This window comes from Peromyscus californicus, unplaced genomic scaffold (assembly GCF_007827085.1).
Source record: "Peromyscus californicus insignis strain IS unplaced genomic scaffold, ASM782708v3 Scaffold_1__1_contigs__length_55948999, whole genome shotgun sequence".
Taxonomy (NCBI): Eukaryota; Metazoa; Chordata; class Mammalia; order Rodentia; family Cricetidae; genus Peromyscus; species Peromyscus californicus.
The window spans coordinates 28,345,536-28,633,893 of NW_026294492.1; the positions used below are offsets into that span (position 1 = coordinate 28,345,536).

At 43.2% G+C, this 288,358-nt stretch overlaps 3 protein-coding genes and 1 pseudogene across 5 annotated transcripts in view; 2 read left to right on the forward strand and 2 right to left on the reverse strand.

The window, feature by feature from the left end:
* The first annotated feature begins 13,158 nt into the window (after positions 1 to 13,158).
* Vit (vitrin) lies at positions 13,159 to 133,941 on the forward strand. Its single transcript, XM_052746304.1, has 14 exons — positions 13,159 to 13,372; positions 34,932 to 35,001; positions 50,841 to 50,906; positions 68,785 to 68,941; positions 73,737 to 73,870; positions 80,683 to 80,760; positions 87,869 to 88,054; positions 100,967 to 101,011; positions 102,744 to 102,806; positions 107,707 to 107,854; positions 123,697 to 123,800; positions 127,101 to 127,327; positions 129,591 to 130,104; positions 132,564 to 133,941. Exons 2-14 carry the CDS (start codon positions 34,950 to 34,952, stop codon positions 132,740 to 132,742), a joined length of 1,953 nt encoding a protein of 650 aa, XP_052602264.1. The 5' UTR covers positions 13,159 to 13,372; positions 34,932 to 34,949; the 3' UTR covers positions 132,743 to 133,941.
* LOC128115530 (60S ribosomal protein L11-like) lies at positions 37,479 to 39,177 on the forward strand (annotated as a pseudogene).
* A 23,353-nt stretch (positions 133,942 to 157,294) lies between the features above and the next one.
* Positions 157,295 to 244,530, reverse strand: Strn (striatin). Of its 2 annotated transcripts, XM_052746305.1 has the most exons (19): positions 244,175 to 244,530; positions 212,284 to 212,387; positions 202,211 to 202,284; positions 199,163 to 199,241; positions 195,665 to 195,832; positions 194,284 to 194,419; positions 189,055 to 189,190; positions 183,959 to 184,069; positions 181,631 to 181,717; positions 181,051 to 181,194; positions 177,796 to 177,932; positions 172,899 to 173,074; positions 170,416 to 170,463; positions 169,526 to 169,647; positions 168,328 to 168,495; positions 165,342 to 165,482; positions 164,246 to 164,353; positions 163,114 to 163,200; positions 157,295 to 163,022 (listed from the first exon to the last, which is right to left on the reverse strand). In XM_052746305.1, exons 1-19 carry the CDS (start codon positions 244,406 to 244,408, stop codon positions 162,853 to 162,855), a joined length of 2,430 nt encoding a protein of 809 aa, XP_052602265.1. In that variant the 5' UTR covers positions 244,409 to 244,530; the 3' UTR covers positions 157,295 to 162,852. The 2 variants fall into 2 exon arrangements, with proteins under 2 accessions (XP_052602265.1, XP_052602266.1); XM_052746306.1 differs by lacking the exon at positions 181,631 to 181,717 and having other exon boundaries at positions 244,175 to 244,527.
* Positions 244,531 to 257,070: 12,540 nt separating this feature from the next.
* Positions 257,071 to 288,358, reverse strand: part of Heatr5b (HEAT repeat containing 5B) — an 89,556-nt gene continuing 58,268 nt past the window's right edge. Inside the window, exons 24-36 of one of the 2 annotated variants that reach the window (XM_052746308.1) lie at positions 288,032 to 288,283; positions 284,197 to 284,378; positions 281,542 to 281,610; positions 277,900 to 278,079; positions 270,011 to 270,248; positions 268,934 to 269,188; positions 267,757 to 267,884; positions 265,927 to 266,071; positions 264,770 to 265,036; positions 263,279 to 263,503; positions 262,292 to 262,443; positions 260,115 to 260,328; positions 257,071 to 257,955 (exon numbers count right to left, since the gene is read on the reverse strand). In XM_052746308.1, the coding sequence (XP_052602268.1) occupies positions 257,651 to 257,955; positions 260,115 to 260,328; positions 262,292 to 262,443; positions 263,279 to 263,503; positions 264,770 to 265,036; positions 265,927 to 266,071; positions 267,757 to 267,884; positions 268,934 to 269,188; positions 270,011 to 270,248; positions 277,900 to 278,079; positions 281,542 to 281,610; positions 284,197 to 284,378; positions 288,032 to 288,283 (2,612 nt within the window). In that variant the 3' untranslated portion in view covers positions 257,071 to 257,650. The remainder of the gene's footprint in view (positions 257,956 to 260,114; positions 260,329 to 262,291; positions 262,444 to 263,278; positions 263,504 to 264,769; positions 265,037 to 265,926; positions 266,072 to 267,756; positions 267,885 to 268,933; positions 269,189 to 270,010; positions 270,249 to 277,899; positions 278,080 to 281,541; positions 281,611 to 284,196; positions 284,379 to 288,031; positions 288,284 to 288,358) is intronic. The other variant, XM_052746309.1, reaches the window with a different exon arrangement.

Sequence of the window (288,358 nt, forward strand, 5' to 3'; positions counted from 1 at the left end):
TTGATCCAAGGTGTATCAGTAAGCTAAGGATGTCATAACAAAGACTATGAGCTGGGTGCTTAAGTAACAGGAATACATTTCTTATTTCCGAAGGCAGGGAAAGACAAGGTCAAAGTGCCTACAGACCTGGTGGAAGGTCCTTTCTCTCTGTGTTCACACATGGGGGGGGGGAGCGGGGCGGGCTGATCTACCTGATCCCTCTCCCTTTCCTTATGAGGACACTAATCCCATGATGGGAACTTCACCCTTATGACCTCATCTAAACATAATTGCCCCACCAGGACTCATCATCAAGTGCCATCACACAGAGGCTTAGGGCTCCAATACACACATTTGTGTAGCACAAATCTTGAAAGGTCTTATTAATAAAAACAAACCCAGAGCCAGGTATTGGGGTGAACACTGAAAGATCAGAGAGACAGAACCAGCCACAGCTACCTCACCTTGCCAATTCCTCAGCTGATCCTGTTTCCTCAGACTGGAAGCCTCTGTCTGAGTCCTCATCCAGAATGAATCTCAGCTGAACTGCTGATAAAAGCCTAAAAGCTTAACCAGCCTAGTTCCTGGTCCTCACGCCTTATATACCTTTCTGCTTCCTGCCATCACTTCCTGGGATTTAAAGGCATGTGTCACCATGCCTGGCTGTTTCCATTGTGGCTTTGAACTCACATAGATCCGGATAGATCTCTGCCTCCAAAATGTTAGGATTAAAGGTGTGTGTGCCACCATTTTCTGGCCTCTATAATTAGTGGCTGTTTTGTTCTCTGACCCCAGATAAGTTTATTAGGGTGCACAGTATATTGGGGACCACAATATCACCACACATTTGAGAGTAGTCAAAAAAAAAACCCCATTTAATCCACAAAAGAATTATTGAGATAGTAATGAATAACAGCTAAGGGAAATTACGACACATGCAGAAACAAGACCGATCTTCTCTAATGGTCTAGCTCCTGCCTTCTTCCCTCTGTGTCCTTAAGCTTGTCTATTTGAGGGAACAAGAAGGCTGGGGCTAGACAGTCAGGGGAGAGTCATGCTCCCTAGGGAAGATTAAACAGACTGAGGTATCTCGGGAGGTGAAAGCTCGTCAGTGAGCAAGCATTAAATAAATACACTGAAGCTCACCAAGTCCGGTGACGTCTTCATCTGAGTTCTGAGAAACCTCTCAAAACTATGCTTATGGAGAGAACGTGGCACTCAGGTTCCCTGGGCTCCACGAGATTGGTAGGCACGGCGACAAACACCCTCCAGCTGGACACTGATCACTAGCCTTCCGGTTTCCGAGAAGTGTGTATCCTCTCTCCACTGCCTGCTCTGTGGCCATGACAATCTTGCTCCGTTCACTGTGCCCATTTTCTTGCTCATCTACTAATGAAGTGGTTGCATTCAGCTCTCATCATAATTAGGGTTCATTTAGTTTAAGGGTTTTATAATTAATCTCCTATGCTAATTAATTTTTAAACACCAATACATCACAAAAATATGTGAAAGCAAAACATTTTTCTTACCAACAAATCAAATGAAGCTTCTTTGGTTTAAGAGCAGAGTGGAAGGGAAGAATTGGATCAGGTTCTAAAATAAGTCTCATGCCAGATACATTAATATTTTGGAGGCTCTAGAGAGAGATAGCTCAGTGGTTAAGAGCACTGGTTGCTTTTGCAGAGGACCCAGGTTCAATTCCCAACATCTACATGACAGCTCACAGCTGACTATAATTCCAGGGAACCAACCTTCCTTTTTGGCCTCCTCAGGTAGAGACACAGCTCTATATGCAGGCCAAACATCGATAGACACAAATTAAAATATTGCATTTGGAATAGAAAAGCAAGCTGACCACAAATATGCCTTTGCCTGTGCCTCTCAGCTAGCAAAGTAGATCTGTTCTCAGTTCACCTGTAGTTCTTAACGAGAGCTTGTGGGGAAGGGGAAGGGTCTGATGGCTCTCACCTGTAGTCCTGGCGTTTGGGAGGCTGAGGCAAGAGCATTACCGAGAACCTGAAGCCAGCCTTGGCTCTAGGGTGAGTTCCAGATTCCAGGTCAGCCTAGGCTACAGAGGGAGACCCTGTCTTAAAAAAGTAAACAAGCAAACAAAAAACATGAGGGGGCCAGGGAAGGATGGAGGAAGGTGAGAAGGAGGGAGGGAGGAAAGGAGGGAGAGAGAGAGAGAACGAACAATGTTTTCTTTTGTACCTAGAGTTTCTTTACTTGAATGAAGATTTATGCAGCAAACTCAAACACTGCCCAGACAGATGCTGTGGATTATACCATTTGTTATCATCATTCAATCAATAGAGGCCTTGTGTGGCACCTTCTTTTGATTGGACTTTATTTTATTGTTTTCTGTCCTGGGGCTTCAACCCAGCTTTATGCATGCAAGGCCAGGCCTCTCCCAATTGAGCAATATTCCTAGACAGACATCCTGATTCATGATCCTAAAAGATTGGATTACTACTGTATTTCACCTGCTGTGACCCTGCCCGTGGCCTGGAGTGCCTTCAGCAGCTTAGGGGACACTGTAACTTTGTCTTCCTGGCTGTTGTCACTAGCAAATCAATCGTTCGGTGTTTTTCTCTTCTATAATATTGTTGGCACTTCGGGGGTCTGCTTGAGGATTAAATGGATTTGTACAGGAAATGTGCCTAGAACTGGACCCGGAATCTGAATGGAGCAGAAGCCACAATCCATACTGCCAAGGGGAGAGGCACAGCAAGCCAAAGCTGTTCATGAAAGCTGGAGTTGGGCTGTTAAAATCGGTGATATCCACTCTGTGGTCATGCCAGTCACGATCAGGGCTGTGGCACACCGCACAGCACCTTGGTGAAGGCACCTAGGCGGACAGCGATGGTTGTGCCATGGAAAGTGGTAGAAAAGCCTCCTTTGCACTCTGTTGGTTGTTTTTTTTCTCTTTTGGTCCTTTGGGGGCCCACCACCCAACTCCCAAATCACACACAGAGGTTTGTTCTTAATTATAAATGCCCAGCCTTAGCTTGGCTTGTTTCTAGCCAGCTTTTCTTATCTTTAAATTATCCCTTCTACCTTTTGTCTCTGGGCTTTTTCCTCTTTTTACTTCTGTAATCTTACTTTCACTCTTGCTCCATGGTTGGCTGTGTGGCTGTGTGGCTGTGTGGCTGGCCCCTCACATCCTCTTCTCCTTGTTCTTGCTCCTTCTGCTTTTCTGCCCAGATTTCTCCTCCCATTTTTTCTCTCTGCCTGCCAGCTCCTCCTATCCTTTCTCCTGCCTTGCTATTGGCCATTCAGCTCTTTATTAGACCAATCAGGTGTTTTAGACAGGCACAGTAACACGGCTTCACAGAGTTAAACACATCTTTGAATGCAACACATCTTTGCATCATTAAACAAATGTTCCAGAGCATAAACAAATATAACACATCGTAAAATAATATTCTACTACGCCCTTGCCCTAACCTTTGGGTCTCTAGGGTCACAGTTCTTTTGAGCCAGGTGACCTCCAGCCCAGGGACTTTGCACACTCCATGCTCTCCATTTAGGCTAGGGTTGTGATGGTTGGAAAGTGTCCCACCAAAACCATGTGTTGGAAGTTAAATCCCCAATAAAACAGTGTTCAGAAGAGAAACCTTTGTGATGATTAGACCACAGAGGAGCTAGAGTGGATTAATATTAACTGAAAAGGGATTGAACATGCAGCCTCAGCTACTCCAGAGGTGGAGACAGGAGGCTCTCTTGAGCCTGGGAGTTTGAGGCCAGTCTATGCGACATGAGGTAACCCTGTCTCAGTAAAAATCAAATGAAACAAAATAAAGCAACACAGACTGAGGCTGCCAGTTTGGTCTCTTGCTTTTTCATGCCCTCTCTCAGCCTGCTACCTCCCTATCTTGTAGGAAGCTAACCCATGAAGACCCTGCTTAGAGACCACCACCTTGTGATTCCACCCCCTTCCCCCAACCTCTGGACCTGTGAGAAATTCCTTTAGATTATAGATTATGCAGTCTGTGGTATTCTGTTACAACAACACAGAGCAGCCTATGATTCCTAGAAGGGCCAAAGATTAAAAACTGATTTTGGTCTTTTGAGTTCGGGGTGATTTTGTGGTTGTTGGGGGTTAGTTTTGGTGGTGGTCTTCATGATGCTGTTGCCCAATCACTTTGTGGAAGGTTGCAGTAATTTCATTGTCTACTGCAAGTATGCATAGGCTAGGGATGCAGGTCTTCACCCTCTGGGTATTGAATACTTTCCTTAAAAATATCGGTGCCAAACAGGCAGGCTAAAAATGGTGTTTCAATATTATTTTGAATTTTTATTTCTATGATGTTTTCATATGATTAAATGTTTTCCCCCACATGTTTATTATTCACTTGTATGTGCATGTGTGCTTGTGTGTGTATGTGTGTGTGTTCATTCACATTGTGCGCAATGTGAATACACACACACATACACACATTAGCTTCTTTTCTTCCTGGTAGTTCATTTGAGGTTTTCTCATTGATTTTTAAGTACATATATTGTAAGTGTATTCATCTTTTACTGTATTTATTGCAAGCCCTTTCTCTCGTTTGATCATCTGCCTTTTAATTCCTCCATAGTACATTGCAGATTTCTTTTTTTTTAGAGCACATTGTGGTTTTAATGCTAATGTTGCTAAGCCTCTTGCACGTCTCTTTTGTGGCCTCTTCTTGGCTTGGATGCAATTTCAGTCACGTCTCCTCTCAGGCTTTGCCCTTCCAAACAGAAATCCTATTCATTGTGCTCTGATGGGAATTCTGAGGCCGATCTCCACAGTGTCCCTGCCACCCCCTGGCCACCCTCACCCAGACACAGATGTCACCTATTGTACACGTCTTCCCAAATAGTGGCATTCCTTTTTTAAAAAAAAAACATTAACACTGAAACATCATGAGAAATATGTTGATGTGTGCGACTGGGTTTTGTGCAGGCTCTGTTGAATCCCTTCTATAAAGAGACCCGGGCCCTCTTTTGTGTCATTTAAAAAGCACTTGGAGCCCCTCATTTGTGCAAGTGACAGGGGGGTTGTTTACCACCAGACACATTCATTCCTTTACTCCCCCCAGGACCCAGCTCCCACTGCTTCTCATCCATGTAGACTTACACTCCAACACAGGTGGGTACTGCTAGAAAACCTTAGAATTTGCTGTGAACTACCATAGCAGGAAATATTAAGAAAAAGATAGCATTTCTGAAACCTCTGATCATCTCCAATAAAAAGGCATATGAAATTGTAATTAGTAATAATCATTTGCACAGCATTCCTAATGAGTGGGGATTTTTTTTTTTTAGCCAACTTCATCCCATCTGATACTCAAAAGGGCAAATTATTTCTTTCCTTCTATAAATAAGGAAGCTGAGTGTTCGAGAGCCAAAATTCATGAATACAGATCTCCTAAAACAAACCGAATGTTATTTCTTAGTTATTTTCTATTTCTCATCCAATTTTCCATTCATGACATCATCTTTTTAATGTATGTTTTTATATTGGAAATAATTTCAGATTTGTGGAGGAAAAAAAATCTTGTAAACATAGTTCAGAGAATTTTTATGCTATTCATCTGGCTCCCTCAAATATTACCATGTCATGTGGCTATAATATTATCAAAATGGAAAATTACCAGCTGTACATGGCCATCCCTGAATCCATAGACTTCATTGGCCTTTATAGAAGCTTTCTTGTTGCTGCTGCTGTTCATTTTCTGCTCCAGGGTTGAATTTAACATTGTGTTGTACTTAGATGTCGTGTTGCCTCAGTTTCTCTTGTCGGTTCTAACCTTTCACGACTTTGATAGTTTTGAGAGGTATCCACCTGTAAGTCTGAACATGGCTCATTGGTTTGAATTTGTGGCCATAAGGGCATAGAGGAGATGTGGCGTTCTCTATATCTCGGTTAGGTCGACTCTACCAGCTTCTCGGATTACTCAGATTGTTAACTGTGACCACCAAGTTAACAGGGTTCTTCCAGACTTCTCCACTGTACAGATACAATTTTCTCTACTTAAGTAATAAATATAATAAGTTTCCTGCTTCTCATCTTTCAGCAATTACTGTGTTGTTTGCTAAACAACAGCTGTCTATTTTTGTGGTTCTTTCTTCAGTTACTGGTATGGATTCCATTATAAAGAAGGGCCTTCCCAGCCGGGCGGTGGTGGCGCACGCCTTTAATCCCAGCACTCGGGAGGCAGAGCCAGGCGGATCTCTGTGAGTTCGAGGCCAGCCTGGGCTACCAAGTGAGTTCCAGGACAGGCGCAAAGCTACACAGAGAAACCCTGTCTCAAAAACCAAAAAAAAAAAAAAAAAAAAGAAGGGCCTTCCCTTATCCATTTAGTTAACTGCCTGTTATTTATACCAGTATATATCCATAAGTTGATACTGAAAGCTGTGCGTTTTAGTTCATTAATATCTTGTATCATTTTTCCTATATTTGTCTATGAGTGGTCCTTCAAGACGACTCCTGGCTCCTTTTAGCACATTAATAGCTTTTTTTTTTTTTAACCACTTTCTTACTGTTAAATACAAACATGTTTCAGATTCGTCTCACAGCTCATGTTCTCCTGTCTCAGTTCCTAGGTTCATCTACTTTCCAAGGGGCTCTGATTTGTTTGTTGAAGATCGACATCTAGAAGGCAAGTACTGGGTACCACCCATGCTCATTGTAGTGGGGTTTTGTCTTCACTGCAAACCCAGCAGAGATACATGTGTAGACACATCTATGGTTAGTACTATATCCAGAAATGGGGATAGTGTCCAACAGTTTTACTCAATTGTTTTCTTCAATAGATTTCTCTGGTTGGATTTCATTGGCTCATATTTTCAGGACACTAGTAAATGTAGTGAGTATCTTTGCCGAGTTTCTGGTCTTAGTGGGGAAATCTCCAGAGTTTTCTGATTAAGATGATGCCATTTTAATCCCAGTATATGGGCTGTGTTATGTTAAAATTACCTGTCAATTCTTCTCTTCCCGATATAGATACTATTTTGACAGGGTCTCACTATGTATCCCTGGCTGTCCCCAAACTCACAGAAATCTGCTTGCCTCTGCCTCCCAAGTGTTAAAATTAAAGGTGTGCATGACCCTTTAAAGAGAGAATTAAGGCAATCTAGTTTTGTATCTTGAAAGAGTAACACTAGAATTATCAACAAATGATAGGACACAGAGGACAGAATTAAAGTGGCCTGAGAGTTTTATCAGGGTAAAAAGGAAAGTAAAAATAAGAAGTAAACTGAACCAAAAAAAAATTATAGCTACCAATACAGTTTGAAATTTAGAGGGAAATCCTAGCTATTCAGAGACATAATGTGCAATTCCAAAACAATAGTGAGCAAGTGATGAACATAGAAATGTCACTGATCAAACAGAAGACAGAAAAGGAAAAATCAGCGAAGACAGAAAGTTAATAAGAGATACAAATAGGGTACATAAATAACACCAACTATGTCAGTAATCACAATAAATATAAACGGATTAAATTTTTTTAAATGCAGAGTCAACCTAGACAATTTAAAAAATCTACTTGAATGCTGTTGACAAGGTGTATGATAAGCATAAGGACAAAGAAAGGTTAAAAGTGAATGAATGGCATGGTCACTTGAATTACTGATGCTGATTCTTCCCTCTTCTCTTCAACATTCATTCGCTCTGTTGCCAAAGCCTCTCCTCTCTCTCCCCTCCTCCTCTGCCAGTGCTGGCCTAGAACCCAGGACCTAGAACGAACTAGTTAAGTGCTCAAACACCAAGCTGCAGTCCTTAGCCTTTGCCATTTCCTCTTCATGGGCAACTAGTCCCAGGCCCTTGACTTGGTTCTTGTGATGGAATCTTAGCTGAAAGAATGGGCCCGGACCTACCAGGCCAGTTCTACAGAACCTCACCTCGTTCCTATTACCCTCTTGCAGCATTGCCATTGCTAGGAGAAGATCTTCCCTGGTATATGCTGTCCCCGTCGCGGGAGGGGACACTAGATAGCAGAGACTCTCCAGCTGGCCCACGGCCTACAGAAAGAAACTGCACAGCAGAGTAAACACAGCTTATGTCAGCAGAGCCCCAGTTAGCCATGTTCTGTGAACCAGCCTTTTATTTCAGACTCAATGTGCTTACCCGGCATCATTGGGGAGCCACAAGGCCTATAATCTCCTGCTTCCTACTGTGAACCCTGGTTTTGCACAAGGTGCTTTTGTGCTGGGCGAACCTGCCATGTCAGCAGTGCTGAGCAATGCTAGGATTTCTAGGCAACTCTCCAATCCCTGCCATCAGCCACTAGGTCTGTTAACCCCTTTTATGCCACGGCCGGCAGTCACAGTGACTTATCCGGATTGATTTGTCTTTTGTCTGTTTATCTTAGATTACTGTCAGTACTGCCCAGTATTGTCCAACTCACTGGCTTCCAGGCAGCCTTGGAGAGCAGAAATCTTTTCAACATTCCCTTTTTGTAGTTAGCTTTAATGACCCGAAGAAGAAGGTGCATTCAAGTTCCCAATCATCTTTCCTTCACCGAGTTTACCTTTTGCTCACAACTAGTGGCTCATGTTTAGTATTTATTCAGTTTTTCCTTTACCATGCTCTTAACCTCTTTCTTATAGGTTTTCATTGCTTGCCAAAAGTTCTCCTCTGTTCATCTCTTCCCTATATCTGTAAATTGCCCCTGGTACTCATTCAGCTCCTTCTGTGCTTGGAAAGATATATATATTTTTTTCTCATACTAATCTCTTTACTTCTGACAACAGTGGCGTTATAAATTTAACAAAGGCTAATTGTGTTGGTGAATTTTTCATTTGCATTGATGCCTCAAAGGTGTGTGCTCAGCCCTGCTCAGCAGCCTCTGGGACACTTAACTAGTATCAGATCCCTGCAGTGAGTTCCAGCCACCCAAGGGAGAGTTCTCAAAGCTGTTATAGAAGAGTTCAAGGCAAATCGTATATCTATGTATGAAAAATTGATGTAGCATCAAACACGATAAAGTCCGAGCTATTTCAGTGCATTTGTGTTATGAAGGTGTAACTCTTGTGTTTTATACCTGCGCACAGTAAAAGCATCAGGAGTGTCGGAAAAGGCTGCCTCATTACATAGACTCTTAAATTGCCAGCTTGCATTTTTAAAAGTCCCATAAAAGAATGGATGTGGAATGTGAAGACTGTACTGATCGCCTCACATGCTATGGAGCGAAAACAGAAAAAAAAATGAGGCAATATTTTCAAGAGCCATCAAGTTCACCATTTATGAGAATAATAAAAAGTTTCAATAGAGAACATTCTAAAGAGAGATTGGAGGTTTTTGTGCTGGATACAAGACTAGGGTACCAAGCTTTTGTGTAGTGACAAAGGATTTGGGAAAGAACACGTGCTTCCAAGCAACCAGGGGTGATGACAAGTTGCACTGCACCTTGAGGAAACTGGGCAGCACAGTTTTACTCTCTGCCCCTATTCCTATCCACCCAGAAGAGCCTTCGCTATAGCTCGGGCTAGCCTTGAACCTACTATGTAGCTGAGACGACCTTGAATTTCTGCTCCTCCTACCTCCACACCCCAAATACTGGTACTCCAGGCGTGTGTCACCACGCCATGCTTGTGCAGAGCTGGGTATGGAACCCGGGGCTTGGTACGCACTAGGCAAGCGCTCTACCAACTGAGCTACATCCCCACCCAACGCCACAAATTTTGTTCTCAGTTATATATTTCATCTTATGCCAAGCAAGCAACAACCTCAAGGCTCTAAACCAGGAAACGGTGATCTCGTAGCTCTAAAAAAAAAAAAAAAAAAAAAAAAAACAAGTGAGGATTTCCTCGCAGCCACCTAATTAATTGATTTAGTTGGAGGAATTGTTGCTGTTGCCAATGTCCAGGTATGGGGAGTGGACTCCCTTCCCAGCACCACTGACTCATACAAGTCTCCAGGATTTTTCTTGAATGGTTTTTTATTCCACTGATCCTGATTATTCATTCTCTTCACTGTAGGTAACCATCTAATCTATTTCCCATCATGCATTTAGTTCGTATTTACTGTATGCTTAGTATGTTTTGGATTCAAGAGCCAAGAATGTGTACAAGAATAAAATAGATAAAAAAAAAACCTCTTTCATTCCGGGGCCTATATTTATCTTAGCAGTGTAGCGTTCAATAAAAACAAAATCAAGTGGAAATATTATTAAAGTCAATAGATGCTGTAAAAGAAAAATAGAGCAGGGAAGAGGAAAAGGAAATGTTCGGAGTGGGGTGACATGTTAAACAGGGTAGATAGGACTGGCCTCACTGGGCTGGCGTTTGAGAAAGTCATGAAGAAAATGAGTGAGAGAGAGCCACAAAAGGGAGACTGTGGGGACCTAGGTGCAAGGTGAGCTCTAGGCCTTCGCTTGGGGTGTTTCATCTTTCATCCTGTGCATCTCTCACCTTTGGTTCCTGAGTTCCCCGTGTGTTTCTGAACTCACTGTTATATGCACTAGAATGGAGCTGGGTGGGTGGGAGGGTTTGGATCTCTTTCCGGCGTAGCCATATTACCTACCATCAGCCGCCCAACAAGGCCATAGCACGTCTGCCACAGAGTCTAGATTCCTATTTTTTGCCAATATAATTAAAATCAAACAATGTTCTGTTACCCATTAAGGGAATTACTCCCTTTTGCTATTTTTAATCCAGTAAAACTGTATTACATAAATCTTACCATTACAAAACTTTTGTCATTTTCAAGTGACAGTTTAGGAGCACCAGTCACATTCACAACACTGGGAAGCCATCACTTCTACTTCCAAAAATTCCCTCACCCCAGACTGTGGTGATATATTGTGTACCCCAACATATTGAGTACCCTAATAAACTTATCAGGGGATCAGAGGACAGAGCCAGCCACTAGATTAGACATAGAGGCAAGACAGTGGTGGCATATACCCTTAATCCTATCACTCGGGAGACAGAGATCTGGGTCTCTGTGAGTTCAAGGCCGCACTGGAAACAGAGCCAGGCATGGTGGCCCACACCTTTAATCCCAGCACTTGAGATCACCAAGTATTTGGGAAGCACACATGCCTTTAATACCAGCCCTAGGAAGAAAGGAAGAGGGCAGGACACAGAAAGGAATATAAGGCATGAGTAAACAGGAAGTCTCGCTCTGGTGGCTGAGGAGTTGGTAAGATGAGGTTGTGTAGCTAGAGTTTTCCTGCCTGGCCCACAGTCAGGATAAATCTCTGCCACCCGCCAGTCCCACAACCGCTCAGACCCGACCAAGTAAACACAGAGACTTATATTGGTTTCAAACTGTATGGCTGTGGCAGGCTTCTTGCTAACTGTTCTTACAGCTTAAATTAATCCATTTCTATTAATCTATACCTTGCCACGTGGCTTGTGGCTTACCAGTACTTTACATCTTCCTTGTCCTGATGGCGGCTGGCTGTGTCTCCCTCACCCAGCTTCCTGTTCTCTCAATTCTCCTCTCTCTTAGTCCCGGCTATACTTCCTGCCTGGCCACTGACCAATCAGTGGTTTATTCATTGACCAATCAGCAACACATTTGACATACAGACCATCCCACAGCAAGGTTGGCTGTGGCTTGTTCTGTTTCTCTGATCTTTCAGCTTTTACCCCAATATCTGGCTCCGGGTTTTCCATCAATAAGACCGTTTAGCAATTCGTGTTACACCAGATATCATGGCTTTTCAATTTCATTATCTTTGAATAGTTCTTCATATGCTTTTTAGTACATTTGTATTTTACTTGTCCTTTACTCACCATAAAGATTTAAATTTAAAAGTAGCAAAAAAGGCAATTGTAAGCATTAAAACAGCCTCACTGATTGAGAGTCAGGAAGCCTTAAATATAAATCCAAGATCTTGTTTCAACACTTGAAAGACCTTGGGGAAAATGCTCACACTATCTGAGTCTGAGGTCCCTTATCTGTAAAATGAAGCTAGCATTGTTGGCCCTTAAAGAATCTTCTAAGTATTAAGGAACATGTTACATAGAAATGATAAGCACCACTCCCAGGAAAAGGCATCTGAAAAGCCACAACTCCAGTATTTTTATTAGCTCCATTTAGTTATGCTTCAAATGAGCCTGCCCCATCATGAGCAGCAGGACCACCCAACTTCCCAGGGGAAGCATCTTCCTGTCTACTATGGGCCTGGCACCAGGATTTGTTGAGAGAAGAAACAAGATTGAAAAAAATAATTTCAGGGCACAAATGGAAAGGAAAAAAGAAAGTCTAAATAGCATGGCAACAACGGAGTCTTAAGGAGAGAGCCACCCCACAATGCAGCAGATGAGGACAGGGGCATGCCGGGAATGGGAGACTATCCTCTTCTCCAGCTGCTTGGGAGCACACTCCCCAGCAGGAGGAGGAATGGCTCTTTGCTACCTTCTGCCCAGCTGGAGAAAAGGATGTCACATCACACTGATTGGCCGTGCAGCCTTGAACACTGCCAGATGAACTCATATTACTTTTCGGTTGGCTTTTTTTTTTTTTTTTAATACTGAGATACGCTTATGCATGTTTGGAGGCCAAATCTCTTTGGCTTAGTTGATGTCACTAATGTCTAAGTAACCAAAACGGGCAGTTAACTTGCCCCGATGATGTGAGATATCTAAGAGAAGTTGGTTTTTTTTTTTTTCCTTTTTTTGTGAAACATGACTCAGAGCCCACATCCCGTTATTATTATCGTGTGTCCTGTTACCAGCAGCCTACACTTCAATTATTTCATGGGGCTTGCCCTGAGCAGCAAGAATGGAAACAAAAAACAAAACAAAACAGTAGCTTCCATGACAAAGAAAAATATGTGTTCTCTGGGCAGAAGGGAGAGTCCGGTAGAATAAGCTTGGAGGTGTTTGCCGTTTTCTGTCTTCAAACAACTTAATCCAGCTGCATTCATTAGTGCTCAAAGAAAAAAGAAAGAAAAGAAAAGAAATGAGAAAAAAGATCAACTGCCCCTGCTGGGATAGTTTTTAAAATGTATTTTAAAAAAGAAATAAAAATCCCCATCTAACTCCTCCACTTTCTGCGTCTCAGAATACCTAATTGTAGAATTTGCTTGCTACATGTGTGCTTTGGGTTAGAAAAGAATATTTAGAAATCCTTTCCCAAAAAACAGCAAGTGGGAGTGGAAATTTGAAAGAGGACCGCCTAATTCAGCACTAAACCCAGTGTGAGAGGCGTGTGTGTGTGTGTGTGTGTGTGTGTGTGTGTGTGTGTGTGTGTGTTACAAAATGCGCTTTCCAAAGGGCTGAGAGGTGGATGGGAATGTTTGCTTTGCTTGTCTGAGAAGAGAAGGGTGCCTGGACCTCCTCTTGCTTCTTCTTTAGAATAATTTGGATGGGATTTGTGATGCAGAAAAGCGTAAAGAGAAAAGGATAACTCTCCTTTGTGGTGGCAAGTTTAGGGGGAAAAAAAACACTGCTTTCTTCAAACAAGGTATGTCTGATGAATTCCTAATGGTATACATTTAGCTGCTTTCCAATCATTGTTATAAAAACATTAAAAAGTACTTTTCATTGAAAAAACAAGAATAAATGCCTAAACCAGCTGATACATTTCAACTTAAAGAGAGTTGCAATAGAAATAGATGCTGGTTGGTTGTAAATAACCATATGTGTGTGTTATAAATAAATAATGCTAAATTATTAGTATTAGAACAAAGTTTTTTGCCGGGTCACTAAAGCATCTTCATTACGGTTAAAGTAAGTTAAACAATGTGACATGTATGTGGAAACTTTAAGTCATTTACATCTTTCTTGCTTTTTTTGTTTGTTTGTTTTATTCAGCTTGTTTCCTATAAGGAATATAGTAACAATATATAGCAGCTACTTCATGTATGAAAAGCCATATAAGAAATAGGCACAGGGATGCTAAAACCAGAAATGATTCCGAGGGAATCTCCACGTCTCTCTATTGAAGCAGGTCTCCGTGGAATGTGGCTAGATGTGCAAATCTTTGACTGTTTACAATAGAAGTGTTTTCTTAGGCTGAATGCTTCTGTTATTGATAAGGGGCTAGCATTGTTCGCCTTGCCCTTATAGCTCAAATTTGCACAAGAAGAAAGGATGCACAATCTCTTTTAAGCATGATTGTGTGGAACCCGCACAAACATGAAATAAACGCCCGAGGCGCAGGTTAAACAGAGGATGCAATTGAACAATTAGACAGGATCCTTGGCTCTAAACAAGCTACAGCATTTCTAACCATCCCCAAATCAAGAGTGGAATTCAAGATTTTCTTGGAGCTTATTGCAAAAACAAAATCATGCATTCTTGGCCATGGTGGTGGGTTTGTTTTTTTTTTTAATGTGTTTCTGCTAAGAAAATAATATTTTGCCATTACGTTGTGTTTCAATAAATTTGGAAGTTTTGGTGGTAAAGTTATGAGGCTGTTTTTCCCTGGTTTCTTGAGGGATGAAATGCCCTGAAGCAAGGCAGGATCAAACACTGTTTGTGTTGTTTTTTTTTTTTTCTTTGCTAAATGTGTGTGTGTGTGTGTGTGTGTGTGTGTGTGTGTGTGTGTGTGTGTGTGAGTGTGCGCGCGCGTACTCACTGGTTAAAAAGCTGCAAGGGTTTCTCTTTTATTTATTAAATTAAAATATCTTCTTTCATTAAAAATAGGCCCTAGACAATGAGCAATGCATTTCTATTGCAATCTGCTAACTTAGCAGGCTCAACTTCATTTAAATATACCTTCTGCCTCCCTCGCCACGGGAAAGGCCACAAAGGAAATGCCTCAGGAATGCTGAAGACTCCTGCTCCATATCGCTGCTGAAATCGTGTTTGTGGCTGTCCTTCAGCAGATCTAATTATCTTCCCAGCAAGTTACCAATTGCAGGAAGAATAGGTTCTTTCAAAGAACCTACAGCAGATAGTTTGGATAGTGGCCCTGAGAACAGCAAGCAATGCTCGAGCTGTTCTCTACTATAATTCCTGTAAGACACGTGGAACACAGGAAAGCTGTGTGGTCTGACCCACTGTACCAAGCCAGGAGTCTTGAATAACCCCAGCAGCTCTGCCTGGACTTCTCTGTGCACCCCCAGGAAAGGTGTGGAATATAGTAACAATATATAGCAGCTTTTGTGACTTTTGTCCCCCCACTTTTGAAAAATAGACAGGGTAATGCAAGCATCTGCTCCTTCCAGGGCAGGCATGAGGCTTCATATTGAGTGGCAGCTCCAGCGGGGGTTTGAAAGGTGAATGTTTTCTATAGGATGGTATTTTACTGCACAGTCAGAGAAAAACTGCAGTAGGAAGACTCATTGCTTGAGAGCCTCCAAGGAGGTCCTGTTAGCGGGTACCCACAGATGCAGCATCTCCTCCCCAAGACCTCCCCGGAGGTGAGCCTGGTGTTGGAGCAGTGGGTGCTGGGAAGAACACAGTGGTCTGCCGGTAGAAGGTCATCTAATGACCCTGGGGGCCTAACTAAAAGTCCTGCCTCCACTGCCTCACGTGGCGTATAAAGCAGAGAGACAAGACAGTCCGTTTTATTGTGCGGCCCCGCATACATTAAAACAAGGAAGAAGTATCAAAATAGGCTTACAGAAACTATGTTTTAAATAGCTGTGTTTAAATGACTAAGTAAAAATAGTGTGTGAGCCGGGCGGTGATGGCGCACGCCTTTAGTCCCAGCACTCGCAGAGGCAGGCGGATCTCTGTGAGTTCGAGGCCAGCCTGGTCGAGATCCTGGGAAGGTGCAAAGCTACACAGAGAAACCCCGTCTCGAAAAAAAACAAAAAATAAAAATAAAAAATTGTGTGTGTGTGTGTGTGTGTGTGTGTGTGTGTGTGTGTGTGTGTGTTCTAGCAACTTGACACAAGCTAGAGTTGATTGGGAAGAAGGAATCTCAATTGAGAAAATGCCCCCACCAGACGGGCCTATAGGCAAACCTGTGGGGCGTTTTCTTGATTGATGATTGAAGTGGGAGGGCCAACGTCAGATGTCTGAGTTTAAAGCTGCCATGAGAGACCATGGCTGAGGCCAACTGGCCTTGCAATGCTATGGGGCTCTATGGGGATTGTTTAGTCAACAGGCTCTGACACTTCTTCAAACTTTGGTAAGTGACTTAAAAGCCATGGGCCCCAGTGTTCTAATCCATGAAGGGGACCTTGAATTAGTCCCTACCTCATACAGCTGTGGCAAGGAGCCCTCAATCAGAGCCCGAAGCACCAAATGTCCCCCTGTCGGCACCCAGATGTTAGCAAGTATTTTCATTGAAGTGACTGAAACAAGAAACCAGAGCTTCAATGGGGCCAGTCATCTGTCGTCGTCTTTGAACTTGTAAACATTAACTCTTTGGGCGGGATAAGCAAATGACTTGTGGATTTCCATGCGGTTCTTCTGAGTATTAGAGACCGGTTGCCGTTCCTTCATTGAGAGGGTCTGAACTTGTCCCTCACTCGGCTAAGGATAAGCCAAAGAGGCAACGTCTTTGACGGTTGAGAAAGTTCCCTGTCTCTGCTTCAAGATGTGTCTCTCTGTGGTGGCCAGAAGACAGGGAAGTTCTTGAGCATCTAAACACAGCGGGGACAGGAGACAGATGAGCTATACTGGGGGTGGGGGAGCTGTTTTACACAGGTGTGGCCACACTGATCCCTTCTTATAGGGAATTCGTCGAGAGAAACCAGGCCATCACGATAAGACATCGGAAATCACTTTTTGTTTGTACTAGTTGTTAGACAACAAAAATCTTCATTAAACACACCACACACACATACACACACACACACACACACACACACACACACACACACACACACCCCAGCCTGGAATCACCCAGGTGAGCTCCTATTTTGCAGACCACAAGTAGAAAAGCAGAGAGAAAGAAAATCCCCCACAGCAGCATGGCCACGGTCACGTGTTCACAACGGAGCAAGGACTATTTCTGTTTTGTTTATTGCATTTTCCATGGTTACCTCACCCCTAACACAAACAGTTGTGGATACTGGCTGTAGAATTTGTTTTTAATCAGCTAGAAACTTTTCTGTAAGCCTTCCTGAGGTCCTTAGGGATGAGTAGAAACGTTCAGGCTGCCTGGGAAGTATCCAGAGCAGGCACCATCTGATGTTTGATGGAACCATCCATAAAAGTTATGTTACATGGCAACCTGAAAATGGCACTGTTCACATAGAACAGAGGTGACAAGGTAAAAATCCACATCTGCACTTCAAGGGACAAGGGTGAACTGAAGTAAGAGATGCCCAAATCCTGTCCTGAGTCAAACCTGCAGCCAGAAATTTCCAACACAGAAACACTAGCATGCTTTTAACTCAACTTAAGAGTTTTCACGGTTGTATTTTGTTCTGATCTTAGAACTTATAAAAAAGAAATCGGCTTCGTTTCTAGTTCATATTTTTTTCATTAGAGTTTTTTCCAGTTCTTGAGAATTAAGTGTCAGGTGTTATTTCTTGACCATTTGACTGGTCAAATAATACAACCTTCTAGAACAGAGAAAGAAAAGGGAGAAAAAATACAGAATTGTTTCCTTTCTAGGCATTGGCCTATTATAACAGAGTCAATTGGCCCTATTATAACAGAACACCATAGACTAGCTGTTCTAAACAACAAACATTAATTTCCCACAGTTCCGGAGAATGAAAACCCACGATCAAAGCACTCAAAGACTGGAATATTATACAGACACGAGTTTTGGTGTATAGGCAACCGTCTTCTCACTGGCATCCAGTGTTTGGTACACGACATGTTTTCACTGTGTCTGCACGTGGGGGAAGACAAAGGAGGAGCTGGGTGACATGCTCTATCATTCTCTATTCTCCTGAGACAGGGTCTCTCACTGAAACTGGAACTAGGCTGGCAGGCAGCAAGCCCCAGGGACCCTCTTGTCTCTACCTCCCACACACTGAAGTAATATATAAGTGTGTGACCACACCCAATATTTCACATGGGGGTTAGGAATTTGAACTTGGGTCCTCATGCTTATCCAGCCAGTACCCTTGCCTACAGAGTCATCATCTCAACCCCTGGTACCTCCTTCGATGAGGTTGTTCCTCCTATTCATAAGGTCTCTGACTTAGTCATCCCCAAAGGCCCCAACTCCAAAACCTTTGGGGCTGGAGTTATATGTGAGCTTTGAGAGACAATGACATTCAGACCATACCAGTTTTCTTCACTGAAACACGCAAGAACCAAGCCATAGCTTACCCCAGGAAGCATCCTGCTGAGAGATTCAACTGCTCGCTCTGTTGGGTCCTAACCTACTGTCTACGTGGACCATGATTTGTAGGTGTGGTGATAATGAGAATGGCCATGTGAACAGCACAACTGCTCATCACCCAGTGATAACAATCTGCAGACAGAGGCAGGCTGATCTCTGTGAGTTCTAAGCCAGTCTGGTCTGCAAAGGGAGTTTGAGGACAGCCAGAGCCGCTACACAAAGAAACTCTAAACTCTGTCAGGAAAAACCAAACAAACAAGCAAATTAAAAACAACAACAACAACAACAACAAAACCAATGGTATTAACACCCTTTCATATGTGAACTCATGAAACCCTCACAACAAACAGACAAGGCTTGTTGCTATCTCCTTACACAGATAAATAAATTAAGGCCGAGAAGTCCTTGAAGTCTAAGATCCTAGATAATAAGATCTCAGGTTCAAACCCAAGAAACATGATGCCAGGCTCTCATTCTTAACACAGCAGACACACAGGGTCCTGGTTTATTGTGGTTGCTGTTTAAATCACTATCAGGTCAGTCTTTGCTATCCCAAACACATAGTTTTTAAGCCAAACTTCTGAGAAAGGCTGTCTACCTTGTGGTACAGTCCTCTCCATAATAATAAAGAAGGGGGAAAGACTCACAGGAAGGGATTGTTGTGTGTGTGTTGGGGGATGTTCATGAATAATCTCCTGAGTTTAGAATCACTTTCCAGGTATTGGGGTGGGGACGTGGAAACCTTCTGCATGTGTCTCCAAAAGATTTCCTTTATCTTCACTGGGGTGAAGTTAGCAGCTTGTTATAGAAGGAAGGAATCACCGTTCCTTAGGGCTCAGACTAAAGAAAACCACTCTCTACATTGGCAAGACTCCAGGACAGATATCTCAGATTACTTCTGTCGGTTGGAAGAAAGCTAAAGTTTCATGTGGACGTGCAGCAAAACTTGGTGGGAAATCACCCTTCAGGCTGTCAGAAGAAGAAACACTGTCTCCTCCTCCTCCTCCTCCTCCTCCTCCTCCTCCTCCTCCCTCCCCCCTCCTCCTCCTCCTTCTCAATTTTTGAAAGGATGGGTTCCATTCCTTGAGGGAGGAAGTACGTACAATTTGCAGAGGATCAAGTCACTGGTGTCTTAATGCTGAATGAGTTCCCTCTGGGGTTCTTTGTGTCCAGATAGAGAAAACATGCTTTAGACAAACGTGCAAGCTGGCTTGCCCAGACGGGCTCTGCTTGTGCAATACTGTGAGGAAATGTGTATCCAAAAAGGAATAAGCTACTCAGGAAAGCTGAGATAATAATGTTCGACAACAGCAACCTCTACTGTTTACTGAGCCTCCTCCGTGTGCATTCACAGTTCTCAGAAATGGGGAAGAGTGAACAAAGGAATCTCAAGGAATGTACTAGAAAGTCTGTGTGTGTGTGTGTGTGTGTGTGTGTGTGTGTGTGTGTGTGTGTGTGTGTGTGTTGGGACAACTTCATAAAACACAAACCAGAAGGATGAGGGGGGATGTAGGAACAGTGAGACGGGAGAATAATTTTCATTACATGATTATTCATGGGAATAACAGAAAGTGCCATAGAATCCCTGGGGAAGAGCATTTCATGCCACCAGACAGGCATAAGAGCCATGGCAAAGGTCCTGAGTGGGTGAGTGGGTTCATGTTTGGTAGGCCAGGGTGGTGTTTGGAGCTGAGTGAGGACAGGAGAAACATGGGTGTGTTATAATTAAACAGATTCTGAGGGCGCCCTCCTAATACCCTTCAATATTCCACAAATACCCACTCTGTGAACTCACACTTGGAATAGCTCTGGCCTCTGCTCTGAACAAAATCTGGTTGGGTTCCTTCGTATTTCAAGCCATGCCCCAGAGGTTTTCAGTGACCTTGATCATATTTTAACTCAGTCATGTACTACTCATTGGCATGTACACGATGCTAGGCAACATTGAAAAATAGCATTGCAAGTGTATATCCCACACCACATCCACGTGGGTGCTGACCAAATCCTCACTGTCTCTGTCTTACGCTTCTTCATTTTCCATTGGCCAGTAACAGCCATTAACAGTGGCTAGGCTGGCACTGTTTCGGGCTGGCATCCAGATTCTGCAAGCTATGAAGGGTCTACAGCTGTTTTGGGTCCCATAAGACCCAACTACGGGTTTTTTGGAGATGCCCTGATTTCATTGAGGATCTCTTACCTGTAGTCACCTGGTTGTCTGTGCTCTGGCTTGGGGTTTGCAGTTTTCCCTCAGTCCCTGAAAGGCTGGTGCTGTATTTACAGCCCCTTCAGCCTTCCACGCTCCTGATTCTGCAGGATCCAAGGCCCCACCCACCCCAAGAATACTGCCTCACACAGGGAGTCTGTTTGCTTGACTTTATTTTTGTTTTTGTTGGGTTGTTGGGTTAGTGGATTGGTTTTTGACACAGTGTCTGACTATGTTGACCTAACTGGCCGGGAACTTGTTGTGTAGACCAAGCTGCCCTTAGACTGGCAATGATCCTCCTGTTTCTGCCTCCTGAATGCTGAGATTGTAGGCATGTGCTATGATGCCCAACTACACAGGGAGTCACGGTGGTAGCAAATTCTTCCCTATGTTGAGAGATAAGTAAATCATAAGTCAAAATCAAGTCCACTGTATCCCAGGCATGAAGGGCAACTATTTAGTGGCTTCCAGTGAAGTCCCTGGGAACCTAAGCTGAGTTTCCAAAGAGACACAGAAACTGGAACCCAAGCTTATTCCCTCTTCCAACATCCCTACAGTCTGGACAATGCAAAAGGACATGGAAGCCAAGAGAAGCACTCAGAGACTCGAGGCAAGAATTTCTTTAGAAAAATGCATTGGCATTTTTGCTCCCCTCCTGTCCCTTTCCAGATAAAATGAAGGGAGCAGGCAGTTCCTCTCTCGCACCCCACTTTAGGCAGGAGTGTGAGGAGACCACCTTGGGACATGAGAACAGTCAAATGCCGTCGCTGAATCCTGAGTGTGACAGTCTCTCATTTTGACATCCCACACACAGTCAACTATGATATACTCAAGTAACTTTTTGTATGGGGGCGGCATGCCTGGTTAAACTTAAAAATGATGCCTGCACATCATCTTTAACGTTTGTGAGGAAGAGAACACCGTGAGTTCAGACCCCGGCATGATTCTTTATAATTATGACAACTTCTATTATTCAACGAGTATGTTTTACAGCCTGAACTACTGTCAAGCAAGTATTTTAAATGCATCTGATACATGAGTCAGGTGATAGGGGAGGGTGGAACCATGTTGTGAGCGATGGGAAAATGAGCTGCCGAAGGCCTGCAGGATTTGAGGTCTGACATCCGGGTTCTGGGAGAGTAGCATAATCCTCTACAGCCTTGAACAATCTAATAACATCCTCAATTCTCTGCTCTGAAAAGTAAATGAGCATAGTAGTATTTTCTTTAGACTATGACCATGAGAAGTTAAGTCCCAGCAAATGTGGTGTACACACCACACTACTGAGTGAGCACTCTGTCATGAGAGTTGTTACTGGGTGAACTTTAAACTTCTAGAACTTTCTGTGAAAAACCGGACCCACTGTCGCATGCCTATAGATATTCAAGGAGGCTGAGGCAGGAGGATCAATTCAGCCCAGAGCTTGAGGCTATCCTGGGCAGCACAGTAAGACATGGTCTCAATGGTTCTCAACCTGTGGGTCAGCACCCCTTTGGAGGTCGAACCATCCTTTCACAGGGGTCAGATGTCTTGCATATCAGATGTTTACATTATGATTCATAAGAGTAGCGAAATTACAGTTATGAAGTAGCAACCAAAACAATTTTATGGTTGGGGGTCACCACTACATGAGGAACTGTATTACAGGGTCGCAGCATTAGGAAGGTTGAGAATCACTGCATTATCTTAATAATAATAATAATAATAATAATAATAATAATAATAATAATAACAATAATAATAAACAAATGAATAGATAAGTCATTCCATGAAGAGGAATAAAGGGACAAACCCCATCTGACATAACAAGAATTATCAGGAGAGGCGTGTGGGTGAGGCTAGAAGCTCTTTAAGGGCTAAGAAGGGTCTCAGGCACTCTGGGGTATGAGGCTAGGTGGCTTCCCTTAGACAGTTTAGTGTCTTGCATCTAAATGACTCTTTCTGTTTGTCCCTGGCAATTTCCAGCATTTAATCCTCCACAGCCCTTAATTCGTCAGCCACAGTCACTCCTCCACACCCTCCATTTTCCACAAGCCTCTACTCGATGGGATTCAAGAATGTGCCTTGACTCTGTTCTGGGAGAGCGGAAGCCCTGTCATCTGAGACGAACCCATTCTTTACCAAGAGGCAGTCGGGAAAGCAATGGGTCACACAAACACACGCTCCTATTCCCATCTCAGCTGGAAGGCCGACCCAGAGCTAGACATGCTTTTCTGTGCCTCAGGACTGAAGGCCGAGCAAGAAAGCACAGAGTGTTCGCGCCAGGAGAGGCTCTGGGGACCCCAGTTGAATTGAAACAGACACTCAGCCCTAAATTCACAGTAGATAGTCCTTGGCAGTTGCTAACCACAAAAGCCCAAGGGAGAACTCACAAAGAGGAGGCAGAGCTAATGCGGTGTCAAATGCATTAGGTAAAGGCATCTCTGATGAGAGAAGTTCATGTTTAAGAGCCACGTGAGATTCTTTCTCAGCTTTTCTTGGTTTCCGGGGTAACCGTGAGGTTACCCTCTTGGCCCACCTCATCTCGGAGGGTCTTATTTCCTTCCCCAGATTTTGAATGGTTCTTGGGAGGATTTCTGTAGAGCTCGTCGGTGCATGCCTGCAAACCAGTGTATTTTTTCCCCCCACTGGCAACGTAAGATCTAAACTACCACTTCAGAAATGTAATTACTATTTGCAGTTTCCCTAGAAATCACTATTGGTGGAAGCCTTTGTGGATGTGGTAAGCATTGCCATATGGCAGGTTCTTAACGAGGTACAAAATGATGGTCTCAAACGCGTACCAAAAAAGGCTTTCCCTTTTGGGGTTTCTGAAATGTGGAAAACGCCACATAGATGAGCAGCATAGGCATGTACGTGTTTGTCGTTGACACATGCGTGAACTGTTTAGTACAACCGAGGACCATGGATGGGTACCTCTGCTGTAGGATTTTCCCAGTGATCAAAAGTGGTCCCCAGGCTGAGGAGATGGCTCAGTGGAGAAAAGCTCATACTATTTCTCCGGAAGACCTGGGTTCAGTTCCCAGCACCTGAGTCAAACAGCTCATAACCACCTGTAACTCCAGATCTAGGAAATATCAGAGGACAGACCTCCCCTTAGGTGTCACCCCCTACACACACACACACACACACACACACACACACACACACACACACACACACACAATTTCTTTTGCAGAAGCCCCCAAGAAAGGAATGCATCCATAAGTAGTTCACACCTTATTCAGCCATGTGAGATCTACGGGACATTCCTGGGTGGTAATATCAACTCATATTTTCATAAACGCCACGAGAAATAATCATTCACACAAATTAGATGTTGCCGACTCTTTATTTGTGGGAGGCTGGCTTGTTTGTTGTGGGATGTTTTAGCTTCTTGACTGCCTGCCGTCCGTGAGGTACCAACAGCAGTGATGTTCCCACCTAAGCGAACTGTAGCAACTAAAATGAATTCAAAGTTGTAAATGTCTCTTGCTGGTGCAGTACCGTCATGATCCGGGGAAACTCCATGGCAGTTCTGGAAGCATTGACTTGGGATCACCCTCACTGTGTCCCTTCGCCACGCTTCCTTCCAGACCCTGGCCTCAGGGTTTCATGCAGCCTCTCTAGGAAGCTCCTGCTCCGATGCCAACAGAAGAGAACTACGTGCATCCTTCTCATCTGAAGCTGTTTTTATTCCACCCAGCCATCATTTCGGGGAAAAGAGACCTAACTAAAAAAATAAACATGAAGAAAGGTTTTAATCCAAGCCAGAACCAGAAACTCACTCCAAACTGGATGGAGAAGAAGCGCCCAGAAATATGTGTGTCATGCACAAGAACCGGGTCCAGCTGGATCTCCCTCTGACTGGAAATGGGACCTGGGAAGGGGCCAGAAATGAAGGCATCCCTCCCTGCTTCTCCCCAAGCTGTGCCCACTGTCACCTCCCTCTCCTACTCTTGACATTTTTTTATGCAAGGTCCCACAAGGCCTGCAGTTCAGCAGTCACACACTTCAAGGCTCTCAGAGTCTCAATTCTCAGGGCCCAGGGGAGACCTCCAATGGTCTAAGGTATCTTTTCTTGCTAGATTATAGGCTTTGACCGGCTGAGTCACCTAAACTCCAGTGAATGTTCTCGGCGACTGAGTTTAGGCTGCTGACGTCCTTGATCTTGTAAGATTGAAGCTATAGATGTCACTGGGCTTTGAGTGTGAACAGTGCACCAGTAAGAGTGAAAATGTCACTGGGCGGTGGTGGTGCACGCCTGTAATCCCAGCACTCGGGTGGCAGAGGCAGGTGGATCTCTGTGAGTTCGAGGCCAGCCTGGTCTACAAGCGAGTTCCAGGACAGTCAGGGCTGTTACACAGAGAAATCCTGCTTCAGGAAAAAAAAGAAAGAAAGAAAGAAAAAGAAAGAAAGAAAGGAAGGAAGGAAGGAAGGAAGGAAGGAAGGAAGGAAGGAAGGAAGGAAGAGGTGGAAATTATACCTCATACTAATTAGCTAATAAGTTATGGCATAGTTTGAAATGTACAGCATGTATGAGATGTATGATATAATTAATACAAAGTACACAAAGCTGGGTAGTGGGTCTTCTCAGTAAAGTGCTTGGTGTGCAAGTATGGAGGAAGCCCACTTTTAAAAGCTGAGCACAGGGCACGCTCCTATAATCCCAGCAGTGGGGAGGTAGAGACAAGCTCATTCATGAGGTTACTGGCCACCCAGCCAAGCCGACACGATGAGGTCCTGGCGACTGAAAAAAACAAGGAGGGCAGTGGCTGAGAGGTGGCGTCTGAGGTTCTCCTCTGGTCTCCACATGCCCACATATACACATGCACCCCCACATGTACACAGGTACAGTCAACAGAGCAGGATGAAGACCTGTGTTGTGTGACATTGGGCAAGCGAACCCCCCTGCTCTGAATTCTACGCACTTGAGTGCCCATTTTGCCTCTTCAAGGAATTTTTTGTGCGTCCAGGAGAGAAACACTACATAGTTTATTGAGAAAACCCTCTAGTATAACAGGCGTTCTTAGTCTTCTCTAATTGAAGTCACTGACAAGAATAGGTCCTGAAAATTACACCAGATAGAAATAATCCCTCAGTTATAACCAAGCTGAGAGAGACATTATCTCATACAACAAAGGATCCAGAATTGGACCCAGACTCCAACCTTCCACTCCATTTCTCTGCAAAACCTCAGGCAGTCCAACAACACCCTAGGGTGCCCAACAATACCCCAGGTTGCCCAACTCCTTCTCTCGTGCTAGCTCTTCTGGAAGCCTGTTTTTTTGTTTTTGTTTGTTTTTTTTTTCATGGCCACAAGATGGCTGCCAGTAGACCTGGAACCTCCTGCTCCATTCTTCATTTCCAAGGAGAGAGGCAACAGCTATTCCCCAAACACAGGATTAAAATCTTTCCCTTCTGTCTGCCTGTTACACATCAGGGTACAACCCACCTAGGGTAGTAATTACTACAGTATGAGTATTCCTTAGCTGAAGTGCCTAGGACCAGAGGTATTTTGAATCTGAGACTTTGTTCTGGAATTTTTGTTTGTTTGTTTGGTTGGTTGGTTAGTTTTTTGAGACAGGGTTTCTCTGTGTAGCTTTGGAGCCTGTCCTGGAACTCACTCTGTAGCTCAGGCTGGCCTCGAACTCACAGAGATCCGCCTGCCTCTGCCTCCCGAGTGTTGGGATTAAAGGCGTGCGTCGTCACCACCCGGCTTGTTCTGGAATTTTGAACTATTTTCATTTACATAATGAGATGTCCGGAGGATGGGACCCAAGTCTCAACTCAAGACTCACATGTTTTGTGCCCATCTCGTATGCGTAGCCTGAAGGTCGTTTGATGCCATTTTAAAGATAGTTCTGTGCATGAGATGGAGTTAGGCGACACGGAATCTAGCCATGGTGTCCTTTTAATATGCAAAATGTTTCAGGTATCAGAGCATGTGGATGTGACAGACAATACCTGAACAGGGCTCTCTGCTGACTTCTCAAAGCCGCTTCCCTAAAGTCTCCAGCTGCACTTGTTTCTGTTGCTAACTTGAAATCAGTCTGTATTTCAGGAGGTCTGTTGGGGGTTGGCAGGGAGAGAATCAGTGGGGGCTGGTCTTAGTCGTGACCATGTAGCCCGGCATCCCATATCGTTGTACGTACCTCGTGCCAATCTATTAAGAAAAGGTAAAATGTCTTCTGTCTGCTCTACCCATTTGACTCACCACGCTTTTATGTTATTTCCTGAAGACAAAATGGGGAGGGGATGAAAACAGGAAGAATTGCAAAGTGAACCACTATGCCACCTTCAAATCCTGGAAGACTCTGGTGTCCCCCTCACGGCGCCTGTTGGTATCAGAGCAATGGTGAATGCAGACTTTGAGACCAAGTCCCCAAGAGCTATAATCTGTGTCAAGGTTACTGTCCACGTCGAGGCCACCTCCACCTTGCAAAGGAGCCTCCAAGTGCCAACCTCCTTTTCCTCTCTTTTCTGATCACCTCACATTCATCAGCGATGAGTGACTGACGATTGACAGACAGGCAGAAATGGAGAAAGCGAGGCCGTAGATATGGCCTCTCTCCACACAGAGACATCTGTCCCGGGGGATTCTCAGCATATTGGAAGTAACATTCAAACTCTTCATAACTGCTAAATGTTTCCAGATGGATACTGGCTCTCTCCACCTCATGGACTGAGCATGGTCGGGTGCTCCTCCACGCCACACCTAGATCAGACCAACACCACCATTATATCAGCCCAATATGTCCAATGGGGCAGATTTTTTTCCATGTGGGTGGCTCAATTAGACCTCCAAGGGGCTTATTAAAAATGATGAATGAAAAAAATCATTCTTAAGCCTTCCATGTCTCCCTGTTGCCTAGAGGAATGATCTCACATTCTTTAGGCATGACATTCAAGACTTATGTAGCCCCTTCCTTCCTCTATAATAACTTCATTCCTCTTCCACGCCTGGTTGAGAAGCTCCCTGAAGTTCCGATAAGTTGTTCAAGCCTCTTCTAGTCCCTGCACCTGAGCCAATGTGCCATCCACTCAATTTTTCCTTGCTGGTAGCTTTATGAGTAGATGGGCCCACTGCCCAGTAGAATCCATGTGCCAGCATTCAAACAGCATGATACCAGCTTAGACCAACTGAGTCAGAATGCAGATGAAGGCACCTGCTTGCCAGGAGCCAGCAATGGCCAGTGGAGTGTAGGAGAAAATGCAGGCATGACGTGGTGGCGTGCCTCCTTGGCACACTGTGCTTCTAAATAAGAAGCATGGCACATGATGCTCCTGAAGTCAGAACGCCGAATTCTGAAGGAGCGTGAGTAGCTGGTGGCTGGCCTGCCCCAATGAGTCTACACTCTCTGTGTCTCCTTTAATATGCTTCTTCCATGTAAAGACCCTGGTGGAATGTAGTTGGAAGGTTTCTCCGGTCCTGCTCAGCCCTGCAGTCCCACAACCACTTTATAAAATAATCACTCAGAAGCTTATATTAATTATAACTGCTTGGCCATTAGCTCAGGCTTATTACTGACTAGCTCTTACACTTAAATTAACCCATAATTCTTATTTATGTTTAACCACATGGCTTGATTCTTTTTCTCAGTTCTGCCTTGTCATCTTGCCTCCTCTGTGTCTGGCTGGTGATTCCTGATTCAGCTCTTCCTCTTCCCACAATTCTCCTTATCTGCTTATCCTGCCTATACTTCCTGCCTGGCTACTAGCCAATCAGCATTTTATTTATCAACCAATCAGAGCAACACACTCACAGCTTACAGAACAATATCTCACAGCAGTGGTATGAGCTTTTTATTATCCAATCCAAGGCAGGCTTCCATTATATAAGTGGTTGCTCACGTGCAATAAAGCAGACGTTGTTCTCTGAAACCGTCTTTCGAGTGGTTTATCTCTGCACCCTTTACCAACTGACCCACGGGCATGGCTATCTTGTCAGGAGACACTCGGTAACAACAGCCTTGCAGAAAGCAGAGCCTCTGATCTGGGAGTTTAGCTTCTCTTCTTGCGGCCTTGTCCCCTAAGGCAAAGTCACTAACTTCTGTGTGTGTCCAGGGCCTCAGGAAGCTATTGTAAAGATGAATGAGTTAATACATCATCTCCACTTAGCACGTGCTCCCTAAGTGCTAACTATGACTAAATGCATGTCCATCTCCCTCTGGAAGGCTCCCAGCAACTTGATCCCGGGACATGCATTTTGTTTCTCTCTGCTTAGCACATAGGGCCCACATAAACTTTTCCTTTTTCTATCTTTTTTTTTTTTTAGAATCATAAACAGAAGTATGAATGAAGCTGGATTAGGAAACCAGGAAGGTTTGTGTAAAAGAGGTGGACCACGGGCTGAAGCCTGGACAATGGCGAGGCTTGTGAGGGGCAGGGGAAGGTGGTGAGGTACTCCAGAGAGATAATATGAGTGAGCCATGGGGCTAATGTGCACAAGTAAATATCAGAAGTCCATAGGCGCTGGAACCAGAGGAGAGAATTCTGAAAGGGAATTTCAGTTTAATGGTGTTGAAGGGTCGCCTGGATCACATTTTTGGGGTCTCTCATGACTCCCCGAGGAATTTAGGCTTTGCTCTTTAGAGAATGAGTGGGCTGTGAAGGTTTTGGCAGGTGAATGCACATTCAGACCTGTGCTTTAGGAAGCTGGTCCTCTCTAATTGGAGGGCACGGGGAATGCGGAACAAGGAGGGTAATGGGTAAGGAGGTCAGAGGTTGTATTACTCCTCATTGGATGTTGGGCATCGTGTGAAGTGGTAACTCTTCCCCACAGGTCACGTCTTATGACAACCTGTGGCTTCAACTTGGTTTCTAGTTATTGTGTGACTATTTAATCTGGCAGTAAAAATGTTGGTGATACAGGAACATGCACCACACACACACACACACAGACACACACACACACACAGACACACACACACACACACACTGATGATGATGATGATGATGATGATGATAAGACAGTCCCTAAATGCCCCCTCCCAAACTGGAGGGGTTGATCATTGTTTTACCTTTATTTGCCTTATTCATTTCTGGTTTCGTCAGCTTCTGCACACAGGGAAACTTTTAAGCAGGTGATTACAATGGATTCTGCATGGGCTGCATGGGTCCTTTTCTAGTTGTCCTTTCTGTCTCCTTCCGCCTTTAATGAACATTATTCCTCTCTGACCTCTTTAAGCAGCTTGCCCTCTTAGCCCGTGAGCATCCAGCACGCTAACAAATAGATCTCAGATAAAGTCAATTTGGCCTTTGTTATAAGTCTCAATAAAATACATTTTATACGTGTCAAGGAGTAAACAACCGTCCAGAAGCAAGCGCCGTAAAATCTGGGCCTGACTTTGAGTATGTGACCTCAAAGAAGTCGCTCACCCATGGTTTGGTTTCTAGCTATTCTGTAACTATTTAATCTGACAGTAAAAATGTTGGTGATACAGGAACATGCAACACACACACACACACACACACACACACACACACACACACACACACACACACACACACGCACCCACTCAGACTCCTTTGCTTTAAAATGGAAAGGAAGATGTCGGTCCCCACGTTCTAAACAAGGCCCCTGTGTAAGAACAAGCCTTACTCACTTTCTCATCAAATACAGATGGTGGCCCTCATTGACAAGCAAAGCTCCAGGACTTAGACACCAAATGACCGAAAAAGACAATGGGGGGGACGGAGACAGAGTTCAGTTTGTAGAGCGTTTGCCTAACACACACAAGCCCCTGGTTTGGATCCTCAGCACCACAGAAACCTGTGGTATTGGTATAGATTTCAAGGCCATCCTCAGCTGCATAGTGAGTTGGAGACCGGGAGGGAGGAGGAAAAGGGGGGTGAGGAAGAGAAAAATAGCTAAGGCACTCCCATTTTATAAAAATGCCTGGTTTAAGGCTTCGAAGAAAGTATAAGGTATGCCTTAATTAGCCTTAACTGTCAACTCGACGGAGCCTTGAAAATCGACTCTCAGAGGGATGGCCCAGTTCAGATTGGCCTATGGGCATGTATGTGTGGGAGATTGCCTTGATTGAGAATTAATGCAGGGGAGACCAGCCCACTGTGGGCAACATCATTCCCTGGACAGGTGATCCTGGGCTCTATGCAATCCAGAAAGCAACATTCCTCCTTGGTTCAGTTCCTGCTTCAGTTCCTACCCTGACTTCCCTTGATGATGGACTGTGACCTGTGAGCTGAGATCAATACTTGGCTCCCTAAGTTGTCCTCGGTCAAGGTATTTCATCACAGCAAGAGAGGTGAAATTAGAACAAGGTGCTATTATTATTTATTACAAATTTGTCCTTTTCTAACTTCAGGCCATGATATCTAATTGAGCTGGCTATGCTAATCCGCTTACACTGAAGCGTGGTTTTCTTTCACAACCCAGGCTTTATCTGCCTCTGCAGAACTCCAGATTGGGGAACTTTTAAATTATAGCTCACAGCACAATCCATAATTTACGCCGAAGTAACATTCTTTCGGAAGCTCTTCTGCAATTTTTGCCAGCACTCCTGGGAGCACGGGAGGAACTAAGGTTCCCAAGTCGCTGAACACCCCATGGCTTCATCACGTTGACTGACTTCTCTTCTGCGAAATTAAGCAGTCTTCAGGCCCAGCCTCTGGGGTATCAGAGCGCACGGGGTGGGGGTGAGGGGGTGGGGGTGGGGGTGGTAATGTTGTCCCTAACATTTCAAAAACCACATTAACATTTAAGAGTATAAAAAAAAAAAAAGACCAAGCAAGGAAGGAGAGTGCAGGGGTGAGGAAGAATCTTCAACACACTCTGCTTCCAAAAGGACAGTTTCTAGTCGGTTCTATTGCTCATGAGTCGTACTTGGGTAATATCTTCACCAGGATTAGAGGCTGTTTCTTGGAACTGGTTGGTGGCTCTTCATGTAGCCCCAGATGTGAAGGTCGTATATGTCCTTCATGACTTCTGCAGCTGTAGGACATGCCTGAAAGCGTTCCTTCTCTGCGCTCCGGTTTCCCCTTGGGTTTGTGTGTGGACTACTGTTGAAAATATATTAATGGGATCGTATCGCTAGCAATTCACAGAGTCTACTTAATGATCGAAGGAATTTATTTGGGGGTTAACTCACAAGGCAGGATAAAGGAATTTGTCACAGGATCCTGGAAGGGTGAGGCACGGTCCAACGCGGTTCTCCGGGGAGCTCTGCCCTGGTCAGTTCCAGCATCCAAAACCATGAGGTAGCGAAGAGAGAGCCACGGTGTGCGCATTCCAGGTCTTAAGGGTCCCCCGGAGTGGCCACGCCCCAGGGGCATGTACCTCAAGGTCATAGGCAGGTGTAACAGTTACCTGCTACCTCACTAGGGGTGGTGCTTCAGGGCGTGGCGAGACCAGCTCCCGCTACAACGTATGATTTTGCTGGGTTTGGTGTATATCCAGATGTCTTCTCTTTGTTTTGTTTCTTTGTTTTTCTTTTCGAGGAAAAGGAGATGGTCCTTGGTACTCACATATTGATCTGACATGTATTTGCTGAGCATCTATAAACTCAAATAAAAATTCCCGTCCTCATGAAATTAGCATTCTGTTGGGGGAACCCAACAACGGACAAATAAAATAAGTAAATTGTAGATAGAGTATGTCAAAAGTGATAAGTAACCAGAAAAGATATAGAAAGATACGAATAGGGCTTAGCAGTGGACAGAAAGAGGGATTGTGACTTTAAGTAGGATGCTTGTAGAATGCCCCATAAGAAGGCAACACTCAAGCAAAGGTCTGGGAGAAATAAAAGAATAATCGCATGCTCATGTTGCGGAAGTATTTAGGCAGAGCAAGTAATTAGTAGGACAGTAAATGCAGAAATAAGATCATGAGGTGAAAGGAATGTTCTCGAAACAGCCAAGAGTCCAATGTGCCCTGGACTTAATAAGTGAGGGGAAGAATAGTGGGAAATTACATCAGGAGGATGAAAAGTGGATACATTCAGTATGACCTTAAGCCACCTGCAAAGACTTTGGCTTTTCTTCTTAGAATGGTGGGGAGCCACAGTACAGTACTGAGCAGAGGGATGCCACGGACCAATTTGCTTCAACCAAGACTATGCTAGTTAGCCTCTCTGGCCTGGAAGGCTAACTACAAGTCATCTAGATGAACCAGGGTGTGGCCTGGACCAGGTGTAACGGTGAAGATGAGAATTGACCGATTCGGGATGCAGTATGAATGTAGAGCCAGCAAGTTTAGCGTCTGGAGATGTGAAGTGTGAGAGAAGGAGAGGGATGAGTCTACAACGCTGAGAACTAACAGTAGCACTGGTCATACGCCCCCAACAGGGACACTTCACATCCTGCATCTGTCTCCTAAGAACGTCCAATATTTAGGGTTCAACCCACACCTTTTGTTCAGCAGAGTCTCAAATTAGTAAAAATTATTCATTGCACGGGTTCCAAAATATACTACAGCTATGCCAGCATTGAGTTAGCAAGCAGATTCTATGTCTCTACTCTGAAGTCAAAGACCATTGCTCTACTGTTAACTAGTGGTCAACTACTTGAGTTGCGAAACTTCATGTATCACAATTGTTGCTCAGAGTCAATGAAGGGATCCAGTGCTGTGAAGAGGTCACTCTTCATGCCTAATTTAATTGTTTAGGACAAACCTTTCACACATCAAGCAGTTTTAAATTTATTGGTATTTGTATTGGTCTTTCAGTCATAACCGAGATGAGCTCTTTAGTTGGGTACCCAGGAGAGTATGAGCTCTTTAGCTGAGCACAGGGAGCACTTGCATGGTCAGAGGCACCAGGATCTCTGCAAGTACAGACCAGACCAGCCTGGTCTACTGTCTCAAGAGAGAAAAACAAAAGGCTCAATCATAACTGATGAGCACTTTTGCTAATTCTTGACAGATCCATATCTAAATATTGAATATTAGCATATCCATTTCCCATTTAGCAACATCACTCTTGTGGCTTAAAAATGAGATTTTGTGAGGATCTATATCATAGAGATTGGCATACTGTACAACTCAGAATCTTTTTTCCAGAAAGTGGATTTACCAAGAAACCCCGGGGTCACAGCAGAGGATAGAGCTATGAATGCTGACTTTTTGGTCACCCAGCTGCATGGGGGATTCCACTTGCCCAGAGAGAAGGAATGTTGTGTTACCATTGATATTATTTAAACATTTTAGGTGATAATGCTGATAAAATGCAGGCCAATTTTACATTTGGATTCTCTACAATATTCTTTTCTACTGAATGAACCAAAGGCAGATGCCTCCCCCTCCCCCCCTACTTGTATCCCACTCCCGTTCTCCGATGGCACTGTGCTCATAATTTGGAACTTCTTCAGTCTTTGTTTCCTTATCCCTTCGATGACAACCTTCAAACCCACCATGCTGACTTATCCTAAGGGTTCAGAACAAAATGAAGTACAGTATTAGAGCAGGGGATGGTGGTATTGGTGAACCTTTGAGGGTCTCCTTATAGCTTTAAGAGGAGGGAGGTGTGTTCTTCATAGAGAACAACTTCTTCAGGTCCACTGTGATTTCCAGCTCCTGGAGCTCTATTTATGCTCATCCCTACATTGGGTGTCCCTTTTCCCTATTTCTGTTGTGGAACTCTGTTCATTCCAGCCAGGTGGCCCAGCTGCTCCCAGAACATGAACCTTTTCTTTATTCTCATGGATGACATAATCCCCTTCCTTTCTCCCACCTAAGCACTAAACAGGACAGACTCTGATTAGATTCCTAGATCAGATGAGATGGGGCACATTCAGGGTGGTGTAGCCGTAGACTCTCATTTCTTTCTTTAATGTGTCTGTTCCTAGCCCCAGACCTACTGTACTGAAATCTACATTTTAACTGTACTGAAATCTGCATTTTAACGAGCTCCCCAGGGGATTAGTATGCACTGTGAAGAGAAGCCCTGCTCTAACTGCAGCTTCTTGAACTTGGTTGCCTGTTGAACTATCAGAGGACTTTTAAAGCTTAGTACCCAGACTCAACCCCCTACAGACTCTGATTCAGTTGATTTGGGCACAGCCTGGTCATTGGTGGTTTTAAAACTCCCAGCGATACCAATATGCAGCAAAGTGAGAGACCCACTGCTCTATAAACGTCCCTTCCACTTCCTTACGAGGCCTTCAGGCTCTCTCATGCTCTCTGATGCCATGATTATTTGTGTTCACATACGTTTTTTCTACCTCTATTAAACTACGCCTTTTAAGAGTGAGAACTGTTTTTTAATTCAGTTTTATCACCTTCTCCCTTACAAAGCAGCCATATTAGAGGAATTTAATATTTACTGAAGGGATGATTTATTTGTAATCTTCAATTGTTCCCTTGACACCATAAATATGGCTGTTGGCCAAATTGAAGGACTATTGGGACACAGTCTCAAAATCGTGAAGCTGTTTATCAGTTCTCTAGAAAATCAGAGGCGGATAACTCGAATGGGTTTTCTAACTGAAAATGGATTCCCTGGGTACCAGTGCAGCCATCCAGTTCTATCTATGTATCTTCCTATAGAAAGCGAAGCTTCAAACCCTGGCTCCAGGGGGCAATGCAAAATGATGCAGAGTGTCCCCACATACTTCCACATACTTCGGCATCCAATTCAGAACTCCGGGCTGAAGTCTGATGGTATTTTTCTCTCTCCCCAGGGTGCCATTTTGATATTTATGGGGATCATTGCTCCCACTATGAAGGCATCTGTTATTGAAGTCTTGCTTGGTGAGTACTTTTCTGTGTGTATCTGGATACTTTCTGAATCTGGCCAAGAAAGGTTTCAAGACAGAACATGTAAACAATAACAGAAATTTAAGGGAGAATGTTAAGTATAGATCAAATTCAAGATGCCTGTGTGTGTGTGTGTGTGTGTGTGTGTGTGTGTGTGTGTGTGTGGTGTTCATATAAAGCAAATATTTATATCATGTATATGTGTCTATATATTACATATACTATATACACACATCTTTGTGTTTTTTAGCAACAAATATTTCAGCTACAGCATGTTTGCAGATTCTGAATTTAAGATCCCCCTGTTTCTTAATTTCTCAAAAGGAAAAAAAAAAGAAATATTTTTAGGATGATAGTTTTACTCATGCCTTTAGAATCTTTTTTTTTTTTTTTTTTTTTTTTTGGTTTTTCGAGACAGGGTTTCTCTGTGTAGCTTTGCGCCTTTCCTGGATCTTGTGCTGTAGACCAGGCTGGCCTCGAAATCACAGAGATCCGCCTGGCTCTGCCTCCCGAGTGCTGGGATTAAAGGCGTGCGCCACCACCGCCCGGCTTAGAATCTTATACTTTGGAGATGAAATATTTGAGGCATCTCTTATCTCCAAAGAATATAATTTGGTTATGTCTTTAAGGGACAGCAGGCTTACTGGAATACAGACATCACTGGTGCATTTAGAACTAAGCCCAGGGGTGATAGTCTATTGTTAGTACCCACTGTCTGAGGCTTTGCCCACTCACATGCCCCTGCATGTCATGCTGAAACAGAGGGGCACAAAGTCCTTATAGATAGTCTGCATTAACTTGTTGAGGCTGTACCACAAGCTGGGTAGCCTAGAACAACAAAAAATGTCGTGTCTTCCAGCTCTGGAGACTTGAAATCCAAAATCAGTGTGTCAATGAAGATGGTTCCTTCAGCTGGTATTGAGGGAGAAGTCTACCCCTGCCTCTTCCCTAACTACTGGGTGCTTTCTGGAAATCTATGATGTTCTTTGTTTATGAGCACAATGCTCTGGTTTCCATCATCTTTACACAACATGCCCTATGTGCATGCCTGTTTCTGACTTTACCCCTTTTGTAATGACATCCATTTTATTGGGTCAAGAACCCCAGTATGACCTCATCCCATTCGACCAGTTATCTGTGCCATTCACCCATTTCCAGATCAGGTCATGGTCTGAGAAACTGGGAATTCAGAATTTAACGCACAAATCGCATGGGGAAGAGATGAAATTTAACCCACTACAGAGTGATTGTGTTTAAGCTTGCTCAGAGGGAGTCTGCCTGGACACAATGGAGGAAGAAAAAGGTGACACAGTATGAAAAGCAAAGGGATCTCATCATGATAGGAGGGGCCCTGGGCTGGAGTCAGAGAGAGGACATGGGTTCCAGTTCTGAGATACCTTCAGTTAGTTGATGTTAGCAGCTACTCTTGGAGCAGTGGTTCTCAACCTTCCTAATGCTGTGACCCTTGAACACAGTTCCTCATGTTGTGGTGACCTCCAGCCATAAAATTATTTCATCACCACCTCATAACTGTCATTTTACTTCTGTTATGGATCATGATATAAGTATTTAATATGCAGAATATCTTATATGCGACCCTTGTGAAAGCATCATTCAATCCTGGGGGTTGTAACCCACATGTTCAGAACCACTGTCTTATAGCCTGCTGTTCCTTCTGTAAATGATGTGACAGAGCCAGGGACCACCCAGCTCTGTGTCAAATGTTTGCAGGGTGTTAAGACAGTCTTCACCAAACCACTTGTCTTTCAGGTCACCTGTAGCTAGAGTTTTCCTGCCTGGCCCACAGTCAGGACAAATCTCTGACACCCACTAGTCCCACAGCCTCTCAGACCCAACCAAGTAAACACAGAGACTTATATTGCTTACAAATGGTATGGCCGTGGCAGGCTTCTTGCTAACTGTTCTTATATCTTAAGTTAATCCATTTCTATAAATCTATACCTTGCCACATGGCTCGTGGCTTACCGGCATCTTCACAGGCTGCTTGTCATGGTGGAGGCTGGCAGTGTCTCCCTCACTCAGCCTTCCACTTCCCAGAATTCTCCTCTCTCCTTGTACCGCCTCTCTCCTTGACCCTGGCCACTGGCCAATCAGTGTTTTATTTATTGACCAATCAGAGCAATTTGACATACAGACCATCCCACATCAGTCACCCTCTCCCAGAGGCGAACATTAGTAGACCATTGCTCATCCTCAGTGCCACCATATGCTGTTTCTGTCACGTGGCAGTGGGGAACCCAAAGAGGTTTCTGGGTACCCATCCAGGAGCTCTCTCCCCAACTAAAGATGTTCTCACCTGATTGAGCAAGGTCCAAGAATCAACTATCCAACCTGACCACTGTTACAAGGAGGTCATGGTCTGGATTGGGTGTTTCCAATCTCTCAGCATCTTACTCAAAGAATTAAGGCAGCACATATAGGAAGCAAAGCAGCCAGAAATTTTATTCAGAAGCAATGTGACAGCACAGAGCAAACACACTACAAGACAGCAGCAGGCTCCTTGAGTTAAAATACTGAAAGGTCTCGGGTTACTGCCTGGGCTTCCTCTTATGGGGTCTATGAGAAGGAGGAGTTGGTTGCTAAGGGGTGTTCTGTGGGTGGTTTAGTTTTAGTTGAGTGGACATATACTTTTCTCTTTTTAAATATTTATTATTTTTTAGTTTTCTGTGTGTGTGTGTGTGTGTGTGTACGCCCACATAATCTAGAAAATAAAGCCAGTCTCCCTAGACCTGGAGTGACTGGGGACTATGTTCTTTGCAGATTCTGGGAACTGAACTCTCAACCTCTGATCCATCACTCCAGCCCCACATAAGCTTTTCTTTACCTGCGTGTGATTTATCATTATTCACTTGACACTAATCATATGCACACCCGGTTATACAGGGGCATACGATGATAAATAGGGGATTGTCTATAAGAGTTCACAGTTTGCCTTACTTTGCATGTGCCAACACTGACCAGTTCAGGCTGGACCAGGCCCCTGTCTTAAGCTCCCTAATGTTATGGGACATCCATGAACGGAAAATAATCCCAAAGGGGAGTTACCAAAGGCTGTTGAGAGGAGCAATCACATTGTTTAGAGCAGGGTGCATGTGTGTTGCTTAGTGTAGGTGGGAGTCCCGGATTGTTAAGTGCATGATTAGAAGAGGGATTGGGGATAGCCTGAGCCAAGCGAAATTCTGCTCCATTAGGCTTTCCCTACCCTAGGCTGCCCCATCAACGCAATTATTTCATCTGCCTGGCCTGCTTTAGTCACCAAGAGAACGTTCGCCTTGGGAGCACAAGGTCTTTCCCTTCACCTTATTATTTTGAGCTACGGGTTAGCAAGGGTTTAGCACTGAAGAAGTGGAGGTGGGCCCCCTCCTGTTCTCCATCATGGCGCAAGGCCAAAAGTGAAAAGGAGCGCCCCATGCGGGAACTTCGCATTCACAAGCTCTGCCGCAATACCCGTGTCGGGGAGAGCGGGGCAGCCAAGGGTTGGAGCAGCTCACGGGCCAGACAGCCGTATTTTCCAAAGCTAGATACACCATCAGGTCTTTTAGCATCAGGAGAAATGAAAAGATTGCTGTTCCCTGCCCAGTCCGTGGAGCCAAGGCAGAAGGAATCCCGGAGAATGATCTGAAGGTGCGGGAGTAAGTTATAGAAAAATGACTTCTCAGATATCGAAAACTTTGGTTTGGGGGTTCAAGAACACGTTGATCTGGACATCAGATATGACCTGAGCATTGGGATTTACAGCCTCCATTCCTTTGTGGCGCCGTTGGGTAGGCCAAGTTTCAACATGGCAGACAGGAAGCGCAGGGCAGGCTGCATTGAGGCCAAAACACAGAATCAGCAAAGAAGAGGCCATGCGCCGGTCCCAGCCGAAGTATGGTGGGATCGTTCTTCCCAGCAAATACACTTTATTCAAAAAGCCAACAAAATTTTCCCAAGGGGCATCTCCACTTGGTGCCTGCCACTTTCCTGAGCCGGTATCCCGCGTTCTTGGCAGTTCCAAAATCCCAGGAACTGTCTGGCTTCTCAAGCTTCGTGTATCACTTACTAAGGTCCCCGCAGAATATCCAACCTGTCTACACATTGCCTGACCTCCCAGGCTTTTCTCGAAAACCGTGGTGGACGCCTCCATGGCCCTGTAACGCTCACATTTTGCATGCCTGTAGAATGAAGAGCACACATTTAGATGCTAAAATACTAAACTCCCGGCCCGTTCAGCAGCAGCCAGGACCTCTTGGACCATGGCTTCGGTGACTTCTGAATGCCTGCGTGGGTGGACCCGTGAAAACGCTGGCAGTCCTTTGTGCAACGCTGGTTTCTTTAACTATTACTGTTTCTTTGTAACTTTAACGGAACTATCGTTTGGGCCCCCCAAACACTGTGTTTTCTGTTTTTGAAATTGAATTGAGCCAAACTAACCAAAGCTGAAAGCATTTCGAAACTTTGTTTCAATGTACTTTTCAAAGATCCTATATTAACTGCTTTGCTTGGTGCCGTAACCCAGTACGTGAAACGAAGCAACATAAAGGACCGAGGATTTGCTTTGGCTTAAGTTCAAGGTTACACTCTGTCATCGCAGGGAAGTCATGGTAGCGGGAGTTGGAGGGGGATAATTACAGTGTGATCTCAGTCTGGAAGCAGAGGGTAGACAGAAAGTGGGGCTGGACTCAAAACAGGGAAGGCACATTCAAGCGATTCACTTCTTCCAGAGAGCCTCCATCACCCAAAGGTTCCACAACGTTTCAAAACAGCACTAGAGCTAGGAACCAAGTGTTTGAACACAGCAGCCTACCAGGGACATCTCACGTTCAAACCACAGTGGATGTGCTAATCAAAACAGCAAGGTACTAGAATAAGAATAATGGGGTAGTAAAGACAGCCCAGAAATGAATTTATAATCAGTTGATCTTTAACAAAGATAAAAGGGAGAGGATAATCTCCTAAATATATGCCACTGGAAAAAATATGATATTCATGTGCAGAAGAATGGAATTAGATACTTAGCTCTGATCAAATTCTTAAAATCAACCAAACACAGAAAAGTCTTAACCACAAGACTTGACACTGGAGAGATACGGAAAACAAGCCTAGAAAAATCATCTTGAAGTTGGCCTTGGGCAAAGAAGACTTGTTGGACATGACCCGAAAAACCCAGGCAACAGATCGACAAATGAGGTTATCTAAAACCGAGTCTGCACAGTGCAGCGAGTGACAGGGAAGTACAGAGGCAGCCTGTGGAGTGAGAAAGAATATTTGCAAGCTGTATATCTGATGACAGGTTAATATTAATATTATAGAGGATCTCAAAAGTATAAATAGCAAGAAAATAATCTAATTTTAAAAATAGACCTGAATAGACATTTCTTGGAAGGAGATACACAAATAATTAGCAGATAGGTATATGTATATTTTTTTTTTCTGAGACAAAGTTTCTCTGTGTAACAAACAGTCCTAGCTGTCCTGGAATTCACTTTGTAGACCAGGCTGGCCTCAAACTCACAGAGGTCCACCTGCCTCTGCCTCCCAAGTGCTGGGATTAAAGGTGTGCGCCACTACCACCCGGTAGATGGATCTGTTTTTAAGAAGTTCAACATCACTAATCATCAGGGAAATACAAATCAAAACCATCATGAAATATCACTTTATATCTATTAGAATGGCCTGTATCAGATGGACACGATATTATGAGCTGATGGCCATCTGGAGAAGAGGCAATCAATGCTTGCCTGCCGGAGGTGGGTGAAGGGACCCTAGCCAGCCCGAGCATGGCAAACACGGCTCTGTCAGGCCTTTCCTTTCTCTCCCATTCTCTCTGTCTTACTAAAAACCATTAGATTACGTTCCTAAACCTACCCACCAAAAACTATTTCCTTATTTGGCCACTCCCTCCTCCCCGAGGCTGACTACCAAAATCTAACTATCAAAGTATTGAAGTCCACCAGTCAAAAGCTCACCTAATTAACATACCCAATCAGAATTAAACACCTCACCCTCCTCATCCTAATACAGGGCTTTCCGTTTTACTCTGATAAACTGTCCTTTGCATACAGGCTATGTCTGTTTCCTCTCTATCCAGAGGCAGTCCTTTGCCGTCTGTGTGTCGATCCTCCTCCGACCCCCTCCCAGACCTTCCCCCCTCCCTTGTTCCCTTCCCCTTCCCTCTCATCCTCTACATCTTGTCTTTGTCTCTTTTTCCTTACCTTTGTCCCCCTGGGGTAAATAAATTTCCTTTGTGCTGAGAACTTGGTCTTGGGACATCCTGAGCCAATACCGGTCCCTTCAGTAGGTATATAAAATAGTGCACTCACGCTGGCACTCATTATAAAAAGTTGTATGAAGGTTCTCAAAAATTTAAAAATCAAACTACTCTGTGATCTTACAGTCTTCCCTCTGGATACATATCTAAAAGAAATAGAATCAGTGTGTTCAAAGACATTTGCCCCTCCATGACTACGGCTGCACTGTTGACAAGAGGCAATGCGAGAAACCAGCCCATGTGTCCATTGATGGATGAAAGGGAGCATTAAAGAAGAGCAGGTGGGCTGGGTGGTGGTGGCGCACACCTTTAATCCCAGCGCTCAGGAGGCAGAGGCAGGTGGATCTCTGTGAATTAAAGGTCAGCCTGGGCTACTACAGAGTGAGTTCCAGGAAAGGCGCAAAGCTACACAGAGAAACCCTGTCTCAAAAAACCAAAAAGAAGAAGGAGAAGGAGAAGAAGAGCAGGTGGAGAGAAAATAAGAACCAGACGATGGGCAGAAGTGCTAAGAAGTGCTGTTGTTCTGGACATGGCATGGTTAGCTCTGGTTATGTGCACAAGGCCTGAACAAGGTCAAGCCAGCCCGAATTCCAGCACAGGTTTGGCAGCCGGTTCCTTTACCCACTGAGTTGTCTCTACTTTTTTTTTTTAATTGAGGTGGACTCTCTTGCTGAACCCAGAGCTCCCTGATTCAGCTAATCTACCTAAATAGTTGGCCCAGATGATCCTCTGTGGCTGATGCCCCAGTGATGGGGTTACAGGTAGCACCACACTTGCCCAGCTTTTAGTGGGATGTGGGAATCTGAACTGCAGCCATGGTGCTTATGTGGGAAATGCTTTACCACTACGCCACCTTCCCAGCCCAAATGTCTTTCTACATCTGGCTTATTTCAGTTAGGGTAATGTTTCCACACCCTACACTTTGGCTGTAGGACATAGAGAAATTAATCTCTCACCAACCAGGAAACTTCCTTCATGCTGGCTGACTTTCTTAGTGCCAGAAGGTATTATACAAATTCTTGGGAAGAAAAGATGTCAATGGTCTTACTCAGCATGGTATCCTGATACTAAACGACCAATGTGCAAGGCAAGACGTACACATTGGTGTAACAGTGGTACAACTGTTATGGGGTAATCAACTTCTTTCTGATTGGAATGGCACTCTGTCCCATAGGAAGGAATTCATGTCTGGTACTGTAAACCTGGTCAAAAGTCCATGGCTGAAGAGGTCATAGGCCCTAGGGTGGAACTTACTACTGTTAGTTTGTGAAATAATTATGCTGTCAAACTGCTGGCCAAATATTTATGTTTATAATCATAGGCCTAAGTTGCTCTCAGCCTTTGTCAGCAAACCTTCTTTCTGCAGTGGGTAGTACTCAATCCCCAGGCCCCACATGCTGGTAAGAGAGAATCCACTCACACCAATTGTCCTTTGAGGCCCACATATGTCCTATGGTATGTGCAGGTGCACCCTACCATACACACACACACACACACACACACACACACACACACACACACATACATGCACACACACAGAGAGAGAGACAGAGACAGAGACAGAGAGACAGAAAAATGATGCTGTATGAACTCACATAGAAAACCTAAAAAGTGAAAGAAACAGAGAATAGAGGATGGGTGCCAGGGTCTGGAGGAGGGGAGCCACGAAGAGATATCATTCACTGTGAGGTTGGTAAGTTCTGGGATCTTAATGTATACCAAGGTGGCTAGTTCATGGAACTGTGTTGTTTGCTTGAAATTTACCAGAAGAATAGATCTGAAATATTCTCACAGTACAAAAAAAAAGTAGGTAGGTATATGAAGTGATAGACATGCCAATTAGCATGACTAATCGTTTCACACAGCACACAAAGATCAATATATTGAATTGAGTGGGTGGTTGAATACTACAACTTTTATTAGTCATAATTTAATAGAGCCAGGGGAGGGAATAATATATAACTCCATTACTGAAATAAAAAAAAAAAAGGAAAGGGCATTACGGTCCCTGAGTTCCTCTGAGTCTTCATGTGTCTTCATCCCCAGCATCACTTTCCTCTGCTCACTGGTCAGAACCATTTCCTAGGGCTTCCTAGCACTCCGACCTCTCCCACTTCACCCCCAGCTGGGTATTATGACAGAATCCCACGCCCAAATCCTTAGTCTTCCATCACTTTCCACCATGCCCTGCTAGTCTCCATGAAGCCTATTCCTTTTTGTTCATTTGCTTTGCTTTGAGACAAGGTCTCACGGCCACTCAGGGAATTGGAGGTGTGAGCCACCACACCTGGCTGTGGAGGCTCATGTCTCATCACCATTCTCTTGACTGAAGCTCCTCGGCATTTCTCCTTTCCCGGCAGCACGGGTCCCAGGATCTTAAAGTGTTTTGCTTCCTAGGCTTGGAGGATGAGGCACATACAGTCCTTCCTGTTTCCATCTCTCACCAGAGCCTTTACCTTGAACTTCCCGGAGGGTGGTGGCATTTCTCATCCCCAGACCTTTGAAGATGCTGTTCCCTTTCTTGGAATTCGCTGACCCTCACTCTCACACTCAAAATCCCCATTTGGTCCTCCAAGAAGTTTCACTGCAAAACCCAGCCTCAATGAGATGGGGCCATCTACCTCTCGAATTATCTTTGCCCTCTTGGCATTCTGCCCCAAGCAATCGTCATTGAGATGGGAGTTGTGTCTTTCATGGATGTTCCTTGTGTATCAGAGCTATTCAACATCACAGATATTCAGCAAAGGATTGTCCCTAGGGATGCTCAATTTGTAAGGCATCAGAGCCATCCAGCAACACTACCAAACTCCCTAAATTAACACCAGTTCATGTGTGTCGGCGTTGACATGTTCCTTTTCTAAGATTTATTTTTTTATTAATTTAATTATGTATATTGTGTGTGTGGGTCTTTGTGGAGGTATATGCACACGAATTCGAGTACCCACAGAGGTGCCAGGTTCCCCTGGAGCTGCGGTTACAGGTTGTTGTAAGCTGCCTGATGTGGGTGCAGGGAATCAAACTTAGGTCCTCGGGAAGAGCAGTATGTGCTTTTAACCACTGAGCCATCTCTTTAGCCCCACATGTTTCTTTTAGATATCCCTAAGTGTATCAGAGAACTGTATGCCTCTCAGTGTCTTAGGGGTCACAATGGAGCCATCACTTCTACCAAGGGGATACAAGTGAAATAAAAAGGCTGAGACTCTTACTACCAAATCTGCTTTCTGGTTCCAGCTTCAGATTTAACCAAGGTGTTAGCTTTGACTGGGATTTCATTCCCTAAAATGAAGGGCAGGGGATAAATTCCAAAGGTCCCCTCAAGGTTTGCTATTCTTTGACTTGAAGCCTATGTTGATATTTCACAGGATTATAGGAAATAAAGTGCTGTGTTTGCTGTGAGACTCTGATTTGTCTGATGCCCAAGGTTCCAATAAGTACATACATCCCAAGTTAAAGCATTAGGGATCTTGAATGACTTTAAGATGCTCTGCTTTATACATAAGGTTTCAGGAAGGTGGTGTGGACCCGGACTGTGCTTGTGGACTGAGGGCCTCAAAGATCTAACAAGAAATTTCTATGAAAAAAAATGAGCCATTTCTGTGCAAAAATGAAGCATTTCTGTGAAAGTTCCAGGCACCTAAGAGCTTACTGACTTGCTTACTGATGAGCTGTCCTGACATTTTACGTCTTCCCTTGAAATTAGATTATAATTCATTACTTACTAGAAAACACAAACGATTAATCATGCCAATAGCTTTAGAATGAACTTTTTATTATAAGTCCATATGACTTTAATATGACCAAATTAAAAATAATTTAATGATAAAGTCTGTTTTTAATTGTAAAAGAAACATATGTACTATGAAATTTATGTTTTGTGTATAAGTGATGTGATGCAGTAGGGAGAAATGTAGAACACAGAATATATAAATCATGATTTCATCATTATTAACATTTTGGTATATTGTTCCAGGCCTTTTTTTTTCCCTCTGCCTCTATTTTAACTGTCAAAAATCATTGTTCACATTCGAGCTGAGCACTTCACAGCTAATTTAGTCACCTTCTACACACCATTTGTAACAAATGCTTACACATTCCCGATGGTTGGGACTTTTCCAGCATTCTATTCTTTCCAGATTGCCATTAGAAATGCTCTAATGAGAATCTTTACATAAATCTCTGTCTATATCAAAGATTATAACTCGAGATCTATTCCCAAGAGGGTAGTTTCTATGTCAGAGAAGATAATTTCCGAGGCTCTTGGAACCTATTATCAAATAGCTTTCCTGAATGGCTCCGCCTGCACCAACAGAGCACAGAAATTCACTAGCCCCAATTCCCTTCCAGGATTAAGTGTAATTTTCTGTTCTGTACACAGGGACCTAACACAGAAAAGCAACCTCTCACTTTCTTTTAGCCTGAATTTTAAATCATTAATGAAATTCCGTGTTGTTTCGAGCTTAGCCTTTTTGTGTTTTATTTACGAATGATCTGTGTGATCATTTTGTTTTTAAATTGAACTTAGAAACAATTTTACCTCGGATACCTTAATTTGGGTTAGTTTGCTATCACACCGGAGAGGAAGCAGGAGCAGGAAGTAACAGAACTTTTTTAATGAGAAAACATAATTTTAATATTTAATTTCCTTGAGATCTCAAGAGCTACCAAAAGAACGATGAAAAAGTGTAGGGTTTTCAACAACAGAACACTGAGGGGCATTGCTTTGTGGTTGCTTCAGAGCTTTGCATGCTTGCCTCAGTTTCCTCCAGGTTTGCAGACAGGGATGGTCTCAGTGGGTAGGTAATTTAAACTATTTGAAAAGACTTGGCTTGCAGACCTGTTTGCTTCTTTGCATAGCATGGGGTCAGCCTTCCCTCTTAGTGCTCTGCAAGGCGTCCTAGGAAAATAAATGAACGTAAGACTTATTTGCCTCCCACTCAAGTTCAACATTGATTTCTTTTTGTTTGTGAGTAGAAGGAGTGATACGTGTTCACAATGATACATATGCAAGCATGTGTGCCGATGAGCCTGCACATGCGTGTGTGGATGTCAGAGGGAGTAGTCAAAGTCTCCCCTCTATAGACCTCCACCTATTTTTTGAGACAGGGTCTCTCACTGAACTTGGAGCTCGGTGATTGGCTAGGCGCTGGCCAATGCGCTCCAGAGATCTTTCTGTCTCCGCCTCCAACCCGAGTGCTGGTGCTAGAGATACAAACCCCTGTACATTTCCATGGATGCTCAAGATCCAAACTTTGATCCACATGCTTATGCAGCCAGCCCTTTATGCCCCAAGCCATCTCCCCAGCCTCCCAGTGCACTTCTTAAAACATAGCAAGAGATAGCTTGCAAATGGGAAAGGAAAACTTGGCCCTGGGGACAAGGGCATGTGCAGGCTGTGCTGAACAGCCCTCCTCTCTGGAGGTCGGGATTCTAGGGTGCTTTCATTAGCAAGCCCTTATACTGAAGGGAAGGCAGGGGAGGGCTTGTGCATTGGATAATAATAACCTTGTTACCCTCTGTTGGTAAACTGAAACAGTCACGCATGGGCTCATTCATCCTGGAGGGTCTTGGGTAACTAAACAAGTATTGGGGTGGTCTTACTGAAATATTTATGGTTCTAAGGACACCAAGACTCATAAAGACTTCCCAATGATCCACACGCCTGCATGGGTAGTAATTAGCTTTCCCAAGAAGTGACACTCAAATTTATTTCTCTTTATGCCTTCAATTTCACTATTTATTTTTTTGCTTATTTGTTTATCTATTTATTTACATGCTTAGTGTATCTTTTACAAAATATTCCCAGATTCTGGCTGTTTATTTCTGCACAGAAGATGAAAGAGTGGTCTTTATACAGAACTAAATGACCCAGAGGCCACTATAAATAACAGACCTCCAGGAAACTCGCGCACGCCCAAACCCCAGAAGTAAATAACACCTCAAAAATGTCAGCCTTCATGCTTCTCAGTTGCGTTTTCTGCTCTCTCTCAGTTCTCCTTTGTGTGTTTGTTTCGGTCTGGCCAAACAGGCCCACACCTCAGCTACTGCTAAGAGCCGAAGACAGGCTAATATAGTAGCTGTATCATTGGCACAGGTGACCAGTGTCTTAGTGTGTTTAGGCTGCTGCAGCCAACTGTCACAGAATGGTAGCTTACAAAAACTGGAACCTATCTGTCGAGTTTCTGGCGGCTAGAAGGCCAAGATAAAGAGAACAACAGTTAATACCCCTTTATATGATAGGTGGGACAAAATAGCTTTTTGAGACCTCTTTTGGAAAGGCCATAATTCCATTCATTTAAAAATGTTTTCTTTCTTGTGTGTACTATATGTAGCAGGAATCTTAAACATTCTTATTAATAAAATCAAACCTGAGCCAGGTATTGGGGTGAACACTGGAAGATCAGAGAACCAGAACAAGCCACAGCTAACCTCACCTGGCCAACTTCTCAGCTGATCCTGTTTCCTCAGACTGGAAGCCTCTATGTCCTCATATCCGAATGGCTCTCAGCTGAACTGTACTGCTCAAAACCTAAATGCTTAAGCAGCCAAATGCTTCTAGTTTCTGGTCCTTACGCCTTATATACCTTTCTGCTTTCTACCACCAGTCCCTGGGATTAAAGGCTCACTTTTTGGGATTAAAGGCGTGTGTCACCATGCCTGGCCGTTTCCAATGTGGCCTTGAACTCACAGAGATCCAGAGGGATTTCTACCTCTGGAGTGCTAGGATTAAAGGTGTGAGTGCCACCATTTTCTAGCCTTTGTATCTATGGTTGTTCTGTCTCTGACCCCAGATAAGTTTATTAGTGTGTACAATATTTTGGGAACACAATACCACCACAACTATACATGTGTATGTATGTATGACTTGTGTGTGAGAGGGTGCAGGCATGCCATAATGCACTTGTAGAACTCCAGGGACAATTTTGAAGATGGGTGTTCCCTCCTGTCTTGCTGGAGACAGGGTCTCTTTGTTGCTTGCTCTTGCATACCCCAGACTAGCTGGACATTGAGCTTCTGGGAGAATCTCCTTTCTCCTCCCATCTCCCCATAGAAACAGGGGGACTTGGGACTGCAGATTTAAGTTATTGTGTCTAGCTTTACTTGGTTTCTGTGGACTAGAACTTAGGTGTTTTACCCATGGAACCATTTTTGCAGCCCCATTAATTCCATTCATGACAGACCTACCTTCATCTTCATCCCCCTACCAAAGGCTCTGCTGTTAATACCATCCCCTTAAGGGTTAAGATTCAACATAATAGTTTTAAGGGGGCACAGCCATTCTGTAGCAGAGACCTTATAATTTCCTCCAACCCTTGGTGATGTTGCTACCTTTTCCTTCAAAACTAGCTGCCAATTTAAGAGTCTGCTTGTACCTAAATTGAATATATCTATATCTGTTGAGAGGAGATAAAGGGAGAAGGAGAAGGGGAGAGGGAGGCAGGGAGGGAGGGAGGGAGGGAGGGAGGGAGGGAGGGAGGGAGGGAGGGAGAGAGAGAGAGAGAGAGAGAGAGAGAGAGAGAGAGAGATCAGTTGTCTTGTGCTTTTTAGACAGAGCCTCACTATGTAGCCCTGAACTTGTGACCCTCCAGCCTCAGCCTCCTGAGTGCTAATATTACAGGTGTGTGTCCCCAGTTGGGATCCAAGTGCTTATTTAGATTGCTGTGCTTTCCTGCTCACCTCCAGAGCCCCAGCTCTATCCAGAAAGCAAGTCGTTTCCAAACGTAGTTACAGTGATGGTGTGCTAAAAACATGCCTCCCTGGAGTGGGTGAGATGGAGGGAATGCCTACTGAGATGGAGAGATGCCTAGTGAGATAGAGGGATGCCTGGTGAGATAGAGGGATGCCTGGTGAGATGGAGAGATGCCTGGTGAGATGGAGGGATGCCTGGTGAGTCGGAGGGATGCCTGGTGAGATGGAGAGATGCCTGGTGAGATGGAGAGATGCCTAGTGAGATAGAGGGATGCCTGGTGAGATGGAGGGATGCCTGGTGAAGAAAGAAGCATGGAGGACTTAAGGGCACTTTTGAAAGCAAGGGACTGATTTTCTGGTCACAACACTAAGTGGACTTGGTGTAGGAAGGGAGAACAGGGTGTTTTCATACATTGCTTACAAAAAACTGTTGTGGCATATATCAAAATTTTAAGTGGATGTAAATTTCAAACAAAAACTCTATTTAGAAATTTATTTTAAGGAAATAATGACAGATCGATGCAAAGGTGAAGCTATTTACATGAAATGGAGGATCAGTTAAATTGCAATGCATGCATATAATGCAATACTTTTGGGGCAGTTAAAATGATTGTGGGAAGAACACTTAATGACAAGAAAAATACATGTATGTGTGTGTGTTCATGGTGTGTGCATATATATATATATATATATATATGTTGAAATAAGTTATAAAGCATTGCAAATGGTATGAGCATGATCAAAAGTTTAAAGTACCTATATAAATGTATGCAAAAATGCATGCAAAAAAAGCAAACTTCTGTGTTCATCCATATTTTCTGTACTGCTTTTTTGCGTTTTTCTAGAAGGATCATGAATCACTTTTGCAGTAAGAAAAAGCCAACATTATTTTTTAAAGCAGAAGGCTCGGGCTTATTCTATGTACTTGAAAAAGAGCCAGGAAATGTGACTTTAAGTTCTTCAGGCCCTGCTTCACCAGCTAACGAAGCCATGAAGGCAGGCAGTGTCGAGATGCTGATGCTTGAGGCTCTGGTTCTGGTTCTGAGGCAAGCACGGGACCAGGGCTGCTAGATTGCCACACCAGGGGCCTATCCTCAGGCTCTCCTGACAGTCTCTCCTTCTCCCTGCCCTTCCCCCGTATCTTCCTTTCAACACAGCCTCTGCTAAGGCTGTTTATAGATATCCTCCTTTCAGCCTCCCTGTAGTCATTCTTACACACACACACACACACACACACACACAGAGGAATGCATATATGCACACACTCATACATGCCATACATGCCATACATGCACACATTCACGCACACACACATGCATACACACACACCATACATGCCATACACGCACACATTCACGTACACACATATGCATACACACATACACACCATACACGCCATACACACACACACATTCACACACACACACACACACACACACACACACACACACACACACAAAATGCATTTACGCACATGCTCTGCTCTGCATGTGTAGTCCTCACTGGCAAATTGGATACTTGGAAGCCCACTGTGGAACTGAGGAAAGGTCACAAGCAAAGGGTGGTTGTTCATCCTACACCCAGCTTTCATTCCTGGGACCAGGCCCAGACTCCCTCCTTTGGAAAAGGAGCTGCAGACCTGGTGTGTTGAAATGAAAAGGTAACAGACATGGCAGATACCAAAGTGGTTTCCCGAAAAGGTCTTTCAGCAGAGATGAGACACTCTACAAACTGGACCTCTTGCTCCCCCTAATTAAGAAAAGATTCGTTTCGTCGGTGAAAATGCCTCGTGCATAACCATTGCAAATGTGGGAAAACAGGGTTTAAGGGAAATGATATTAATTAGGTTCATTTTGTTCTTATTTTCCGCGTCTAGTTTTGCTGGTAACTGGAATACACTCAAATAAAGAAACGGCAAAGAAGATTAAAAGGCCCAAATTTGGTAAGTAAAATCAAAATCCTTTTCTGGCACCAGGCTGCATGCCCCATGTGGAGAGTGGTCCCACTTACGTCACAGCAGCGGTCCTCAACCTTCCTAATGCTGAGACCCTTTAATACAGTTCCTCATGTTGTGGTGACCCCCAACCATAAAATTATTTCATTGCTACCGTATAACTGTAATTTTGCTACTGTTATGAATCATAGTGTAAACATCTGATATGCGACCCCTGTGAAAGGGTCGTGCAACCCCCAAAGTGACCCACAGGTTGAGAACCACAGCATTAGAGGCTATGAATGGTAATACTGGGTCTTGGTCAGGGTTTTTGTTTCTGTGTCAGTTCTTTTACATTTAAATGGAGATGTGTCTGATTCATTCTTTGCCTCATTCCCAACACCCACCCCCCAAAAATTGTTATAAATCCTGATTTTGAAGTAAAACAAATGTGGTCCCACTGCAATGGGGAAACTCAAAATTCACCCATAGAACCACGCAACTCTGACTTCCTTTGGCTGATGTCTCAATTCCCCATGGCAGAAGATTCAGTATGGCTGGTGTAAAAGTCCGTGAAAGCTTCCTGTCTCCCAGAATGCCTGCAAGGGACAGAAGGACCAGAGGAAATTAAGGAGATGGGGAAAAAGGAAGAGTCCCTGACACACCCAACACTGATCGGGTTTACATTTCTTTTCTTTTTTTTCTTTTTTGTTTTTTTTTTTTGGTTTGTCGAGACAGGGTTTCTCTGTGTAGCTTTGCACCTTTCCTGGAACCCACTCTGTAGCCCAGGCTGTCCTCGAACTCACAGAGATCCGCCTGCCTCTGCCTCCCGAGTGCTGGGATGAAAGGCGTGCGCCACCAACGCCCGGCTGCGGGTTTACGTTTCTTATTGGCTGCAATTTCAACACAACTGACAAAACCAAGCCACTGGAATGGTTGCCAACAGAACTCTGCTTCCTGTGTGTGGATGCAGTGTGGCCAGCCACCTTACATGCCTACCGCGATCACTTTGATAAACCTGAGCTTGCAGTCTGTAGGTCTTTGGAGCTGGTTTGTAGAAGGAACGTTGAAGAGTTTGATGCCGTGAGCCAGAGAAGCACTATCGTGCTGTAAGCAGAACTTAACAGGCCATTCTGATGGGTGTCTGCAAGATCACAATGCTGAGACAAATATGCACAGTGGAGACCCAACTCTCAAGGCTTCAGAGGGAAATTAAGATACTCAATGGAGAACAGAATTAGAGGTCATTCATGCATTCCAAGAACTTGAGTGAGACCAAATTTGAAAGTAATAAAACTAGTTTGCTTGGGCTGGAGAAATTTTGAGACAAGACAGTATTCAGAAAGTACTGGGGTTACTGCTCACTGCTCCTACCCCGTCTCTAGTGAGAGAGCAGCAAGTGAAACAGAAGAACCTGGAAACCGTGCAGTTTGGCAAGAAGAGACGCCTGAGTGAATTGGAAGTTGCGGATATGCAGCTGTAATTGTTAAGAGAGAAGCACTATGAATCAGAAACCTCCTGCTCTGTACTGGGACCACAGGAAAGGTGTCCCGATGACAAGACCCCACTCCACAAAGTCTTCTGATTGGGAAAGTGAAAACTCATTTGAAAAGACTCCACCTAAACTGAGAATGTAACCGGGTGGTGGTGGCAGCACTTGGGAGCCAGGCAGATCTCTGTGAGTTTGAGGCCAGCCTGGTCTACAGAGTGAGATCCAGGAAAGGCACAAAGCTACACAGAGAAACCCTATCTCAAAAACATACATACATGCATATATACATACATACATACATACATACATACATACATACATACATACATAAACTGAGAATGCCTCTGAAGGGCTCCCCTGCTCCAGCACCTAGGAAAGTGTTTTCTCAAATTGAGCCACCAAGGCACACGAAGGCCACCACAGCTGTGACAGAGATGGCTCGATGGTGTCTCGAGATGGCAGTAGAATTCGGCAGCATTGTTCCCAGGGTGCTGGTTTTGCAGGGAAGTAAACTACAAGTGGTGGCAGCATGAAGGTTGTACCAAGAAAGTTCCTGGAGACAAGCACGTGTGGCTGGGTTGGAGTCCCTACGGGGCAGCCCTAAAAAGCCATCACATGAAATTGGCATGTGATGCCCGAGTTGCAGCGAAGACCCTGGGATGCTGACGATCCCAATATCATGGAACATCTGCCGAGGAAAGCTGTAAGCGTGAAGTAGAGTTGTCCCAAAGAGAGGTTCCATGTGCTACAGGAAGCAGAACCGAAGGAGAGAGGCTCCCGAAGCACTTTGGGGCTCAGTGATTCCATCCCTAGTCCCAGAGACCCAACATGGAGTTGCAGAATTTGGTCCTATCATTCCTTGCCAAGTCTCCTCCATCCCTCCCTTTGGGAACGGGAATGCTTACTCTGAGCCATTGTATGTTAAAAGCCTATAACTTGATTTTGATTTTACAATGGCGCACAATTAAGAAATGACCTTGGGTCTCAGAAGTTACTGGGCTGTTGGGCAGTTGTTGGGACTATTAAAGGCTATAAGGACTTTTAAATTTGGAATAAATATAGTATGTGCTATGAGATGGCCATGAGTGTAGGGGGCCAAGGGACAGAATGTTTTGAGTTGAATGTGAAGCATCTCCCACAGGCTGGCATGTCTGAATATTTTGTACTCAGTGTTGGTGCTATTTTATAGGACCTCTCAGGGAAAGTAAGTCGCTCCACATATACACATACACATACACATACACATACACATACACATACACATACACATACACATACACATACACATAATCTGGCACCACAGCCTGTCTGTTCTGGGCTTCCTGACTATAGACAATATAACCAGCCACCTCACACTCCTGTCTTTCCCGCTATTATGACCTGTACACTCTCAACTGTAAACCAAAACAAAACCTTGAAAACTGGTGGAGACAGTGTGGGTGGGGTGACAGATGAACTGCTTATAGAGGTACAATGCTCCTTTTTCCAAAAAATATTTCAAACAAGTATTTAAACAGCTAATGAACCCTGCTTAAGGCTAAAACCTACAGGGCCTTTTAGTTGAACCCTATAAGCAGGCCCTCTCTCCTCCATAAACCTGAACAATGCATCCCACCCACCCAGCCCCAAAAATCCATACAGTTTCATTTGCAAAAGGAAATTCTTGAACATAAGAGAAATAAGTAAACAAATTCATGATTTCTTTACTTAACTTTTAGGCTTTGCTAAGTCTTTGAACTTGTTTGTAAATTACATATTTTAAACAATCTAACTTCAAAAGACAGCGGACCATGCCTACAAATAGCTACTTTGAAGGCAGGTAGGTGGGACTCTGTCTTGAGGAAGCTTACCCACCCCTTGGGTACGCACTGTCTTCTTAACAAACCCCAGCCTTGCTTCCTATTGACTCCTCCTGAGATTCTTTGCTGTGCTGAAAATCAGGATTCTGACTGTATCTGGAGGAACTCAGCAGGCTGTATGGGCAGCAGCACTGGGACATTTCCTATTCGAACTGAAGCTCTGGGTTCAGGAGGTAAATCACAGAGACACCTGGTAGATATCACACTTAAACAATAGAAAGGAAAAATAAATTTCATTTTGGGGTATATCAATTAAGATCAGCTGACCAAAAAAAATCCAAAATCATTACCATTTACATGAGACCAAAGTCTCTCTCCCTTAAGCAAAATCAAGCTGTAATTTAATAGAAGCTCCAGACTTTTGGAAGCTCCTAACAGTCCAAAATGGCCGCCCCACCTCCATTCTTTCCAATCAACAAGCAAAAATGAAAAAAGGCACATATGAATTCCGCTAAAAAATAATAATAATAATAATATCCAGAAAGTTAACTATAACACCTCTACTTGAGTGTCATTTGGGTCAGTAACAAACAGAGGGAAAGGTCTGGATTGTCAGCATGCACGTGCTTCATGAAAGTAGGGGATTCTCTCACTGGGGAAGAAGGACAGAGTATATGATGGGAACTAGCCTGCAGAACACCACACAGATGGGAAACAGTGGACTGTGAGTGCTCTGGGATTTCTGGATCCAGAAGTGAAGGCATGATGGAGGTTTATAGGGGACTGTAAAACAGAGGCTTTAGACAAAGTCAATGTTCTGTGCTTTCCACAGCAAAGGCTTTCTTTACGGGCATTAAATTTAAGTGTGTTGAAATCAGTAACGTGTATAATTTGAAATAAAAGAGAGAAATTTGCTTCCCACAACCACCCCCTTTTTCTTCATTTTCTTAAAAGCTACCATGTGGGATTTCTTGCTGAAATGAGACCAAAGGGGCAGTCATCCATGGACTCTTAGGCTGAAATACTAAAAAAAAAAAAAGGTGTTTATTTATCCCTTTCAGGACCAAGAGCCACGAGGAATAGCACTGGGAGAGATATGTGTTCAAAACAATGATTGGGCTAATATGGAGACAAATGCACACCCAAGTATGGATTCCTTTGGGCTGTTTCCAGTATCTTCATTAACTCTGATACAAAAATCATGAAAGGTTCTGTGATTGCCATGACAACAGTTCTCAGTGCCTATGAAAGTCTGCGTTAAGTAACCCAAGGGCAAACCCCTTGGAGAGATCTCAGATGGATTGAATTTCTGATATGCTAAATTCTAGTTTTGCTCTCAAAAATCTCCCTTGTGAGGCTGCACATTTGAATCAATAAGTGCCTGAAGTCTTTTCTCTAATTAGAAACTCTAGCACAATCATTAAATAAGGGAGGGAAAAGGCGCAAGGAACGTAACAGAATATTCCCAAGCCAGGGACATATCTGATTCTTGACCTCAGGGGTATTTGCAAATTGTCGTCTCTAGCTTGAGGCCAGAGTCATTTTCATTTTTCCACTTGCTGTCTGCAGCTGGACTAGGTAACTTACGGCAGGGCAGAGGCACAGCATTCATGCATTCGGCAAGGATTTACCAGACACCCAGATGCAACCGGGGTCCAAACGCACTTTTACCTTCACAGAGCTCACACACCAGTCGGGAAGATGAGCAATACGCAAGTCCATCGCAGGTCGAGGAGTAGCATACCATGAGACGATGAAGGAACAGAGTGGGTGTGGAGGAGTGGTGTGCCTACTCTCATGAAGCAGAAGAGGGCATGGCATCACAAACAATTGGGTGAGGGTCGGGGAAGGTGCTCAAGGCCTGAAGATTTGAAAAAGCTTAAAAAATTGGCCAGGCCTGGCAGTGCATGCCTACAATCCCAGCCCTTTGGGAAACGGAGGCAGAAGGTTTCATGAGTTCAGTGCTAACCTGGTCTACAAAACAAGACTCTGTCCTAATCCAACCCCCACCCCCCAAAAATCGAAAGCAAAAGTTTCAATTTGGCTGGAAGATACAGAATGAGGTGAAGGTGTTGGGGTGAACAGTGGAGAGTTAGCCGTACCGTATGGTGAAGGGCTTCACTACTGTGTGGGAATCTGGACTTCATCATGTAGCGATGGGAGGCAATGGGGAGTATCTCCACACAGGCTGTTTTGTTTGCAATTAGCAGAAATCCAAGCTCAATTTGTGTAAGTAGAAAAGAGGATTTGGATGGGACCTGGAGTCATTCACAGAAACCAAGGTAGGAAGCACAGCTGGAGTTCCCCGGGACTGGTGCCCAGATGTAAAGGCCACAAGAACCCAATCAAAGAGCCAACACCTCTGCCTGTCTCCATACATCTGCATCTCCCTCCTACCCCTCTCCCGATCTCACCCTGGGAGAGAGAATTGAATTACATCCATTTAAGCTGGTTGGGGGGTCTGACCTTACCAGGGCAGTGTTATTCTCAGAGGAGACAAGAGCGGGCAAGTTAGACCTGCCAACCACTATAATAACCTTTAATACCAGAATATGAAGAGAGAAGACAGAACGCGGCTGGTTAGTTGTGTTATGACGTGTCCCATGCACACAGGCAGGCAGCATAGATGTGTCTACAAAGCCCGGACAGAATTTACATGGATGCAGATGGTGGAGGAGGAGACAGCTCCACGTTCTCACATCTCTTGGAGAGGTTAATAGATGCAACTGTGCCTGTCTTCTGTGTAGTTCTATGTAGGGCTTGTTCTAGAGGTGTTGAAGGGTCCCAGTGTCTAAGGAGGCCTGAACCATGAATTCAGAAGGTCAGCCTTTCCCCTTGGCTGAAATACAGAGCAAGAGTTGACCTACAATGACCAATTTTACTGACCTATAATACAGTCAAGAAAACATACTCTCAAAGAGAACGAAGGTAGAGGCCAACTTCCTTGTCACTAAACAAACACACCTTGACCACCTTACATTTATGTTTGAGATCTCAGAATCTATCTTACAGGAGCTTCTTGGATTTTAAATGTAAAGTGATAAAAGCCAAGGTTTTGAACAAACCAAGTAGGGCCCAGTGGGAGAGCAGATGAGATTCTCAAAGTTCCCAGACCGGCAATATCAGCACCAACTGAAACCTTTTGTTACGGAACCAGAAACTGCAGGGGAACGCCAGCCATCTGTGGTCTGATGAGCTGGGGATTCTGACATGCTTCCTAACACCGAGAATCAGTGGATGAAAGGCTGAGACAAGGCCGATGCTGGTTGTAGACCTGAATGTGGGACCATCTAGATAGATCCTCTATAGTTCCCTCTCTTCCTCTGCTCTTCTGGGAGCTTTCATGTTCCACCGCTGATTTTTTTTTTTTTTTTTTTAAGATCAAAAAGTCTTCACAACCCGCAGAGTTGAAATAACGACGGGGAGACAATTCGTTAGTGTTGCTCATCTGACAATTTTCAGATCTTTCCAGCACATCAAATGCTACCCTCGACTCCCGAGACTCAAGCGCTAAGGACTGCCACTAGTCATCAAAGCCAGCCTTTGAACTCTAGTTAGGTGGAGTAAGGCATGGCGGGAGGAAGTAGGAACAGAGGGATGAGTTACTTGGCAGTGGGTAAGAGGGATGAAGGAGCGAGATTTGACTAAGTAGGAAGCAAAGTAAGGTAGAAGAGATGTAAGGAAGGCACAGGAAGGGGAAGAGCCGGTGTTGGTTCCTTTGGTTTGGCCTGAGATTGCCAGTGTATGCATCTATTCTACCTGCCCATAGTGTTAACACCATCTTTGGCAGGGAGCTCTTCTCTCTTCTCTGCCACCCCTGATTTCCCATTTCTTTTTCTTCTCATCCTCTTTACCTTCCTTCCATCTCTTTGGTTGGCCCATGGTCTCCGGTTGGCCTCATGGATCTGACTGAGCTTCGCTAGGGACCCTTTGGATTTAGAACACAATACTAAGCACGTGTTGAAGATAATCTTATAGGAAGGCTCTGCAGAGAGAAGCAGAGATGGAATAAGCAACAGCCGTCCCACAGACCCACCTATAAGACAGGTTTATAGGTGACCATTCATTCCAAGCCAACACTTTGCTTTCGTATGAATAGCCGCATTTGGTATATATATATTTTTTAATCCTACTGAGTTTGGCTGATGACTTGATTTTCTAAATTAAATCAAGGCTGACTCCAAACTGGCACTCATGGAGGTAGAGAGAGGGCTGGGAATTCAAATTCCTTATTTACAGTGGCTCCCTCCCCTCCCCACGTCCCACCCCCCTTCCCACTGCTGCAGCCCCTATTACATTTGGGCGTCATTTGGAAGATTCGGGGATATGGTCCAAGTGGTTCAGAACCCAAGCCTGTCTTCCATGGAAGGTGGGCAGCTCCATGGTTTCCTAAACACCAAATCTTGGCAGAGATTGGGAAACTTTGTGCTTCAGGCCTCTCCTTAGGAGATATCACACTGGGTGCTGCTTTGAGACAGTGCTCGCCCAAAAGCTTCTAGAGAGTAGGAACATTTCCCCCATGGGAACCTATTGACCCACTTCAATTCACCCAGCCTGGGAGCATTGTTTTGTTTTGTTTTGATTTGATTTATTTTGTTTTGTTTGTTGTTTTCCCTTCATTGCCTTTGAGCAGAAAGAAACCAATTCCTTCAAGAAAGGGAGACTTAGAGATAATAATTCCCAAAGCACAGAGGGAGGGTTGTTGGGCCACTCTGTCCCCCTGTGCGGCAACCTTGAACTCCAGAGGGAAGAGCATACAAAAGCTTGGCCACTGTCTTAGAATACTGGAAAGGAAAAATGACATAGAGAGAGAATTAGCATGTTGGTGACTTAATAAATTAACTTTCTGTATGTAGTCCAAGGTAAAGTTTACCTTGCTGTACTAATGGGAGTTTTAACACTCTATTCTTAGAGGTGACTTTTTCCAAGGCTCTCATTTTCTTGGTACGTTCTGAAGCTATAAATCTAACCCTACCCAGAGGCACCTCCCTGGTAGGTTCAGTCAGCATAAGCCTGCTCAAGCAGTTTCTAACAAATTGCCCCAATGCAGCTCCATTTCTCTTGATTGTTGAAGGCTACACGTAATGACAGAGTGGTTGTAGATTGTGACGCTAACTTCATTTATGCATAGGCTATGCAACCAAAACAAGCCTGCTTTTCAACTCATAAGCATTACAGCCCTTACTATAATAAACCCATCTTACGTTTCCACATAAATTATGGCCACCAAAGGCTCTAGAACAATCTCTACTTGGCAGAGTGTCTGTGCTGGAGGCAGAATAGCTTTTAAGTTGTAAAATCTCATCAGTAGACTTTTCCACACATGGAAGAGCCCCAGTGGAGTTCCAGAAATGATTAGCTTAGGCAGAGCAGTGCCAGGATAGACAGATTGCCCAGGGGACAGCCACTATGATTGACAAAACACAGCACATCACTGGCTGTCTATTTAGAATGCTTGGACTTCAGCAAGCATCCAATCTTATACTAGACAAAATGGAAATAGTCCTTCTTGCCCCCAAAACTATGAGAAAAGGCTTTCCTGGTCCCAATGCCTTCCTCCAGCACATACTTAAAACTAGGTTGGATGTTTCCTGCATGTCATACGCCCTCTGAGTCTTACCACATATTATTTTAATATAGTCTGTCTTCCCCAAAAGGCCAATAGTAGCAAGGATATATAATTAGTGCTCATTAGGTAATTGTTAGATGAATACACAGATAAATGAACAACAAAAATTACCGTAAAATAAAATGTGGTAACCACTACATGAGAATAACAAATAAGGAGTCTACAATAGGATTCATGGTGGTTTCACAAAAGAAGATTCAAAATGAGGCATGAAAAACAAGAATTTTACAGACAGAGGAGGTCGGGAAGCTGTCTAGCTCCACTGAGCCAATATCATGGACAGCAAATGTGGAGTGAGGTCAGGAGACAGTGGGATGGCAGGGTAGGCTCTAGGTGTAGGGGAGTTTAGGGGGGTACGAGCAGAAATGGGTCAGGGCCCCTTCGTGACTGGAGGATGGCTATTCCTGAGGGGTTCCTGAACAGGACATCAACGTTACAGAGACAACAGTCAGCAAAGGGAAGAAGATGTTCTCCACGGGCGTGCAGAAACCTCATTTTGAAATAGTTCCATTACAGTGGAGACTGTTGAAATAGGCTTAACTTGGGGTGAAATGTGCAGCCTTTAATTTATACATTCACTCCAATCAGTTAGTCCGAATACCTTGTACATGAGGTGTGGAAAAACTTCAGCAATCAACCTTGAGAGGATGGATGCTTTCCAGACACATGGCTTTAAGCATGAAGAAGTCATTGTTCTGGGACTTGGTTATTGAGTGCGTTGGACAGTGATGAGACTAAAAAGTTCGTTGGGTGAAGGGTTTTGTAGAAGAGGAATGTAGCTCCTTGGGCAGATTCATATACAGCAACTTGTAATTAATCTTCAGTATTTGCTCCTTTCTGAGACTCCGCGTGCCAAGTGCTGGTTGTTCTCCACACAGGTTGCTAACTGTGCTTTCTTCAGATCGTGAGAAAGGTGAATGACACATCTAGACTTCCTTGTGATAGGTGGGTAAGAAGGAGAGCTGACACTCCTGCGGATTTTCAGTGAACCAGCCCTGCCGTGGCTGGTTCTTAAACATAACGGGAAAACAGCACCAAGAAAATTGCATTGGAGACTTGCCTTGCATATATTTGGGGGGAGCATACAGAAGCATGTGTATGTCTGTGCATGCACACACACACACACACACACACTAGTACATACAGCATGTCAGCTATACATATCCTGGATTCACCCAATAATAGCTGTGTGTGATGTTTGAATTCAGAAAGGCCCTGGAGGATTAGATTAAAGAAGTAACTGCTTGTTTTAACTTCGGTTATGGAAGAGGCCACAGCTAGGTAGAACTAACAGACCTTTGGCTTTAGGACCAGAAGGGCCAGATCTTGACTCAGGCCCTGCTCGATAAATAAGCATGTGCAGTCATTTGGTTCTTGGGAAAATGAAGACACATGTCTTTCAGGGTTTTGTAAGGATCATGTAAAGGAATGTGTACCAGGGCTCTTTGTCATTAATAGATTATTTTCAGAGTCCTAAACATTGACAGACACCCCAAAGCTATATTGCCACGGGTAAATTACAGATAACCTGTTACTCCTAGCTCACTGTCCTTCCGTCCATCCTTCTGTCCATCCTTTCACGTGGAGAAAGGCATTTTTCTCTACATGGCAGGAAGCAATGATGAGGAAAACTCATCTTATACACTCTTTAAAGGGCTTAGCGCATGAGCATGTCTTTATATATTGATACAAGTATTTTTTGTTGAGCATGGTGGCGCACACCTCTAATCTCAGCACTTGGGAGGCAGAGGCAGGAGGATCTCTATGAGTTCTAGGCCAGCCTAGTTTACACAGTGAGTTGGGGCCAGCCAAAGATACACAGTGAGATTCTGTATCAAAAAAAAACCAAACAAGCAAAAAGGACAGATACCTTTTATTCGATTGTCTTCCTAACGATTTCCATTATGTACTTGTCTCTCCTCTGAATGCCTCTTACGTAGATTGTTCTTGACAAATCTTTTGTGACCGTGGGTCTCCCCCATGCTGCACACTCACAGTAAAAATCTCAGCTCAATTGAGTGTAGAGTGGAATTAGATTCAGACTTATTGGGGTTTGGATTCAGCTCTACCATTGAGCAGCTGTAATTTCAAAGTTTAGAGTGATGTCATTGGTTATTAGCTGGGTCTCTATTATTCCTCAGACATTAGACATAAGCAGTGCTGCACCCATTTTTTAAAACAGTCTGGAATTCTTCCATTGGCTTCTGCAGAATTGAAGGCTTACGTCCTCAAGAATGTCTCTGTCTAGCCGTCCTTATGTTCTTGTGGCCTTCCTGTCCTGTTCCCCTGTGACACGGTTCTACTATAGCCTACAAAAAGGAACTCCCCTACAACTGCCGTTCTGTCACATTCTGACCCATTACTATAGATTTTTAAGGACCAACAGTGGGCTCCTCCTCATAGAGGAAGATCTTCCAGGACCTCATTCTTCCTGCCTCTCTGTCTCTCTCATGTTCTGCCCTTGGATGGTGGCCCACACTGCAAGCCACCCCACAGTATTCCTCTTCCCTGCCAGAACAACACACCCCCTCCCTGTAAGTCCTCAATAGTTCAGCAGGCTTTTCAAGACAATTTTTCCACTGAAAAGAGTATTATGCAGTCCTAGAAAGAGTTCTGGTGAAGGCACAGGTGACGCGTTGATCATGGCAGGACTTTGAACTTGGGAAGTTCCCGTGTGCTTTGGTCCCTACTGACATCTTCTCCTCACTCACTTTCCTCCAAGCCCACATGCTTTGTCATGTTCTCCAAACCACAGAGACTAGTCCTACATCAAAATCCTAACCCTGGTGCTTCATTCTCCTAGACCTTTTCTATCTGGAACCTTCTCACCATCCACGTAACTGTGGTAAGAAATGAAGCAGAAATGTGGGGATCAAATCCTTCAATCCCTTGGAGCCAAAGAGGCTGGACACTAGTCTGAGGCCAGGAGGAAGCCACTGAGAACTGTTGACCAGGAAAATGATAAAATCTGATTACATGTTTTTTCCCCAAGTCTCACCACGATGTTCCTAAAGAAAGGATGGGGACAAAGGGTTGGGCTGGCACAGAAAAGTCCAGGACAGTAGGCAATTACATTAGCAGTCCAGACATGAAACGTGTCCTGAACCAGGCTTGGTATAAGGAGAAGCAGCAGAATCAGAAGTTAAAAAAACAAAAACAAACAGGATTTTCAAATGAATTGTTTCATTCATTCAATATTCCACTGAACATCAGTGAACAAAATGGACCAAAGAAATTCCTGTCCTCTTGAAGTTTATAGTCTAGATGAATGGTGACCCAAGCAGAACTAAGATCTTGAAAAATGTCGTAGCGGTTAATCAGATGGGGTGGGGAGAATGGAGTTCAGCTATGAGCAGTGTTCCGAGCCATGTTTCAAGATGGTGTGCATGTAGGAAAGTGAAACACAGTATTGACAAGCCCAGAGATCCTTTAGAAGGGATCGTGAAAAGGTCCCAACGATCTTTAAACTTTTCCTAAAGGCGACAAAAAGCTACTGATAATTTTTGGAGCAAACTCGACGTCATCAAAAACTGTTCAAGAAAATTGAAAAGAATAACGTTCAAAGTCACCCCCAAATAAAGAACGCACATGACCTATCCATTGGGGGTCAGGACCAAGAAGGACAGGCTTGTCTTCAAATTGATGTTCTTTTTACTTCGTTAAACTAATAACTTTCTGTGTAATTTTCTTTAAAGCATGAGTTTTAAACTAGTTGAATATCACAGCCCAATAAAATGAAGCTTAGTAAAACATTTCATGCAGAAGCTCTTCTATGTAGTAATTCTTCCTCATTAGCAGCCTCGGAGCAAGCTTACAAAGGCTTTCCCTAATTAACACGGAATTCTATCCCAGAATAATGTGGTTTTTTTTGCTGGGATCATGGAAAAGATGAACAGGAAAATAAGAGGCCTCTGTACAGTTTGATTTGGCCTGCCACATACCTGGCTTATTGGGTACCACACCTGCCAAAACCCAACATATTAACTCAGGCAGGAGGCCCACGCACAGCACGAACACTTAACAGTTCTCTCTCTCTTTCTAAAGATTTTGTTTTGCCTTTGAGACAGGGTCTCGCTGTGTAGTCCAGACTGGTCTCTCACTTGGGATCTTCCTTTCTCTGCCTCCTGAGTGCTGGGATTACAGGTGTGCATGACTCTGCCTGGCTTCCTCCTCGAAGACCATAATTGTACATTAAAATATTGGCTCAGACCATCAGTTTTCTGTTCTGAAATGGGACATCTGTGATAATACAGGTGACATACGGGAACCTGACGTCTTGTCCCAGGGCTGATTCCTAGGGCCTCTGGGAAGGAATTTGTGGCTGGCACTGAGATGCTGTGGTGTGAACATGATGGTGACTTTAGGAAGCAAGGTAGGTAGCCTTAGGACCCATCAGAAGGAGCTGGGAGAAAGCGGAAACAAAAGCCGTCAGGCCCGAGCTGCCAGCCCGCTGCGCTAGGGAAGCATCTCCGGAGGCCCCTGATGTCAGTGACTTCTGTCCTGTGTCTCCGTGGCTTCCCCCTCACCAGCAAGATGAGGGAGGCTTTTGTCTTGCTTTCTTTGAGTGCTCTTGGGAAGAAATGTTTCTCGAACTTCTAAGTGCGTTCCTGGGGATAACAGTAGAAACAGCTTTTGTTGGGTGTCTGATGTGCCCTCACACCCAAGCAGGATGCTGCGGGGTCTGCCTCGCTGATTCTCCCCTTTAAAGACGTCTACTCCGTGTATTTTGTGGATAAAACCCAGAGCTGAGAGTGAGAAGGTATACGAATGAATGTAAGTTGTGTATTGTGACGGTAAAACCCACTCACAAAGCAAAGATAGGTCATTTCATTCGTCGCCAAGTAGAGTCGGATAAGATCCGTCGCAAGAAAACAGATCTCTTCACAAGCAACAGGGAGAATACCATGAAGAAATTTTAGAAAAGTAATTTTCACTTACTCAAAGAATTGCTGTCAGAAAAAAATACAAAATGGCTTGTTTTTTCCTAGCTGGGCACTGACTACGCTTTCCAATGATCTTGGCAACTACTCTGCAAAACTTAATTAGTTCACTTTCTCTGGCTTCATTTTCTGTATAAATTTAACAACTATTTGACCTTTAGCCACACTCTGCCATCTCTCCCTGTTTTTCCAAAGTTGTGCGAGCATCTGCACTTCATTTGTCTCGTCCCCTGGGACGAAATTATTTCAGCCACCCAACTTTGCTCATCAGGTTGGGGACATACTGTGTTTGAAATATTTCCTGGGCGTATTTTGAGAGAGAGAGAGAGAGAGAGAGAGAGAGAGAGAGAGAGAGAGAGAGAGAGAGAACAATAACAGCTAAAATGTCCCTTAAAGAAAAAGTTGATTAGATTGATGCAAAGTATTCCCATAGGGCATTTCTGTTGGTCTTTCTAGCCACAGATATCATGGAAAATCCTACAGCATGCACTATGTAAATACCCTGAGCATTCAATAGATTTCCAGATTTGGCTTCACTTATTCCACTCCAAAAGACTTGGTTAGCCTTCCGAAAGATCCCAAATCTCAGAGTGTTGAAGTGTCATCCACACGTAATCCCAATCCACAGGGTTTGCTATCTCCTATTTCAAATAACCAAGACCCAGGAGTCCGCTGTTTTCTTCCTGTCTAGGGGAGGAGATGTATTTAGGAGTAATCTGTGGAGAAAATGGGAGTTGAGCACCCCAGTTACATTCAGGGACCAGGCAACATCCGGGGAGACAACATGGACATCTTCACTGCCAAAGTGCCTTAAAAAAAAAAAAAAAAAGTATACTCTAAGATTCAAAATAGTAAAGCCCAGCCTTGGGTATCAGAGTTTAAAAGAACAAAAGGTTAAAAAGAAGTAACTTTGGTGGGGAGGATGGAACGAAATGTTTTTAAGCACGGAGCTCCCGTTCTAAATGTAGACCACAAATTGCTGAAGCCTGTGATCAAGCCCTACCCTGGCTCCCAGGAGGAGAGCCATGCCGGCCTAGCCCTGAATGGCAAAGCTTGTGGGAAGGGGGTGGAGGGCGGGGAGGAGCAGGAGTTCAAGTTCCGTTCTCTCTCTCTCCAACTTGAATGAAACGTAACTGCTCCCTTCGGTTACATCAGGGTTAAGGAGGGGGAGGAGCAGGCGCTTTGGGGTACAGCTGGAAAGCATTAACAACTCGGAGAGCATCTCAGTAACTCAAGAGGGTGGGTGGCCTGGCAAAGCTCCCGGATCTCTGAGTGTAATCACAGGCTCTTCGCACCGGGAGGGGTTTAATTCCACCTCCTACCCACGAGAGAACCCCCCCCCCCCCCTTACAACCGTTCTGTTTGCGGACTTCCACCAAAGGCCGGTTCATCGCTTCGGGTGACAGCCCATTCCGACCAGGGTAGCATCGGTTCCTAGAAAGTTCTTGGCAAATTTACCTCTCTGGCAAGTTGACTCTTCCAGTACAGCGCCCCCCTCCCGTGTCACGGCTCACACAACCGCGCTGCTAGCGGAGACAAAGGACCCCTCCCCTCTGAATTCTTCCTTCTAGCGGCTCAGTGACCCTTTTCTGTCAATCCTGACTCCCACCTCGTGTTTTCCAGCACCCGTGGGAGCATGCTCGCGCTGGACTGCGTTTATGTTTTAGAATCATGTTTGGAATCTCTTCTCAAGACAGGACCCAGAACTGAACGCATTCCTACCTGGACAGTCCCCTGGGCAGGCTTGTTTGTTGTGACTGAGGCTCACTCACTATGTAGCTTTGGCTGACCTGGAAGTTGCTGTGTAGAACAAGCTGGTCATAACGACCGATTTGCCTCTGCCTCTGGATGCCGGGATTAATGGCCGGCACCAACAGCACAACAGGCCTTTAGGGCAAGCTTCTTAAACTCCCACTCACAACCCATTTGGGGTCAGAAATTTTCACGTCTCCTGGGTATACAGGTGTACAGAAAAAGATATATAAATAGCCGGGCGGTGGTGGCGCACGCGTTTAATCCCAGCACTCGGGAGGCAGAGCCAGGCGGATCTCTGTGAGTTCGAGGCCAGGCTGGTCTCCAAAGCGAGTTCCAGGAAAGGTGCAAAGCTACACAGAGAAACCCTGTCTCGAAAAACCAAAATAAAATAAAATATATATATATATATATATATATATATATATATATATATATATATATATATATATATATATAATATACTTACTAATAACCATAAAATTATTTTAGAGCAATTCTTTGGGAGTCACATCACTTTACCATTTATTAGTGACAGAAGCAAATTTGCATGTTAATGAGATGGACATGCTTGGTTATTTTTTTTACATTTAAAGAAATTAAATTTTGCCGGGCAGTGATGGCGCAAACCTTTAATCCCAGCACTTGGGAGGCAGAGACAGGTGGATCTCTGTGAGTTCGAGGCCAGCCTGGTCTACAGATCGAGTTCCAGGACAGGCACCAAAACTACACAGAGAAAACCTGTCTCAAAAACCCCACCCACCCAACCCCAAAAAAGAAAGAAATTAAATCTTATCTAAATATTTGATACTATAGAGAATCTTCAACACTTTACAGAGTTGGTCAACATTTGAATTTTGTAATTATCCATACTGAGAGCTACATGTAAACATGAAGGACGGTGGCTTGGACTATGGTTTGACAATTACGAGCCTTTACTGCTCAATCATGTGGGCCTGAGTTTGGGTCCCAGCACCCACACTGAGTGGCTCACAGTCACCTGTAACTCCAACTGCAAGAGATCCAGTACCCTCTTCTGACCTCCTCCACCATATGAAAACACACACACACATACACACACACACACACACACATTTTATATATATATAAAATATATATATATATATATATACATGTACACAGACATGAGCATTCATGCAGTCACCCATAAATAAAATAAAATTTACCATATTCTTTCTCCACTGCCACCCAACTTCATGTTCTTTCTCTCTTTTGCCTTTTTTGAGAAAAGATTTCACTGTGCAGACCAGGCTGTCCTTGAACTCACAGACCTGTGCAACCCACCGTTTACGCAGCTGTGACTTGAGAGAACCTTTCTTTTTTGAGGGAAAAAAAAATCTTTGCAGAGAAGAAGCATCCAACCCCTTTTCCGACATTGTCATCAAAACATGTTTTGTACCTTGTCCTCAGGCAAGCTTTCTCATCCCGGAGGCCTTCCTGTAGCTGTGACAAAGAGCAAGAGGCAGGAGACGGGAATGGATACACTCCCCTGGATGCTCAATGGGGAGGACCAGCTTTTCCACTTCAGAGGCAAAAGATGGGTCCTATAGCAACCCAACATCTAACATCTAGGCCAAAGAACTCCTCTAGGACCCAAACAAAAAGGTCACTTTGAATATAACTTCCGCTGTCCAAAGACTTGACATGTCTTCCCACATCTGGCACAGAACACAACAGCTCGATCCCCCTGGCCTGGCTGGGCCTCACCTAGCCACTTCTCTCCCCTTTTGCTGCCCAAGCCACCTTACCTCAGTTATCTTTGGCTCTCCAACCCAAGCTCCTCTTGTCTGTCTTTCCCCGGAACGTCTTTCCTGCCTCCTCTAAGAGTTTTTCTCTTCCCGGGGAAAATCACAGAGCACCTGGAAAACCAGTAGTTTCCTCCTTCCCTTGATTCCAGATCACATTTTGATGGAGGGAGGTGGTTCTTTTCTCAGAATTATTTTCAATTAATTAGTTCTCCAACAAGAATAGGAGTCGGCCTTTACTTTTGTTTTTTGTTTTGTTTGTTTGTTTTTTTGTTTTTGTTTTTGTTTTCGTTTTAGCATGTTAAAGGCAATGGATGCCATCATTCTTTTGGTCTGAGGAACATCCTTGCTATGCCTTTACCCTCATTATAAGGAAGGAATGGATACAGGGTCAATTCAGATTAGACTTTAAGAGATTACGTAAATGAATACTTATGACCTAACAGTGTCACCTCATATATAAGCTGACACCACAGGGGAGTAATTTTGACCTCATTTTGTATTCCCAGCTGTGCCTCAGATCAACTGTGATGTCAAAGCTGAGAAGATCATCAATCCTGAGTTCATGGTGAAATGTCCAGCAGGATGCCAGGACCCCAAATACCACGTTTACGGTACTGGCGTCTACGCGTCTTACTCCAGCGTGTGTGGCGCCGCGGTTCACAGGTGGGTGGCTGTGACCCACTCAACAACCAGTGATCAAAGTGCCGTGGGGGAGCCTCTGGTGCAGGGTTGTGGTAATTAGCAAGCAAAAATGTACAAATCTAGCTGAGCCTCCTGCATTCCGTTTGCAAAATTGTCCCAGAAGTCATGCATGACCCTGTGTCTGCTTTCACAGCACCCTTACACAACTTGACTAACATATCCCCCCACCATGTTTTTACTTTAAATTTTATTATTTAAAAAATTGCAAACGAGAACAAAAAATCACACATCATAATTAACCAGACCCCCAAAACTTTACAATTCTGTCAGCGTGTGTAGAGTTAGAATAGTCATTTGGAATGGCCGCTGTGGCACATCACATCCGATTCTACAGATTCTATGATTTCACTACTGAGTGTATTGTTATGTATGGATCCACCACCAAAAATTAAAAACCATGTTCTGAATCTGGCCAATAACATATGGACGTGTGGGTACAACATTACATGTAGAAAAGAGAATAAAAAAGGGCTAAATATTAGGGGATAAGGAAGAATGAAAATGCAGGTAATAGACACGCGTTGTGGAAGCAGATATTAAGCTAAGTGTTCTTCCCCCTGAGGAGGAGGAGGAGGAGGAGGAGGAGGAGGAGGAGGAGGAGGAATTGTATTCTTTCATGACCATGGCAAAGAAAAGAAAGTTCCTGATCCTGTATAGCACATTTTTTTCCTACCTGTGCTGAGCAAGGAAATGGGTAGGGATGACCAAGAGTTTGTGGGGGGGGGGGGGGGACACATATCAGAGCTATGGTGATGCACTGGAGACAAAGGAGAGTGACGGGTGGTACCACTCGTCCAGCTGTCACTTTGGAACTGGGGGAGGACGACAAGAGTAACGGTGTGCTTTGAACTCAGTCACAGCTTCAACGAAGAAAGTAGAGTACCTCCCTGTCCCCTGACTTCTAACCCAGAGCCTCAGGTCACACACACACTTCCACAAGAACTAGAGGGGCCCAGCACCACTCGGTGTACGGAGTGAGGGGGGTGTATGTCTACTCTGCAGGAGTCCTGACCAGAAAAGGCTTTATGAAGAATGGACACACGCCTAAAGGGAAAAATGAGAAGGATGTTCCGGGGAACAAGGAACAAGCCCCGTGTGCCCAGTGGGATGTTAAGAAGTCAGTGAAAAAAAAATACAGATGAGCCAAAAACAAGACTCCCTGCTTGTTTTTGAGCAACCCGAAGTCATTATGGTTTCCTTGGACCCATGTCTGAGAGAGAAGAAAAACTCTTCAGAAAGAGGTATCACTACCCATTGGGAGGATGAATAGAGAGGTCTGAAGTGACAAACAGGAATTCGGGATGTTGTTAGCTTTGTTTTGCACAAAGAGAATCTGTTTTTCAGGAAGCAAGATTTGAGATGTACCACCAAGGGAGAGTGCTCTGGGGGAACCTCAGTCCCTCCCCTGCCAGAGTTGCCTCCCACCGTCAGAACAGCAGGTGGGCAAGAACAGACTTGGGCTCAAACATTCCAGCTAACTTGAATTCAGGGATTTAATATTCATATACCATATCATGAATAGCTGTGTTCTCATGAGTGACTTATTTCAGTCTTTCAAAACAAAGGGATATTGATCACACTGAGGCATCCTATCTGGGCTCAGGCTCATCTCAAACTGACCATTAATTAGTTAATTAATTAAATCATTCATTCATTCATTTATTCATTCATTTATGGGGGAGGCACACACATGGCATGTATTGTGGGTGGAGCCCAGAAGACAATTTGGAGGAGTTCTGTCCTTCCACCTTATTGAGGAGGGGGTCTCTCTTGTTTCTGCCATCCTGCGTAATTCAGGCTAGCTGGCCCATGAGCTACTCTGAAGGCCTGAAGGGGACTCCACAGACTTCGCCTCTCGTCTCTCAATAGAAGTCCTTACTACAAATGCACACCACTTCGTGCAGTTTTTTTTCCTACATGGGTTCTGGGTTCTTTCTCTGGTCATCAGGCTTGGCTGGTGTTAGAAATAACATCAGTAGCCAGGCGGTGGTGGCACACACCTTTAATCCCAGCACTCAGGAGGCAGAGCCAGAAGGATTTCTGTGAGTTTGAGGCCAGCCTGGTCTACAGAGAGAGATCCAGGACAAGAAACAAAACTACACAGAAAAATCCTATCTCCAAAAACCAAAAAATTAAAATAAAATAAAAATAGAAATAACACACAAATTCAATTCTTATTGTAAAAAGGATGTGCCAGAAGCCAAATCGGGCTAGCTACACACCAGGGCCAATGTGGCTCCATTATTTTTATCCCTGACATGGATCGTGACTGCATCTCATCCAGCTGATGGAGCTCAACTTCACAATGACATGATTGGTTAATCCATGCAAAGGGGATCAGGAAGGCTCATGAAATATGAGTCCCTGCTCAGCTAATTACCTTTGATTTAGGAAAGAAAGAAAAGAAAGTGAGAGAGAGAGAGAGAGAGACTGACAGAGACAGAGAGATGGAGGGAGGGAGGGGAGAAGAGAGGGAGGGAGAGACAGACAGGAAGTTCTGAAGTATCCTGATGCCCTCCCTCTTCTGGCCCCTGTGGGCACCAGGCATGCACATGGTACACATACATGCATGCAGGCAAAACACCTATACACATAACAATAACTTTTAAGTTTGTTTTTCATTTTTTTTGTTGGTCTAAGAAACAAAATTAATTCCAGAAATCTTTAGAGATAGTAGAAGACAATAAATCACCAAGAATGTTATAAGAACAAAAGTCTAAGATGGTGGCGGAAGCAAGATGGTGTCAGGCTCCCTGTGAGGAAGGGCAGGGGTAGTAAAGGGACCCAGAGAAGGCAGCGGCACAATGTGAGCCCTGTGAATGGGGTGGTGAGGTGGGTCAGCAAACAGAGGCTAGCCCGACCCCATGGTGGGGCAGTAAAGGCTACAGGAAGTGACAAGGTATTAGAAGGGGGTGGTGTTTGTGCTCTTGAACCCTAAGAAATACCCCAAACTTGGGGACAGACTCAGGGACAAACTCAGGGTTTGAGATCCGTGAGACCCGCCTGCGTTCAAATCCCGGTCGCAAAGCACTCGTTACAAAATCTTGAGTGACTCATTGGCACAGCCTGTTTCTAAGGAGCAGGGAGTTACAGCCTTCTTCCCGCACCACAGCTCTGAAGTTCGCTGGGAAGACGCAGTGAGACATGTGTGAGATGATTTTAAAGCCATTAAGTGTTTTACATGTCAAGTGCTATTATCACGTTCTCCGTGGCCATCGGGGAATTGGAGTGTTGAAAGTTGTTGAGTCACTGTGGAGTAAGGAGGGCAGGAAATGGCAGCCTCGCCCCTGGAGGGAAGGATCTGTGTTGATGGGAACAAATCCTTGTACTTTTTATTCATATGCCATAAATTACAGATACCCAGAAGAGCCATGGTAGACTCCAGAGCAAGGTAATGACATTGTCAAAGTGCTATTTAGGACCTAGGGGTGGGCCTTGTGCCTAACAGATGGATATGTCAGTCCCTACACATCAGGGTGTAAAACCTGGTAAAGATCCGAGAAATCAAGGAACAATTTTCAGCCTTCGAGGGAATCCATTTCTTTTCCTCTTTCTCCTCCGCTTCTTCCTCCTCTTCTTCATGCACTGTTAATAATTTTATCCTGCTCCTTCAAGTGACTGAATTCATTCTGTGAGATCCTCAAAGCCAAATTAGAAATTGTCAGGCACCAAGTTTTACTTCAAAGAACTAGTGGGAAGGTTAATGTTCAGACTCGGCACACGCCGTAGTCTGAGGTCCCCAGGAGGCTGCGGCAGGTGAACTGCTTGAGTTCAGGAGTCCAGAGCCAACCTGAGCAACAAAGTGAGACCTACAAACAGAGACTCAACAAGAGCGTGGAAAACCATCAGAAAGCCAGGCGTAGAGGGGGAGACGGGAAGAGGGTTAGGAGTTCAAGGCCAGCTTGGCTTAAGTAATGCGCTTTGAGGCTAGCCTGGGACACATAGGGAAACCTTGTCTCAGAAGAAGGAAAGAAAGGAAGGAGGGAGGGGGGGGGCAGGGAGGGAGGGAGGGAGGGAGGGAGGGAGGGAGGGAGGGAGGGAGGAAGAGCAGGAAGGAAGGAGGGACTGGAGTGGTTTCCTTGGACCAATGTCTGAGAGAGCAGAAAAACTATTCAGAAAGAGGTATCACTACCCATTGGGAGGATGAATAGAGAGGTCTGAAGGGACAAATAGGAATTCGGGATGCTATTAACTTATTTTCCACAAACAGAGAACCTCTCTAAGGAAGTTCCATAGGGTTTAAAACTAGGGTGGAGGAAAAAGGAAAGGCTAAATGTGGTAGCACACACCTTTAATCTCAGCACTCAGGAGGCAGAGGCAGGCCAATTTCTGAGCTTGAGGCCAGCCTGCTCTGCATAGTGAGCCAGATTTACACAGCAAAACCCTGTCTAAAAAAGAAAAAAATAAGTAAGTAATCAAAAAAGAATTAATTAATTAAAAAATAATTAACTTATTTAATTCATTAATTAATTTTTTAAAAGACAAGACCAGAAATACACAACAAAAGAATAAGAATGGGGAAGCTGGGAAATAAGAAAATTGAGTCATAAGAGCCAAGAAGAAAAGGACATTTGACCTGGAGACCAGGTCCCAAGTCCAGGGGTGGAAACATCATGCTTGGGGATCGGGCTGCAAGCCGAAGCAAACTTTCCCTTAACCTTTCCTGTGTCTGAGCAAAGACAGAGACAGGTGTGTTGGTGTCAGGCAGTATTTCTACACCTTCTTCTGTGTAAGTTTGTTTTTCTTCTTTTCATAGTGGTGTGCTGGATAATTCAGGAGGGAAAATACTTGTCCGGAAAGTCGCTGGGCAGTCCGGGTACAAAGGAAGTTACGCTAATGGTGTTCAGTCTTTATCGCTGCCCAGATGGAGAGAGTCCTTCATCATCTCAGGTAATGGTCACACCCTGAAGACAGACCTCCGAGGTAACACCAGGATCGAATGTAGTCTCAGTTGCTTTTAGTTTTTGCATATTATAACCCACCTCATTTCAGAAATATATGAAGCATTCATTCCAAAAACGAGAACTGTGAACTAATGGATAATAATTGTTAGGATTCTGCCACTCCAGCTATATGACCGCATATGCGCAGTTCAGTAGCTAAGTAAGGGGTCTTCCTTCTTACGCTATCAGGGCGCTGCGTGATTGCGCAAATGCATGCAGCAGCGTCATGCAATCTGTGCATGCATGGCGTTGCTCCGTAAGCCCACCTGTGCGTGTGCAGGGGAATCTTTAAAAAGCTGGACACAGACTCCGCCTCTCTCTTTCTGCCCCCCACTCTCTCTCTTTCTCTCTCTGCCTGTGCCTCTTCCCAGGCCTGGATGCTCTCTTCTGTGTCATCCCCACCCCCCCCCCCACCCCCCGCCCATCCCTCCTAATAAAGCTCTGATACTGGGTTTTGTTGTGCCTCTGACCTTTCTCAAACAGTAACCAGCGCTGAGTATTTAAAACCAACTATAATTACATGAAAAATCACTACAAAGTCAAATCTGGAGATAGTGCATCCGCTGCTCATTTTAACTGTATCATGGTTGTCTGAAAGTCCAGTCCAACTTTGAGTAAATTGAATCAGGTTTATCAAGTTGGTTTTTTTAAAAAAACAAAACTAGTCCTTCAGGTGGGCCAGATGGACCCCATATCTAGAACATTTTTCCTTGAGCTCTCTGGGAGATGGATAGGAGGCAGCACAGGAGGGAAAGAATGAGTCACAATTTTATTTTAGATTATTACGAATTTTTGTTCAATTCATTGCTTCACACTATTCAGCTCAACTCTCTAGCACCATGGAAGTCTTACAGATAATAATTCTGACCCCCTCTCTTCCTCTCAAAACTCCAGTAACATAGTTTCACACTGGAAAGGTAACCAGCTCTCCCTGAGCCACCATGAACTGCTTCTCCCATTTTTATTTCTCCAATCCAGTCCTTTATTTTGAAAATAACATAACAGGAAATTTAAAAGGTAGCACAGTGAATACCCATCCTTAATTGGTAATGTTTTTGTTTTTACCTACTTGTATATCTATCATTTAAAGATAACTTTTCTGGAAAGTGCTGCAAACATCCTTGACATTTCATCTGTAAGTACTGTCCCACATGTCTCTAGGAGCTCCAACGTTTTCCTGAGTAACTATCACAGTACCACATCTGAAAGTGAACATTAATGTAACTGTTAGGGTCTGCAAGAAGTCCCATAAAAGACCACCAGTCACAATGCAATCAACAAGAGCATTTATTATACCAGCGTGCATGTGAAGTCATTCACCTGTACATAGAAAATGTACAGAGGGACTTGTAAGCTCCTTTTAAGCACAGCTAAGGGGAGTTTCAGGGTCAGTTAGATAATTTTATCTATGATTGGCTTATACCAGTGGCAATCATATTAGTACGTTTCTAATTGGTTAGGGCTAGCAGGAGTCGGCTAAGGCTATAGCTTTTCCATTCTTGGGCAAGTCTGGACAAATCCCATGCTTTGTCCTTATTTGGTTATTGCCTTGAGGTACCTGGGGGGTCGAGGGGAGTTGGCCCAGACCTAGTACATGCAATTCTCCTCATCCTTACTGTCAGGGGCACAGGTGGGTGATTGCCTTTTGCTCATGGCTTCCTCAGAAACTGTCTGTCCAGTTTCAAGATGCAGAAACTGAGGCCTAGTTCTTAACTGAGTTATTAGGAGCCTGTCATGGTATTTGTCTACTAAAGAGTTCTTATTCACATCCTTATAATAATTTATTCCCTTTTTTTCTTGGACCTGTGTTATGATCCTATTATACCTATCATTTAGTTGTCATGTCCTTTCAGTCTCTTTTAATTCCCCTAGCATGTCACATCTTGTCATCATGAATAATAATAACATCTATGAAGTCTAGGCCAGTTATCTAGTAGTGTATCCTACAGTATTGACCCAAAATGGGGCCAAGTTCTTTTGTGAGTGATTGGATTCATCTTCAGTACATATTTCTAAAGATATATTTATTTATTTTTATTGTATGTATATGAGTGTTTTGCCTGCATATTACCTACGTGAACTATGTGTGTGCCTGGTGCTCATAGAGGCCAGAAGAGGCTATCAGAACCCCTGGGACTGGAGTTACAGACGGTTGTGAGCCATCATGTGGGTGCTGGGAACCAAACTCAGGTCCTCTGCAAGAGCAGCGTGTGCTCTCAACCACTGAGCCATCACTCCAGGCCCTCAACTTAAACATTTGGGAAAGGACAGGTTATATCATCAAATCTCCATGGTGTCATATAGTACAATGGCCATATCAAAGGGCTGTACTGCCAGTTTCTTTAATTGTTGCCGATACCAAATTTGATTGTTTGGCTAGTATAATATACTTTTCCGGGGCCAAGGTATGTGGAATTAATTAGCAAGCAGGGTGATACTTTAAACAGCTTGAGTAACTTATTCTCCAGTAATGCTTATTCAGCCATTCTAAGACCCATTGCCCATCCTGGCTTCGCAAATAAGACATTAGTCCGTGCTTCTCAGGGTACCAAAATCTACAAGCTGTTCAAGTGCCTTGTGTACCATGGTACCGTGTCTGCATATAACCTGTGGGCGTCTTCTAGTATCATGGTGTCATCTCTAGATTCATTCAGTACCTAGCAATGTGTAAGTAGCTGCTCCCCTCTGTTGTTGAGGAAACAATGACAAGCAAGCAACCACATGCAAGTTCAGTACAGCTGCAAATTGTTTCCCGGTATTTTAATTGCAGATTAGTAGCATCACAGATTCGGATGCTACAGAAACAGGGCAAACTGTAGCTGCAAAATTATAATTTTTCCTATTGTGTCGTTCCTTCCACGTTAGTGGCTCCCCCACGCCCCCTGTACTGTTGTTTTTAATGTGGACTGTGGACTCACTCATTTTTTTTCTTTAAAATATTATATGCTATTATCCACCAGACGTGACAAATCATCATCATGTGATTGTATTTCGTGTCCCCTGAGATTGGCCAGTGAAAGCTGCTCATTCTTTTGACCTGTCGCATTTGATATGGAGCACAAAATAATGTCCTATGCTCACCGTACCCTCTCGTTGCTCAGGATCTCGATCTCCTACTTTCTCTAAGGAAGTTCCATAGAATTTAAAACTAGATTCTAGCTCAAAGCTGCCTGGCCTCCCAGCAGGATTGGATGTGATGGGATTATCCTAAGGAGAAATTCCCGGTGGGGAGAGAGATGTCTCATTAGACCATGGCTCTTCCAGACTAGGTGGTTTTCTGATCCCCATTAGGCATCCCAGGTCCCAAACCCTTATTTCCTCCATCTGTCAGAATTGGGACAAAAGAAAAAACAGACCTTTTAGGACTCTCCTCCAATTGGGCAATCCCTGTTTCCCTGAGCCTGCTGAGTTATACAGTTAAGTATGGTTTCTTTATCAGATCATGGAAGGGCATCAACCACAGAGTAAGTTATAACAAAGAATTCAGGGCAGAGACCAATGACAATTGTAGAGGGAAGTTTCTCTGATCCTGCCAGGCCCCTGCGGTTGCATGAATCTCTCCCATCCACATCCTGCAGCCGCTTGGTCCCAAGTAAACACACAGAGGCTTGTATTACTTACAAACTGTATGGCCTATGGGTCAGGTTTCTTGTTAGCCACCTCTTATAACTAAACTCAACCCATTTCTATTCATCTATATGTTGCCAGGTGGCCTCGGTGTTAATGGTCTGCTGGCATCTTGTTGCTCCTTGGGCGGCAGGCTGGCGTCTCCCCTGACTCCACCCTTCATCAGCTCCTCTTCAGTTTGAATGCACCACCTAACCTTATCCTGCCCTTCCAGAGGCCAACGCAGCTTTATTTATCAACTAATCCGAGCAACACATATTCACAGCATACAGAAAGACATCCCGCAGCAGACAATGTCAGCGTCTAGTTGCGTAGAGAGAAATATAACCTCCACATAGGAATATATCAAGCAATTCCTGCCTAAATATTCAAACTTACAACTCAGTGTGGTGTACAGGAATCACACCAGGGCATTAAAAAGGAAAACTTCATTCCTAGAAAGGGGAGACATGGAGTGTTATGGATTTTTGCTATTGTTTGCTTTTCATTTTTGCAATAAAAATCAGTTTAATAAGTTTATTCCCTATAAATCTCAACTTCCATCTCCCCTCATCCTACCTTGTGACATTTAACAGAAAACAGTTATGGCCAAAGATAATAAGCTCATGTGCTTATGCAGTGACTAGGAGTCCTCTTTCAAAGGGATGTTAGGGAGGGCACTGTCTCATAAGGTTGTAGCCCAGGACACCCTGTGATTCAGAAGTTCACAGCCAACAAGCAATACCCGATCATGTCAGAACCTTCTTCAGAAGGCTTGGGTGCCTGTGTGACCTTCCTCTGGATTTCTATTTCTATTTTTATAGGTCACTGTTCTTCTTTAATTAATCTGCCTTGGGGCTCTGGGAGCTGTCGGGGAGAGATGGGGTGTGTGGTTTTGGTCCTTATGATCCTTGGACAGTGCGGCCTCGTGTGAGGCCAGTGCAGGTCCCCTAACAACTGCCCTCTGTACTTTGATCCACATTTCAGACAGCTGAGCCGATGCTCACTTGCCTTCTAAATAGAAACACTAAGAACTCCTCAGTTTTAGTCATGAGAAGAATAGTAAATGGGTAGAGGCGAGGCCTCAGCTTCTCTCTGTGTGAACTCGTTGTGGCCCACAGCCAGGAGGCCCTCATGAGGTCCGAAGCAGCCTCAACCAGGGTCTGCTCAGAGCAGGCCCAGACATAGCTGAGGACTTGGAAATGACCCGTTCTGCTCCCCAGATGGTTTTAATGTGATGAAGTAAGAGGCACCTGTCAGCCAGAATGTTTCCCTTATTTTTTTGCCTTTGAATGGAACTTACAGGTAATGTCTGAATAAGGTTTTGCATCTTTGTGGGCATATCCAGCTCCAAACACTTTTTAATTTCATTTTTTCATTACATCCCTGTAACTTTTTAGAGGTCATGTCATTATTTATATTTTCACAATGAAAAAAATATAGTCTTGAAGATTATAGCAGCTAATTAAAAGTTAAAATAAGGGCTGGGGTGTAGCTCAGTGGGAGAGTATTTACCTGGCATGTGAAGGCCCCTGGCTTTGATCCTCAGGACCATAAAAATAAAAATAAAATGAAAAAGTAAAATAGAAATAGAAACCCAGTTTTTCTTAGTCTCAGGCACTTTCGGAGATCTCACAATTCTCGTGTCAATGGGATGTTTGGCACATTCCTGGGTCGTATTCTGGCCTACTCACTCCACTCCCCACATGACACTACCCCCTACCATTCTCTCCAAGGATGTCCCTGGGTTGAGAGATTAATGCTTTCATATAAATATGATAGCAAGTGACACTCCTCCCCCAGTGAGGGCAATGAGATTGTAGCCAGGACCAAAACATTAAGATATTCCCCCATAAGCCGGGCGGTGGTGGCACATGCCTTTAATCCCAGCACTCAGGAGGCAGAGGCAGGTGGATCTCTGTGAGTTCAAGGCCAGCCTGGGCTACAGAATGAGTTCCAGGAAAGGCTCCAAAGCTACACAGAGAAACCCTGTCTCAAAAAAAAATAAAAAAAATAAAAAAAAAAAAAAACCAAAAAACAAAGGGCCAAAACCAAAACAAAACAAAAAGATATTCCCCCGTGGGGCTAGAGAGATGGATCAGTGGTTAAGAGTACTTGATGCTCTTGCGAAAATCTGGCGTTTGGTTCCCAGCACCTACATTGAAGTCCTCATAAATGCCCGAGACTCCAGCTCCAGGAGATCTAGCCTCTGCATGTGCATGTGCGCACACACGCTCACACACACACACACACACACACACACACACACACACACACACATCCTTGAAGATATTTCCTCATGTCATTAACTACATGAGACACTGTTATGGCCCTGGGATCTTGACAGCTCTGAGCAGACAAATGAACTTGTAACAGGTTGGGGAGGAGACTAGCTGAATTCCATCGGCACTTTCAACTTAACTCTAGAACAAAGCTCACGGTCAGGCATCTCTAGGAAATTAGATGACTCTGCGGGAAATAGCCTTCTGGGGCAATTTCAGTCACCCCAGGCTTGATAACTACTTACTTCTCTGCCCGATCATTGCTGATCCAGCTCTGATGGCCTCTGACGTCTTTCTTTTTTCTGCTTCTATTGTGTCCTTGTTAGACAAGACTGCTCTTTCCCCTTGACTTGCATCTAATGTCTCTCCCCGAGTGACCACCAATGGCTGTTTTCAAGGAGGACCTCTATACAATTACTTTCAAGTGTCCGTGACGCCCGGGAATTCAAATGGGTCGGACAGGATCTGTGAAAGTGAGAGGCGACCGTCCATCCACAGACAGCCAGTCCAAGACCTGAAAGGGGGATGTGTGCAATGTTTTGCATCCATCTATTTGTGTAATTGCCCATTCAGAGCCCGGTTAGCTTACGTGTCACATCTTCCAGAGCAAAATAAGGAATTGCTAATGTTAAGCAACGCTGAGTCATGCAGATTTTATTACTCCCATTCTATTATTAATAAAAACAAATGCTCCACGGGAAAACAAAACGCCACTTGACTCTCCGATTGTAATCAACAAGAACTCAGTGCAAGGGCGGCAGATGTTACTGAACTCAAGAGAGACAAACTGGAAAGAGATAATCCACTTATCAGCACTGAAAGATCTAAAAACCAGCCCCGGAAATAAATTCCTCTCCCTCTTCTTTTGCAGAAAGTAAACCCCAAAAGGGCGTAACCTACCCATCGGCTCTTACATATTCATCGTCCAAACATCCAGCTGCCAAAGCAGGCAAGTGCTCGCGCGGTATTTCATCCAAGCTGTCTGAGTTCATAAACGTGTAATGTCGTGTTTTAGGCGACGGTGTGGGAATTCACATCTTCCCCCAGTCAAGTCCCGCTGACCCTGGAGGTGCGTTAATGATGCCAGGAACCTGGCACCTCAACCAATGCGATCAGACAGACGTGGCTTGGGAGTGAAGGGTTTTTTGTTGTTTTCACGATCGGATATTGTCTCTGTATCTGTGCCATCCTCATTCAGGGCGACTGGGACCTGGAATTTTATTGTACTGTTACTTTAGACGATGATAATGACTTTGTGCCTAGAAACGTTTCCTGGCAACTGAAAGGGAAGAGGCTGCCTCCGCTTGGCTATAAAGCAAAGGGAAGGAGAGAGAACCATGGGGCTTATTCACTAACAGCAAGCAACCAGGCAATGAATCTGAGTCAGGACAAAACGCGCTTCTGAGGGGCTCACCTTCCACGGGAACGGTGGAGACTAAGGAATTCCTGTGCTAAATCCAGTATGGTGCCCTCCATGGTGCTGCCTTGGAAGGCACTCTGATTTCTCACACAGTCAGGTGCTTTCTCACAGGATTTGGCATTCCAGAAACAAGGCGGAGGATTTGGTTCAAGTTCTACTCGTGGATGTAGGGCGGACATGGCTCTAGAATGTCCAGAGCTAGCATTGCTTGAATAATTGCCGTGTGCAAGGCACTGTGACAAGACCTTTCCTTGGTAGTTTTTAGTCAGCCCGGAGTGCGACCCAGATGCCCTGTTCTTAGCCCTAATGCACAGTTGGCAGAAAACAGAGCTCGGAGAAGTCGAGTGAGGTTTTCATTGACAAACAGCAAGGAACTGGGAAAGTTCAGAGTCAAGCTCAGACTGCCTGGCTCCAAACTCCACTCCCTAAATCGCCGTGCTAGATTTTTCTCCTGCTAGCCACCCGACGTGCAGACTCCCAGTCTGATGAGTCTCCACAGACACGTTGGGAGCTGCCTGTCTTTCATGTTGTGACTGCCTCACCTATACCTTTTACGACACTTGAATCGCTGAAGCAATCATGACATTTATTGAGCTGCAAGAACACAGCTGTCCCCATCCCCCACAGTGGGGTGATCCCTTAAGAGCCAGACCTGAGGCATGTCCTATCTTCCTTTGGTGAGGACACGGGAAGGAGAGCACGTGACAGAGCCTCCTAATAGTTTCTGTTTCATCCGGGTCTGCAGCCCACTGTCCATCTGGTGATTTCTGAAGAGGTGATGTGTGCAGATAACTGGGTCCTGTTTTATCCGGTCGACTCTTGTCCGCTCCCTACCCCTCCCTTCCGTTCCTAGCATACCACCCCAGGGACTGGCAGCCCTTGCACTCAGAACTCTGGGCTTCTCTTTAGACTGCCCCGGGGCCTGAGTTACTCTGAAGTGAGGTCACCTTCCTCTCCTGTCTCACCCGGTCTGGAGCTGTCGAGGGTCTGGCCAGGGATGTGCTAACGCCACTGATAACCTTCGAAATCTCAAGTGTAGAGTTACCATTGCCTAGCAACCCTCTGACTATTCCCTCCCTCACCGAATGGGGAGGCTGGTGACTGTGCAGATGACCCTGGAATGGCCACAGGTGTGGGAAGCTCAGGGGCAAATTCCCTGGTATAGAAAGTAGTGTGCAGGTCCTTCTGGCTTCAGCCCTCAGGTTTCAGACCGAATCTGAAAAATGGGAAGGGTCCCACACAACATCCGGTGCTCACTGCTACCTGCCAAGTCCTCCCTCTGTGCCAGAGCCCTGAGCTACAACAGCCTGAGGCAGAGAGCGCCAGTATCTTATCCTGCTTTAGAAGGATCTAGCAATTTCCCCAAGGGTGCCACTGTGGCTGGTTCCTTGGAGACTGAGGGGTTGTGTCCCCCCTAAAGCAAGTAACAGTTGTGGGGGGAAAGCAGGGAGAAGAGACGCTGCCTTGGAGTTTGGGAATCCATTTGGTCTCAAAGCCCCAGGCAGCAGAGGTCTACGCAAAGCTCCCCGTATCTACACCAGCCACGGCCAAGCTGAATTGTCCCCACCCACCAAAACTTATCTCTATGGCTCTCTGTAGCATCTTCAAGTGGCGCAGGTGAGCCCTGGGAATTTTCCTCCTCCTCCTTCTATTTAAATCTATAAAGTATCCAAAAGCCACACTGTGAAAGCACAACCATTACCGATATCGCTTGGCCCCATTGCCACACCACTTCAAGTTTCTGTGGCGTATCACCAGGTATTATATCCGTTCCTCAGTTCTAGATCGTTCACATTTGACAGCATCTGAAAGAGTATGTTTCTTCATTCACCCATGCACTCACCACTGAGTACCTCCTGGGTGCTAGGCCCAAGCTCAATGATGAGCAAGCCAATATCAAAGGGATGCTTGGGGTCTCGCTCTGTCTCTTTAAAAGGGCATGCCTGCACGGGGTGAGTTCTTAATAATTCAAGTAAAAAAAAAAGTTCCAGTGAGACCCATGAAAGAGTGGTCTCATTGCTACCCTTCCAAAGGGATCAAATTCCTTCAGAAACCGCACAAAGCAGAGAAGAGGTAGATGCAGGGCCAACCCCGGCTCAGGTCTCAGCATGCTGCATAAAATGCTTACTAGGCTCTCAAAAGAATGCGTTAATAGGTAAATTAGGTTAGGATGACCCCGCCAAAGCATAGCCAACATCTTCAGTGGCAGATTATCTCACTTGAAGCCTGGAAGGTATCTGATTTGCCTTGCAGGGCTCACGCTGGGGACAGATATTGCCTGAAATTTAAAGGCTGTCTCTCCCAGGCAGTTAGCAACCATTAAGCGGGCAGCTGCTACTTGGCTCCCACCTCCCATGTGCTCTGGGCTAAATAAAAACAGGTGAGTGTTGATTTGCAGAAATGCACCAGAAAACTGGAAAGGCACATTCCTGGTGTCAGGGCCAAAGAAGGCCAAGGAAATCTGCTACTGAGAAAGAGTGCCAAGAAAATACCCTTCTGCCTCCCCTTGGCTGTTTGCTAAGCCCTGCCCTGGAAGAAGGTCAGGCTGCTGTTCACTACATAAGTTTCACCTCCCAGGCATCCCCTGCCCTCACGACCCTTATCCACACAGCCACCCTGTTGCCACTCCTGACAGTAAGCTTCGGTGAGATTGCCACCAAGACCTTGTGATACCTTCAGGAATTCTAAAGTGACCAAGGCCCATCTTCTACTTGTTCCCTTTTAGTGGACAGAGAGCATGAGTTTGACTTCTATCCTTGCCTCTGCTTCCTTTCAACCCTGTAAATGGGAATACTCCTGGACCTGTTAAGAAGCCTGTTCCTTAGCTTAAAAATAGAAATGTTTGTGTCTACTTCCAAAACTGTGACCATCTTCATCGGGGACACCTACGTAAAAATCCTCCAAAGTGCCAGCATATAGTGGCTAGGTAGTGGATCTTAGATCTCCTGCCCTGGTGTACAGGCCTGAGGCTCAGAATGAGCTAGTAATAAGAAGAACCAAATCTTCCCCCAGCACTCAGACCTGTGGGCACCTTGGCTTCCGTCCTCTTCCCAGCCACCAAAGCACAATGCTGTCCGCTGCAGAGGGGGAAACAAAACGTGATGTGAAATGTCAACTCCTACCATTTATTGGATTCCTACATGTGCCCAACACAGTATGGGTGACTTATACACTTCGCCCAAATTACGGCAGCAGCCCTCCCAAGTAGGCATGACTGTCCCCACTCATAAAAGAAACAAGACTGTCAATGATGGTGCTAGAAGCCCAATCTGGCCTGGGCTACGGTTCTTATATCAAAATTCCATGGCCCATCTGAGATCTGGTGAATCAGCCTCTCTGGGAACAGCTCCTGGGGGCTGCATCTGTAACCCTGATCTGCTCAACTCCACTCGGCTGCCGGGGTAGGGAGTTCCGGGGCTCCATCTGCTGCTTTTGAGAGGGTGCCTGGGAGCTGTTCTTGGCCATGCCCAAATGAGCAACATACGGAGAGCCTACGGCATGTCTGTGAAAACCTTTGAGAGGAGACAAACCTTCCATGTATCTGACACTGTCTGCAGAAACTATCTGACTAGGTATCGTGTTCAAAATGAACCACGAGTGAAGTATTCAATAAGGAACTGGGAGAAGTTAGGACCACAAGAGCGGCATCCTCTTCCTCCATGTTAAAGATGGTTCTAATCTGTGACAGGGAATGAGCAAAAACAGCCCGCATAGGACCAGAGAGATGACTCTTGAGTAAATGGATCAAGTATTTGAAAGCAGCTGTGTCCTGTCGAGTAACCCATTGGCTGCCCTCATGACATTTAATCTCTAGCTCTCTTGAAATTGAATGTTCACACACCGAGGTGACTGGGGTAGTCGGGAGCCTAGAATCTGGACAGCTGGGGAAGAAAAAGATAATTCTGACTTTCAAACTCTGATAAGTTTATGATGGGAAGATGTTCTAGTAAAAGCTTTGTTTGGCTGCTTTATGGCTGAATTGATTATTTGAAAGTAAAAAAAAAATATACTGCCTGATTATTTATATGTCTCTCGAAATGAATCATTGGATCGAAATTGACAGGCAGTCCTACCCCTCTCCTCCCTAGATGAAGCAAGGCAAACCTGGGCCCACATCTCCCTCAAGAGGCACCAAAGCCTTCTAGCAACAGCATAAGGCAGAGGATTCCTCTTGAGAAATTAAACACTTCTCTAGGACTTATTATGAATGGCTGTCCTTTAAAGTAAGGGAAATGTCATACATCAGGCAGCTTTGGCTTGGCCCCCAGGATGGTGCAGATGCCAGCTGAAGCCCAGAAGCCATCCATGGCTCGCTAATGATCCTCTGGCCTGGTCTTCTGACTGATTTAAAGATGGCTAACAGTTGGCAAGGAACAGGGTCAATGAAAATGAGAAATCTGCTTCCCGCCCACAAGAGCAGATGGAATGGCTACATCAGACCCTGATGCTGGATTTGGGTTTTTGTCTGGCCTGGCCTCCCAAATTAGTGATGTGATTCACCCCTGCAAGGTGACAGGGTCAGAGTACGGAAGGGAGCAGGTGCCAGTGTAGGGCGGTGGGTCTGAACACCCACCAAATGTTGGTCTGCAGGACTGGAGTTCTAACACTGCTCTCCTGGGATGCTGTACCATGCACACTCGCTATACAGCATCAAATGACAAGTTGGATGGAGAAAGAGGCATCTTTTGACCCCCTTCGCCAGCTTTTCCATGTGCCTAAAATGCATCAACCCTAATCACGAGGAATACTAGAGCCAGGATGCTATGGTGGGCTGAAAAGTCCCCCTCAAAAAGATACTCAAATCTCAATCACTGGAACCTGAGTGTGCCCTTACATGGAGAGGAGCATTTCTGCTAATATGATTAAGGGTCTTGACGTTGGATGTTTATCGTCGATTATCTGTGTGGACCCTGAATACCATCACGCACATCTCCACAGAAAGAAAGTAGAGGAAAATGACTTCCCACCCTGAGAAAAGGAGGTCTTACGAAGACAGAGCAGAGAAAACAAGTCAGGATGCTAACCTCAGAGACAGCCGCAGACCGATCCAGACGAACTTGGCTGGTGCAAGAATCACACCTACCTTCGGGCTTATTGGAGGAAGCTCGGTGCTGCTGAGGCCTTAAACCTGGCCCAGTAGTCCTTACTTTGGAATCCTGGTCTCCAGAGCCGTAAGAAAATGAATCTCTATTGCTTTAAGCCACCAAACTTAGGGTAATGTATAACAGCAGCCCCACGACACCAGATTCACAGTTATAGAAGCATTAATATTCCGCTGGGTGCCCAGCAGCCATTGGCAGTAGATCTAGACCTGAGGAGCTGGTCATGGGGGAGACCATCATGTCTCTCTACAGCACTGGCCCGAGGTCTCCAAGATAGTCCCCAGGATTCACAGAGCGGCCTCTCTTTCCCTAAACCTTCACTGAGACTCTCTGAGCAATTGGAGCACTAAATGGAGCCTTGTATCTGCTCCCCACGCTCCTGGAAATGACCTCTCATTCGAACTTGAGAGATGGCTCAGGGGTTAAAAGCACTCGCTGCTCTTGCAGAGGACCTGGGTTCTATTCCCAGCAGCCATGTAGGGCTACTCACAACCATCTGTAACTCCATCTCCAAGGGATCTGACTCCCACTGTGCCCTTCACTGACACTGTGGTCAAATGCATAGACACATAGACACACACATATGTACAAAATTAAGACTGAAAGTAAGGGTGCTGGAAAGATGGCTCAGTGGTTAAGAACACTGACTGCTCTTCCAAAGGACCCAGGTTCAATTCCCAGCACCCACATGGCAGCTCACAACTCTCTGTAACTCCAGTTCCAGGGGATCCAACACCCTCACACAGGCATCCATGCAGGCAAAACACTGATGCAAATGAAATAAAAATAAATGAATCTTTTTTAAAAGAAGAATAAAAATAAATTCTTAAAAGAATAACCTCCTACTCATACTCATGCAAGCGACTCAGTGAATCAAATACAGGACATCAAGTAGGAGGAAACTTGTTGGGAAAAAAAGGGGTTCCAGGGTCTGGGTCTATGTGTCTATACAAAGGATAAAAACCTGTGGCAATCAAAATCTTCCTAATTTAGAACCTAGATGATCCTTGCTGTTTAGTTAGTTCCATTATCCCAGTTATTGGCAAGACATCTGGGGCCAGGAGTCAGTTGACTGGCCGTGAACCTACTTAAACCAAAATGCGTTCTCTAAGAGTGCGCCATAGTGGAGGCCCCGGAAGAGCCGTGTATCCATAGGCCAATTGCAGTTGAGATGGCAGGGTGAGAGAAGGGGGAGAAGAGAGGAAGAGAAATGGGGGCTCAAAAGGAAGGAAGGAGTAAAAACCATTGCTTATGGTGCCCGGCAAAGCAATCGGGCAACTAATCATGTTCTGCCTCTTCTATGTTGCTATGACAGTTTTGAACTGTCACTCAAGTGTGCTGTTTAATCTTGGGTTGTTGCTTGGCTTATTGCTCTGAAATTGTATGGACTATTTATCTAGATCCCACCCTCCACTACAACCAATACAGGCGTCTTCTAAAAGACAGTGGTGTTCAATAAACATTTATTTGACTCATGGTCCTCTAAGTCTCACAGGCTATTTTGTAGACACCAATGCAATTCTGTTTTCTTACAGGTGAGACCACAAAAGCCTATGAGAAGCCATCTATTACAGGGACCACCACACAACCTGCCACCCTGACACAGGCTTTAGCTATCCCAGTAGCTGAGGCTACCCACAGAGCCACATCGAAGCCATTCACAGCATCTGTAACCAGTGACCCCAGACCCCAACCCTTGGGCCACAGGAGCCAGGATACGGGTGAGTAGGTGGGCCATGTATGTTGTGTACTACAAGAGCAGATGGTGTATCTTTAGAGGAACAGCTTTGTTGGAATCTGGTATGCAGTGCCCAGCCCTTGCCTTGGGATGGGAAGTAGGTTGTGTCTTCCAGGCTCGAAACACAACTACCATTGCCATACCCACAAAGATAGGAGAGTATGTGAAACATTACCTTGACAAGATCGCCCTTCCTCCAAAAGCTCAGTTGAGGAAGACAGCAGACTTAGCTCTCCCCATTGCTGGGTTACTGGATTTTGTTTCCTTAAGTAATAAATGGCCCACACCCAGACATCTTTATATAAAAGAATCCCTTTGGGATGTCCGATAGCCGATAAGTTTGCTTGTCACATAATACAATCTCCAGTCTCTACACAGGTATCTATCTTCACCATCCTGAGATAAAGAGCACCTGTATCAGTTCAAATCGTTTCCTGGTGAGGGGAATGGGAAATTGTGCAGTGGGATCGCTATTATCTCGGAAGGTTTCTCTGAATATTTCCTGTCCGGTGACATATTTCCCTCCTTGGAGGAAATTCCCTGGGCCTTGTTTTCAGCCTCACCCCTAGTTTTCAATCATGATTGCCATGCAGCATGACCCTACCCTACCCTAGCAGATTCCAGCCACCTGTCTGCCCATCCTTTTATTTTCTACGGGAGAATTCGTACTTTCAAGGCACTGGGCAGTTTTCTAAGCAACTTACACATAGATCATAGAACTTGCTGGATCATGACCGCTCTGTGGGGCAGATCCATAGGACGTCTAACTTGAGTGAATCCATTGTTCCAGTGAATAAACTAAGGAATAAGATGATGGGGGTGCAAGCCCCAGGTCACCCGGGTGAGCAAGCGGAGCAGGAATCCACATGCCAACCCCTGGAATCCTTGCCATCAGCAAACGTATCCGCAAAAATCTGAGCCACGGAGGGCCATACTTTGGGAAGAATGAAGTGGCAAGATCGGAGGCTGCCGGGCTCCCCTAACATCTTCAGTAATTAATAATAACTGTCAGGATACTCAACACGCGTGCATTCATGGGCCAAGTATATCGCATGCTTTATTATAGTCTTGTCACTGATTCCACTGTAAACTTTCTGCTTTATCTCTGCCTCGTGGGAGAAGTTGTGACCTAAAGGTCCCATATCAGAGAACCATGAAAATAATTTTGTGACGTTTCAAAATACATCGGACGTGCTCCCCACCCCATCCTATTCATGTTCAGCTGGACTAATATTAACACAAGTTTACGATACCTGGCCGAGAGAGAGAAGCAGTCTCTGGTGCTGGGTGACCAGGGCTCACAGGAGTCCCCAGAACCAGAGCTTTTTTCCCGTTACATCCCAAGCTCTTGGCTCTAGGTTCCTCCATTCTCTCTAACCCATTCGAGTACCTGAATCAGCTCTTGTCTTTCCCAGAGGGCACCGGTTCTTATGCAACAGAGAACAGTGGCTTGTGGCTTCTTTACTTGGCTTCTCCTGGCAGCTTGGGAATCTTGATGCCAATTTGGCCGCAAACTCCTCAAAAAAAAAAAAAAACCTGAAGTAGTGACTCCCAGCCTGGCAAAGCTTTGCTATTCCTGGCTTTGGGACAGGGGCTTTGGACAGCAGCCTCCCAGCCCATCAGTGTTCCTTTTTCTTCCTTGCACAGCACGGGCATCCGTGCAACCCACACACTGCCGGGCCCATCCTCGGGGAAAGAGAGGCCTCTGTGTAGTGGGCACCATAGTTGTTAAGACAGGAGCCCAGGTAGGCAGGGGAGAAGGACTTCTTAGCCATGGCATTACCCACTCAAAGGCATTCTTGCACGCATGAAAAGAAGCAGATTTGGATGTCCAAGTGCATTTGTCCATTTAAAATAACAGTTGTATCGAGACACTCCTCTCATCCCATACAATTCACCCATTTAAAGTTCTTATTCAGGGGGGTGTAGTATATCCATAGTTACATGGCCATCGCCACAATCAAATTCTAGAACATTTTCATCACTTCCAAAGAAACCCTATTCCTATGAACCTGAACCTGAGTCACCACCCCCTTTGGTCCTAGATCAGCTGTTCTCAACCCTTTGGGGGCGGAACGACCCTTTCACAGGGGTCACCTAAGACCATTGGAAAACACAGATATTTACATTACAATTCATAACAGAAGCAAGATTACATTTGTGAAGTAGCAACGAAAATAATTTTATGGTTTGGGGATCTCCACAGTATGAAGAACTGTATTCAAGGGTTGCAGCACTTCTTACAGTGTTGATAGACAAGTTAGTTGTTACTGTATTTCCCTCCTTTTATATGTATGACTTAAACAGAGAGATGCTAGAAGTGGGTGTGACTGGGATGTTCAAGCAAAGCCGGGTTCGTTTAAGAAATATTTACTGAATGCTAACTACGTGTCGTCAGACAACATTCTAGGATATGTCAGTGACTGTCCCACCTCAACGCACTAAGATCCATCTCTGATCCCTTCAGCTTAGGACACCTCACTCCTGTGGGGCTGGAACAGGGCCTGCCCGCCTGGGTTTGAGGCCTGGAAGTCTTCCTACACTGAGGTTTACAAAAGCAAGCATCCTCTCAGGCAGAACACACCACCTTAGACTCTGAGTGCTTCTCAACCTTCCTAATGCTGCGGCCCTTAAACAGAGATTCTCATGTTGGGGTGACCCCCAACCAGAAAGTTATTTCATTGCTACTTCACAACTGTGATCTTGCTACTGTCAGGAATTGCAATTTAATATCTGATAGGCGACCCCAAGGGAGTCACGACCCACAAGTTGAGAACCATTGCCTTAGGGGGAGGTTGACAGCCAAATACGTAAATATTTAGATGCAGAAGAGACAGGAGCGCTCTCAGCTCACGAAAGCATGCTGAGGCGTGAGAGGACTCCCAGGAAAAGGGTGCTGGACACACTGTGGCCCATTCACGGACCCATGAATATATAAGCCAAGACGTCAGGAAAAAGCCAAGCAAAGGCTAGGAGTAATAAGCCAAGAGCCAGGGACACAGAGACTTCTCACAGGACAGGAATAAGGCTGTCTTCACAGGAGAGGCCAAAGATGGCACCGGCGCCCCCAGGAGCACCCAGCGCCAGAGAGAGCCACCTGGAGAGCCAGATCCATAGCTATAGTTAGAAAAGAGTTCTGCAGGTCCCGCTGGGTCAGCTGGGATCTCTCAGATGTAGAAGGGTGCATGGCAGCCTTGTTTGCCCAGCCAGGTTCAGTTTAAGAAGCATTTGGGTGGCCACTGCGAGCATAGCATTAAATGTATGCACAGTACAGAGACCAGAGGGGTAGAAGAGCGCCGCCTAGTGACGAGGTCCAGAAATGGCCAGGGTCATTCATTTCCCCTCCAGCCTTGGGCAAGGACTAGGAGGAGATGGAGGAACCGGGCAGGGGGAGACCAGTGTCTGCCAGTACGCGCCTTCCACGCGCCCTTTCCTTATCACCAGTATTTCTGTCACCTCTGGAAGTCTTTCTTCCTTAAGGTATCTGGAGCAGGCTTTTCTTGAAATTCAATCTTTCAAAAGACAAGCATTCCAAAAGAAAAATGGAGAAAGACCATGACCAGGCAAACTACAGCAGAGCTACAAATGGCCAATAAATGTATTTTTTTTTAAAGATATTCAAGCTGGGCAGTGGTAGCACATGCCTTTAATCCCAGCACTCAGGAGGCAGAGGTAGGTGGATCTCTGTGAGTTCGGGGCCAGCCTAGGCTACAGACTGAGTTCCAGGACAACCAGGGGCTACACAGAGAAACCCTGTCTCAAAAAACACCAAACCAAACCAAAACAACAAACGATATTCAACTCATCAGGAATGAAATAAGTGACAAATAAACAGCAAAATCTCTCTCTCTCTCTCTCTCTCTCTCTCTCTCTCTCTCTCACACACACACACACACACACACACACACACACACACACACACACATACGCACACACACACACAATTCATACTGCAAACTGAAATACACAGTTTGGGCAAGAGTGTGGAGAAATGATAGAATTTACCAAGAATGAATTGTAAGGTAAGTATGATCCACGGGTGGGAAGAACGGCCACGGGACATGGTCACGTGAAGAGAAACGAAGGTTTACTCACCCACCATTAGAAGTACGGGTCAAGTTACCGTACAGCTGCTCAAATGCACTGCATGTGCACACAGAAATGCTGTTCAGCCATGGAGGAAAATGCAACTATGGCATTTTCCAGAAGAATGGAGGGAAGTAGACATCATTATTTAAAGCAAAATGAGGCGCAGTCCAAAAGACAAATATCCCATGCTTTCTCTCATCTAGATTTGTGTGTGTGTGTGTGTGTGTGTGTGTGTGTGTGTGTGTGTGTGTATGTGTGTGTGCGTGTGTGTGTGCGTGTGTGTGAAGAGAGAGACAGATACAAGCAGAACAGGGACTTGGGGAGAAGGGGTCTAAAAGAAAAAAGTGGAGAACAGGGTAAGAGAGTGGTGGAATATATGGGACATGAAAATGGGGAGGGATATTTGGGGGGTGCAATTAAGGAAGGGACCCCCCAAGGGGGGAGGGGAGGTGGAGGAAGGCAATGGAGGGAGGGACATGAATAGGAGCATACCATAATGCTAAGTATGTAGACAATGTCATAATGAAACCCGTGACTTCACATGCTAACCTTAAAAATTAATAAAAATAAATAACCAAAAAGCTGATAGGCATGGGCACTGGCTGGTGTGAGAAGACTGGCCTGTGGTAGATTGCTCAGTCAAAGAAGTGAGGCGCAACATGGACCCCCCCAACACACACACACACACACACACACACACACACACACACACACACACACACACACTGTCCTGCACTTGTGTGTTGTATAAACCAGAGGCCAGCCAGCGCTGAATAGACAACCAACAATGGTCCCTTGCCATGCATCGTATATAGAGAAAACGTCTATACGGTGAGCCTATGTTACTGTTACGAATTGTACAAAAAATAAAGCTGCTTTGAGTTTATGTCACATAAATGAAACCAAGACAAAATGGGGGGGGGAGGAATCCACCATGGACAGTCCTAAAAGAAGTAAGAATCTTCTCATTACCACCTTTGAAACATGGCTCCTTCCCTCAGCTAACTTCTTCCCCAAAGAGGCTCTGTGTTTCTCTTTGCAAACTCCTCCGTCTCTTGTCTCCCTGTAAAGCCTTCCTTCAGAGAAACTGCCCAGTAAGCAATGAGTGCTGAAATATGTTTGACTCTCTCCCAGAATAATCAAGGCTAACCCATTGGCTGCCTCTAAAAATGACTGAGAGCTAACGCTATTTGTATCAACTTCGTGTTGATGCCGCTTAGGCAAATTGCAAAATGTTAAGTGACATTTCTGTTGAAGGATTACTTTAACCTCCCCACAAGTGGCACAGTTGAGGGGAATTATTTCTGAGGACAAGGAAATCTAAGAAATACGGCCCTTACGAATAAAGGGACGTACTTTGGGAATCATAAAACGCCAGGGTGTTTAGTGCCCGGAATGTCCAGCCACTGTTCTAAATCCTATCGACTTTATCTATTTATTTGTCTGTCTACCTATTTATTTACTTATTTATTATCTACATATTTATTTTCCATTCCAATGCCTCCCTCACGGCAGGTTCAGACAGCACAAAAGCCTTGCCTCGGTTCTGACCTTGGTCCGGGCTTGTTAGGTTGACTCACGGAAAGAATGAGGGCAGCTAGCTTCACGTTCATGCTCTGACCAGTCCAGCTGTGATTTCAGGTCTGTGGTCCCCCACTGCCTACGCGAGCGGCCAACACAGTCCTGGCTCCCATCCAGGTGAGAGCTTCAGCCGTCTTCCTCATTGCTACTCGGCATGACTCTAACTGCCCAAATCCTCACCATTCGATTTGGAGTTAATAGAGCCTTAAACCAGTTGGGCCAACATGATGCACTGCCCTCAGGCCCAGACTTGTGAAGAAACCTGTAAGGAAAGTAAGGAGGGCATTAAGTAACCCAGGCCTTTGCCCAATCTCCCTATCCCAGAGGCGATTTCATTACAGGTTTCGATAGCCATTCCTAAGGATTCAGTAACCAGGCTCTTAGATGCCTGAAAAGAGATGTTCTCTGCGGTTCATGCTTGGGGAAACTCATTTAAAAGATCAAGGGAAACCTTTATCCTCTTCCAAGAAAGGACAGAGCGCATCTTGCTTGGGGACATCCGTTATGCTTGGAGGAGAGAAGCACATTCTCTCCCAGGAAAGCACCTCTGAATCACAACAACCCGGGACTCAAAATTCACTGCCCTGCGGCCTTTCATGGCTCCGTGCTGCCACAGAAGCTGCAGCAGGTCTTGGCAACACCGCTGAGGCCCACAGAATACAGACAGGGAATGGGATAGGGGCTTCCCACCAGCACACACCCGGCCTGCTCGGGAGCTTATGTGCTGGCTAAGAACTATGCTACCACTTTGAGGCCACACGGCATGAGGACTAGTGGCCAGGACTGCCATGAAGAGGTGTTGATATCTCCTTCCTAGTGTTTTGTGTTTTATTCATTTATTTAATTAATTGCATGTGCACAAGTGATTAGCCTGGATGTATGTATGTGCACCACCTGCGTGCTTGGTGCCTACGGAGGTCAGAAGAAGGCATTGCATCTTCTGGAACTGGAGTTGTCGACCGGTTGTGGGTTTCACCTTCGGCACAGGGGCTGCGCCTTAATCTACTGCTATTTCAGCCAGCAATTGCAACTCTGCAGTTACCGGCCTGCTTCTCTGACAGCGGCCTGGCGGGAATTCTGTTTCCCGTAGGCGCTGGCTCGGTCACTGCTGCTAAAGTTAGCTTTAACTAAATCCCTATCGTTATATTTATAAGTAAAACTCGAGACTCAAAGGCTGGGGTGAAAACCCGCTAGCTCAGAGAGGTTGGGTAACACCCAGCGAACCTTCTCTCCTTGCTGGTGTCTCTGGAAAAAGTCCGGCCTTTCGTTCCACCAAAATAGAAAAGGCCTTGCCACTCAAACCCCCCCCCCCCAACTACTTCCTGTGCATCTCTTTATCTCTTCCGGATGCCCTCTGATGTTTTCTGATCACTTTCTGTCAGCTAATTGCTAACTGAGCCTCCTGACCCAAGGCTAATTTTACTGAATTAATGCAAATGCAAATTTGGGGTTCACAGTGTGATCGAATATCCCCCCCCAGCAGTGGGCCACCATGTGAATGCTGGGAATTGAGTCACCGCCCCCCGACCCGTTCCTCTTCAAGAACAATGGATGCGTTTAACCATTAAGCCGCCTCTTCAGCCCTTCAGAAGTAGCTTCTGCTTCGTTTGACACATGATAAGAGAGTAAGAACTAATTCCCCATCCCTCCCACAACCCCCATCAGGATTAAGTGGGTCTCCATAAACTGCACAATGGCCCCTTTGCCCATGTATACTCCGTTTTCTTGGCTTCGGGGCCAGAACTGGCCAAGCCATGGGGGCATTTTCTCCTCTCGTTCCTGTGGCCAAGATGTCCGCAGCCCGCAAGGGTGGAGCCAAGCACAGATTGCAGAAACTGTCTGAACCAGCGCCACTCTCAGCAGGGGACAAAATGAAAGTAGAAATCAGTTGCTGGGTGTAGACTCCCCACAGGGACTCAAAGGCAGGGTTCCAGAGATGCCTACCAGAAGCCTACAGGAGCAGGGATCAGCTTAGGCAAGGGGCTTGCTGCTTCTAGTTCTACATCCTAGACATGTGTACTTCCCTGGTCGCCCTTGGTTTCTCCAGCTCAGCTCCAGGTTAGCAGAGTGTGGGGGCATACCACGTCATTTTGACCTTCAAGAAAGATCTTTGTTTAGTCTGTTCTCAGTAAGAGAAAAAAAGAAGCTTTTATCAAGTCAGGGTCCCAAGGACTTATATTATTACCTTATGTCCCCTCCAGAGATTCTCCCACCTAATCAATCTCCTCAGACTGACCTCTGGGATGAAGTGCAAATAGCCAAGATGCACCATGTGCCTCAGACCTGCATTGGGGGTGTGGGGACCCAAACTACTCAGGGTCCGAGAATCTAAGCTTGCTTTACCCAGCAGGGCTGCATAAGGGGATTATTTGACCAGGGGCGTGGTTACCAGGTGTTTGGAAGGGTCTACACTCGACTGTGTGGTGTGCTTTGATCTAGCAAGGGGGAGGTCTTTTGCCCCACCCCTTGGCATTGTTATAAAAAGCCCTTTTGAAGAGGCAGAAGGGACCACTGGGTTTTGATCCAGATCCTCCCGAAGCTATCCTGTGTTTCTGTCTTTCTCCTCTTCGCTACTTTCTATCTAAAAGTTTCTTATCCCTCTCTCCTCCTCATAGGAACCCTTTTAAAAGGTGGGAGCTGGCCTCCCGCAGGGGGTGGATAGCAACAAGGTCATGTGCTCAGTCTCAAGCTCCCGTTTTCTTTTCACTGCCTGACCATCACCTTTGGGTTGATTGAAGAGTCTGTTCTGCTGAATGCATTTGGCCTTGTTCCTTTTTTTTTTTTTCTCTAACCAAATCATCTTCCAGTTCTTTTGTTCCACGAGTCTCTACTTCCTCTTCAGCATCCTTCATGTTTCCAATACTTGGGCCCACTTTAACTGTCAACTTGACCCAGCCTAGACTCACCTGCTCAGATCAGACTACATGTGAGCTCGTCGGTAGAGGACTGTTTTGATTTTTAACTGATGTAGGAGGTCCCTGCCCACCATGGGCGGCACCATTCCTTAGTCTTGTAGTCCCGGGCTATAAGAAAGCTAGATAAACATGAACCTGGAAGCAAGCCAGCAAGCACCTTTCTTCCATGGTTTCTGCCTTCGAGTTCCTACTTGAGTTCCTGCCCTGACTTCCATCAATGACAGTCTACTAGAAAGTGTAAGATAAACAAATCCTTCCCTCCCAAGAGTTGCTTTTGGTCAGTATTGTATCATAGCAACAGAAAGAAAACTAGAACACCATCATCCTCACGATTGCCCGATTGCCCAGAGCCACTCAGACCCTCCCAAGAATTCTCATCATGTCCTTGCCTGGGGTCACTCTTCTCAACCCAAAGATTCACAGAAATGGAGAGCCATGAGATCTCACAAAAGATCCTGCAGGGAGGAGGGGTGCGGGGGACATGACAAATATCTGTACACACTGAGTCAAGGCAGATAAGTATATCTGGAGCTGTTCGGTCTCCAACCAGCTCTCACCTCCAGTAGACTCATACATGTCAAGTAAGCTGCCCATTTTCTCAGCCCTAAGACTGTCAGATCCTGGAATTACAGAGAGCTGCATAAGAGCTGAGCAGCGGTGGTGCACGCCTTTAATCCCAGCACTTAGGAGGCAGAGCCAGGTGGATCTCTGTGAGTTCAAGGCCAGCCTGGTCTACAGAGCGAGATCCAGGACAGGCACCAAAACTACACGGAGAAACCCTGTCTCGAAAAAAGAAAAAAGAAAAGAACTGCATAAAATGCGTCTGGTCTAACGCCCTTCCACACAACTCTCCACCCAAACAAAGGCTCTTTGAGGTCTTCGGTAACCGGAGCAAAGCTGAGCTTCTGAGTGTCTCTCAAATAGAGAGACGCTTCCAAGTCTACGCGCCTCGTCTTCGGGTCTCATCGTTTCTGGAGTTCATTTCTCCAGGTCCCCCAGTGGCTCCTTCTGTGACTTGGCCGTGCATCCTGGAGTACCGCACACAGAGCAGAACACACCGTTTGTGTCTGAGACTTACTGCCCCTCTGAAAACAGGGCTGACTCCAGCCCAGCAAGCTCTGCCTCAGCCCTGGCTCCTCCCTTCCTGAGCTTGCAACTACTCAAGCCCCTGGCATCTTTTGTTCTCCGGCTTCTCGAATAAGCAGGATCACCTGGATCCCGGCTATGCTGAGTTGAGTATGCGTACCCAGGTCAGAATATCAAAGCACGGCCCCATGGACTCTGTTTGAGTTTTGCGAATAAGCTTCTCTGGCCTGGAAACCTAAGCACGGAATTAGTGTGAAAATGAAAAAGAAAAAGTTTCCAGGTCCCAAATAAACATGTCACAGTGTGTATTGGAGGGCATCCCATCTGTAGACCTGGTGCCATTGAAGCCTAACTGGCATGAACTCATGCCCAGGGCTAGAAAACGTCCCCAGTGGTTTCAAATAGGCTGCTGGCATACCAATGCCTTGGGCACAGCTGCTGGTCTCTGTTCTCTTAGCACTTCCTGTCCGGGGGACAGCAAGAGAAAGTCTGAGCAAAGTGTGCCGCCCTCTTGTCCTAGGGACATGCAGTCAGGAAAGGTGACAGGCGGCTGCTAGCATCCCCCAGCCCTGGAGGCCTGCTCCACCTTCAAACTTCCACTTCCTCCTCCAGGGACTCACCAGGGAGGAACTTGGGGGCTGTCTGGCCACCTGGGCTCTGGGCCCATAAAACTTTATAGTCCTGATGGCTGTATGTTGCAGCTCCCTCTTGGGTCCCAGGCTAGTGACTTCCAGATGTGCAGGGCAACAGGAGGCTCTGAAACCTGCCTCGGTATCACATTGAGTCAGAGAGGCAGGGATCATCATCCCAGGTCCTTGTGGATGGATGGATGAATGGATGGATGGATGGATGGATGGATGGATGGATGGATGGATGGATGGATGGATAAATTAATAGGTAGACTGATAGATGTGTGGATGATTGCATGGGTGGATAGGTGGGTAGATGGATGAATTAATAGAAAGACTGATAGATGTATGGTTAGTTGGATGGATGAATGGATGGATGGACGGATTAATAGATTGATAGGTGTATGTATGTATGGATGGATGGATGGATGGACGGATGGACGGATTAATAGATTGATAGGTGTATGTATGTATGTATGTATGGATGGATGGATGGATGGATGGATGGATGGACAGATGGATGGATAGATAGATGGTTGGTTGGATGGATAGATAGATGAGTGTGTAGATGGTTGTATAAAGGGAGATTAAGCTCAGTCTCAGGATCCTACTGACTTGGGCTCAAAGTTCAACCAAGGCAATTTTTTGCGTGTGTTCCAGTTTTCTCGTGTGCAAAACAGGGTCACAGCTATACCTAATTCAGGCTCAATGTTACTTACTAATTTCAAAGTGGCTCTGAGTGCCACTGAACAAGCTCTGGGTAAAGGTTAACAGTCCCTGAGTGTTCTTCCCACTGGACATCGCTCAAAACACAATGCTTCCCTTAGATCTAACTCTGTGAGATGGCCAACCAAAGACCGTCACCAAAATAATCCCCTGTTTTGTTGAGTGGCTTACACTTTTCAGAGTGACTGTATGTACACTTGTCTCCTCTGAGTCTCCCCCGTGTGAGTCAGGGCAGGATACTTCCTCATGACGTCACAGGAGACGGCCGTAGGTGAACTGTGGACAAAGTGGGAGAGGCGCGCCCTGCCTGTTCTTGGCAAACTCCGGATGGCGTTCTGACTTCCCTCTTCCCATGCCACCCTGTCCCTCCTTGACACCCGAACACAAACGTCCTTTTACACACTTACTTCCCATTACCACCAAGTCCAAGATACACCAAGTCTCAGCTGTCCAAATATTTTTCAGGCCCTGGCTATTAAATGAATGGGAATTTGTTCAGACTCGTCCCAAGCAAGATGAAAGTGGCATTGATGGACAGGCTTTGGGGACAAAAGTAAGAACCTGGGGTCACCAACGCCATGATGTGCTCAGCATTCTAGCCTTCGTGCTGAGGAAAATTTTAAATACTTAAAAGAAAATAGCAATTGTAAGTGCTTTGGTAGAAGAGGAGTGAGTCACCAGCATCTTTTTAAAAGTGGAAAATAGCGCAGTGCTGATTTTCACCAGCAGGTGGCACTGAAGTAATAAGGGTAAAGTAACTAAAGATCATTATGAAGGTCTTGGTGGTGGGTCCTATCCTACCCAGTTAGAGCTCTCAGAGGGTGCTACTGACTCACTCCAAGTCAGTAATGCCCGAACCAGGTTAATCCAGGTCTTACCACTAAAGGACATATATGGACGTTTAACCTTTCAAAAATTCCCCGGCCTCATTGCATGAAGAAAAAGATACCACTTCCTTTGAGTGATTTAGTAGTTCCAACCTCAGCAGGACAGATCGATAGCCTTTAAGAGACAAAGGCTGTTCATGCCCTCAAGTTCTCTGGGAAGGGTGAAGGGTGGGATAGAGAAATAAGCCATCTTTGTGTTGTGAGGTTTCCCAACATGTTCACACTGCCTCTGAGCCCCTCCTAACCTTACAGATGTCCCAAATAAGAACAGAGCTTATTGGCTAAGAATCGCCACTCTTCAGCACCCTATCCACAGCACGTCTGTGCATTGGAACCCAATTGCCATGTTTCTTTGCTCTGATTGAGGCACGCAAGGAGAGGAAACTCAGAAATTGGTGGAGGGCGCCAACTTTGGAAAATAATCCAAATAGGTGGAATGGGTGTGATTAAAATGGTATTGGGTGCATATTGAATGGCCCGATGTAAGTATGCATGGGTGGGTGGGTGGAAAGATGGATAAATAACTTGAATGGTGGGGAAAAAATTTTAGCTCAAAATACTTCAGAAGGCTGCAAGGGAAATCATTCCATGTTCTCAGTAATCTAAGACCATGTTAACATACATTGCTTTGTCTGGGTAGGCAGTAACTCGGTCTCTAGAAGTATTCAAGTACCAACCAGCCACTAACACAATTGGCGGTGTTTTTGACTAGATGAGATTTTCGGGAATCCCGGGATTCCTTTTAGTCTGTGCCTCTTAGTGCAGAGAGAACGAAGCACATGGCTTTGGTTTTAAGAGCTCCACATGGGAGGAACGAACATCACCAGGATTCCATGATGCGTCCTCCAGAATCCTGGTCCCATCTTCCACCATTGAACCCTCTGCCTGGGCGGCTGGGAAGCAACATCCTAGCAGTTCACCTGAGATCCTATCCTGGTTCGGTTTTAGTAAGTTTGTTTCTTTTTTTTTTTTTGAAATTCAGGAGAGATGGACCTGTGGAGACCTGGACCCGTCCTTTTGGATTCAGGTAAGTATCCAGTTGACCTCCCAAGCCCAACCAGAAGGAGACACACAGCCCTGGAGAACAAGGGTAACCCAACAGGTGGTTCAGGGGGTCCAATGGCAAAAGGCTTCTTCCTGGGACCTTCAGGTCCAGGCTTGGGCGCTTGCAAACTTTCCTAGGGATGCCCAGGGCAATACTGGTTCTTTAAAAGGGAGAGAAAACATGGAGACAGAGGCTGTAGGAAGTTAGTTCACTGTGAGATGGGTTTAGACCCTCATTTCTTCTGGCAACATGGACAGTAGTTCCCTATTTCAGTCTCCTTTGAAAGTGGTATTCAGGAGGGCTCCCTAGTAGTGGTGCATGCCGTTAGTCCCAGTACTCAGGAGGCTGAGGCAGGTGAATCTCTGTGAATTTGAGGCCAGGATGGTCTACATAGTGAGCTCCGGGCCAGCCAAGGCTCCATTGTGAGACCCTGTCCACAAAACAAACAAACAAAAAAGAAAGTTAAAAGAAAATGGTCTGAGGTTTTTCCATTCCCATCCGTGTGTGTGTGTGTGTGTGTGTGTGTGTGTGTGTGTGTGTGGTGTGTGTGTGTGTGTCCTGCACTGTTTACCACATTAACTTTTTGACCCCCTGACAAAGTGTTGCTGTTCTTGGGAGGAAGCAGGATTTTACTGACCAAGGGAGACAGGGCTAGGAAGGTCAAACCTGTGAACTGGCCCCCCTCCACCCACCCCCCTCCACCCCACCCTCCACCTCACACACAATGTAGAGCTTTGAGATGTGTCCCTAGGAGACATCTGGCTGAGAAATACAGTGGAATACCCAAAACAAAATTTCCAAACGGTGTGAGGAAGTGGGGCAAGCTGGCTGACCTTTAACGGGAAGATGAAATCACATGCTTTGCAAACTGAGGATGGAAAAAAAAAAAAAAAAAACCAAGGAGGAAGTTCTCTGCAGCCGCTAAGAGCAAAGAGAGTCTGAACCCCCACACCTGCCTCCATGGCCGGAAACTTCCAGAACGGCTGGGCATCCTGAAAACTGGGAGACCTGTTTCCTGCACATGCTTACTGCCTCTGGGAAACCCAGCGGTCGCAGCCGTCTCAGCAGAACCGGCACTTATGTGTCCGTGGCTATGGCCACACTCTGGGTCCATAGCCCTAATCAGATGACCCACCACCCCTGCCTAGCTGAAGCCCACCTTCCATACAGCCCTTCCAAGCATGAACATCTTATACCTCTGCCTCTAGCCTAAAGGGCTGGGGATGAGATGCTGTCTTCTTTGCCCTTCTATCTGAGTTGCGTCCCACACTGGTACCCACAAAACCTTTTCTAGATCGCCCTGCACATGTCTAACTCATCTTTGTCCAGTGCCTATATCCCCAAAATTTGGCCCAGGACCTACGTGTACTGAGCATAGTAAAGGTGTGGGTGAGCGATTTCCTGACCTCAACATTCTTAGAATTTTAGAGATGATAATTTATACCGGCACATCTGCAAAGTTTTCCCATAAATAAACCAGGACTTAGACAGGAGTTAAAATGGGAACAGGACAAGGTCCTCTGAACATCCAACAGAGAACCCTTGGGCAGGCTGTCAGTACTTCGTTTTCTCAGGATGGGGCCAGTATGGAAAAGAGGGAGCTATAAGCCAAGCCCCAGAGCTGGGTATGAATGTGCACTCTGTCCCCTTCTCTGGGGGAAGGCCAGGTGTTCCTCTGCTTGGAAGTCACAACAACTCTAACCTCTCTTTCCAGGATTTGTGCCAAAAGAAGAGCTCAGCACACAGTCTTTGGAGCCGGTGTCCCAGGGAGATCCCAGTGAGTTCACAGGCAACTGGAAACTCGGGATGTTTTTGACATCTGATTAGCGCTCTCTCTCTCTCTCTCTCTCTCTCTCTCTCTCTCTCTCTCTCTCTCTCTCTCTCCCTCCCTCCCCTCTCCCTACTCACTTCCATTCAGACCCACTTCGCTCCCACCACAGATCTATTTATCTCCTATCTCCCGACACTTTGTTCTAAAGAGAATGGGGAGCTTCTGGAGGATTTAAAGTATATGCACGAGGGAGAGAGGATGGAGGGGTTTTTACTGTCACCATGGCAACAGGGTGAAGAATTTCCCCCCAGGGATGGAAGAGCAAGGGTGGATGAGAAGAATTGACAGGCTGGTCAGCAGGGCCAGGGGTACCACGGAGGTAATAGAAGCCAGAAGTTCTTGGAGTTGGAACCAGAAATGAGGGAAATAGGCAGATTTCAAGAAATATAGAAAAGGAAGACTCCATAGGGTTGGGGTGGGGTATGAGACAAGACCGTTAAAAATGAGTCAGCGGGACTCTAGGGACAACTTGGCTGGGAAAGGTGCTTTTTGCAAAGCCTAATGACCTAGGCTCTATCCATGGTGGAAAGAGAAAAGCTACTCCCACAAGTTAGCCACTTGTGCCACGGCATGTGTGCACTCTCCCCGCCCATACACACACACACACACACACACACACACACACACACACACACACACACAAAGTAAACACATAGATGTAATTGAAATTTAAAAAATGACTTGTGCAACTGGATCGATGGTACTATGGGGAAGAACACAGGATGAAGCAGGCTTGGGGACAGGAGACTGTTGATGACTGTCGTTTGCTATGAGAGACATTCAGTCCAACAGCAAGATCTGATACTTGGATGGGATGAGGCAGCCCAGTCAGAAATTCAGAGTTGGGGACAAGATGCCAGTAAGTATAACTATTCTGTCATTCTTCATCAAATTAAGACGAAAAGGAATGTTAAATGGATATTCAAATGCCTCAAAATTAAAAAAAAAAGTTTAGAGTTGGAAGATTCACCATGGTTCAAAGAAAAGACCGGATTATGAAGCTAACAAATGGGATGCAGATGAGACAGAAAAGGAAGCAGAGGATGCATATATGATGAGCGGCACTAGGCAGGGGAGAAGACACCCAGGAATATCACAAAGGAGGGACTGGAGAAAGAAGAAAGGCAGAGAAGTGTAGTGTCTTCCAACATGCCAAAAGAAAGCACTCTGCAAATCCTCCTAAAGCTGTGGCCGGCCAGCCACCAAAGTCTCAGCTCCGCTCTACGCAAGAAATGCCTGCGGATAGTTTTCAGACTAACAACGCCCTTCTCTTGTCTAACACCTATTGTGTCCGGACCTCACTAGACTGTGCTACTCCCAGTACGGTCAGAGGACCCATAGCATCAGCAAGTTGCCCTGGGAACTTGGAACAAATGCAGAGACAGAGCCCCCCACCCCCAGACCTACTGATTCTGCAGCCAAAGCTACCAGTGGCCCTTGAGAGCGGCTCGCAGGTGATTTTGTGGAAACCGCATAAGCACTTGTATGACCTGTGCATGCCTCTGATATTATCCAAAGATACAAAATGTGGATCTGATGCATTATATAGCACAAAACATGAGTTCATCTCTAGAATTGCACCACAAGGAGCTATACTGCAGAATTAAAAAAAAAAAACAGTGCATTAATTCCTGCAGACATTACATCCAATCTTCCTCCCTCACCCTGAACCTTTCCTGTGACCATAAAACAGACAGCAATACTGAGCACCTCATGACTTCCATAGAAGAGACCCGCTGGGTCTTAGCCTGTATATACCTGGAGGTAGAAGCGTAGTCATTAAGATATCCTGGGAGTTTGGAGGCAGGGGTTTTTGCTTCAGTAACAGAGTGACTGCCTAGGACGTGCAGCAAGACCCTGTGTTTGGTCCTAGTGATGATTAGATGATTTTTAAAGAATCCTGGGAGGGCTAACAAAGGTGACTTCTGCATCAGCTGTCAGCAATCGGGCCAGAGGTCCAAGAGAACTAGTCGGACAAATTGCTCGCTGTAAAAATGAACACGTTGTTCCCGAACACAGATCAAGAGGTGAGAAATGAGCAAGAACTGTCCTTGAGGAACCAAACCAGATGCTACCAAATCCATGTACTGTTTTCATTGAAAATAAGTGAACGGTGGAAACCCCATTAATCCTTCCTAGAATCGATGTTCCTCTGTCTTAAAAGGCAATATTGAACTAATCTGCTGGCGTCTGGAAGGAAAGCCTTTGTTCGGGAGTGCTTCTCGAACTTGGGGGTCATCTTTAAAGGCAAATCTGATTCTGTACCTTTGAGTAGATCCCTGGGGTCCTTAGCTCCTGCAAACTCTGTTAGTGGGCCGAAAGCCCCGAAGAACATTACTGCCACCTGCTGGATATCACTCACATTGCAAGGCAAGACCTAGAAAAACACCCGTTGGCCATTTGGGAGAGACCTCATAGCAATTCTGCCTGTCTTCTGCTTCATCCCCGTCTTCAGCGGAGTCTTTAAACCACCTTTGGGTTGCGTTGTTTCCTTCCGTCTTCATCTCAAAGGCTGTGCTTGGATATGAGCAGCATGGGAGAAAGCCAGCTGGACAGGGAAGCCTGGAAGGCACTTGCAGACTTGGGGCAAAAAGCTGTGAGATTTGCTGCAGAGTTACGACACGAAATAGGTGGAGCAGAGGCAGGCAAGCCTCCCTCTGGCCTCCTCCAAACCGCCTCTGGTTTCAACAGCTGTTTCAGCACATTTCTCAGCTTCAGCCCTTCTCCATTCACCGACTCTGTGTCATCATCTCTCATCGATAATTATTGACAATCAATGTTGCTTCAGACTTTGTTAGCTCACCAGCACTTGGTATTTTCAGCAGCCCTTGCTTACCTATATAGCGCCTTTGCTAATGGAGGGCAGGCAATGCCAGCCTCAAAGAAGCCACGTGTTCATTGCAGGGACTATGACTGTGACGACCATTAGGAACAGGTGGGCTTGTCTGTGCAGTTCCTCCCCCAACCACAAGGGGGTGCTGGCCCCCGGGTGTTCTTGGATGCTCCAGATCAAAATTCTTTATTCTTCTGGTTCTCTGTAGAAGCATTTTTTGAAATACTCTTGTCTCTCCAAATGCAATCATTCAATAATCCATTCTTCATTTTTTTTTATTAATCTCAAGGCGATACGGACTCCCAATCAGGGCCTCAACTCAGCCACGAAGTCAGTCTTAGACTGAGTCAATACCACTGCAAGGAGAGTAACAAGCGTTGATTTGTTAGCCCGGGTAGCACTGGGAGGTTGAAATTAGCCCTATATCCCTTCCACCTTTCTCACAACCGTCTTGAACAGCAGATCTTCTTAACCCATGGTTTTCTTTTCTACCGTTTCGATTACCCGTCATCAACCACGATCTGAAACTATTAAATGGAAAATTCCAGAAATAAATAACCCCAAGTTTTTAATACAGTATGTTGTAATTATTCCACTTTGTTATTAGTTATTGTTAGTCTCTTAGTGTGTGTGACTTGTGAATTAAACGATATGTATATAGTTTATATATAAATGTCTGTGGTTTAATTCATATTATAGATTCATTATATATCATTTATAGTTTAATTCATAAATTATATGTTTACATATAAACTATATATAGTTTAATTCATAGCAGTGAATATATATCGCATAGATACTTCCAATATATAATGTATAATGTATATATAAGAAAACAAAATGTATATATGGTTCGATTCTGCCTGGGGATTCAGGAACCTCTGTATTTCCTAGAACCCAGCCCCGGGGACAAGGGAACAGTGGTTCATTTGAAGAGGTCAGACAGTCTAACCCTGGACATCTCCCCTACTCTTCACAATGGAAACAGGGCGGGATCCAACCAAGTCATAAAACTATCTTATGAGTGTATGTGGATAATTTCTTCCATTGTTTCATCTAGGGAAGTAAGAAACATTCTGTCTATTCTTATTCTGTAATTCCTGCTCCACCCCTTCCATTCTGGCCTTGTGGGTCCTTTTATGCCCCACATATTTTTTACAAAGGATGAGAATAAAAGGCCACAAGTTCTTGACACTCGGTCATGACAAATTCCCACATCTAGGAATCTGTATTTCTGTGTGTGTGTGTGTGTGTGTGTGTGTGTGTGTGTGTGTGTGTGTGTGTAATATGGGCTTAAGCACACACATATATATGTATAGGTGAATTCACCTATGTGCATGTGTGTGGAGGCCAGCAAATGATGTCATATATCTGCTCTACCATTCTCCACCTAATTTCCTTAGAAAGGGAGACAGGATCTCTCACTGAGCCTAGAAATTGCTATTTTGGCTAGACCAGTTGTCTAGCCAGCTCCACAACCCTCCTGTCTTCACCACTCGGGGTCTAGGCACAGACACAGCCACATTCAGCTTTTAATTTGGATGTTGGGGATCCCAACTCAGTTCCTCACGCATGCTCAGCAACACCCATTACCCACACTGAGCCTTTTTCCATGGCTTCTAGGAGTCTGCACTCTGTGGTCTGAGCCTCAGAATCCATCTTGAGGTTCTTCTCAAGCAATATTGGGTGTCACTGTCTTCTGAAGTCTATAGTGGTGACTGATCCACAGAATTCTAAAGCAGGTGTAGAAACAAAAACACGCCCAAGTATCCAGGACCCTGGTACTCGGGGAAATGTCGCCGGCACCTTCCGCCTCTTTTCACTTTCTTCTCATTGGACTCTCTGGGCATGTGGTGAATGAAAACCACGAGATGGCTAGAAGGGAGGACTGAGAGGCAAGATGCTTAGAAGGGAGCACCGGAAGCCTTAGGTGGGAACAGTGAAAGCGACAAGATGCCTAGGTAGGCGCACTCAGAGCCGAACAGAATCACAGCCTCTTTTTCTATCCCTCAGACTGCAAGGTTGACTTGTCATTCCTAATCGATGGGAGCGCCAGCATCGGCAAGCGCCGCTTCCGGATCCAGAAGCAGTTCTTAGCGGACGTCGTCCAGGCTCTTGACGTTGGCCCTGCCGGTCCTCTCGTGGGTGTTGTTCAGTATGGGTAAGTGCAGCTAATGCGCTAAGCCTGGTTATCAAGTGGTACCGCACACCTAACTTCAAGCCACAAATATCAACGGGTCCTCAAGCGCTGATTCATTCTCTTCTCTAATGCAAACGTAAATTTAAAAACACTGAAGCAATCCAGCTGCCATTGAAGAACTATGAGGAGCCTTCCCAGAGGGAAGAAAAAGGCTACTACTACCCAATTGTGAGTAAATGGCATTTGCACTCATGATTGACTTAGAGGGTATTCATTTGTAGGAATTAAGAGTGCTTGGGTACAAGTAACGAATAACCTAGTTAGGCATCACCCGTTTCTTTATCTCCAGACAAAGAAAGCGAAGTCCCCTTTTAGCCTTGACTATGAACACATGTGTTTGAGAGGCTGCAACCCGGGCTGCACTTATTTGAAGGTGAGGTGCTACCTGCCACAGTGTTTTAGGTTGTGTGTTCTATTTCCTCCAAACAACCGTGCTCTTCTACACTGTGCTGGTAAAGTCCACCGGGTGACAGAGAGCTCCATGGTAGAGCGAGGGGCTCCACCAGTCTTGAGCACTGAGATGACTGGCCCCAATCCACCTGATTATTTCATTAAGGGTAGGATTGAAAGGGCTGCACCAGGCAGTGGTGGCGCACACCTTTAATCCCAGCACTGAGGAGACAGAGCCAGGCGGATCTCTGTGAGTTCGAGGCCAGCCTGGGCTACAGAGCGAGATCCAGGACAGGCACCAAAACTACACAGAGAAACCCTGTCTCGAAAAAAAACAAAACAAAACAAGAAAACCAAAACCAAAACAAAACAAAATTTTAAGGGGCCATAGCAACATTCCAAACTCAACATTCTTTTCTCTATTTGGAATAATAAGTCAATCTTAGTTTAGATATGGCTGGGGTCCTCCCTACAACAGGTTACAGATATGACAGATCATAATCAAAAGAAAAAACATGCATAAATCTCCTATGTGTAAGCACATTTCGCACTGGTGGTCTGATCAACAAGTCCTGGGGCAAGATCATGATCATGCTATCCACAAAGGGGCTTTGGATACCCATGATGCTTTTCTTCTACACATACCTATAGTTCAGCCCATGAAATTGAAAAGCAACACACAGCTCAGCACTCTTGCTTCAAAGTTTCACTGACCGCGTGGCCGTTCCTTCTGAAAAAGAGAAGCATTCCAGTGTCCCAATACCTCCATACGTCTCCTAAAGCATCCCGGGGGCAACCTGAAGTAGCACATTGGTTATGGTTGTCATCTGAAGGCATTAGCAGGTTCCACTTTGAGTTACTAGAACAATAAGTGAAAATGCTTTCTTTTTCAAATACCATATAGCATGTATTTTTTAGAACTAAATTCTAATACATTTATTTCTATTTTCTATTTCTGTCAGGAAAAAAATTAGGAGTCAGTTATAAATAACCAGTTGTTGCAAATGCTACAAATCAGTGTCCTATGATCTATTGTGAGGTGTTGACTTGAAATGGGGGGGGGCGTCGAAAGTGGCTTTTTTGGTTATTGTTTTCTTGTTCTCAAAATGTCAGCCCATTTTCACTCCTATGTTACTTTTTAAGATAGCGAATGCAGAGTGAGCCTTCCTATAAAGAACAAGTGTAAGTATTTAGTGCCAGATGTCCTAGTCAATTTTATTGGGGGACTCAAAGCTCGCTGCATTATCTTGCATCAAAAGTAGCTGGTTTAAAAGCTTGTGGGTACCTGGGTTTCTGGTGTGACATGAAAATAAGGTGATAAATATGTCAAGGAAAAAGAAGAATGGCCCAAGAAGTTGTTGTGTGGTGATAAGCATGAGGATGAAATAATAAATGTCGCAGGGAAGCAAAATCAACAGAAGCCCCTTCTTCCCTACTGTGCCGTGAGTGTGGCCTCAGAGTTCGTGTGTTGGCAACTCCACTCTCGCAATAGTGATTTGAGGTGGGGGACAGCCAGGGGTGCTTAGCAATGGACTCACGTGGTCGTAATCAAGGGATCAGGTTAATTACCACGAAGGTGGGTTTGCTATGAAAACGACTTTGGTCCTTCTTGCCCTTGCTGTCTCAGGGTCTCTTATGTTCCGCTCATTGTCATCCATGGGATGACAGAGCACTTAACCCTCCCCAGAAATGGGATCTTCAACCTCCAGAAATAGGAGAAATACAATTACTTTCCTAATAAAATACCCAATCTGTGGCATTATGATAGAGGAACACAAAGAAAAGAACACAGCCCCTCTCCCAATTTCCTCCTCCATTTCCCTCACAGGAACGGGCGTTTGGAAGAAAGCGTTTACATCCTTGCTTTCCAATCTCACTTTCTAAACATTGTCCAGTGTCTGCCTTTTCTCCATCCGGGGTGCTTATTATTTAATTTGAAGCATTTAGGGGGAATGTGTGTCGGTCCCTCCATTTTACGTCCAATATAAACTAACCTGTCATCTCCGCCTTGCCTGTAGCAGGCTGGGGAGGAAAGCATGGCGAACTGGCTGACAGGGGGGATCGGAATGCTGACCTTAGCCTTGCTGGGGGACCTCATGCGAGCACTTAACCTCTCCGTGTAAATGCTGACACCTGTAAAATATGGGGTCAACTGATGATGTATTAGGGCTCCGCCAGCCCTGGCATTGTATAATTCAATGGCCGACTCAGAAGACAGCCAATAAATGAACGCTGGGCTAACAGACCAGCAAGCTACTCCTTGTTGCTTGCAGCCCCGCGTCCCTATTGGGGGCGGGGGGGGCTGATCCATGATGAAATGGTGGGCTGCCGGGGTTGTACAGCCGCTGTGAACGGTGAGAAACCAAATAAACTGGAGGGGGGCCCTGACAAGACTGAAAGGAGTCACGTTATTCAGCTGACATTGCTCTTTATTGCGGGGTGCGCGGCGTTCCCACCTCCCGGCTCTCTTCAGTTTGTTAGTGGAGACAGAGGAAGCGAGTGGATGGGAGGAGAGTGGACAAGCCGCTGCTGAGCTGTCTGTGACTTTGAAAAAAGGAAACGTTTGTCGGGTGAGGAACCTCACAGCCGGGGTATGCTCACAAGATCCAATTGCCCTCTGGGTGAGTCAGGGTTCTCCCCGAGGAACGGAACCAATAGGAAATAGGATTATCTGCATAGGGTTATTTGATTGGCTTACCCAGTTAGAACCCGGAGAGTCCCACCAGAAGCTTCCTGCCGAAGAAGTGGGTAAGCCGCTCAGGCCAAGAACCTGCAAGCAGCCTCAGAGAAAGAGAAACCAATGGTAGAGACTCCATCGGAGGCCACACACTTGAACGCTGCCCTGGAGAGCTGCTGGTTCGAGTCCGCCGGCAAACCCTGAAGAAGCTGGCATCCGCAGACACAGCAGCAGCAGAAAAACGAAGGAGCATGCACCAGCCCCCTCCTGCTTTAAGACTTTATTTATTTGTTATTTATGTGTGTAAAAGAGAGAGAGTTATTTGTGTGTGTGTGTGTGTGTGTGTGTGTGTGTGTGAGAGAGAGAGAGAGAGAGAGAGAGGAGAGAGAGAGAGAGAGAGAGAGAGAGAGAGAGAGAGAGAGAGAGAGAGAGAACATGCAGGCACACACATACATGGTGGAAGTCCAAAGACCACTTGCAAGAGTTGGTCCTCAATTCTTCCATCATGGCCCTAGGGACCAAACCTTGGTTGCCAGACACGCACAGATAGTACCTTCACGTATCCAGAAATCCTGCCAATCATTCCATCCCAACCCCAAGTCTCTGCCCAACAATGATATGCCCTAGGCGGGTCTTCCTCAGTCAGCTCATACCCACATACCAATATTCTCTGGAAACACCCTCTCTCAAGGCACACCCAGACGTACGGCGTGTGTTCTGCTAGGTAAAATTAGCCATCCCCATTCTGCACCCACACACGCAGTTCAAATCATCCCTTTATCTTGGAATCATGGAGCCTAAAGGTTCCTGGTCTTGTCTTGCCATAGTGCGGTGAGATCTCCGGGCCTTGCCAAGAATTGCCTACCCTATCAAGAACAGCCACAGAGGAGAGGGTGGAGGTTGGGGGGGGGGGGGAGACCTGAGGAAACCCAGTGACTAAACGTCTCCACCTCCCAGGCTCCCACCTCCATCTCCACGGTTGCCAGTTCCGCACCACTTCCTGGAGGAGTTCCCTCGGAACGGCTGACTCAGAATTTAGACTTTTGCATTTAGACTCTACTAGAATTAAATTAAGGGCTTCACAGACTTATGCCAAGTAGTAACGGGAACTAAGAAATTGAAAGTCCTTAGATGTATAAATTTATGAAATGCAACATGTTGGGTTCCTCGGGAATTCTAATGGAAAGACTCCTTGGGGACAAAGAGCAGACCCACAGGTAGCCTAGTGACGTGAACCGTTTGGTGAGGTGTGTTCACAAGAAGACTGACGTAATTGCGCTCTCCCCATCCCCTCCAGTGTCTCTTGAGATCTTGGCTTGTCCATTCTATCCTCCTCTTGAGAGCAGAGCAGCATCCTCTACCAAGCTGTTTTCTGCTCTGCCTTGCACTGCTTGCCGACTTTCCTGTGGTCCAGGCTGACAGACGGTCTGACCCTCCACAGTAGTGATATGTTCTCTCTCCCCGACTCCCTGCCCGCAGAGTTCCTAACCCATGACTGTGGCATCCTGTCAGCAACCACGGCACACCTCCCACAGTCGTCACGTGCCTCCAATAGGGCAGGTGGCATTTGCCGCCGACTCAGAACCACCACCTGGCTTTCCTAAGGACAGCCACTAAATGCACAGCCGTGGGAAGAGGGCTAACCCTTCAAATGTCAAACAAAATTGACTTCAAAGGGAGACCTCTCGACCATCCCCCAGGAAAGCTGTGTATAGCTGAGGCTTTCCACCAGCCCAAAGATGGAGAGTCAGTGCTGGAACCCAAGGTCAAGGGTCAAGGCCCTGTCTCGCACATGCATTCTAAAATTAAAACCATACAAAGGACAGGGGTGTGGTTGTATTTAATACCAAGGGTCACACTAACGCAGGAAAGCAAGCCAGAGCTCATTGTTATAAACTCTGGCGGGCGCGGTGACTGCAAACAGCATACAGCTTACCTTGTGTCGCTCAGCCCACACCCACAGGGTGCTAACTGCCCCCTAGACTTGTGATGATTTTTCATTTCAGCCCCATACGTGGAAGAGAATTGTGCATGTTCTCTCGGACCTCATTGCCAACTCTAGGACCTCAAAACAGGGAAAGTGGTTTGGGAACACAGCAAAATGCTAGTTTTCTTCATTTAAAAATAAACGTTCCTTTGCCCTGGGGTTTATGGCATCCACCTCTTTCGTGGGTTGTGACGTGGGTTACGTTTCTTACATCGCCTTGCTTTTCATTGCCTGATTCTCAGCCTTGGAGGCTTGCAGTCACATGCGGTGGAGCAGTCCGCATGCTGGAGCCTTCTGTCGATCTGTGGTGCCGCGGATCAGTGGCGCCACCTATCGGTGGATAGTCAGAGTGCAGGGAGGAAATAAAGACGGCGTTATGTGTGTAGCAGAGAAGAAACGCTATCACACAAATGTCTGAAGGGGATAAACAAAAGGGACCCTGCTGACATCATCAGAGAGAGACGGTCACCTTGCTGACCCATCTAATAACAAGTCTGTGAAAGCAGAAAACCCGTCCCAGCTGTTGTCCACCCAAAGGACACTGGCTGGAAGAATAGAGAGATGCCTATTGCAGGCTCTGAGGACAAAGGAGGAAAGGTCATTCATGAGCAAGGGACTCGGGGAAAGGCTGAGTCCTCCTCCTGAAGGGGGGCAGAGGCCTTCCTATGATGTGCACCCTGCCAGCACCTTCAGCACTGGACTTCAGACCTTTGGGACTGGGAAATGGATGTGTGCTGTTTAGGGCACACGTTCCCTAGAGCAGTGATAAGAAATCAATACAGCTGGCAATGTGTTTGCTGCTACATCAACCATGTCTGCCCCAACGTAAGGAGTGGGAGTGACCGGGGATGCGACACAGCAGGGGTGTGGCTGGCAGATGTGACTCACACAGCACACGCATGCAAGCTCACACTCACACACTCACACATGCACACACGCGCGCACACACATGCGTGCACACACATTTTCCTGAGTGAGAAAGGACAGCCTGGGTTCTAACTGCAAGTTGAGTTCACTCAAAGAGCTTCGAAGAAATACTTCTTACTTCCTCCCAGGCTGCGATAGATAGGAGCCCAGATATGTGGAACTGGAATCAGAGGAGAGAATAAGGGTGTGAGATGGATGCTTTAACCTCTTATTCCTGGGAACCTGATCTGCCGCCAGTGTGGGAGGCACTGAGTCTCCAAGGCTGGGTTGGGAGGCACTGCGACACTTTTCACACACACAAACTTCTCAAGTTTGCCCCATGGCTTTTTTTGTCCCCACAGTTGATGTTGCCTTTCCAGGAACTAACAGAATCCTAAGACAGCTGCCTGTCACCTCCCTGGACTGACTCTCTGTTCCTCTTGAAAACCCCACCTCGCCACGTTCCTCTCTCAGGGAGACAGGCGGACAAGCCGAGTGAGCTCTGTCCTTAGAAAGACGAATAGAGTCTTCAAGCTCAGTGACCTGAAAATACAACACACAAAAGAGCATTGGAGGCTAGCAGAATATGGCTCAAAGAGGAGGACCTGAATTCCAATCCCAGAACCCATATGAAAATCTAGAAACAGCAGCATGCCTCTGTAATCATAGTGCTTCTACAAGGAGATGGGAAATAGAGAGTTGGGGAACTCATGGGCCAGCTAGAGCCTGAAATACACAGTGGAAAAATGAAGCCATGCCTCAAAACATGGTAGAAAGCAAGGATTGATCCTAGAGCTTGTCCTCCGACCTCTGTATATGTTCCATAGTACATGCACACCCATACACACATGCACATGCATATACCATATGCACATATATGATACACAGAGAAAGAGGTTTGTTTGTTTGTTTGTTTTGTTTTTAAAGAATCTTGGGCTTCTTCTTTTCCCTCTGTGATGTTTACTATTGTTAACTTGACTATATCTGAACTTAACTGGGACCCAAGCTGCCAGGTGCTCTGCTGAGGGATTTGCTTATTAAGATTATCTGAAGTAGGAAGATTCACCTTAAATCTGGGCCACGTCTTCTGGTGGTAGCCCAGATAAAAGGACATGGAAGAAGGGGAGCTTTGCTTTTTGCCTGTGTGTGTGTTTACTTTTGCTGGCAAGTTCATCTACTCTCTTACTGTGACCAGTATCAATCTGTTTTTCCATGTAGACTTGTGGTGATATTTTGTTTGTAGTCTTAGCAAATAAAGCTTGAAAATCTTAGCAAATAAACCTGAAGATCAGAGGACAGAGCCAGCTACAGAGTTAGCCGTAGAGGTCAGGCAGTGGTGGCACACACCTTTAACTCCAGCCCTTGGGATCACACACCTTTAATCCCAGCACTAGGAAGGTGCAGACAGGAAGTGATACAATTGGGCAGAGAAAGGGATATAAGTGGGGAAGAGACAGGAACTCACTCTCTTTCAGGCTGAGGAGTTGGTGAGGTAAGGTTGTAGCTGTGGCTTGCTCTGCTTCTCTGATCTTTCAGCTTTCACCCTGGTATCTGGCTCCGGGTTTTTATTAAGAACATTTAGGATCCGTGCAACATAGACTGAAGACCAGCAGTTTTCCAGGAATTGCCAAGACTCCAAGACCATGTTAGGACTAGTGAAACAGCCAGCCTCGTAGACTGAACAACTACCAGATTCTCAGCCTTTCCATTTTCAGACAGCCATTGTGGACTACCTGAGCCACATCCTGTGAGCTGTCTAATAAATCCCCCATATATGTACATTCCATATATATACATATGTGTGTGTATGTATAATGCATAATATATAATGTATATGTGATATATTTAACATGACATGTTTAATATATTGTATAGACTGTATGTTGTATAATATAATATGTATTATATTATATTGTACTATATTATATATTTTGGAATATATTTATATATTATATGTAATATAATATATATGATTGTATTATATATAAAAATTATAGCAATTATTATATATAATATAATTATATGTAGTTATATAAACTATATCATAGATGAATTGCTAAACAGTCTTATTAATAAAAAACCCAGAGCCAGATATTGGGGTTAAAACCTGAGAGATCAGAGGAATAGGAAAAGCCACGCCAACTTTACCTTATCAGCCCTCAGTCTCCAAAGAGACCTACTTCCTGTCTACCCAAGCCTATATGCCTTTCTGTTCTGCCATCTCATTTCCTCTCTCTGCCCAGCTACATCACTTCCTGTCTGTCTGTACAGACCTCCAGACCTCTATGGTTAGTGCTGGGATTAAAGGTGTGTGTCACTATACCTGGCTCTGTTCCCCAGTGTGGCCTTGAACTCACAGAGATCTGGATGGATCTCTGCCTCCCGAACGCTAGGATTAAAGGTGTGTGCTACCATTGCCCGACTTCTATGTTTACTATAGTGGCTGGCTTTTTCCTCTGGCCCCCAGATAAGCTTTATTGGTGTACACAGATAAAATATCACCACACTATATAGTATATATTAAGTACCACATAGCATATACTATGTGTTACATATTATTTTTGTATGTTTAATGTTATATATATTAAAAGGGGATTTATACTGGCTCATATAGTATATATGCTATATATAATATGGTATCATATATATGCTATATATAGTATATAATATAGTGTGTATAGTACATATAAGATATAGTATGATATGTGGCATATATACTGTATTGTATACAATATATTTATTCATTCAATTGGTTCTGTTCCTTTAGATAACCCTAGTACATCTCCCTGTGTGGTTCTCTTGAGGTACATACAAAACAAACACACTTGGCTTTGCCAGTGATTCCTGTGAACTCCTATCACACATCGGCTGGGATGTGCAGGGTCCTCTGAGATCACCCTCCCTTTTGAAAAGTGGACCGCCATCTTTGTGTGCATTAGAACCACTTAGGGATTCCTTAAAACCCCTGATGCCCAACCCAAGTATCAGTTCAGTGAAACCAGTTTCTGCATGTGGAGCCATGGCATCACTAGCTTCTCAGGTAATTCTTCATGCAACCGGAGAGGGAAGGCGTGGCTATTCCCACAGGCCTATGTTGCTCTCATGTGACTCTCATGCTGCTGACGCACATGCCTCCTTCTAGGTGACTTGGACAGGGCTGTGGGGCTCCTTTCCATTCCCCTCTCAGACTTTCTCTCCCCTTTTCTAGATTTCTTTCTTTTAAGACTTAGTTATGTGTATGCATGTGCTTGTATGGGGGTATGTGAGTGTGAGTCGAGTACAGTTGTCCATGGAGGGCAGAAGAGGGTGTTGGATCTTCTTGGAGCTGGAGTTACAAGTGGTTAAGAGCTGCTGGGCATGAGCACTGGAACCAAACTTGGAACCTCTGCAAAACAAATACACATTCTCAACCACTGAGACGGACCTCCAGCTCCCCTAATGTAGACTTATTTATTCTTCTCCTTTCCTTGTCACTGGAGACCTCATTGATGAACATCTGGAATTTTAAAGCATTCACTAAGACACTGCTACTTAAGAGTGATCCACATCGTCACCTAGGACAGTGGTTCTCAACCTGTGGGTCGCATCCCCACAGGGGGTCACATAGTGAATATTTGCACTATGATTCATAACAGTAGCAAAATTACAGTTATGAAGTAGAAACAAAATAATTTTATGATTGGGGGCTACCACAACACGAGGAACTATATTGAAGGGTCACAGTGTTAGGGAGGTTAGAAATACATGACCTCAGATCGTTTGCTGGTTCTCCAACAGCAAATCTACATCTTAACATGATCCAATGTGACCAGAGGCCACATGAGCATGGGAAGCTATGCTGCCTAGACATCCCACCACTCACTGGGAGAGGCCCCCCAATGTGGTTACAGATTAACATCTGGTGTGCCAGTTGCTTCTGGAGGTATTCCACGGGTCATTAGACAGAATGCCCCATTTCCTCCAGCAGAGAGTGGTTAAAACAGGTTTATTTGCTGCTCTTTGGGAAATACTGCTATTAATTACATAAAAACGCATCTGAAAACTCAATTCTGGAAGACCCCATTTTCCTGTTTCTGCTACTAGGAAATCAAAAGGTCAGTGGCCATTTGCAAGAGCTGTAGTACAAAGTCCCTCAGCAGGTTGGCTCAGGCCACTCAGGCTGGCAGTGGCTGTTTCAGTGAGAGGATGGAGCCAGAATCATTTTTACTATGAGCTCTCAAGGGGCAAGTCTGTCACCTCCCCTGCAGCCACCAGCATGTTCCGTGGGACCTCTTCCTGATCTCATAGGCATGCTTCATTTCACTGGCCAGGTCCACGCCATCCCCATTTCAGCCCACAAAGAAAATTAAATGGCCAAACATAGATTATTTTAGAGTAACCTGCAGGGGAAGCCATTTTAAAAGATTCTTGCTAGAGGAAATATGATTAGATAATATTTCTCTACTGACATAACATTATTTTGAGAGGTTCATCCACTTGTTGAAAGTATCCGGAGGTAGACCAGTAGTCTCTGAGACATCAATGGAACAGTAGGGTTAGGACATTAACAGAAGTCCTCCAAAATCCAGGGCCTTCTAAACCTCCCTGAGGAGGATCAATAGAGTCTTTATTTTAGAAACTCCCAGGCCAGTGTTTGATTTTCTTCTGGAAGATATCAAGTGACCAACATAGTTTAACAAATGTCCCTAATGAGTTTTACCACCAAGGAGGTGTGGACATGAGACTGGTGTGGGGCTCTGAAGCAGAGTGCTCTACTGCACAGAGAATGGACTAAGCAAGAAGACACAGGCCTTGCCTTCCTTCATGGGTACATTCCACACTTCCGCATTCCTAACTGAGTACTAAGCCCTGGGGAGCCGAAGTCAGGAGGATCACCTGCTCTCAGGTTACAGCTGCGCCTCAGGGTTTGTGCATCTATCCATCGGCACATTGGCTTACTAACGTGCACATTCACTTTAATACCACGTTAGTAGGCTTTCAGAATCAGTCCTGGTAATATCCTGAGGTGGGGGAAATACTTAGTTACCTGACTAAACACAGTTGAATGAGGTAACAGTTGGCCTTACTGACTTGGTTCTTTCCTAGAGTCATTTTCAGAGTTAATTTACTGCACTTTCTCTCCTCTCCTCCCCACTTTCCGTGTGTGTGTGTGTGTGTGTGTGTGTGTGTGTGTGTGTGTGTGTGTGGTTTTTGCTTTAGTTACTGTTATTTTAAAAGACCCCCACTCCCACCCCATGCCCTAAGTAGGACTGAGATGCTGTCTAGCATTCAGAGTAAAAGAGAGCTGACATGTGGTTCACAGAAACATGTTCGCCAGGTGAGCCCAGGTGGGCATGAGTCACCTGCAGGGGAGCCCAGGTGGGCATGAGTCCCCCCGCAGGGGAGCACAGGTGGGCATGAGCTGCTGGGCTGTCGGTTGTGGAATCAATACTTTGGTCCTTTGGGAAAGAGAGAGGAAATTTGCTGATCTGGAGGTGAGTGTCCTCCAGAAAATGCTAAGAAACGTATGGCAATGCTGTGAAACAGGGTGGAACAAGCCTGAACTTATGGATTCATAAAGAGCTGATTCAAAAAACAAACATAAGAGCTAAACATGGTGTTTCAGACTTTCAATCCCAAAACCTGAGAGGCAGAGGCAGGTGGATCTCTGTGAGTTCAAGGCCAGCCTGGTCTACGTAGAGAGTTCCAGGCTAGCCAGGGCTTCATAATGAGATGCTATCTGAAAACAACATAAAACAAAGAAACAGAAAAGGAACCGGGATGTGGTTCAGTGGGAGCACACTTGTTTTATTTCTGTTACTGAGATAAAAAATCCCCTGATAAAAAGCAATTTAGAGGAAAAGGGATTTCCATTAGCTCTCAGTTCCTGGTTACGGTACACTGTTGAGGATAAGTCAAGGCAAGAATTCAGGGAGAGAGACTAGATGAATGCATGGCTGGGACTCAGCTAACCTTCCCTACTCTTATAAGGTCAGGGGCTCCAAACCAGGGAATGACGCCGTCCACCTTCAGGCTGTGCCTTCCCACACCAACTAAGGCAGCCAAGCGAATCCCAAATAGACATACTCACACTCGCAGGCTGAGCTGATCTAGACAATCCTTCACTGAGACCCTCTTCCCAAGTTGTTCTTCCCAAGTGTCAAGTCAACAGTTAGAGCTATCACAGTACACGTATAGCAGCGTGACTCCGCCACGGAACAGAAAGACAGCAGGCGTGTGGATGGCATTGCTGTGACCAGTCAAAGAAACTGAAGTCACGCCGTGCACCCATGAGAAAACGTCTGACATTTTTAGCGACCGTTTTCTTTAGCACACCCCCTCTCAAAGGCACGCCCCCGGTGACCTAGTTCCTCCCACCACCTCAGGTTTGTACTGCCTCCTAATAACACCATGAGTGAGAGCCAGTCTCAAAACATGAGTCTTGGAGAGATGGTCCAGATCCAAGTAGAACCTGAGTCATTCAGTAAAGAGATCAAAGTCCAACGCTGGGACTAGAGCGGATGAAAAGAGCCAGGAGACAGGTAGGAGATGGGAATGACCGGATGTGGCATTTGGAGAAGAGAATGCCAACCCTCGATGGCTCAGTGAGTCGAGAAGTGAGGTTGAATTAGAGAAGACCCGGAGGAGAAATGTCTTCCGCTTGAGAACTACCAAACCTGAGGTACCTTCTGATGGAGATGTGTGGCAGCTATTGAATGTATACCTGGGTGCAAGAGCAGGAACTTGCCAGTGTGCACTGACCACTATCGACAAGTTGAGGAGATACGCATGATGGCGAGGACACCCATGGAACCCAGAGTAAAGATGCTCAGAAATGGGACAGGGAGGAATGTTTCTTCGGAACTGTTCATGGAGAACCTTTATGTGCCACGCAATGTGTGATATGGTACAAATTAGAGAGAGTTGAGTCAGCGGGGCTGAAGGTGAAGGAAGAAAAAGACACAGAAAGAGAAAACTGGGAACGTGTGCTCAGTATTTCACTAGAATATAGGAAATCCTAAAATGAATGATTGAATGAAGAGTAAATAAAAGAAATGGAGAGTTCATGGGTTGTAACTAAATCATGAATGCTTTGAAAACAGAAATAGGAAGTCTAGCCGTGGGAGTACGTTTTTCTGAGCATGATAAAACAGTTCATCATTGACGAAAAGATCTCACAGTTCTGGGGTTCCAGGGCTGGGCACCAGCATCAACTCAGGTCTGGTGGATCTCTTGGAAGACTGCAAGAGTGCATGCCAATGGGATGTCATCTTGCCAATGAGGATGCCCGAGAGCAGTTCAAAGGTCAGCCTCACTCTTGGCATGACTCACAGGTGCTCAAGCCTCCCACCAATGTCACCCCAATCCCTTCCAAGTGCCATTCCCTCGGTGACCTCAGCATGTCTCACCAGGCCTGCACGCATAATAAAGACCCTGAGGTCTCTTACCACCTCCTCTCTGGGGACTAAACTCCTAACATGTGAACTCAAAACAATATCCAAACCACAGCAAGGATCTTTATTCACTCTTCATTCATTCATTCATTCATTCATTCATTCATTCATTCTTCATGCTGGGGACTGAACTCAGAGCCTAACCCATGCTAACCAGGCATGAGCTAACTTGGATCCTGTGGCTCAAATCTCAGGCCTTGCACCTGCTAAGCACAATTTTTTTCTTTCTTTTTTTCTTTTTTTTTTTTTTTTTTGGTTTCTCCGTATAGTTTTGGCACCTGTCCTGGATCTTGCTCTGTAGACAAGGCTGGCCTCGAACTCCAACTCACAGAGATCTGCCTGGCTCTGCCTCCCGAGTGCTGGGATTAAAGGCGTGTGCCACCACCGCCCGGCACTAAGCACATTCTTTACTACTGTTCTCCATCCAGAGCCCCTGAGGAATTTTTGAACAGAGCGGCCTTACAGGCAGAGTTAGAACAGAGGTTCTCTGGCAGATGCGGCTGCAGCTAATGGAATTTCATAATAGAATCAAGAATAAAAGTTAAGGAAGCTGAACTTCGGGGACATGAGGGATGGGGACATGCAGGTAATGTGGATAGGTACAGGGTTTGAGTCAGTGGCTGGAGTCAAAGACAGCATTTCCCGGACTGCTCTGGAGGTAGAGGGCCCTTCAGACTGCTGTCGCCTGCCACTTAGTTAAGCACACCTTCTGGGCATAGCTAAGACCAGCCTGAGACACGGAGGGAGGTTGGAAATAGGAAAGGAAAAGGGATAGGAAGGAGGCAGAGAACGCTTCATTAGTCTGAAATCCTGATGGCTAGTTCCCTGTGGACCACACTGGAGTCTCAAGGACAAGCTAAGGCACCTTAGAGTTCTCCATCCCAAACTGCCCAAGCAGCTGCTCAGTGCTGGACTTCTGTTGTTTGTGGAAAGGCTTTTAAAAGACTTCCCACCTCTTGAGGACTTGGCCCCACAGCCTGTCTGGACTAACTCTGTCACTTGCAGGCTCCCAGGTCAAAAACTAAGAATTTCAAGATGAGCCAAGCGAGGGCTCTTTTGAAGCATGCAGCCTTACGTGGCTGCACAGGATGTGTGCTTTGGGGGGTCTGCTCTGCCTTTGGTTGAGCGTCAGGGCCTCTAGAGGTTTGACCTCATCTCACCTCCTTGCTGCACCGTGACTGAGGGTGCACACACCTGGGAGAAACTTCACCCCTCTGGCACTCCTCCACACCCTGTACTTGAAGTTCCAACCTGTTCCCACTGCTCTCCCACGCATGCATACTCATCTCTAGAGAAGGGTCCTAATTCTGCCTCATCAGTGAACTTGCTCCAGATCTACTCCAGCGGTCTTAAGATGCCGTTGACCTTCTGATGAGAGGTCAGTCATGTCACCTACTTGCAGGAGTCACAAGAAGAGACAGGTACAGTGGTCTTCCTGGCGCCACTATGCATTTATTGTTTCCAGTGCTGGGGGGCACCCGGGGCATGGCTAGCAGGTCTCTGGTCACCCATGGAGTGGCTAAGATCTGAGATGCTTACTGCAGAGGACCTAGGTAATCCAGAGACATTGAGAACTCACTGCTGCCTCCCTGTGGTAGAATCCCACTGGATAACATTAGCCATGTGATCGTTGTGTTATTGTGTTATGTATGATAAGTAATGATGACACTTTTATCTCTGAGGAAGCTGGACCCCCCCCCCCCAAAGTTAAATGATTCCTCAAGATGACACACTTGGTTGATAGATTCTGGGAGTGGAGAAATCATTGTCTTGAGTTGTATACTCTCCGAGGACCCCACCAGGCTCATAGGCATTTCCAATCTAATGGTCACACAGTGGCCCTAGTTAAACCAAACAGATCACAAAACCAAACCAAAAAGTCATAAATCTGAGAAAGGAACCAGTAAAGATTGGACAGGGCATGTGGGAGGCCGTGAAAGAGATGAGGAGAAAATAGGAGGGGGTAGAGAAGGGCAGTTGGTCAGAATACGTGATGTGCATATATACATGTAAGATGTTGTCAGTAAGAGGAAAGGAAATTCCATCACTGAGGAGATGAACTAAAGATAACTTTTCTCCCTGCTCTAAGAAGAAACAAGATTACACAGCTATGACATGGCACGTACAGTCAAAAGTAGAACTCAAGGCCGGGCGGTGGTGGCGCGCGCCTTTAATCCCAGCACTCGGGAGGCAGAGCCAGGCGGATCTCTGTGAGTTCGAGGCCAGCCTGGTCTACAGAGCGAGATCCAGGACAGGGACCAAAACTACACAGAGAAACCCTGTCATGCACACAGTCTCAGGCTTTGTCACGCCTTCCATTTTATTTGTACGTGAAGGCATCAGCCATGATTTCTGCCTTCCTCCAACGGGAATAACTTTCTAGCTAACTTTTCTTTCTTGTTTGCTTTAGAGACAGCCCTGCTACCCAGTTTAACCTCAAAACCCACACGAATTCTCAAGATCTGAAGACAGCTATAGAGAAAATTACCCATAGAGGAGGCCTTTCTAATGTAGGTATGTGACCCAGATTCGGGTTAATTCTACCTTGTTGCCATGGTGCACCTTCTATGTGGTTGTGATATAATATTCTATATTGGAGGAGGAGGAAAAAAATAATCCATCAAGAAATGACATGCAGCCTCTGTCTCTTTCCTAAAGTATTACCACGGATTCAGGTGCAAGAATGGTCAGAACACCTGTGCCTCAGAGTCCCTAGCTTCTTTGGGTTGCAGCCACATTCCCTGGGACTAACAGAACAGCTGTGTAACTACTCCATGGTCGGCCTATAAGCCACCAACCAGTTAGTGTGAAAGTCTGTCACTATTCCGCTCAGGAGGTCCCTTTGGGGGTCCTGCTCCCATCCAAGTCATTGGAATGGTGATTATGCCAGGAGAGACAAGTCCTGCGTTTGAAGATGAGTTTCCTGTGACATGTGAACCTCAGGAGGGGCTAGTGGTACTAGAAGTCCGAGGTCTAGTTCTCAGTGGGACAACCCCAGAAGTCCCATTGGACCTGTTCACCCAGGGAAAACTGGACAAGGGGGAATGGTTTTACCATGCTCCAAGACTGGGGGGAAGGCTGGTTCTGCTCTAGGGAAACTTCCAGCCATTTAAGGCCAAGGGAATTCAGACGCCAGTTACGGTGGCGTAACTGTATGGAGTAAAGCAGCGAGCAGAGCTAACGTCCACAGAGCATCCTTGGAATTATAGAAAGGCTGAATAATGAGCTCCCTCCATCTCATATCTCTCTAGTGACCAGAATATTAATATCTGGAAAACGCAGACTCCTTCACAGCAATGCAATGCTCAATAACCACTAGCCAAGTCACTAAGTCCGTGTCTGCAAAGCCACATTAACTGCATCATAAGTGTGACAGAGGGGATTACGTGTTTGTGTCCAATGTAGTGCTTACACAAGCAAAATTGCAATGGGAAAAACTTAGCCAGGCGCTCAACTCCCCTGATGAGGTCAGAGAGGTGTCCTAACCCAGCCGGTATACATTTTCAGGGGGTGATACGTTCTCACTCTGCCTCACATCATTCAGGAATCCAGGGAACACGGCCAATGGAACTGACTGAGGCACGTGGGGATTCGGTTCATGGAGGAGCATAGAAAGGGCGGGAGAACACTGTAGCTCGAACATTCTGAATGACTTCTCAGGGTGCCGTGTAGAGCAAGGGACAGTAAGGGAGCCGCTACCTCTACCGGTGTCAGGAAAGCAGTTTTCAAATTCTGTCAAGAAGGCCTTTTCATGAACCTGCTCCAGCCAGAATGTCGCCATGCTGAGGGGAGTGGTATGCACAGCTCACAGTGCTAGGGCCACGCCCTACACTCCCCATTCTCTCTGTCTGTCTCTGTCTGTCTCTCTGTCTCTGTCTCTGTCTCTGTCTCTGTCTCTGTCTCTCTCTCTCTCTCTCTCTCTCTCTCTCACACACACACACACACACACACACACACACACACACACACACACAGTGAGCCAAACACAGCACCAAGAACCCCACAGTTTCATCCGTGGAAATAGCAGAAACAAAGTCACAGTCCCTGCCTCCCTTTCATTTTCTAAACCTCCTTCAAGTGCATCATCTTAGGGAACCACGACAAAGCTGGAAGTATAGGCACAAGGGACTATGGGTAATGCAGCTTCCAGATTTCAGCTCCTATTTGAGGGTGGATGGAATGTGTGTTGAGCACTGATCACTTCGGCCTCCATATTTAAGACTGGATGAGGTCAGAAATCTTATGGCGTCTTACAACTCATGCACTTTGCTAATATTACGCTGGAAGGTGCTGCTGGGTGCTCTAAGCCTTGAATTCTCAACAGCCATGGTTTTTCTTTTACAACGGGATCTCTGCAGCCAGTTCACGTGGCATTCACTAAGGCATTTCCCCAGCAGCTTCGAATGCAACCACCTGTTGCTTTCAATTGGCAGGTAAGATAGCCCGGGGAGCCAGGATGCTGACCAAACCCAGATGAGCACTGAGTAGGAACTGTGTTGATTCTAAAGTCTAAACAAGGCAACTTTAACTGTTACTGAAATAGGAACCCATTTGGGAATCTCCTAGAAACTGTGGCCTTTTATATATTCATATACACAAAAACTCCCTTCAGGGGGACATGTACATACACACACACACACACACACACACACACACACACACACACACACACACAGAATCCATAGGATCTAAGTTAAGAGCCATGCTATGTGCAGCCATGCTAACTCAAAATCAGCCATCTCAATATGCCCAGAAGGACCTAGGGCATTCAATGATAAAACTAGGAAAATTCTGGAAAACTGGGACAGTGGGTTGAATTAGTTGAAAATGTCCCAAGATTCTTGCACAGTATGAAATACACACATGAGAAAAGGATGTCAGAGACTCCATCATTCTTCATGACTGTGGCACTCGGCTGAAGCCGGCTGTAGTCTGGAAATCGAGGCCCCAGGACCTTGAGTGACCTACAGGGCCAGTAATTGTCACAGCTAGGGCTAGGACCCAGCCTCTCTGTTCCTAGGAGGTACATCCCTTCCATGGCCAGCCAGACCTGTGTCCTCAGTCTAGGGCTGGAGAAAAGGCATCACTAACTATGGAAGACAGCTTGTCACACAATAGCAGAAGCATCGGGCCCACCCAGGCTGTAAGAGGCCAGGATGAGGCTATTGTCACTCCAAATTGCCCCCTCCCACCCCGTGTTCTCAGACACAGCATGGGCCTGTTTAGGGGCCTGATAAAAAAAGTCTAATACCCAGAGGCAGGTGGATCTCTGTGAGTTCAAGGCCAGCCTGGTCTACAGAGTGATTTCCAGGACAGTCAGAGCTACACAGAGAAACCCTATCTCAAATAGATAGATGATAGCTAGCTAGCTGGATGGATGCATGGATGATAGATGGATGGATGGATGGATGATAGATGGATGGATGGATGGATTATAGAGATAGATAGATAGATAGATAGATAGATAGATAGATGATAGATGAATGAATGAAAGATAGATAGACAGACAGACAGATAGATAGATGATAGATTAGGTAGATAGAGATAGATAGATGATAGAGAGAGAGATGATGGATGGATGGATGGATGATAGATGGATGAATGATAGATAGACAGACAAATAAGAAGAGGAAGAAGAAGGAGAAGAAGAAGAAGAAGAAGAAGAAGAAGAAGAAGAAGAAGAAGAAGAAGAAGAAACAAACAACCAGAGAGGGAATGAGTATGTTTTTCTGGACTTCTTTGTGCTGCTGTGATCTGTCCCTATACTCGTAGTTACCACAATCACTCCGAGCACAAACTTTCTTTTCCTTCCAGGCCGCGCCATCTCCTTTGTAACCAAGAGCTTCTTTTCCAAAGCCAATGGAAACAGGGGCGGCGCTCCCAACGTGGCTGTGGTCCTGGTGGACGGCTGGCCCACAGACAAAGTGGAAGAGGCGTCACGAGTCGCGCGAGAGTCGGGGATCAACGTCTTCTTCATCACCGTCGAGGGGGCTGCTGAAAGCGAGAAGCCGTATGTGACGGAGCCCAACTTCGCCAGCAAGGTACATAACTTCCCCGGGGACCCACTCAAGGGCAGGAGCCTCTGCGCTCTGAAAAGTTCTGATCGCCTCAGAGTTGTTTTCTAGAGCCTTCAAGTGTGCATGAAACTCGTGAGTAAGTGGTGGGGGCCTCCCATGGAGGAGCCTGGAATTGTCTCCTTGAGAGCAGGGAGCAAGAGCAGTGTCCTCAGAGTCGCATTTAAAACTTCTTCCTCCTCCCTTCACAGCACTGGGGGAGCCCAACCAAACGGCCAGGTAGATTTCACACACACACACACACACACACACACACACACACACACACACACACACACACGAGTACATAGTACAAAACAAAGGATATCTATACTTTGTAACACGAATCCTAAAAGGTCTTATTAATAAAAACAAACCCGGAGCCAGGTATTGGGGTGAACGCTGGAAGATCAGAGAGACAGAACACGCCACAGCTAACCTCACCTCACCAATTCTTCAGCTGATCCTGTTTCCTCAGACTGGAAGCCTCTGAGTCCTCATCCGGAATGGATCTCAGCTGAACTGCTGCTAAAAGCCTACAAGCTTAAAGGGGCTCTAGTTCCTGGTCCTCACGCCTTATATACCTTTCTGCTTCCTGCCATCACTTCCTGGGGTTAAAGGCGTGAGTCACCATGCCTGGCTGTTTCCAGTGTGACTTTGAACTCACAGAGATCCAGACAGATCTCTGCCTCCTGAATGCTAGGATTAAAGGCGTGTGCTACCACTGTCTAAACCTATGTTTAATATAGTGGCTGTTCTGTTCTCTGACCCCCAGATAAGTTTAATGGGGTGCACAATCTATCAACCACGATACTTCCCAGATCAGAAAGGTCATGTTCCTGTGATATTCCTCGCTAGGCCCACACTTGCCCAAGAGCAGTGGCATCCCAGAATTACGCCTTGATACCCACATCACAGCTCTTACCCTCTGCTATTATCCCAGTCCTAAACCACCTCCCAAGCCTCAGATGGTGCTGCATCACTGGTCTATTCCCCCTTTTGAGTTTCCTCAGTTTACACCGAAACATCCTCCCAATCTGGGGTCTTTGCTCCAAACCCTTCACCTGTTACTGCTGAGATACTCTGGAATGAGGCCCCAACCTCCCTTCCTGGTCTCCACATATACACGGTCTCCCCGCCAAACCCATCTCCCGTCCACAGCAGCCAGCACCCACACTGTCTCCTTTACATGGGCTGTCTGGTGGGAGTGCTCCCCTCCATACCCGAGCCAGCACTCAGCTCTGTCCCAACTTTCATCCACCTAGGCTGTGGAAAGTTTCATGAGCCTCATTTAGGTTTTTATAAATCAATAAAAAAAAAATATTTCCTAGGAAAATTTTCAGTTATTTCTTGCTTAAAATAATTTTTATACAAGTTCATTTGTAGTCATGAAGTTTGACCCTGCCAGATTCCCCAAAGGTCTGTAGGCTCAAGGATTGATGACCCACTTTCAGGAGACAAGCCTAGTCACTTCTAAGGACATACTAACCAACTTGCTCAGGCTTTATTTGCCGTTCTCTTTGTTTTTGTTTTTGTTTTTGTTTTTTTCTGGAACGAGCTTGGGCGCAGACAAATAAACACCCATTTGCCCCAGGCAGGATTGCGTGGTAGGCAGAGCTTGGAGTTTAATGGCAGATCAAAGCGCTGCTCTAATCTCAGGGACTCAAGGATGTCCCTTCACAGCTGGCCCTTTGTTTCATGATGAGGGGTCCACGTTGCATGGATGAGAGTGGGAATCCACTTAGAGACGGTAAGAGCAACCAGTGTGACTCCGACACACGTGACCACTCACAGGCCGTGAATCCCTTCCCGCAGGGTACAGGGCTGCCCTGGAAACATCCCTGTTTGTGTATCAGAACAAAAGCTTTCTTTAGTCCTCCTCCATGGTGGTTGGTACCCATAAATGCCACGCTTATGGCTGGTTTCCAATACAAACACATCGAGGAGCCAGCAGAGGCATAAACATGAAGCTAAAGCCAACGATGCGCATCTCCCTGTGAATTTGCTCCTCCGACCATTTTTCCACTAAGGCAGGGACCCAGCTGAGGGGACTGGAGTGAGTCCAGATGTTACTGGAGGGGTCTTGACCTCAGCGGTACCCAACCAGGAAACTGGAATAAGGTGCACTGTGAAGTCTGATGCGGGAAGTATGACTCTGTAAAACCTGCCTGGTGGTGAAGGGTGACGGTGGCAGGCTGAAGGACTTGACCCCCTGACCTGGACCGCGTCTTTCCCTGTCTCTCTTCCTAAGGCGGTGTGCAGAACGAATGGCTTCTACTCCTTCAACGTGCCGAGCTGGCTCAGCCTTCCTAAGACGGTGCAGCCCCTGGTGAAGCGGGTCTGCGACACAGACCGCCTGGCCTGCAGCAAGACCTGCTTGAACTCGGCCGACATCGGCTTTGTCATCGACGGCTCGAGCAGCGTGGGGACGAGCAACTTCCGCACTGTCCTGCAGTTTGTGGCCAACCTCAGCAAGGAGTTCGAGATCTCAGACACTGACACGCGCATCGGGGCGGTGCAGTACACCTACGAGCAGCGGCTGGAATTTGGGTTCGACCAGTATAACAGCAAAGCCGACGTCCTCAGTGCCATCCGGAGGGTGGGGTACTGGAGTGGAGGTACCAGCACGGGGGCTGCCATCCAGTATGCCCTCGAACAGCTCTTCAAGAAGTCCAAACCCAACAAGAGGAAGGTAATGATTCTCATCACGGACGGCAGGTCCTACGACGACGTGCGGATCCCAGCCATGGCCGCCTACCAGAAGGGTGAGCACTGCTGTTATAAACGTGGGCACAGCAGCATCTCTTGAAGGGGTGGAGGACCAGGGTCGTTGGTGCACAGGGAGGAACTGCCTTTTTAATGTATTGGTTCTGTCTATGACTTAAGAAAGTGTACACAGAGGGAGCTGGAGGGATTGGTCAGTGGTTAGCTCTTGTTATTCTTGCAGAGGATTTGATTCGTTGCTTTATGAAAGATCTCAAACCTCTAGCTTCTTTGACTCCAAATCATGTTTGTACATTTTATAGGATAATGACGCCTTTAAAGAAATGTAATATTGCAGGTGGCTATTCATTTTTACTTTGATTTTTTTTTCCAGGGATTTTTTTTTTTCTATATGACTCAAGCTTGCCTTAAACACAAAATCCTCCTGCCTCAGCTTCCCAAGTGCTGGGATTATAAGCACATGCTACCATACCTTGATGTAAAATACTATTTTTGGCCACAGCTGCTAACCACATTTTGGTCCTGTGGGGGAAATCTTATTCAAAATATTTAAAAAGATTTCCATGCAAAATTTCCTAAGAGGGCTCATGGATAGCTCAATGGGTAGAAGCATGCCTGAACGTGGGTTCGATCCCCCAAAACTACATAAAGGTGGAAGGAGAGAACTAACTCCACAAAACTGTCCTCTGCCCACATACTCAGGGTGTGGCACACACAGGAACTATGTCACATGTGTGTGCATGCACACCCACATTAATAAATAAATAAATAAGGAAAAAATTTAGAGCCTTAAGAAGCAAAAAAAAAAGTTTTAAAAACATGGAAGATGAACAAAATACTTTATAAATATTTATAAAAAATCAATTGCATTTACACCTCTCCTGTACAACCCATGGACATACAGTTCTTGTTCTGAAAAGTGTTGTGAAAATGTAACAAGCTTGAGGAAAACCTCAAGTAATAATAAAAAGCAAACCAAGAGCCAGACAGGGTGGCTCAAGCTTTAATACCAGCACTCCAGAGAGTGCAAAGGAAAAGAGATCTCCATGAGTTCGAGGCCAGCCTAGTCTACACTGCAAGTTCTGGGCCAGTCAATGCTACATAGTGAAACCTCATCTCAAAACATCAAAAGACAAAAAAAAAAAAAAAAGAAAGAGTAAACTGAGTGGGTTAGTGATCACTAGAGTCCTAAATAAGCACACAGAACTCGGTACCATGGTTGGTTTTGTTATTCTGCACCTATGTGTAATTTGGGTTGCCTTTTAGAATATTCTATATACTTTTAAAGATTTTTTATTATTTATTTATTTATTTATTTTTGGTTTTTTTTTTCCGAGACAGGGTTTCTTTGTGTAGCTTTGCGCCCTTCCTGGAACTCACTCTGTAGACCAGGCTGGCCTCAAACTCACAGAGATCCGCCTGCCTCCGCCTCCTCAGTGCTGGGATTAAAGGTGTGCGCCACCACCACCCGGCAAGATTTTTTATTTTTATTTTATATGAGTGGATGTTTTTGCCTGCATGTATGTCTATATACCACATGCCTACAGTTCCCTGGGAAGCCAGAAGAGGGCGTTAGATGCTCTGGAACTGGAGTTTCAGAGCTTTGTTAAGTGCCTTAATGACATGGGGGTTGGTTTCCTGTCTTAGTTCCCAACTCTGAGATTCAATCTGAAAATGTAGTAAGGACTGGGTCCCCTAGAGTACTAAGTCCATCCAGGGTGACCATCTGCCCTTGTTGCTGGTGGAAATTTCTCCCCAACACTGTGGTCCTGGGGTCTAGAAAGCCCAGTTTCGATGGCTGTTGTGTAGTTTTTCCTGGGTAAAGTCTTCCCATCTTCAGTCAAAAGCCAATAAACAGCAAAACTGTTCTTGCTGCTCCTTGACAACATTTTAAAACCCACAGCTGGCTCCTTGCATCCTAGACAATACCTAGATAGAAAAATAAAAACCTGGAAAATGCCACAAATTTGTAGTAAAACAGTCATTTCTTCTTGCTTCTTTCTGTACATTAGACGCCCAACATCAACTCGTTGGGAGGAATATGTTCTCTGAGACTCTGGGTAGCACCATCCTTAATTCTTCTTCAGTCCTTTGGGTTGTCTGACCTTTGTCGATTGTCATTCACTGTCTCCATCTCTCCCTCCTTTTTTAAGGATCCAGTGGTATTGAATTAGGAGCCCATTCTGCTCCAGCATGGCCTCATCACCACTTACTTCTTCATTATATCTGTAAAAGACTCTATGCTCAAGTAAGGTCAGAAGACTATACACTCTTAAGACAACAGCTATATGAATTTTGTTGCTGTTGGTATAGAGTGATGTCCAAAGTGTTTTTTGAGTGAATAGTCACACTTAGTTTATTTCTAGAAACTAGAGCTTCACTGGGGTTCTCTCATTGGTTTCCTTTGGCATGTTCCTGATTTGGGGAACCCAGAAGGAAAATACACATCATCAGTCCCTTTGCTCAGGGACATTTGCTTCATCCCTCTTTGTCTCCACAGGGGTGATCACGTATGCCATAGGCATCCAATGGGCTGCTCAGGAGGAGCTAGAGGTGATTGCCACTCACCCCACCAGGGACCACTCCTTTTTTGTGGATGAGTTTGACAACCTCTACAAATTCGTCCCCAGGATCATCCAGAATATCTGTACAGAGTTCAACTCACAGCCTCGGAACTGAGTTTGGAGCAGACAGTCGGCCACCTTACTGATTCTTGGGACGATCCCCCAGCATTGTCCTTCTTTCTGGGGCATAAGAAGAGGGCAGAGCTCGGGTAGGGCTCGGGGAAATGCATGCGTTGTTACTATCCTTTGCTGTTTGTGTTTTAAATGCTTCAAAGCCTGCCTGTAAAAAAAGCTGCCCATCGAGTCGAAGGTTGGGTCCAAACGCTGCACTGTTTTGCGTGTGTTGAAGAGTTCACATTTTGACAGTTGTACATATTCAGAAGACAGCTGTTATGACAGGTTTGAATTGAGCTTTTGATGAGAAGTTTGTTTTTATTTCTCGTTAGAACTATGTAATCTTTTTTATTATTTTTTGTAGGAGTGGCTTAAATAAACGTTTAAAAGAATTTCATGGACATTTTCTGATCATGTGATAAGTCTCTAGGTTTGTGGTGGGGCCATCCTCTACTATTCCTTTTCTTGCAAAAAAAAAAAAAAATCAGTCCTAGAGCTGGGTATGCACAAAAATGAAGTGGGAGGAGCTTGATCGAGCTTCATATCCTCCACCAAGGACTGGTCTATCTGCATGTAAAATACACAGTCAGTGCACGCAAAGGCATGGTCAGTGATGGGCGGGGAAGCACATGCCTACAATCCCAGCTACTCGAGAGGCTGGGGCAGAAGAATCACAAGTTCAAGACCTGACTAGTCAACTTCATGAGACCCTATCTCAAAATATAAAATAAACATCCAAACGAAAGGACCAGGGTGTAGCTCAGCGGTAGAGTACTTGACCATCGTGCGTAGGGTGCTTGGTTTGAACCCCAGCACTTAAAAAAGTGTCAAGAAGATCCCTAAATAAAGGTGACTATTTACTAAAGTTTTATTTTATTTTATGAAAATCTGTGGTGGGATGGAGAGATGGCTCAGCCATTATAAGCACTAGCTGCTCTTGCAGAGGACCAGGGTTCCAATCCCAGCATCTACGAGGCAACTCATAACTGTCTGTAACTCCAGTTCAAGCAGATCCATTGCCCTCTGTGACCTCCATGGGTACCAGGCATGCATATGGTGAACAGACATACATGCAGGCAAAACACTTGTACACATAAAATAAAAATAAATAATCTTTTGTATAAAAAAATGTGTTGAATGCTGTTCTGGCTGGAGGCAAAAATAAGAAATCTTGCAAATAAATAAAAACATCATAACAGACTTTGGGTCTGGTTAATTTGGGTCTGAGATGTTTTCCTTATAAAAATTGAGGCTTTTATCCAGTGAGCAGAATTTACACTAAGCTTACAAGATGTCTTGATACCCATAAACAATACAGCACTAATTAAAAACACTGTGGGCTCGGCTGGGAGATGGCGCTGGGTAAGGCTTTTACTGTGCAAACATGAGACCCTAAGTTTCCCTTCCCAGCAGCCACTCAAAAGAAGGATGGACCGGGCGGTGGTGGCGCACGCCTCTAGTCCCAGCACTTGGGAGGCAGAGCCAAGCGGATCTCTGTGAGTTCGAGGCCAGCCTGGTCTACAGAGTGAGTTCCAGGACAGGCACCAAAACTACACAGAGAAACCCTGTCTCGAAAACCAAAACCAACCAAACCAACCAACCAAAGAAACAAAAGATGGATGGATGACAACACACTTCTACTCTTAGCAACAGATGGCAGAAACAGGCAGCTCCTAGGGGCTCAGCTGCCAATCCAGTCCAAACAGCTCCAGATTCAGGGAGAGACCATTTCAATAAAACAAGTTGGCAAGACAACTGAGAGAGAGATCCTAATGTCAATCTCTGGCTTCTATCTGCACCTACATGGCTAAGCACACGTCACCAAATGCACACACACACACACACACACATACACACACACACACACACACACACACACACACACATCTTCTGGTTTACAGTAAAGAATAAACTAAAAGGTGTCAGCAATTTCAAACTTTCTACCCATAAAATTTGATTTGCAATCAAATTGCAAACATTTTTGCTACCGAATTTCAAAACATGAAAACAACTTTTACAGAGGATGCAGGACGCTCGTCATAAAGTTACAGTGACTCTCTGTGAGCGCCAGAGTCAGCTAAGAAACTAATTAAACTATAAGGAAGGACCAGGGAGCAACCATTCTGCCTGCTTTTGACTCTGAAGATAATATACACAAAGACTTGTTTTCCAAGACATTGCTTGGATGTTTGGAAATACGTTAACTTTTCAAAATTGTATTTTGGAAGATGTTCTTGAAATATAATTACAGTTGTCCTTTAGTCTCCAGGGGGCAGGAGGGGAGGGTTGGTTCCAACCACACACACACACACACACACACACACACACACACACACACACACACACCCATGAGTCCCAAATCTCAGATACTTGAGTCCTTTACATAAAACTGTATCGTATTTCATATGGTTTCTGTGCATCCTCCTTCCCACATATTTACATCCTATCTAGATAACTTATAATAGCTAATATGATGTAAATATGTATTTCACTGAGCTGAGCAGTTGACTCGATGGGTGAAGCATTTGCCAGACAAGCATGAAGACTAGCGTTCAGACTCTGGGCATCGACATAAATGCCACGTGAGCCTGGAGGCAGCTTTCTGATCCCAGCACGTGGGGTGTGGAGGCAGAAGGCCTGTAAAGGCAGGCTAGCTACCCCAACTGAATCAGCCGGCTCTGGGTTCAAATGGGAGGAGTCTCCATCTCAATAAATATGGTAGAGTGGAATCAAGGAGGACACACATCAGCCTCTGGCCTCTAGGCACACATGTGCATGTACTCAGGCACACATAGGCCCACATACGTGAAAACACATACATATACACCAAACACACATTTTTTTAAAACTATATGTTGTTGTATTGTTTCGAGAAAAATAACAAGTCTTACATTCAGTGCTGTTTTTTAAATTTATTTATTTATTTATTTATTTATTTTACATCCTGGCCGAAGTTTCCCTTCCTTCCTCTCCTCCCAGTCCCTCCCCTTCTCTCCACCCCCTGGGTGGTTTAAAAGAAAATGGCCCCCAAAGAGAGTGGCACTATTGGGAGGTGTGGCCTAGCTGGAGGAAGTGTGTCACTGTGGGGGCGGGCTTTGAGGTTTCTTTTGCTCAAGCTTCCCTCAGCTGACTTCCGGTTGCCCGCAAGATGTAGGACTCTCAGCTCCTCCAGCACCACATCAGCCTGCATGCCGCCGTGCTCCCTGACATGATGATAATGGACTGAACCTCTGAAACTGTAAGTGAGCCCCCATTAAACGTTTTCCTTATAAGAGTTGCCGTGGTCATGGTGTCTCTTCACAGCAATAAAAAACCAAACTAAGACACCCTCCTTTTCTGTTTAGGACCAAGCTACACAACTGTAATGTATATGCAGAGGGCATAGGTCAGTCTCATGCAGGCTCCCTGGTTGGCAGCTCAGTCTCTGTGAGCCCCTGTGAGCCCAGGCTAGTTGGTTCTGTGAGTTTTCTTGTGGTGTCCTTGAAATCTCTGGCTCCTACAATCCTTTCTCCCCCTCTTCTGCGGGATTCCCTGAGCTCTGCCTGATGTTTGGCTGTGGGTCTGCATCTGTTTCCATCAGTTGCTGATGAAGCCTCTCTGATGACAATTGGTCACGGGAGATGGACAGTTCAGGCTACATACCCCCTGTTGCTAGGAGTCTTAGCTGGGGTCGTCCTTGCAGATTCCTGGGAGATCCCTTTCACTAGGTTTTTTCCTGACCCTGAAATGTCCCCCACCCTCTTTCCAATAGTCTTTTTCAGTACTTTTCCCCTCTCTTCCAACCTGACCGCTCATGTTCCCATCCCCACCTGCCCTCAGTCTACTCATGAAATCGCTTCTATTTCCCCTTCCCAGGGAGATCCAGTCATCACCCCATGAACTTACCTCCTGGTTATCTAGTCTCTATGGGTCTGTGGATTGTAGCATAGTTATCCTTTATTGTAGTTAATATCCACTTCTGAGTGAGTACATACCATGTTTATCTTTCTGGGTCTGGGTTATCTCACTTAGGATGATTTTTTTCTAGTTCTATCCATTTGCCTACAAACTTCCTTGTGTCCTTGTTTTTAACAGCTAAGTGATACTCCATTGTGTAAATGTACCACATTTTCCATTCCTAAGTTGAAGGACATCTAGGTTGTTTCCAGGTTCTGGCTCTTATAAATAAAGCTGCTATGAACACAGTTGAGCAAGTGTCCTTGTGGTATGATTGAACATCCTTTGGGTATGTGCCCAAGAGTGGTATAGCTAGTCTTGTGATGGGCTGATTTCCAGTTTTCTGAGAAACCACCACACTGACTTCTGAGGTGGCTGTACAAATTTGCACTCCCACAAGCAAAGCACTCCCACCACACCTATTGATGGTGTCCTTGGCCTTACTGAAACTTTTCAATTTCATGAGGTCGGTCCCATTTATTAATTGTTGATCTTAGTGCCTCTGCTACCAGTGTTCTGTTCAGGAAACTGTCTCCTGTGCCAATGAGGTCTAGATTATTTAGATTATTTCTCGATTTCTCTTCTATCAGGTTCAGTGCTGACACGTTTAAAAGGAAAAAAAAAAAACTTGAATTCTTCTCTTTATTACATTCCCAACTGCAGTTTCCCCTCCCTCCACTCCTCCCAGGCCCTCATCCCAACTGACATGTTTTTTTTTTTTTAATATTCTTATCCAAGATTGGTTGAATCCATGGATATGGAAAGCCAAATATTTTCTTAGGGGCCTTAATAAAAAAAATTGTCACCAATAAGCAAATATTAAAGAAAAATAATGTAATTTTAATTGTTTTGGTGCCTTCTTTCATGCAAAAAAAAATGTTATCACAGTTTAGAAGTTAGATGGTCATTGACATTACTTTTCTCATCACTGACAAAATGCCTGATGGAAGTTCTTTACCTTTAAAGAAGAAAGGTTCACGGTTAATGAAAAGATCCATGGTCCGTTGTGGTGGGAAAGCATGGCCACGGGCCTGTAAGGTGATTAGTCATGTTCCCTGAGGAAGGAAGCAGAGAGAATTCTCACAGTCAGCTAGGTTTCTCCTTTTTCCTTTGCATTCTGTCTGGGACCCCAATCCACCGGCTGCTGCTACCTACATTCATGGTGAGTCATCCCTCCTACTTACCCCTCTCTAGAAGCTCCTGGAAAGACACACTCAGAGGTGTGTCTCCCAGGTGATTCCAAGTCCAGTCAAGACGACAACAGAGACAAACCCTGACGGTCACCCGAGTGACAGGTATGATCATTGGGAAGGGAAACGACACTTCTTCCAATGGGACACTGACCACATGATGCCAACAATTATGTGTGTGTGCACCGGGCGGAGGGAAGCGCCCCAGGTTGAGGAGGTGCTGTGAGGTATGATGTCCTCAGACTTATCTGCACATGTCGTGTGTTCAAATTAGCAGAAATGATGGCAGGACTCAGAGTGAAAGTAAAGTAGTGATGGAGGAGACGGTACTTTCAGCCAGTGAGAGAAGGAGACTGGGGGTCTGGGCTGAAGACAGCCATCACAGCACAAGACGATAACCAAGAGAGAGAAAGGGGATAACTGGAATCAGGGGTGGGGACAAATGAAGTGGGGGGCATGTCTTCTGCAAACTTGATTGTAGACGACTTTCTAAAAGGTCTTATTAATAAAAAAAAAAAAAAAAAAAAAACACCCGGGGCCAGGTATGGGGGTGAACGCTAAAAAACCAGAGAAACAGAACAAGCCACATCCTTCCTCAGCTGATCCTGTTTCCTCAGACTGGAAGCCTCTGAGTTCTCATCTGAATGGATCTCAGCTGAACTGCTGCTAAAAGCTAAAAGCTTAACAAGATCTCTAGTTCCTGGTTCTCACGCCTTATATACCTTTCTGCTTCCTGCCATCACTTCCTGGGATTAAAGGCATGTGTCACCATGTCTGGCTGTTTCCAGTGTGGCCTTGAACTCACAGAGATCCAGATAGATCTCTGCCGCCAGAAGGCTAGGATTAAAGGTGTGTGTGTGTGTGTGTGTGTGTGTGTGTGTGTGTGTGTGTGTGTGTCACCATTTTCAGGCCTCTATGTCTATCTAGTGGCTGTTCTGTTCTCTGACCCCAGATAAGTTTATTAGGGTGCACAATATATTGGGGGACACAATATCACCACACTTGACCCAGGAGGAGGCTTACAGAGAGAGGGGTTGTGTATGCACAGAGCAGTTTGGAGATCCAAATCTTGGGGATAATGGAATAACACGGGAGGCTTGGCTGCAACGTCACCATGGCAACCTAAGTCATACTCAGTGGTACAGAAGCAGGATGACAGTGAAACCCCTAGAAACAGTCATTCAGGCACATTCAGACCCAAGCCTGAATGTTGTGCAGCTATGGGGAGTCGGGTAGGTCAGGGTGGCTCATTGGACCACACTTTGTTGGGAGTTCAGAAACCTCACCCCATCTCCTGCCTGCCCCACCTACACACTCCTGCACTCTGGTCTGCACTTGGCAGTGCTCTCTAGCTGCCCCAGGCTCTGCAGTCAATCTCCTAAAGCAACTCTGCCTTTCATAATGTGCTCTTAACAGAAAAAAAAAAAAAAAAAAAAACAACTCTTTCCTGCTCTTTCCTCACAGAGAAATGAGCACAGATGGACAGAAGCATCGAGCGAGCCTCTCCGGGTAGCCAGGCCATCTCAACTCCACTCCACTTAATTTTCCCACTTCTGAGAAATTGATGACCTCCGGCAGAAGTTTCTTGCTAAAGCTGGAAGCTTTGCAGCAAGGACCTGCAAGAAAAAAAAATCTTTTGGTCACACTGACAAGGTTCAGATATTTCTCGTTTCTCTTGGCTTTTAAAATAACCCTTTTTAAATAGGGCAAGCCCTTTATAAAGCAACTTCCTGTCTCAGCTGCTGTCTCAGGGGCTAGCATGAGTTTATAGAAAACACAATCCTCCTGTGTCCAAGGAATTTTTTCAACTTAAAAGGAGTTTCCAAATAAATGTTATTTCCGGTCAAAGTCCCAAGAAGGCCTCCCCTTAGATTACAATATATAAATGGGTAAGTAGGAAATATTCTTGAAAGCACGGATTAAATTGCTTTGGAAAAAGACATTTATTCAGCCAGTGTCTTTGGGGAATTCACAGTCCAGAGGGAAGCACAGACAAATGAATTAAAAATCTATAATTACTATCATGGGGTTATGCGCTGAATGCGTGACTAGCGATTACGAACAACCTCACGAGAAATAAAATTGTAGTTATGCCTAACAGTGGCTCTCATAAACTAAGCGTTGTGCCTAGGCTGCGCACATGAACTTGACTCTACTATTTGCTGGGGAAGTCTTCTTACTTGGATTTCACAGATCATTCCTTTAAGGCACCGGTTCTCAGCCTTCCTAATGCCGTAACCCTTTTAATACAGTTCCTCGTGTTGTGGTGACCTCCCCCAACCATAATATTATATAATTGCTACTTTATAACTATACTTTTCCTACTGTTGTGAGTTGCAATGTAAATATCCAGGATATTTACTATGCAGGATATCTGATATGGAACTTCTGTGAAAGGGTCGTTCAACCCGCCCCTCAAAGGGGTTGCAACCCACAGGTTGAGAACCACTCCTTTAAGGCATGGAGATGTCTAAGGCCACAGACTTGGTACAAGGCAGTTTTGAAAATCAAGCCCAGGTGAGCTGTTATGGTTTGAATACGAACAGTTCCCACCAAGGACTCCTGTGGGAGAGAGGCTTGGTCCCCAGCATGGATCCCATCAAGGAAAGATGATTGGATCACAAGGGCTCTGAACTGATCAACAGGTTAATGCACTGACAGATTTATAACTTGATGTCACTGTTCGGATGTGGGGCCTAACCGGAGGAAGTAGCTTATGGGGTGTGCCTTGAAGAATGTCTTGTTCCTGGCCCCTTCTCTGTCTCTTTGCTCCGAGCCACCATGAAGCTTTGTATCGCCATACTCTGTGTCATGATGTTCTACCCCAGAGACAAGGGAGATGATTGATTGTGAGCTGAAACTCTGAAATCAGGAAACAAAGTACATCTAGTAACTAAGACCCTTGCCCACTGTGCTTCTAATGGCAGTGACATAAGAATGACCAATGCGCCTGCAGGGGACATTCTCCAGTAGGCTTGGGAACTTAAAACGTATGTAGAACTCCATCAAGTACTCTCTCAGGGGCTATTAAATGCACCCTGTGAAGAGTCTGAAAAGTCGGATACAAATGCCACTTTTGCCATCACTCTCCCTGATTCTGTCAACAGCCATCCTGCTCACTTCCGGTGGATGGGACTAATCTATTGCCCACACTCCCATGATGTCCCCATAAACTCTTACATATCTATCTTTCAAGTGTCAGACCAAATGCCAACTCCCCGTCAGAGCCTCCTCTGACTTGCTCAGAGAGACTATGGCTCTCTCCTGACCCACCCACTCCTGACCCACAGACTCCCGTGGCCCCTTCCCATTAGCGGACACAACCCACACACGTTACCATAGACACAGAATCCAGGAAATGAAATCTTTGCATTTTGAGTCACCTCTTAGAGGTGTCTGATGAGGGTACCCGACACAATGGTACAAGTAGAAAGAGAAGCAGATGTTCCTGGAAGAAACAGGATGGATAAGAAAATGTGTCTAATTGTAACCCAGTCGATTTTCTCCCTTGTCTTCATGTCCTTCTTAGGTCCTTTACTACGCGGTACAATCACTGTATTTTTAGGACCAAAGTCCTTTATGGGGCCCAACCACAGGGCTACACTGGTTCTCCCCTTTTATTTTCATAACCCTAAAGCTGAACATCTTTTATTGTGTTTAGTGTTTGTTGGTTGGTTGGTTGGTTGGTTGGTTTTTCAAGACAAGGTTTCTCTGTGTAATAGCTCTGGCTGTCCTGGAATTTGCTCTGTAGACCAGGCTGTCCTTGAACCCACAGAGATCCGCCTGCCTCTGCTTCCCAAGTGCTGGGATTAAAGCCGTGTACCACCATTTGTTTCTTTTCATAACTTTCATTCCATACATGCTACTAAGTGCCCATTATATGCCAGGCAATAGGATCAGTATTAGGGTAAAGAGATGAATAAGACTTGGTCTTTGTCCTGGGAGCTTCCAGGGTCACATGGGAGTCACTCAATCACACAGATCACATCTTGCTGATGTGACAGGAGGCTGGCGAACACAGAGAAACTTTGCCTGCTGGGTTTGATGGGAAGACCCCATGGCATTCCGGTGGAGAAAAATGGCAAGGATGTCCAAGGAAAGAAACAACAGGCCAAAGAGGAGGCTGTGTGAATGGTGAGACACAGTGCGAACCGTGGGGCTAGTGTATGAAGTGAGGCTGGAGAGAAAACCGGGGCCAGGCTGTGTGTGACAGTGAGGGTGAAGGGTCTCTCTCCATGCGCACAACAGAAACTCAACTCACGGTAGCTCAAGTGAGAGGTGAAGGAGTCTGGAACGGGAGTAACTCATCGTCTCCCAAGCCGGAGACACAGTAGAGTCTCAGAAATGGGACGAGGGATGGGAGTAAAACAGGAAACGAGGTCACCTTCTTGTCACACCTTTCTCCACAATGATTTCCATCTGGAAATCAGCACACAACTCTGCCGAGAGACAACAGAGGGAAATTTCCCTCTGCTTGGGGACCAGCTTCAAGATTCAGGGTCCCAGAGCTAGCTGGTGCTCCTTTATATAACCACTATTTTATATTTATTTATTTGAGACAGGGCCTCCCAGTGCAGGTCTGATTGGCCTAGAACTCCTATGTAGACTAGGCTGGCCTCGAACTCACAGAGATCAGCCTGCCTCTGTCTTTCGCTTGCTGGGATTAAAGATGTGCGTGACCACCATATCCAGTTGTTAGCTCAATATAATTTAATAAGCCTGATTTGTTTCATTTTGAGATGGTCTCATGATATAGCCCAGGCTGGTCTGAAATGCATGATCCTCCCACCTCAACCTTCTGAGCGCTTAGCCTACAGGCATGCACTAGCAGGCCCAGCTTAATGAATAAGGTTTAGGAGTTCTGTGAAGCATCGAGCTGAATGCCAGTGTGTTCACAAAACCCTGAACTACGACATCTGAGAGCAGGATGAGTCTTGTTCTGCCTTCTGTGCTAACCAAGAAAAAAAATCAACGTCTAGTTCTAAAATTGCTCGGCACTACCCTTAGCCCCTATGACAGCACACTCCTGCTTTGTGCATATCATTATCCACTGAGAAGCTCTTCAGATGGCCAGGGGGACAGACATCACAGTTCTGGGACCCACGTCTATTTCTCTAGGAGGGTCCCACTAAGGAAAACTACTCAAATAACCATCAGCATGCAAAACAAGTAAGGTCAAAAGATCACAATTTCAAAACGGAATTTTCTCCCTTCCTTCCTTTCCTTCCTTCCTTCCTTCCTTCCTTCCTTCCTTCCTTCCTTCCTTCCTTTTCTTTTCCTCCTTCCTCTCTCCCTTCCTTCCTTTTCCCTTCCTTCCTTCCTTCCTTCCTTCCTTCCTTCCTTCCTTCCTTCCTTCCTTCCTTCCTTCCTTCCCCTCTCTCTCTCTCTCTCTCTCTGTCTTTTAATTGAAAAATACTGAACTGAGCTTTCTCCCTGCACACCCCCCCCCCCCTTACACAAACAGGGCCTGTAAGCAGGAACTGCCCAAGCAAGCAAACACTAACCTTGGCTTGGCAGTCAAGATGTTGCTAACAAATACATTCCTGATGAATAGCTCCTTTCTGCGACTCCTTCAGCCTCAACACTTGCTTGAGGTGAGTGGGTGTATTCAGGTTAATGGCATGTAGGAATCTGGGTTCCCTACAAAGAGCTTTTACATGGCTGCCCTGGGTGCGTACACCCCTAGGGGCCAGAAGCCATAGAAACCACACAAGTGCTGTAATGAGACCCAAGATGAATTTTATTGTTGTTACCCTGACATCCTCAGGTGTCTACAGAACTGCGTCCTGCCATCACCCTACTGATTTCACCCATGGCCCTGATACATCACAAGGTCCCTTTGGAACTGATGAAAGGGAGTTTCTTTCCCACCTCATTAGGAGGGCTGTGCCACATTTTTTAAACCAAAGAAGGGATGGGTCAAAAGATTTCAAACCCCTGTGGGAATGACGGGCTAAGATATGCACCAGGCAAAATAAATAAGCAAGAGTTTTCCAACGGGCAAAGTGGTAAGGTGATTTGTTTTCTCCAAAAGAGAAAAGCAAACAAAAACAAACCAACCACTGTTGACCTCGGGGGACAAGTGCAACATGGGAATTGCAGAATCCCAGCTCTGCGACCCAAAGGAGCATCCACACCCTTACTTGTGCTTTTGTTGTGGGGTGCTTTCCTGCAGTGGAGAAGCCACCTGTCCTCCTGGAGACCTCGAGTCCTCAGCAGTCAGCGAGGAACGCTGCCAGCAAAACGCTGGTGGCAGCGTGGTAGTTTCTGGGGGAGTTGCCCATGTGGGCAGCAGCCAAGACTACCCTGGCAAGGTCGACCGGGTTGTTTGTGAGCGGATCTGAGACAGGCCAGTGGCAAGCCAACACCACTGAGTGGTTACTGTCCATCTGCCTTCGCACCCACAGGCCGGAGAGACGTAGGGGGGCATTTTGGTGACAATGACATCCAATCATTGGCATCCCTCACAAAGTTCATCTGTGGGTTCAACAAGTGGCTTGATCCTCATCATGTCATTGGATCCACACCACATTCATGCTACTGAATAATGCGGTCCTCCAAACCATTTTCCCTCCAGGCCTCTTCTAGAAGTGATGGGTCTTGCAGGATCATCAACCACAGCTGGGAGTCTACCATGGGGCAAATATGTTTTCATAGCTCATTATATCTTCAGTGAGTACTCCTTTCTTTCCAAGGAGGACAAGGAGACACAGAGAGGGTAGGGAGCTTGCCTGAGCTCACACAGGTAGGAAGGAAAACTGCCACATTTCCCGAGTGCCTGCCCTGCCAATGCAGTCGTTTCCTTCTCCCTCCCGACCAGTTCTCACCGCCTACTCTCTGCCCTTCCTTCCCCACATCTCTTCAGCTCACACACGTCTCTGGTTGTGTCCATCCCTTCAAACAAGGTTGGCCCATCCGCAGATAGGTTCTTTTAAAAGTTGCTCATAGAAGCCGGGCATGGTGGCGCACGCCTTTATTCCCAGCACTCTCAGGGGGCAGAGGCAGGCAGATCTCTGTGAGTTCAAGGCCAGCCTGGTCTACAGAGGGAGTTCCATGACAGCCAGGTCTGTTACACAGAGAAACCCTGTCTGGAAGGAAGGAAGGAAGGAAGGAAGGAAGGAAGGGAAAAGTTGCTCATAGAGTAACTGCCAGTGACCACGTGTACTCTGAGCAGCTGAGGGGGTGGGGTCAGGAAAAGCAGAAATCCTCACGCAGAAGGCCTCATCAGTTTAAGGAAGATATATTTGATGAATGAACAATTGTCTTTGAATCTCAAGGGACTCTGAACGTTTGTAAAAACAAGATATATTAAAAGCAGGTTGTCCTGCGGAGTGTTCTTTTTTCCTTGACATAACTCTTAACAGTATCTTAGGATAATTTCCTTGGCTGTAGGACAGCCAGGTCTCTGAGGGACCTTGCCCATACCTAGCTCCTCCATAGAGCAGGAGGTTGGAAAGCCCGGAAGCGTGGTGCCTCCACACAGGCCACAGCAGCGGCTGCAGTCTGACCCTAGCCTTGAGGGACCCGCAGAGACGGTCTGAGGCTCCCAGCAGGAGAGGCGGTCTGTAAGGGGTAGTCCCACCATCCTTTCTTGCCATCTTTGTGCTTCAGAAGGCTGCTGACGAGAAATGCCTAGCCCTTCCTAGATGCCCAGAGCACTCTGCATCCAGGACCAAAGAAAAGCGAACATCCTGCATTGCGGAAAGAGCATTGGGGCTTCTGGCTCCTTCCAGAAGTTATTTTTAATTAGTGTTTAAAAATGCTATGACTGAAGGCCGGGCGGTGGTGGCGCACGCCTTTAATCCCAGCACTTGGGAGGCAGAGGCAGGTGGATCTCTGTGAGTTCGAGGCCAGCCTGGGCTACCAAGTGAGTCCCAGGAAAGGCACAAAGCTACACAGAGAAACCCTGTCTCGAAAAACCAAAAAAAAAAAAAAAAAAAAAAAAAAAAATGCTATGACTGGAATGAACTTTGGAATATGTTTCCTATTTTCTACCCTTCAAAACCAAGGAAGGTCCCTTTTTCTTATCCTGGTAAGGCACTTTATTTGCAATCTCCCTGGTTTCAGTGATCCCCAGGACTCCTCCCATATGCCCTTTTCAGCAGATGGCTGCAGGCCTTCAGACGACCTTCTGCCCTCTCCAACTGGTGCCCCCCCCCCCACTCCGATGACTGTCACCTGACTCCTCTTCTGTCAGCATTGTCCTCGGGGACATGGAGCTGGCATTATGCCTACTATGAAAGGAAGAAACCATCTGAGATCCCTTGGGTGCACTATATCTTAACCTGCCTGCCCCGTGGCAGCGTGGCAAGCCCACCAGTGACAGGGACCACTGACAGCAAGACCTTGGCCACACGACAGCCACTGTTGTTTTGGGTACTCTAGGAATTGCCGGAGGCCATATGAGGTAGGTCTCTGAAGGCATCTGACCCTACAGTGTTCACCCACCTCAACAGCAAATGACCTGCCAGTGAGTGGCAAAGTACATTTAGAGTCTCTTCTTGGACCTGTGACTTGACCATCACATTGACTTTCTCATACTAGAGGGCCCCTCCTCCCCGGGTCTGGGACTGTCTATAGCCACATTTACCTTAGGAGATCCAAGGAGCAGACATTCTGAAGGACCAAATGAAGACTCTGAAATCACAGCTCACTCTGAAAAGAAGAGATGGGAAATGGTCCATGGCTGTCCATGAGCCCGTTCTCACAGTTGGTGTTTACCCATTTTTACATGTTCACGAACAGTGTATTAAAAGAAGTGCACTCGGGATTAAAAGGCAGCTTTCTTAGCCTTTTCTAAATGAGGTACTGTCCGTAAAACTCTCTTCCTTTTCTGGAAAAATACTAAGAATGGAAAACGTTTTCCTTTGGTGTGATTTCTTTTCCAGGGAGGTTTCTAAATAAACCACCTGGAGGTGCCCACGGTATGGATATTTCTGAACCAAGGAGCCTTTGTAAGGTGTTGCTTTTCGCCAGCTGGTTGAGACGCCTCACTGAAGTTTTCCACCCAGGGCCAGGCCCTGTGAACTGCCCTGGGCTACAGGTCAAGATGAGGAATAAGGAAGTGAGAAATGGGCTCCTCCTGAGGGGTCTTCAGACACCTGACAGTCTCATGACTGCTTCCACGTATATTATTCCGATTAATTCCCACACTGACACTCCAGGTACTATTTTACAAAGGAGAAAATAGACTTAGAAAGGTCACGTGACTTTTCTGAGGGTCACACATTTGTTAAATATTAGATTCCAAACCAAGTCTCAGGAATTATTTAAGTACTGTGGGGGGAAAAAAAAAACAAACGGACAAACTTAGCAACATTTAATGGAACAAAAGGCAGTTTGAGAATCACACAGCCCTCAGAACCAGAACTCAGTCTTCTAGGATGCGGAGTGGCCAGAACCAGGGCAGAAAAGAGAAAAGAGAAACACAGACACAGGTGTGTCCAACCTACACCTTGTGGGTCACGTGTGGCCAAGAATTAACGTATGGACATTTCCTCAGACCAAATGTGTGTCAACAGTAAATACAGTAAAAATCATTTACCTATCTTCAGAAAAATGTCTAATGTTCACCCTTTGTTTAATAAGTAAGCTAAAAAGTTATCCAACTAGATAACATTCTGAGTGTTAATTTATAAATTCTGATTAGCAAGGAGTAACATGGGCCTAAAAGGGACCTTCCTTGGTTTGGAAGGGTAGAAAATAGGAAACATATTTCAAAGTCCATTCCAGTCATAGTATTTTCAAATCACTACTTAAAAACAGCTTTTCTGGAAGGAGCCAGAATCTCCGATGCTCTTTCCTCTATGAAGGATGTTCGCTTTTCTTTGGTCCTGGGTGCAGAGTGCTCTGGGCATCTAGGAAGGGCTAGGCATTTCTCATCAGCCAGAGAGTCTTCCTGGGTGGGAGGGGCATTGCTGACCCACCTTAGTCATCTACTACAATAGACGCAGAAGCTGCCAGAACAGACTGCAGGATTCACAACAGCACACATAGATCCTGTGCACATTCGTACTTTTAGGAAGCAAAAGCATCCAGCATGTTCTTCATGCTTGATGTAGCTTGTGAGATGCACCACTGTTACTGTAGATAGGAACTACCCATTCTCACTGGTGGATATTTCACATTGAACATACAAAGGTGTTATTCCGATTCTACAGCGGAACACTTGGGCAATCTTTGACTTGAGCTACAGACTGCTGCCATTCTAGAACACCTCTCCTAGTGAACATACGTATGCATGCCCTTTATAAGGCGTACACCAAACGTAGAACTTCTAGATGCCATGTGGGACTATGTCAGCTTTAGTAAATTATACAAATGGCTTCTATGTGTGAGTGTGTGAATCTTCTGATTACGCCAATTAAATTGTAGTGTGTATGTGTTATCTCAGAATAGAACCCAGGACCTTATGAACATTACACATAATCACATATCTACACTGGCTATATCCCCAGTTCTCAGGACATGACAGGCCAATGTGACTTATGAATATGGATATTAAAACTCCAGGGGCTGGAAAGATGGTTCTGAGGTTAAGGGCACTTGTCACTCTTGCAGAGGATCCGGGTTTGGTTCTAAGCACCCATACCTTGGCTCACAACCATGCTTCATTCCTGTTCCAAAGATGTGATGCCTTCTTCTGACCTCAGACACCAAGCATGCACATGGCGCACATACACACACACAGGTAAAATACTCATATACATGAAACAAATCTGAGATGCCTTAAAGCTCTAACTAAAACAACCAAAACATAGATTTTCAGGAAAACACATTGTGCTGGCTAGTCTTATGTTCACTTGACATACAAACTAGTTATCTGAAAGGAGGGAGGCTCAATTGAGAAAATGCCTCTGTAAGATCCTGCCATAAGGTATTTTCTTAATTAGTGACTGATGGGGAAGGGCCCAGCCCACTGTGGGTGGTGCCATCCCTGGACTGGTGGTCCTGAGTTCTATAAGAAAGCAGGCCAAACAAGCTATGGGGAGCAAGCCAGTAAGCAGCACTCCTCCACGGCCTTTGCTTCAGCTCCTGCCTCCAGGTTCCTGCCCTGCTTGAGTTCCTGTCCTGACTTCCTTCAATGACAAACAGTGATGTGGAAGTGTAAGCCAAATAAACCCTTTCTTCTCCAACTTGCTTTTTGGTCATGGTGTTTCATCGCAGCAATAGAAACCCTAAGACACACATTGTGCTCAAGTGGGCTTTATTCTAAGGGGTGCTCTGGTGTCAGAATTTTATATATATCATCCAGCTAGTCAGCAACTTTTAAGATTTATTTTTACTTTTAATTGTGTGCATTTGTATGTAGGTACAAGCATGTGAATGCAGGTGCCTTGGGAAGTAGCAGATTCCCTGGAGCTGGGGTTACAGGCAACTTGAGCAGGCATATGTGGGTTCTGGGGACCAAACTTGGATCTTCTGCAAGAGTAGTATGAGCTCTTAACATCTAAGCCACCACTTCAGCCACAGTCAGCAACTTCTGAAGGAAGTTAACACGTGATCCTATCAAAAGATGTTGAGAAGGTATCTGATAAAGTTCAGCAGCTGTTCCTCATGTCAGGGAAAACTGGGTAAAACACTTGAATAAAACAAAGATTACTGACCAACTGACAACACAAATACTCTAAATAACTAGTGTTGAAGCCATTTCAACTAAAATCAGTAGTAGACGGGGATACCTTATTGTCGACATTACTCAACACTAGATAGAGTCCCAGACAATTAAGGTGTCAGTAAAGAAAACTGTCAATCATCAAAAAAGATTAGAGCATTCTTATGAAATATTATTTTGAAAACCCCCAAGATACTAGGAAAAAACTACCAGGATTACTAAAATTCAATATGTATGTTTATTGTACACAATATATATTTATGCAGAAACAACAGGCCTTAGAAATAGAAATGGTGAAATTCATTCATAATAATGACTAATAAAAACATAGGAGTCGATTAAAGAAAATTCTCAAGTATTATTAGTTATTAATAAAGTACAAAGTAAGTTTTTCTTAGCTGAGAAAATTATATACTATGTCAATCTTTCCAAATTAATTTCAACCACTAGTTAGATAAAGTTGGAGTAAATAACAAATTTCAAATGCCTAAGACTATGCAAAAAGGTACTGAAAAGAACAGGGGTGTAAGACGTGGGCAAAGCTACGCTGTGCTATACTATAAACCAGTATAAATAAACACAGAGCCACTGTAATTAGATCCATTTGTTGACATCTACAAAGAGAAATAAAAGTAAAAATGATAGCATACTGAGAAATGCCGCTATATGTGAAAATTTCACCATGTCGGTATTTTAATTCATTGAGAAAACTGTACTTAATAAGAGGGTACTGAAACCCATGCACACCTTTAATCCCAGCACTTGGGAGATAGAAGCAGGTGGATCTCTGTGAGTTCGAGGCCAGCCTGGTCTACAAAGTGAGTTCCAGGACAGTCAGGGCTACACATAGAAACCCTGTCTCGAAAAACAAAAGAAAGAAAAAAGAAAAAAGTATATATAGTCATATCCTAGTAAAAAGCTTTGAATGGCAAAAAGGTATAAATAACAACAGAAATGTCATAGACTAGGAGAAAAACATACAAATAAAATATATTTCCATAATATGAAGGAGAACTTAAAAGTTTAAAGAGATGTTAGAAACAAGGCCAAAATGTTCATAAATTAGATCACTGGAAAAATAGGAATCTGAAATATGAAAGTGCAAACACAGCTGGCAGAGAAATTCAAATGGTTGAGTTGTATAAGGAAAGGGAATTAGAGAAATGTAGTCCAATCACAGGAAACATTAGAAAATATTTTCTTTTTTTTTGGTTTTTCGAGACAGGGTTTCTCTGTGTAGCTTTGCGCTTTTCCTGGAACTCACTCGGTAGCCCAGGCTGGCCTCAAACTCACAGAGATCCGCCTGGCTCTGCCTCCCGAGTGCTGGGATTAAAGGCGTGCGCCACCACTGCCCGGCTCATTAGAAAATATTTTAAAATTAGCATTTACAAATCAGTTCAATAAACTGGCAGGGACAACAGAAACTTGGATGGGAATAAAGATGAGAAATAACTGTAAAGGCGCAGCTACGGACATTTGCTGCGGTGGGAATCCGAAAGGCACAGGACTTTACCCAGAGGGATGAAAAGAAGATTCATCCGCGGACCTTTACAGAGATTTCTGGGTATGCCGAACAAGCCACAAGGGCCCTTTAAAGTAGAGCAGCCCAAAAGAGAGGCCAGAGGGTGAGGAGCGTTCATGTAGCCTTGCTAGAGCTGCAGCTGAGGGAACCATGAACCAGGACCAGACAGCAAGCAGGGAAACTGAGGACCAGTGAGGAATTGTGGATTCCGTCCTACAACCTCATGAGAGTGAGTTCTCCCGCAGATGCCTTTTCAGCCCTCTTGGGCCTTGAGCTAAGAATCCGCTGGAGCCAGCTTGGAATTCTAACCCACAGAACTACGAAATAATTAATAGATGACTAAGCTGTTAAATGGGTGGTGATTTGTTAGGCCAATTGTTAGCCCTATGAGACAATTCAAACCATGAACAAACTCAAGAAAAGATGTTTAGAGGGTTAGATGTCAGTTAAGTGCATATGAACACAGAAGGTGACTCCAGCTACTAGGACCTTTCTTTTTATGTTATACAGCATCTCTTACCAGTGGGTATAAAGAAGTGTTTTTATAGAAATATAAATTCCAGCCTTTTTAGACACAATCTGTCAACATGCACGAAAAAAAAATTAAGTACATACATCCTTCTGTACATTAGTGCACTCCAGGGAACCTAGTCCACAGAAGCAAAGCCATCCAAATCACAAGTATCCACACAGGGATGTTTACTACAGCAGTGAAACATAACAAAGGGAATATCCACCAATATAGGAAGAGGGCTAGTAAGTGATAGCATGTCCACACCATAGAGTAAGCCAGTCATTAAAAGAATGAAGAACTGTGGGGTGTAAAAGGAGTCCCACCTGTTGCGGTGTGTACCCTAATAAAGTTTGCCTGAGGATCAGAGAAGCCACAGCCACCACCCATTACCTCACCAACTCCACGAATCCTCAGAAAGCCTCCGAGTCCTCCCTGAAAATGGTCTTAGCTGAACTGCCTTAGTTCCTGTTTCCTCACGCCTTATCTACCTTTCTCTGCCCTGCCATCACTTCCTGGGATTAAAGGTGTGTGTACTCCCCAGTACTGGGATTAAAGGTGTGTGCCACCACTGTCTGGCTTCTATGTCTAATCTAGTGGCTGGCTCTGTCCTCTGATCCTCAGGCAAGCTTATTAGCATGCACAATATATCACCACAACTTGTCGCTGGATGAAAAAAGTGAGTGCAGAGAATACATGATTTCATTTACTTAAAGCAAAGTGGCTTACCGAAACATCTTCTCATTTTACTTACAAAAGGCTTCATGTGAGTGTTAAGAAATTTAGAGTTGGCCTTAGTGGCTGACACCTTTAATCTCAGTATTTGGGAGGCAGAGGCAGGAGACTCTCTTGTGAGTTTGAGGCTAGCCTGGTCTACATAGTGAATTCCAGGACAATCAGGGCTACATACTAAGACCCTGTCTGGAATAAAAAAAAAAAAAGAATAACAACCAAGAGACATTTAGAAGCGATCCATGTATGTACAGACTTTGAAGGTGTTACTATCTACAGAAATGAGAAAAGGCAAAGTGCAGAGAAACATACAAAGTCAACGTAGGTACCGGCGCATGCACGTTTGGATGAACTGCTAGATCTCGTTCGGGAAGGCAGGAGCGAAGGGGCGTGGTGGAAGATGAGTAACACTGTGATCACATCCCCTTTCTTGCGGCTCTTTCCTCCAGCACTTACCTCTATTGGTCTGTGTATTTTGCTTAGCTTGCCCCCCCCCCCCCCCCCCCCCCCCCCCCCGGCTAGAATGGATGGGGCATCAGGGAAGGGCTTTTCTCTGCTCACTCTCAGGCTCCTAGAATGGCACACAGCAGGCACTCACCTACAGGAGAGTGTAGAGAGAAGGGATGCCCTTGACAGGGTTAGGCACCTCCTCTCCAGTATTAAGGGCCCAGCTCGATGGGCAGGGTGAGGACTTTAAGGTGTTAAGAGGGGAGCCACCTTGAGCTGTCTCTTGCTACTCAGGAGGCAAGATCCAAATTCTTCCCATATCAGGGCACAGACCTCAATCTTAGGGCCACATCGACAAACCTAAATGCGTGTGAGCATTATCCAACGACTGGGAGGGTATCTATACATGCCCGTCCATGCGGAGGCCGACCTCAGCTGTTGTTCCCTGGGAGCGATCCACTTGGCTCTTTGGAACGGGGTTTCTCACCGTGCTGGAACCTGCCAATTATTGTAGAATGGCTGACGGCAAGCCCAAAGGATCCACCTCTCTCTGCCTCCCCAGAACCACATCCTGGCATCTGATATGTAGATTTGGGGGATGGAATTCAGGTCTCCATGCTTGTAAGACAAGCACTTTACAGGATTAGCCATTTTCACAGCTCCCCTCCCCCACATCCTGGCCCTTTGTTTTGAAATTATGTATGTGAGCTTTATGTGACCAGAGGCACCAGACTGTCCGAGCTGGACAGGTGGTTTTGAGTGGGTAGATGTGGGTGCTGGGAACCACACAAGGGTCCTTGCAAGAGTGATAAGTACTCTTAACCGCTGGGCCTTCTCTTCAGCCCTTCTTTGCTTTTGATGATCTATAGAGATTTTAGAGTTTTGAAATATGTACTCTGCTTATTCAGCCAACAAATATCTGAGTCCTTTCTAGATAGTACATCATCAAGCGAAGTGTTAAGGGGAAATACAGGCAAACACATATGGTCCCTGCCCTAAGGAGCTTAGGAAAACAGAAGCAAATCCTTGTTTTATTTTGTTAGGTGGCAAATGGGCGGCTCATAACATACAAAATGTGAGCTTATGACAGAGAAGCACAGAGCACAATGCCCTCATCACTACATTCACAGGGACACATAAAGTTCCAAATGCTTTGCAAAGACAACGTATAAATGTATCACAAGTTTCTTGTTAATCTTTGTACTTCCAGCATAATTTTTAAATCACACAAAATAAAAATGTAATGTGTTTATCAGCAGAGGCCAAGGTGTGTATATACTTCATACACTGAGGATATAACATCATGTACCTACAATCATGCTAAAACAAAACACCTGCAATTAGTTGTATATTCAAGCAGTTTACAGAAATAAGAGCTCACAGGTTTGTTTAAAATGCTGACCATTGGAGTGTGGGTGTCCTTTCAATACATTGATCTCACTTTCTTTGGGTATCCATCCAGTACTAGGATTGACCAAATTTGGGATTTATTTTTTTTAGGATTTTATTACTGCTGGGGGGTGTCTTTCTGTATGCTGTGAATATATCTTGTTCCCATTGGTTAATAAACTGCTTTGACCTATGGCAAGGCACCTTAGAGGCAGGCGGAAAAGGAGAGAGGCAGGAAAGAGAAAGGCAGAGTCTGGGGAGACAGGAGTCAGCCGCCCAAGGAGCAACATGTAATGGAACGCAGGTAAAACAGGAACACGTGGCAAAACATAGATGAATAGAAATGGGTTAATTTAAGATATAAGAACAGCTAGCAAGAGGCCTGCCACAGACCATACAGTTTGTAAATACTGTAAGCCTCTCTGTGTGTTTACTTGGGACCAAGCGGCTGCGGGAAACAGGTGGGAGAGATTCGTCCAGACTGCTGAGCAATGCAGGACCGGAGAAACCATCCAGCTACATGTTACTGCACAGGGTTGCACTAACTTGAAATCAGAACAATGATATACTGAGTTTTATTTATTTGCTCTTCCTCTGCATCCTTGCCAGCACAATGGGACTCTCTATTCAATCATGAAATACTGTCATCTGCAATAACATGTACGGGCTGAAGGACACATTAGAGGAAATATGTCAGGTACATAATCCAGACACAGCACTATCTCACCAACGCAGAAAAATCATTGAAGTACCTCACTGACGACCTCACAGTTGTTACCAGAGACTGACTGACGGGAGTAGTAATAAATTCTGGTGTTCTACCCAACAGCAGGGTGAAATCTACTAATGTCAGAGAGGACTGCAAATAGGAGTCACCATAATTAAGCTGAGAGTGATACATGGTATGTAACTGCCCTGAGTTGATCTCTACTGGATATATACATGAATCAAAACACCACACTGGCCAGGGCGGCAGGGGCGCACGCCTTTAATCCCAGCACTCGGGAGGCAGAGCCAGGTGGATCTCTGTGAGTTCGAGGGCCAGCCTGGGCTACAGAGCAAGATCCAGGACAGGCTCCAAAACTACACAGAGAAACCCTGTCTCAAAAAACCAAAAAAAAAAAAAAAAAAAAAAACCCACAAAAACAAAAAGAGAGATCATCTTTCAGCCCTTTAAGAAGGAATAGAAGGCACACTGTCCAGGTCACAGGCCTGGCTGCTTTTCTTTCTTTCCCATTATCATCCAGTTACTCAGCAGACAAACCGCTGCTGGAATTGCTTTAGCTCTAATTGCACTTGGCTTCGATGTGAACGCGGACTTGTTTGGTCACACTCAGACAGGAGGGAGGTAGAAGTCAGTACGTGTTAGCACTCCAGCACACTGCATAGACAAGCACAAGCTGTATTTTCTCTAACTCATGAGTGACAAGGAAGTTTTGCTTTCTGTGAATTTTTCCCCCCACGAGACAGGGTTTCTCTGTGTAATTTTGGTGCCTGTCCTGAATCTTGCTCTGTAGACCAGGCTGGCCTCGAACTCACAGAGATTCTCCTGGCTCTGCCTCCCGAGTGCTGGGATTAAAGGCGTGCGCCACCACCGCCCGGCAACTTTTTCAATAAAAGCAAACCTGGGGATGGTGGGGCTAGCACCACCTTTAACTGAATGATGCTGTTATGTAAATATCTGTCTACCTATTTTTTTTTTAAGTATTTTATTTGAGGTGCTGGGAACCTGGAACATAAAAGCTACGGCACATTCCCAGCTCTAGCATTCTGAGTGCTGTTTTAGGAGATGTCTTGTTGTTGGCTCTTTACATCACTGGGCTAATCAGCTTTCTGGAGAGTACAGGATAAGTCAACATGGAGTCAGTATCTGGATCATTCTCTAAGTAAGCTGAATGACTGAAAACAACTAAGGAAAAGAGAATTTTATATGAGGGTATTTGCAGACTTTCTCACTAAAATCACTAGATTGTTATTCAAACTTGCTTAACTACGGCTATCACAACCTTTAATCTAGAACCAATGCAAGACAAGGGTAGGTTTAGGACTTTGTGGGCTTCCAGAAAGTTCTCTTTCGGTGGAGCTGTGTTGTGTTAAGGCTTTGAAGTCTTAAAGACACAGTTCAGTGACAGTGCTGGACTAGTACACATGAAACTCTGGCTTGGGTTTGATGCCTGGCACTGAAAAATATATAATAAATACCACCACCACCACCCAAAAAACTATCCCTGAAAAATGAAGATTCAAATTTTTCAGAGCTTCATGCAGTGATGCTTTATCGATGAGTGTCCCAGCACATGGAAACTGAGAAGTTCACAAGCAGAGAGGTGTTCTGTGATTATGGCATCAGCATTAAAAGGAAAACCAGACTCCCAGGTGCTGCTGAGAATACCTTAAGTCCAGGACAGAGCTGGGATCTCTCAAAACCTCATTGGTCTTGGGAAACACAGTGCAGGTCACACTAGGGCCTGAGCCTAGGGTGACCCCAGGGAATTCAGCAATAATTACTGGAATTCACCAGTTATTTTGAGTTCTCTTGACCGTCCAGGGTAGATTATTCCAAAAGGACTCCAGCAAATCACATCTCAGCTCCTATTTAAAAAGACCAATGGGAATTTCTGACAATACTGGAAATTACATTCCTCATTACCATGCCAACATATAACAAAGAAGATTGGAGAGATGAGAGGGTGCTGAAGCGGTCTCTTGGATTCCATATTGTACTGTGGGTTTGACATCGTGCGTCCTGGGAAAGGGAATCCTTGAAAAGGAATGGTGATTTGTGGGTCCAAGGATGGAGAAGATTTTTGGTTGGTAAGTAGCCCAACAAAAGGGGAGGAACATTAAATTTACAAGTGTCTACAATTTAAAACAATTATTTGAACACTTGAAAACATGAAATACTAGGTAAGTATAGATGCCACGCCTCCCGGAAAGCAGCACTGAACTGATCTCACGAGGCATTTGAAATTTCCTGGCTTTCCTCCAGTCCAAAGTCTTCAGAATGAGCATTTCCATCTTTCTCACAGTCTGTAGCTGAGAATGTTTTGTTACTTTGTACTTGTATCAACTGTGTCTAATGCTCTTCAGTTTTTCTACATCTCTCTAACAAAAGCCTCAGATATTAAAGCATTTCAACTGATTCACTGCAAAGCTTTGACTGGATTCCAAAGGTGACAAGCAGTCCAATTCACGACACACCTATGAGCACATTAACTATTTTGTACACTTTATTTAAAAACAAATAATACACTTAGAGCCACCAAAACTGGATATCATTATTAGCTTATCCATACCCTGAATTTACAAAAGGAACTTCTTGCACCACAAAAATTAGCATTTGGATTTACATTAATTGATATTATAACTAAAATTTAAGACACCTGAATATCAAACAATCTGGCCCAGGGCTCACCAGTTGGGGGTTTGGATGTGGAGAGACAGGGTTATTTAGGATTCTGAACTGATGATACCCTGAGGTTCACTCCAGTAAACTGACATTGATAAGACGTAAAATAAATGATAGAGTTTTAGTATTACAAAGCAGTGGTTCTTCCTAAAAACAGGCATTGGATCATACAGTTGGAGGGGGGTGGGGAGATAGGGGATACTCCTTAATCTGGAATGGGAAAAAAAAAGTGTGTGAAGGGGGCTATATTAGTTTTCTCACAAGAGGCCAACATCAGCCAATGAAGAGAAAGCAGGAGGAGTGGGATATAGCAGACCAAAGACTTCCCAAAACTGTATTGCCAACTCAGCAGCTCTCCACAAGTCACTTCAAACCCCAGTCTCTGAGACCCTTTCAGAAAGAGCTAACGTACAACGGGAAAAATCATTCTACATTAACAAGGCACTCACTGGTTCACAGCCTGGTAAAAACCCAGGCAGACATTGAAGTTAATTTAAATTAACACCAACTTTCTAATTTGCACCAGAGGGGTGATGAGCATGTGGTCCCAGTTAAATGAAATCTAAAGCTTGACTAGCCAAGATCCAGAAAAAAATCCTCAGCACCACTTCAGAAACATTGTTAGAATAAATAGTGGATCTAAAGATCTCCTTTAGTCTAACATAAAGCTTTTCAAAATTAAACACCTAACAACTGATGTAAAGGTTCTGTTAAATACTTGGTCAATGTGGAGTCCCTTCCACGGACATGGAGACCTAGCTGCATGCTTGATACGGGCAATTACAAAGCCTTCACTGGCAAATGCAAAATTGATTCAAATCATTGACCTGCTAAACAGAGATATATTCATTTTCTGACCTTCCACTAACATGAGCTTTAGGAAACGATACATTACATACGCATACACACGCACATGCACACACGTGCGCACACACACTCCATCAGATACTACTTTTGTACAACCAGAGTCCCAGTGTCACTCAGTACTTCAATATAAACAGACAAGTAACACAGTCATGGAGGCAACTTCTAAGCCAGTAAAGTGAATAAAAATTATATACCTAAGAGTGTGGAAATAACTTTCAAAAAATAAAGTAAGCCAAATAAAATCATACTTTTTTTTTTTTTTACAGGTTAACTTTTTATTGTTGTTTTGAGACAAGGGCTCATGTAGCCCAGGCTGGCCTTGAACTCCCTATATGGCTGAGGATAATCTTGAACTTGTGATCCTCTTGCCTCCACCTCTCAGGTGCTAGGATTACAAGAGTGTGCCACGATGCCTGGAGTTTCAGGTAAATTCAGCAACAATTTGATTCTCAGTTAAAAATATTACACATAACAACCAGGGACTAACTCTCTCCACTCACTAAGAACACTGGTGGTGTTTTAAGCCATCCTTGAGGAAAACAAAAAACAAACAAGCAAAAAACCTAAAGTTAATCCTAAATGTTTCAGTCTGCTTTGTGATGATACATCTGAGATGACAAAGCCTGAGAGAAGCACCAACACAGACTGTCGAATGGCATCAGCCGTCCTTTCTAAGGTCATAGAGATCTGTTCTACTTCAAATGGACACACTGTCAAATGACATCAGCCGTCCTTTCTAAGGTCATAGAGATCTGTTCTACTTCAAATGGCGGCAGTGACAATGAGGTAGATATGAGAGAGGCCATTTAAATTCTTCTAGACTATTCTTAGGTGGAAGTTTAATTAGTTCAAGTGTTTCATCTAAAAATGATTTTTACTAGTTCAATCCTCATCATATAAGAATTTCATGACATACTCTTGTGAACAGGGAAAATATATGAAGTACTAAAAAAAAGCAAGCTTTAAAAAATTATAACATCAATGAGAATCCCATCATTCTGGGGAACCAATAATTTGTTATCTGAAGTTGATTTTAATTAAGAATCAGCTATTTATTCTTCACTGAATTTTCTAGGAATTCACATTCGAAACTCTTGGAAAACATATAAGGTACTCCAAAGAGCACAAAGATTGTGCATGAAATGTCCCCTGAAGTCCTAGAAGTTGAGCAGATACATTAAAAGACATTGTCACAAATAAGGATCTTCACAGATTGGCAAACACACACACACACACACCTCACGCTCTCTCTTCCCCCTTCCACCCAGACACAGATTCAACCTTCACCCTCGCTATAAGGCTGCATTTGTAGTTTTTTAAAGGCACCTCACACTTTCTAGCTATTGCCTTCTCGATGATACATTTTGTCAAAAAGCTTGAATGTTCAATGGAAATAGTTCAGTACTGAGAATGGAATTTTTCAATTCACATTTGAATAGCCAGGTTTTCTTACATTCAGATTTTAATAAACTAGAATGACAGTCTTTAAAACAAGCATGCTAGCCTATAATGAATATAGTATATACAGTAATTTAAACACTTAGAACTATATATTATACTGTAAAAGCAAACAGCACAACACTCGTCATACTCATCAACTTCTGAGTATACTACCTCCAAAAATGAGAACACAAACAGTAAAATGCACCCATGGTTTAGATATATATATATATAGTCTATATATTATATATATCCCTATAATATATATAATATATATTTATAAAATATACATACATTTTAGACATCTTTCAAATAAAGAATCATTATCTCCAAAAGAAATTTATAGCAAGAATACTGAAGGAATGGAAGTCAGATAAACAAATAATTTCTCACAAAGTTCATTATCAGTGATACAGTTCAATTTTCCCCTTTTAGTTACAACTAAATGATTACAAAAGCTAAATACTTTGCATAACTAATTATCTGTTTAATGGCAAAAATTGATAAATTTGTTCAATAGAAAAATACTGAAAGGTCATTCTATCACTTATTTGTCTATGGTTTGAGTAGCAAATGAGCTCATGACAGCTGTGTTTTGAGAAGGGTACTGTAAGCTCCCAGAAACGTATCCACGGCACATGAAAAAAGGCAGGGACCTAACCCACCTGCTGATTTTCATACTATTCCCAAACAGTTCACCCAGAATATTTACAATGTGGTAAATATTTATGAAAACATTTCAATGATTTTGAATCTTGAAATTGTTCATTTTGTGAATTTTCATTAGGATGGGGAAAGTCAGAGAAATGTCCATGCTACCATCTGGCTGGAAGACAGCTTTGGCTCATGTCCAGGCTGATAGCAAACAGGGCTAGTTTAGAAGAATCTCTTTCTATGTACAGTCTTCAATGGCACAAAGCACACTTCCTAAACACTTTCAACAGTTCCATCACTTGTATTATGCTCCGCCTAGCTTAGGATTATTTCCCACAGAATCAATGAGGCACAGAACCAACAGGGCAGCCTCTCCTGGTTTCCAGACTATTGTGACAAGAGGAAGACACACACTAGAGACTTTGGGAAGTCATTAAAGCAGGGACTGTGGTCAGAAATCCACTACTTCTAACGGGAATCTTCTAATAGTCTAAAAATGTCCATTTAGAAAATCCTTTTGCTCATTTTACGAAGGATGGAAGAATTTACCCATCAGTGTAAAATTCTGTATCTGCATGGAAACATAAGCATTTAACTCAATTCACTTGTGCATATCAATTGATCTCTTAGGTCTGTTTGTTAACCAAAGCACAAAGATAAAATGTAGTCGTATTAAAATACTACAGCATGTCTATAGAACAACCAGGGAAATTTAGCATGGGTCTTATAATGTTAATGAAAATTTGCCTGCACACTGCAGAATTCTAAAGGCAGATGAGCAGAAATTTTTAAAATGTCAATTATTACCCATATCACCACGAGAATGCTACTTCAAAGAACAGATCACCAGAAATGCCATAGCTGTGGCAATGGAATCATTACCTTGGGTTATAATATTTATAGGTATACTATTTTTATGGCATATACATTTTGGTGAAAAGGTGGACATTCATTTCTTTTTAACATTTATATTAGTCTCTGTCATTTCACAGAGACAGAGTGTGAAGGGCATGAAGAGTGCCTGACAGTTATAGGTAGGAGGTCTGCAGGGCAGGGCACTAGGTTAGTTGGTAGCATTCTGAGACTCCCAAAAGCTGACCACATAGGGGTCACAGATAAATGTGAAACCTGCCATTTTCAGACATGGTTTTATCTAGACACAGTATTGATTCACTGTCATTAACATCTGTGTCCCTATGAAACAATGGAGTGGGGAGACAAAACCTCACAGGCATCACAGGCATCACTGTCTTCCGTCTCGGTCTCTGTGAAGTTCTTAGAGACACCAGTAGAGGACTTCCAGGGTGCACTGCTTCATTAAGCAGGGATGTGAAAGCAGCTGCCTGAGGTAACCACTCGCTTTGGACTACACAACATAGTAATTATGATTTAAACTGTTTATGGTAGGTGTCAGAAACCATAAATGTGAAAGGCAGGGAAGAAACATTGAGGATTATTTGAACCAATTATATGGGTGTTGGGAAATGGGTAATAAACAGCTTTCTCCTTTTTTAGTCATTAGGAAGTAAATTTCATCAATATGAAATAATCACTCTAATACTATAAATACCACACAAATGAGGCAAATTTTTAAACAAATTATTATAGAGATATTCCCTGTTCGCCCTTAAAAATAAACAGAATCTCAAACCTGGAGAAGTTAAAAACCTTTAGTAAAAGCAGGCTCTGTTAACTAATGTTCATAATGGGTGTTTGACAGCTAAACTTTAGAATGGTACCACATCTACTTTCAAAGTTGTAATACAATATAGAGATCTGCTTGCAAACTAAGTATTGGTTTAGCATTTCTGAGTAATATACTTAACATAGTATTGCATCTTTTCCTGCTGCTAGGTGAAATGCTCTGCCGTGCTTCATGAGAACAGCTGAAAGGAGAGCTCTGTTCGGAACTCATTTGAACACTGTCTGGTCGTTCTACGTCACAGGCTAGCAGAGCAGATACAGGCTAGTTTGACTACCTAATATGTTTAGCAGATGTCTCAGGGTAAAGTGTATCTAAGTTCCCTCCACTCATTCCCAGCCATCCAACTCTAATGATCCATTACAGCATGCCCTGTTTATCAGAAAGGGAGACGCTAAACCTGTTTCGCTCAGGCCTGCCTAGCGAATGAGAACAACTTCAGAAATAAAAGTGCCTCTTTAGGGGGAAATTCGAAAGTTTTCAGGCTCACAGATTCAGCTGAGCTTGCAGCAACCTGAACAAACCTTAATTTTAGAAAACAGTACACAGATTGCAAAACTATACTTTAACAAATGTTCTCTGTGCTCCTTCAGCAGAACAAAAGGGCAGGGTGAGCTGATTCTTGCCCCGGTCTTCTGTATCTCTGTTGTGCAGCTGACTTTTAATAAAGAGCTAGAAGGTGAAGCTGATGCATCACATCATACAAAGACCTTAGCCAGGGCATCGGCTCCAGCACTGGCTATATAGCATTTGGAAGGGTGGAATGCTACATCATGGATGGATTCTTCAAACTTTTTCCGATGAGCTGTGAACTCTTGGATACATGTCTTACTTTCTAAATTCCATAAGCGTATTGAACAGTCATGACCTATTCCAAAAGAAAAGAGATGGAAAGGAACAATTGTATCAACATGAAGATAGACAAGGACAAGTAAGTAATCCACAGCGAATGTACTTACTGCCAGACATCAAGTACAGGCCATTTGGATCAACTGCTAAACTTGTAACAGCTTCTAGGTGGGCGACCATCGAGTGGATCAGTTTGCCTTTGGAGAAAGACATTGTTACTCTTCACTGGCGACTTTCTTCAGTCTGATCACATGCCAACCTCCACGCTACACTAGTTTCCCTAGACGTCACTGTCGGTGTACTTCTTGGATCAACTTTCTCCATCAGTTCAAACTACCTATCTCCCCTTCTTGCCTCTGGTCACGTTAATAATAAAAAATAAAAACAGCTTAAGTTTCAGATGAGACTATCTTTTAAGTCACAGTGAGTTCAATGAGTTTTACAGGTTCACTAATTGCTAGTTAGACACCACTAATCTTCTTGTGTACCCTTTAATGACAGGCAAATTACATGGGCTTATGAGGACAGACCGTTCAAATTCAAAGACACAAAGAAAAAGAAAGAAAACATGGCCAAAGTTTTGGTGGAAACAATATACAGAAAGGAATTTTAAAAATTAAATTGCTAGCAACTAAGCCCAACCACAAGTGACCATATTAAAAGGGCAGATAGCCAAAGAAACATGGCTGCCATACACAGTCCTTCCCTCCCACTTCAGCTCTGTGCATTTCCTCAGACTGGCGAAATGCAGCCCGCTGGAAACTGGGAACGCCCCATCCCCAATCCAGTCAGGTCTCAAATTTTAGCACAACAAGAAAAGACCAGCCTGTGGAAAAACACACAACACAAATGACCTGAGGGTTTTCATACACAACACTGAATCAAGCTATTAAATATTGAACAACAGAATACAGCTTTTGCAATTTAAAACAAAACACAAGTACCAGCCTCTGCTTCCAGCATGTTTCTATTAATACTCCTTATGGATTGCAACAGATCATTTTTATTGGTACTTAGGTTTGTGGGTTTAGAATATGCTATCTGCTTACTGTTAAAGTAAAAAGTCATTCCATCTTGTATAATACAGCCTTAGCAGATACGAATGAAATGAACAGAAGTGAGTGGAGAAAGTGTTTCAGGGCCTACTCCTGACTATAAAGCGCCATGAGACACCACAATTAGCTTACTTTAGTAAGCGGTTGGTTTTGCTTGAGCACGGCTCGGTCCTTAGGAAGCTCTTACCTGTGTTGTTGTCATAGAATTTGATGTGCCTGTCTTCGTGAGCAGTGATGCTGATCGGAAGAGTGGGATGGCTGATGACTCTGTTGATTTGGCAGGAAGAATTGGCCGCTAAAAGGGAAAATGAAAAATCAATACAAATTAGTCTAAGTAACCTTTTTTCACAGAAAGGAGATATAAATACCCAAACAGACAGGAAAAAATAAACAATGCAACTTTGGTTTGGCCGGGATTCAGTTATTCTCCCATGACTTCTCCAGCCTCAGTGTTATAAAATGAGAGTTGCCTAGGCTAAACCACACGGGCACATCTACAAGCGATTAAAAGTCGTCACAAGTCCCTTTCCCCTGCCTGCCATGCACGGATGCCGTCTAAGACTTGGCCTAGAGACACTGAGGACATCCAAGTCTACGCTTCTGTGATGTTTGCTACCTTCATAGAGTCCTATCAGCTGGGCATGGTGACCCACACCTTTAATCCCAGCACTTGGGAGGCAGAGGCAGGTGGATCTCTGTGAGTTCAAGATCGGCCTGCCTCATCTACATAGTGAGTTTCAGGCCAGCCAGAGATTCAGTGAGAGCCTGTCTCAAAACAAAAACAAACACCACCGATATACACATAATCTTCAAAGTCAGACCTCAGGTCCTTCCAACATGGCGCTCTTTCCATGCAGCTGTGATCTAAATATAAACACGAAGGGAGGCTTTGCACCATAATAGAAAAGACCATCATCTTACTGTCCACCAGATTTTGAGTTTTTAAGGAGCATACTAATAATTGTTGTATACTATTGAAGAGTTTTCGAAGAGATTAATTACTATATTGAGTTTGTTATTTCAATATACAACAGAAAATGTCACATGGCTACGTGGAGTAAGTTCTTTGGATGCAGTTTTTCTGTTGTTTGTTTTGGTTTGGTTGCTTAGACCGTGCTGAAGCTTAAAACAAGAAAAGTTTTTTTTTTTAAGTAAATGTGTTCTCAGGCTTGGGCAATAGAACACTTTATAATTTAAGCATTCTTCATAGTGACTCAGGCAGTTATACTTTTGATTAAGTTTAAAAATGAATAAAGAGACTTTTAAAAAAGTAGTACACATACTTGAATCTAGATTGGATTCTAAAGTGAGAATTCGCTGTTGTGTTTCCATATTAAAGATGCTCGTATATCCTTTGCTGAATGATGCTACCATATGGCTCGGGTCACTGCTCACTAGGTCCACAGAGGCAGGGATTCCCAGTTCTAAGTGTCAGAAATATTCAAAGAGAATGACAGTTAAAAGGTCTACTTGAGAAAGTACTCAAAATGCAAAAAAAAAAAAAAAAAACAAAGTATGATTCTCATAAGTAAATCAGGCTTAACACTGGAATAAGTTATTTTATAACCATTCAGTGGAGAGTATTTCTTTTGTAACTTTTAGCCTTAGTCTATTTTATTATCCTTACCTGTTGAATGTTTTCTACCCATTATTCTGCTAATCCACTCATAGAATGCAAACTTATTTAGAAAGAAAATAAGAGTGAGGTAATCCAGACTCAGAAGGACAAACATGGTGTGTACTCACTCATAAGTGGATACTAGATGCAAAGCAAAGGACAAGAAGACTGTAACCCACAGATCCAGGGAGGCTACCTAGCAGGAGGACCCTAGGATGACTGTGGCTTATAATAAGTTTTGGTTTTGCCCAATCACTGGGCATGCTTTAGTGAAACATTTCACTATTAGGATAAGAATTTGGACTGTGTCAAGCTGATGAAAGGATATACTGGCTGTACTTTCAGGAGGGGAGGCTAAAACCTTTTTAGATTATGGATTAGCTTATAGAAAAATGTCTGCCATAAATCAAACAGTGAATAGGAAGATGAATAGGAATTTCACTTACACAACTTAAGTAAAACATAGCTCCCTGAACAGATGAAGATAGGCTTCTTCTGTATCCCAGAATCTAATCAATATTTATATGTATAATTCAGCTATTATTTGGCTTAAAAGGGCTTATTGGAAAATGTTATCATATTTACTATTTTCTACACAGAAAACATTTTCCAGTTTCAAATAACCCTGGACTTTTGAATTATAACCTATTTTTATGTTCAAGCTATCTGTGTATTATTTCCCCTGAAGTTGTACATAAAATGTTTTTACATTAAAAAAATGGACAAATACTATAGAATTGTATTACATGAAACATATAGAATATACAAATTCATAGAGACAGAAAGATTAGATGTTATCTCAAGATGGAGAAGAAAGGAATATAGAGCAATGATTTCCTAAGTACAGAATTTCTGTTTTGTGTCATGGAAAAACCCCACAGACAGACAGTAGTATCAGGACATAATATCATGAATGTAATAAATCAATACAATTAATGTAATTAGTGAATATCATAAATATAATTATTGAATAAATACTGCGAATGTAATCAATGAATACCACAAATGTAATTAATATCATAATGTAATTAATGAATATCATGTGTGTAATTAGTATCTTGAATGTAATTCATGCCAAAAAAAAAAAAATGAAAAAGAGCTTCCACTTCCATTTCAGGTATAGAGTGAAACAGTGGGAACTCTGTCTTGAAGCAAAGAAAACAGTAACAAACCCACCTACAGCTGGAGTGCGGCTCGGGAGCACCACACTTGCCTGCATGGCATTGAGTCTTCAAAATCTAAGTGCACGCTACGACCTTGCTGAAGAATAAAGGTGTTCTGTGGCCTGGAGCACAACTCAAAGGTAGAGTATCTGTCTAACGTGCAAATCACCACACAAATACAAAAAAGTAGGAAAGGGACTAAACCTGGAACTCATTTATACCAAAGACAGAAGAATGATTAAAGCCAGTATGGTAGCACACTCCTCATATCTCAGTACTCGGAAGTAGAGGCCCAAGGACTGCGAATTTGAGGTCATTCTGGACAACAAATTCAAGGTGAACCTGGGCTACACAGCAATGCAGTGCCACAAGAAAACAAACAGAACGACGAATATAAAAATAAAATTATCTGTCTCATTTGGTTCGACACCTAACTAAAGCAAGGTAATAATTCAAAATGGTATAGAAGATCTAGAAACAGTCAGCAAGTGAAAAGCAAGGAACAGTAGCAAAGAATTCAACACCGAAGCAGAAGTGACCACGACCACGTGCCCACAGGAAGGCCAGAATGGAGCAGAAAGACGCAGCAGGAGTGAGTGAGGATGCAGAGCAGACAGCCCTCCTCACACACACTGTAGCCCGGGCTATAGCTCCCGGCCATGAGCACTATGGGAAAAATGCTGGTTATTTTATGTAAGTTACTTAACAACAAAACACCCATCCTAAAACCCAGCAATTCTACTGAAAGGTCTCTACTACCCATGACGAACATTTATGAATGTTCATGATAAATTATTCCTAAAAGCCCCATACTGGACCAACCTGAGTAAATACCAAGAGGTAAATGAGTAAATCATGAAAATTATGAATTTTTATAACAACTTCACTCATAACAGCCTCGGTGTCTATCAAGAGACACAGGAATAGACAAACTGTAGCTTAATGTAATACTCTTACATAACAAAGGGAAATAAACTGACACTGAATTGCACAAATGTTACAGTAGGTGAAAAGCCAGACACAAAGATTACATCCTAAACTGTTACTTTATTACAGTTCAGAATAGACAAAACTAATGATGAAAGTAATCTCTACAACAGCTACCACTGGCTGGGAATATGTAGCAGGACTGCCTAAGGTCACAGAGCAGCTGAGGGAAGGGAAGAACTGGTCCAGCTCCAGACCTATACCAGCTCCAGGATGGCACTTGTTCACCAGCTGCATCAGGACATCCTTAACATCTGTAATCTTCACTGAAAATAAATGAGGTCTCAGTTTTTAAAATTTAAACCCCATTTTCTTTCTCATCAAATGCTGTTTTTAAGAATTATACATACATTGAAATGTCAAACGATAATGTTGCTATGTTAAAAAACAAACTTAGAAATGTAATACAGTCAAGAGTTTATAGAATCACTGATTTGTTCGCTTTTTCAGAGCAGGATATGTTACAGACGATCTAGAAACGTTTAATTTTAGGGACTGTACCTTGGTTATCATTGAACACACTCAGTGCCGGAGCAACCTCAGCTGTATTCCATAAACGGAGAGTGCCATCTGCTGAGCAGGACAACAACCGCTGGTGTGCGGCACTGTAGGCCAGCCCCCACACTGCATCTGTGTGGCCCAGCAGAGGGCCTCTCAGAACAGAAGGATCTGTGTAAAACAAGACAGTGCAAAACCAGGAAGAAAAACCGTGAAGGCATTTAGGTTCTTAGGTTCCACCGTAGAACATAAACTAGAGCACCCGAAAACAGTATAATACAATCTTCCTAGTTTCATTAGCCTTCTGAAATGCTGTTGTAATTACAAATAGTTTTAGAACTATACAGAGTTTGAAAATTCTAAATCAGAATTAAGAAGCACGTATCTGCTTTCTTAAGAAAGCTCTATTTTAATGTTTATTCTATGTTTATGTTAGTTTGGTAGTGAAATTAAAATGGGGAAGGGAGGACAGACAGACAGCCTGGGTTTATTCTGGAACTCACCAGGCTGGTTTAAACCCACAACAATTCTCTTCTTCTCCACCAAGTTCAGGGAGCACAGACCTACACCACTAAACCTAGCCAGAAGGCCATTCTTTAACCTTTGAGGCCCATTATAATAAATATTTTGAAGGTATGGACTGTAAAACTAATTAGCTTCTTCTATTTCCCTCCAATAACTGAGCAAGGGAATAATGCCTGCATTCAGAGTCATTTGTCAAAAACAGTACTGAAATATGACTACAGATGACTTGCATTGTTTCCAGTAAGAGACAGATGTCTAACATGAAGATAGCAAGTGTCGACCAAACCATGTTTCTGTCCAGGAGGACTGCAGAGATGAACTCTTCCTCAAGAACAGCATATTTTTACCTTTAGCATTAGTTATTTACAGGAGTCCTTCTGAATGAAATAAAGACATGCTTCTCTTTACTCGTTTTTTTTTTTTTTTTTTTTTTTTTGGTTTTTCGAGACAGGGTTTCTCTGTGTAGCTTTGCGCCTTTCCTGGATCTCGCGCTGTAGACCAGGCTGGCCTCGAACTCACAGAGATCCTCCTGGCTCTGCCTCCCGAGTGCTGGGATTAAAGGCGTGCGCCACCACCGCCCGGCTTGTTTTTTAAACATATAATTTTACCCTTAATATACACTGTGAAGAGAATATAGAAAGACAACGCTGTTTCAGAACTGTGGTGAAGCCCATACCGTAAGAGTCATAGGGGTCGATGTTGGGATTGGTGGTGTTCCAGCCCTGAATCAGTCCGTCCGTACCACCGCTGTAACACTGCTCACCATTGCTGCTCATGACTACACACAGCACTGGACCTCTGGGACATCAAATTAATCAACAGCTGTTAAGTAAACTGCTAGTCTCAAACAGTAATTCTTCGACGTAACTTGTCAAAATTTAGAATGTTCAATTACTCAAACGCCATTCTACTTTCCAGCTTTTAACAATGATTAAAAACACTATTGAAGTACTATTCATTTTTCTTTCTTTGCCAAAGCAAAGGCTGGTAAATTATGGCCTTGAGGCCAAATTCATCTTGTAGTCCTAGTACAGGCCTCAAGCTATGAATGCTTTTTACATTTTTAAAGGTTAAAACAGCACCACACACAGCAACAACAAAACCAAGAATGTAACACGAATTAAGACCCTTAGTTCAATCCCCAACAAAAACCAAACCAAAAGCTAAAAGAGGACCAAAAAAAAAAAGTTCAACAGAGAGTATATGGTCTGCTAAACCTGAAAAATATTTACTTTCTCATCCTTTACATTTTGTCAATTTCTGTGATTAAATCAAGTGAAGACATGCCTCTTATACACAAGTGAAAATTAAGAAAATACGTAATTACTATAGAAAAATTATTGGTTAAAAATACAAGCGGCGAGCCGGGTGGTGCATGCCTTTAATCCCAGCACTCGGGAGGCAGGGGCAGTTGGATCTCTGTGAGTTCAAGGTCAGCCTGGGCTACAGAGCGAGTTCCAGGACAGGCTCCAAAGCTACACAGAGAAACCGTGTCTCCAAAAATCCAAAAAAATAAAAAATAAGAAAAAGATGTTGACTTAAAATAAAGAAAAGTCACATACTTACTTATGAGCCCTGAACGTATAGATAGGCTCCACGTCAAGAGAAGTACTCCTAAACCAGAGAAAGAAGACGACTGTTAGCATCCCACATTTCAGTAGTGAAGAGTAGGACGAAGTCATAGTACTGTGGTCAGAAATAGACTCCTTGGTATAATATCCTCAGCCTCAAGATACAGAGGCTCATCTAATCCCAATCATACCTTCACAGCATGGACACACTCCCACCTTAGCAGTGGCACCTTGTTACACAGCCTCCCCACGCAGATACAATTCGTCCAATAATGGTACCTGACCTTCTCACACTGCTACAATTTGTCTACTAACGTTACATGGCCTCTCTACACTGTTACAATTCGTCCAATGTTACAGGGTCTCCTCACACAGTTCCAATATGTCCACTAATGTTACAGGGCCTCCTCACACAGTTCCAATATGTCCACTAATGTTACAGGGCCTCCTCACACTGTTACAATTCATCCACTAATGGGAGAAAGAGCATCATTCACAAGAGAAAACAGGGCTGTGAAGGGTAATTTTCAGAATGTAATTTCCAGTTATATCATTAATTGACTAATACAGGGAAGTTTTAATTATTTCAGAACTTCAAATTATCCTATATTTAAAATAAAACAAAATCTAGATAGTATCAAATATTCAACATGAATAACAACCTAAATATAGAAAGTCAAGGCCTGAACTATACACACAGCAGGAGTTCAGCAAACGGTACTTTAACTTCCCTGTGTTTTCATGAAGGTTAACATTCTGGGGAAACTGCCAAGTCATCAGTTCATTACTAAGAACTGGACTCTGAGTGTACTGCCTTACCCAATAGCAAGGATTCATCCTAGACACTGGTTAAAGACAAGAACTCACCATTTGCTACATCATGTTGCAGGAATCTGTAAGTACACATTATCTTTCCTCAAGTCACTCAGCTCAAAGGTCACTAGGCTACTGTTATTTGCTTGTGTAGATACTTTATTAATTTGTTTTTGCTATTTTCCTAAATCAGACATTTATATTTAGCTCCATATGACTGAGCTGGAATCAGAACTAGCATACGGTGACTTGGCAACCAGACAGGCAAAGGCACAGCGTATCAAAGGGAATAACCCCTCTGCTGACCCTCATGCACACTCTGTATCCAGCATTTGTCCTGTCCTGACTGGTGCCTTTTAAACTGGGCAGCAGCATCTCCTACAAGCAGTACAACTTCTGTGGCGCCTATGTTATGGTCTGTTATACTCTTAGTTGTACTTTGTGCCTCACACAGCAGAGGGATCCTTGCTGGTGGAGGCTGGTTCTGGATGAGGGGATGGATCCATGGAGGGTGAGCTCCAGAAGGGCCTCATCAACTAGACCTGCTCTAGCTTGGAAGCTAAGGAAACAGTTTATAGGACAGCGTGCCTGTTGACGTTCATACACTAAGCCAAGAATGAACAGCCAAGCAAAGACAACAGTATCCTGATTCAGCTCAGACAAACCGGTGAGTATGGAAAACTTGTTGTCAGAGAAAAAGCTAAGGCCATAGGAAAGTCCTTTACCGTGTCTTCACTTTGTAAATCCAAACTCTGTAAATAATGGACCAGCGTGAGGTTTAATAATGCTACCTGTTCCTACTTATATCTCTTTACATTAATAGAAATCTTCATTGCCAGCAAGAGGCCCCGCTTATAAATAAAACAGTCACTCGAAACGCTTATGCATAAGGACTGTAATCAGCATTCACAAACCCTTGGGAACCATCATATAAAAACCCTTAGACTGGCCGGGCGGTGGTGGCGCATGCCTTTAATCCCAGCACTCGGGAGGCAGAGCCAGGAGGATCTCTGTGAGTTCGAGGACAGCCTGGGCTAACAAGTGAGTTCCAGGAAAGGCGCAAAGCTACACAGAAAAACCCTATCTCGAAAAACAAAAAAAAAAAAAAAAAAAAAAAAAAAAAAAAGACCCTTAGACTGTCTGGAGGATTTACCTATGACATGTTAAAGAATAAAGAACCTGGCCGGGCGGTGGTGGCGCACGCCTTTAATCCCAGCACTCGGGAGGCAGAGCCAGGCGGATCTCTGTGAGTTCGAGGCCAGCCTGGGCTACCAAGTGAGTTCCAGGACAGGCGCAAAGCTACACAGAGAAACCCTGTCTCGAAAAAACCAAAAAAAAAAAAGAAAAAAAGAAAAAAAAAGAATAAAGAACCAGAAGAGAGATTTGGGAAATATAACAGAAAATTATTATTATTATTATTACTATTATTATTATCATTATTTTTGTTTTTTGGAGAAAAGGTTTCTCTGTGTAGCTTTGCACTTTTCCTGCAACTCACTCTGTAGCCCAGGCTGGCCTCGAACTCACAGAGATCCACCTGCCTCTGCCTCAGGCGTGCACCACCACTGCCTGGCTCAGAAAATTATTTTAAAATGTCTTTTCCTGTTCATAAATAATTTAACTAGATCTTTTTTTTTAAAAAAAGTAAAAGCAGAATCTTCTCACTTTTTGGCTGGAGCTGTTTTCTGCAGATTCCACATTTTCAGTGTATGGTCCTCTGATGCTGTGATTAAAACAGGCTCGATGGGGTGGAAAGCAAGGGCTCGGATGCCATCAAAGTGACTTCGTAATGTAAACTTAGGGTTCCATGTCTTCCTCAAGGCATCTTTATTATTTGCTATCTATTAAAAAAATAAAACATCAGGTTGGGATAGGTGATTTGCTATTAAACTATTACACTGTACAACTCTCAAAACAATGTATTTTTTAAAGCAAACAACAAACCAATTATCAAGATTAGCAAACCATGGCAGTTTTCACTGAAGACATAAGGAATGTATAATAAGAGAACAGTTAGCATAATTCGGTCTAAAGTGCAGGTAAATAACGATCCCAAACAGATCTCACTATCGCCAGTTTCCATCCTGAATGTTCTTGAAGGCTTGGTCACCAGCCTGTGGCCGGCATTCCCAGGAGGTAGGGTCTTCAGCAGATGGAACCTAGACCGGACAGTGACATCACTGAAAGGTCTATCCTTGGGAGAAGCAGAAGCCCAGGCCTCTCCTCTCCCTGTTTCCTGAATACCATGAAGCAAGCGGCTTCTTCTGACACTAACACCTCACTACAAGTCCAACCAACATGGACTGAAACTCAAGTGAGCCTTCCTTCCTAACAGGTTACTTAGTTCATGTTATTATGTCATAGTGACAGAAAGCTTGCATAATTATTAGAGTGTTTTCAAAATCAAGTAATTCAATTCAAACTGTAGACAGAAAATAATTTGGGTCAAAGAATTGGTTCTTTTTTTTTTTTTTTTTTTTCCTTTAAGCCTATGTCCTCGCTAGTTTTATGTCAACTGTATCAACAAGTTAGTTATCCGGCAAGAGCAAACCTCGATGGAGAAAATGCTTGCAGCAGACTGGCCTATGGGCAAGGCTGTGGTACATTTTCTTGATGGGTGATGGACGTGGGGGAGTCTGGCTCATTGTGGGCAATGCCACCCCTAGGCTAGTGGTCCTGGGCCTTAAGAAAGCAGACTAATTAGTATTGGCATAAAAAACGAATCAATGGAAGACCCTGACATTATTACCTATGAACATCTGATTTTTGACAAAGAAGTCAAAACTGTACAATGGAAAAAAGAAAGCATCTTCAACAAATGGTGCTGGCATAACTGATGTCAACATGTAGAAGATTGCAAATAGATCCATATCTGTCACCGTGCACAAAACTCAAGTCTAAGTGGATCAAAGACCTCAACATAAATCCAGTTACTCTGAACCTGAGAGAAGAGAAAGTAGGAAGTTGTCTTGAACACATTGGCACAGGAGACCACTTCCTAAATATAACACCAGTAGCACAGGTACTGAAAGAAACAATTAATAAATGGGACCTCTTGAAACTGAGAAGCTTTTGTAGGGAAAAGGACATGGTCAATAAGACAAAACAACAGCCTACAGAATGGGAAAAGATCTTCACCAACCCCACATCTGACGGAGGGCTGATCTCCAAAATATATAAAGAACTCAAGGAACTAGACATTAAAATACCGAACAATCCAATTAAAAAATGGGCTACAGATCTAAACAGAGACTTCTCAACAAAAGGATCTCAAATGGCTGAAAGACATTTAAGGAATTTAAGGAATTGCTCAAGATCCTTAGTCATTAGGGAAATGCAAATCAAAACAACTCTGAGATACAATCTTACACCTGTCAGAATGGCTAAGATCAAAAACACTGAAGACAGCTTATGTTGGAGAGGATGTGGAGCAAGGGGAACACTAACTCACTGTTGGTGGGAGTGCAAACATGTACAGCCACTCTGGAAATCAGTATGGTGGTTTCTCAGAAAATTGGGAATTAATCTCCCTCAAGACCCAGCTATTCCACTCTTGGGCATATACCCAAGGGATGCTCAATCACATCACAAGGACATATACTCAACTATGTTCATAGCAGTATTATTCCTAACAGAACCTGGAAACAACCCAGATGTCCCTCAACTGAAGAATGGAGAAAGAAAATATGGTACATATACACAGTGGTTTTACTCATTTTTTTTTACATTATTATTCAGCTGTAAAAAACAGTAACATCATAAAATTTGCAGGGAAATGGATAGAACTAGAAAATATCATCCTGAGTGAGGTAACCCAGACTCAGAAAAAAAAAAAACATGATATGTACTCATAAGTGGATATTAGATATAAAGCAAACAATAACCAGACTGCAACCTACAGTTCTAGGGAAGCTAAGAAACAAGGAGGACTCTTAAGAGGGACATATGTTTCTCCTTGGGAAGGAGAAACAAGAGATCTCAATGAGCAAACTGGGAATGGGGGGGGAGAAGGGAGGGGGGATGAGAACATGAGGGAATGAGATGGTCGAGCTGAGGAAGGGACAGAGTGGGAGAGCAATGAAAGAGATATCTTGATAGAGGGAGATATCATGGGAATAGGGAGAAACCTGGTGCTAGGGAAATTCCCAGGAATCCACAGGACGATCCCAGATTAGACTACTAGCAATAGTGGAGAGGGTGCCTGAACTGGCTTATCCCAGTAATTAGATTGGTGAATACCCTAACTGTCATCATAGAGCCTTCATCCAGTAACTGATGGAAGCAGATGCAGAGATCCACAGCCAAGCACCAGGCTGAGCTCCAGAAGTCAGAAATCGAAGAGAGGGAAGAGGGATTATGTGAGCAAGGGGGTCTCAAGATCATGATGGGGAAATCTTCAGAGACAACTGAACCAACCTCATGGGAACTTATGAACTTTAGATGGACAGCTATGAAACCCTTCATGGGACTGGACTAGGCCCTCTGCATACAGGAGACAGTTGTGTAGCTTCATCTGTTTGAGAGGTCCCTAGCAGTGGGATCAAGATCTATCCCTGTAGCCCATTATCTATGGTGGGACACCTTGCACAACCTTGATGCAGGAGTGAGGGGCTTGGTCCTGCCTCAACTGAACGTGCCAGACTTTGCTGACTCCCCGTGGGAGGCGTTACTGTTTTGGAGGAGGGCGGGGGAGAAGCTAGGGGGGAGCGGGAGAAGGGATGAGAGGGAGATCTGTGGTTGGTATGTAAAATGAATAAAAAAATTTCTTAAATGAAAAGAAAGAGAGAGAGAGAGAGAAAAGAAAGAAAAAAAGAAAGAAGGAAGGAAGGAAGGAAGGAAGAAAGAAAGAAAGAAAGAAAGAAAGAAAGAAAGAAAGAAAGAAAGAAAGAAAGAAAGAAAGGCTGAGCAAGCCAGTAAGCAGTAAGCAGACTTCTTCCACAGCCTCTGCTTTGGCTCCCCCTTACAGGTTCCTGCCCTGACTTCCTTCCTTAGGCTGTAATGTGCAATTGTGAGCAGAAATAAAACTTTTTCTACCCAAGGTGCTTTTGATCATGGTGTTTCATCTCAGCAATAGAAACCCTAAGACACCTTGTCAATTTAAAATATGATCACATTTTTGTGACTTTTAATTCTTTCTTCCCCAAGATGGAAACAAGATTTATAAACTCGAAATAGAAAATGTAAAAATGGCCGAGAATGGTGTCACACACCAGACCTCAGGAGGCCTTGGAGGTTTAGAATCCAAGGCAATCACTGAGCTACTCTCCTGCCTGCATTTTCTCTTCACACATGCACCCAGAGTGCGGACATCATAGAGGGACCATGTGGTAACACAGTAAAGTATTCAGCCAATGACCAGCAAGAACCACAGCCTGCCAACAACTCTGAGAGAGCTTGGTCTTCTCCAAATCAAGTTTTCAAGTAGGAACATAGCCAACGCCAACCTCTTTACTTCAACTACATAAAACCTACAGCCAGTATGACACAGACAAGCCAGTCTGCACAGCCCAGACTCTGGATGCAGAGGGATGTGAAGGTGATGGCTTTTTTTCTTTTATTAAAAATTGATTTTTTTTTTCATACAACATATTCTAAGTACAGTTTCTCTCTCCCAATTCCTCCCTACCTCCCCTCCTATCTGAATTTCCACCTTTTCTCTCTCTCATTAGAAACCAGACATCTAAATAATGAGATAAAACAAAAACAAGTGGACAGGACAGAACAGAGTACAAAGAACCAAAGGAAAAGCACAATAAACACATACAGACACAGACACACATGTTTGCACACACAGAAATCCCACAAAACCTGAAACCATAATATACATTCACAAAGAATCTGCAAGGTTTAAAAAAGAATCTAATTATGAGACCAAGAACCTCCAAAATGCCATTAATTCATTTTGTACTTTTTTTAAAAGTATAGCAATAGATTGCAGGCGTGTTTAATATAACACAGAACTACCTTTGGAAATAAGGTGAAGAGATAACAATTTTTCCAGAGGGGGAGAAGTGAGTTTGCATCAGAACGATGTCTGAGTCCCGTCAGCTACTGGATAAGGTCTCCGTGGTTTAGGTAGAGAGGACAAAAGTACACAAAGGGAAATTCTGCTTCTAGCCATTGTAGACTAGGTAATTTGGACAAGCTCTGTTGTAGGGACACGTAGAAAAGAAGTCAACAAGCCATGAGGAAAGGCCGGGCTACCCAGGGAGCCCACACTGGACAATGTACTGAAGAGGCAGGCAAACGCTGCTGGTAAGTAAGACATCAACTTATCGCAGGCGCCTAACCAAAAACACAGCTCATACTTTGCAATGGAAAAGAGACTTCCTTTCCCTACCTAAAACCAACACACACACACACGCTATAGTGACCTACAGATCTAGACAAAGCCTCTAACTTTAATCTCCAGGTTACTTAGAAAATATAAGCTCATTTTTATATCCGTCTTTGCAAAGTTTGAAATTAAAACTAAGCCGAGACCCACACTTGTGAAAAGGTTTTTACCTCCACCATCTTTTTCTATCAACACAGTGATGACATACAAAATACAACTACTTACATCGTAGGCCAGCGAGTCTGCCTCATTGGCCACCGTGAGGCCTGCTAATTCTCCAAGCCCCAGTTCACTTTCGAGGGCTTCATCTGCTCCCATGATAAAGGACTTCCCGGAAGAAGGAGGAAACGTCAGCGCTTCCACTGAGGGAGACAAAGCCCAGTTACACGTCCGAACACTTCACAACTAGTCTAACCTCTTGCTTAATTACACTCCGATAAGGGAACATGTACACTTTTTTTTTGCTCTATTTTTGTTTTTGGAGCCAGGCTGGCCCAGAACAAAGGCAATTCTCTTGCCTCAGCCTCTTAAGTGCTGGAATTACAGGCCAGAGGGGGTATGCCCCTATCTTACATTACTGTTAGACAATTCTGTAAACAGTGAAATCCCATGAGCAGGAAAGTCCTAAAGACCGCTCTTTCATACACTATCCTGCTAGCAGCAGCATCTAATTAGAAAAGTAAAACAGAAACAAATCTAATAATTTATTGTTCTTTCCTTTATTATTATATAGAAAATAGTATGATTATAGTAAATTTTCTATTTGATATTTCATGCTAATTACTCAAATAATGTCTATCAATTACGAAGTCTACTAACAAGTGGTTCTTGCTATATGTCGAACACCATTGGTCTCATTCAAAATAAAACTAATCAATTCTATAATCTCAAATACTGAAGACATTTCAAAATGAAAAACTGTACAATGTGCCTACTTGAGAAAAATTGATACACAGTGTGAAAAGTCAGCATTATCTAGTGACGGGTGGTTAAAGGGGCCCCACAGGATGTTCCACCTTGGTAACACTCTACCTCTTGATCTGGGTGATGGCATGAACAGTCAGTGGCTAATTTTGAAGTGTGAAGATTTAATGAGCTGTTCCCATTAGTACACATGCTTTATTTCATTTAAAGAGGTTTTAAAATCCATTTCAGAACTTTAATAGATGTCAACTGTGCTTTGAGATGGAGTTTTACTGTGAAATCAATTTGAACATTCTTACTTTGTAACTCTGAAAACAGCACTTCAATCTTTTCAACAAGCATCACTGAAGAGCCAGTGAAAAGCAAAATGCTAAATTAAGATTTTTATGAAAGAAAACAATTCCAAAAAACGCCTTTCCAGAGGAGGTTGCTTTACTGATTAGAAACATTTAAGATAAATTTAACAATTCAAGGCATTTGCTAAAAAGATGTTATCTTTTAAACAAAGAAGCAAGTTAATCATATCGAGTACACAGCAGACTTAAAAGTTGTTTTTCTGTGCTTCAGCTAATCATGTTTAATAATAGCTACTTGTTGAACACATTAAATAATAGTTATTTGCTTTTAAAAACAGTAGTGGTATCTGGGTGTGGTGGTGCACACTTTTAATCCCAACACTCTGGAGGCACAGGCAGATGAACCTCAAGTCCAGCCTGGTCTACATAATGAGCTCAGGTTAGCCAGGGATAAATAGTGAAAAGAACCTAGTAGTAGTAACAGAAACTCAAAATCTTTGTCAGAAAAAAAGAAAATCACTATCAGCATAAAACAGAATATGAATTAAACTGAGTGGCATTAAGAAAAATGGGCTTCACCTAGAATGCAGTGTATCATCTGGAGGGTTCAAATAACCCACGTGTTTGTGGAGTGAAAGTGTCCAAACAGTAATTTTCAGGCCTAAATTTCAAATAATTCATGTGTGCCTAGGAGACCAGGCATTCAGCAGGTGTCTTTTGTTTCTTCTGGTTTTTCATTTCTAACATTTTCATACAAATGACCTCGTCCCTGAAGCCTAAGACTCTGGGGACAGACCACGGTGTGGATTAGTACTAACTAATTAATACTCTAGGAAGGTCTAGTCAGCGGTCAGAAGAGAAAGCAACAGGGACATCATGTCTCTAAGTGGGTGGGCATATTGTTCTCATTGGCCTCAGAAGTTAAGAAGCAGGTTACAATGCCACCCTTAATAAGCTTTTAGAAAAATAACTGGAATTTCAAATGCTACACCAAGTATGGAAGCTTTTCCTGAAAGCTGGGTGAAGAATCTTTAGTAACAGGCAATTAAATATGCAAGCAAATACTCTCTCCCTTCCCCCACCTCACCTCTCCCCTCCACTCACTCCTCTAATCTACTGCAGGGGATAGAACTGAGCTCTGTGGGACAGGTAGATGCTCTATCACCAAGCGTCTCCCACCCTGAACTCTTTTTGTATTTATATGCCACAGAATTGCACTACGAAAAACTAAAAACAACCAAAAAATTCAAGAGAAAAGATTTTATTTCAAATCTAAAGTATAATATACAGCATTAAAACTGAGCTTGAAAATTATCAACATATGTTTTGGTTTTTCAAGACAGGGTTTCTCTTGTATAGCTCTGGAGCCTTTCCTGGAACTTACTCTGTAGACCAGGCTGGCCTTGAACTCACAGAGATCCACCTGCCTCTGTCTCCTAAGTGCTGGGATTAAAGGCGTGCGCCACCACCGTCCAGCTAATATATGACTTTATATTAAACATAAAACAAAATAGAACTATTCTACATGATGGCTGTAACTATGTTAAAAACCATATAAAGTGGGGCTGGAGAGATGGCTCAGAGGTTAAGAGGCTGTTCTTCCAGAGGTCCTGAGTTCAATTCCCAGCAACCACATGGTGGCTCACAACCATCTGAAATGAGATTTGGCGCCCTCTTCTTGCCTGCAAGCATGCATGTAGGCAGAACACTGTATACATAATAAATAAATAAATCTTAAAAAAAAAAGAAATCTTTAAAAAAAAAAACCATATGAAGTGGATAAGGTCTTCTAGAGGGAACAGGAAACACAGGAAGCAGAAAATATGAACACAGACGGCTTTCCCTTCATTCTGTTGTTGTTGCTTTGAGACAGGGTCTCACTATGCAGCCCTTAGCTGGTCTGGAACTTGCTCTGTAGACCAGGCTGGCCTCAAACTCTCAGAGAACTGGCTTCCTCTGCCTCTGAGTACTGGGATTAAAGCATGTGTCACCATGCCCAGTGTCCCTTCATTTTTTAAATCAATAACAAATTAAGCATGTTGTCTTTCAAAGTGAACATTTAGTACCAATTTTTAGACTCAATTTTCTCAATGTTGGAGTGGAGTAAGCCTGTTATCAGTCTGTTCAGTCAATGGAGCTAGGGGATATTCTAACCAGAAATGAAGAGCTGGTTCTGGAGTCAAGCCCCTGACTTAAGAAAGTGGCCATGTGCAGACTGAGTGCGAAGGTGCCCACCCCAGCCACAGGTCCAGGTGCTCACCTTCATCTGCCCTACTGATCTCCTGCTCAGGAAGCCTGGAGCTGCTGGGTCTGGAAGGGGAGCCAACAGATGGCTGCAGTGAGGGAAGTTCATCAACATCTCTCAAATTAGCAAGCATGTCCTGTAGTTTTGACCTATTGGGCCCTAGCCAAAAGCGGGGAGGGCAGAGGAGAAAGAAAGAGGAAACAGAATCACTCATTTCATAAAAACCGTACAATAAACTTGTTCACATCTGCCAACATCTACCTTTCAAACACCCTACTAGATCAATGAGGAGCAGTTATTTTCAAATTTTAAGAGTTGACTATTTCTGGAAAAGTTATATTTAAGTATATATTTTTGTAAATTAAGTTAATGGGAGCACTACATGAAAAGAATGTCAAGTCCAGTATGTATCATTAAAAGTCACACTTATCTACAAGAAACCAACAACTACTGGTCTAAATGAAGACAAGACAATCAGAGATCATGAACCAAATGTGAACTCCAGTAAACAATAGACCCCTGCGGCTCAGTTTCATTCACTGCTACAGCCTGCAATGGAACCCACGTGAAGTCTCATGCCCTGCTGGTTACTTACCTGGGCTTTGGTTCTTCATTCTCCCACATCCCTGTTTTGACTGTTTTATATAGGATAGAGGCTGAAACAGATCTTCGGTAGTTTTTCCTGTTACAAGTTTAATTAAGAATGGGAAAATCTTACCCATAGTCCGTTATGGTATTTCCTATACCAGCAAAGAATACAACTATTTCTAAGCAATTTTCACTAATACCTAGAAAAATTTAAGATAGTATGATTTGAGTACACAATTTGACTGGATATACTTACACCAGACCCATTAAAAACAACCAGTTTACAGTGGGTAACAGCTCAATTAAAAAGTCTATTTTGGTAGCTTATGAATAAATGTTCCGTGTACAAATTCAAAGCTTTACTTCCTTTTTCTCTTTATCACAGATCTTCACTTGTCCTCATACTACTGTTTTAACAAAATAACAAGTGAAAACAGTAACTAATGTGCTGACCTAGGACTACACTCATCCTCAGTGCAAGGCATTTCATTTCTCTCCCAGAGTTAACACTTCTCCACTTAAAAAGCCCATGTACTATATATACATTTCAATCCGCATCTCACTCCCCAAGTGCAGGGAATCCAACTGCTTCTGTTCATAGGAAGACTATTCCAGTCAAATGGTGCAGTTTTAGATCTAAATTCTAACCACAACGTAAGAGTAGATGAGTTCCACACAAATCTTGGCTACCTTTCCAACTAAAAGATCTTTACATTCCAAGATACTCATTTTATTACATAATGACCCAAAGAAATATACTGACATTGATTTAATCTGGAAATAATCTCTAATGCATGATATACAAATTTTCCTCAACATTTTAGTTTAACTGACTTGGACTGGTTCTAAAAGCCATAGCAATTCATGTCTCAGTATATTTTTTAAGTTTAAAGTTTTTAGCATATTTCAATAGAAGGATCAAACAGTTTTGTTTTAATGTTGATCTTTCTCATTCTGATTTTATCTATTTTGAGATAACATGAAATGATCTCATCTCTCAGTAATTGTTAAAATTGTGCTAACATCAATAATGGACATAGACTTTTCAATGAATTAAAAAAGATTTTAAATAAATATTTCACTGTTTTAATGAAAACTACCAGATTGTAAAACAAGGTCTGCCAGGAATGACTGGTCTTGATATGTTTTACCATAATTAAAAAGTAACGAAGGAATACAGCATTTCCTTCTAGTCTTTCACAACTTGGAAATCCGTTTCTCACTAAATTTAGATTTTCATCTCATTTTGTAGAAAATAGATGTACTATTTTCACATCTCGAAGGATGAAATTCCTATTGCCATGAAAGGGAAAAGCCACGTTTATCACATCAGTAAGTAGAAGCACAAGAAGATAGTTTAATCTTACTCTCTGTGAAGATGCTTTGTTTTGTTTTTTGAGACGAGGTCTCGTGTATCCTGGGATGTTCTCTAACTCCTTACATAGCTAATAGGACCTCCTGTCTCTACCCATAGTGCTGGGATGACAGACGTGTGTCGCCACACCCAGTTTCCGAAGCTTCAGCGATGAGTCCAAGGCTTTGTGCATGCATTCTAGAGAACCACTAGAACTGAGCTACATCCCAGCCCCTAAAAAGCTGTTGAATATTGTTTATCAAGGTCTTGAAAGGATTTATTTTTCTATTTTACATATTTAACTAGATCTATTGATAAGCTTTTCATTTGTATGATGAGTTATATGATCCACAGGGCTATAAATTTAATTTTGGCTTCTGTTTCTGATGTGGCATACATTTTATTGAAAAGAAGAAAAAAGATAATTGGTAATACTGCTATTAATTAAGCTGGCCAAAACATTTACACTAGAAAACAGACCCAATTCAATGATGTTTGACTGCGTGCCCTGTACAGCATATAGAGATGAGGGCAAATGAATTTCATGTTGTGAACACACGGACTATTCAGGGGTAGAAATTAACGTCTTTTTGTCTCAGGATCTGAAAGTATAAGCAGTAACTCGGGTGGACTGAGAGCACATCAAGTTTAAATAAGATTTATAAACTGTCACTGGAAATAAACATCCTTGTGACTGAGCACAGACCTTCCAAAGCCAACGCATCTCTATGTTCACATGCATAGGCTGACATTCGCACGAGGTTTACATTTCTGTTAAAGTTCCAGATTCATATCCGATTTTTGTTTAATTCAAAGTCACTGCCACTTAATTTCAACCCCTGAGAGATGGCGCAAAGGATAGCGGTCGGGAGGGAGCAGAAATGAAAAGAGTAAGTAGTTTGAGGAAAACATTGAGGAAAAGCCTCGGGAGATGTCGCGATGCAGAGTCTGTAGTTTAGAGACACAATGTTTTCCACTTACTCTTCACCCCCTTCTTCCCCTTTCTCTCCTTTTTGTACTGCTCCTTCAGTTTGGTAATTACTCCCTGGTCCACATTCCAGGCTTCAGTCACCAGACACTGATCTTCCTTTTCTAAACAGAGTGAGACAAACAGTCTTTCTTCAATAAAATATCCAACACTCTAAATCAATGTCTGAAAGACATCATGATGTTCTTCATAATATCACTCACCCAAAAAAAAAAAAGCCATTTTTATACTCAGATACATAACATACAAAGTGTAACAACAAAGGTCAATCTGATTTCCTAAATGACAAAACATTTCCTTTGAAAAAGACAGAAAAAATAAATTTCATTAAGTCCAACATGTTATAATCATTTTCAATGAATTTCATATCATATGTATACAGTGATAGATTATTATTAAAAGACTACACAAAATCATCTTCAATGGTCTTTTCAAGAATTTTAGACAGGCCACTCTGGCCAGGGAAGCAGACGAGCCACCATCTTGGAGAAGCCTCCTCCTGCAGCATTTGGGAACAAATACAGAGACCCACAGCCAGACACTATGCAGAGAGTGAGAAACCTCAGAACACTCAGCCCTAAATGGGAGGTCTCCATCAAATGCCTCCCCTCAGAGATGACCAGGGAACCCTGCGGAAGAGGAGGCAGTGTAAGAGCTCGAGTGGATGGAGGACACCAAGAAAACAAGGCCTTCTAAATCAACAGGATCAAAGATCATGAACTCACAGAGGCTGAAGAGCAAGCATAGGGCCCGCACCGCACGGGTCGCCACCGGGTCCTCTGCATGTATGTTATGGCTTCCAGTTTAGAGTCTCTATGGGACTCCTGAGTATGTGAACGGTCATTATGCCTTTCTGGGCTCTTTTCCTTCTGTCTGTTTGTCTTGTTCAACTCAGAGGTGTTAATTTTGTTTTCTATTATTATGTTATTATTAAGATATGAAATAAATCTTTTTAAAAAAAATAATTGTCGCTGGGCGGTGGTGGCATACGCCTTTAATCCCAGCACTCGGGAGGCAGAGGCAGGCGGATCTCTGTGAGTTCGAGGCCAGCCTGATCTCCAAAGCGAGTTCCAGGAAAGGTGCAAAGCTACACAGAGAAACCCTGTCTCAAAAAACAAAACAAAAAAAAAAATTGTCGAGAGAGAGAGAGAGAGAGAGAGAGAGAGAGAGAGAGAGAGAGAGAGAAAGCGCGCGAGCAAGCGAGCGCAGGAGGGAGGGAGGAAGGAAAGAAAGAAAAAGGAGGTTTGTACTTTGGGTATGTGCTACTGATTTTATGAACAATGCGAGATCCACCAGTGGGCATCAGAGGAGCAGGATCTTCACCTACAAGACCCAGTACACTGAGTACTTGATCAGTCTATTTTTTGAAATAACACTGGAATTACCTGAAATAAATCAGAATAAACAGAAACTATTTTTAAAGCAATTTAAGTTTCAATCTAGTTCAGCAAAGTGTCTGTTGGATCTCTGATATAACATCTATCCGTAGTGAGAATAGTCTATTCTTCCAGAAGGACTAACCAATTTTAAAAATGCTAATTTGGGGGGGCTGGAGAGACGGCACAGTGGTCAAGAGCACTGGCTGCTTTTCCAGAGGTCCTGAGTTCAATTCCCAGTTCACAATCATCTCTAGTGGGATCTGATGCCCTCATAGAGCACTCATATACATAAAATAAATAAATCTTTTTAAAAAATGCTAATTTTTACCAAGTCTTTCCAAAATTTTACTTATTTATCACTTTGTGTATGTGTGCTCCCATCCCAAGAGCCATAGCACACATGTGGAGGAGGTCAGGAGTAGGTTCCAAGGGTCAAACTCAGGCTGCCAGGTTTGGCATCAAGCACTTTTACTTGCTAAGCCATCCTGGTAGCCTTAAAGACATAATAATAAACTGGCTGCTCTTAAAAATTAGAATAATTTTATCTCTTAGAGAAAAAACATCAGCCTTCTTATAGTTTCAAGGGATTCATAATAACAGCACTCACTATTGTAGTTTTAGCTGTCCTGGAACTCGCTATATGCCCCAGGCTGGCCTTGAACTCATAGAAATCCACCTGCTTACGCCCCCCAAGTTCTTGGGTTAAAGTTGTGCACCATCATGCCTGGCAATTACAAAATTCTTAAAAAAAAAAAAGAAGAAGAAGAAGAAGAAGAGGAGGAGGAGGAGGAGGAGGAGGAGGAGGAGGAGGAAGAGGAGGAAGAAGAAGAAGAAGAAGAAGAAGAAGAAGAAGAAGAAGAAGAAGAAGAAGAAGAAGAAGAAGAAGAAGAACTCAAGGCCAGAGGCTGGAGCAATGGCTCAGGGGGGTTGAGAGCACTCACTGCTCTTTTGGAGGACCCGAGCTTGAGTGTAAGCACCACAGGGGTAGATCATAACTATCTGTAACTCCAGTTCCAGGGATCTCACGCCCTCTTCTCACCTCCTCGGGCACCAGACAGGCACATGGTACACAGACATACATGTAGGCAAAACATTCATTCAGATAAAATAAAATAAATCTAAAGACAAAAATTTAGATGAGATTCCAGGCCAAACTCCTGACAAACAAATCTCCTACCATCTGCGGGCTTCTACCCCCTCCCACTCACTAACAGATCTGGCACATGATCACTGAATTAAAATGTCCCGGTGTACGGCAAGTAACGCTGGGCTGCAGCTCTCTGGCCAGATAAGTTATACAAAAGAGAATCCAACTGCCTGCAGAAAAGTCAGTACCAAGTATGCCTGCAACAGGGCTAGCAATGGAAGACATGGAATCTCTGAGACCCCACCGTGGCACAGGGCTATGCAAGCCCAACTCCTGCACTTGGGAAGTTGTTACTAAAATACCTAAGCCACAAGAAATAAGTGCAGGCGCAGAGGGCAGAAGAGAGACTTTCTGCATTTTCTCCTTGATTTTCAAAAAAAGTCTTCAGATACCTGTTGTGTTCCTTATTGTAGTTATCTGAAATAATTCTAGATTTTGCTTTTAAAAAAGAGCAAAAAGTGGTGGTGGTGGGACAGACGGATGGACACAGTGACAGGACAGCTCCAGTCCCTGACAATGCTCTGAAGATAGATGTGAAAGGAAACTATACAAGTAGAAAATTTACACAATTTAATGAAATATAAAGACCATTTAAAAGTCTAATAAATTATCACTGCTAACATTACTGCACAAGAATAGTAGTATTTACTGGTTGGGGCAAAACCCTGCCAACAAGCTTTAGAAAGCACTTCTTCTTCTCGTTGAGTCCAGAGGACTGAGAAGACAGCAGGGTCCAGACACATAACAGCTCCCTCCTCTCACAGATTTCAACGAAAATAGAAAGTAGATCTTACACTAGTGACTTGCTTAGCACCCCAACAGGAGTATCCACAAGTACCTCTAACACGGCAGTGGGCTTTGATCAGGTGGTGGGGATGTGTGGAGTTTACCCTGAACAGAAAAAAGAACTGGTCAGAGCATCTGCCTCTTCCAGACTGTGTACTGGGATACACACAGTGACAGACCTGTGTACTGGGACACACATAGTGTACATACCTGTGTACTAGAATAAACACATTGTACAGACCTGTGTACTGAGATACATAGTGTACAGACCTGTGTACTGGGATACACACAGTGTACACACCTGTGTACTAGGATACACATAGTGTACACACCTGTATACTAGGATAAACACATTGTACAGACCTGCGTACTGGAATACACAGTGTACACACCTGTGTACTAGGATACACATAGTATATACACCTGTATACTGGGATAAACACATTGTACAGACCTGTGTACTGAAATACACACAGTGTACAGAGAAATATTTTTTCCCCTTTAAAGTGACTGTAAGGAGTTTTCATTGTACAGAGTTCTGACAGAAAAAAAGCTAGAAGACAGGGATTTTATTATTAAAAAATATTAGGAAGCCTGTTCCCTGAACTTACCCAAAAGAGCCTTTCCAGTCACTATGAATGTCAAACAAGTGTGAAGAAAGAAAATTTTTAATGTAAGTCAAAAAGAAAAATACATCTTATTTTTTCCTTTTTAGCTTTAGAATTATTTCATTTCTTTTCTTCAGAGAACAAGTATTTTTTTTTAAAAAAAATTAAGGCTCAAATTAGTATTTCTAATGTTTGTAGCTAAAAGTGTGAAGTAAGATTTTGCTGGACGTAAGTAATACCATGTTGTAGAATTAGTCTGGGCTCCAGCTCTTGAATCTACTGGATTGATACTTAAAGTAGCTGCCTGAACAAAAGCCAGTGAAAAGCTCATAATGTGGTACATCTACATCTAAATGGCACTCAACAATTCCATAAAATAGTATTTGTGTCATGTTTATAGAAACCTTGATCTTTATGGACAAAACATTAAGGAAGTATTTCAAACAAAAGAAATCATTGGTTCATCTTTTACGAACACTAAGGAAGCCTTTTCAGAGGTACACTTAAAACACTCTTACAACTGACATTACATTCTCTCAATAAACACTGGAGCAAATTCTAGGCAGCTCCCTTCTTTTTCTTTCTCTCTTTTACGCACATATACACAAACCTGACAAACTGATCACTTTTGAAGGATTTATCACAATTCTTTAAAGTACTACAATAATCTATCACAGTTCTCCCCAAATATTTGTGTTAATGCTTGCTAGAAGTTTTAGATATTTAGAGCAATTTAAAGCATTCTGAACAAAACCCCCAAAACTGTGCCTACATGATCTATAAAAACCTGAAAAAGCATAGAAACGATAATTTTTTAATATAATTTGTTTTATGTAGAAGACGTAAGACATAAGAAAACCTCTATTACATTCTCATACTCAAGTTTCGCCCAAAATCTAGACCAGCGGGTTCTACTTGTCTGAGCAGAAAGCAAAATAGCCTATGTTTTCATTCAAATTCTCTTCATGCTGTCTTCCTTACACATTGGAGGAGGAGGAGGAGGAGGAGGAGGAGGAGGAGGAGGAGGAGGAGGAGGAAATAGACAATTTTCCTTCAGGTAACCACATACCCTAGACAATCACTGACGTGTGACATTTCAGAGTTGGAGTGTTGCCCTCCTGGTAACACACTAACTCTGCACGCCCTCGACCCTCCAGGACGCTCCTTACCCCAGTCGGTTCCGTCGCCTGCACTCCTGGATTCACTGTCGCCTTCCTCTGACGCGGCGAGGAAGTCAAACTCCTTCAGAGCTTCCTTTGTGTCGCGATCTTCACTGGTATCCGGCAACGCTTTTTTCCGAACAATCTAATAAAGGGAGGGACACAGGTCAAACTAAATATTAGTAATAGTATGCATTTACCAAAAGGAAACAGTATCCCCTTATAACTGAGTAAGCAAAGCAACTGTTTTCTTCAGTATGTATTTGCTGTATTAAAAAACTGTAATACTGTGGGAGGGGGGAGAACAAGGGAATCCATGGCTGATATGTAAGATTAAATTAAATTATAAAATAAAATTTAAAAAAAATTTTTCACTTCAAATGGAAAAAAAACTGTAATACTTAACTCAGTGAAAAATACATTGTATTTTTTAAAAACAAATATTGTACATCTTAAAGCAGTAATTTAAACTTTGTTCAAAGGTATGATAGCTTACTTAAACTAATATATATAGATAGATATAGATAGATAGATAGATAGATAAATAGATAGATATAAATATAGATCTCAATGGATCAGTAAAATTTGTACTTAAGTTACACAGATTACACTCATGTTATGAGAGCAATTAACTCTAACATTTCTTAGATACAGTCTGTGCAGCCTTCAGGCACTCTAATTTAACCCAGACAGGACACATTCCTGAAACTGTGAAATGTTTCCAGAATATAGATGAGGTAACTACAACGTACCCTCACAAAACCCATGTCACAACTACAAACTCAGAAATGAATGTCTTAGGGATCATAAAAACACTGCAGGGTTCCTACAGTCTTTCTACTGTCCTCAACTTCTCTCACAGCTCTATTTTATTTCCCGTCTTACTATGCAGCCCTGGCTAGCCTTGAAACTGAGCTGTTCTTGACTCCAGAACAATGGGATGAGAGTCAAGTACCAAGCTCCCAGCTCAAAAGATCTTCATAGATTCAGTATCCCTCCCCCTAAAACACTGATAATGCAGAAGGAGATAACTCAGACTTAATACAGAATTGTAATGATTCACTTTTACATATTTAAAAATATTTCTGGAACCACAGATCCAGTAGTTTTAAAAGGTAAACCTAGCCGGGCGGTGGTGGCGCACGCCTTTAATCCCAGCACTCGGGAGGCAGAGGCAGGAGGATCTCTGTGAGTTCGAGGCCAACCTGGTCTACAAAGTGAGTTCCAGGAAAGGCGCAAAACTACAGAGAGAAACCCTGTCTCGAAAAACCAAAAAAAAAAAAAGTAAACCTAATAGTGAGTGATGAACCCAACATGCCTGTGCTCTGTGCCAATCTTCATTATCTTTGTTTATATAGGAACTAAACAGGAAAAATCATGAATTATTTAATGAGGTTGTAATTCTCTGTTTAGAGTTATTACCTAAACATTACTCTAAAATCAAGAATATTTTCATGCTTACAGTACTTCTCAACCTAACATCTAGCAAACCCATTAACACAAAAACAAACAACAACAACACCACCCGTGAGACAACCATCAACCTAACATCTAGCGAACCCATTAACACAAAAACAAACAACAACAACAACACCCGTGAGACAACCATAGCAGGTTCTGGGCAGAGCCCACAGTGGTCCTGATAACTTGTTCTAGTTTTGACTGAACAGCAATACTCGGGCATAAAAAATGTCCCTGAAGAGTGGCACCAGAACTGGAGAGACGCTCATCAGTTAAGAGCACTGGCTGCTCTTCCAGAGGGCCTGAGTTCAAGTCCCAGCACCCACCTGATGGCTCATAACTGTCTGTAACTCCAGATCTAGGGGATCTAATGCTCTCTTCTGGCCTCCATGGGCACGGGGCACACACGGTGTTCAGATAAACAAACAGGCAAGCCATCCACACACATAAAATAAAAACAGAATTCAACAACAACAGAAGGAGTGGCACCAACAGGCTACCCTGCCCTCACAACTCCACACACAAGTGCACCAGCTACTCCTAACGGCTTGTGTCTCTCTGATTCTTAGGAAAGCAGCTTTCTTCAGAGAGGCCATCACTGGCGTCAAGACGAAGAGTCCTTGTTCTCACTGCCTAACCAAAGGACAGGGAAAATCCAGAAATAGTACCTGGAACCTCAGAGGTCTTAACGTCTTAGATTTGGGGCTTCAGTTATTACTAAAACATGGTATTGAGTCACAAAAGCAACTCCTAGGACAAACATGCTTCTAGGTAACCTTAAACAAAATGAGACAGGTACCAAGTCTGTCACCATCATTACAGATCATTTTAAATAAACAAAGTCCTGTGTTTTCCTATGTTTAGGTATCAATAAACAAACAACCAAACAAAAAACAAAAACAAAAAACCAGGAACTGTGGCTGCCAAAGGAATATATGAACAGTAAATAGGAAAGGGTAAAATCTGTAATAGTAATACTTTCCTCCCCTGCAACTGAGACTATTACAGAAAACCACAACCGTACACAACACAGAGATCAACAGAGGGAATCCAGCGCCAATGGATACATCTACATCCCAGCTCCTGCATCTATGGCGGCTGGGGTGGAGCCTGTAGGAGACAGAGTATTAGAAGTCCACTGTGAAGCAAGGGAAACTCTGTCCTAGACATGGCTGCAAACAGGACAAGAACAATCGCAATGCCAAAGGACATGTTAACATGAAATTTCGCCCAGTTCCATCCCTAGGTCAAGAACTAGAAGCAACTGTAACTGCTGGGGGAAGGAGAATTAACCCCTCCCATGGATGCACCCCCTCACTGTTGTCCAATGCAGAGTGGTCAGCTCTGAAACCATACGCACACCAACAACAGACTCAGCAAGCTGTGTCTATATATATTGTGTATACACACGGGTACACACATACACGCATACACACATGTGACAATCATAGTTAAAGAAAAAGAGCCCGTTAACTTAAGAGAGCAGAGAGGACGTGGGAGGGTTTCCAGGACGGGTAGCTGGGGCGGGGGTGGAGGAAAGAAAGGGAAGGGGAAAGTGGTAAAATTTTATTTCAATTAAAAACATAGAAAAGGATTTTAAAAAAAAGAAGTATGAGTTCTAGGCTAGACTGAGTTTCAAGCAGGTGAGAAAAAAAGGCAACTTTGAAGATCACTAGAACCCTAGTGATCTTAGCACGAAAGGAATCGGTATTCCCCAGTTGCTAACACAGCACCTCACAGTTCTTAATCCCACTGCCGTTTCCTCCTAAGTTCTTGAACACGGCAAATGTTCCTGCAGAAATCATCCCTTATGCCGAAAGAGATACCACTTTCATGTGTGCGTGATTTCAGGGACCTAACTATTCTCAGACAATGAGGATGACAGGCGGATGATGTGAACAAAAGATGGAGAGTTCTAGATGGCAACACAAGGAACAAGCAAACCCTGAAGTCAAGCAGAGAGAAAGAACAGTGTGTGGCCACAGAGACACTGTGCACACAACAGCCTAAGTGCAGCCAACAGCACCCAAGAGCTGTACTCTCCCAGCTTAAATTATTGAACTTTTTTATTTAAAAAAAAAAATTAAACTTTTTTCCCCTTAAAAACAGAGTCTTTCTGTGTAGTCTTGGCTATCCTAGAGCTCACTGTGTAGACCAAGATGGCCAAGAACTCAAAGAGATCCGTTTGCCTCTGTCTCCCAAGTGCTGGGATTAAAGGTGTGCATCACCATGCCTCACCTTAAAACAATGTTTTTAAAAACCTATTTGCTCTATGAGCATTTTAAAAGGACAAATTTCACTGTACAGAATGTAATTCATTTTCCAAGTCATGCTTACCATTCTATACAGTAAATGCCTTTAAAAATCTTTTTGCCATGTACCTATCAGGCTACAGCTAATTTGAAAATTAATGTAACACGATGTAAAACTTAATAAAACTGTTAAGAAAAATACCCGGGCATTTAAATACCTTTTTCTTCTTGGGCTGGGGTGTTGCATTTGTCTAGTAAACACAAGACCCTGGGTTCAATACCTAGATGGGGTGAAGATGAGGGAGAAAAGCTTTCTGAACCCAGTATCTAAATGGGTAAATGGGTAAATCTGTTCCCAGCAGATGTACCTTCACACACACTCACAATATCCTATGGTCTGTACTAACAGGAATGCTATCAGTATTTATGAATCTTATTATAGAAAAAGAAATTAAATGGTTAGGAACTAGGAAAGCAATATTTAAATTGATATAATTACCAACAACAAAGAAACTTATAACATGAGTTATTTGCTACTAGGCTATGAATAAAATATTTTGATAGGAAAATGATATCTCAAAGCAATCATCACACCAAAAACTGTAAGGAACCATACACTTTTAGATAATTAGGCCAGCACATACTATTAGAATTTCTTTTCTGAAGGAAACTCTGAGTGACTACTTAATATTAAACATATCTATGACAGGGCTAGGATCAACAGTGTAAATGATCAGTGCAGAGAGAAAGCGCACACACTTGGCTAGCCAGAGTGAAGCATGTCTTCATCTCTGACTTCAGGAGAAAGAGAAATAAAGGAAAGAAGAAAGGAAGAGGGAAGAGAACAGAGAAAGAAGAAACAACAGCCTACAGCTCCTTCTTCTTGTAGGGAATGTATGGGAAAGTCAATAAACTCAGAACAAAGACTGAAGGAAACAGCTGACGAAAGTGACGGGGGAGTTCTGAGACTGCAGACACGGTCTGTTGCAGCAGCTCCCCCAAGACAGACAAAATCCACAAGCTTCAGCGCTGCTGCTAGCGGCCATCAGGCACTGCCGTCCATCTGTCTGTCAGTTCTCCTGTCGTGATTATCAACACCAGGGCACTGCTACAACACGCAGCACTCAGCATGGAGATGCTGCCTTGTTTAGTGAGTTAACAGAAAGTCTGGGCGTTCTATGGGAAAGACTCTACACTAAAAATATTACTGAAATTAAAGTCAGTAATAAAAACGTTCTACTTGCTCCACATTCATGAAAAGAATTAAGGGTTCAAGATTTAAAGGACGTGGGTTTTTTTTTTTTTTTTGGTTTTTTTCGAGACAGGGTTTCTCTGTGTAGCTTTGCGCCTTTCCTGGAACTCACTTGGTAGCCCAGGCTGGCCTCGAACTCACAAAGATCCACCTGCCTCTGCCTCCCGAGTGCTGGGATTAAAGGCGTGCGCCACCACCGCCCGGCTAGGACGTGGGGTTTTTAACATATGCATTATGGCACCTAAAAAATTTGAAATGAGTTCTCTAACTCACTGTTGAAGTATCAATGACACTTTTCTCTCGTCCATCAATGTCCTCGTCCTCATCTTCATCACTGAAATCTGCAGCTGCATTTTCAAGGAATTTGAAATTGTCCAGCACGGAGGCAGAATCCGTTAACTCAGATTTTCTGGTTTAAAACACAACCATAATCAGCTAATCTTTCAAAACATCATCATAAAAATGAATGGATGATAGGTTTCAGTAATTTATGTTTATATTATATATGACCCTCTAACTGGATTATGATCGACACTGACTTCCATCTATTGCAGATCTGTGGATTAACTGAGAAAGACGGACAAGAAGTGTCTGAGCACTTCAGTCCCATCTGTTTTGAAGACCAGCTCTAACGCGGAGCCCGTTCTGAACCGGCACAGACTGACCTCCAGGTTGACCTTAATGTGCTGCTTTAAAAATACATACATCATTTTCAAGTAGCTCTGCCTCCATCGTTCTCTGCTGTTTCTCCTCTGCAACTCTACTTTGACCTCTCATGTAAGTTTCCATAACTATATAACAAATCTACTGACTTAAAAGAGAAAAATACGACTATTCATGCATGCATGTGTGGTACATCTCTAAAGAGAATTGTTACGTTTTAAAACGGTCCAATGGCATTTGTTTACAACATTTTTATTTTGAACCACTAATTCTGTAGTTTTATGTTTCAAATAACAAGAACTGTTTTCCCAAAGAAATTTATAGAATTCAATCAACCATTCTTTTAGCCTAAATAGGAATTAAACAAAGTCAACATAGACTTAGACGTTTACAGAATCTTTGAAGTTTTTTTATTCAGTGAAGATTTATGAGAAATTTTTCTAATAAAGAATAACCTCTATTGAACTATTTATGTTCATTTAAGTAAAACTATGTATGTCTATGATCTTTGGTGTGAAACAAAAATCAAATAGTTCAAATACCTTTTGAATTTTCACAATTTATTAATTCAAAATACATATATACACATATTTAAAATAGATATTTTATGTCAAAGGAAAGATAAGGAACAAGTTTATGCTACAAATGAAATGACTAAGAAAAGATTTACTTTCTGATTTCTGCTTCATCAATGAAACATTCTTACAGCAACATCTTTTATGAGATTCTAACAGTGGATAACAGAGCTTTAAGATACTAAAATCTGTTAAATACCTCAATTTAAAGCAAATAAAAATACCATAAATAAAAATTATGTTCCTGAATTAAAATAATTATAAAGGTTTCTAACTAAACTTTTAAATTATAACATTCAATTAACTAAAATTAAATTATGACTAAGTCACCATCTAAAAGTTCAATGCCTTCCAACCCAAACTACTGAATAAGAACTGAAGTTATAGCTAAAACCACTTGCAGTCAAATTACTCACCCAATCATTGCTGCCTCTTTAACTTCAGCCTCTGTGCCATTTATAACCGAGTCCTGGTTCTTGTCGTCCTCCCTGTCAGTGACGTCACTTGAAAAGCCCAACAATGCTCGCACTCTTTTGGATTTCACGTCTAGAATAGTATCTGTGTAGCCAACCTCCTGGAGATACCTGCACAAAGACCACCCTTACAATTCAGTCACACAGGAATTAGCATTGTAAAGTTTAAAGCGTAAATGAAAGTATTTCTTCAAACTCACTGACTACATAGGGTTTAACAGAACAGTACTATGTCAGTAAGACTTTTAATAATATTCCAGCTGCAGATGGAGCTGTCTCTTGCAGTACCAGCCTCTCCAGTCACTGAGGAAAACCAAAGAACTATACAATAACACCATTCATTTATCCGAAGAAGAAATGTTCTCCAGTGTATTGCAGAGCACACTTTTTTCTTTAGGAAGACTGGAACAATCTCCTCCCAAACTCTACCATTCCTACTTTACAACTGTTGCTCCACTTGTTTTTAACATTTCTTATGTGAAGTGTCATTAACTGAAACCTGGGGCGAATATTTCTGGTCTAAATGGTTTCTTTCTATGACATAGAAAAGGATAATACTTTTCATAACTGTCACTTGTAGACGAGACGTTTCTGTCCTGAGAAATTCTAAAACAAAATAGACTATTAAATTGTGGGACATGAGGTATACAGACTCATGTGAATATGTGTAGTTCCAGGGAGTCAGAGGCACAGAAAAAAGAGCACAGAGTATGCGGTTATATGTGGGTCTTAAGTCCATTTCTGCCACTTCCGTCACGTGCAGCCTTGGTTCTCTCAACCTATTTCTATGCTCATCAAGAAGCCCAAATAGGCCGGGCGGTGGTGGCGCACGCCTTTAATCCCAGCACTCGGGAGGCAGAGCCAGGCGGATCTCTGTGAGTTCGAGGCCAGCCTGGGCTACCAAGTGAGTTCCAGGAAAGGCGCAAAGCTACACAGAGAAACCCTGTCTCGAAAAACCAAAAAAAAAAAAAAAAAAAAAAAAGAAGCCCAAATACCACCCATGATCTATACAAAAGCTCTCTATACCTAAGAGCCCCAATGCTAACTGCTTATTAATAATAATGTGTTTTAAAAGACCAAAAGTGGCAGTGGTGGGACCAGAACAAAGGAAATGACATCGATATCACGACATAATGATGACACATCACTTATTTATATAGTAACTGAGCATTCTACCGAAGGAAAGCCAAAAGCCAAAGTTGACAAGACAGCTAGTTTAAATTCAGCTTATTTCAGGTTTTCATTTTTATAGCTACTACAGCTGAAAGACACCTCACAAAGCTATGTGATCAATATGTCTTATTAAATCAAGTTGCTCACTTTTCAGTCCCTTTCAGTATCTACAGAAAAGCCTTGATTTAAAATTTTGAAATAATAAATTCCTACTTATTGAATTTAATCAGATGTTTTTGAAAACTACTATAAGAAAGTAAGACGTAGTACTTAAAGAATTTCAGATTTATTTATGTGTATGAATGTTTTGCATGCATGCAGGCAGGCATGCATGTATGCGTACCACATGAGTGCCTGGTGTCTGCAGTAGTCAGAACAGTGCATCGGGTCCCCTGGAACTGCAGTTACGAATGGTGGTGTGTCACCATGTGAGTTCTGGAAACCAAACCCAGGGCCTCTGAGAAAGCAGCCAGTGCTTGAAACCACTGGGCCATCTCCATCCCATTTTTCTATTTTGAGTGATTACTATTTGATATGTACCTTACTTTGGCAACAAAACTAATCACAAACTTCTGTTTCAAAACTGCTTGGCCACAGACATATCATTAAATAGTGCACTGCATACTAATAAAATGTCACCTTTTTGAGAAGGAGGTAATGAATCTCTTAAACTTTTGAAAATTTCTTAATTTACTATGAAACCACTTCTTATGAACAAAGACTAATCAGCCCTTTAAAAATCATTACTATTTTATAAGCAGGGACAAGGACAGGGATGCACCCCTTTAATCCCAGCAGAGAAGGCAGATCCCTATGAGTTCAGGGTCAGCCTAGTCTACAGAACGAGTTCCAGGACAGTCAGGGCTACACAGAGAAACATTGTCTTGGAAATGGAAAAAAAATAAATTACAGTTTTATGTGTATGTGTGTTTTGCCCGCATGCTTATCTGTGCACCACGTGTGTGCCTAGTGCCCGAGGGACCAGCAGCAGGTGTCAAATCCCCTGGACCTGGAGTTACAGACAGTTGTGAGCCACCATGTCAGTGCTGGGAACAGAACCCTGGTCCTCTGCGAGAGCAGAAAATGCTCTTAAGTGCTGAGCCATCTCCCCAGCCTCCCAAATCAGCATTTTAAGAGCACATATCCTTTTAAAAACTGAAAAAGCTAAGAAATGGTGGCATACACCTGTAACTAAAGCTACTGAGGAGGCTCGGGAAGGAACATTACAAATTCAAGGATAGTCTAGGTAACTTAATGAGATCATGTCAATAAAGAAGTAAGTAAACAAGCAAACAGGAGGTATGTGTGGCTCAGAAGGAGACAACTTGCTTCGCTTGGCAATTCACAGTACCAAAATATTCATCGTACCAAAAATAAATTAAAAAAGGAAAATACATGTCATATTTAAGACTCAAGTGAGGACAGTAATGAAAATCCAGTTAATCGTTTAATTTTTTTCCTAACTTTGTCTAGATAAAAGACAGGTATAAGATATTGTAATATTCTCTTTCTATAGTCAAAAGGAATGGATAGCATTAATCTACCTTGAAATTCTTTAAAATAAACTACTAATAAGCCATACCAAAAGTCCAAAGCAGAACAAATTTCCTTTTACTTTGGCATAGATCTGTATACCATTTCCAAGACTACAGGTCTAGTCTTCGACTGACATCAAACCTCTGCAGAGCCCCAGTCATGTACTAGGAGAAAGCAGATGTTAGGCAGCATCTGCACAATGGGGATCCAGAGTCCGTCAACGCCGGAGAAGGCTTGTAACAGAAATGTACACGGGAATCCTTACTGCTTTGTAGTGAAACGTCTGTTTAGAGTGTTGATGAAATGAGAATAATGACGACACAGAATTCTCTTAACTACATGAATTCCAACAGTGGGGATAAACGTAAATATGAAAGACAAATAGTACATCAAGTTTTTTAAAACTACCTTACTGCTTACTCCTCTCGGCAATGGTATAATACAGGAGAAACTTATGAGTTAAAAATACAAACATGGGGCCTGGAGAGATGGCTCAGAGGTTAACAACACTGGCTGCCCTTCCAGAGGTCCTGAGTTCAATTCCCAGCAACCACACGGTGGCTCACAACCAGCTATAATGAGATCTGGTGCCCTCTTCTGGCCTACAGGCATACAGGAAGGCAGAACACTGTATACATAATAAATAAATACTTTTTTAAAAATACAAACAAAAAAGCATGAAAAGAATGTTCTCACGTTCAGCAAGTTTTCCGTTTCACCTTGGGTACTTACTGTCTGAGCAGCTGCCGGCCTTGTTTCCACATTAACTGGCTATTCTGCTGTGGCTGTACCTCTGTTTCATTGCCTTCATCTGGAGATATTAAAGCACAATGAAATTGACTTACTTGACGTTTAGGCAACTTAATTCATAAACAGTGTGCTGTGGGATGTTCTGTATGGCAAATGTGTTGCTGATTGGTCAATAAATAAAACACTGATTGGCCATTGGCTAGGCAGGAAGTGTAGGCGGGACAAGGAGGACAATAAAGCTGGGAAGTGGAAGGCTGAGTCAGAGAGACACTGCCAGCCGCCACAATGAGAACAGCATGTGAAGATGCCGGTAAGCCACGAGTCATGTGGCAAGGTATAGAAATGGATTAATTTAAGCTGTAAGAACAGTTAGCAAGAAGCCTGCCACGGCCATACAGTTTGTAACCAATATAAGTCTCTGTGTTTACTTGGTCGGGTCTGAGTGGCTGTGGGACTGGCAGGTGAGAGAGATTTGTCCTGACTGTGGGCCAGGCAGGAAAACTCTAGCTACAACAGTGTCTAATAAACACTATAAGGTTAAGAATATGAAAACTGTAACTTTTAAGAGATGTGTTTTAGGGCAATAGGAACTGTTTTTTAACTCAAATTTTAGTAATAAAACTCTGCATGATTAAGTCTCTCTACTGGATTCCCTTTAGAGCAACAGAATTAAGAATAAAGACATTATTTCTTTCATTTTTCACTAGCCTGAGAATTTTCCTCCAGGACAAAGACCTATCAAATCAAGTTACACAGTGAGAAGGAAATAGAAATATTGTAAAACCTAGAAATGGTAGTAAAAGTAAAACAAACAAAAACCCCAAACAGTTTGATACAAATATGTAAAGAATTATCTCAGAGCCAGGTGGTGGCGGCACACACTTTAGTCCCAGCACTTGGGAGGCAAGGAAAGAGGATCTCTGGTAGTTCAAGGCCAGCCTGGTCTACAGAGTGAGTTCCAGGACAGCCAGGACTACACAGAGAAACGCTGTTTCAAAAAGACAAAACCAACCAAACAAACAAACAAACGAATGAATGAACAAAAGAAAGAAATTATCTCAACTGGGGACATGATGTGGTTCAGTTGGTGAAATGCTGGCCAGGCATGCTTAAAGCAGTGGGTTCTATCCCAAGCACTGCCTGAAACCAGGCAGAGTGGCCGAAGTGTGTAAGCCACCTCCCAAGGTGGAGACAGGAAAATCAAAAGCTGAAGACCAGCCTGGGCTCTCACTCTCTTAACAGCTAAGCCATCTATCCAGCCCCAATAAAGCTCTTTTATGCACAGCAACTAGACCTTTGTACTACTCAACAGCTCTGTAAATTTTATGGGGGAGGGGAATAAAATAATTGAAGTATGTATACACACACACACACACACACACACACACACACACACACACACACACACACACGCACACACTCTAGGAATGAAATGAAATGAAAACACAATGTACCAAAACTTCTGGGACAAAATGAAAGCAAACCAGAGAGGGAAACTTACAGCTTTAAGTACCTACAAATAAGAACAGAAAGAGGGCCTGGAGAGGTGGCTCAGCAGTTAAGAGCATGCACTGCTCTTGCAGAGGATCCTGAGTTCAGTTCTCAGCAGCCACGTCAGATGGCTCACAACCACCGGGACCTCTAGCCCCAGGGGAGCCACTGCCCTCTTCTGGCCTCTAGAGAAACCTACACTCATGTTCACATGCACATGTCCATATGCATCATACATACACAATTTAAAATGAAAAATAAAAAGAGTGAGAACTCAAATAAGTGCCTTAGAAATGCACCTCAGTGGTTTAAAAAGGCAAGAGAAAAAAAAAAAAAACCAAAAGGTAGGTGAAAAGAAATTATCAAAACCAGAGCAGAAATAACTGAGATGAAAAGACTACAGAGAATGAATGAAATGATGAGTTAATGCCTTGAAAGATTAGCAGGATGGACAAACCCTGAGCTGAATTAGCTAAAAGACACAGAAAACTCAAACTAATAAAACTAGAGGTCAAGAGAGAGAGAACAGGTATCAAAGAACCTGGGAAGATCTTAAGAACATACTTATAATATTCTGGGATGTACATGTAAGACTATTACATTTAAAACTCAATTTGAAAAGCTTCTCTAATGTACTCAAATGTGGAGAAATGGGAAGAATATGAATTTCTGGGTCAGATAAGTCTGAGTTCAATTCTATGTCCCACATCATTTAATGACTGGTTAACCTCAGGCAAAATTTTCCAACTTCCTGAGTTTAAAGTTTTGCATAGATAAAATGAGAATAACAGTATCTTTATTAAATGATTATTTCAAGAATTAAAGTTAATGAAGCCCTTACAATTATGGGTAGGCATTTTAATAAATGATATAAATGATTGTAAATACTTTTACTACTTGAATAAGAATTAAATCTGAAATATGACAAAAAAATAAGTGTGGTAATAGCTTTGGTACAATTTTCCTCACCTGCTAATGAACATACCCTGTATCTCTGTAAGTAAGAAACAGAAACTTGACCTAAGGGGTCGAGTTTGTTTGCTTTTGGTTTGTTGGCAGTACTGAACTTAGGGCTCAATTCATGCTAGGTATGTGCTCTAGCCACTGAGCTGTGTCCCTGGCCCAGTGAGGCATCGAAGATCAGGGATTCGCCAGTTCCCTTATGCTCTGAGAAGAAACCTCGTATTCCCACAGTTCTGCTGGGTCACAGGATCTCAAGGACAGCGCGCACTGTGTTTTGCTCCAAAGTTTCCGTTATATCCAGTAAGACACAGTAAGAAGTGGGATTGGTTCATGCCACCCCACCATGCCTGAACCTTCTGCTATATGTAGAATATAGACAGAAAATGGTGAATTAAAACAGGGTGCAGATAAAGAAGAAGAAGAAAAAAATCTCATGACACGAAATGATTAGTGCCCCCCAAAACAAGACAACAAAAAATAACATGCAAATATATACTAATTTACAGTTTCAAATGTTTCTACAAGATATTAGACGTTAACTTTTTATTACATAAACTTCCTTTACAAGTGGCTTACCAGAATCATAGCTTGGAGGCTTCATGTCTCCCTGATTCAGTTCTGTTCCATATTTCAACTTGTGGTATTTGGCTCTAACAAAGAAATGAGAAAACACAAGCCATGTTAAAACACAGTTTGATAAGTTTTAAGATATGGAAGAGAAGTTTTAAGTGTGTAACAGTCCTGGCTAAACATGCCTAGAACTTTCAAAGGCTCTAAAATTTCCATGATGTCCAAGTCACCTTTTTTTGTTGTTCAATCACCAACTGTCATTATAATAAAACAAACAAACAAACAAACAAAAAAACACTAGAAATATTATTTTTCATTTTATACCTAGAATGAACCATATAAATTCTAGTTTGTTATATTCAAATTTTCCTGATACTTTTAAGCTGAATTAGATCAAAGAATAAAAAGAGATCTTCACTGTACAATTTAATTTGTTAAGATTAGCCTTTCTCAATACTTGAGTTTATCTTAAAAAGAAACACTACCTATATTGCTCTGTGCCTTACCGGGTATTTACAACTCACCAGATACTCTTATGGTGAGCCATCAAAGCCATGACAAAAACCCTGATGAAATCCCCTTTGTGCAATAAGACATTCTAGCAGTAGTGGTTAAATATTTTCCTTAGTCAGCATATACTTTGTCTTTAGTCAGAAAAAACAAACAACACGATTAGGAAGACTGTCTAATTTCTTTTTAAAATTGGCACAGTATTACTATTTTGAGCTAACTGGACGAGCCATCTAATTTAATCATCTCAGATCTAGGCAAATGAAACAAGAAAAATGATCCAGATAAGGAAAAAATATTTAAAGATTAACTTAAAAAATACATACGATTAATATATTTGTATATTTTAACTTTTTCTCTACAAAATGAAGTTTTTTGTAAGTAAATATTCAACAAGTTAAGCTAGACAACAATAAAAATATACAAATAAAACAATAATTTTCAAAACCAAAGTAAGAATGAAGGAAAAGGCAACATAGCCAAATAGAAAGTGTTTCGTCCTTATTTAAAAAAAAAAATGAATGATGTAGGGGGGGATGTTCTGGATAGATGGCTCATCAGTTAAGAACACTGGTTACTCTTCCTAAGGTATAGCTCACAATTATCTGTAACCTTAGCTCCAAGGATCTGAAAACCTCCTCCGTACCAGACACACACATGGTGCACATACACACACACACACACACACACACACACACACACACACACAATAAAAATAAGTTAAATTTTTATCAAAAAAATGGATGGAACACTTATCATAAAGTTTTATATAATTTAAAATTAGATAAAGAAAATTATTGACTTCAATATATAAGTTACCAAAATCCTTCATTTTTTTTAATAATCATTTTGTCACAGAGAAAAACTGTGTTTTTATATAGAGGAGAGTCTTAAGACAATTTACAGATTACAGGCACCAAATTATCTAGAACATGCTTCTCCATATTCCTAATGTGTCTTTTAACACAATGATTTCATCACTGGACTAAACATTTCCAAATCTATTTCCATATACTTGGAATAAAACTGATGATCAGAAGGGAAGCTGTGGAGACATTAGCTTGACTTACAGTTATAAGAAAGCAAACAGATTCTTAATGTAATAGTCATTCTTTAGATTTCCAGAAATATTTCATCTGCCATAGACAAAGTAACATTAGCTTCTTAAAAGTCACATAGCTGGCCTGATGACAGATAACATCATTCAAATAAAAGTAGCCACAATTGTATGAACCTTATTTATATGATGTAAACACACAGCGAGAAAGCATTTCCCAACACACAAAAAAAACTGCAACATTAGTTGTTTTTAATAAATAATCAGAAAACATTGTATACAATATATGTAACACTATCAACTACTACTTAACAAAAATTTAGACCAAGGCAAAATATGCAAATAGCTGTTGTGGTTAGGATGAGCTCTGGCTCCTAAGATCTGTATTTCCCTACTTACTAAATTTTCTAGAAAACACTAACAGCCCTCCTCAAACTTAAAACATCTCGAGAGAGAAGATGCTAAAATGCTTCTCAAGAACTCATGGTATCATGCCCTGATACTTCAAGTCATTGTGTTAACAGTTCACTATTCTTTTTCTGTCTCATGACCTACAGGATAAACAGATCTCACTACTTCACATACATCTATGCTTTCCACCCCCAATGGCCTTTACTGGATAGGGTAACATAAACCATGATTGATAATTACAATGGACTAAAGAACTTATTCTAGCTTTTTTTAAAAACCGACCTCATAAACAATATGTTGGGAGTAAAAATCATGTCCAATCACATCTTAAATGTTGATGCTAAAAAGAACAGTGTGTGTGTGTGTGTGTGTGTGTGTACTGGCATGCATGAACATGTGTTTGTGTGTAGAGGCCAGAAGTCAAGGTTAAGTGTCTTCCACTACCATTTCTATACTGTTTTCTGTAACAGAGTTTTGACTGAACCCAGAGCTCGCCATTTCAGCTACACTAGCTGTCAGTAAACTCAAGCGCCTATCTCTGCCCCATACTGGGCTTACAGGTAAGTGCACTGTGTCTGGCTTTTTTGTTTTTGTTGTTCTTTTGTTTTTGGTGAGGGCTGGGGATCTGAACTCATGTCCTTATATTTGCATGGCAAGCATTTTACCCACTGAGCCATCTCCCCATTCCCTAATGATTAATTTCAACAAATATTGAATTCTTATCATATGCAAGGTGTGCTGACCGCTGGAAATACCCTGCAGCTAGCTTATAGTGAGGTAAGAGTGAAAACAAGAGGACCCCTAAGACCTGGGAAAATAAATAAGTACTGCATACTGACATAAGCGCTGTCAGCAAATATCCCAAGAGTGTGGAAAAAGGATTACCTAACTCTGCAAAACGCAATGTCAAATAAAACTATAGGAAAGGTAACAGGAGATTTTAACTAAAGCTCAATCAGTAAGATATACAAGATAGTTCTGTCTGGATTTTCACAAATAACTGCTGTGTTTAGGACAAGCTCTGGATCCTAAAACATAAACAGCCAGCAGATCAAAATACTACAAACACTAAGTTTGGTAAGCAAAAGAATTAGAAGGAATAGAGGTCAAAGAAGACACTAGAAGAAAAGTGCTACTTACATAGGAATAGCTTTGAAATTAACCAGGTATTTTAAAGAGGGATAGAACATCATTATTCCTCTTTTTTTTTTTTAATTTGGAAAATTAATTCTAGTACCTAGAAGATGAATTAGAATTTGGAGATAAAAAAGCAAAAAGACAGTCGGACTATCACAGTAAAGATAAAAGTGACAGTGAATGCAGAGAATCAGGAAACACAGGAGAAAGTTTCAAAGTCGGTTTTCTATAGATCTGAAGTTCCTTAGAATTAAAACTGCTGAAAAATGTCAAATCAAACACTGTACTGTTGAAAAGAAATATGTAAACCTGCTTATTCTGTAAAGTCTATCATACTTTAAGGGATGCTTTGATAACTTCACTGCTAGGTGAACAGTTCATCTATATTAAAGATTCAGTTCTTATTTTATTTTGGCTCTCTAAAGAGGGGAACTTAGAAAATCTACATTGATCTTTACTTAGCTGTTTATAGGTGAAATGGCATGATATTGAATTGCCTTTAAAATGGACCAGGGCCATAAACATGTAACTGATAATGAAAGTATAGAATCAGAAGTGAAGTTCTGACTTCTGAATGACCGTTCCAACTGTACAGAAGTTAACTGGGATGCACGACCACACAGTACTTCAGCGGCTGCCTTAACCTTGCTGTATGATGCTTCTTTACTGCAATAAACTGATGCAACCAGATTAAATTAAAAATTAGACCAGGGCAAAGTGAGTGACACACACAGTAGCTGTTAGAGCCTGCAAACGTGTGTGTAAAGGTTACTAAACTGGGTTTGGAGATGGCTCCCTGGGTACAGTACTTGCCCGCCCAATATAAGGACCTGAGCTCAGACGCCCAGAACACACACACACAAAGCCAGAAGAAGAGCTCATGTATATAATCCCTGGAAGCTGGCGGGCCAGGCTGCCTGGTACAGTAGGAGATCCTGTCTCAAACAAGTAGAAGGTGAGGACCCACACTAGAGGTTGCCTCTGACCTCCACCCATGTACCACAGCACACACACACTGGATAGCATGTGTACACCTCTACTAACACACAAGAATATTCTCACACACACACACACACACACACAATTTTTAAGTTGTTCATTTCTCCAAATTTTTGTTCCAAATGTCTTCAATCCATTTTTTTAATTCCTGGGATTAGAAAAATAATTCCAGTAGAGAAATCACTAGAGTATTCTACAGTTCCAAAATGTATTTGTAATACCTAGTATTAAAGTATTAGAAAGATAATTTTGGACTGAAAAGTCAAATGCTCCATGATACAAGAACATGCTTTGTTATTTGTTAAGTTAACATCCTCAAAATGTGTCACTGCAGGGGCTGGGGAGATGGCTCAGCAGTTAAGAGCACTGTCTACTCTTCTAGAGGACCCGGGTTCAATTCTCAGCACCCACGTGGCACCTCACAACTGTCTGTAACTCCAGTTCTGGTCTCTGTAGACACCAGCCCCACACACGGTGCACATATATATACACAGGCGAAACACCCATACACATGAAATACAACTAAAAATAATGATGACGATGACCTTTTGTTGTTGTTGTTGAAGTTTCATTGCAGCTGTGCATGCTGAGGCATGCCTATAACCCCAGCACCCAGAGACTACAGGGATTCCATGGCCGATGCATGTGAGCTCTAGGCCAGCCTGAACTGCACATTAAGACTCTGTCCAAAGGGAAAGTAAGGAATCAAACTGAACAAAACAAGTGCCATTGGATCAGAACAACTCCCACATCGCCTCACGAACACCCAAAGAAGGAAAATTAGTTTGGAATCTCTCTGCTACAGAAGGAGGTAAGAAAAGAAATCTTCCTAGACTTAGCCAGTTCTTTCTCCTCTGCTTTGCAACCATCTGGAAACAGTCAGCGGGTTCACCTGTCTCCGCTTTCTCTTCCCTCTGCTTCTTCCTGTGACCCGGCTCCTGTTCTGGCCACCTCTGGGGAGCTGTCCTGCAAAGGACATCAGCAGGCACCAATGGGCAAACCCCGATGACTGTTAGATAAAAGAAGGTTCTTGCTCTAAGAACTGACTACTCTCAGCCACAGCCTGCCTGGAGCCTGCTCTGGCGTCTGCCAGTGTCAACTCCCCGTCCTTCCTCCTCCAGAGACTCCTTTTTCGACCCTTCCTCCTTAGTCCTTTTCTAAGGCACCTCACTGTTTCCCATGGCTCCAACCAGTTTCTCTCCTAAGATGTGCCTCAGCAGCATCCACGGTCAGCCGTGTTCTTATCTTCTTCCACTGCCTCCCTCCCGAGACAGAAACCTGGGAGTCGTTCTTGACTCTCCTTTCTCTGTATCTTGGGATACCATCTCCACATTTTTATATCTCTGCATTTTAGATTCTTTGTATTTAAAATGTTTTATGGCAGACACTGCTGTATTCCAGCAGGTACTGCTTATCATTTCTCATTTATTATAATGTTCCTGCCCTGATAAGAAGATCTGCCAGTATAGTCCCCAGGGAGATATTTCAAAAATGTATTTCATGCTTAAAGACTTCTCCGAGCAGCACAATCCCAGACTGGATCCTAGATTGGAGGCAGGGGCTGACCCACTCTGAAGAGCTCTATCAGGACATCTGGACAGGGAAAAGAATTATACCAACATTAAGTTTCACTAACAATAATATATGGTAGTTAGATAAAAGAAGGTTCTTGCTCTAAGAAAACACAGGGGAAAAAACACCAAAAAAGAAACATACATTAAACTAGTTAGGGGAGAGATGAGCAAAGAATTTAGGGGAAAAACAACAGGCTCACAGACTGAGCATAATTAAGCAAAGATAAAATGTATAGTTGGCCAATTTGAGTAAAGAGTATAAAGAGGGCACTGGAGAGATGGCTCAGTGGTTAAGAGCACTGACTGTTCTTCCAGAGGACCCGGGATCAATTTCCAGCACACACATGGTGGCTCACAACTGTTTATAAATACAGTTCCAGGAGACCCAATACCCATGGCAAAACACCAATGCACATAAAATAAAAATAAATAAATTTAAAAAAAATAGGGGCTAGAAAGATGGCTCAGCGGTTAAGAGCACTGACTGTTTTTCCAGAGGTCCTGAGTTCAATTCCCAGCAACCACATGGTGGCTCACAAGCATCTGTAATGGGATCTGGTGCCCACCCTCTCCCGGCCTGCAGAGTCATACATGCTCTATACATAATAAATAAATAAATCTTAAAAAAAAAAGAGTATAAAGAATTCTTGCAGCTCTCCAGTTAGTTCAAGATCATTTGATATAAACATTTTGAAAGTTTTCCATGGTTCCTACCACATTTAAGGTAAACATTTGAACTCCTTAAGTAGACTCCACAATCTGACTCTTGTGCACTAATCGCCATTTCCGGTCATCAAATAACAACTAATATCCATGATACTCTTAACACTCTTCACACACGGGACTGCAAATTCCTGTGCGCATTGCTTGGTTCCAATGTGGTCTCTCATCTTCCTACACGTGCCTCACTGGCGAGGCCTCTTATCTGTCATAATGCTGCTCAAGCCACTGAGGGATGGTAGTATAGCTGCTTCCTTCTTTCTGATCCCACTATATATCACGTACATATTTCTACCTCAGCCCCTGGCACCTCAGTGTACTTTATAAGTCTAGATACAAGCCTTCATGTGCGTGCACACACACATACCCCAGACACAGACACAGACACAGACACACACACACACACACACACATTTCTGGTTACTTTAGTATTTGTGTATTTCAGTTCTACTGCCTTACAGATAACAAAATAATAAAGAGTACAGGCTTTAGATTCAGTCTGGAGAGATCTGACCTACAACTCCACAACAATTACTTAGTTTTAAGTCTCTGGGTCTGGACACTGCTGGTTTGTCAACTTGACACAAGCCCCAGTTATCTGGGGAAGAGGAAGCCACAACTACGGTACTGTCTCCATCAGACTGGCCCCTGGGAATATCTATCTGTAGGGCATTTTCTTGATTAACGATTGGTGTAGGAGGGCCCAGACTAGTGTGGACATGCTACCCCTGGCAGGTGGTCCTGAGCTGTACAGGAAAGCAAATGAAGGGGCTGGAGAGATGGCTCAGCCTCTTCCAGAGGACCAGGATTCAATTCCAAGCAGCCACCTGGAAGCTCACAACTGTCTATAACTTAGTTCCAGAGGATCCAATATCTTCTTCTGGCCTCTGCAGGTACCAAGCACATATGTGGTGCACAAACATACATGCACACAAAAAAACACCCACACACATAAAAATAAGTACATTTTTTAAAATGAAGGAAAAATGAACAAAACAACCACAAAAACCAAGCAAATGGAGCAAGTCAAGAAGCAGAGCTCCTCCACGGTCTCTGCTTTAGCTCCTGCCTCCAGGGTCTTGCCTTGAGCTCTTGCCCAGACTTCCTTCCGTGATGGCCTGTGACCTGGGAGTTCTAAGATGAACTAAAGCCTTCCCCGCACCAAGTTGGCTTTGGCAGTTTTTTTTTTTGGTTTTTCGAGACAGGGTTTCTCTGTGTAGCTTTGTGCCTTTCCTGGAACTCGCTTTGGAGACCAGGCTGGCCTCGAACTCACAGAGATCCTCCTGGCTCTGCCTCCCGAGTGCTGGGATTAAAGGCGTGCGCCACCACTGCCCGGCGGCTTTGGCAGTTTTTATCAGAAACCTATCAGAAAGGACAATGGCCAGGATACTGCACCTACTCAACACAGTACATCGATTTCTGTTCTCATCTCCCTCACCTCTGGGAAAGCCTACAGAGAGGACAGCTGGAAATATCAAGTATTTGCAAATTACATACTTTTAAAAATGTTTTTCGGGCTAGAGAGATGGCTCAGAGGTTAAGAACACTGCTTGCACTTCCAAAGGTCCTGAGTTCAATTCCCAGCAACCACATGGTGGCTCACAACCATCTGTAATGAGATCTGGTGCCCTCTTCTGGCCTGCAGGCGTACACGCAGGCAGAACACTGTATACATAATAAATCAATCTTTAAAAATGTTTTTCTTAAGCCGGGCGGTGGTGGCGCACGCCTTTAATCCCAGCACTCGGGAGGCAGAGCCAGGCGGATCTCTGTGAGTTCGAGGCCAGCCTGGGCTACCAAGTGAGTTCCAGGACAGGCGCAAAGCTACACAGAGAAACCCTGTCTCGAAAAACCAAAAAAAAAAAAAATGTTTTTCTTTCTATCTCCCTAATGTCGCTTTCAATCAGCTTCTTAAGGCACAGAAAAATCCATTTATTTTTTCGCCAACTGGAGAAACCTCTTGTGTATCAATTTCTCAACATTTAAAAATATTTTGTTAATGTTATTTTATAGTGGTTTTACACACAGTTCATTTGCCAACTTCAAAAAAAGAAAGAAAAACAAGTGACTATCAAAAATATGGCAAAAAAAATCCCTAAAATAGAGAATTCTAATACCAGGTTATCAAATGTGCAGGTTACTGGAAACAATGAACTACTTCAGACTGCTGATAAAAAATCCAAAGACTGGCCATTAAAGAAACTTAGTCCACATGATAATTTCCCCAAACTCTCACATGTGACCTATTTCCCTTTACTTATGACCCAAATGTAACACTAGCAAAGTCGTAAGGCGAGCTCTCCTTCTGCAGATATGAGAGTATCTCACAAAGGAACAAAGGAATAAAGTATTTTTTAAAAAGCCGTTGAAAAGGTATTGTCAATCAGAGCAATTTTTTCTTCAGAAACTGTATCATGCTGAATATTACATCATAAAAAAGGGAGAAGCATTATAGAAATTTCCTTTATGAATAAAATGTAATTTTACTCTAGGAATAAAAAAAAAGAAGTAAAAGGAAAGGAAAGAACATGACTGCTCTTAGGTATTGGTGGAGGAGAAAGTTTATAAAAGAAAGTGGATAAAGGGAGAGCGTAGGTAGAGGCAGGGACATCTGGAAGAGTTGAGAATGGATATGACCAGGCTAAGCTGGGCCACAGCTGTGTGTGTGTGTGTGTGTGTGTGTGTGTGTGTGTGTGTGTGTGTGTGTGCGTGCGTGCGCGCACGTCCAGGTACAAAAAAAGGGTAGGCAACCAAAATGTCTGTATTATACAGGGAAGAGCCACTGGGCTGGAGAGTTCAGGGTAGAGTATGCCAGCCATATCCTGTAACAGGCAGGGACTGAGGGATGCTGGGAGAACCTGGCAGCCAGGTCCGCTTTGATATGTTAAATAGGCACCTCAGCCATTTGGGTTTGAAACAACACTATGAATAAATGACTGCGTGCTGGGCATATAGTTCAATGACAGAGTGCTTGCACAACATGCACATGACCCTGGGTTTAATCTCTAGTACCATGAAAAGAAAAACAAACAAAACGATATAAAAGAAAGCAACAGAAGAGCTGGTCATGACCCATAATCCGAGTACTTGAGAGTTAAGAGGCAGAAGGATGAAGTGTTCAAGGCCAGCATCTTCTACCTAGTGAGTCTGAAGCTAGTTTGTATGAGACCCTATCTCAAAACAAACAAACCTAAATAAATAAATAAATAAAGAGCAGAAGATGGAGTGGAGAGAAATGGATGACAGCCTAAGTCTAAGAAGAACATAAGCTTCATAAGCACACAATATAAGAAGTAGATTGTGGCCAGGAGGCAGTGGTGCATGCCTTTAATCCCAGCACTCAGGAGGCAGAGCCAGGCGGATCTCTGTGAGATTGAGGCCAGCCTGGTCTACAGAGCGAGATCCAGGACAGGCACCAAAACTACAGAGAAACATTGTCTTGAAAAAAAAAGAAGTAAACTGTGAATAAATGTGGCTAAAACATTTTAAATCATGTAAATCACCTTATTAAGGTTATTGTTATTCATAATAAGATTAACATATTGCAATCATACACAAAATGTTTATTCCCTACTCTTGGGTTCAAGAATACATGGCATCAAGATATGATTGTAGTTTAGAAATGGTAGAATAATGAAGATGGTTAGGACAGAGGGATTTTACTGAATTACCTTTCCTGCTTCAGAGCATATTCCAACATTTTGATCCTCCTCACAAGATCTTTCTTCAAATTTTCTTGACCTTTCCTCTCCCCCTGAAGGAAGGCAATCTGGGCCTGGAAGGGAGAGAAAGGCGAAACTCAGTTCAGAACAGATGCCTTTAAGAAAGAAGTTTTACAACAGCAGGCAACCAATACAATTCCTCTTCAAATCCGTCACAGTGCAAACTAAAGAATATTAGCTGAAAGGGGGAAGTCCTAATTTGAAAACTATCCACGGGAGACCTATGCACAGTATATGCCAGATGAGAGATGCTGCCTAACGTGGTCCCTGGTTTTCCTAAGGACCTATAAAACAACAAACAGGGTACAAAGCAGACGTGCAGTTTGTCCAAAGTATAAAAGTACCTTGAAAGAGGTTCATTTTTATAAAAAATAAAAGCAGGAAAGTAAAATGACCAGAATTCTTATAAATTCTTCCAAGTGAAGAGTTTTGTTATGAAGATGAAAAGAGTTAAACATTCCAGCATGGGAAGGAGGAAGGACCCCTTATGCCCCTCATTGAGGAGATAACAGCAGCTAATGGATGGTGAGGAAGACGGTCACTTTTGTGGGGGTGGGTAGGCACATGGGCCTGTGGGCAGCACTAAGTGGACTCTGTAGGTAGGACATGAAGTTGTGAGAAAGACAGGAGATGTGATGGAGAAGAGTAGGGGGGTGGGAGACGAATGGGGATTGTGGGGGATGGATATGACCAAGACACATTATATACATGTATGAAATTTTAAAAGTTTCATGATATATCTAAATTTTATATGACAGTCCTTAACTTAATCCTGGACTTATCCTACAAACAACAAATATAGCTCTATTTCCTCATCTCCTCTAAGGAAAGGTAATATGTGAGAGAAAAGAGAGACTGGAAAGGGGACACTCAGATGTCAGATCCTCAGCACACTGCTGCTGCTCTCCACAGAGTGACAAACTCCGGCATCTCACCAAGACAGACAGCAGGCAGTGTCAACTGCAGTAGGACAGGGACAGGAAAGAGCAGCTTTCAGGACTGACAGACACTGAGGACCGAAACCCCATCTCTGCTTAAAGAACTGCAAGCGTTGGAATACGCGCTTGTCCAAGCAATTGGAATCTCTATAGAGGCAAGAAGGAGCTCATTTAAGGTGTGTCACAGATGACCACCAACTTCCCATGGGCACATGCTCTTCTCACCCATTTCTACCACACCAACCCAGAGACGGACAGCAACGTTATTATATATGAGCACTGCTTTCCATTCAGAAAAGAACTTCACATTTAAGGATGACTTTAAAATACTCCTAAAGAATTCTGAGGACTGTCCAACTGTGGTTTAATGACTAAACCAATAAACTTAGTTCTATTTCATTTAAATGAGACTCAGTTCTACTTATTTAGTCCATAGTGAACATACAATCCATTTTGCTACTGTCCTCATAACCTTTGAATTATAAATAGTACTATGATGTGTTTATTTTCATTGCAAAAAGTTCTTAAAACTTTTTCAATCCAAAGGACGTTTTCCTTATTAAAATAATTAAAAGATTGACAACAATTCAACTGTATATAAAAAAAATAAACAAAGGAAAAGACACTGAACATCCATCGTATCTGTTCATACCTCAAAGATCCTAAAATGCTTTAAATATATACTCTAAGATGATATACAGAATAATGGCACATGCCCCTCAAGCTGATAAAATGAAAGCTCATCAGAAAAATATGCCAGCCCAATTCATTTGGCCAAGCAACCCATTGCTTTGACAGAAATGTGTACACTTAAAAAGTGTCAGTAAAAACAATAAAGCTAATCAATGTAACCAAGCAAAGTAACAATAACATAAATTGCCAACTTCCTCTTCTATATTCTTCGGCTATTTCTGAGTTTTTGACATGTCACTGATCCTGGATGATTCTACAGTTCAACCTGTAACATAAAGTCTACACTGTGACTGAGTCTCCAGCCCACTGGCAACTTGCCTGTCTTCCTACGACACTTGCTTCCCTATTCTACCAACTCACCCCGAGTCTAGTTACATAATGGACACAGAAGCCGCCAGACCGTTGGGTAGTCATGGAAAGCACGCCTGAAGGATCACGGAGCCATGGCCCTCCTCAAGCTCAGACACTCATAAGACTCTCCTATAAAGGACAAAGGAGACACTGAGGAAATTCAACGTCAGAGTCCTGCCGCATCAGTCTTGTGATCTTCAAAAGAGTTAATTTGTAAAAGTCACAGAAAAACGGTTCCAGGCTGAAGAACTGAAGAGACCAGAAACCAAATTCAATGCATGATTCTGACCTGGAATGGATTATGCAGAATAGTGAGAGGTAAAGTAAGAATGGAGGCTGAGGACTAAAAAGTCCCAATAGATCAGGGCTAACTTTCTGATGCTGATGCTCTGTGTTACACAGGACAGTCTCTGTTTGTAGAAATAAACACCGAGGAATTCGGTCAGAGCCAATGAACTATCAGACTAACTGGCAAGTAGCCCTTATAGTTCAGGAAAAAAACAAATTCTTTGTGTGGTCCTCTCAATTTTTCTTACAGCTTAAGATTTTCCTTGTTGGCTTTTAAAAAATGATACACAATAACAACTTTGAAAATCAAAGGTTCCCCCTGGACCCTAAAGCCAACACAAACACAACAGAGAAACCCAGGAGTACTGAAACTAAGTGAGAAGCACAACAGAATATCCATTTCAACATGACCATCTAACAATGCGCTGGAGGAGCTGACAAAAGTAGTTTAATTAAGGAAGAAATAAGTATAAAAATAGAAAGAAGAAGTGCAAATAACAGGGGTGAATACCACAAAACTCCAAGAAAACAGACATTCAAAACATTGGTGGGGGTTTTTGTTTTGTTTTGTTTTTAGCTATATTCTTCTAATGGGCACCAAAAAAATAATATGAACCAATAAAAAAATGTTCATGTTCTTAAATAAATTCAGCATTACAAGATTTTATTTCTCCCTAACTTACTCTTTAAATGTTTTGCAAGCCACCAGCAAAGTAATGAAAACCTTAAAAAGCCAGACAATTCTAAAGTTCACATAGAGATAAGAAGCAAGCAAAAAACAACAACAAAAAATTACTTTAAAGCTCTAAAATGCCTTAAATTTTTATGTTTACTTAATTTTATGTGTATAAGTGTTTGCTTGCATGTATGTATATGCAGCATGTGCATGCCTGGTGCTTGTGGAGGTCAGGAGAGCCGGAGTTACAGACAATCGTGAGTCATTGTGTGAGTGTGGGAATCAAATCCAGGTCCTCTCTGCAAGAAAATGAATGTTTTTAACTGCTGAGCCATCTCCTTCCCAAAAGCTCCAAACATTTAAAACACATTCAGTTCTACAGTTCCTTTGAAAGTCACACCTATGGTATAGAACAATCTAAAACAACTGAGAGTTTTTCAAACTGAGAGGAGCTGTAGGGGTACAGTACAGTTCAATGGCAGAGCACATGCTTATTAGCACGTTTGAGGTTCAATCTCCAGGGCTAAAGGAAACTACACTATTTCTTTCTTTCTTTGTATGTATGTATACGTACATTCGTATGCAAGGGTGTACATGTGATGGTGTGCACATGTACATGTGTGTGGAGGCCAATGGATAACATTGGTTGTTGTTCCTAAGGTACATCCTGAGGCTATAAGACTAATCAATGTCACCTAAATTTTTAAAACAGTAATTAAAATGTTGCTGAAAAAGTATTTTGGAAAATAAGATATTTCCTATAAAACATCAAAACAAATGAAACTAAGGATACCACAAATCACAAAGGTTTTTTGTTGTTGTTGTTGTTGTTTTTCAAGACAGGGTTTCTCTGTGTAGCTTTGGCGCCTTTCCTGGATCTCACTCTGTAGCCCAGGCTGGCCTTGAACTCACAGAGATCCGCCTGGCTCTGCCTCCCGAGTGCTGGGATTAAAGGCGCATCCACCACTGCCCGGCTATTCTTTCTTAATACAAATCAGACCACCACCAAGAATTCAATAGAAAAGCCAAGAATGTGTAGACAAAAGGAAATCTAAAAGGCTTAAAAAGATGTTCAGGGCTGGAGAGATGGTTCAGAGGTTAAGAGCATTGACTGCTCTTCCAGAGGTCCTGAGTTCAATTCCCAGCAACCACATGGTGGTTCACAACTGTCTATAATGAGATCTGGTGCCCTCTTCTGGTCTGCAGGCAGAACACTATATAAATAAATAAATTTTTAAAAAAAGGACGTTCAAACTTTTATGGGTTTGTTTTTGGTTGTTGTTGTTTTTTTTCTTTTGGTTTTTGTTTGTTTTGTTTTGATTTTTATTTTCTTTTGGGTGGGCACTGTAGGGGTGAGGGGAGGATTATGGAGGGACTGGGAGGTGAGCAGAATGATGTCAAATTCCCAAGGATTCAATAAAGAAATTATGCTAAATTAAAAAAAAAGAAAGAGGGAGAGGAAGGAAGGAAGGAAGGAAGGAAGGAAGGAAGGAAGGAAGGAAGGAAGGAAGGAGAAAAGAAAAGAAACATGTCAAAATAATGAAAGCTAGGCACAGTGGTCCACGTCTGTCATCCCACCAAGCAGGAGGCTGAGAGTCAAAGTCTGAGGTACACAACAAGACCCTATCTCAAATAAGTAAACATCTATTAGTTAATTAATGTAAAATCCCATTTCTCTTCATTGTGACTTAGTCCCTAATCCACCAGCTAGCCTAGATTACACAACAAGTTCAGTACCAGCTGAGCAAACATCAAGATCTTGACTCAAACTAACAGCAACAACAACAGTAACAATAAACGACAGAAAACAGGTATTTATTTCTATGACGTGGTACGGCTCGGCTTCCCCTTGTAATGGGCAATATCTCTTAGACTGCAAACACATATGTTCTTTAAACAAGGAACTTCAGAATGGTATCTTTCAAGTATACTGGCACATATGTAAGATGGCAGATCACAAGACAGGTGAGGCTGTATGTGCGATGCACTGTCCATCAGGTTAAAAAGAATTAGCAGGCCTGGAGGAATCAGCGCCTCAGCTACGGCCTCTAGAACAGAGATGGTACTGGGAGAGTCATGTCAACCTGTCAATCTTCTTCTTCTTCTTCCAGGAAACAGACAGTCTTCACACACATGCTGCTGCATGTGGATGCTGTAAAACTCACGGGCTAAAGCACAGCTGCTATGTATCTCTGTTTTTTCAACATACATTACAGGTAAAGATTGCCGAGATTTCACACTTTGTTTGAATTGGATTATTTCACTGGCAAGGGGCAGAGTGGGACACAGAAATAAGGAAGGAAGGAAGGAAGGAAGGAAGGAAGGAAGGAAGGAAGGAAGGAAGGAAGGAAGGAAGGAAGGAAGGAAGGAGAATGGGAGGAGAAGGGAACATCTACAAAGAATACTCTGTGGCTGTCAGCACAGACAGTTCAAGGCACACGGGCAGAGACTCACAGACAAGACAGAGTCAAAGAGAAGCGGGGAGAAGCTGGCAGCCATTGGCTTTTCCCAAACAAATAAAAGGTAAATTCATCATTATGCCTCTCTAGAATAATTCCCAAGTATTTAATAACCGTGTGTTTCTCCAGAAACTAAGGTGACTAGAGACAGAAGACCTTGAGTTTAAACTACCCTTGAATTCTCTACCTTTAGAAGGCTGTCCTCTAAGCATGTTAATACGCTATAAACGTGTTTTAATTAAAAAGTATTACAGCCAAACAAACTCATCTACCAAATCCAGTTCTCAAGCCATCAATTTGTAGACTGTTTTGGATGTTATAGTCAAAATTCATTTTTTTTAAAGAGAGGAATAAAAAGATGCACAGGAGATGAAGTGATTTGCATCCCAGGGTACAGCATTCTCACAGATGAACTGAGATAATAAAGAAGTAATGACTGCATCATTGCTTGGAGAACTCAAGACACACACCTCCTGGAGAGACGGTTTCTGCAATGAGGTATGACAAAATGCCACAGCTCAAGAGAAGCCTTGAAAGTACCCCCTTATGCCTTGGCAGTAGAGTCCATCTGAAACGAGAGACGGAGATTCTCCAAGAACACATTTCCTGGCCTCCAGAGGTGACAAACTCAGTTCTTTTGTGTTTAGAGATAAACTTCTCCACTACCATTAGTTACACTCTGAAAACTTCTTGAGAAAGCCCTGCTGCACTGAGTATCAATATTCTTAAAAATCTCCTTCAGGGAAATGAGTGAGCTAGACAGCAATCATTTTTAAACATCTGTGAAAATTTGAGAAATTCAATCTGATCTAAAGATAAGGTATAAAGCTATATTTTAAGTATTATAAATGCTTTAAGAACTCATAATTCAGCACATAATCATTTTCCATTCAAGTACATGTACATGTTAATGGTAGTTCTGGAAAAAATTAAATTATGTTCAAAAATAAAGTTAAAAATCCATGATGCATTAAGTTTTTTGTTTTTACGTATTATAACTGAGTAGAACTTTCATTTTCTCATCTACAGAAGCAAAGAAAAAAGATAAAAAGAATACTGGATGGACACTGAACCATAGTCTACAAGGCAAGTTAGTTAACTTTGTTGTTGTAGTGTTAGGGATCCAACCTAGGGCCTTGGGTATGTTTTCTGCCAGTGAGCTATAGCACCAGACCAGTAAGTTTATTTGTAAATTATTCTTAATTTTAGTTTGCCAAAAAGAATGTATTCAGGTTGAACATCTTTATCTAAAAATCTGAAGTCCAAAATGTTCCAATATCTGAAATTTTGTGAGCATCAGAACACATCCTGGATTTCAGACTTTTAGATGAGGAACGTTCAGCCAGTAAAACTTATGTAAATCTTCCAAAATTAAAACATCTATGAATTTTTAAACACATCTGGCCCAAGCATTTCAGATACAGTTGAACATGGAACACAAATTTTCTATTCCTAAGCAGGTTTATCTGTAGGCATAGTAACTAGCAAACAATTAAAACACTTATAATGTACCCCATACTTTCCTGAGACTTTTGTCTGTTTGTTTGTTCAAGACAGGGTTTCTCTGTGTAGCTTTGCACCTTTCCTGGATCTCGCTCTGTAGCCCAGGCTGGCCTTGAACTCACAGAGATCCACCTGCCTCTGCCTCCCGAGTGCTGGGACTAAAGCAGCCCGGCAAACCTTTCTTGAGACTTTTAAAAACAATTTCACACTCTAAAATTTAAAGGGTTTGAATTCAAAATGAAGCCAGGCATAGTGGCAGACCTGAGGCTGCATTTGGAGCAGCTCTGACTTACCCTGTGACACAGAAACCAAATAAAGTAACAGGCCATTATGGAGCAAGAGGTGGATCTGTCCCAGAGCCCAAGCTCTTTTCTCCACAAAAGCATGGATTCTCAAACAGGCCACAAAGATGAGTTCATAGTTTTCTAAATCTCTCCCAACTTCTTATAACTGCAATATGAGCAGTCTCCTGATTAAGAGATCAAAGCTCCCAACATATTCTAGTTCTAATGCATGTTCAGAAATACCTATTACCTACCAATTTAAACTTTTGTAAAGGAGACTATAGAAAAGAAAACCCAAAATGTTCCTGCTGGCACAGTAGCACATGCCTCTAATCCCAGCACTCAGAAGGCTGAAGCAGGGGGGTCCTGAATTCAAGGCCAGCCTGGGCTACATAATAATGGAGTTCAAAGCCATTCTGGCTTATACATCAAGGCCTTGCCTCAAAAAAAAAAAAACCAAAAAAACCAAACAAACAAACAAACACAGTTCCTGTTCACCACACACAGAGTTGGGGTATAAGAGTAGTACACATCCACATCTGCACAAGAGCTAAGACAAGAGACTCGTGTAAATGAAGACTCGAGTGACACAGACAGGTACTGCCACTCACTTAGTGAGCGATAGTCACTGAGCCCTACTTGATATCCAACACAATCCCTGGCACTGGGGAGTGCAGCGGAGCCGCCTGCAAGCCGCTCCTTCAGGAGATGAGGGAGGCGGGACACGACGACGACGACGACGACGACGTCGTCCAGGTGAGCCTGGGTGGTCCTCCGTCACAGGAGAAACCAATCTGCACAGAACGTCCAGTGGAGGGAGCACACATTCATGCACAGAGGACTGGAGACAGAGGCTGACAGACAGAAGCAGGAGTTACAAAAGTAAACACAAATAAAATACAGTGGGAGGTCTCTTTAACTGGAGACACACAGAAGATGGATGCTCCACTCAAGAGTGAATTTCTAATATGGTATTCATTCTACCATGAGAAACTAGGGAGCTTATAAAAACTTCCTCATGAAAGCATTCCTGGGCTATTTTTATGTATTTGTCACTTCTGTTCAATAACACAAGGCAAATTTTTAGATGACAAATTGCCTCTGAAATGCTACCAGAGTGACATATTTTTTCACAAAGCAAACCTCATCTCCACACATGTAATTACAAAAAAAAAAAGCCTCAACTTCCCAGACTGTCATGTAAAACACGAAGTTAATTGCTCTCCTCACATCATCATTTCATGACAGCATACAAATTACCAAACATCGGTAAGTTTCTGATTTCCTCGGGTTCCCTCAGCACATCCTCATCCCCAAACCTACAGAAGTTCCTGACAATTGCTTAGAGGCCTGCCAAGAAAGCTGGATTAAAAACTATGGTTTTATAAGCCAGATGTGGTAGTGTACACCTGAAATCCCAGCACCCAGTGGGTATAGGCAAGAGGCTCATCTGTGTTCTTAAGAAGCTTTAGAACACAATTTAAGATAGGAGAATTTTCCAGGTCAATATACCAAAATACTCTAGTCAAGACAGCAGGATTCAGGAAAAATTGGAGAAGGGAAAAAAGTCAGTAAAGAAGAAAAGAGAGAACCAGATATGGTGGTGCGTGCCTGTAATTCCAACATGTGGAGGCCGAGTCAGGAGAATTACCATGAGTTCAAGTCCAGATGGGTTACACAATAGTATAAGGCCGATCAATACTTGATAGCAAGACCTGCTTTAAAAAAGTTGAAGGAAATTGCTAAATAGAAATTTCAATATTTATTTGAAAATTAATAAATACACATTCTGAAAAGAAACAGACCACATTAGTTAGAAAACATCCACTCCTGAAAGTTAGTTAGCAAGAGGAATAAAAGACATACTTGTAAAAATAATTTCATTACCACTAAATGTTTCCACAAGGTAAATCAGCCAAATAACAAAAGGGAAAGGGGGGAGGGGAGGGAGAAGGGGGAATAAAACCAAGTCAATAATTAGCAAACAGGTTGCTATACAAATGAAGAGCATAAATGAGTTATTTTAACAAGCCTACAAAGTATGTTGTGAACATTAACATCTTTTAAGAGATTAATTTTCTAAGTGCGGAGAGCTGGCTCAGTGGTTAAAAGCACTTGCTGTTCCTCCAGAGGCTCCAAAGTCATCTGTAACTCCGGCTCCAGGGCATCTGACGCCTCGGGCATGTGCAGACACCTGCACCCACCCGCACAAACCCACATGCAGATACACATAATTAAAAATAACAAAAATAAATCTTTAAAAAGATACATTTTAAAAAGATTCCTATTTTTCTAAAGGAAAAAACCAACTTTGTTATCACTCAAAGGAACATATTACTGTACCAACTGTTAAAAGATTAAGGATATAGATAATAAAGGGCAACAATTGAGAAAAGCAGATTGTAAGCAACTTCCTCAAAGACATATAGGTGTAGCCAGATGGGCCTGGTCTGAACCCTAGCCTGCATCTGTTGTTTTCCATTTGCATTTATTTTCATAGATAACATCAGCCTCCGATCTGTTTTCCAGTGTTGTCAAATTCCAAAGTCTCATGAAGTCCAGGCTGGCCTCAAACTCACTCCGTAGCCAAGGATGCTCTTACAACTCCTGATCCTCCTGCCTCCGTCTCCCGAGTGCTGGGATTACAAACACGCAGCAGCACACCTGCCTCCACTAGTCCTGTCTTAGCACGCTAATCAGACTCAACAAATCCCTGCTGACCATCTTAATTCTTATCACACTTAGGTATTTTGCATGTGTGCATGCATACAAGCATGTGTGTACTTCCGTTTAACCTGTGGAGGTTAAAGGACAACCTGGAGAAGTTGGGGCTCATCTAGGTTGGCATCCAGAGCCTCTATCTACCTGCTGAGGCTTCTTCTCAGCCCTCTGCTTCGTCAGAGGGTGCTGCTGGAGGACCGTTGAACTGAAACTATAGTGTTCTTACAAGAAACAATGAAAACACTGCATTTTCCTAAAATAAACGAAAAACTAATAACAAAAAAAATCAGTTCCAGCTTTTCCACAGTAACTTCTCCAAAGCACCTGTCCGGTCAGTTTCTACAGCCTCCAACTGCACCCAGCATGTCCTGAAAGCTTGTTCTGCGACTCAGGGTTGGCAAATAATAACTTTGCTAAACTTCAAATTCCAAAATTACATTTTTTTTTTTGAAACATGGTCTCACTACATAGCCTTGGCTGGCCTGGAACTGGCTGTGTAGACTAGGCTGGCCTCGAACTCACAGAGATTCTCCTGCCTCCGCCTCCCGAGTGCTGGAATTAAAGGCATTAGCCATCATGTCCGGCACCAAAATACAATTCTTTAAAAAGCTTAAATTATCTAAAAGTTGTTTGCTCTTTTTGTTTGTTTGTTTGTTTTTGTTTTTTGAGACAGGGTTTCTCTGTGTAGCTTTGGTGCCTATCCTAGATCTTGCTCTGTAGACCAGGCTGGCCTCGTTGCCTCTGCCTCCCGAGTCCTGGGATTAAAGACATGCACCACCATTCTTTATGTGTTTTTTAGGTCTGAGTGTTCTGTCTGCATGTATGCCTGCACACCAGAAGAGGGCATCAGATCCCATTATAGATGGTTGTGAGCCACCATGTGGTTGCTGGGAATTGAACTCAGGACCTCTGGAAGAGCAGCCAGTACGCTTAACCTCTGAGCCATCCATCCTTTTTGTTTGCCTTTTTATATGGGAGTTTATTTGAGAAATAACAAAACATCTCAGAATATTTCACATCACTTCACTTAATAAATGTAGCAATAATACATTTTTTGTAAGCATAAGGTGGACAAATGACAGAAAGGCACGAGTTATGTAGATTAACTGTACTCATACAGAAACAGGCCGATAGTCAAGCAAGTCAACGCAAATCAGTTACTATGTAGTTCTATGCACGGAGATACTTCACAGTCATCTGCAATGTCACACCAGACAGTCTAAGTCTTCTGATGAAAATAAAAAGAAAAGCCCACAGGGCCCTAAAGAAGCCACCAAAGTTCTGAGACCTGACAGACACTTTCAGCTAAGTAAGTGGATACAGAACAAAACAAGAAAATCAGTAGGTGTTTGTACCAATAACGATCATATTGTGAAGGAACTAAAACAATCCCACTAACAATAGCCCAGAAAGAGAAGAGAGAAGGGATGCAGGTGGACCAGTGCCTGTGCACTCAACAGATCATGCTGCAAAAACAAATGTAAACGAATCGAACTAGATCCCTTCCTCTCACCCTGCACAAAAATCAATTCAAATTGGGTAAAAGCCCCGAACTGAAACCTGAAACTCTGATGCTGTTGGGGGCAATCACGGGGGAGCACTCAAGATACAGGCAGAGGTACGACTCTGAAAAGGACTCCAATAACACAGAAGAGATAACAAGAGCTGACGAACGGAACTGCATGGAATTAAAACGATGTAAAACAAAGGAACCAAGAGTGAAAATCTTCAACAGCTAGGATCTGACAGGTGATTAATATCTAGAATATATAAAGAACTCAAGAAACCTAAACTCCGAAAGTAATAAAAATCTGATTAATAAATGGACAAATGAGTCAAACGGACACTTATATAAAGATGTATAAATGGCCAATAAACAACAACAAAAAACTGTTCAACACCCTCAGAGATCGGGAAAGCAAAACTCGACAGAGATTCCATCCCACCCCAGTCTGAATGGCCATCATTTAGAAAACAAAAATGTGCTAGGGCAGGGGAGAAACCCTCAAACACCTGCAGTAGGAACAGAAGTCATTGCAGCTACTATGGAAATCAAAGCCATAAATAGATCTGGCCGTACCACACACAATCAGGATCAGCATACAATAAAATCCCTGCATATCCACATTGATTGCAACACTCCTATTAACAGTCAGATTACAGAATCAGCTTAGGCATCAAGAGATGAATGAATAAAGGTGTGTGTGTGTGTGTGTGTGTACAATGCCATTTGTGGGAATATGGGTGAAAATGGAGAATATCATGCTAAATGAAGTAAGACAGGTAAGAAGGCAAACAGCGAATGGTTTCTCTTAGACGAGGAATCTAGATTTATATATACCCATACACAAGAGATATATGGACAAGTGGTACTATATGGGAGGAGACAGCAGGAAGGGGAGAATGTTATACAAAGGGAAGACAGATAGGAACCAAGTACACGACATTCACATATGTCATAATGAGGCATCGTTTTGTACAATGAATAGACACTACAAACTATGAAGGAAAAAGTGAAAAGATCACCACTCCGAGTAGAGATCTTCTTAAATTTATGCACAGAAATGAAAACATACCTAGCGGTGATCTCTTCATTTACTTTGAGAGGGGCACAGCCTCACTTTGTAAGCCTGACTGGTCTTGAATTCATGACCCTCCTGCCTCAACCTCCAAAGTCTGGGATTACAGGTGTGCACCACCGCATCCAGCCAAGTTTCAATATTTTCATACCTACACAAGGCTTACAAAGTCAATTTATGATAATGTACCTGCTTGGAGTCAAGTCTGTGGAAAATGCACACAACGATTTGAATTAAGACGCTGCACAGTTTATATCTCTAGTTTTAGAAATTATGCCAAATAAAATACATAGAAGAAATACAGTGTGTGTGTGTGGCTGACTAATTAAAATAACGGGAAAAAAAAAACAAAAAGAAGAGACTGGGAAATCCTTGGTGCTCACTAGCCAGCCTGCCTAGCCTACTTGAAAGGTTCGAGGCAAAGCCAGTGAGAAACCTGGGGAGTGGGGAGCATCTGAGCAAATGATACACGCATTTGTGCACACATGGGAAGAAAAGAATTTTGAAAGCTGGATGTGATGGCATGTGCCTGTGATCCCAGCACCCCTGGGGTTGAAGCAAGAGGATTTCAAGTTCCTGGCAAGATCCAATCTCCAAAATAAAGGAAGGCAGACTTTGATATATGAGGAGTGTATGGGCGACAGGCAGCTGCTGGAGGTAGGAGTCCGTACAGCTGGCTGTCACAGTAACTAACCACACTCTGAAGTCTCACAATGCAATAGATAGCCAAGGTTTTCTGTTCTTTAGAAAATGAGCGTCGTTTTCCTCAAATACTCCATTCACGTTCTTTCCTAAGTGACACTGCCCCTTCTCTTTGACTCACTATCTACTGACAAGAACACGCCGATTAACCTTTCCATCTCTGTGCCGTGTTCCTGAACCCTCCATGCCTTGTCCCCTCAGACTCACACACCAACCTCCAAAGGAAAGACTCAGAAAATGGTGCTTTCCCTGGCTTCTAAATATTCAATCTGTCTGAAAGGGTCCAAGTATCAAGCATACAACCATAAAAGTATTAATCCTTCCCCTAGGACAACTGTGAGACTCGGTCCTCTCCTTTCACCCCAGGGGCTCCAGGAACTCAGGTCATCATCAGGCTTGGTGGCAGCACCTTACCTGCTCAGCCATATTGACAGCTCTTTTTCTAATGCAGTGTTATATCAAGCCTAGGATCTTACACATGCTAGACAAGTGTTCTACCTCTGTGCTACATTCCCAGCTCTGGACCTGTCTTACGCAACTCTTTCATTTCCTTGAGGAACTGTGGCTTTCATGATTTCAACTTCCAGAATTACAACATTCAGAACCTTAATCTCTTGGGATTGTCATTTTTAGGATTTTAGATTTTAGGAATTTTTACCTTTCTGTATTTCAATATTCAGAATTCTAGCAATCAAAAGTATGCCTTTTAGATATGGACTGGCACCACCTACTTAAAAATACCTCAGGATTACACTTGGGGAAACACTTCAAGTTGATCCAGATGGCTGTCATCACTGTCTTTAATATATTAAGGAAAACGTTTATACAACTGTATACATATATTATTCAAGAGAAAAAGTGGGAAAATGTCTTATAAATGGAATGATTATATATGTACGATACTGAAAGAAAAAGGAAAAATTTGAAAATCATACATAGATTTAGCAAAGTGGCAAGATATATAACTGCATAAAAATCCAACACCATTCCTTTTTTTCTACAGAGGAGACAGAAAGCCAACCTCCAAAAATAACAACAATAATAAAAAAAAATCACCATAAAGTACTTGGTACTCTGTTAGAGCTCCCTAGTCTAAATATGTTCTAAAAGCAGGTCAATTATAAAGACTTGGAACACTCAAGTTCAGGTAGGGTGGACCTGAATCTCGAGGCTAATGAAGTAATGATTGATTTTACAACCTGATTTTCACATGCACGCAAGTGGGAAGACCAGAGGTTTATGCTGGGTCTCTTCATCGCTAACTTTCCATTGTATTCTTTGAGACAGGGTCTCTCGCTGAGCCTGGTGCTTGCTGATGCCGCCAGACTGGCAGCCCAGCAAGCCTTCCCCAGCAAGGAGACTACAAGTCTGCACCACCACACCCAGGTTTTATGTAGTGTTATCCAACTCAGATCCTCATGTCTGCCCAGTAAACACTGTCAACAAGCCACCCCTCTAGCCCACAAGTGATCTTCCAAAGCAATCATGAGAATACGAAGGCGGGATTCTGTGAGAGGATGAAAAGATGATAATACACACTAAGAATTTTCTTAGAGGCATGATTTGGGGTCACTGTAGAGCTGTGCACTACAAAGACGCAGCTAGCTCATCAGGGTTATCCATCCAGGCTTTCCGAGATCAACTCAAGCCTTTGCTCACTTGATGGCAATCCAAGTTCACCTAGACAACTTTTGCTTACTGATTTCCCTGGTCCTCTACCAAAAATAACCAGATTGAAGTTAGAAAGATTCTGGTCACTGAAATGGCAAGACTCCTATAAGTTTTAAAATCAGTACATACGTTCATCTAAGCTTGAGTACTAAAGCATAATCCTCCAGAATCTGAAATACTTAGGGTAAAATAATAAAACTGTTGAACCTTATAAAACAAAGGACCAAGTAATTCTTCATCTCCTATGTGGCCTGTCTACATTCCTCTACAATCTCTTTTTCATGTAATATTTCTTAGCAGTAGGCACAATATTTTATTTATAATATCGACAAAACAAGTGAATATATACAATCAATTTATGAAGGACAGAAACTATAAACTTGTAGAAAACTATAAATTCTAAAGCACAGGCTGGAGATGTAGTTTAATGGTTAGAACACTTTGACTGGCTTGCTCAGTCTGCTTTATTATACAACTCAGGACCACCTACCCAGGGGTGAGCGGTCCCATGCACAATCAGCTGGATCCTTCCATATCAATCATTAATCAAGAAAAGCCTGCCCATCGGTTAAACTGCTGAAGGTATTTTCACAATTGAGGTTCTCACTTCTCAAATGACTCTAGTTAGTGTCAGGTTGACAAAAATCTAACCAGGACATAGTCATAAATTAACAAGGAAGACAGTTAAGAAACTCAACTGGAATGAAACATGGTAAGGAAGGATTAAAGTATTTCTGCAAAGAGATTTAAAAAAAAAGCAGAAATGTAATAGAAAAAGCATCCCAATCATACCAGAAATAAAACTCACAAATTCTCAGGCAAATTTCTAGGTATTTTAGGTACAAGATATTTACTTAAAGAAGGAAAATATTAATTGTGAAGACTTGAAACATAAAAAACCCAACTATCACCAAGGTAAATATAAACATGATAAAAATCATAACTTTGAATTCTAAATTTAAAGTGTTTATTTTTTGTAGAATATTGATGTTTTTAAATCAGCTATTCATATTCCAACTTTTTCTGCAATTAATGTTAAAGCATATTAATAAACACTTTTTAAAAAACCAATAGTTTGATTAAAACAAATATATCCATAACTAGCTGAATTTCAATGATCATAATGCTCATTCTAAAAATTGTTAAACAATAAATCAACTTTATTCTAACAGTTAAAACACAAGAGACTAGAAAGTAAAAAATAAAATAAAAAACTAGACCACTATAAAATTATTTGAGACAACAGTTTAACACTAAGTATTAATCATTTAACACTAAGTATATTAATCATTTAACACTAAGTATATTAATCTTAAGAGTCAAAAATTGCCGGGCGGTGGTGGTGCACGCCTTTAATCCCAGCACTCGGGAGGCAGAGGCAGGTGGATCTTTGTGAGTTCGAGGCCAGCCTGGTCTACAGAGCAAGATCCAGGAAAGGCGCAAAGCTACACAGAGAAACCCTGTCTCGAAAAATCAAAAAAAAAAAAAAGTCAAAACTTCCTAACTTAATTCCAAGACAATCCAGTGAAAAGCATAATGCAATTTTTCTTGCTAACTTGGGGCTGACTATCAATTTTGAACCTCCAGGAGTCTGTGATTCTGACCCTGGGTTCTCCAGTCATACAACCTTCTCAGAGTGCCCAACTTTTCTGAGCAAGCTCAGTTCGCTTCACTACAGAATAAAACAGTAACGTGTTTTCTTCCATATTGTTACATGAACTAAAGGCTTGCTGGAGGAGAACAGCTAATAAGAACTGACTCCAGGCAAGATTTCTATTTTTTTATTCTGCTCCTGTCTTTTATGAGATTAGCAGAATTAGTGGATTAGTGGTATACAACTGAACTAATGTGGTATTAGTTTGACAACGTTTTAATTTTTATTACATCAAAGATGACAAAAACGGCCATTTGCCAAAAGATTTCTTCATCCTCTAAAATGATAATCCCATTCTCCAGCTAGAGTGCATTGGTCAGGAGCAAAGAGCTGCCTTTCTAACTCCCTCTTTTTGTTTTAATACCATGATTGTTTATATTACTATTTAATTTCACTTTTTTCTTTTTTAAATGGGCTCTCACTATGCAGTCCTGACTGGCCTAGAATGTAGACCAGGCTGAGCACAAACTTGAAAACATCTGCCTACCTATGCAGGGATAAAAAAAAAGGATGTGTGCCACTACAGCTGGCTAATTCCACTTTTTAAACTGTATATATTTATGGATTATTGTGCTATTCTGATATATGCATATACTGTATAGAGTAACATCATCATTAACAAATGCTCTGATAATTACTGGAGATAATTTTTCTGAGGTACAGAGAAAATTGTCAATGTCTAAAGAGGACAAGAACGGTCCATGCTGTTCACTGCTACATCCCAAATCCCACAACAGTCACCTGCAAGTATGAGTAGCAGAGACCCAAATGATACCTAAATCAACTGAACAGATTTATCAGAAGTAATTAAACAGTATACTTGGTAGCACACTAAACTCCAAATACCAAACGAGTACTTCAAGTAGATAGTAGTTTGTACGTAAAGAAGGATTACAGTATTGTGGTTTAAAACTAATACTCTAGCCGGGCGGTGGTGGCGCACGCCTTTAACCCCAGCACTCGGGAGGCAGAGCCAGGCGGGTCCCTGTGTGTTCAAGGCCAGCCTGGGCTACAGAGTGAGATCTGGGACAGGCACCAAAACTACACGGACAAACTGTCTCGAAAAACCAAAAAAAAAAAAAAAAAAAAAAACCACTAATACTCTAGTAAGTAGGATATGTGAACATATTTGGAGAGATTTGAACTCTATACTAGGCAAAAAAAAAAAAAAAAAGAAAGAAAGAAAGAAAAGAAAAAAAATGTTTTGGACCAATCAATTTTTAGTTAACATTTTGCTGCTTAGGGGGCAGGACAGTGTAGAATATGTCCACCAAAGAAGATGCTACAAAGGAAAACTTAGAAGACCCCAGCTTCAGCCACTGAGACATGAATTGCTAAGGACAGCAATACTGGGAATAAAATGATTAAAAATGTTTTAAGAACTATCAAAGCCAAGCCGGGCAGTAGTGGTGGCGCACGCCTTTAATCCCAGCACTCAGGAGGCAGAGCCAGGTGGATCTCTGTGAGTTCGAAGTCAGCCTGGGCTACAGAGTGACCAGGAAAGGTGCAAAGCTACACAGGGAAACCCTGTCTTGAAAAACCAAAAAAACAAACAAACAAACAAAAAGAACTACAAAGCCAGCACATGACTGAAAAAATCCAAGAAAGCAAAAGACCAAACAGAAGTCGAACCAAGGTTAAGGTCATGGGTATGCGAAGGCGAGTCAGCCTGCTTTGGAAAAATGATTTTACAGTCGATGACCGAATTTCAAGTAACAGGTCATCCCTGACATTTGCAAAAGCTGGACATGCCAGGTTTAACTGAAGAAAAGTATCACATAGCTAGAGATGCAATGGTGTAGAGATAGTCTAAGGAAAGGGACTGGCCTGTGTAGGGGAGTTAAACCAAGGTGTCCACTGGAGGGGGGGGCATATAATCTGCTATTCAGCCAACTTCACAGAGACATACACAAGATCACAAGGGACTGAGAAACAATAGCAAAGGAGAATAAAGAAAATGAGAAAAATGACACAAGGAAACACTAGGAAAACACCTGGAGGTGATCAATGTGTCTGTCCAGAGAAGCAGACAAAGAAGAATGGGGGCGAAGATGGCCTTGGCACTCCACAGCCGGGCGAGCGGAGAAAGAGGCTTCCTCTGCTGTTACCAGTGGTGGTTTCTAAACGGGAAAGCTAAAACAGCATAACCTAAGAGGACATGAAGAAAAAGTACAGAGTGTTTCTGAACTTTAAAAATTCCACAATGATACAATTTTCTTGTTTGAAAGAGGGGTCTCACTATGCTATCCTAGACTCAAGAGGTCCTCATGTCTCAGCATCCCCAATAACTGGCCTACAAGGCATAACCCCAAGTCGGGCTTGAGGGCAGTTTCTGTGAGGCTTAGCAATCTGGGTTGTTCCTGAGGCCTATGAGCTTTATCAGTCTCACTGACTTGGCTGGCCTACACATTTTTAATGAAAAAAGCAGGCTCAGATGTAAGAGTTTCATTCCAACGTTAGGACAATTAAGGCATTTCTATTATCTAAAGATTAGAAAAGTAAACATGGTAACGATACCTAGATATTTGTTTTCTGGGGAGGGCTGGGGTTGTTTGGTTGTTGGTTTTCTTTCTGAGATGATCTTACTACACAGACCAGATGGCTTTACACAGCAATCCTTCCATATCAACATCCTCAGTCCTAAGAGGCATAAGCTACCACACTAGTCTTAGATATTTTTATTTAAATTAAGACTGCCTAGAAACAAAATGTGCAACTAACTATTTAGAAAGAACAAAAAGCATGGAAATACTGAGGGTGTGGGCTTTTAGAAAAAGAAAAGAAAAGAAAAATGTTACAGGACTCTGGATCATAACGATGTTTTAGGACACGATGCCAAAGGCATTTCCTGATGGTCAGAGTTCAATATGTAAGCGGGGGTTGTGGGAAACAATCCTTATTCACAACACCACCGTCTGCAGTCATTTACTGCAGCGGCCTCCAGCAGCAATTATGAAGCCAGTGGCATCCCTGAAATGAACCCTGTGAAAATGACCTGGCAGGGAAGGGCCCAAAGCTCTGTATGACAAGAATGTAGAAAGGACTTGCTTCAGATGGCGCTTCCTGGTGGAAGTCACAAGGGAGACTAGCTAGCAGCAAAAGCAGCAAAAGAAAGAGATAAAGTATTACCTACTAACAGTGTATAGACTGTACATTTGCTACAGTCACAGAAAACATAAATGTCATGGATGTCTGAGACACAGGATCTGCCTTTAAGAATAAAAATTTGCTGGGACAGAATAAACACACATACACGTTTATGTTGATACATATTCAATAACACTGTAAACAAACATGAGATTCATTCAATTAAGAATGATTTATTTAAAAAAAGACAAAGAATGATTTATTAAGTAACTATTATGTGCCAGTCACTCTACTGGACCTTAAAAAATAAAACTTCTCCTCAGTAACTCGGTCTAGCAAAAGAGCAAACATGTAGTCATGAAACGGGGAAAGATAGGTATCCACCACTAATCTGTGGTAACCAACATTACAGGTTAATCAGCACGTTTTCTTGTTTTGGTAACACTGTCCAAAGCCCAGAGCATGCTACATAGTCACAGCATTCTCTATATTTCCTCTACATACTTTGATTTCCACAGAACTGTACGTGCTCATCAAGAGTCAACTGGACTGGGAGGTGGTGGTGGTGCACACCTTTAATCTCAGCACTCAGAAGGATCTCTGAGTTCGAGGCCAGCCTGGTCTACAGAGTGAGTTCCAAGAAAGCCATAGCTGTTACACAGAGAAACCCTCTGGCTCAAAAAACAAAACAGTCAATTGGTTTTCCTGTCATTGTTATGGTTTAACTGAATTTAATTTCTAGATGACTTACCTAGAAAGAGGGAGGGAGAAGGAAGGGAAGGCAGGAGGAAGGCGGGTGGGTGGGTGGATGGATAGGGAGATTCTGGAAAGGCAGAGAAAGAAGAGCCACTGAAAATAATACTGTCAAAACAGATGTGGGAGAAACAACTGTACAATGCCAGGGAAAGGGCCACACAAGTCTTGAGATGTTTGCCTTCAGTGCGCTTCACTGAAGAAAAACCAAATCCAAACATCAGAAACAGCACGTTATAATTGTGGCTTCTTCGGGAATGACAACACAAAACTCTAACTGGTATTTTACTAAACACTTTTATGTGTGTTTTGCCTGCATGTATGTCTATGCACCATGTGCATACAGTGCCCTCGGAGTCCAGAAGGCAGATGACTGACTCCCTTGGACTGGAGCTGCACATGGCTGTGAGCTACCATGTGGGTGCTGGGAATCAATCTATGGACCTCTGGAAGAGCAGCCAGTGTTCTTACCCACTGAGCCACCTTTATAGCCCCTTTCGCTACTATTCTTTAAAACAAGTGAAGGGTAAGTAAACCTGGTCTTACACTGACAAATAACTAGACAAAGATATTTTAACTTAAAAATGTTAAGATATTGTTTTAAACATCTTTTCTAGCAACATGATCATTCACCAGTCAGGAACATATTAAATGCTTCGTGTGTGTGTGTGTGTGTGTGTGTGTGTGTGTGTGTGTGTGTGTGTGTATTTCTCAAAGTGCGCGATACGTCTTTGTGTCTGGAAGCCAAACAAGTTTTCCAGGGAAAGTAACTGAATCCTGATGATCAGAATGTAGTAGGCAGAACATTCCTATACGCTGACCAAGTATGAAAGAAAATGAAAATGTCAAAATACTTCTTCCTACTTACTATGCCCAGAATCATGTTCTATGGCATAACATTTATCCTTTCTTACTTTTTAAACCTGTTTATTCAGGCATGATTAATACCTTCTACATATAGTTTTATAAAGATAAAAGTAAACTTTAAATGTGAAGTCTTTAGCAATGGATCTGACACATGGCACTCAACAAGCAAAATATTGCTTATAAGGAGGCAGAGACAGGTGGATCTCTGTGAGTTCAAGGCCAGCCTGGTCTAAAGAGCTAGTCCCAGGACAGCCAGGGCTTCACAGAGAAACCCTGTCTTGAAAGAAACAAAACAGTTGTTGTTGTTGATGGTGGTGGTGGTGGTGCACACTGGTAGGATTTGCTGAGAAAACAAAACAAACAAAACAGAATGCTTTGCCAGGCGGTGGTGGCGCATGCCTTTAATCCCAGCACTCGGGAGGCAGAGGCACGCGGATCTCTGTGAGTTCGAGGCCCACCTGGGCTACAGAGTGAGTTTTAGGAAAGGCGCAAAGCTACACGGAGAAACCTTGTTTCGAAAAACCAAAAAAAAAAAAAAAAAAATATTGCTCACAGGGTGAAGAAAACAGCAATCCAAGTGGTGTGCTGGCTTTGCGGGAGGACAGCTGCCTTCTGTGACTAGCCCTACTCTTTCCAGTTCACTAAGTGTGCTGACCCAGATATCTCCAGGCTCTTCCTTGGTCCCTCCTCCTAGCTTTATAGGACTCCACATTCCTTCGGAGCAGGTTTGGGTTGTGCCTATAATTTAAGCTCCTTTGCTCACAGCACAGCCTTCTCATTTAGAAAGCATAAGCCAAACAAAACAGAGAGAGAACAACTCAGACTGTGCCGTACTTTTCCATCAAGTGAAACTGGTGTCAATCACCGTGTGGAATCTGACATCATGTTTTTTCTCCAAAGTAGATATACAGGTATTGGATCCAATTTCGAGCTCATGAAAATGCGGGCTAATGGAGCCTGTGTGATCATCGGTGGTGAGACATTCCCTCTGGCCCTGCCTTGGAAAGGATCTCTCTGGTGTATTCATGCCAAGAACGACTTGCCACACCCAGAACTTACTCAAACTTCCTGAGCTTCACCTTCCATGGCTCCCACCTAGTCCCTCGCTTTTCTTCCCACTTCATCTCCTGAACAAAGTGCTCCTTTTTCATATTGCTTCCAGCTGACTATGCAATACAATTTCCTTCTAATCAATACTTTCTAATATCCATCATCTTGTTCAGATAAAGTTATGTAACGAAAGTTAACCCTTATTACCTTAACTCTCTGCATAAAGAGCAAACACACAGTTGGCATACTTACTTCTTACTTCTGTCCTCACACAGCATACAGAAAACTGGCAAAGAAAACCTAATAACCAAAACATTGTACAAGTTTGATGTCTGATCAACATACAGACCATACTAAACTATACACACTGAATCTAATTATACTACTAGCCTTGGAACAAACTCAAAGTCTCCAAATTTGAGCGTTTGTAAAGAAAACAGGGTTTATTTCAGTATTCCCTACACAAAAAATAAAACTGTCTGTTTCGTCTCCAACACTGCATAGAAGAAGCAGGTATGGAGGCGCACACCTGTAATCTCAGCAAGGGAGGCAGGAAGGAGGATCAGAAGTTAAAGGTCATCCTCCAGGACAGAGAATTTCAAGATTTTCAAGATGGGGATGGGGTGGGGGAACAAACTGCAGATAATATACTTCAATACTTCTGAGGAACACAAATTATTTAAGACTTATCTTGAGTCCCTAACTATATCATTTATTCAATATATCATTAATTATCCAACTTGAAATAAAAAAAAAACTTTTCAAGTGATGAGAATTCAAACTGTAATAGGCATTCAAAACGTATGTAACCATAAATCTTATCATCTACTTGGTTCTTTGAAATCAGAAGCAACAACACAAAGAAAACAATAAAAAAGGAGGCTTTGGTAGAGCAAACAGGACCTGGGCTATAGAGACTAAGACTCAGTTCAAGCTAAGTCTATACCAACTGAGACTATTTATAGTCTAAATTTCCTTCAAAGACAAAATATCCTTAGTCTAAAGAAGGTGACAGAAAGTAAATAGAAACACAGGATTGGGAGAGAAGCTCTAGAATTCTACAATTACAAATGCTTCAATAAAACATTCAGATTATTATACTAACATCCTGTAAGATTAAAAATGTGTGCAGTTTTCCTCCTGTCTGCCAGGGCTCCTGATTTCTCTCTTCCCCTTTCCCGTCTTTCTCAGCTGCCCTCTTTCCCTGGGTCCAGTGCACACAAGCATAGCACTGTCCACTACTGCTATCTCTAGCCTGTCCGTTAACATCGAACCACTACTCACCGTGCAGAGACCATAGCAGCTCCTGTGACAACTTAGTCACTGAGCTTCTAAAACATGTTCAACAGGTAAGTTAATGCATTCTGTCCAGAGACATCAACCAAGTAGAGCTAACCACCTGTTAGACTATCAGTACACACCTACAATATTATACACTCCATTTTGACCACATTTATTATAGTGTGCGCACACACGTGCAAACTCACAGAAGCATGCTCCCGTGTGTATTAGTGGAAGCTAGAAGACAATTCTCAGGAGTTGGTTCTTCAAACTGGTTGGCAGGTTTAGAAGCAAGCACCTTTACAGGTGAGCGACCTCACGGGCCCATACTTCCTATTTCTTAAACCCTTATCTACCCTGCTTGGTTTATATGTTATCAGCAACATTTTATAAGTAAAAGAGAAGCCTACAAAAACTGCAGACCATAAGTGACAGAGCTGTGTGGCCCTACGGCCCACATCCACACTGCTAACTTAGGACGGTCAAAGACTGTGTCACCATTTGGAGAGGCGGCTCAGGTGAGAAGTGTCAAGGACCTCAACGGCAAGTTACTTTTTTTGTTTTGTTCTAATGGCCCAAACTGAAACTTGGACACCATGAGCAGGCTTCACAAATCAAAAAGCAAAGGGATATCTGGCCAGATTATTTGGTCTCTCAGACACTTCTCCAAGACTACAAAGAGAAGAATTTTGTTTTAAATTCTGCCAAAAGCACAAATATTTTAGAGGGGAAACTGTGGGTCTCCCCTTACTACTAGAATTAAAAGAAATGTGAATAGAGAAATTGGAATTTAGATGTGATGGTGCATAACCCCAGCACCCAGCAGACAGAGGCAGGAGTCTGAGGCTAGCCTGGGCTACAGAGCAAGGCCTTGTATCTAAAAAAAACCAAAACAAACAAACAACAAAAAAAGAAAGTTTAGGATTAAACAGGCATATCTCTTGATGTAAGGGAGTGCTTTGAGAATTGTTTTTCCCAAGATACGCATTGAGGACATTCTTATTAGATTTTGAAACTAAGATCAGAGAATTCAGCAACTTTTTCTACTGAAAACAGCTAAAAATTCTGGACAAATATTATTGCAATTTTATTTAAAGCAACATAAAATTGACAAAATAGCAAAAAGTTATCTGGTCAAAATTACAGAGAATGAGAACCCCATGAGGTCAGGAATAAAGGCTTTTGCATACAGACCAACCAGAATGTATCAGCTCATCAGTCTGAACGATGACAGAGACCAAAGGGCAAAAATCCAACAACCCAGACCACCCAGAGTGGACAGTCGGCAGGTGACACAGTTCACATTTGGGAAAGACACTAAAGACTAAAGGGCTTACAACCACCAGGCAAAGACAGTGAAGTGCATTTGGTCTCCAACCCCTGTACAACCCAGTTCTCCTCAGATGAGTGGTTCAAGCAACGACTTCTGTTTAAAGTGGTACTGAACTAGTGATGCCTCCAATTACCAGTCATCTACCAAAAATAAATGCAAAACCTTTGGAAATTCAGATCAATCTTATACTTTTCCAAGGATAGTGAGCGGCAGCACACAAAGACAAGCCAAACCCACAAAGGAACAAGTCACTGGGAGCAAGGAGTAACAGGAACAATCCACCTTAAACCTAGGAACTGCAGAGACACCAACTAATAACGGCACACACTAGGGCTAGAAAGATCGTTCTGGAAAGACCTGCAAAGACTATAGCACCATCAAAGAACAAGAACCAGATTACAAAAGGAACCAAAATGAAGGTCAACAATAACCCAAGCTAAAACTCACTGCATAGCCATAACAGACCGAAAAGGACTGCAGAGGGAAGTGATGGACTGAAAGTCAGAATACATGAACCAGAATAAAGGGTGGAGACAGAAGACGGAAAATATAAAGAAAGAGGAGAGGGAAGGCCTAAGATACATGCATGCATACTCAGAAACCCAACAGGGAAAAAAATGTACCAGGGGGTCTATCTAAAAAAAATTATAGCCAGATAGTCTGTAAGATAATCAGATTTAAAGAGTATAATAAAATTCTGAATAAACAGAAATCATATTCTAGGGGGAAAAAAGGCAATGAAATACAAAATACCAAAGACAGAAAAATATAAATGCAGCTAACCAGAAAGCAGCAGAACACATTAAAATCATTTTTTAGATAAAGGAGAGAAACAGCAAGTATGACTATGACTGATCACTTCAGAAGCTTTCAGGGACAAAAGGAGACACTGAGGCTGAGGTTAGCTCAGTGGCAGAGGTGTGCTTAACGTGTGCCAAGCCCTGGGTTGAATCTAAAGGAAGAGGATAAAGGAAGAGGAGGGGGGGGTGACAGAGGAGGTGACGAGTTTTTTAAAAAAAGAAAAAGCCTGTCAAAACACCTGGAGGCAAAAGTGACAGGGCTTGTACAAAACTTACTTCATTCCTGGTCACTTAACCTCTCCTGGTACTTAAAAAGTTTGGAGTGCCTTCCAAAGTTCATCCCACCTCAAAGATCACTCTGTCATTATATATTTCAGTCAGTAGGAGGTGATTCAAATGATAATAGGCTACTGCCTAAAAATAAAATGCTAGCTATCACCAGAAAGAACAATGGAAATTAACAGAAATTATATCTCATGTTCTATAAAAAGCCATCCATATACTGAATGCCAACACGTTGAAAACTGCCAAACTTCTTTATACATACTGCGTGTGTGTGTGTGTGTGTGTGTGTGTGTGTGTGTGTGTGTGTGAGAGAGAGAGAGAGAGAGAGAGAGAGAGAGAGAGAGAGAGAGAGAGAGAAGCAGGGATAGAAAGACAGAGAGAGGAGAGAATAGGAAAAAACTAAGCATTTATTGCCAATCTTTGTTGCATATTAGAACCACATAGGAACTCAAAAAAGTGCTACTGTTAGGACCTAATTTCTATAATTCTGATTTAATTGGTTAAGGCCAGGGAACAGGTGCCCCAGATTATTCTAAGATTGCCATTAAGGTTGAAAAACACTCAACTGAAATGACAAATAAAAGGATATGTTTTAAAAGAGTAAAATCCCTGTAATCCTTTCAAAGTATAATTAAAGATTAAGAAATTATCAAGGGTATGAATAAAATTAAAAACCTATTCACAAAATGATATAATGAGGGTTCATTTGTTCCAAACTTAAAAGTAGTTTAAAGAAAAAGATAAAGCAGATGGTTAGTTTTATAAGATGGTTAGTAAATGTACACAATTTGTTATTCAAGATGTAAGTGACGGTATTCACTAAAGTTTAGCCACATGGTGGGATGTTGAGAAAAGCAAGTTCATTTGTAGTATATAACAGTTTTGAGCAGACATAAAAGACTACTATTCCTGTTACACGGCTTTAATGCCAGCACCAGACCCAGAATATTAGACTTCACGGTCTCAGAAGGCACCATCACACTCTGGTTCAAGTTTATGACTAAAGATTATCCTTTTCTCAACGGCAATAAATGGGAGTGGAAAGTAACATCGTGCATTTCCTACCATTCACTCAGCACCTATCTAACACATAATCTCACTTAATTCTCACAAGGTAACTTATTATTCCCACCTTACACTGGAGAAAATTAAGGCTCTGAAAGGTCATACTTATGGCAAATATGTATTATAGGTATGAAACACAATAGTAAATTTAGAGTATGGATTTATTAACGGGTCTATGTCATGGCTGCATCTCGTGATATGGGAAATAATTACCATAATTAACAAAAAAGCAGTCATTTTTAAAGTTCATACATTTTTCATTTAAATGCTCAGTAAATGCCAGCTTTCTTACGAAGGTGCTAGGTAGCAATGTATTTGGATTGTTTCCAGTTCCCTTTTCCTTAAACCTCACATTCCATCCCTTAGCACATCTGGCTAGTTGTCAGGATTCCTGTGTTCAGAAGCTACTATACTTTGGTGATACATCAACAAAATGTATATGCAAAAAACCTTACCACTACCACCCATTCTCAACTCAAGCCTCAATTAATTAAAACAGTCTTCTAAACACTCTCGCTGCTCCTTCGACCCACCTCCCTGAGCCTCTTCTGAATTCCTGCCAAGGGTCCCTTATTAAAGATGCTCCTTTTTGATTCCTTTTGCAAACCATTCCAATGGTTACCCAACCCTCAGAGGTAAAACCCAATGGCTGTTGTTTTCTTGGTACTAGGGCCTGAACCTGGAGCCTTGCACATTCTGGGCAAACACTACCACAGAGCTGTAATCTCAGTCCTCTTTTGACTCTTTATTTGAAACTAGCCTCACTAAGCAGCCCATGCCATCCTTGAATTCACTCTATGCCCAGGCTGGCCTTGAACTTGTGACCCTTCTCCCTAAAACTGCCAAGCAGCTGAGATTACAGGCCACCAGGCCCTGCCAAAATCCAAAGCCTTTCTAACAGGCAGGGGCCAGTGCCTTCCTCTGGTATCATTTCTTCCACTCCTCCTGTACTCCAGCCATACTGCTTCATGTTGGTCCTTTGATATCCTAAGCATCCTCCCTTCTCCTGGCAGTTTCAACTCTTTCTGGACCTCAGGGATAGCCTTGGAAAGTTTCAGCTCAAATGACACTCTGTCCCTGAAGACTTACTTCCTGCCCCTTTACCTTGCCAGAACATGTAATACTAATGTAACAGGTATTCATCACTGTTTACCTGACCCCATGATTTAAATTTCACGAGATAAGATCTTATATCTTCTCCATGCCTAGTACAGGATCTTGCACGAAGTGCATACTTCAAAAATATTTACTAAATGAAATACATATCATTAGTGCCAAAACCCAGATTCATAAACACTCCAGCACAGAGCCTCTACACCACATCCTCTACTACTTAATCTAAGCAGTTCTAGCACTCTCAGGTAGAGACCTGAGCCTCCTCCACTCCCACACATACATCATCAAAATCTAGGATTACTTTATTTACATACTTGCTTTCCTGTAAGATAATTTTCAAACTACTAAACCTCGGGTTCCTATCACTTCATAACATGCTCCACATTTGCTGCTGAATCTTCTCTCATGCTGTTCTAAGAAAGTCAATCTCCCTCTCCAATGACAGTCTGAGTCTCCTACCTACTGTGTATGTACTGTCTTACTAATTAGGATGCACGCGTCTCTGGGGTCTCCGGCACAATGTCTCATCCATGGAAAACATTCTCAAATATTATTAGTATTCTTTCTTCAATTCCTTTCTCGAACTCAGTAATACCTTGATGTTCTTTATTCCCTCATGAATCACCAACGCTCAAGGGAGTGGGGAAAAGACCTATTAGCTATCATGGGTAAGGAGGAAATAAGAGACAAAAAAAATGTTTTTGACATGACTGCTTTCTCACTCCCAACATCTAAAGGAGGGAGGAAGCGACAAAGGCCGCCCAGACAGATGAGAACTTGGATTGCCTTTCACAACTCAGCCCTGAGAACTTGAAAGAGCAGGACTGACAGGTTCCTGAGGGGACAAATGAGACTGAACCTTAAAGACACTTCTGTTGACTTTGGTGTTAATGACTTCAGAAGAGATTTAAAAAACTAAAAGGACACAGACAGCCGCATGTGTCATCACAACTCATCTGACTCTTTTACTCCATATTGTTTTTTCTAGGAAAAGCCCAATGGCACATAAAGGGAAAATCAAATTTAATGGTGACCTAAAGTATGTTGGTTTTTTTGTTTGTTTGTTTGGTTGGTTTTTTTTTTTTTTTTTTTTGGTTTTCTAAGACAAGGCTTCTCTGTGTAGTTTTGGTGCCTGTCCTGGATCTCACTCTGTAGACCAGGCTGGCCTCAAACTTACAGAGATCCGCCTGGCTCTGCCTCCCGAGTGCTGGGATTAAAGGCATGCGCCATCACCGCCCAGCAAGCATTTTTTTTAATTTTCAATTCTGTTAATAAATGCCACAAAGACTATGCATTATTACAAACCCTCCAATAATAATAATACTTATTATGTTTAGAAAACATTCTACTTTTTAATTTTTTATTTATTTACTTTTGATTTTTCGAGACTTGCTCTGTAGACCATGTTGGTCTTGAACTCACAGAGATCCGCCTGCCTCTGTCTGGGGTTCAAGGGGTGCACCACCACTGCCCCGCTTATTTTATTTTATTTTTTTAAACTTTCTCTGCAACATTTCATTTTATTGTAGCATAAATCAAAAGATGCTATAAAAAATGGTGTTCTTAATATAAGCAAGAGCAGGAAACTTACCTGAAGTGAATTTGGATGTGTGCACAAAAATTAAAGATTGATTAAATTTAGAGATGAACTGTAAAATTTCAGCATCAGAGAGAACAGAATGAACGAAGGTAAGAAGGTCTGGAAATCCCCAAGTTCACACACACACACACACACACACACACACACACACACACACCAAGGTAAACATAGCTTAACTGCTTGTTTTTAATAATATTACTGTTATTTGTTTTACATTCCGTAAACTAGAAAATATACTAAAATCTGAGCAGACACAAAAACCATTTCTAGCAACCTTGCATTGGTTAGACCTGCCTTCAATAGTGCCTTGAACCTGAACTCCAAAAGCTCAACTACAGAACACATTGCCAGCAAAGGTATATGTCTAAGCATTAGATTTCTCTGCGTGTACTCTCTCATTTGGTTGGGTATAAGATCAGTAATCACGAGAAAACTTACAAATAGCAAGCAGAGTGCCAACTTAACAGTAAGGTGTGAAAACGTCACCAAACATAACTGTAGAAACTGAACAAATCATACAGGCCAATCCCTCACTTTACTCAACTGCCCACACCTACCTCCCAGAAGCTATGCTAGCTAAAATAGCGCCCTTCCACACTCTACTCCTGTATTCTTCTTCTGCCTCACAGAGGTAACTATAGGCCATATCAGACAGCTATATTCACTGACTGTTAGCCTTCTAAAGACTAAGCGCCACGAGGCAGCAGCCTTCCAGTTTGGTTCATCTGGAGTGTGTATGTTAATCTGGAGTCGACGGGCCACGAGCGTGTGCTGGGTAAGTAAATGATAAGACTGAAGCCCAGAGAGGTCATAGGATTTCCTCAAGGTCACAAAGCTAGCACAGCCTTTAATATAGACCTATTTACTATAACCTTGCCTGTTTGCTCCTTCCTCACCAAAGGTGAGGTGCCTGAACCTCACCAAAGCAGTGTGCTGCTGCAAAGGAGTATCTTCATCAGAGTTCTCTTTCTCTGTTTCTTGTACCAAAAAAAGGGGGAGTTGGGGGGGGGACCAAAAAAGTAACACACTTCGAGTGCTTCCCAAACTTAAACTTGCACTCAAATTTCATAAGCATACAGGATTAGCCCATAAAACAGAGAGGCACAACCACTCACAGCTCTTTGAGTTCCTTTGGAAATGAGTGTGTGTGTGCGTTTTACAAGTTTTATAAACAGCCACTGGAAACCTATTTAACAACTCAGAATGGCCAGTGAAGTATTAACCTTTCATTCTTCTCTGGCCCACAACAGCTCCCCTCTGTTAGATAGGCTTTATCTTGAAGATTATGCAAGCAGACAACGTAACACTGAAGCCCCTTTAGTTCCTTTTAAAGTACATGTATGTCAATCTTGCAAAACACTGAACAGAGAATCAACTCTTAGGAAGTTTTAAGATCCTGTGAATAGGTACCATTTCAGACTCCTCTGACTCCCATTAGTTCCTTCCTTCATTGAAAACCTACGTTATCTTAAACAAAATGCGAGACGAGACAAAAGGGGCAGAAAAGCGGTGAAGAAACATTTTCAGACAGAAAACTGGAGCTGATACTGTTAGTAACACTCTAGCCCTACGCCAGCTTTTCGCAGAAAGCCAGGGCCTCACTGATACAACTTGTGTTGTCTTCTCTGGTCACCTTCCTTGCAGAGAGAGTAGTCCAACCGCCAAGACCTTTTGCGGGGGAACGTCTCTAGACCTAGGGTGCATCACGGCTGAGACAGGATGATTTACTCAGAGTCTCTCAAAACTACTGTCAACCCAATCACTAAACCGAAAGGGACAATCCCATGATGTGGCATGGCAAACAGTTGAAAGGAACACACGGGAGTGAAGAGTGGGAAACAGCCGATGAAAAGGCTCCGGGAGGGTAAATGCATCAGGAGAGGGAGTAGGAAACAGGGTCTAGGAAATGGGGTCAGCAAAAGCCAAAGGTGACTGGAGGAAAGGGGATGAGATTCTGGAAGTGATGGGCGCCAGGCAAGGGGGAGGGGACGCGAGCGGGCTGGGGGAGGGGGCGAAGGGTCCGGGGCGGGGCGGAAGAGAGAGAAGAGGCGGGATGAAGATGGCCAGGCCGGGAGGGTCTTTACCTGCAGCTCCGCCCGCTCCACCTCCCACTGGGCTCTCTCCACCTCGAAGCGGGCCCATTCGTGCTGCAGGAAGTGCAAGATCCCGGGGAGGCTGTACTGAGCTCGGGCCGCCCCCGCCGCAGCCGCCCCGTCTCCGGCCGCTGCAGCCTCCGCCAGAGGCCCGAGCCCCTTAGCACCGCCAGCACCCGGGTGGTTGTTGCTGAAGAAGACGCCGGGACCCGCCTGCTCGTCCATGGCGTCCGCACGAACCCCGGGGAGCTCTGCCTAGGCGCCCAGCAGCGGCGGCAAACTGCGGCGGCCAGCTCTGCCTCCTCCCTCCGCCGCTCCCCGCCCACACCCCAGTCAGCAGGGAGCAGCCGCCTGGGCGCGGGGGCCGGGCGAGCCCGTGACGGGCCGGGAAGTGGGTCAACGGCGGCCCGCGGGGCTTGCCGGGAAATGTAGTCCCGGGGCGTGGCGAAATCCAGCCGCCTGTGGGGCTGCGCCTCTCCGAGGCGGGGCTGAAGCCACGCCCCTTCCTCGCGCCCCGCCCTCCCCTCGGGGCTGCGCGGGTTTCCTCTCCCGCGGTGCGGCGGGGCGATGCCTTTGGGGCCAGCCGCCGCAGGCTCCCTTCACGCGGAAGTTCGCGGGTGGCGCTCCCTGTTGCACACTCACACGCGGAAGTTATCACGCCGAGTACCAGCCCCAGCTGCCCATATTTTAGGGCTTCCTGGTCGTTTTGTTAAGAAATAGGCTCAAAGCAAGCCGTCCGGTCGGCCCGCTCCCCCGCCGCCCATTTGGGGGTTCATCGGAGCCCGGACACCCCTGGACCACGGGTCACGATCGCGCCTGCCCTCCTTTCCCCGAGGGGCTCGATCTTGTTGACAGATCGGTTTTCCTTTAGGAGGCTCTCTGGTCCTCTTGTCTCTCCGCTGAGATTCGACATTTGCAGTTTTGGAGGGCTTCTTCCAAATTCTACTTTTAACACTTTAATCTGAAATACTGGCATTGAAGCCCCCTTTCTCTGTAGTGATCCTTCGGTAAATTCCGTAAAAGTTTTAGATCTCCAGTAACAAGTGCTGCTTGTTCAAATCTCATTCTCCCCGCCCTCGCCGCACAGTTCTCACTCGGTTCAACTTGAACAAGTATTTTATTGTCAGTTAGATTCCGTGCCGGGAATATAAAGATAGATGTCACAGTTCTTGTCATCAAAAGGAGATTGACATACATGGAGAGTCACAGAGCCCTAACGGCTACACTCGGGAGGAACAAAGTCCCTTTTTGCTCCACTGTTCTCCTGAATACCCAGAAACCTCTCCCTTTTCACTTGTCGCTTTCCCAATTTCTTGGGCAATTGAACGTTAGCACCAAAGGCACACCAAAACCTTTTCCTTCTAAGTGACTTGCCAGTCACTCTCTGAGCTCCCTGATAACTATTATCACTAAAAATTCACACTACACCAACGGGAGAAAGGAAGATGTCTGAAGAACATTTAAGAAGTGAAAATGATATTAAGTAATTATTTCATTGTCACTCTAACAAGAAGTTTGTAGTCTTGTTCCGATGGGCATGGGGGTGGTAAAATGGTAAAGACATAAGCTGGTGAGTGACTTGCAAGGGAAGGACATCCTGTCCTTGTCCTCTCTCTGCTCCCCGGTCTTCCCATGGAGACCAGTGAAAAGGACAGGAAATACATTGTATCTGCTCTGGTTGCAAATAGCAATGGCCAGCCCTCTTCTCTCCGTCACTGAATGTTTCTGCTTTGTGAATTCATTCTTTATTATCATAAAAAGTTGATCCAAGCCCAGCCAAATTCCTTCTGTCATAAATTATTTTAGCTCTTAAATGTCCTTTGAGATCCAGCCCGATCCTCTCATTCACAGCTCAAGAACTTGAGACTGTCCTCAATGAGACCTTGAGTGACTGATTACTGCCAAAACTAGCACCCAGAATCTGCTGCCTGCTAGTTCAGTGACCTTAAAAAAAAAAAAAAAAAAAAAAGGTTGATGGGGACGTGGTGGTATACTCCTGAGGCAGAGGCCAGCCTGGTCTACAGAATGAGTTCGAGGACAGCCAGGGCTACCTGGAGAAACCCTGAATAAAAAAATAAAATAAAAATTTTCAATTAATTAATTAATTAAATTAAAAACAGGTTGACTCCTCTCAAAAATGTCAGAGAACCAAGGGAACAAGAATTTTTTTTTCATCTGAGGGATTAAAGTAATTTTATAAATTTGAATGCCAAGAATCTGGGGTTTTTTTTTCCCTTATAACAGAAGACTTTTCAGACAAGAAGATTGCTTTAAATTGATTCATAGAAGACTAAAAATTACAATTAAATGTATGGACAGTAAGGCAGGGACGATAGTTCCATCAGTAAAGTGATTGCCATGTAAACGTGAGGAATTGAGTTTGGACCCACAGCACCCACATAAAAGCCAGGTGTAGACAACCACCTGCAACCCCAGTACTGGGAGAGGGTGGGGAATGTGGAGGTGGAGATGGGTGAATCCATGGTGTTCATTGCCAAAATGATGAACTCTAGGTTCAGTAAAAGACTCCTGTCTCAATAAATAAATAAATAAATAAATAAATAAATAAATAAATAAATAAATAAAAGACTAAAATAAAATGAAGGTGGGGATTAATCAAGCATAACATTTGTCTTACAGAAGAACTGAGGTTATATAGGAGAATGAATTTAAACCTTTAACATAGTACCTACCATATGGCATATACTGAATAATCATAGCTATTTTTATAATACACTTCACAAGACTAACTGAAATTTACACACACACACACACACACACACACACACACACACACACTTAAGGTCCTGGTAAATGCCAGGGCCCTCATAATTATTTGTTTCCCTTTTGCATTCCTAGAGTTAAAATAATCCTAAAACCAACAAGACTCATGCTTTAAGCTAACCTCTAAGCCTCCAACAAAACTCATGGCGGTGTTGGCTTCCCGATATTTTCATTATACAATAAAGCCTAAAATGAAAAATAGTCTCTTTTCCGAGCACACAGAGTAGCTGTGGAGGTGTTGACTCATGCGTCAGTTTAAGCAGCTTAAGGTGAAAATGGGAACTGCTAACAGGGTACTTGGAGGGTAGAAGCGTTTGCTACGTTTAGGTTATCCATATATGCTTTGTAGGATCAGTATTACATTTCTGTAAAATGACAACGCATCTGATCTTTTTTTTTTTTTCCCCTGTTTTTCATTAAAAATGAGTGGCTGTTTTTCCCAAGCTGTGCAAAATGACCAGTTATTCAGGTTTCCCAGAAAGGCTTCAAATTGAACTTGATGGCTCTTTCAGAGTTCTGGGCAGAAAAAAGGAAATTGCCTGGGTGCAAAGAAGCCTCCGAAAGGACAAAAATCACAGTGGAGAACAGGAACTTGCAATGGGCCATTGTTTGTTCACCTCTGCTACCATCTACCCTGTCCATCTCTGTCCCCTCTCCTTCTTGCCTGTTCTTTGTCAGGGAGCTTGTTACCGCATCCAGCTTCCCATAGACTCCCCAGATGCGATGCCTAGACCTGCAGTTTGCTAATGGCTGAGTTGTGGAAACACCCAGTAGACACTGAGAATGAAGGAGTTCTAGCATCTGAAAATTCCCCTGGAGTCCAAGAATTAAATCTGCATCCCGAATTTGTGATAGGATAGGAAAAGAGCCTTTATTAGTTATTATTGCAGTGACTTTTTTTTTTTTTTTCAGAGCTGAGGACCGAACCCAGGGCCTTGTGCTTGCTAGGCAAGCTCTCTAGAGCTAAATCCCCAACCCCCAGTGACTATTATTTTGGGGGCAAATTTGAAATTAGAAAGTTGACTTATTTTAGTTTTAAAATTATCATTTGGGGCCAGAGAGATGGTTCAGCAGTGAAGAGCACATACTGCTCTTCTAGAGGACCCTAGTTTGATTCCCAGAACCCACATCAGGAATCTCACAACCACCTGTAACTAGAGGTCCAGAGGGAGACACCACCTCTGGCCTCAGTGGGCATTTGCACTCACCTGCGCAGGCACACACATGCGTAATTAAAAATAATTTAAAATTAAACTAAAATTGGTTTTACTTAATAAGTTTAACTGTAAATTTCATTTCAAATGTTTTAGATAACCTATAAAAGGAGTAATTAAAATATAGACAAGTGAGAATTAGCAGTATATCATAGGAGTGATCCTTTTGAATCTTGGATAACAAAGCAAACACATTATCTATTTTATTTTACTGGCCAGTGTTTGATACTTTGTGGTAAAAAGATCTCTTCTCAGAATAAAATTTCATCTCTTTTAAGAATTGATTATTTTTTGTTAGAATTCATTAATAAGTTAAAGTTAATTTTAGTTTTGTGATGGCTGATAAGTAGAGAAATAAACACTTCAAGGCTACAGCAAGATTACCTAAATCCATATAAGCATTGAACACGGAACAGCCTGAAGTGATTACACAGTTCTGAAGCTGTAGCAAGCCTTCTCTTAGAATAGTCGTGGTGCTCAACCTCAGAATTCACTTCAGCAAACAGGTTAGGTCTTGATCATACTCATATATATAACATGTATGTATGCATATACTATGTATATATACACACATATACGTTTATTTATTTGTATCTTCTGTATATGAATGTTTTGCCTGCATTCAACACATGCGTGTCCATAGAGGCCAGAAGAAAACCTCCGGTTCCCTGGAACTGGAGTTACAGAGGGTTATGGACCACCATGTGGGTGCTGGGAACCAAAGCCGGGTCCTCTAGAAGAGCACGTGCTCACACCAGCTGATCCATCTCTCCAGCCCCTCATCACATTTTCCTCTTCCCTCCTCAACCCCCGACTTTGCTTGATACCGCTTCTCATTTAAAACTTGCAATGAGCCGGGCGGTGGTGGCGCACGCCTTTAATCCCAGTACTCGGGAGGCAGAGGCAGGTGGATCTCTGTGAGTTCGAGGCCAGCCTGGGCTACACAGAGAGATCCAGGACAGGCGCCAAAACTACACGGAGAAACCCTGTCTTGAAAAACAAAACAAAAAACAAAAAACAAAAAAAAAAAAAAAAAAAAAAAAAAAACTTGCAATGAGCAGAAGCTCTTCTCAAAGTGAGTGTGTGTGCATAGTGTGCATAGTGTGTGTGGTGTGCTTTCATATATGTGTTGTGTACATGTGACTGCACGACTGGGATGCACTCCTTTCCAGGTACAGCTACTCTCAGCAGAAAACACTCAACCTTCACTTGGGCATGAGTTACTCAGAACAGCATCACCCTTCCAACGCCCACACGGTATTCCGGTATTCCTCCGACTCACAGTAAGTCAATCCTCAAAAGAATGCAAACACAGCACATTTTTCTTTTGTACATTGTTTTGTATAAATACGTAAGAGAGGAAAGTCAGGGCTTAGTGCCAGAAAACAAAGCAAAAACAAAACAAAACAAAACAAAAGAATGAATGAACCTGGAGCTTCCAGCTTCACGTTTTCGCTTTAATTTTTGACATTTCTTGCTTTTCTCAGATTTCTCGGACCTAATTTGCATGTGCCGGATTGCTCCCTTCACTCTAACTCTCCACACGGATGCTGTTCACTACGCGTTAGTTGCAGAAGTTGCAGTTGGTCTCTGGGATGGAAAGTTCTACCATTATCTAGGCTATCTCCTTTCCCAGATTTCCCCTCTGCAGCAGGATGTGAAGCACCAGGAGCTGGAGGGCAGAAGCAGTTTGAACCAGTTCACACAGACTTTTATGGGAGCTTGTAACATGGAACATGCCAAGTCGCTGATGGTTTCCAAACTCCGTTTGTATTCAATACACACGAATTCACTGCGGGGGTGGGGGTGGAGGCAGTTTAAATACAGTTCTTAGTATAAGACAATAACCAAATTAACACTGCCATATTTGTATGAGATCTAACCAGTATGGAAACACGAAAGAAGTCCCAGTACCAAGGAGAGGGATAAAAGACAAAGGAAATTCAACCAGAAGAGGGAGGAATGGTTTTTCCAGTTTTTGTTTAGATACTTTGAGGAAGAACAAGTAAATAATGTAGGTGACATGTACCAATGTGATAAACACACACAGTCTGAGATGATAGTAATTTTATAGCTACTATTTACATAGCATTTACTCAGCAAAGGCAATACGTTTCAGAGGCATGGATTCCAGCCTTCGCCTGTCCCTCTGAGAAAAATGGTAATGTTATCTTTATATGACAAGTGCGGACGCTATGGCCACGGACACCAGCAAGAATAAAAAGGAGATGTCAAATCACAGGCTGGGTTAAACAGAGCCTTGAAGATCACAGTAAGGAACTGGTCACCAAGGGAAGAGGTTTCACAAGGATGTCCAGTGAGAATTCAGAGGGTACTTCATCTTGGTATTAGGAGGATTTCTAAATTGTTTTCAAAGGATCAAGCCCTCTTTTGAGATCCCCCTTAGAATGTTACCCCTACCCAATCTCTCAGAGCATAGCTATGCAGCTTTGGAAGTCTGCCTGTTTTCTGAATGACTCAGAAAAGCCTAACTTTTTTCTTTTCCTTTAACTCTTTTCTAAGCATGCTTGCCTTAATGTTTTGAGCTTCACTCTTTCCCCGAAGCCCTGCCCCAACATGTGGTTGCCTCTGCCTTGTGGCTGACCTCTGCGTTGGCTTTACTGGTTTAAGACGTGTCTTTTTTCTTTTTCTTTTTTTTCTTCTTCTCTCTTCCATTCTCATCCTTTTTAACTTTCCTTCCTTCCTTCCTTCCTTCCTTCCTTCCTTCCTTCCTTTCTTTCTTTCTTTCTTTCGTTAGTTTTCCGAGACGTGATTTCTCCATGTAGTACTGGTTGTCCTGGAACTCACTCTATAGAGCAGGCTGGCTTCAAACTCATAAATCCGCCTGCCTCTGCCTCCCAAGTGCTGGGATTAAAGGCATGCGCCACCACCACCCAGCTGCTTCTTTTAAACTTTAATAAAATTGTCCTCAAGCTTAAAAAAAAAAAAAACAGAAAAAAACGACAAACAAAACTCGTTGCTTACTATAAAATTCAGCAATCTGAAGCAAAATTTAAGTCGGTTTTTAAAAAAATGTCTTAGGAAATCTATGGCAAAGAGTATAAAGTCAAATGTAACACTATTCCTTAAGATGTAAAAACTGGAAAGGAAGTACTTAATTCGAGGATACTAGCTGCACGTAATGGTACACTGACTCTAAGTGGCATAAAAACCCGCTGGGGAGCTGAGGAGATGGCTCAGCAGGTAAGGTGTTTGCTATGGGAAGGAAGCTCAGATTCCCAGAAGCCACATAAAAAGCCAGGTGGGCTTGGTGGCCTGCCTGTAATCCCAGCTTCAGATCAGACCCAGGGAATCCCTGGAGCTAGCCAGACTAACCAGATGAACTGGCCAGTCCAGGAAGACTGGGCTTTGAAACCAGCTCCAGCCTCAGAGACCCTGGCTCAGAAGGTGCAGAGTGAGCAAGAAGGACACTCCACATCAACCTTGGATCTCCATATGCATGGACACACATGTGCACACACACATGCAAATAAGCATACAGGTATCTCTGCACACTATACGCACATACATGCGCAAACAAAGACTGCTGGAGCCAGAGCGCAGTGGCAGACAGCTGGCCTAGTATGTGAGAGGCCCAGAGGTTAAAAAAGAAATCACTAAATCTTTCCCATATTATAAGAGTAATATTACAGGAGAATGCTTATAAAATAAATGGAGGGGGTTGGCCATTTTGCTCAGTGGTAGAGCGCTTGCCTAGCAAGCACAAGGCCCTGGGTTCGATCCTCAGCTCAAATAAATAAATAAATAAATAAATAAATAAATAAACAAACAAATAAATAAATAGAGAAGGTAACAAGCTAAGACATCTGCCATACAGTTATAATATGGAGGAAATTACATACAAATATCAACATAGATTTTCTTTTTCTGGGTAGTGGATTGGAGGAATTTTCCTAAAATGTTAATGAATGCAAATTTCATTATAATTGATTAGTTTACAACAAGACATAAACTCAACCTTTGTTTCTCCTCTGACATTACTTTACACTCATTAGACAAGAATAAAGCTGCTTTTTGGTTTCTCAAATGAGACAAGAGAGGCATTTCTCTGTGTAATTAGAAATGAATTAGAAAGAAGGAAGAGATTTAATGACCAAATCATTAATCAAAGTTATAAAAAAAAATGGATTTCTTGAGTAGGATTCAGAGTAAAGGAGAAGAGGGAGTCATGGTGGAGTATGCCTGTCATCCAAGCATACAGGGGCTATGGCAGGAGGATTGTTGAAGTTTGACGCCAGCCTGGGCTACACAGTGAACAACTCTCTCTAAAAAAGTTAAGTTTAAAAAGAAGAAGAAAGGTCAGGCAGTGGTGGTGCATGCCTTTAATCATTAGCACTCGGGAGATAGAGTCAGGCGGATCTCTGTGAGTTCGAGGCCAGCCTGGTCTACAGAGCAAGATCCAGGACAAGCTCCAAAACTACACAGAGAAACCCTGTCTCAGAAAACCAAAAAGCAAAACAAACAAACAAAAAAGAATGAAATGACAGATGTTAAGACAGGGATATAGTTTAATGGTAGACAGCTAGAATGTATAAGGTCATGGGTTAAATCCCCACTACACACACACATATTTTATATATAAGTATGTATATATAAAAATATATATATAATGAAATGTGAAGACTAGTACACGTGCATGAGAAGCGCTGGCCTGTTGGGGGTTGTGTGGCTTAGTTTTGGACCAGTATATGAGTGCTTGTCCAATGGGTCTCCATGATGCCAAAGCCCACAGGGACAGTCTCACTCAGCAAAGACCAGTGGACTCTGGGATAGTGCAGAATATTGCTGGGACTGCACGGCCTGCATGCTCTCTCCTCTCTCATAACATAGAATATTGCTGGGACCGCACGGCCTGCACGCTCTCTCCTCTCTCATAACATTGATGGTTCTTGACAGTTTTAGTGTCAATTTGTCAATCATGCACGGGACAGATGTGATCATTCCTGGAAACCCCTTTTTTTTCCTCGAATATGTTCCCCTAAAATTCTTTGGGAGCTGATGCTTCTCAGGTTTCTTGTCTGAGGGTGCCAGCTGTCACTTCAGAACCTGGGAGCTGTCCTGACTCAGTGCTGACAGGATCGGAGGCAGATCACCCCTATTTCTCTGTAAATATGCTTTGAACGGGATTGTTGTTCTTGAAAATGTGTGCCTATGTCAATCACCTTTTGGTTTTATAAAGACAGGATGTACCTGGCTCGATATTTGGCCAAGCTAGCAAAATGGTTAAGTGTTGTTTTTGGTTTAAAGATGTTTTGATGTAAAAGTTGGGGGGAAAAGCCATATCTGACCTATTTGTTTTTGATGGAGGTTAATGTTGCAGGATGGGAAAAACTCGTTGGTATGGAAAAACATGCTCATGTTTGATGTATAAATAAAGATGGCTGGAGCTATTCAGGGCTGGCCACTTGTGTGGAACTCATCTGGTGAACCCAGGCTGCGGCGGGACTGCACTGGTCACTTGTGCACGTACAACCACCACACTCTTCATCACTAGCTCAGGATAATTTCCCTAAGTTATGGTTGAGACATGACATCTTTTTTTTTTTTTTTTTTTTTGGTTTTTCGAGACAGGGTTTCTCTGTGCAGCTTTGCACCTTTCCTGGGACTCACTTGGTAGCCCAGGCTGGCCTCGAACTCACAGAGATCCGCCTGGCTCTGCCTCCCGAGTGCTGGGATTAAAGGCGTGCGCCACCGCCCGGCCCATGACATCCTTTTTAAACCATGAAATCCATAAATAATAATGTCATGAGATTTTAGACATGAGGGAACTAGAAATGGTATGATGATACGTGATGATTAAGTCGGGTTTTAAAAAGAATTCATTTGGTGGAAAGTATTGAACAAGAAATTTATTTATAGCTATTTTCTAACCATTTCTGATATCAACCTAAAAATTCTAACTAAGAATGAAGAAAATGTGAGGAATAGGAATGCTATAATTGAGTATATTTTGAAATTTGGGTTAATTCTGCCTATCGTTTGCCATTATTTGAGGGGATTTAGAAAGGCTAGTACAGTGCCTATCACACAACAGAAATGTCAGCTTTCTAAAATTAAAAATTGTGCATGTGATGTATGTGTTCATGTGTGTGCATGAGTGTGTATGGGTGCACGTGCATGTGTATCCTCCTGCTTCAACTCCCAGCCTGGGATTACAGGTGCACATTGCCATGCCTGACTAAGTGGGATCTGAATTCAGGTACTCAATATTGCAGATAAGCACTTTATACCAATTGAGCCATCTCCAAAGTCCAGCAGCTCTTGAGAGTGGTGATCTGCCACATCTAAACTTGTGTGTTACATTGGATTTAATATCTGTATACTATCATTTATATATATGTAAAAATTGCTTATCAGACTAAATACTACATGCTATGCTGTTCTTGTTCTCACACTTGTGTGGCAAGATCTTTACTGACTGAGCCATCTTTGTGTGTGTGTGTGTGTGTGTGTGTGCGTGTGTGTGTGTGTGTGTGTGTGTGTGTGTGTGTGTGTGTGTGTGTGTAGCTGTCCTGGAACTTTCTCTGTAGACCAGGCTGGCCTTGAACTCAGAGATCTGCCTGCCTCTGTCTCCCTTTTGAGTGCTGGGACTAAAGGCGTGTGCCACCACCATCTGGCTCTCATCCCTAATCCTCCTCCCCACTTCCCAGACAGGGTTTCTCTGTGAAGCCCTGGCTGTCCTGGAACTTACTCTGTAGAACAGGCTGGCCTTGATCATCCCTAGTTCTTTAAAGAGATTTTATTTTATAAACTACAAGACAGAAAAGTAATAGTTGGCAGCGGCTTAGAAGAAGTTAGGGAAAGGATAAGAGTGTACTAACAAAGAAAGGAGGTGGGGGAATGGGAAAGAACGCATACATGATCTACTCTGAAGAGGGGAAATATCAGGGAAAGCCAGGGAGGTACCAAGAACAGCAAAAAATAGCCAGGGTAAAAACAAGGATCTACATAAATAGATGAGTTGAAGGGGTTACGTGCATGCACGCATGCATGTGTACAAAAATAATATTAGAAGAGTCTGGCAGGTCTTTAAAAAGTTAAAGATAGAGTTATTATTTAAGCCAGCAATTCCACTCCTGGCTAGATACTGTTGAGGTACTAAAATACATGCTTGTGATGCATGCCTAAAATCCTAGCACCCAGAAGGATAAGGCAGAAGGATCCTGAGCTAGGGGCCAGCCTTGGGTAAAGAATGAGAACCTGTCTCAAGAAATATGTTCATGGAAAATTCTGTACATAACTGTTCAGAGCATCATTACTTACAAAATATTCAGAAGAGGAAAGAGGTGGAAACAGCCCGAGTGTCCTTCAGGTGATGAGTGGATAAAGAAAATGTATACATACAACAGAATAGTATTCCGCCACCGAAAAAAACGAGTGACAGGATGATTCACGATACAGTACGGATGGATGGATGGATGGATGGATGGATGGATGGATGGATGATCCTTGAAAATGTAAGAGTCAACGAACCAGTCATGAAAGAACACATGACTCCATATAATACATGTCCACACATGGAAATGTAGACAGCAGATGGGAGGTGGCCGCCTAAGACTAAGGGGAAAGAAAGAGACTATGGTGGGCAGCGGTGACACACGCCTTTAATCCCAGCACTGGGAGGCAGAGGCAGGCGGATCTCTGAGTTTGAGGCCAGCCTGGTCTACAAAGCGAGATCCAGGACAGGCACCAAAACTACACAGAGAAACCCTGTCTCGAAAAACCAAAAAAAAAAAAAAAAAAGAAAGAAAGAAAGAGACTATGAGATCGCTCAAAGGATGCAGGGTTCTCTGGAGTAATGAAACTGTGTGACTGTTGAGGGTTGCTGTGAATATACTAAATGTCACTAAACTGTACTGTATTTTTCTGGTACTGGGGGCTGAGCCCCAGGGCTTTGCACACACTAGGGAAGTTATCCACCATTGAATACATCCCCAGCCTGAACCAGACACTTTCAATCACTGAAATTACATGACATGAGGAATAATTTTAATAGAATTTTACCAAAAATAAAAACAAAAAAAGCAAAAAGATAAACATTGGAAGCCTGAGTCTGAAATTAAAATCAACCCTGTAGAAAGAAAAATCGGTCAGAAAACCAGTGAGATGGATACCTTCTGAGGCGTCTAAAAGACCAAGATGGGCTAATCAGTACAGGCATGAGAGAATAAGCAGCAGGCAGCATATTTCAAATAGCATTACGTATTTTAAATGTTTAGGAAAGTCACTCCTTTGTTGATAAAGAGTCTAAACTAGCTGGGTGGGGTGGTGCACGCCTTTAATCCCAGCACTCGGAGGCAGAGGCAGGCGGATCTCTGTGAGTTGGAGGCCAGCCTGGTCTACAGAGTGAGTTCCAGGACAGCCAGAGCTGAACAGTGAGACCCTGTCTCAAAAAACAAACAAACAAACAAACAAACAAAACAAAACAACAACAAAAAAAGAGTCTAAACTACATGTCTGGTAAAGCTGGTGATTAAAATTCGCTGACTGGTGTGACGACATTCATGTACACAGTTACCTGTTTTGCATGGTAAATTCCCATGGCATGAGAGGCACACCTAACCTGTAATTCTCTCCGTGTGCCCTCAGGCACTTAGCTTGATGCCGTATCCACAGCAGGCCTCAGTAAATATTTGATGAATGAAACTAACTACCACTGTCAGAACCTGAGGCTCTGTAACTACAAAGCATAAAACAGGACAAATTTTAGCCATTAAAAATAAGTAGAATAGCATGCCACATTCAAAACACTTTAGTCAATCTGTAGGTGAGAATTTCAGTTAACAACATGTATGCACACAAAGCATAATTTAGACATTTAATGTGAGAGTTCAAGGCCCATCAGAAAGATAAGGATATTTGATGAAATGGTTAGAAAATGTGATTTTATTCATACTATTTTTGCTATAAAACAAAGATTTTTTTTCTGTTTTTTGAGTGGCATCAAATTTTGCAATCTGCTTGCTTTTCAATTAAATTTTCATGGCAAATACTAAAGTCTGAGTCATTTTATTTTCCTGATAATACCCAAAGGCTACCCAACTACATGATGTAATTATGATTTAGCATTTACATTTAAAAGACCATGGCTTGGTGTCTACAAAAATAAGTTAATTAGGGTCTAGGGGTATATGTCACAGCACAGGGCATGCTTAGAATGAGCAAGGCTCTGAGTCCAATCACCAGTAACAAAACCCAAAACCTAAACTCCCAAACAGTAACAACAAAAAAGTCAACAAAAGATAGATATCATTAGGATAAAAATGGAAATATGTTTACCACATGATCTTTAAAAATCAGTAAGAGGTGTGAACACTATTTCACTCAACCAACTTCAAAGCATTATAATTCCAATATACAAATAAAACAATCCATAGTCTGGAATGATGCAGAGGTTGTCACTCACTACCTAAAATATAAATACAAAAAAAATGACTGGAAGAACACACTAAAAAAAGCTTGTTTTTAGCTTAATTGTCGGTGCGGAATGTGTGGCAGGGGTTGGCTGCCTGGCAGCTGCCTTGGCTTTGCTGGCTTGGCTTGCTCGAACAGCAGTTTCTAGACGCACTTTCAGTTCGGGAGCGGCCCCCATTACCGTCTTGAAAGCATGTGGGTACAGAGGTCCGATATGCATTAAGTTCTGGAGTGCGAACTCATGAAGATCTTTGGAGACGGAACTTGCTGAGGCAAAAGAATTTTCATCCATCAGGTAAGAGATCAAAGTGGGCACTAAAAGAGCGAGTAACTGGACTCCTGTAACAAAAGACAGCAAAGATGGGTCTGACCTGAGAGAATGCAGCTGCACATTGTCAACAGAAACAATTACTACATAATACATAACAGATAATGTATGTTACTTGTGCGATTACAGTTTAACAGCCAGCCAGGCCCCATCCATGTCCCTGAACTAAATGACTCTCTTTCAAAAAATAAAGGCATAAAACATTGGTACTACTAAAGTGCTATAATTTCCACTCTCAAATCAGACCAATTTGCAGTATTAGTAAGATGTGCCAATAATAAACATGGTTTTATTTGGATTATAAATGTTTTACAACACAGCAAGACTTGGAACAATCGGATTTTTTTAACTTAAAATTTAAGACTAAATGTTATAGAAAAGTAAAGGGGGTGGGGTGAGGACGTAGCTAGGTGATAAGAATGCTTACCTAGCATAAGGGTTTGATCTCTTTGATTCACAGGGGTAAAAATGGTAAAAAAAAAAAAAAAAAATCACTTGTAAATAGATAGGATTACATATACTAGGAGTGTACTAACAAACAAATAATGAATTAATGAATGAGGGATACTAATTTAATGGCAATATCTTTTAGATTTTTAAAAATTTTATATAGTCACATGATTCCAAGAGGGTAAACCTGTAGGTTTTGAATTATCATTTAACTTTTCTCATCTCTTTGCAAATGTGCTCTCTTTTAACAAAAAAGTTTCCCAGCAAATTGTAAAATAGTAGAGACTTTTAAAAAGCTATTGTGTGAATGGAGATACAGTTCTGTGCTGGGTCACGTGCTTAGCAAGCATGAAGCCATGGGCTCAATCTTCAGCAGGGATCGATGAAGTGGTGTCAAAATGAAGACACTCAGCTAGGTGTGGTGGCGCACGCCTTTAATCCCAGCACTCAGTGGCAGAAGCAGGAGAACCTCTGTGAGTTTGAGGCCAGCCTGGTCTGCAAAGTGAGTTCCAGGACAGCTAGAGCTACGCAGAAAAAACCTGTCTCGAAAAACCAAAACAAACAAACAAACAAAAAAAGGGACAGGAAGAAAAGATTGGTTTTTTTTTTTTTTTTTAAGAAACTGTTATAGGAAGTAATAAATTAATGTGTAGGTTACCTGGGTAGAAAGTATGATGTAACTTTATTGTATTTATTTTACTAACTATAAATTTTATAAATAGGACCTAACCTTATTCACTTTGTAATGCTAGCCCTGATCTTACTGTCTTTCAGTAGTTGAAGTCTAACTTGACTTTCAATTCCTCAACAGATGCCTAAATTCAGAATTAAGCTTAGCATGAAGACAAAGATGAGACCCCCGACCTGCCCCCAGTCCCACGCTTAGCACGGAGCCTAGGGCTTGTACATGTAGGCGAGCCCTTGGTCACTGAGCTAGTCCCTGGCTCAGGGAAGTGAGTCTTGAAAGTTGGGAGCAGCTTGATGTTCAATCATAATGTATTTACTGAAAATTTTAGCTTTTCCATAACAATTAAAAAAAAATCACATTTTAGTGTATAGCTATTAAGTATACAGAAAGCTTATACTTTGTGTATAAAGTATGCATTTCTGGCTGGGTGTTGGTGGCACAATCCTTTAATCCCAGCACTCGGGAGGCAGAGATAGGCGGATCTCTGTGAGTTGGAGGCCAGCCTGATCTACAAAGTGAGTTCCAGGACAGGTGCAAAGCTACACAGAGAAACCCTGTCTCAAAAAACCAAAAAAAAAAAAAAAAAAAAGTATGTATTTCTGGTTCAATAAATGCATGTTGCATTAATCATGAAGCAAAAAAAAAAGTATCAAATCCTGAGGTATCTTATGATGCTTGGTACTTACACTTCCCTGGTTATAACATAAGGGTTATGTAATTCATATTTTATTTAAAAAATTCTATTAAATATCTGTACTGTTCCTAGTTCTTAAAAACACACTCCTAGAAAATTAAAAACAAAATCAGTGTGTTAAAATGCCCTTAGTAATTCATTGTGACTTCTCATTCATAAAAAATAAATATAAGTAAACCCAATACATTATGTTAGTAACATGAGCAGATATATTATGTATTCAGATTGTAATTGCTTATTGGGAAACACACTATTGCAAAGCCTGTGTTTAACACTGAGATTCATAAATAATACAGGTCTTCACTTTGGACTAGTGGCTTTTAATAGTAAACACTTACTGTTCTGTTCTTCTCCAAGAGCAACCAATGTTTCAAGAACTTTAATTCCTTCTTGGACAGCCAAAAGTTCTGTATTACTGGCTGGTCTGTTTCTTTCAACAGCCTTTAGCTTTTCAACCACTAGTGGGGCTAATGAATGGATGTAGGGAGTTGAAAGGGCACGATTGGAATGCTGGAAGACGGAGAGGAGAAGCTGGTAGCATTTGGCTTGAACCTATGGAAGAGAGTGATTTTCTCAATTAATGCATGTGGCAGATGTTACTGGGTAGACAACCACATTGTACCTCAACACGAAAAAGGAGAACAATGGAACTTAATGCCAACTAAATAAAAGTGGAGATTAAAGAAATTCCTACCATCTTACAAGGACTCCAATTTGCAGTAAGGCTCATTAAGGAAGGGAATGGCTCAGTTATCTTTAGCCTACTGGCTATGGATGGGATAGGACCTCTGTTGGTCTTTTCTATGTCGAACACAGATTGCAAGCCCAGTGCCACTTTGAGATCTTTGGCAGCAGTTAATTCTGCAGCTCACACACAATTGAGCCTGTATGATAATAAGTATTCAGAGATGGGTAATGCCTAGGGGGCACTCACCAACCTAAGACAGAGCACCTGTGTGGCCTGGGCAGGCGTCTCCATGACAGGTAAGGTGACCTGCTGACATCCCACGCAACCTAAGTCAGAAGCTCATTTTTTAGTAAAAGGGGGACCTGTAGGGTCCTGTCCCGTTTTGGGTAACTGTCGCCTTGCTTGCTGACCTTGACCTTGATATCCTCCCTGTGCTAATTCCCTGCCAGGTTCCACCCTCCTGAATGCTTAAGGGAAGTTCCTTGTCTGTGTATCCTGCATAATGGGCGTTAGCAGCTTAGATGCAAGATTGTAAAACATTGGTAGCGAACTTCTGTCCTCCAGGGTTCTCCCATTGTGCTGTAAGCCTGTATTTAAGACCTCTTCCCTCCTTCAATAAACAGCATTCAGCATTAAATAAATAAATTAATTAAAAAAAAAGGAATAGGAAAAAAAAGAGAAAAAAGAAATTCCTTGTACATGAGTTACTAAATCACCATCCTTACATAACAAATATTTCTGCTGTATGGGAAAGTCAGAAACCGGAACGTCTGATTTCTTTTCAATTATTTCTTTAATATGTAATTGTCTCTTTGATTTTAGTGCAGTGTAGTCAGGGAGGTTAACAAAGGATTGATCTGAAATAAAGCTACAAAAATGCACTATTTAGATACATCAACCCCGTTTGAGTCTTTGGAAACAACTGTTTACAGTAACACATTAACTCCCTGCACCACCACCCCTTTCTTAGGCAATTTCTCACTGTATAGCTACAACTAGCCTGGAACTCACTATTCAGACCAGGTTAGTTTCAAACTTGTAGAGAATGGCTTGCCTCTGCCCTCTGAGTGTTAGGATTAAAAGCATATATCACCATGCCTACTACAGTATTAACATTTTTTTAAGACAGGAAAAAGCAAAGAGGGGTGATCATTGATGTGTGGAACAAAGAGTGAAATACATGTATTTCAGTGATTTGTTAGAAAATGAACTACCAAATTTCTCTGGACATAGAAAAGTGTGAAGGACATTTTAAAAATACAGGTCTCTGAGCCATAAATCTGAAGACTTTAAGGAAGCTCAGGGTGGAGGCCAGGAATATTCTGCACTGACTTTCTTTTCCTAGTGTGTGGCATGCTTGAGAAGCATTAACTTGGATTTTGACAAAATAAACTAATAAAAATGCTCATTAAAAGATGCAATAATGTAAATTTACTCTTTAACATCCTTGGTATCACTGAAATAAATACTGAAAAACAAAACCCATGTAAAGTCTCTACCAGTCATGGCCAGGGTTAATAAAATATTTCAGATACATGGGAGCATCTACAAATGTCACTCTTAGTGCTTAAATACACAGTTTTCTAACACTTTTTCAATTTAAAAGCCATACTACAGGTTGACCAGATGGCCTGGCAGGTAAAAATGCTTGTGGTGACGACACACAAGGTACCCGCACACACACAGACATCATACATTTGCACCCAATAACAAATAAACGAGATTTTAAAAATAAAGCCATAGTGCAAACATTTTATTGCACCTGTCACATCTTAGTGAGCTCATCTGAAAACTCCTGACACGGTGGCCTGCTGAAGTGTAACTCACCCACGGGTCACATGAGTTCAGCGCACTTTTAAATCTGTTCATGCAGCCGTTCTGCAGGGACTGCACTCCTATTATCTCAGTGCTGGCAGACCACAGGAAGAGCGCTATGGCTGTCAATGTGCTCACTTCATCGGGCGCAGGCGTAGAATCATCTACGAGACAAAAGGGCAGCCGCGAAGGAAGACGGGGAATTACAGACATGAACAATACTCTCTCAATGTTTCCCACGGACTGTGCCTCAACCTAAAAACTACAGACTGCAGGACTCTCACTGTGGAACTAGGGTAGGAAAAAACACTTCAGGTACCTTTCAAATTGCTATGTTAAAGTCTGACAGGAAGCAGACAATTAAGGTAGTCTCGAAGAACCTCTCTGCAGACCACTTGATTATGATAGAAGAAATGCAGCATTATGATATAGAATTATGGCAGGCGCCATCTTGGCACAGTTATTAAAGTTGAGATTTGGCATGGTGGTGCGCACCAGCAATCCCAGCACATGGAGGCCTGGGCAGGATGATTGACACAGATCTGAGGGCAGCCTGGGCTACAGAGTGACATGAGTCAGTGTGGCCTACAAAGCACAACTTTGTAGCAAGAACCAAGAGGTTCCTTTTATTTTATATTTAGTTTTTTTTTTTGAGATGAGGTTTCTCTACATAGACTTGGCTGGCTGTCCTGGAACTCACTCTGTAGACCAGGCTGGCCTCGAACTCACAGAGATCTGCCTGCCTCTGCCTCCAGAGTGCTGGGATTGAAGGCATGTGCCACCACCACCCGGCTGTCTCTGTTTTTAACCCACCAACAAACATCCTTAGAGCCCACAGTGAAGGAAGAAGCATTTCCATTTCAACTCTGAAGGTGGGATGAAACACCTGTCCTGGGCAGACTCCGCATTACCCAGCAATCTCCTGACAAGGGTCTTCTAGCAATAATCTATTAAGGAACAGACATCTAGAAATGAAGCCTTGGGAAACCGACAGGCTACCTGGTTGCGAATACTCCAGGATGCAGGCAAGAGTGCTCCGGATCAGAGCTGTCCACTGTTTCTGAGTCTCCTCGGTTTTAGCCATCGGAAGTGTCACGATGCTTTTTATACCCTGCAGAGCTGCGCTGACTGGAGGAGGAACCTGGTTGTCTGCAGACTTTATTGCTGTGTCTTTTAATATTCTTGCAATTAAGAACAGAATTGTGGGCAGGATAGTCATACAGCCTGAAATAAAAACAAATCAGGTTATTTTGTAACTCCTTCAGTTCCCACATGATAGCTGTTTCCAATACACACATGCACGCACGCACGCACGCACGCACGCACGCACGCACGCACACGCACACACAAGTATTTTTAAACAGTTGGTTGTGTTCTCCTCTCCCTAAGATAAGGTCTTATAATTTTACACAGGCTGGTCCCACACTCCTGGGCCCAAGCAATCCTCCTGCCTCAGCATCACCATGCCTAGCTTGACTGTGATTTACTATTATTTCTTTCCTTGATTTTATTCAAATTTACTGTATAACTATCACTATAAATCAGTTTGAAAAATAACATAAGGAAGTGGCATACTGTTTTTAAATAGAAGTGGCGTTTTCTTTTTTGTTCCAACTGAACCTTGTCTTTATTACTTCCAACATGACCTATTTAGTATTGCCCTTCACAATAGGCGTGAGACTGGGGGACAGAAAAACTGGAACACACACCATAAACTCTGGGTAGCCGGGTGACTCTTAAAGAGATTCTACAAGAACTCAGGTCAGGAAAACAAAGGCCGAGACTGGGCAAGCAAACGTGGAAAGAAAACATTCTAGAATCCGTAGCCGAAACTGCTCTCCAGTGCAGCGCCCATGGCACAGCCATGATGGAGAAGCCACTGGTTCACACTTGTCAGGTGGAGCCACAAAGGTCTGCGTGGGCTGAAATGTACCACACACCTTCTGGTACTATTTTTACTTTGAAACTGAGAGAAAGTCTATCCATGAGATAGTTTCCATATCTACAGACAACTATCTTTATTAACCACAATTCTTTTCGGTGCTCCTTCGGGTTGACTGCCACTCTCTTTAGACAGGCTTTAATTGTTCAGTGACATTCATGAAGGGTACCAGATTATGAAACAGGAGTTCAGTCATTCCTCCTATGTCTACCTGTTGGCTTCACGACTTCCCTCAATCTTCAAGTTTTGATTTGTTTTGGGGTGTTGGGGATCAAAACCAAGACAAGGACCTTGCATGTGCTGGCCAGCTCTCCAGCACTGAGCTACGGCCCGGATCTCCCTCTGAGAGATTGGTAACGAGGCTATCTTAGGTTGCTAGCTTTAGAAACTTTAGTCTTTCCTAGGCTCTCACAGGCAAAGCAACCCTTTAAAAACTTCCCGGGTAGCGCCTGAGATTTAGGAAGAAAAGAACCCTAAATTAAGATGCACAGAAAGCTCATCTTTGCCTCATCATATGGCACACTCCCAAACACTGATCAGTACCGTACCAGCTGGTGAGCAGAGGGATGGCAAGTCGGACAGAATGGCCACTGTGGCCGCCACCAAACGAGCACTTTCTTCTGACAGGCGAGTTTTCGTGGCCACGTGACTTGGAGAGTCTGACATCTTAGTACTCAGGTGTGGCATATGCCGCACTAAAATGAACATCAACAGCTCCATGGTTGAAAACACAAGAGACTTTCCAGGGATGAGGCCACCACTGTCACCTCCTTCTCCTAGTATGGGACAGGACTCTTTTTCCATGTCCTCTTCATCTTAAGAAAGATACAATTTGATGAAATTTCCAGAAAAGAAATACATAAAATAATAAGTACATCTAAATTATTTCTAAAGGGTTTAGAAGTAAATGTGTAAATGGTGCCATATGTCCTTCTTGGCAAATGTCCTGGATAGATAAACCCTCCTTGAAAGCCATGGGCAGTTCATTTCACTATCACCACTAGGCTTTTTATTAGGTTTGTGTTTCATAATAGGAATAACGAATTTGCTAGGTTGAACCACATAAAATTGACACCTTTAAATGGCAGAAGTCCAGAATTTGCAATTTCTTCTTTTAAACTTAAATTTTTATTTTTTGAGACCGGCCTCTAGGCCAAGCTGACCTTGAATTTGCTATATGGTGGAGAATGAACCTAGAACTTTTTGATCTTCTTGCTTCTACATCCCCAATGCTGGGGTTACAGGTATGCCCCATCATGCCTGTGTTTTTGTTTTTTGTTTGTTTTTGGTTTTGGTTTTTTTTTTTTGGAGCTGAGGACCGAACCCAGGACCTTGCACTTGCTAGGCAAGTGCTCTACCACTGAGCTAAATCCCCAACCCCTCAAGCCTGGCTTATAAAACTTCTTAGTCCTATCGTTATAAAGCTAGGAGTACAAGGCTAGAGAGACGGTTCACTGGTTAAAAATACCAGCTGCTCTTCCAGAGGACCAGGGTTTGATACCTGGCACCCACCTGGCAGCTCACAACCATCTGTAACTCCAGTTCTAGAGATCCAATGCCCTTTTCTGTCCTCTGTGGGCCCCACGCACACATGTAGTACATAGACATACATGCAGGCACAACACCCACACATATGAAAAAAACACCCCAACCCTCGGGGAACAAAGAAGGTTTGCTTCAGGTTAGTGCAGCTTCCAGCACTTACTTAGGGTGCTTCTCTTCTCCTGTAAATAATCCTGAGCAGCTCTGACAATCTGCTGCACAACCCCAGTGACCAGCAGCTGGATGGACGGTGGGTTCCAGGTTAGCAGCAGGCGGTGCAGGACACTTAGCAACTCAACACCAATCAGCTATTATAAATTAATACAAATACGTTTAAGTGAACTTCAATTTCAAAGGATAGATGTTATTATTAAAATCTGAGAAAACAGACATGCAAAAGTAATTTTGTAACTACAATTTAATATACAGGACTAGATAACAAAAGTGAGTATTTTAATAATAATATTCAGAGGTCATACATTTTCAAGCAACAAATGGCTAGTATTTAAATATTTGAAAGTTTGATATTCAGATATTATTCTTCTCCTACTGGAATAAAACACCTAAGCTATTGGTATTGCTAGAGTTCAGCATCACAGAAGTGTTTAATTGACAACCTAAGATGGGTAACTGGTATGTCCTACCCACCTCAGGAACCATTTCACACTTCGATGTTAATCCACTACAATTTTCCACACCTAATTGATACAATGAGCATGCCTCAAATTAAAGCACAGAGGAGAAAACCTAATTCAGTCAAAGCTTTCCTCCCTTCTTCTCTTAAGACACAGAACTTCTGTCTACAGTCCAGGCTGCGGCTGTTGGTAAAGCGCTTGCTCAGCACGTGTGAGCCTCTGGATCCAATCCCCAGAAGCACAAAGAAATTAAAAAAGAAAATCCAAGGCTGTTCCATTTCTCCTCGTGTGTCCTCTTATCCTAGGAGACTTCCAGGAACTGGTAAAAGACCCCTGCCTCTCCAGTCAGGCCATCTCTTGCATGTAACTGAATGTTCTAGACTTTCTTATTTCAAGTCCGCAAAGGCCTCCTCTGTCCTTTTATGTAGGCTGTGTCTTTCTCTCATCCTCTTCCCTTCCACACTGTCCTCTGTCTGTCTTGAAATGCTCCTCTTGTCCTCTACAGCTGCCGCCTTTTGCTCTATGCCTACCTCATTAATGGTCCCTACTGCCCAGCTAGTTCACTCTTTTTGATTCATAAATGTTGTTTATCCTCACTTTCCCAACACGGACCTCTCTGCACCTTTACTCAACTTTTCTACACTACTATTCTTTGGAAAATTAAGTAGAGAGCCTCATAACTGGGTTCCATGCTTCCCTTCTCATATCTCATAAACCAACCTCCACACGGTTGTTGTGAAACCCTTCTACATCTATCTGTCTGTCTGTCTATCTATCTATCTATCTATCTAGGCAAATGCAAAATTAATCATTCTTCCATTTAAACATTTTAATAATTTCCTTTTACTTTCAGGATAGAATTCAAATTCCTTTGCATGTCATAAAGAAATCTTCATGTTTGACCTTTACAGCACTGTCCAGCACCATCCAATGACCTCTACCTGTTTTATATCAGTCAGAGTACATGACTATAGTAGCCTTGAACTTGTCATGTTCGCTCATGAAGCCCAGTTTTTGTATGTGTGCTGTTCTTTCTCGGAGGCAGACTCATCTCTTTGGCAATTCCTCTCTAAGATCTGACTCATTTACTCTCTCTCTGATAAGTTGTCCTCCAACTTGGCATCGCACTGCTGGTGCCCCCACCCCCTTCTCTTTATTCCCATAGCTATGAGGGTAAGAAGGCATGGCGTCTAGCTGGAGCATAACTCCATGAGTCATCCAAGAGCCTTTTCACTAGCATTAGTTACACAGTCTTGTTAGCAATATACAAGGTTTTTTTTACAATGTGAGAACTTTATTCCCAAGTAGATATGATTACTACAAAGCACACAATTATCTATTAAAGAAATACACTGTACCTGATCTTCTGCAATGTGGATTCGTGCATAAGGAGAACCCAGTAAAGTGTGTAAGGCCTGCAGGCATGCTGTAACGTGTTCAATGGGCTCCTCAGGCCGAGGGGAACAAAGGAACTGTATACTCACACCTGGAATGCACGAAGTAAAAACACAGGTCTTTAACACAAAACACTTGTGTTGGTTTGGCAGTATATTGTTCTCTATTTTTCCCAGATTACTATATGTTTATTAATACCAGAGAGTTAAGAATGTATTCTAGGCTAAGCAGACAGATACAACAAAGGTTGTAGCCTGCGATTAGGTATGTGCAGCCTGTCACTAGGTTGATTAGGAAGATATTCACACTTCAATTTCTAGAATTAAACAGTATAGTACATTAAGAATAAATTTATTAAAGAGCTGCCCAACAATTTTTATTTATGCATGCTTTTTAAAGATTTAATTCTGTGTATCTGTGTGTGGGTTTATTCATGTGAGTGCATACGCCTGCAGAGTCCACAGAATGAGGTCAGATCCAATGAAGCTGGAGAACAGCAGTTGGGAGGCCACCTGATGTGGGTGCTGGGGATGAGCTCAGGTCCCTGGTAAGGACAGTAAGTGCTGCTCACCACTGGGCCATCTCTCCAGGCCACATACAAGGTTTTTAAATGTCAAGCTACACACAAGACTTGTCAAAGCAGGCACTCAATGTGCACAAGGGTCAGGCTTTGGAAATGTTTCATATTTTCAGTTGTGAGATCTATGAATTCCATAATTACACCTTACTAGTTGTCTTCCCTTTCTAAAAATATGAGATCACAAAAGCTCCTTCAGAATATGTAAATATTTAAATATTATAAGAACATTTATAGATTAAAAATGATTTAAAAGTAGACTATAAACAATTTTTTCCTTCATTGAATAATCTGTTAAATGCTAAAATAGAGAAAACATGTTGAGTTAAAAAAAAAACCCAGGTTTTTTTCCTTGAAATTCAATATTCTGTGAGTGAACACTATGGCTAAACTTTTAGAGTAGTTTAAAATAGTTTTTAGATTAAAATTCAGTTAGCGTATAAGTGGAGCTGCAAAAGTCCTTTTATTGTTCTTTCTATGAATTGTACTGTGCAAAACTTCTCTACAGCATCAAAACGAAAGCTCTGAAGTGGCAGGCCCTGAAATGCATCATGGTCACCCACCTAGGATCAGGTGCATTCTGTCTTTGTTCACTTCTGGTAAGGGTTTAGCACTAGCCATTGCTCCGGGCACCTGGTTTAAAGTGACAGCTGGGGAGCGTTTCTGTACACCAGACACGGCTGCTGCTTCGGTGGACTCTGGACATGTAAATCCTGTGCTGTTCAACCAAAGGGCCACTGCATGGAGAATCGGGGCCCAGGAGTTCCGGTAGTGAAGTCTTGCTGTATCGATGGTCTCGGGAGTATAAAATGCCCCACCTGTGGAACAATCAAATCAAGACATTATTCTCAAAAGTGTGCTCTGGCAACAAGCTCCTCCCTAACCAAAGGCCTCCTCCACAGCTAAGCTGGATGGGCCTGCTCCTCCTGATGCCAGCCTTCCAGCCTCTCCTCTCTGCCACCAGGGACACCATGCATCCCCATACTGCTCTGCCTTGGAGGGACAAGCCGAATGTCCCCCCTGTACTCTGTCTTCACCAAAACAGAGCCCTCTCCGTCTCTTTTCCACTCTCCTCTTCCTCCCCATCTCCATTTCCACCGCCATCACTGACCTACTCTCTCCTGGTTATCAGAGTGCCCCACGGGAGGAGAATAAAAGGAACTCAATCATTGTCATCAAAATATTTGGGAATTAATCATACGTTTCCTAAACAGAAACAGTTCGTCATGGTGTCCTGACTGATCTCAAAAGGAGAACTAATTAAATACAAATAAGCAAAGGCCTTAGGAACACAGTTCATGGCTCAACTAGGATTTACATGCAAACACAACCACTGGGCTGCACAGTAGTATACTTCATCACAGTTATGGTCACTGGTTGTTTCCCACAGCTATTTTAGAGTGCCCTATTCATACAGCTATCACTACAATGGCACTAATGTTTTTGCTTCAGCTAACACGCTCCCTGGTGAATTCACAAAATCAGTACAAAGGACAGGCTCTAAATTAAACAATGCCACGTTGAAGTCCACAGATTTGAAAGTGTTATTACGTTACTGTTGGTACTAGCCTCGAAAAAGTCCGTTTTGTTTAATATTAGTTTGAACTCCATAAAAGCAGACTAGTGCATGTGACACTTACCATCTGGGGGCAGCTGACTAGAAAACTCGGCTGGTAAAGTCAACAGTGCGTAGTCCCTCAGCGCAGCCAGCCACAGGCGGCTGAGTGTCGGCAGTTCAGGCTGCACCAGGGTTATCAAACTATCTGGCGGCAGTTCATCCATGGTACCATAGTCGTCATCATCATCATCAGGGTTTTTAATTGCTCTCTTTGGTTTGGACTCTGCTTCCTTTTTAATATTCATAGCAACCACATACACCTAATAAGGCATTCATGAGTTGAAAATGAGGTATCAGATAAAAATTGGATATTTTAAATTGTTATAATGATGCAGTTGAATGATCAAGGGGAACTGGGTGTAGATATTAGAAGGTATATAACTGTTTTTAAAAGATTTATTTATTTATTATGTACACAGAAGAGGGCACCAGATCTCATTACAGATGGTTGTGAGCCACCATGTGGGTGCTGGGAATTGAACTCAGGACCTCTGGAAGAACAGTCGGTGCTCTTAACCTCTGAGCCATCTCTCCAGCCCCCGAAGGTATATAACTTTATGAATTCTTGATAACCACTAACGAGCAACTCTAGCTCCTGCTTCAGAACATTTCTCTGGTTTCTGGCTATTCCTCTCGCACCATGTCCCTTAAGTAGGCTTCTCTGAGTTATTCTGGCATCCTTGTTCCACTTTACAAAGCCTCCTTTTTCCCAGCACAGAGTATAACTTCCTGTCTACTGCCTCTTTCCCAGGCTTACTAGGCATAATGAAACAGCCTTCAAAGAAACAGACTGAGAGAAGGGAGGTGGCCAGAGAAAGGATATCCATAAATATCCCCCTAATCTGCCTCCTACACAGGCCTTAAGTGAGACTCGGCAATGTCACAATTACAACAGATAGCCAATCTAAGAATATAATGTACCTGTCACATGTATTATCTGTGTCCTTTGTAGTTTGTGGACTTTTTAAAAAGACATGTAATGTCAACTCTCCTAAAGCATGTTCACTTCACTATTGAGTTTATTTTTGTACTTATGTTTAGGCTCTGGGGAACTGATAATACAGTGCTGGAAAACGGGAAAAGGAATAAAACAAGAGAAACATTTGCACTACACAAAAGTCTTGAGAACCTTTCGCTCTACAGCACTGCTCCTGTGTGCCTGCTGCGGAAGTTCGTGTGCCTGCCTCTTGAGAGGCAGGGCTTACCTTACACTCATTCACACAGTGAGAGAACAACTGGAGCACAGACAGACAGACAGACAGTCATTAACAAAATTCTAGAGTAGACCGATTGCAGCTTGGGTTAGAAACACCACATTCATGCTTCCCAGAGGTGTTCTGTTTTGTTTTTGGCGTTGTTTTGTTTTGTGTTTCCGACGGGGTCTCACTGTTACCCTGGATGGCCTGTAACTCACTATGTAGACCAGGCTGGCCTCAAACTCACAGAGACCAATCTACTTCTGCCTCCTATGTATTGGGATGAATCACACACCCACCTTTCCTAATCATTTTAAGATTGCCTGCCACTTCAATTTTGATATTATACTGACATTCTAGGAAAGTGTCCAATAAACACTATAAATATAACCACCAATTCATTTGAATCCTTAATTGGCACCTTGCTTTTGTTATTGTGCTAGGAATTAAAGAAACAAAGACAAAAAAACCTACTTTTTCTTTCTATGACCTTAGAAATACAATGATAAGGGAGTGATATAATGCTTATTTTTTTTACAGAAAAAAATTTTGTTTTGTTTTGTTTTTCAAGACAGGGTTTCTCTGTGTAGTTTTGGTGCCTGTCCTGGATCTCCCTCTGTAGACCAGGCTGGCCTTGAACTCATAGAGATCTTCCTGCTCTGCCTCCCGAGTGCTGGGATTAAAGGCATGCTCCACCACCGCCCGGCCTTTTAAAAAATTTTTAAAGTTTGTTTTCAGGCTGGGTGTATGCCTGTACTCTTGGGAAGCTGAGGGAAAATCTGGGTCTGACACCAGTTCCCAGTAAAACGTAAAGAAAGAATGAAAAAGAAAAATCAGAAGTCCCACACTGCACATGCAGCACCATCCCTACCATGTCCCCCCTACCATGTCCCCCGTCCACCCCCCACCCCCACCCCCAGCCCAGCCCTGGTGCTGAGTGAGCACAACTGGCTTCTGAAGTGAATGCGCAAACCTTAGGGAGCACCAGTGAGGGCAGATCTAACCACAGAGCACAGCAAAGGCAGGGCGGGAGCACCAGTGAGGGCAGATCTAACCACAGAGCACAGCAAAGGCAGGGCGGGAGCACCAGTGAGGGCAGATCATATCCACAGAGCACAGCAAAGGCAGGGCGGGAGCACCAGTGGGGGCAGATCATATCCAAGAGCACAGCAAAGGCAGGGCGGAGTAGTCAAGGACAAACATTCTCACAGGTCAACAAGGACAGAGGGACTGGAGGCAGGAGGAACAGCAAGGACAAGAACAGGAAAGCAGAGAACTGCGTGGCTCTTGCCTGAGCACAGGAGGCAAGGCAGAAATACCTGGAGCTTTTGCTTGGTAGGCATTGAGGAAGGGGAGAATCGCTGCAGGAATTTTGATGTCAGATATACACACTTTTCTACGACTTTCATTTTAATAAGTGTGTTATAAGAGGTTGGGGAAGTAAAAAATTGCATGTGGTAGCACACACTTATAATCCCAGTACCCAGGGGTCGGAAGCTGGAAAATCATACAAGTTTGAGGCCAGCCTGGTATATATAATGAATGAGTTCCAGGCTAGCCAGGGATACATAGTGAGATACTACCTCAAAACAAACAAACAAACAAAAAGTTAGAACATACAAGTCTAAAAATGCCTCATAATCCTAATTTCCATTATCATGTTCTGTCTTTGTAAGCTGTAATTTTGCTGTACAGAGATCTTTCCATTTAATTTGATCAGTTAAAATGCAGTTTTCTCAGTCTTCATAACCATATCCTAATGGTCGCACTGCACAGACTATAATATGTCCACTAATTTCCCCAAGTTGAAGAAATTTCATGTGTTCTTCTGACTGTTTAGCCTAGGCAATCACAGAACACAGACAACAGCAAAGGATGTTTACCTCACAGTGTCACCAATAACACTCCAAGTAAACATATCTATGAGCTTATTTCTTTTCTTTGTCGGAACAAAGGACCGTAAGAGGAATTCCGGGGTCGGTGATAACAAACAGTCTTCTGGCTCTCAGGAGAAGTGTGGAGTGCTTTGCTGTGGTGGCTGCACACTTGGAGAGCACAAGCTACAGAGTCGAGTAAGACAGGTTCGGAAGTGGTGAGTGATTTGAATGACGGCTGTTCGTGGCCTTAGTGAAAGTGATCTCAAGGGAGAGAATATAAAGAAGTGAAGATATTGGAATTCTTTCACAAAACTTCAGGGGGTGAGGAGAGAGGGGAGCAGGAAGACAGGAGAATACAGGCAAAGACACAGAGCATGGGGAAGAGGGGAGGGTCCGGAAGGGGGGTAACTGATGGCCTGGAGCTCTGAAGTCTCTTCACGCAGATGCTGACTGGTATCTACTCGTGTCCTCCAAGCTTCCATTTAAAATCCTTTCTCCAAGGACCCAGCTCTGAGCCTGCGGCCCAGCTTCAGTACCCTGCACTACTTCAGAATTCAGTATTTCTATGGTAGCGCTCCTCACTTTCTGTTTCCTCTCCTTGTTTTGAGTTTGGCTGGCTAAGTAAATACAGTACATCTGTCTGTTCTTTACTATCCTGCCCCGGAGCTGACATTCCATAACATGTTGTTGGACAAATCAGAGTGGAGATAAAAGAACTATTAGTCCTGGATTCAAGCAAAATTTTAATAATTTTAAAACTAATCATGGCATATGATGTTGATTGTGGATAGAAGAGTAAGTATTACACACAGTCCTCTACACTGATATCTAATTTAATTTACACTATAATCGTTGAAAGCCATTTCCTAACTTCAATGTTAGAAAACAAATGGAGCCAGAGAGATGTCTCTGTGATTAAGAGCACTTGCTCCTTGTGCAGAACAGCAGGTGTGCACATGGTACACATGCATACATGCATGCAGACATTTATACACATAAAACACTAAAAATAAAAGAAGTATCTCAATGTGAAGAAAGCGAGCTTTTTGAAAGATTCATTCATTCGTATATTTTATGTATATGAGTGCTCTGTCTTCATGCACACCAGAAGAAGGAATTGGATCCCGTTACAGATGGGTGTGAGCCACCATGTGGTTGCTGGGAATTGAACTCAGGACCTCTGGAAGAGCAGTCAATGCTCTTAACCTCAGAGCCATCTCTCCAGGCCCCAAAGCAAGTTTTGAATAGGCAAGTAACATTCAATGTCACACAGTTCGCATAAACCTACAGACGTGGAGGAGTTGAGAAACAAATTCTCCAAGTGAAAACACAGAAGTAAAAATAGGTCTTGAGTAGAGAGGTCTAGAATAAGCTGGCATTTGAGGAAGTGATAAAGGAGGTGAAGTGGTAAAGGATTCCCAGACGGCAGGAAAAACTGAGCCCAAGGTACAAATCACTAAAGGATAATACAGATTACCCCCCAGTAAGAAAGAATTCCAAATAAACGCACATTATTAATTTTGTTACGTGGCATTCTGATCTAATTTTTATGGCACTTATTTATCTCAGTTCAGTGCCAGGCACAATGCTTTGAACTGTTATACAGAACGGCTTACGAAAGATACTATTTCTACTTTTTAATGATAAAACTGAGGCTGTGAGCCAACTGTCCCTTGAAGAAGTCACACAGATGGTGAATCTTGAGACAGGACTTGTTCCAGGGCCTCAGACTCAGTATTCAATGTTCTTTACACCAAGTGCTGGCAAACTTCCCAGCAGGTCAATCAATCCCAGCACGGAAACATGCAGAGGACCTGCCACCTTAAAAGGCTCTTACGTGATCATCTGAACACAGGATGACACACACATGAGACTGAAGGACAATTTTTAGGGGGTTTATTTTTTAAAAATAAAATCCACTAAATAGTATCTTTTCTTATCTTACTTGCATTTTAAAATTTAACATAAAATATAAAATCAGATTTGCATTAATTTCAAAGAGACTAAAGCTGGGCGGTAGTGGCGCACGCCTTTAATCCCAGCACTCGGGAGGCAGAGCCAGGCGGATCTCTGTGAGTTCGAGGCCAGCCTGGGCTACCAAGTGAGTCCCAGGAAAGGCGCAAAACTACACAGAGAAACCCTGTCTCGAAAAACCAAAAAAAAAAAAAAAAAAAAATCAAAGAGACTAAAATTTTATAAGTAAAAGCAATCATTTTACTAAAATAAGCAAAAAAAACATTATTTTGCTAAAATACCATCAGAGTAAGAAGTATAGGATCCCAAGGATACTTTATTTGTAAGATAGCTTGAACTATAGCCTAAAAATTGGAGAAAAAAATTAATTTTTATGATATCTCATTGAACTGTATATTTTCTTTCTATGAAGGAATAAATTCAAGTCCACTCCCCCCCACAAAGCCTGGCATCCTTTATCTGAACTGAGTACAGAGGTGCCCCCCCACAAAGCCTGGCATCCTTTATCTAAACTGAGTACAGAGGTGCCCCCCCACAAAGCCTGGCATCCTTTATCTAAACTGAGTCAGAGGTCCCCCACAGCCTGGCATCCTTTATCTAAACTGAGTCAGAGGTCCCCCCACAGCCTGGCATCCTTTATCTAAACTGAGTCAGAGGTCCCCCCACAGCCTGGCATCCTTTATCTAAACTGAGTCAGAGGTCCCCCCACAGCCTGGCATCCTTTATCTAAACTGAGTCAGAGGTCCCCCCACAGCCTGGCATCCTTTATCTAAACTGAGTCAGAGGTCCTCCCACAGCCTGGCATCCTTTATCTAAACTGAGTCAGAGGTCCCCCCACAGCCTGGCATCCTTTATCTAAACTGAGTCAGAGGTCCCCCCACAAAGCCTGGCATCCTTTATCTAAACTGAGTCAGAGGTCCCCCCATAGCCTGGCATCCTTTATCTAAACTGAGTCAGAGGTCCCCCCACAGCCTGGCATCCTTTATCTAAACTGAGTCAGAGGTCCCCCCACAGCCTGGCATCCTTTATCTAAACTGAGTACAGAGGTGTCCCCCCACAGCCTGGCATCCTTTATCTAAACTGAGTCAGAGGTCCCCCCACAGCCTGACATCCTTTATCTAAACTGAGTACAGAGGTGTCCCCCCACAGCCTGGCATCCTTTATCTAAACTGAGTCAGAGGTCCCCCCACAGCCTGGCATCCTTTATCTAAACTGAGTCAGAGGTCCCCCCACAGCCTGGCATCCTTTATCTAAACTGAGTCAGAGGTGTCCCACCACAGCCTGGCATCCTTTATCTAAACTGAGTACAGAGATGCCCCCACAGCCTGGCATCCTTTATGTAAACTGAGTCAGAGGTCCCCCCACAGCCTGGCATCCTTTATCTAAACTGAGTCAGAGGTCCCCCCACAGCCTGGCATCCTTTATCTAAACTGAGTCAGAGGTGCCCCCACAGCCTGGCATCCTTTATCTAAACTGAGTCAGAGGTCCCCCCACAGCCTGGCATCCTTTATCTAAACTGAGTAGCGCACACTCTGGGGCAGCACTGCTGTTCAGTGGCCACGAGCTGCTGTTCCACAGACAGAGGGAGGGCAGGTTGAGGGCTGGAGAGCTGCTCACCAGTTAAAAGCGCCTGCTGCCCTTGCAGAGGACCTGAGTTTGATCCCCGGCACCACCTGGTGCCTCACAACCACCCATAACTCCAGTTTGAGAGGATTCCTTTTCTGGCCTCTGCAAGTAGTAGGCACACACATGGTACATACACATACATGTAGGCAAAACACACATACACATAAAATAAAAGTCAATACATCTTTAAAATGGACTGAGCTGGTAGAGAAAGGAATCAGTTACTACAAATACTGGAGGGCAGGTGATGATAATTCAAAAGCAACTGGAAAATCTAGAAAAGAGAATTTAAAATAATATAATTTTATAAAGAAGTGCCCACATATACATGTAGCATACACACACACACACACACACACACACACACACACACACACACACACAGCAGCGATGGAAATGAAACAGGTTTAAACACAACTATTAGGGCTGGAGAGATGCCTCCGAGGTTAAGAGCACTGGCTGCTCTTCCAGAGGACCTGGGCTCAATTCCCAGCAACCACATGGTGGCTCACAACCATCTGTAATGAGATCTGGTGCCCTCTTCTGACCTGCAGATATGCATGCAGGCAGAACCCTGAATACATACTAAATAAATATATCTTAAAAAAAAAAAAACAACTATTAAAAAATAAACTAAGGGCTGGAGAAATGATCAGTGGTTAAGAGCACTGGTTGCTCTTCCAGAGGACCTCAGTTCAATTCCCACAACCACATGGTGGCTCATAACCATCTATAATAGGATATTATGCCCTCTTCTGGCCTGTAGGTATACATGCAGAGCACTCATACATAAAATAAAAACAAATAAAAAATTTTAAAAAACCTAAATAAAACTTCTGCAACCTAGTTATTAAGGTAGCAAGTCTCCTAAAATTAATTAAAAAAAAGAATCTTAACATACAACATTTTTTATTATTTATATTTTTGGGCTTTCCACGGTTAATTTCCCTATAATAAGTACCCTTTCTCAAGATAAAGGATTTTGTTTTGTATTTTTCAGACAGGGTCTCACTTTGTAGCTTTGATTGGCTTAGAACTTGCTATGAAACCCAAGAGTGGCCCTGACACGGCAATCTCCTGCCTCAGCCATGCTAGTGTGTGCCACTATCCGAAGTAAGACAACACTTTACAGAAGACTCATCAACAGAGTTTGAAAAAGCTTTCTATGCCGAGGCCCAGAAGATTCTCCAGTGAGCATCAGGGACGGAGGATGGTGAGATGAGAGGGGTCACGTTTACCTCTGCCCATGCCTTGAGGACGGCCAGCTTCTCCATGGTGGTGGCACTCTCTCGGTACAGTTGGCTGGAAGATCCCTTTCCAGCCTGAACTTTGTCCAAAGAGGACACGAGCAGGTTGTGCACCCGACGGAGATCACTGAGGTCGCTGACCACGCCACTGCCGATCCACGTGCTGCACACCTGGCCGAGGGACATGTAAGGTTAGTGTGCATGGAGATAAGTGTGTGCAGGGGAGAGGGAAATGGGCTCCATCATATCCCCGCACACTCTAACCTCTGCAGACAATAAAGCAGCACTAAGTTTCCACTGTCTGTCTGTCTGAGACAGGGTTTTGCCATGCGCTACAGGCTGGCCTTGGACTCATCTCCCAAGTGCCGGAATTAAAAGTTTGTACCACCATGCCTGGATTCTATGTATCTACTATTTAACAAACGAATAAGTGGTTTTCTACCCAAAGTAGTTCAGTCTTGAAAATTTCTTCAACAAAATATCTGTTTACCATGAGCAAACTATCAAAGTAGCTACTGTGAAAGACTTTGTTTAAAAAGGGAAAAAGAAAACCATGGAGTTTTATGACTGCAGTTTACGATGGATGATGCTTAGAAGTCAGGACAGTTTGTGTGTAAAGTCACAGGGATGTTCAATGGGGAAGAAGTGAAGATCAGGAAAGCTGAGGTCAGAAACACAAAGTTTAAATATCCTTGATACTAAAATCAGAGGATGGCCACGAGTTTCCAAGGATCTTTGGCATTAGATTTATGCTTTAGGGGAACCATACACAGGATAATAGACAGCACGTCAGTTACCTGCATTAAAGTGCTGCATAAGACAGAAACGACATGGATGGAAGCGGGAATACAGGGAGGTGGTCAGGAGAAACGTGGAGACAAAAACTACAGGGTGTGGACACCATTTTTTTAGGGCACAAGACAGTGGGGTGCAGAAAGAGCGAGGAACCAAAACCTGTTCAATTTTGTCAACGCTCCTGACGTGGAAGAACAGAAAGACCGTGACTCCATTGTTAGGAGCGCCAATATGAAAACTAGGAAAGTTCCGTGGAGAGACGTCAGCATGATGTGGATTCCAAACATTTTCACATGTGAACTCTAAGTACCACTAAGAGACTTGTGGACGGACATTCAGCAGACAGTTGGAAACTCTGCTCTAGGTTCCAGGAGCAAGTGGAGGGGAACTATGTAAGACTAGAAACTTCTACACAAAGGCAATAACTAAAGTAGAAGTATGAGGCAGATTTGTCTGGGAAAAGAATATCTTTTTGTTTGTTTATTTGAGTAGCCCTGGCTGTCCTGGAACTCGTTCTATAGACCAGATTGGCCTTGCACTCACAGAGATCCACATGTCTCTGATTCCCGAGTGCTAGGATTAAAGGTGTGCACCACCACCACCTGGCTTGGGGAAAAATACCTTAAAAGCCTTACATCCAGACAACAGGGGAAGCTGGTACACTTAAAAGGCAGGTGGAACGACGTAAGTGAGCTGAAGCCCAGGAAGATAAAGGAAAACCGCCTGAGGACAGTCACCGGAGCCAAGAGGAGGATGTCATCTAGGAAGAGGCCTAGACAGGGCCAGCTTTGGCAACTCTGATGAAGGTACAGGAACCTCGTCAGGGAGGGAACACATGTGGGAAGGACTGGGACTGCACCACACTGTGGACACATGGACATTTCTAACAGGGAATTCATTAGGTACCGCTCTCAGAGACAAATCAATACTAAAACCTCAAAGGCTTCGGGTGCAAATCAGTGTAATGAACTCAGGTTTTGCTGACAAAGAGATCATAAAAACACTCTGGGTTTCTGCAGTATTTGGCTTCAAATCCTGGCTAATGGACTTGTGTTCCTTTATTTAAATCCTTAAAGACTGTGACTAAATACTTATATCAATAATTTTATTCACTTAAAATTTTATTTTCAGCTGGGCAGTGGCAGTGTGTTTTTAATCCCAGCACTCGGGAGGCAGAGGCAGGAAGATCTCTGTGAATTTGAGGCCAGCCTGGTCTACAGAGTGAGATCCAGGACAGCCAGGACTACACAGTAAAACCCTATCTCAAAAAACCAAAACCAAACAAACAAAAAAATCATTTTTTCAAAAACTGAAAACTAAACTTAATAAAAACACTTAAAAACAGATTGTTATTAAGGATATACTTCTGATAAAATAAGATGTCAACCAAAATAATTCTGCAAATAGAAAGTTCAAAGTTATATGCAATGTAATGCAAGGGTTAGGATGAAAGGAGTTGATTCCTAAAGAAACTCAACGTACTGGAGAGATAATACAATATTTTTGTGTAATTTGGTGTAAATGTAACTAAAAGTCAGGCAAATCTGTGAATACCAGAAAGTGACCCCTTTGACAAACCTCTGTCTCCAAAAATACTTACATTATGATTCATAACAACCATTCATTGCAGTTATGAAGCAGCAACGAAAATAACTTTATGGCTGGGGGTCAGCACAGCATGAAAAACTGTACTAAAGGGTCACCGCGTTAGGAAGGTTGAGAACCACTGCTAAGGGGCTGGAGAGATGCTCAGTGGTTCAGAGTTCTTGCTGCTCTTGCAGAGGACCAGAGTCTGGTTCCCAGCACCCATGTCAGGAAGCTCACCACGGTCCATAACTACACCTCCAGGGGATCTGACACCCTCTTTTAGCATCTGTGGGCACCCGTGCGTGTGCGAGCATACACACACACAGATACACACACAGAAATAAAAAACACAAATGGGTTTTTAAAAAGATTTTATACCTTGAAATTACAAGTAGTGCTTTATGGGTTTGTTTATAAAGGAAGATGGTGTAGTGATGGTTCAACAAAACCATATTCAGGGAAAAGACCTTGGCCCCACACCAGGCAAGTGAGCGTACATTTGTACCCAGGCTCAAGTGAAACAGTTGAGGGTGCATTGCTCATGACTCGGCCCCGCTTTAACTATTTTGCTGGCTCATGGAGACATCCAGATGTACCACACACGAGGCTTTTTCCTGTCTGTCTAAGGATTACCCTGATTTAAAGCTTCTTAAAGTGAAGTTATTCTCACCAACAAACCAGAACCTTCTAAGCAATTCCTTCTTTTCTATACAGTAAAAGAATGTACAACTCACCACTGCACCAGTTTATACCTAGCTGTGACTACAAGTTTTGGTATCTTACGTTTATTTTAGCTCCCCTTATGATGTTCATAGGTCCATTCACTTGGAGATAACGTACAAAAGTATCCAAAGCCAAACCCTGAGCTATGATGGAAAAGGGATGTGAGTAACACTTACTACTTTATATTTCCTATAGAACACACAAGCATAAAAGATGGAGGCGGGGGTGGGGGTGGGGGTGGGGAGATGGCTTAGCTGGTAAAGCTGCCCACTGTCAAGACAACGATCTTAGTGGGACTCCACACAGCGGAGGAGACAAGTTGTCCTGGTCGCCACATGAGCGCTGCGCCCCATACACATCAAATAAGTAAATGAGTGAATGGATAATTTTATTGAAAATTTATAAAAAAAGGAATGAATGCTATTGTAGTTTCAAGATAAAGAACAGTTTGATTGTCTCTCTTTAAGTGAAATCTAAGACCTTTAGAAGTTTATAGAAGGCAGCCACAGAAGCCTGCTTCCCTCTTACCTGGCAAGCTTTTGCTATTATATCTGAGGGTGTATCTTGTGAAAAGGCTGGTCTTAGGGCAGCTCCCACCTAGGAAAATGAGCAAACCATTGATTTTAGAGACACGCAGTAAACTTGGGGTCACTAGAGATTAAAACAGCGAACACACACCTTTGTTCCTTCCTTCCTTCCTTCCTTCTCATCTCCTCCTCACACTTTCAATGTTACAGTAAGATTAACTACGGTTACATTTTTCTTTGCTTCTCAGGAAGTTATCAATACCAAATCTCCGTGGAAAGTCTGCCCAAAGGACAATCTTGTTTCTTTAGTAAATGGGATTTTCTGACAGAGTCACATTTTATCAAAGCCAACCAAAGACTGTTACATTTGTTGTGTTTCCTCCTCACCCCCATATATTTTCTAAACATATTTCTTTTTTTGTTTTATTGGGAGAGTGTTTCTCTGTGTAGTTTTGGTGCCTGTCCTGAATCTCACTCTGTAGCCCAGGCTGGCCTCAAACTCACAGAGATCCACCTGGCTCTTCCTCCTGAGAGCTGGGATTAAAGGTGTGCACCACCACCGCCAGCCTAAACATATTTCTAACAGCATTTATGTATCTCTTGAGTAAAGCTCAAGTAACTGGATCAATTTCTTTAAAGAACTGAGGAATTATAAAAATTCAGCGGTACTAAGTATCTCAAAGACCACTTCACCTCACAAAAAGATGTTTTAAAAGACTGCTCAAAACTATTAGCTTTTAGGGGACCAGCTCAGTGGGTAAAAGCTCCTGCCTGCCAAACAAGCTAGACAGTCTGAGTTTGTTCATTGGGAACTATGGTGAAAAGATGCTTAAAGACTGTCCTCTGACCCCCATTCATGCATTTGTGACCCCCCCATTCATGCACACACACACATACACACACACACTCATTTTCACCATATACACAATAAGAAGTAATAATACATTGTTAATTAGCTTTTCTATTATTATATTAAGAAGTAAAGGAATATAAACTTTAGCTTAAGGAAGCCAACATCAGCCATGGATTCTTGGATAGATGATGAGATGTAATGTGTGTGAGCTGAATAAAGACATTACATGTAATCTGTTCCTAAGTTGAGATTTCTACCGATAATCACTAAGTTGTTTACACAGATGTCTGGAGACAGTCAAAAGTTCCTTTCTATGACTAAAGACGTATAGCAACTAACCACAGCATGTGAACTGTCCCTGAAAGAGAATAAAATAAAATAGAATAAAAGAGTTAATTGGGTCCACTGACAAAATGATTATGACAGACTCAGTAAAAGCAAAGAGTCAATATTGAATTTCCCGTGACTAATAACTGTTCTGTGGTTACAGAAGACAATGTTCTCATCCTTTAAAAATACAGTCCAAATGGCGCAAGGGTAACAATACATGACTAAAATAATTGACTTTGAAACGATTTAGAAAAAGCTGTATTACATATGTATGTCTGTGGGAAGAGAAAGAGACACACGGGAGGGAGGAGAGAGGAAGAGACAGTCAACTTTCAAACAAACGGGTCAGAATTAGCCACAGACAGACACGGGGAAGGACACAACACGGTTTGGAATATTTTCCTGACTATTTGAAATTATTTCTAAATAAAAAGATTTTAGGGGCTGGAGAGACGGCTCAGTAGTTACGAGCACTCCCATACATACAAATCCTCACTCTAGTAAGCAACCCTGCGCAGCCACTTGGGTTAAAGCTATACCTTCCTCACCTACATTTAAATCGTTTACGTATTACTCACAAGGATAATTTGGGGCACATTTGAACATAGCTTTATTTACTTATTTACTTAGGTTTTTTGAGACAGGGTTTCCCTGTGTAGCCATGGTTGTCCTGGAACTCACTATGTAGACCAGGCTGGCCTCAAACTCACAGAGATCCTCCTGCCTCTGCCTTGAGAGTGCTTGGATTAAAGGCGTGCGCCACCACCGCCAGGCTTGAACAAAGCTTTTAGACGAGACATTGTGTGTCTGGAACCAAGTTTTAGAATAATTTCATTTAGAAAAGCGTTTCCGTTTTGCTCGCTAATGTAACTTTCCCCTCATGACCAGGGATTAGTTTGTGGTGTGGTTGAAGTCTTAGAAGACAAACCTCAGGGAAAACAAGTCTATCTGTTTAGGGGGCAGCGAAAACAGTCTCTTGGAACTTTGCTTCTTTGGCAGTCCCTTTGGCAGCCACCATCAGGAGTCATCCTCACTCAGTTTACAAGAGGAAGTTGCTTCTGTTTCTAAAACTGCTCATCAAGCCTGCACACACACACACGCACACACACACAGGCACACACACACACACACACACACACACACACACACACACACACGCACGCGCGCGCGCGCAATGGCAGCAGCAAATCCACAACACTTCTGTGAATGCTCCCTTTATCTTTTAAACAGCATGGCATGGCCACACAGCTAAGCACAAGACTGGGAAGGCAGGCTGGAATTTCTATTCTAGTTTATCATTACTGTGCTATCACAACTTAAAAACGGTTACAGCAGTTTGAGCCTTCGCCAGTTGTAGGTTGGTTGAACCATGAAGCAGGTTCTAATGGTTTCAGCTCCATATGAAGAGACTGTAATCCCCCCTCTAGTGACCCTCACAAACTCCATTCCGTCTGTGAATACAGCAAAACTCACATTAGCTTGATACTGCTCCAGGATCACGTGACCTGGAAATTCTGGCTCAGGCACAGATGCAAACTTCTTGATAATGTCTTCAAGTGCCTGGAGCCCAGCCATTCGCAGCTGGTTGCTATGGTCAGTTGCAGCCATGAATGCCATGCGAATCAGGTCAGAGAGATGCAGGACTAAGAGGTCATCTGCAAAGGAAAACAGAATGCAGGCAGGGAAGTTCACACAAACTAGTGTAATAACATAAAAATAGGAAACAAAATACATTTGATAAAGTACTTATGATCCACATAACTCATGATGTCTAAAAAATAAAACTCCCATCAAGTATCCTCAAACAGCAGTAGACATTTAATAACATGTTAACACAGTCAACTATAGGATCCATTGACAGTTGAAGCAAGATACTCGAGTACCACAGCTCTCCCAAATGGGCTTGCACTTCTTCACAGCAGAGGCTGGCAGAACTGTTCTGAAAGGGTCAGACCCTGACTATTTTTGGCTTTGCAGGCCATATTATCTCTAAGGCAATTACTCAGCTCTGCTGCCCCACCGTGAAAGAGGCCAGATAGTACTTACAGAATACAATAGACAATGCTACAGAGAGAGCGTGCTGAACTCCGGGAAACTATTTACGAAAAGCAGCTGTGGGTTGCATTTTGATCACAGGCCACAGCCTGCCAATCCCTAGTGCAGGAAACCACAGTGTGTAGTCAGGAAATCTGGTCTACAAAATTATTTTTTAGAAGACTTTTTATGAGAACAGAGTGGGAAGGGAGTCTTGATCTTTTAGCACTAGGGCAAAGGTAACCCTACATCTTGCTTAAAAGCAAGTCTCAGAGGAATTCAAATAACACAATAATTTTACTACATTCCAGGACAAAGTTCAGCACAATTGAAAGGAACAGCGAAATCCAGCACTAACTGCACAGCATTTCCACCGTCCAGCATCTGATGACGAGGATCAAGAATGTAAAGATGTGCTGGGCGGTGGTGGCGCACACCTTTAATCCCAGCAGTCAGGAGGCAGAGCCAGGCGAATCTCTGTGAGTTGGAGGCCAGCCTGGGCTACAGAGTGAGATCCAGAATAGGCACCAAAACTACACAGAGAAACCCTGTCTCAACCAAAACAAACAAACAAACAAAAAAAAACCCAAACAAACAAAAAGTAAAGATGTAAAGAAACATAGCTCCTAACAGAAAGAAAGACTCAACAACCAGAAACTGGTTCCGATAGGAAAGACAGAACAGAATTAGCAGCAACGGCGTTCCAGCAGCTCTGTACACTGCCTCTGCCAATAGGAAACGGGAGCATGAGCGAGGAGGAATGTGGGCCTGTGGGCAGCAGATGGAACAAAAAAGATGCTGGTGAGACTCAGACAGGCTCGGCACTGAAGGTCAATGAACTTAAAATTCACAGCGACAGATACTCCCCGAGGAAACGATCAGACTCAAGTGCGCTACAGCGCAGAGGATGGAGGCGGACTTTTTGAAGCACTGGCAATTCAGTGGCTCAACCCGACCCCAAAGAGTGATTTAAATCGGGTTTTGTTGTCACTATTGAAAAGGTAATAAGACACGTTTCTTCAAGTTCCTATTTTAAAAACCAACGTTAATATTTCAAGTTTAAAGAGTATATGTTGGGCGGAGGGCACTGAAAGTGGAGAGAGAAGAGAACTGGGCTAGAATCTCCAAAGTGTCGTCATCTAGAGGAGGTTAAAAACCAGCTTTGGGAGGCATAGCAGGCTGCTGCCGGAGTTTGGAAGAAGATATCCCAAGCAGAAGCATCTGAATTAAAATCTCTCTGCTTGAATATGCCAACAAAAACATAAGTAGAAAGACAATAATTTCCCTGTATTCTCTGGCACCTAATACACAAAGTCTATCAAACTGCAAATTAAGCAACCGTCCCTGAAATGAAAGCTGCTTTCCCCAACTACTCATAAGCCCCTCTATCTTTTTTCTAAAATATAAGACGAATATGTAAAGGGTGGAGATGGAAAGAAGGGCTGGGTAGAAACTGCAGCATGGAAGGAGAATCGTGGGGCTGGGAGGGTGTATTGTGGTCTGGGAGCGGTCATTCCTCTAACTAAGTCACGGCACACAGGAAGACCAGGAGAGGATGATGCTATCGAGCCAGAGTTCACTCGTGTGTCACACTAGAATCTAATTAGAAATGTAATCCTGAGTTACACCTCTATCAGGACAGGTCCTACTTACCTCTCTATCATCTGGACTATTGCTTTTTTTTTTTTTTCAAGATATGTCTATGGTTTTGATCCTTTATATTCCTAATGTATAGTAACCAGGACTCAGTTAATATGTGCCAACTAATGACTGAATAGAGATGCCAATCTAAGCTGGGTCCTAGGAGACCATCTTACCACCCAGCCACAGCTGTGAAGTACCCACTGAGCAAAGAGCATATACAGAGTACATGGAGGATCACCCCACACAGTATCACACCGTGAACAGATTCTAAACAAGAAGAGCATTCTCCTCTTAGATTAAAAAGTAATGTGAAGAGGCAGGCGGATCTCTGTGAGTTCGAGGCCAGCCTGGTCTACAGAGCGAGATCCAGGAAAGGCGCAAAGCTACACAGAGAAACCCTGTCTTGAAAAAACCAAAAAAAAAAAAAAAAAAAAAAAAAAGTAATGTGTACAATACCCATGGAGACCCAGAAGAGGGCATCTCATTCCCTGGCACTAGAGTTAAGAGTCACCCGATGGTGCTGAGAATTGAACCTGGGTCCTCTGCAAGAACAGCAAGTACTCTTAACCACCAGACCATTGCTCTAACCCACGAATGACCTTTAAAAAAAATGTTTCCAAATCCTAAATTATACCTCTATCAGGACATATCCCACTTACCTCTCTATCATCTGGACTATTGCTTTTTTCAAGTTATGATTATGGTTTTGATTCTTTATATTCCCAATGTATAGTAACCAGGACTCGGTTAATATGTGCCAACTAATGACATGAATACAGACGCCATATTCACTGTGATTCCTCTGTACCCTATGTTCTGATTCATGTCTCATATACTGTGCACTGCTATCATCTTTCTTAGTCTTAAGTCTGCTTATGAACTCTGCAGCTTATTATATACAGTAACATGAAAGGCATTTATATATATATATATATTTCTATGCTGTCAACTCATACAAATTAAAAAACTGACAATCAAACACAGGGTAGAAAACCTTACTAGATAATTCTCTCAGCTTCTTTGTATCTCATCAACTGTAAAATAAAGATATTTATTGCTGGGACTAACGCTCATTTTGAGAATTCTCTATAATAGCTAATCCAAAGGAGATATGGTAGAAAATGCTTATAAAAGGTTAAAAAAACATTTTCAGTAATAGTATCATTTTTCCTTTTCAAAGATGCCCAACAGTAATTTTCACATATTTCTATATGTGAAATATGAGAGTTTGAAATGTGCCATGGATCCACGAATTCTGTTTCTTTGGTTGGGAGCAGCAAAGTTCATTTGACTTTGGACCCAAGAGTTCTACCATCTCTTTTACAACAAAGTGCTAAACCTAGGGCTGTTCCTGAGGAAACATAAGTTGTGAGTGTTGTTATTCTAATATGGGTGAATGATTAAAATTCATATACACGGATATCTAGATCTCCATGCATTAACTTATCTATACCCATCTTCAGCTTATTTCTAAACACAAACAAGTGGTACCCAGGGACAGACACTAGGGTCAAGGTGAGGCGACTTGGAATAAGTAAATGGCGCAGCCTAAAGCATGCCGCAGAGGGCTGAAAACACTCAAACCTATTGGAAACACTTGGGAGAAAAGACGACGTGATTTCGCACTTACTCTTAGGGTTCCGCAGTTTAGCAGAACGCGCCATGGCAAGGTCGAAGTGAGCCTGGTCCGCATTCTCACACAGGTTGATGATGCGGCACAAGCAGTCCGCAGCAAACACCCGTGTGGCCCAGCGGGGAGCCACAAAGGGCTTTGATTTGTCTTCCTCACCCAGGGTAGTGAACATAGTATCGTCATCCATCTCATCTTTCTTTTCAGATTCTTCGTCTTTTCCACTGCTTAAGAGTGTTGCCGTACTCATATCTACAACAGAAACGGAGACCACTATGACTCGTCCCGTCATGATGCTTCAGAAGACGGCTAATTCTCAATCTCTGA

Bases quoted from the DNA above. Each gene is read 5' to 3' on its own strand.
- Vit (XM_052746304.1), top strand. From the start codon at position 34,950: ATGGGGATCATTGCTCCCACTATGAAGGCATCTGTTATTGAAGTCTTG. The intron at 35,002-50,840 runs GTGAGTACTTTT...TTCCGCGTCTAG, and splicing joins TGTTATTGAAGTCTTGCTTG to TTTTGCTGGTAACTGGAATA. The intron at 73,871-80,682 runs GTAATGGTCACA...CTTCTTTTGCAG, and splicing joins AGAGTCCTTCATCATCTCAG to AAAGTAAACCCCAAAAGGGC.
- Strn (XM_052746305.1), bottom strand. From the start codon at position 244,408: ATGGACGAGCAGGCGGGTCCCGGCGTCTTCTTCAGCAACAACCACCCG. The intron at 184,070-189,054 runs GTAAGGAGCGTC...CACTCTGTTTAG, and splicing joins AGGCGACGGAACCGACTGGG to AAAAGGAAGATCAGTGTCTG. The intron at 163,023-163,113 runs GTAAGTACATTC...CTTTTGGAATAG, and splicing joins CCTGTACTTGATGTCTGGCA to GTCATGACTGTTCAATACGC.